Source organism: Pseudopipra pipra, chromosome Z (genome assembly GCF_036250125.1).
Source record: "Pseudopipra pipra isolate bDixPip1 chromosome Z, bDixPip1.hap1, whole genome shotgun sequence".
NCBI classification, from domain to species: Eukaryota; Metazoa; Chordata; class Aves; order Passeriformes; family Pipridae; genus Pseudopipra; species Pseudopipra pipra.
Genome location: NC_087581.1, coordinates 21,632,828 through 21,869,870, shown reverse-complemented (window position 1 = coordinate 21,869,870; position 237,043 = coordinate 21,632,828). Strand labels below are relative to the sequence as shown.

At 41.0% G+C, this 237,043-nt stretch overlaps 5 protein-coding genes across 18 annotated transcripts; 4 read left to right on the top strand and 1 right to left on the bottom strand.

Annotated features, from left to right (window-relative positions):
• Positions 1-5,011: 5,011 nt before the first annotated feature.
• Positions 5,012-134,895, top strand: IQGAP2 (IQ motif containing GTPase activating protein 2). Of its 11 annotated transcripts, none has more exons than XM_064642034.1 (39): positions 5,012-5,086; positions 27,391-27,490; positions 65,261-65,437; positions 71,711-71,867; positions 73,112-73,189; positions 74,971-75,047; positions 80,008-80,075; positions 80,403-80,516; positions 84,350-84,528; positions 85,184-85,271; positions 85,831-85,994; positions 86,502-86,589; positions 89,032-89,195; positions 89,728-89,888; positions 92,082-92,206; positions 93,687-93,850; positions 102,263-102,353; positions 106,401-106,562; positions 107,765-107,907; positions 108,917-109,087; positions 111,217-111,300; positions 111,982-112,053; positions 112,219-112,288; positions 112,612-112,820; positions 113,992-114,141; positions 114,928-115,091; positions 115,723-115,947; positions 116,555-116,695; positions 117,049-117,133; positions 118,350-118,582; positions 120,677-120,809; positions 122,239-122,341; positions 123,254-123,395; positions 126,853-126,940; positions 127,804-128,016; positions 131,398-131,558; positions 132,355-132,498; positions 133,397-133,505; positions 133,966-134,895. In XM_064642034.1, the coding sequence occupies exons 1-39, from the start codon at positions 5,041-5,043 to the stop codon at positions 134,077-134,079; spliced, it is 5,157 nt and encodes a 1,718-aa protein (XP_064498104.1). In that variant the 5' UTR covers positions 5,012-5,040; the 3' UTR covers positions 134,080-134,895. The 11 variants fall into 11 exon arrangements, with proteins under 11 accessions (XP_064498104.1, XP_064498103.1, XP_064498106.1 ...); XM_064642033.1 differs by having other exon boundaries at positions 84,350-84,531; XM_064642036.1 differs by lacking the exon at positions 65,261-65,437.
• Positions 97,104-100,180, bottom strand: F2RL2 (coagulation factor II thrombin receptor like 2). Its single transcript, XM_064642048.1, has 2 exons — positions 99,986-100,180; positions 97,104-98,325 (listed from the first exon to the last, which is right to left on the bottom strand). Exons 1-2 carry the CDS (start codon positions 100,041-100,043, stop codon positions 97,238-97,240), a joined length of 1,146 nt encoding a protein of 381 aa, XP_064498118.1. The 5' UTR covers positions 100,044-100,180; the 3' UTR covers positions 97,104-97,237.
• Positions 134,896-138,112: 3,217 nt separating the features above from the next.
• On the top strand, positions 138,113-176,359 carry LOC135407189 (proteinase-activated receptor 2-like). Of its 4 annotated transcripts, none has more exons than XM_064642047.1 (2): positions 138,113-138,449; positions 145,517-146,845. In XM_064642047.1, exons 1-2 carry the CDS (start codon positions 138,317-138,319, stop codon positions 146,713-146,715), a joined length of 1,332 nt encoding a protein of 443 aa, XP_064498117.1. In that variant the 5' UTR covers positions 138,113-138,316; the 3' UTR covers positions 146,716-146,845. The 4 variants fall into 4 exon arrangements, with proteins under 4 accessions (XP_064498117.1, XP_064498114.1, XP_064498115.1 ...); XM_064642044.1 differs by having other exon boundaries at positions 138,199-138,389; positions 145,517-146,970; XM_064642045.1 differs by lacking the exon at positions 145,517-146,845 and adding an exon at positions 174,552-175,875 and having other exon boundaries at positions 138,223-138,389.
• Positions 176,360-195,526: 19,167 nt separating this feature from the next.
• Positions 195,527-199,322, top strand: S100Z (S100 calcium binding protein Z). Its single transcript, XM_064641603.1, has 2 exons — positions 195,527-196,843; positions 197,994-199,322. Exons 1-2 carry the CDS (start codon positions 196,655-196,657, stop codon positions 198,150-198,152), a joined length of 348 nt encoding a protein of 115 aa, XP_064497673.1. The 5' UTR covers positions 195,527-196,654; the 3' UTR covers positions 198,153-199,322.
• Positions 199,323-210,780: 11,458 nt separating this feature from the next.
• CRHBP (corticotropin releasing hormone binding protein) lies at positions 210,781-219,170 on the top strand. Its single transcript, XM_064643236.1, has 7 exons — positions 210,781-210,960; positions 211,399-211,492; positions 212,100-212,257; positions 214,293-214,503; positions 215,976-216,124; positions 217,405-217,522; positions 218,935-219,170. Exons 1-7 carry the CDS (start codon positions 210,880-210,882, stop codon positions 219,090-219,092), a joined length of 969 nt encoding a protein of 322 aa, XP_064499306.1. The 5' UTR covers positions 210,781-210,879; the 3' UTR covers positions 219,093-219,170.
• Positions 219,171-237,043: the final 17,873 nt, after the last annotated feature.

Genomic DNA, 237,043 nt, shown 5'->3' with positions numbered 1-237,043 from the left:
ACCTGGCATTCAGTGTGCCATGATATTTAGAATTTGTGAAATCTCACATTTCTGTAGGATGCTTTGACTGACATAACTCCAGTCTAATTTGAGCTTAATATACCTTTTAAATTAAGGTTTCTGCTGTGACCACAGGCCCTCACTCATTAGGAAGGAAGAACTGAGAAGGGAGTCGGGGATGGGGAGTGCTGGGTTGCATCATCATCTCTCCCTTCTAGGCACACAAGGAAGGGAGCAGAGGCAAGTGATGTCCCTCACTTGCTTTTCCCAAGCATGGGAGTTACAGTCTCCCTGCTGACACAGTCTGTGTTTTCTCCAGGATCCCTGTGGCCAATTATGTGATGATTTAATTGTTTACTTACCTCATGACAATAAATAATGCATAAGATGAAGACTGTGCTGAGGGGGAGACTGTAACCCAGCACAGTTCACAGAGATGATCCCTGCAGCTGATCCCCTTCCCTGTGGAGGTAGCTGCTTGGAAGACCCACAGCAGACCGTAGAGGCAGCATTGCTGGGAGCAATTTCTGATTTTGTGTTCCCTAACATTGCCTTGAGCACCTCTTAACCTTTGTGTTGGATTAATAAACAACAGTTGTGGCCTTTCACTGGAATTTATGCAAAATTATTAATCCAGGCTCATCTAGTGTTCCCATTGGTATCCTTGTCAGCATACAGAGACACCAGCTCTACTATCATGACCCCTGTGACTCACCATCCCTTTGGCCACCTCTGATGTCCAGCAGGACTGAGGGAACTCTCACACTATACTGAGGCACTGAGAGTCCATCCCACTGGCTAGGGAAAGATCTGCTTGCAGCACAGGGGGCATAAATGCCAGCCAGACATTTTTGGTTACGACATGCTGCTGTTGGGTCAGCACAAGCAGCCGTGTAGCACATCCACCTTAAGCTTGTCAGCCTTTAATTAGTTGTAAGAAGGAAACAACTGAAAAGGTCCTCACGGTAACTGGGAGCCTGCCTGGAGCTAATCTCCTTCTGTATCGTGCTGCGCAAATTCAGGTTGACCCACCCAAGGAGCAGCTCCCTGCTCCCATTTACCAGGGTGCTCTACACAAATAAAAATTATATGGTCTTTCTCTGCAATGCCTAATAGGAAAAACCAAACAAATCAAAACCAAAACCACCAAGTGAAACCTCTTTTAAATTAACAAATGCAGTTTTCTTTCTGTAGAACAAATGCAGCCAGCCAAGGCATATGATTTAACAATAAAATTCAGGTATTGTCACAGAAAAAGTGACATTAAAGCTGCTGTTGCCAACAAAAAGCCTAGTGTCCCTAATTACCTACATGTATTTGCGTCACTACTACATAAGCCACCAAAGAATTTCAAATATCAATATCCTTCACCATATAAAATCCCTCTGTACACAACAAGACTGTCAGGAGACATGAAGTAGCAGTCCTCCTTTTTTGATCCAAGTACAGGCAAAGAAATGTAGGAAGGGCACATTTTCAACCCTCCCTCCTTTCAGTTTTCTGTCAGCTTATTTCCCTGCTAGATCTGGAGCAGTCCAGAGCTGCCTCTGAACACACAGTTGTATTTAAATAGGGACCACTCATCCGTAGCTTGCTCTCACGTTTTCTCCCTCTTCGGGCACACTGTTTCACTCACAAGCAGGTGTTGGAGCTGGAGCTGTGTTGTTAGCAAGAATGCAGTGGGAAACATGTTATCCACAGCACAGTGTCCTTGATAATATGGTGAGGACATTGATCTTAAGCTCCATGAAAGGAACCAGCGTATGAACAGGAAATGTTCACATTCAAACATTTACTCTAGATAGCTGACAACGCTGATTTCTTCAGTGCATGCTTCTTAGTAACTATAAAAGTGGAGTGTTCAAGTACATAAAAAAATAATATGACCCTTAGTGTTAGCTCTGGTGTAGGCTGACTAAAAGCCTGGGCTCAGCTTTACACCTTTTACTGCAACCAGGTACCCTGAGACAGTGGGAGAATGCACAGTGTTCTGTCTCTCTTGCAGGGAAACATTCCAACCAGTTACAGCTGCAATGGCACTTTGGAAGGGGAAGAAGTAGGAGGGAGAGGAAGGAAGTGCAGAGGGGCTGCTCCCCCAACTGACATGCAGCACCCAGCAGCTTGCAGGGGCAGGCTGCAACCTCTTTGCCTGGTTCCTGCCAGAGGTGTCTAAATCTCCATGCCATGAACGGTTGACGAAGTTTGCCTTTTAAGTCAGAAAACCAGGGATTAACAAATCTAATGCAAAGTGTCATGAGCAGACCTGCGTGGCTGCTGCTTGTTACTCCAATATTCTTTTACCTGTCTCATTTCCTGCTGAGAGCAGTTGGTTTCTGTCATGCCTGTTGTTCTGCAAGGATTACGGAGGTTACTGTTGTCAAAAAAACATTCTTACTGCTCCCTACCCTAGCCTTTAATTTCTGCCCTCAATGTGCTCCCTGCTCTGTGCTGGCACTCATATTTGAGAGGTAACTGGGTGAAAGCAATGAAGGAATCACTGGTTTAAGAAATAATCCTACTAAAAGAAAAACGTTAATTTTCAGTCTGGGACAATTAATTGAGTACCCATGTGGTGACAAAAATGCTGGTGCCAACCTGCAGCAAGGAGAGTCATGAGATGGATGAGGGAGAGGACACATTGCAGTCACAGAGTCTGAGAGACAGGGATGAACATTTTCTCACAAAGGGGTGTCAACATACATGTGGGTGACACCCCAGCTGCACCCTTGCCTTTCCAGCCATAGCAAGAGAGGGAGCAAGAAAAAACACTAGAGACTGGTACTGTCACACAAAGACTCTCTGAGGCTTTGTCAGACTGTTCCTTCAGGAGAGAGACCCTGTCACAGTGTCAGACCACATCTACACAACCAGCAGAACAAGCTGAGCGCTTCTCAAGAGAGAAGTGTTGTCATTTAAAACATGATACCATCGTGTCAAAATAAAGATTTTCAGGGGAACAAGGCCACTTGCTTTAAGTCAGAAAAAATATTTTTAAGAAAACTTTGAAGTGTCTGATCATGACTAAAGAATAAAAGAGATGGAGAGAAAGTTTTCTACCGTATATTCTTGACTTAGGCTAAGTATAACAGTACAAAAAGCAGTAGAAATAGTAATTTAAAGCAAATGTAACATTTTCAATTAACTCAAGTGCACTTTAAAGCCAATTTCTTCTTTTCTATCGTGGGTTTGATCAAACTTTCTTTCTTTTATGAAAGGAGAAGTAAGTAAATGGGTGATAGTTTAAAACTCAAGAAATCATTCGGAAAGCCAAGTGGAGACTGCAGCTCTACTTGTGCCTGCATCACACACCTTTACTGTAAGTCATCATTCCTGGTCTGTAGGTATGGAGCGAAAGGGAAAGGAGGAAAAGGGAGGAGAGGAAATCAAAAGGACCTCAAGGAAAGTAACAGTGTTTGCTCTGGGTGTCATTTTTCTCCTGTACCCTTTCAGTCTTTTCCTCCTGAATAATCCACATTTTAAGTACTATAAGAAGTGTCTTTCCCTATTTCAGCATGTTTGCAATCAGTGAGTTGTGCCCAGCACAGCCAGAGATAGGGAGTGACAAAACAAAGGCCTTTCAAACTAAGTACAGACATTCTCAAACTTCTAAAACATCACAGAGAAGACTCCATAGATCCCACACTATTTTATTTTGAAACGGAAATAACAGAAATCTTCCAAACAATGTGCAAATGTACATCAAGGGTCACCTGGCTCCTAGCATTAAATCACAAGCATGCTCAGGTGCATTGTGTCCCACAGGCTCTGTGACACAGGCTGTGGCTATGCACAGGCACTACTTCCCTCTGCCTTCCAGAAAACTTAATGTCAGGGGCTTAGAGACTGCCAAGAGGATATTGTCCTGCCCTACATTACATCTCCATTTGAGAAACCCCTATCTCTGACCATCTCCAAGTGAATTTCATATGTGACCTTGGAGCCTGTGGCCACAGAACATGAGTCATTGTCCCATGGATTTGTTGCTCTGCTGTCTGAAATCAAGCCTGCTCTGGCAGGGACACCCCGAAGGGAAGCCACAGATGGAGGAACATGCCTAGCTGCTTCACAGAATCACTCAGAAAGGGGCACCAACATGGCACAGGCCCATGCAGGCACACTCCACTCCACAGGTGCCCTGCAGATTGTGGCGGTGGCTTTGTCGGCTGGCAAAAACACTGCTTGTAGGGAGTGAGAGTTTTTCAAAAGAGCAAAACTGCAGGAGGGAGTCCTGGGCTTGCTTCTTCATATGTCTTCAGAGTCCTCTCTGCCAAAACACCATAGGGAGGTGCCTTGGCCTTCCACAGTGTGAAATTTGATTTATTTTAATTATTTTGTAGTTTTGGGGTTTTGGTTTTTGTTTGTTTTCTTTTTTTGAGGGGGATTGCATTTTATTGCCCTTTTTTTTGCATTTTTTGGGAGATTTTTTCTTTTTTTTTTTTGCTTTTTGATTTTGGGATCTTTTTGTTTTGTTTACTCTTCTTTTCCTTTTTTTTTTGTTTGTTTTTGGTTTATGATTTGGGGTTTTTTTAACTTATGGATTTTGTTTTGAGGTTCTTCGGTTTGTTTTGCTTGCTTTTTTGTTGGTTTTTTTTTTTTTGTTGTTGTTGGATTTTTTTTTGGTTTTTCATCATTATTATTTTATTCTTTGCTCTTTACGTTTTGCTTTGCTTTTTGTTTGCTTTGCTTTGGAGCTTGGGGGTTATTTTTCTTTGTCTGCTTTCTCATCTGGGTGGGGGGAGGCGTGCGGGGTTGCGTTCATTTTTTCCCCCAGTCTTTTTCTTTCTCCCTTTTCGCTTGTTTTGGGTTTTTTGGTTGTTTTGTTGTGTTTTTTTTTCCCCCCTCGCTTTCTCCTGTTCTCCGTCCCGGCGGCACACGCACACCCCCGGCCGGCAGTGCCCCCCGGCCCCGCGGAGCCGCCCCGGGTGGCCCCGGCCCCGCGCGGGGCGGTCGCGGCCGCGGGCGGCAGCAAATCAGCGGGGCCCGGGCCGCACATAAGAAGGGCGGGCAGGGCCGGACGCCGTCCCTCCCGGCGGCGGCAGGATGCACCATGAGGAGCTGCCGTCCCTGCAGCGGCCCCGCTACGGCTGTGAGTGGGGTCGGGGGGGGCGCTTCGGGGCTTTTTCTTATTTATCTTTTTTTTTTTTTGTCCTCCTCCCTTGTCGGCTTTCTCTGTTTGATATCGAAAGAGCGACTTGAGGGGAAGATAAAACCCGCCCAGCAGACTGCGGCAGCTCGCAGCGCTCCGGCTCCTTTTAGGTTAGCTCGCAGCCGGCTCCGGCTGGGTTTTGAACAGGTTTTCATGGGGCTAGGTTTTGTTCTGTAACTTTCTGAATGGATTATAGCTATTGATTCCGCATCGCAGCTCGGTAGTTTTAGGTTCTGGTTTGACTTTATAACTTGATGTTATAGGTATGGGTTTGGGTTACAACTTCGTAACTTGAGTTGTGACGGTAGGTTCGGGCTGTAACTTTGTAACCTTTGGATTATCACTTCGGAATTTCGGATTATAAAGTTAAACCTTGCTTTCTAATTTTATAACTTTGTTTTAGAACTTTGCCTGCTTTCTAGTTTTATAACTTTGGCTCAGAACTTTGTAACTTTAAACAATAACTGGGGTGACGAAAACGACTGTGCAGGCACCAGGCATCTCTTTTCAGTGGAACTGTATGCACTTCCCAAACCTGCATTTAAGAAAAGCCCTGAAGCACCTTCACTCCTCCTGCTGCAGGGCTCTCTCGGCAATGCTGTGACGTGCTGGGATCCTTCACTCGGCTGTGCTTTTTCTGGCTCCCATGGGGCAGAGCAGGGCATGTGCCAGCCCTCCAAGAAATGCCTCTGATACTTCAGGCATTGAAAAACGTGAACATGCAAATGATTTGCAAAGCTCACAACAGCCCTGGCATCCTGTGGTCTAATGAGCCACTTCTCAGTTCTTATCATAGTAGCTTTGTTTAAAACCGGTTCTGAAATCTCTTTTTAGAAAGAAGCACAAAAACCCTTGACAATGTTAGGGGCCGCTTTGCTTCCACCTAGGGCAGATAGAAAAGGTGGTACTTGGCAGTGAGACCTTCAGCTTGGAGGATGCCATGTCTCCCTGAGTGTTTTCCTCTCTTGATGCCTGCCAGTTAGGGCAGTTTATGGAACCTGCCTGTAGGTTCAACTTTTATTTTACCCAGTAGACAGATGAGAGCCTTGTGAAGGTACATTCACTGGCTACTACAGGCATAGTCTGACTGCCCATGCTAGTGTGTTAGCAAAGGTGAATATTTTGCTTGTGCAACCCATCTCCCAGTCCTCTCATCTGCTTGTGCTCTGGCACAAGTGGTTGGGCAGTGTCCAGGTGGTGTGCTGCATCATGCTACAGCCTCAGTTCATCCACTTTCCTGAGGTGCAAAAATGTACGTGGTGTGCCCATCAAGACTCCAGCAGCTGGTGTTTTCCTGTGCAGATCTGGTCTGGCTGGTCTGAGAAGATGTGAGTCTGGAGAGGTGAATGTTCCTAGTCTGACATGAATTCCAATGTAGCCAAAGATGAAGCTTTGACTTAAAGCAAAGGGCTCATCCTTTGTGCTTTGATTCCTGGCTGAGTGCTGAGAATGATTTACTTTGGTGTCAGAGCTCCTCAGAGTATTTTAAGGATCATAGGCCTTATTTATTGTAGGAAAGAATGGTCATATTAAGGATGTTAAATAAAGTTTTAAAGATACAGTCTATCCTCTCAGTGGTTATGCTTTGCTATGAGGGTTCAGAGCATCTCGCTGTGGTGACCATGGAAAAGTTCGTGTTTTGAGTTGTAGCCACTCTTGGTATTTAATCACCTGTCCCAGGGACAGGAGTAGATGCAAGCATCCTTCTTGTCTTTTCTAATGGTATCTCCCCTTTGATCAATACTGTCTGCTTGTTCAGGCTCTAGTAGTTATTCTGGCCTTCCCTGAGTAAGAGGCTACGGCTGCTGTACTAAACTGCATCCACTTTTTTTTTAGGATGGAGTTTTTTTCCTGCAGGAACCTTTGAAATTACATTCCTTTCAAGGGACTAGGCAAAAACTCCTTAAATATGCCAAGCTGATAGCTCTACTTTTTAAAAAATACACCGGAGAACTCCATATTCCAAAGAACAAGCCATAGCCTTGTCTGTAGTGACAAGAAGAGGTGCAAGTTTGGTTTTTTTAGCCTGTGTCTAAAAAAATAAATATGCTTTATCTACACTGCATTTGCCTGTCATTTTGGGAAGAGGAGCAAATCAGTATTTTAAAAAGCCAAAAAAAGAAAAGGCTACCTAACTAGAAAACTTACATTAGCACTATCTGAGGTCTTATGAAAGCCCATCATAAGTTGTAGGTTCCCTGTGCAACTGAAACTGCACTTTGTGTCACTGGCAAATGGTTCCCTATGCTAGGAACACCACATATATGCTGGATTTTCTAAAAGAGTTATTAAGTTGTCGAAGTCAGGCTTTCACTTTTCTGAGACTCCTTGTTTTACTGATCTAGAAGTGTTTTAAACATTTAACTTGGACTTTTGACTTTGGCTTCAGGCTCCTGGCAGAGTTTGTATATTACTCTGAAAAACATTAGCATTTTACTATGATAATCTTCTGTAAGGCACTATATGAATCAGTCCATAGTTATCAGTAGCATTTCGTCTTGATAACTAGAGAGGAAGACATATGCAGATCTCAGCTACATTTTGTAGACTGATGAATACCACTGGAGGGAAAAAAGCATCCCTGAGCATAAGACCTTGCATAAGAATTGGGAAGACATGCTTCTAACTTAAAAACTATCTTTTCATTACAAGCTTTGCTAATATAGTAACTCGAAGAACATCTAGAAAAAAAAAATTCTCAGAGGTGATAATTTCCATCTTTAAAGTCAGGAAATAGCTGAATGAAACCAAACAAGGCCATCCCTTTTAGAGTGGGCACTAGTTCAGGATGAACATAGTTAATGGGAGAATCAGGAGCTCAGAGCAAAGTCTTTGACCCTTCTCTTATCCTGGTAGGGCCACAGCCCTTGTGGCTTCTTGGACTGCTTATTGAAAGGTGCCTCCTGTTCTGGGTCTGCCAGGTCGCCAGTAGCTTAAAAGAGATGTGGTAGAGATTTCTGTTGGTGCTCCATTGAGCCCTTCAGACAGACATTCATCTCCAGTACCAACTGAAGTGAGAACATAAAATTACAAGAAAGCAGCTTATACAGCAGAAACCACGTTAACAGGAGCACTGCAACTGAATTTATGTAGCTGTTTTCCAATCTAGCTACAGCTGTTGCCTGGTTTATTTCTCAGTCCCAGCACAATCAGGTGCAGAGGTTCACAGAATTGCAGAGAATTGGCACTTGTACTATAACTAGAGCTATGAGCCATTTTTACAATAAAAATGTTTGGTGCTGTGGAAGATTATGAAGAGAAAAAAGTATAAATCTTGGATGTGTCTCACAGATTGAACATAAAGTTTTGAACATAGGAAGATAGCAAATCAGGCAGTGATGTATGTTTGAGAATGCCTATTTCCTGACACTCTTAGGTCTTTTATAGGTAATTTTCCCTGAAATCTGTGTGCAGAAAGAAATGCTGTAAGTTTTCATGAAATGTTTGAATGGCTTCACTGCACTTCCAGGAATGTAATAAAGCTACAGTAAGTGAGACCATGAGTGTCTGGATTTGCAAAGGATTTCAAGCATTTCCATGCTCAGAGTAGCTGAATTAATATATGCCCCAAATCCCTGTGTACTGAGTGGGAGAGACACTTGCTTCATCATCATCATCAATCATCTATTGAAGACAAGCAGGTAAGAGTCTTCACCTCTCCTGCTGAACCCAGAAAGCCAGTTTCACTATGCATAGTTGATGGGTAAATACAGAGGAAAACTGACTTTGGTATCCAGTGATGAGGGCATTACTTGTACTGCTTTCTCCTCCTGGCTCCCAGAAGTGCTACTGTTTGGCACTAGGAGTTAGGAGATGAGACAAATTACAAACATAAAGCTTCATGAGGGAGCACTGCTCTGCCTGTGGTGACAAGCAGGGCAAACCTGAAGTGAAACATAGCCCACGCCTCTCTGTGAGACTACACCTAGCTTCTTTATTCAGCAGGATGTGAAAGCTTGCAAACCAGTGGCTTTTCAAAAAGCTTTTAACATTAAAAAGCTATAAATTTTTCTGCATGCCTTTTAAGTGCAGAAATAAATGACTGTTTTTCAATTTAAAAGCAGGGAAAAAAATCTTTTGGTAAAAGTTCCATAGGATTTTTCTAAGTGAAAACAGATGGGATTTCTTTAAGCTAAAAAAAAAAAAAAAACCAACCACCAACGTTACTCTATTCTATGCATATATACTCTTTTGGGTGTATACTTTCTTGTAGTGCTTGTGGCTTGTGAGAACACTTTTCTCCTTTTTTATTGATGGGTGTTATTTGGCAACCAACTACACTGTTTATCTCTTCCACTCTTTTGTAGGTTGCTAATAATTAAACTGCTGAATGAGAACTCAGAAAGTTTAACTGCTTTGTTGAACCAAGCGCACATAACTCACTTGGTAGGAGTGGTTCTCTGTGTGCTTTTTGTACAAAGCAAGTTCATCTCCCCTGAACTCTCATGGTAGGGAAAGGATAGAGCTATGTTACAGCATGCTTAAAACTACTTGAATGCTGTTGAAACAGGAAATCTTAATATTGTGCTGGAAACAGGATTTATAGCACGTAAGAGTGTGCTAGATCAAGTCCAATACTTGAGGCAGGGAATAGGAAGCATGCATATTTGCAGCTCACCTATTCTGTTAAGTGGTGTTTCATTTTTTCTAGATCATGATTTGCTTGATAATGTTGCTGATTCAAGCTGACTATGATTTACTAGGAATAACTTTACATTTAAGGTAGAAAAAAAAAAGCCTGGCAGTGACAGGCGGGACTGGTGGGTCATATTTCAATGGGATGATAAGCAAGTGTGCTCTCCTGTGCTCTGTTCCTTGCAGGAAATTATTAACCTGCTGTGTTTGCTTCATTTGTTCAGGCTATTTCGTTGTTTTTTTGGAACAAGTATCCTTGAACTACTGTGTGTTATGGAATGAAAGCGCAGGTGCTGGACAGGGGAGGAGCTGTACTCACCCTGTCCTGGGGCCCATGATTGTGGGGGCGAGGGCAAGGGCTGGGTGCCCCTATTCTGGGGAGGGGTGCCTGCTGTGGGCACCTTATTTGTTGATCTTGATGAGACAGGGGCAGGAGCTGTGTCCTGCATGGCTTGTTCGTGGGTCAGCACTTCCTGCACCTTGGCACTTGTGCTCACCTTCAGAAAACAATAATGTCCTCTTCAGCTTGGTGTGAGCTGTGCTTTCAAGAGGATTGACTGCTGGACACATACTGCCTTATTTTCACTGCTGGGGGAAGAAGGAGGCTGCTGAGTGTCTGACACAGGGACAGGGTTGTGCTGGAGAACAACACATTGCCCCTGGCACTACTCCAGTTGTGTTTTGCCAGTTACTGTGGCACAGGACAAGAGTTAGGGTTGTGGTCTGTGGTGGTAATGGGCTGGTGGGGCGGGCAGTGCCTGCAGGGTTCTCTGTGGTGGCTGAGGGCCTTGGTAGGGGGGCAGGAGAGGGAGGAGATTGGATGCTGAACCAAAGGTGTTCATATAAACTCCACACAGCTTCTAAATACCTTTTGAAATGTGTAAGCAAATAAACAGCCATTAAGAACCTGTGCTGGTGGCTGATCTCCGTGTTAAATTATTGTTTTCTACAAATTAATATGCACTAGCAAGAAATAGTTATCCAGAGGAATTATGTCAGTTCTTTGTTATCACTTATTGCCCAAGCTGAGGTTGTCCAGCTACGAATTCTTCAAGAACCAGATTCAAGGAGCACTTCAGAGATCTGACTTTCAACCATTGACAAACTGCTGACAGCCCATAAGACTTGCTGCCTCAAGGTGTGGTCCAGCCCTGCCAGCCAGTGAGGGTGCAAAGCTATCAGAAAGTACTATCCTCATCTCAGGTGCTTGTCTTAGCCTGGGTGTGTGCTCAGCAGTCAGTGGTTTCTGCTAAAATGAGTGATGAAGAATGTGGTCTCTGCCAGTTCTCTCCTGTGGACTCTGACCTGCTTCTTTGAAAGTGCAGTAAAAGCTTTTGTGGCATACAGGAAGGTGTTTAAACTAATTCTTACCAGGTTCCAAAGTCTGAAGAGCAATTTGTAGTCATGCATGCTATCAATCCTCTACTGTCTGTTCCTCCTGAAAATTATAGATATCCTCCTGCATTTGTGCTTAATTTGTAAAGCTGCTCAGTAAACTGGTTATATTTGCAGGATTGGAGCCTCAGAGCTTCTAGGAGCACAACACAGATCCAGGGGCAGCTGGAATGGGGAATTCCTAAACTCTATACAGAAGTGTGCTTCATTAAGGCAACCACCTTATATTGAGGGTTGTAAGGCTAAACTATAGACCAGTAAATGTTTCACTGGTGTTTTTAAGGGTTTGTTTCAAAGATGTTTTGAGGAAATCATAAATATTACAGGAGATATCTGTGCCTAATCTGATTGAAGTGATTAGAAACAAGGTAAAAAAACTTGAAAACTAAACAAGGACACGGGTCTACTTCGCCGAGAACACAATCTTGTGCCTAGGATCATTATCTTTGATGAGAAAAGTTGCTGGTCTTAACTGCCATTAATTACATTGGGATCCAATCTCCTGCCTTGCTGCACGATGCTGTAACTGGTGAGGTTTCAGCAGCCTGAGCATGCCAAAATGTCTTCAGCTGCTGTGTCACACTGCTGTGGTCTTCACCTCCTGCCAATGCTCATATGATGGCATGAATACCCAATCTGTCAGGAAGCTAATCTCTCCTTGCAGAGCTGATTTGCATTGCTGGATTTGCAGTCACCTCTTGGCCTCTTCAAGGGGTGACTGCAGGTCTCACAGCTCTGCTTGCTGGCCGAGGCAGGATGACTCTAACCAGGTGGGACTGTAGCAGGCAGAATTTAAAGGTGTTTAAATTGCTCTGAAGCTGCACTCTGAAGCTGTGATTTTGAGTATGTTTTCAGTCAGCTTTGCTGGTGCAAGAAGCAATCTTGACTCTTCTATGGAATTATTTTTGGCTGGATTAGGTTCTCAGTCTGGCTTGCAGTATGAACCCACAGGCAGGTCTGCCAATATGATGTAGTAGCTGGAGCAGGGGTGAGCACAAGCAGTTGGAGGAATGGGAGGTCAAATTAAAGTTGTGCTACTGCTGCACATAGACATCTGGAAAGCGTGTGTATGGTAGGGCAGGAAGACATGCAGGCAGAGTTCAAGAGCAGACTGGGGCACACAGGAAGGAGCATCACGTGCATCATCATGATCTGCCCCTAGCTGCCTCTGCTGTGGTGCCACTGACACTCTGGTGCCCTGTCTGCCTGCCAGGACTGGAGCTGCTCTCAGTTCTCCTGTTGCCCAGGGAGTTTTGAATTACAGAAATGTTTTTGAAGTAATTTTGTCTTTAGTGCTATAATTTCATAAATCCATGTCAGTAAAGGCATGGCAGTGTTTGCAGGCAATGCTACAGTGGCAAGAAATTGTAAGAAACTGCATGAATACTAGACTACTCAAAGAAAGAAAAATAAATGTTTTTCGTACATAAAGTAAGATTCAAGATGCTTTTTCAACCCTTTTTTTGTTGCTGTTAAAATTACTCTTGACTTACAGGGCCTCAAAACCATGGGGATGAGATGTAACTTGTGGTATGTGCTGCTTATCTCTGGGATTTTTAGTTTTTCAAGCCCAACTGATTTACCCAAGTCATAGCTGGATGGTCTCTATTCAGTGGTAAACAAGTCTTAAATTCCGTATGTTTTCAATACAGTATAGCAGAACAAATAATCATTGAAATATCAGCATGGGTATGCTGTGGTGTAACTGAAAAGGAACATGAACAAGTGCTGTGTAGAGCGGGGATTATGTTTAGATAAATCTGTGACAGAGCTTTTACCGTGCAAAAATGATCAGCTGTTTTAAGAAAACCAGACACATAATAAACATGATTTCATTACATCTGAACTGAGAAGTTGAGCACAGATTTCTTCACTATGATTTAGTGGAGTCTGAGAGATGAACTAGCCTTGGTCTGTCATTTGAAGTTGCATGGCATCTGACTACTGATGGTGGATAGACAGCTTACCATGCATGGATTGCATGTGACTGCCTGCTACTTTGAATTTGTATCACCTCTGGCTATGGTAATGATGTTTAACAAATTGGTTAGAATAGTCCAGAAAATATACAGCTTTTATCACATGTGAAGCAAGCCCCTTGCGCTCCAACTTCTATCTACATACAGAAAATGAGAAGTAAGACCATGTGGTTTTGCTGCAGATTTCACTGATATGAGCTGTCATAGAAAAAATGAACAAAATTTACTGGTACTGTGGGTAGTAACAGGCTAAAGAAGGTCTGCTGGTGTTTTCTATAGCACTGAACCACGGCAGTAACTCTTAAGTAGTTTCTTTTTTCTTTTTTTTTTCCCCCCACACTTCAGCAAAATTAAGTAGCTTCACAAATGTTTGCAGAGGTTTCTGGTGAAAACAGGTGGATTTCTGTAATGTTCATCTGTATTCTTTTTTCCTAAAACCACGTCAGGAAGATGCTGACTGGTAGACTGCTTCCATCCAGGCTGCAAATGCTGCCCATTGACAGGCTTATCTGGTCTTCCCAAAAGGATGAAGAAGTGAGCAGTCAGAATTGGTCTCTGCTAGCTTCTTGGATGCATTTCAGATGCAAATTTACATGTGATCAAGTTATTTTAATATCATATACTCCAGATATAAATTATAGACTTTCTTGGAAGTTGACTATTTGCATGAAAACTGTTACGAAATAGGTAGGAGTTATTTCACTTGTGCTCACACTTCACAGCCTGAGAAATAGTTCCCATATTGAATCGGAATGGTAGAAACTCACCTGGGCAAGATACTGCTCATGGAGTAACTATTTTTTTTTTTTTACATTGCTCTGTTCCCTCTAGCAACTGTAAATACCTTATTATAAGGAGGCTGACCATAGAGTGTTAGTTGGAAACCAGGGCAAAGCTTGGAGGAGGAACTGTTACAAGTCCTAGCAAAAGTCTTGATTTTTGAGGTAGTGCTTCAAAAAAGGAAACAAACTGCAGCTCTGCAAAAGGTTATAAAATTCTATACTCAAGCATGCAAATTTTTTTGTTGAGTAGAGACTTCAAAAATTGCAAACACATAACTTAGTTTGATGTTAAGTTTATGTGTGTTGCTCGTAGCATGGTTGCCATAGCAGTGATTGAATGCTGGTTATGCCTCCTTTCTTTTAGTGGTCTTGGCATTGTTATTTCAAGCAGAATGCTTGTTGTGAGGTGTTTACACAACACTTCTGATGTGCTCTTGATATTTTATTCATGACTGATATTTATTTAGCATTGACATGCAACGCTTTCATTAGAGAAAATTAATTCAAGGTAATGAGGAGACTGTCCCTGTGGTCAGTATTTACTCCATTAATCCAAACTTTACTTTGGGCTCTGGAGTAGCCATAAGCAAATAACCTGAAAAATTAAGTTATTCAAGATGAGATTGACAAAGTTTCTGTCAGTTTAGAGGAAATTCAGTAGAACAAATAGTTATACTTCGAAACTTATGAATGTATGGTTTGGGCAAAAATTTATCTTCTGAGTGCAGCTGTCAACACGTAGTCCTGGAAATTAAGTACTTGGTTTATTGATAAGTTAGGAGGAACATCTGGCACACTCTGTATCTGATGATTTTGCAGTGATATGTGCAATGGTAGATGTGTCATTGTCAGGCAGAGCAGTTTTGAGTCTCAGCAAACAGATACTGGATATACCGAGTGAAAAGCTAAGGGTTTGTCAGTTCTTTTCAAACCTTGCTCAAAAGTTTGTTATTCAAGGCTCAAACTTTTTGTGATTTTTGTTCTCTCCTATGGTTTTAACTCCTCATGATGAAGGAAAAAGTAATTCATATTAATGGATATGGATGTAAATGAGAAATAAGAGTCAGAATTGTCCACAAGCACTGTGGGCAAGTGTCCCACAAGTAACATCTGCCTACCTGTGCAGTGTACTCCTGAAGTGACCTAGCAGGAAATACTGGGAGGAGGTTATGCTGGAGCCAGGAATGCCAGCACCAATACCTCAGCAAACACTTGCCTACTGTGTAGTGGAGGCAGTCAAGCAGGCTTTGAGTGATAACTGAGGTCGTTGCTGACATGGGACTGCCTCTGAACTGGATACCTTCACAGGTACACTGCCTTCCTGCAAAAATTTATCATCTCATGCTTGAAGCAGAAACAAAGAATGTACATCTCCATCCACTGCATCTTTCTGACTCTGTGTGGACCAACACACTTAACAAAGCCGCAAGGTTTTGGGGTGATGTTTTAGCTCTTGAGCCTGATGTTGCATCTCCATTCATTATTTGATGGTTCCTCCTTGTGCTGGGTCATCCCAGCTGCAAAAACAGCTGCTGAGTGCACAGCAGTTTTGGGACATGCTGCACAAGCAGCTGAGCTGCCTTCCTGGGGGAACCAGGAATGCTGGAGGGAAGGTGAAAACTAACATTGCTCTGTTCAGTGTCTGCCTCTGGGTGCGCAAGGGCCCTGCTCATCACCTAAACGTACCATATCTATATGTTAGCATTTTGTAACATACAGCATTTCTCTATGTTCTTGTGAATTTTGAGCCATTTTTTGTATTAAAATAGTTCAATCTCATTCTATGAGTCTGTAGGTGCAAATTAAATTTTCAGTTCTATTATCCCTAATGCTTACAGTGTTTTTTCTCCGCTAAGATTAAAAAAAAAAAAAAAGGCCATTGTGCCTGTAAATCAAGGAATTTGAATTACAAACTTTGAAGATACTGTGACTGTAATAATTATTTAGGAATGAAAAAACAAGCAGTCAGAGGCAAATGTGTTCTCCAGGTTTGAAGCTGCAAATTTGTGGCATGCATATTCACATGTTGTATTTGTATGTTGAAGGGAAAATGTGCTGCAACATTTCAGGTGTTTTCTGGAGCTCCTTTCAGGGTTTGGAAAGAGTGAAGCAGATGGTTTATTCAGATCTTGGTAGAAGGACTCTGCAACAGACTGCCTGGGAAAGAAGCAGGAGATGATGAGTTGTCAAAGGAAGAATGAAGACCAGATATCAGGGCTGAGAGTTTCTACACTGCAGTCTTTCTCAAGATGATTTCCAATTACTCAGTGATTAAGTGGTCCTCTTGCTTATGGCTTTTCCTAAAGAGGTGTTTCAGTCCTCTGAAATTTCATGATTCATAGCAAGATTCCTATTGCTTTTGTCTGAGTTACTCAGTGACAAAACACAGCTTTCTTCTCAAATTCTCTCTTTTACTCCTAATTCCCACTTGTCACCCTACTTGTTCTTTAAGCTACACCTTACCACAACTTTCAGTTGATTATGGTACTGAGGGTTTGGTGATAGGAAGCTTTTTGATGTCAGTTCTCCAATGATCTGAATATTGAATCCATTTGGTAACTCTTTCCTCCCAAACAGAATACTGTGTTGGACTTCTTTCAAGAGGTCTGAGTGGCTCATGCCTTCCCCTTTCTCTTATTTCCCCTGTCCCTGTTTTTGTCTTCCTCCTTTCTTCCATGCAAGAGTAGCCCTTCTCTAATCAGCCACTGGGTAGTAGAGGTTTACTACAAGTCTATCTATAAATCACTGTTCTGGCCCCAAACTGTAATGCAGATCAGCTTTTTGACACTTTCAAGACTGAAACAGAAATTGAACAAGGTCCTGATTTTGCAAAAAATCCTGTGCAGCATTTGCAGGGCATTATCTTAATTGGTTACTGTTTAAATGGCCATCAGTCTTTTGAATTTCTACTGAAGAATAACAACAATGACAGAAAAACCTTGTGTTATGCTCTTCCTTTTGGTCTTCAGCTAGTTTGCTTTTTGGTGAAGCATCAGTAGCTATCATTAGACATGCCTACCTTCTTCAGTCTCTAGGGTTCCTCTTTGCCACAGTAAGCCTTGTACTTTATTCTGATCCTGCGTGTTGGCTAAGATGTCTTAAACAACATAATTAGGGTGATATTACTGCTGCCAGTTTAGAGGCTCTACTATGCAAATAGTAGCTGAGAGGAGTGTAATAGAGGTGTGGGTGGACAAGCCTGAATGTGGGTTTCCTGCTGCCACTGTAGTGAGTTCTGCCTATGCCCTGCCCTTCCTACTGATGGTCTCCAGCCCCACTTTCCTGTTCTTCCACTCTGATTCTGCAGTAGCTTTCTTCTCTGTGCTTAAGACACCAGTGTTGATGGGTGGGGTTGTGGCCACAAGCAGCAGCTCTGTGACTACACATAATGAAAGTTGTCTTTGGGGCTCCACAGAAGGCTGCAGGCACATCACCTTTTCCTGTTAACTTGCTGTGACTCCAGTTCCAACTTCTTGCATAAGGGTGAATGCCTTTTGGAAGAGCTTTTTTTTTGCCTGATTGTCATGGTATTTTACTGTCCACATATTACTCACCCTCTTAGGTAGGTGTGTGTCTGCACTTGACTTATAAATATACCTGCAGTTCTTTTCAGAGAAAAATGAAATATAAACTGCCTAACGCTAGAAATAAATTTGATGGCATTTGTAGACAAGAGACTTGCATTGTCTTCTGACTAAATCTAATTACAGGGTTGATACTGAGACATGTTATAGACACTAATATTTTTCTGTCTGTCATAGTTGCATAGTGTATTCTACTAGCCTGGCAACATTAAACTGTCCTTTTCATTATTTCATTTACAGTCTACTATGTTAAGTTGAATTGAGGTCACAGGACGTAAAATGTAAAGAAATTTAATCCATGGGGTAACACTTTGGCTCTTTTATTGAGGATTTTTAATGTATATTACTAAAAAAACTGAACAGGTTAAACTCAGTGAAACAGAGCAAATGATCATTATGTCAAAGTTCATGAAATTCAAATTACAAATTCTTTATTTAAGAAAACAGTAGATGTATAAAGGTGGCAGAGAAACCTGTGACACTTTACTATTTGTTTTCTCATGAATTAATCTCTGCAGAAGGAAAGCTTGTTGGAAATTCCTTTGGAATATGCAATATGATTTTGAATGCCTCAAGCCTCCTGTGATGTGCTAGTCTGACTAAACAGGCTTTTCAAAAACTCAGTAGGTTTTTTGCATTTTTTTTAAGCCCACATGAAAAATGTCATTCTTGCTGTCATGATCAATCATGGCTGGGCTTCGTGAACGAAGATTTGGGAAGGGCTCTACCCACGTTTTTCACAAGCGTGGCTAAAAAGGCCAATACGAGATAGACATGTCTGATTGCAAAAGGCACAGCAGAAAGACTCCTTAGGTGGTATGTTCTGCAAGGCACAATTCTTTCTGCGTTGCCTTTTCCCCTCAAGAGTGATCCTGCGTGCTTTCTCAAAAGCATCAGCAGCATTATAGATGGTGTGTCTCCAGACCTCCCAATTGGAGGCCAGAGTAGATCAGTTATGGTGATCAATATGGCCAAGGCTGAGATGTTGTTCCAGGGAGTCCTTGTATCTTCTCTTTGGGGCTCCTCTCTTGCAGCAGCCGGTAGCAAGTTCACCATAAAGCAAGATCTTAGGGAGGCGGTGGTCCTTCATCCTGGAGACGTGCCCTGCCCAACGCAGCTGTGTTCTCAGCAACATGGCCTCTATACTTGTGACTGCAGCATTCTTGCTGTAAGCATGTGGAAACTAAACAAACCTTCCAACCAGAATAGCTACATACCAGAGTAGCCTTCTGAAAGCTGCCTTGAAGCTTGGTCATATTGGTGTGTTTGGGCTAAGCACCTGGAGATAGGATGGTCTGTAAGTAAAAGCAATAGCCTTGTTAATTGGTCTTCACTGCCTCACTTGCCTCCATTAGTTTGAGTGCTTCCTTAGGCTTGTGACTTTTTTGGGACTGTAGACTGAGGGTTTATCAGTAAATAATGAGTATGAGTAAAGAGGGTTTTAAAAATGAGTAAAGAGCATTAATTGTGTACTTTGACCTAAAAGTTTAAGGTCATAGAAAGGAGTTAGAGTTTTAAAGATGTTTTTTGAGCATCTGAATCTTGGGGAAACCCCTTGTGCCTTGAGTGACCACCTAGCCAGGTATGCAAAGATAAACAGTTACAATTTTATTAAGGACTATCGCTGGAGACAGTGAGACTGGCAGTTAAATGTAGGTGGAAGCGATTCGTCAGTAGGTTGATAAATTGTATTTCATGTTTGTAATCCTAGATGGTAACACTTGGATTTGGATTTCATTTGCTTCCTTCAACTCCATTACTGTCTCTTTGTTCTTCCAAATATACAGAATAATTATACCGAAGTTAAGATAAAATGAACCATATTATTTTTCTGCACAGGGTTAAAGAACCCTACTAGAAAAGAGATGTTCATGCTCTGGTATCATCATACAATAAGATAATTTCAGAACTACTGAGTGTCTTTTTAATGTTTTACCTCTCTCGAAGTCTCACTTGATGGTACTGTAGAAAGCCTGAGGTTTAAAAGCAGAGTACAGGATTTGTATACTTATAAGCAAAAAAATTAATGTTAAACTTTCTGGCAGCCCATATGATTACTTGCTCAATGCTAAAGCTATCTTGTGTTTGTGTGGTTACAGAAGACTTTTTTTAAACTTTGTGGGAATTGAAGTATCTTGAGACACATCTGAGGAGTCCTACAGACTTCTGCCAGTGTAGGTACTTGACAGACTGAAATGAAGTGGTTTTGACACTTGGCACCAAGAGCATGGACTGCACTTGTGGTTGCATGCCTGTCCCCTTGGTAGGATAGTCCCATGATCTATGTATTACAATAGTGCTCGGTATCTGTAAATAGATGTGGCTGAACTTGTGGTAGCAGATAAGACTGAAATAAGATATTTTTCAAGGAAATGGAGAGAGAAGGACTCAAGAAAGTAAATGTGCAGAATGAGGCTTTGTGGGAAAGCTCAGGAGAAAGACCACCTTAGCAAACATTTTTAATTTTACTTCAGGATGTCTCTTTACTTGGATACCTGTTGTCAACACTCCCATGCTAATGGTGCTTTTTTGTTTTCCCAGTTTGCAGTGACTGGCAGTGAGATCTAGCCCAGAACAGTGGCCCTATAGATCCTGTGTAACACACAGTTTGTGAGAAGAGATATCTGTCTGCTGGCCAGAAGATGCATGTGTACTTTTTTTTAAAAGCTGAGCCTGTATGCTTCGACAAAGAAATAACTAGATTAGGAGAGATATAACCATTTTTAAGGGAGGGGGGAGAGTAGTTCGATGTTGGAAAGATTTGAGAAGTGACATTGTAGACCCTCATAATTTAACTAAATGTATTAGTCTACTATCTCATGTGAATCTGCCCTCCAAGTTCACAGCTGTGGTAGGTTTCTGAGTGCTTGCAGTGTTTGCCTTTGTCCAGAGCCCTTTCTTGTAGCAAATGTTCAGGGAATGGATTGAATACCCTTAACTGGAGACAGAAAAAGGCTTAGGCCACCTGATTTCATTGCTGTGGGACAAGTGCTAGTTGCTTGTGACTGTGCTCTTTGACAATGGAAATGTATAGAAAGCTGTTTTCATTAGGGCCTTCAATTTTTCATCCAAAGATAAATGAATTCCAGCTTAACAATATATCTGAAGGTATAAAAAACCTTAATAAGAGAACACCTGCAATAGGTGTTTGGTGCTGTAAAGCTGTCTTAGTAGCCTATTGAATTACCTCTATTCACACAGTTATAGTTGGCAATACTTTCTTCTGCGTATTTAATAAATTGTTGCAATAGATACCTGCAAGTTTATATTGGGAGTGGAGGTTCAGGGAGGAACTCTGTCTGCCTGTAGCTTTGAGTTGTTTTTCTGATATCTGTACATGTATCTTGTTCCTGTATTTTGCAGCTTCCTTGGAGTGCTGTGAGTTCCTGCCTCACAGCAGACAAGACAGCTCAGGTAGCAGCGAGGCTGCCTCACAGCATTGCCAGCTCAGACCTGCTCTGGTTACAGGGCTTGGCTGGCGCTATGTTGGTGCAGTGCAGCAACTGAATATGCCAAACTAGGAGTGATTATGGAGTTGAACTGCCCTGGGCAGATACTCTTGTGGTGCTGAGTACCTGAAAGTACCAATTTTACTAGGAATAAGAAGATGATACTGAATTTACTAGCCTCTTTCAAACTAGGACAAAATAGTTATATGCTGTTATATAACATAATGTCTTAAATCACTGTGACCATTTAAAATACAACTAGTTTTTTCTTGAAACTACAGCACTGAAGTGTAATGACAAATGCTTAATGTCCTCGCAGTATAGGCAGACATAAATGGGATGCTGCCTAGAGCCTGTTGTGCTGGGCTCTTGTATGACAACATGACTCTGTTAAATACTTTTGACTGTACTAATACTGGGTATGCAGGTATGAGCTTGGATGGAGGAGGTAAGAAGGTATGAGGGGGGAATATACAGAATTTGCAGAATTTCTCACTGGTGGATTGAAATACTGCCTTGCCTTGCCTGCTGTATGTCCTGGACAGCAGACAGCTGAGCCTGCCAAATGTGCTTTAGCTAATGTTTAATTCAAACACTCTAATGAAAAAAAACTTTTATCCCAGCATTTTACAGTATTTGCTCCTGTATATTTTTTTTTTTTTTTTGCCCCTCAATCCTGACTTCACAAATTCTATTCCATCACTGTAAGAGGATTTTGTTCTCTCCATCATCCGTTATGTCTTGTGCATTGAGCTACCCTGTTGTGGTGCCAAAAGAGCCCTCCTCCTCTGTGCTCACGTCTCACTTTTCATGGGAAAAAGTCTCTGGTGGCAGAAAACTGAGGGGGATTGGCCCTGAGAAATAAAAGCCTCTGTTCCTTTCTTTGCCTTCTTCAGTGTAAGAAGTCCTTTGGTATGTCTGTGGCAAATGCCTTATTAAAGGGTCTGGCTCCTAGAAGTAGCCATGTGTTGTTCTTGAACTATTGCAGATAGTCATATGTCTGAGTGCAAATGAATGACCAGGAAGCTTTAAATGCTGTTGTAGGTTTTTTAGGGGTTTTTTTCCAGCCTCAGTTTTTAAGATAACAAAAACTGTTTGGGAAATGGTTATCCCTGAATAACTTAGAATCATGCCTCATAAAGTGTTCCATAATTTTGTATTCAGAAATTGAAACAAATGTTGCTTTTCCCTGCATACTCTTTCGTTACATATTACAGAAGTTTTAATTTTAGCATAACTTACAAGTACAATCCATCTATCTGTGGGCTAATTTGAAAACTGTTGCAAATTAGACCTGTGAAACACCTCTTAAATTAAACTCAGATCTAAACTACTGTGACCGGCAGGTCAAGTGAGGTGAGTCCTCCCCTCTATTTCAGGCTCATAACACCCCATCTGGAGTACTGTGTCCAGTTCTGGGCCTAAGCATAAGAAGGATGTGGACCTGTTAGAGCAGATCCGGAGGAGAGACATGTAAATGATCAGAAGGCTAGAACACCTCTTCTGTAAGAAAAAGCTGAGAAAAATAGGATTGTTTCACCTGGAGAAGAGAAGTCTCCAGGATACCTTATTGTGGCCTACAAGAAAGAGAGGGGGCTTTTTTTACAAGGGCATGTAATGTTTGGACTAGGGAGAATGGCATCAAACTGAAAGAGGGTAGGTTTAGATTAGACATTAGGAAGAAATTCTTTACTGTGAGGTTGGTGAGGCACTGACAAAGGTTTACTCAGAGAAGTTGTGGCTACCCCATTCCTGGAGGAGTCCTAGACCAGGTTGGGTGGGGCTTTGAGCACCCTCTTCTAGTGCAAAGTGTCCCTCCTCATGGTGGGGAGTTGAAAATAGGTGATCTATAAGGTTCCTTTCAACTCAAACCATGCTTCAATTTGATAGATTTCCAGTAAACTCAGGATCAATGTAGATTATCTCTGTGATCCTGGAATCTCCAAAATTCTTGCCATGGATATGACATGAGGGTTAACTCTCAACTGGATAGCATTTATTCAGCCAGTATTTGTTCTTAAAATTTTTTGTGTTAAGTGACCACACCTTATGTGAACCTGAAGTTTTGATTCTTTCCAGACTGCTAGTAAGGTCATGGCTCCAGTGGCTCTTGCACACCTGGGCTGGCTGCTAGTTTCAGTAATAATACTGTATCTCATTAAAGAAGTGGTGGCCCTATTTCTGAAAACTTGCTCTAATCCAGAAGGTTGAAATACCTTCATGTTGCATGCTAATGTTAGTTACTAAGTCAGACTTAGTAAATCCTGCATGCACTATGTTGACTGTAGGTACATGGAGCACCTTGGGTTGAGTTAGCAGCTTGGTGGTCACCAGTTGACATAGCTCTAAGTATTTGCCAACAACTTGAGTGGCTGTCTTGGATCAGGGTACACCAGAAAGTTTTTGTAATTCATAACCAAAGCCCAAACATCAACTAGTCCTATCTACTGCCTACACAGGATGATTGTAGATAAAGATGAAGGTGCGCCTAAGTGCAATATGTCAGCTGATGGAATATGATCAAGTCTCTCAATTTATGAAGACCCCTTGGTAGACACTGGGGGTTTTGTGTTAAATATGTGGAATAAGCATATGTAGGAAGTTGCTAGTAGAATATAATTTTATTTCCATTGAATCAGTTGTGGGAAGAATCAGAAAATTTGTGCACCATACTGATTGCCAGAGTAAGTTTGTTAGGTGTGGCAATTTAAGCTTTAGTACTGCCCACTGGTCCATATGTTTCGTATACACTCTTCATTTTGTGCTTTTTCTATGAAGAAATATCTATGAGTGGACTTAGTGTCTTACCACACATGTTTTGTGTCTACTGACTGACAGGGTGACAACATTTAAAATGAATTGAAATAGAGAGCTTTTAGGCAAGCACTTTTATTACTTCTTGTCAGTAGTCCAGACATATTCTTAACGTTCCCTCTGTGAGGGAGTATTTTAGATTTTTTCTCTCAGTTTCACCCCAAAATTTACATAATTGATTAATTTAATCATACGACGTTGTTTAGATGTCTCTTTCCTGTATAGCTGTGATGTAGTGCATGCCTTGTTCTGTGGTATTTCGATCTTTTCAGCAGCAACGTTTTGTCACTGGATGTCCTCAGGTAAAGCCCAGCCTGGCTTACTCTGCCACATAACACCCTTTATTGCAGAACTCTCTTCCCTGTGAGCTGACCATTATCAAAAAGTTACTGTTACAGCAGTGGTGTGTTTATTCTTTCATCAGTTTTCCCAATCTTCTGACTAATACTTGCCCTGTTAAGCAAAAAGACTGAGTTTTCTGTCTTCAAACCAAGCTCATTTGTATGTTCAACTTGGGGTGGCTGGCATGATGGGTGCTCTCAGGGTGTTTGAAATTATAGAAAGCCATATGCAGGGCCCTAACCAAAGACTGAGGCCTTTGCCAAAATATGTTATAATGGACTAGACTTTTAAGAACTCAAGTCTTCAAAGTAATTACCTCTGCAGCTCAGTCCTGAGGCCACCTCTATCCTGCAGGTTGTCATTTCTGTTTCTAAAATTGTGTCTGTAACCACTTTTGATGTGATAGCACAGTTGCTTTGAAGTTAATATATGCTGGAAGGGGAAAGTGTGTAATCAGATTTATCGGAAGCTGCTGTTGCAAGACACTCCTCTCAGCATTAGCACTGTACGTGTTGACATTCCCTATGCTCTGTGTTTCCAGTGCTCAGATATTCAGCCTGGAAACTTCAGCGGCTTTGGCCTCGACAGGAAAGAAGTCTGATTCCCAACCTGTGAGCTGCTGGTATCTCTTCTAGACAGGATCTGGCTTTTTCACTTCTCAGTGTCTACAAATTACTTGTTCTTGAATCATTCTGTCATTCTTGAAGTGTTTCCTGAGCAGAGCAACTATTACAATCCCAGAATATCTATTAATGCCTGAATCAATCTTTGCAGATAATTTCAATGAGGGATTTGAAATGGGCCAGGGCTGCTTGATCTGGGATGTCTGAGAATGGGAGGCACCTATCAGCTGTAGATCCAGGACTAGACAGTAAAGCATTAGTGTTATTCAGATTAATTCCTAGAGTCATACTTATCAAATGGGTCATGCCGTTTTCTTTCACCTACCTTCTGACAAGCTGCCTTTTTTGCTGCTTTGGTTATGGATGTGGTGAGCTGTGTTTGGAGGGCAGGAGTAAATGGCTGTTTAACAATTAAGAGGAACAGGGCATGGGGACTGTCATGGAGGATAAAGGCTTGGTCTGGTCCCACCCTAGCTGACAGGACAATCGGTTGGGATCTTCTGATGGCACTTGTCTTCATATGTGGGCTCTCATAGCTGTGGAGAGCGTTTGAAAAGTGGCCTTAGAGCTCAGTGCTGCAAATACTAAAGTGATAAATTAAGTTTCAGTGTGATGTTTCATCAATACTTCTCCCTCGCTCTGGGGAGTGAGGAGCCCTCCGCGGCTCTGTCAGGGAGTGGGAACAGCCTGTCCTGGATGTGCTGACAGTGGTGTGGGTAGAGCAGTCTCCATGGCCAGTTTGCCAGACTGAATATTTTACTTTGCATCTCATGTTTGCCTCCAAACTATGTTTTGCTTCATGACAAGTGATAAGCCTGATTACAGTGTCTGAGAGCTCATTTTAGAGTCAGTCACACTTATTGGAGCTACCAGACTTAAAAGAAACTCTGAGCAAGACATGAATTTGTTTGATCAGCGTATGAAATATCTGGGTAATTAGGAAGACCAATGTTAACAGCAAAGGAAGATGAGAGATAACAGTGCCTGTAGTGATTAAAACTGAAACTACAAAGCTTAAAGCAGCTATATGAGATGTTAAACATGTGGTAGCATCAGTCCAAAATGTGGGCAAGTCGCTTTTTTTGTGTCCTCAGTGAATGTATGTGGGATCTGGGGATTTTTTTTAGCTTTTTTTTGGTGGGTTGGGTTTTTTGTTGTTGCTGTTTTGTGTTTTTGTTTTATTTTTCTTTTTGAGGTACAGGCTTGTATGTATGCAAATATTTGTAAAGCCCAGAGTCTTGCTGGTTTAAAGTGCTTCTTACTTGAGTTGCCTGATTCTGTTACCAGAAGGTGTTTACCCACTACATGAGGCAGTTGTATTGGGGAAAAGCTGAGAACTTGCTGATGACATGCCCAGTCTGTGTGGGAATGGAACTAACAAAGCATGTTGCAGTGCATTTGAGGAGGAGCAGGGCCTGTGTTTTTTTTTACTGAAGATGTGTCTTGATGTTCTCAGCTAGCAGGCTCATGGGCCACCGCAGAGAGCAGCTGGCGTTTCCGTCCCCTGTGTTTCCGTCCCCTCCCTTGTGCCCACACCATCATGCCTGCAGGTGCACAATGGCTCAGATCACAGACCCAATCTTCCTAGAAATGGGTCTCTTTAGCTAGGGCTGCCTGTTGTTCTTCACTGATGCAGTCACAGGTCTGCCAGTTCTGACATGAGAGGTGGTGTGAGTACATGGCTGAGAAATATGAGGAAGGGCAGGACCAGGTCTTTCCACAGAATAACAGAATCATTGAGGTTGGAAGAGACCTTCAAGATCATGTAGCCCAACTGTCAATCTAGCACAAATAGGGTGTAATTTTGGTAACTGGTTTATGCTGAAGGCTATTTCCAAAAGCCTCACCTGCTGTGGCTGAAATTCAGCTAGAAGTCAGCACTCATGGTCCTTCAGATTCATTGCTAGAAACACTTGGAAGAATTGCAGAGGTGCTCACAGAGGCCCTCTATACCCTGCAAAGAGAGGGAGACCAATCACTGGATAGTAGTTGTAAATAATCAGGGCAATTTGCAGCTAGAGAAGTGCACAGACATACTCAATAACCTGGGAGAGTGCTTTTATGGGAGGTGATGTGATTGCATCAGTAAGTAGGAGATACCACAGCTTATTTATTTGATGACAACCGTCATCATCCCCCAGGAGTGGGAGGCAGCTCAGCCTGTTGCAATCTCATGGCTCCCTGAAGTGGCAGCCAATTCCCAATTTGTCCTTGAGATACCTTTGCAGTATGTTGCCCTACCATTGAGGCTCTGCTTATTGTGGGGCTGCTTCTTCCTCTGCTTGCCTTGAGCTTCCTCATGAGAGTCGTCAAAGTCCTGTGAGGATGTGTAAGCTGAAACTTCGCTGGCTCCCAGGCTCAGCCCTGCATGTTTGAATGCTCCATCCTGCCCCCAAAACAGACAATGGCCTAAGAGCAACATGTGTCAAAGAAGTGAAACTTGAGGAATTCACTGTAGAGAGAACAGCATACTCTTCGTGACATAAAGATCTTTGTAGACTATGCTATAAAGGGCCTCTTTTAAAGAGAAGTGATACTATTTTAATTTCCCTTCTTCAGTAATTTGCCCAGGTTCTCAGTAAAATTGCTCTAAAAATCACCCCTGACTCATGTGTAACTTGGTATGGGTTTCTGCTTGCAGCTATTGTGGATGATGAAAGACTTTCTGCAGAGGAAATGGATGAGAGGAGGCGTCAGAATATTGCTTATGAGTATCTGTGCCACTTAGAAGAAGCAAAAAGGTAAGTAAATGAAAGCACATTTGTTCCCGGCCTCTAAATAAGGAAGTTCAAGCCTGTTGTTTTCTTGAGCATTGCAATTTTTATTTCAATATCTCAAATTATTTGGATTAACTGAATGTTGGAATTTCATAGCACTCAATATGAGAAACTGATGCACAATGAAAAATCTGATTAAAAGAAGGATTTAGAAAAAATCAAGACATCCTCAAACTTACCATGGTGTTCATCTTCAGTGAAAGTAGGGGCTGGGTAATGGAACATGAAGCTGTGATTTTTGAGAAGCTGAGACAGGCTTATATGACTAACTGAGGTAAGTATTTTGCTCCTGGCTCTGTGGTTGTGCTCCCTTCTTGGCGCTAGTGCTTGTAGAGAGACTCAGGTTGCTAAGATGGCAGAAAGTCACCTGGGCTCTTACTGATTTAATAATCGATATCATCTCAGTGTTACAGTGCTAAGTGCAGGAGGGGCATAAGATAAGATGTACCCTGTTCTTCCTTTAGTTCCTCTAACTCACTGGACAGCAGTATTCATCTCTTGAAGCCTGTAATGAAACACTGATTTGCCAGTGTAGAGGGATTCGATCACTTCATGCAAATGTACTGTGCTATGTACACTGTATTTTCTAAACAAATATTCAACAGCATTTTCATAATGACTGAGCAAGGAAGCAAGGTACAATATCCTGGTGCTTTTGAAGTAGCTTGAAGTGCTTCTATTGTTGTATGTAAAAGCATATTTTATATTCAGTCTGGTCAGACTTTTTCAAATATGCCTATTGTACTCAAGTTATTGCTGTGAGTACCACTGGTAGTGTCTTGCTTGTGCTCTGCATTTGTTGATGATGCTGTTTTTAATCATAAACTTAATTTGGATTACTTTCCTAGTCATTTCTATTGAGAAAAGAAAACTTGAATCCTGATTAGTAGTGCAAACTATGAAATCTTAGTGCAATGACAAACCATAGGACCTTTGTAATGGATTACACCAGTGTACTTCAGTCAGGAATCAACCGTTAAATGATGTCCTGAGCCTTGTTTCTACACATTTTCCCTCACGATAGCTGCCACTGGTTTTGTCCTAGAGGCTTTGTTACAAAAATTAGCCATTCTTGCTTCTTTTTCACTACTGTCCCATTTGCTGTAGCAAACATTGCTTCCTTTGTTCTTTGCTTCCTCTTTCCCTTGCAGAGTGATTGCCTGTTCAAATATTTAAGGTGACAAGTGTCTTACTGCTGCCAGATAGGACTGTTCTGCTCTGAACACTCCTGTTGCCTCCATTGTTCCGTTGTAAGAGATTGTCCTCAGTCAGCTGAATCAGCTCATTATGCTGGCAGGCAATTCTTGCTGAGTCAATTTTCTAGTGAGCTGACTGGTCTGATCCAGGGGTCAGAGGAGAACCTGTGCTGGCAAGAGGAAGGGGATGGGGTGCAGCTGCACTCTTGAGAGAGGGGAGGGAGCAGGTCTCATTTGCAGAGATGTTAGATCAGCTTCACCATCTCTGGAAACTCCAGTGAGTCAAGGTTGATTTTACTCAAGGTTTCTACTTGATATGTTGCAACTTACCTATCTGCTGCCTTATGGAATTTAATCTCCGAATCCAACCTTTTTTGTTTCTTTTACTATTATTACTAGTTTATCATCCTGGCTTTATCATCCTTTAACCTTCCCCTTTCACAGGGCTACTTGTCACTTTGAACTCAAGTCCTCCAGTTCATTTGAAGCAGCTCCCTTGATTTTTCACAGTGAAGTTATTTTTACCATTAATGACTTAAATTAGCATTTATTAGGAGTAACACCCTCCCCTTCCTTGTGTTTATTTTCATAAAATGGATTCATGCTAGTAGCAAGTTTTTAGAAGAAACGCTCTTTTAGCTCTGCTAGCCCATGATGGGACTTCATAGCCAAAACAGTTACTCATGGAATTGTTAGGTACCTAGAAGCATTTCTGAATCTCTGTTTGGAAAATCAGAATATGCAGGTCATATTCATGAGCAATGTTTACTACTGCATGAGGTGGGGATGAGTTCTGCAGTGTAGGGAGCCTTGTGCTTCCCTTATCAAGGGATTGGTCTGTCATAGGTGGAGCTGATGTGGTGGCCCAATGCTGCTGGATATCCTGTCCTCTGTCTCAGCACACTAGTCCCTACTGCTCATTAGGGAGGAAAGGGTGGTGATACAGGGTGTGGTGAAGGTTCTGGGAGTGCTTTTGGGTAGACAGAGCTGCTGTGGGGGGGAAGAGAGAGTGTGAGGGAAATTTCTCCCTTCACAGAGCACTGTTGAGATAGTTTTTTTGCACCGTGAGACTTTGGCCCAAGACGCTCTTACTAATGTAAAAACAACCTAGCAACAAACACATACAAAAAGGTTGTAGAAACAAGGAGAAATGCCTGTGTCTCGTAGCTGTGTAGCCCCTAGCTATGCTTCCTCAGGAGGTGAGTAATGCTGTCCAGGGTGTCCAAGCTGATGCCAGGCCTAGGCTGGGGTGTCAAAGGTGCATGTCCTTGTTTTCCTCAACCTTAACCTGACGGAACAGGAAACAAGAGAAAATGCTGCATCCGTAGCATAACTGCTCACTGCACAGCTATTGCTTCTCCGTGTACTCGATTAGGAGTGAAACACATTGATGTGCAATCTTTGTTCTGTGCTTGCACAGTTATAGCATTTTCTTTGTCACTGCAGAGCCTGAACATAACCAGGGACTCTGGAAAGCAAGAGGCTCAGAGTGAAACAGGGTCATGATTCAGTCAGCAGCAAAATGAGACCAGCTCAGGAGGCTTGAGTGTAGGAAGCAGGCTACTTCACAGCACATGGTGAATCCTGCCCTTCAGCTGGGCTGAGGGAGCAGTTTCACAGGATCCAGCTCATGGATTGGCTATTCAGAGAATCACAGAATGCTTTGGGTTGGAAGGGGCCTTAAAGATCACTTAGTTCCAACCGCTGTGCCATGGGCAGGGACGCCTTCCACTAAACCTGGTTGCTCCAAGCCCTATCCAACCTGTTTCTGAACATTCCCAGGGATGGGGCATTCCCAACTTTTGCTGCTGCTGAATGGAGGGGTCCCAGCTGGGTTCTCATCCCTCCTCCCCAGAGCTGGAGGAGAACCTGTGGGATGTACAGGGCCCCTTCTGCTGCTTTGTACTTCCGGCAGTGGGTCTGAGTCAGAGAAGGCAGGATGGTGCCTCCAGCCCCAGGTGCACAGCTGGTTGTGAAACTACGTGGAGCTGTGGCCTGCTTGCTGCAGCAGTACCCTCATGAATGAATCTTAGGAGTGGGAACTGCCTTTGACATTTAATCTCTGTCCTGAATGCTTGGAGAGGACTTTTTAGTGTTCAGGACACCATGGATATCAATGGCAATTTTTCCATTCAGTTGGCAGCTGCTGAAATACTGTTTCAGTAATATATTCAGTAAATATTGTTTCAGATAATCAACTGTGTGCACATACAATAAGTTTTGGACCATATTGAAGAGTAATAAATACTGAAATAAACAATAAATTGCAAAAGACTGGGGCAGAAGAGGGCTAGAACAATACTATGCCAGGAGTTATGTTTTGTTTCTCACCATATTTGTAATCAAAACACTATTATAGAACAGCCTTGCATTTTGAAATTCCAGAGTTAATTAAACAGGTGAAGAATGTGTACTTTCAGCTGCTTTTCAAACCACTGTTTGCACACTTAATTCCTGTAGCCCAGCTTTAATAAAAACTTTGCAAGTTCAACAAGAAAGGAGAATCCTCTTGCTGCTAGCTGATGCTTCTGCAAATACCTTCTGTGCTAGGCACAGTATCTGTTATACATATACAGCATAGGAAATTGTTTTTTAAACACAAAAGCAGGCTTGTAATATCTGCAGAGGCCAGTAGTGTTTGATAGTGTTATATTTGATACTGGAGAAAAAACATTTTGTTCTATTAGATTGCTGGGCCCCTTTCTTCTGAAAATCACACATCTAATAAAATGAAGTTTTGGTTGCTTATATATATATTGTTTGATTTATTACTTTTGCCTTTAAGGAAAGTTTCCTGCATACTAAAAAAAAAAAAAAAAAAAAAAAAAAAAAGGTAGCAAAAAAAGGATAGCATCAAGTATCCTTGAACTTCTAAGAACAAAAAGTCAAGAATAAGCAATTAGGAGCAGGGATTTTCTCCCCTCAAGCAATGCAGCCATGGAGGCCACTAATAATGCCCTCCAAACATTACTCTGATACATATCCAGTATAGTTTGGAAAATTTTTCTATTAAATAACAAATGTTTAAGGTGGGCATGAGCAGCTGTCACAAGCCCTAATATCTTATTGAATTAGATTAATGTTAACAGGTAGAATTTACCACAACTTCCTCCTTTCCAAAGGAAATACTTAGTACATCAAATTCTGCCTTTGGCTTTTGCTGTTCTTGTCTCTTTGCAGATGTGTAATTACTGCATTGTAAAGGTAATACAGATTTGAGGGGTTTAAATTGTGATTGAAGCTTTGGCATATAAAGCAAATCAAGTTTACAGTAAATGTGTTGTGGCTGGCTAAGGTTATAATCATCCATAGTTAAGCAGATATTATTTCTCTTGGCTTCTTATAATTTATACCTTCTTATGCTAAGCTTAAATTTGAAACATGGAAGACCTCATTTTACTAGCCTTGTCTTTCTCGTCTTGAAATGGAATACACGTTGTTTCACAAAGCATATGCTGCAATTTCATAGTCAGAACTGCCAGAATTTTTTTTTATTTTTCTTGCTCAGCTGTTCAGTAAGGCAGGAACTTGTGTAAAACACTGAAGGTTTAGCTTCAATGTTAGGGCCAAGAAGACACTGTAAAAGAAAACTACACAGGAAATTTCTTTTTGAGAAGTCTTTTTTTTTATTTTGAAAATGTAAATTCTCATTCTTTCCCAACTTTACTTTCCCATTTTATGTTCTAAAATTTTCCTTCTTCATAGTGTTGGTTTTTATTGAATTGGTTTGCAATGGCTAATTGCAGTATTGGTCACTGATGACATGACAGTTTGAAGCTGCTGTATAAAAGTACATGCAGTTAATATGCTTAAAAGGTCAAACCCTAAAGTGCTTAATTGGCTTCAGTTAAAGCCAGCAGTTTTGCAGTACAGAAGGCTAAAGTTGCCAGGACTATGGGACCATGGAGAGTGGCTTTGGAGTCCACCATGTTTCTGGGCAGGTACTGGGGTCCTATGAAATCTTGGTACTACAAGTGAATTCTGCAAGGTTTCCTGCTGCTGTTTCTTCATGGGCAAAATTGTAGCAACTCTTCACCCTGGTGCTCATAAGTGAATTAATGCTACTCAAATGCTTTCAGACTACAGGAAATCTTTAAAGCTCTGTGCTTATAGGTAAATGTATAATATTGTAATCTAGCTGTACAACTAGCTCACTGTAGGCAGAAAATATTAAGATATTTCTTAGTAATATTTTTTTTCTCGGTTTGTCAAAAAAATCTGGGAGTGGTAGCCTGTCATATTGTAGATTATGAACTTTGGCTCATCTACTCTCTCTGCTTCAAGATGAATATAGTACCAGTGAGCATGGCTGGCAACAACTCTGTGAAGGCCAAGTGTTTGAAATGAGGGTACTTTATGAGGTGAAATTCTTTGAAGAATCCTACTTAAGCTGGGATATACCCATTGCTGAAGTAGCTCGGTCCACACAGAGAGATTGATCAACAAGTACACTTATTGTTTCATGTCTTGCTCCTCAGCATACTAGACTGCTGGCTACTTTGTTTTGGCTAGTTATACAATTGTGCAGATATAGCAGAGTTTTCATATGCAGCTGTCAGCAGTATCAATCAATCCAATAATTGCTTGGATAGTGACATTTGCATATGAAAAGTCTTAACAGTGAGATCTGAAGGAGACAGAAACGTTTGTGCTGGTTCCTGTACAGGATGCATTGACCTGCTCACTGGCATGTTGAGGTAATTTGTGCACATGTAATGGGTCATTGCTCAGTCTGTATAGTTGCAAAATAATGATGCCAAGTAATGACGGATGTGACCTTTGTTTTTTGCAGACTAGACCATATGGCACTTGTTCCATAGCATGTACTGAAGCTAATAGTACAGTCTCTTCAGAGCCCAGTTAGTTTTCTTTCTCAAAGTTTCCACCTTTCTTTTAGGCATGACCCTCTTAAAAAAGGAATTGGGATTTCTTCTTTTTTTTAAATTCAAGAGTGAGAAATTTGAAGTTAGGTCATACTCTGCTACCCTCATATCAGTGTAGTTTGTAGGTTCAGCTTCACCAAGAGAACACATGGCATTTTCAGTTCTCCTTCACTTTCCCCTTTTTAACTTGGATTATCTGTGGTGCAACTCAAAAGCCTCTTTGACTTTGTACTCCACCCACAAGACTAGCTGCTTGTCAGATCAAAGTGACGGCTTCATTCTGCACCCTGGGTAGCTCCTAGTTAATATTAAGCATGACCTGAGGTGGCCTCACCAAGGTAGCAGCAGCAGCTGAGACATTACTTTACTATAAAGAGCACATCGAGGAATAGGGATACTGGCACTGTGAAGTAGCAGAGGTACTTTAGGCTTGCAACTTGCCTAAGAGAGTCATAGGAAGTTGCTGTTGGGAAGAATCTGTGACAGTACCTGTGGGATGGAAGGACATTCTTTGCTTAGTCTAAAAGGGTTAAGTATTGTTCTTAACATTAGGGTAAGTTTTTCTGTACTGTTTGAACTCTGCTCAGTAATTCCTATTTACCTGAGAGCAGCCATGGCCTTTGCTTCTCTGTGTGTTAATGATGGAACAAGTGATGGCATGTGCGCTGTGTACCTCGATCACCCACGCTGGTCTGTGGGCTGTGACAGTCGCACACCATGTAGCTGACCAGCAAAGTGGTGCATTTTGCCTGGCAGGTATCCCATAGGATTGTACCCCTGGTGTGGCATTCAAAAAACTCTATTATGTGGTCATGTGTCTGTTTGCTTTGGACCGGAGGAGGAATTACCTGGACTGATGGAATCTGCTTCTTAAGAGGTCCCTTGCAGAAGTGTACTTTTCACATGCTGAGATCCTTCTTTCTCAGCTATCATGTCCTGAAAAACTGTTGATCTTTAGAAGAAGTGTTTATTCAGGCTCTGGCAGAAACTGCTGTGGGGAGGTATAAGAGGCTTTTCACAGATCAGAAGAGATGAGACAGCAACTGTGCCTGGTGAGCTTTATAGCACTACTTAGTATAAACCACAGCTGCTAGTGAGGTGCCCACAGGTATGTGATAGTGGGATCTCACTGTACTGGATTGAAAAAAAAAAGTGTTCATAGAAAACATGCTTCTAGAGCAGGAGACCTTTGCTATTACTTTGTGGATGTTAGAAATCCACATCTCCACAGCTGGCTTAGCTAGTGCTTTGAGACTGGAGATCCTAAAATTGGTCCAATGGTTGCTGAGATTAGTAAAAAAACTAATGTCCCACTATACCTCCAGTTTTGAATTGGAAAAGCAACTTGGGGAGTGGAGGGATCAGTGCTCACTGAATGTGCAGGTGTGACCTCGCATCTGGCTTTTGCCTTCCAGCTACTGCAGGCAAGTATTTTATGGAATAAAGAAATTTCTGAGGGATGTAAATCTGTGTTCCTTTAAACATCACTTTTGTTGCCAGTATCTCAACAATTCACAGACTGGAGAAGGAGCACTCTGGCAGTTTTTACCTCATATCTATAGAAATGGAGTAATGCTGGAAACTGCTTTTGCTGTTGATGTTACTCACTACAGACCATGTGAATCCTGTCTTAATAGATAGAACTACTGCAAAACCCAGTGTTCCTCACCACAAGATGAATGGCAGTCCTCTGCAAGGGACTCTATTGCTTTTTTAAAGTAATACATGGTCAGACTTATAACCAAGCTGGTTAGGTTGTGGAGTTGTGTGGCTCAGTGTGTGTGCACTGTGTGGTGCTTTTGTTTGCTGTTGTTCTCAGTGTTTCACATGATTTAATAAAGATGACTTCCTATTCACCTGCATTTAAATTCAAGCTTCTAGTAAGAGGTAGGTTATAGTAGTGTCCGAGAGTTGATAAGAGCCTGTATCGATCTCGTAGGAGCTTGGACATTTGTCAGAACATTCTTGATGTTCTGGAGCCACTGCCATTTGAGGCTGATAGTGTGACGCTTTTTTTTTTTTATCTAGAGATAGGCATGCGCAGGCCTTTGTATGTGGTCATGTAAAGCCCTCAAATTCTTTCCACCTCACTCAAGTTAGGGAAGGCTGTGAAAATGGTTCTGTTCTTCACTGTTTGCATGTTTTCCAGCTGCCCATGTTTCTTCCAATTGCTTATGCACTGTCTGTAATGGGTTTTTGTTGTTGTTTTTTGGGGGGTTGTGGGGATTTTGTTTGGTTTTTTTGTCTTTGTTTGTTTGAGTTGAATTGAGAAATGTTGACAAGTGAGTTGTTACTGTGGTACTGACTACAGAGGTATTCTGGTAGAACGACAGCTAACTTAGTGTCTAATTTTCCAGCTATCCAGAGGACAAACAGCTAGCCTGCCCTGGAATGAAAACTCACAGATTGGCAATTGTGGTGTGCTATAAAGGTGTGCAGTGAAGAAGTACCCTACTCGCTTTGCATGGCAGCCAAGATGAGATACCAGATTCTCATCCTGGTTTTTATTGTTCCCACTTGGGTTGTTACACTTTTTGGGTTATTGGTGATGCATTTGCCTCACAAGGGAAGTGATAAAGCTGGTTTGACAACTCAAGCTCTTCTGCCAGCTGTAGTGTGTTAACTGTTCCTAAAATCCGGTTACCATCAAAGCAGAGCAGTGAGTTATAAAATTTGATGCAGTAAGGAGTGTAAAGGAACTCTTTTAATGAATGAAATTGACTTAAAACCAATGCTTTTCACTACCGCTATTATTCTGCTCCCTAAGTCTGCTTGTTACATGGCCAAAAGCAGAATTTGTCCACTATGGCAGTAAAAACCACAACAGTTCCTGCAGGCACACATCTGCCACTGTCCAGGAATTGCTCTGCTATGTCATAGGTATACGCAGGGCACTGGTGTGTTTTGCGTTCCAGTGGGTAGAATGAAAAGAAGCTGTGAGAGCAAGGAGAGAAGGGGAAAAGGTTCACTGGAAATGTGCAAAAAATACCTCAGACAGGAGGCTTGCAAGTGGGAGAAATCCATGGAGGGCCATTGCATGCAGGTTATGGATGTTGGCTGCTGCTCCTGGGGTGTGAGGCTGGGTGGGTATATGGAGGATACCACTACATGCCAGCCACGTTTGTCCACAGGGCAGCCTTTCACTTGCAGAAAGCATCAGAACATCAACTGCATCATAAGTTACACTCTGTGGCAGGAGTGACTTTAAAACCTGGCTGTCAAACAGGCTGCTCTAAGATGGGTAAACATCAAACATCTATTTACGCCTTATGCTAAACCCCTTTTCCTTGTTAAAGAAACAAAGCAATGAAATTATGTTACATCAGTAGATGTTAAAAGCTGGAACATCATCTTTTCCTGATGGTTTCCAAGTTGCAGATTGCATCCCCTGACCCAAGGAAAGCACAGTGAGCTTTACTCAAGTATGTCCACATTTGCCATGTCTGCACAGACCTGGTCATGTGGGATTTACTTTGCAGCATATTTGGGGAGTGCCAGCCCTTGGTCTCAGCTGCAATCTCTTTGCTGGAACAAAGTTCAATGAGATTCGTGACTAGAACTGGGTTTTAGGGCTTCCCATTTTTCTGATTAATGTCTACAGAATAGAGAAGTGTTAACTTGTTACACCCAGTAAATTTTGAAGCACACTGTGTTTGGCTGCTTTCAAAAACAAAAAACAAAACTCCACTTTATGTTGAACATGAAACGGGGGAAAATGTGATTTTGTTGTTTTGGGGTTTGTTGGTTGGTTTTTTTCCTTTGAAGTATTGATGGCACTGAAAGACATGTGTGTTTGCAGCTTTTTGAATTTTTAATAGTATGTTTTTGCAGTCTTCAGATCCTCTGTTTGTATCTCCTTTCCCTTTTTTTACACAAGAGCACTGGTCTTACCTTGTGATTAGCATAATACTTAATACTGCGATGTCTACTATCTATTTTGGGCATAGCTTATACTTTAGTTGAAGTCATGGTCAATGTAAGGTAAAGTACTGAATGGTATTGGCATATCTTTGTTTTCAGTTTATAAAGCTGGAGGTACATTTTAACATTCCTGCTGCTTTCTGTCTCAACAGAGAGAGACCTTGATCTGCTGTTTCTAAATAAATATAGTTCTGTTGTTATTTCAATTGCAAGATTTTCCTTACTTCCTCAAGGTCAAAGTGATATCACATGATGGTTAGTAGCACATACTGTTCTCCTTAGTGAGAAGCTATAGGAGAGAACATACTTTAAAACAGGAATTTATCCCAGAAATGTTATTTGTGAGCTTATGCATTTCTACTATGTTAAAGAGAAGGTAGGAGTACAGGGAAACTTCTCACTATTTTTCTAGTATCTTGTATTTCTTTCTTGCCAGAGAATAATAAGTAAGAAAGATGGTGCCTGCTTAAGTTTTTCAGTGTCTGAAACTGGCAGAGACAAACTCATTTGCTGTGGTGGTTGCTGGTTGAGATCACAATGGTATTTTCAATGTCAACAGCAATTATTTTGCATCTTAGGAAATCATAGAACATCCTGAGTTGGAAGGGACCCACAAGGATCGTAGAGTCCAACTGCTGGACCTGCACAGGACAGCTCCAAAAATCATACCATGTGCCTGAGAGCATTATTCAAATGCCTCTTGAACTCTGGCAGGCTCAGTGCTGTGACCACTTCCCTGAGGAGTCTCTTCCAGTGTCCAACAAACCTCTGGGTGAAAAAACTACTACTACTACTACTAATAATAATAATATTAAACAGCATTTTCAGACCCTTGTAGAGATGTCTAACAAAAGTTTGAACTTGCCCATTACAGTGCAAAAAAAGACTAGGAAAGTAAGACTAACTGGAGGATTTAGCAAGACTGACCTTTAATAACCTGAGATGCCAAGGAAGAGGCAACAGACTGCAGCCACTGTACTGAGATCTCTGAAATCTGTAAAGGGCTCCTTATATACTGAGTGTTCACTGGGGTCAGCAAAGCTATTACTTGTGTTTGTTCTGCTTCTGCAAGTGACATCAAAATCTGCATGTTGGCAAAATATTGTATTTGATGAAGTTTTTGTTTAGATTTTACTTTAGTGCAGAAGGAATTTGATCTGTTCGTCTCTAAGCAATTTCACTTTCTTGTGGTTTGATTTTAGATTTCAAATAAAAAGCTGAACTCTGCTGTTGCTTCGCAGGCTTCCTGAAACCGCTAATACCTAAACTGCAGTGTAGAATTTTCATCAGTCCATTAGTTTCCAGCAAATTCAAAGACGAAATATGCATGCAGTGCTTCTGACTTATGTCCATGTCAAGATCCATGTGTTTCAAAAGAAGCCACTGTCTCAGGGCGGAGTTCTGATGTTTCTGTGCTGTCTGAACTTGGTGTCACCAGAGGAATTGTATCTCTTCTGTGAAGATCCTGCTTAGCTGGTACTTTGATAACATAATGAGATTAATAATTAATGCTGAGTGTGCTGTGTGGCCTTTCATGTGATGCAGGACATGAATAAGCAGGTGACTGTTATTAAAAATTGTCTCTGCCTGCAGCATACCAAAGGCTTATGGTCCATCAGCAACAAAAAACATAATAAGAAATACGTAGAATGTTTTTGAGTCCTTTTTTCTTGTTTACAGGAATGGTAGGGATTAGGGCTGAGGGGGAGTGTGAGGGTCACTTGGGAGTTTTCAAGGATAAGCAAATTCCTTTTGGAACCTCTTTTTTTTCTTTTTGTTTTTCAAGAATTGATGAAAATAAAACTGCTATGAAAATGGCTTTCTGGCATTCCAGAAAAACAGGACACAAAAATAGCTCTTTTTCTTTTTTGTACACCAAGAAACTGATGAAATAAGGTGAAAGAAACAGCTTTTGTAAATGCTATCACAGCTTCTTGTGCTTTCGGCAAGCACAAAAAGTGGTCCATTTGTCTATTTTTTTGAAGAAAAAAAATTTGAGCTCGTGGCTGATGTCTGTGCTAAGAAGACACCAAAGTAATGACTTGTTCTTGTTGGATTTTAGGTGTTCCATAACTCAGCTTCATTTCAAGAGGCGGTGTAATGAAGTTCCTCACCCTTCACTGTGGTCACTTTCTCCTTTTAGCCATTTGTTTTAGGCCAGATAATTGTGCTGGGACATGCAGTGGTTTGACAGAGCTGGCACCTTACAGGGGGAGCATGGGTTTACTTGAGTATCTGTAGTAGTGGAAGCAGATAGAGAAGAATAATCTGCAGCTAGGGTTTTCCTCCTGCTACAGCAGGGAAACATCTACTTTTCTCAGGACTGGTGGAGTAAGGATTTGGCAAAAGTATGTGCAAATCTGTTAGAATAACTAGGTGTAAAAATATTTGACATGAGGCATTCAGCTTTTTCAGTGCTGCAGTTAAAATAAGCATGTGTCCAGTGTAAAATAGTACCACCTCAAGGCAGTGAATCCTTTCACGTGGGTGCCTACTAGTAAAAATTCTGTCTGAGAAGCATTAGAGCATGCAAGTAAAACAAGAAAACTGCTTTGTTTAGAAGTACAGCTTTGGTAATGTCTGATAAAGCACTTTCTAAAATAACAGTTGTTAGTGCTTTTGCACAATACTGCTTTCATCCACTTCTGACATTTAAACGCTGAAATACTATCGAGTTAGTGTTTGCGGAATGTTTTCGTAATGACCGTATTACTCTGAGGAGTCTGATCAAGGAGCCAAAAAAGTGAATAACCTCAGGCATCTTTTCTCCTGCTGCATCATCTGTTGGAAAGTTTCTCTCAAGGCACACATTCAGAAATGGTGAAGTACCCTGACATATGTCCTATAAAGTGGCTTAATGATTTTAAAGTACAATTCTGCTTTGAATAGAGGTCATGTTTTAAAGGTCAAAAGTGCTTGAGCTTGTGATAAAAATGAGCCTTTGTTGTAAATCACTTCTGTTAGTTATGCTGGCTTATGGCACTATAAGTAAAGCGTACTGGGTTTTTCTAGACGTAAGACTTCTAACTGGAGTTTGTTAGTTGAGGAAAGCCTGTCAAGACAAGTTAGTCACTTATTACTTGATCTGCAGAAGTGTTTCCTAACAGCTGCAAATAACAAGTGAAATAGCTTGTTGTCCCACAGTAGATTTTCAAGGTTGGAGACTGGAAGAACTGTTTTGAATTATAAATTCGGCATACCTGCATGGAAGTTGAAAATAGGAGTTGGACTCCTGCACTTTCCTGAGTGAAACTGTAAGAAACACTCAGTAGGTGCTTTGTAGTGACCCAGACCTGTTCTTCTTGCACTGGGAAAGCACCAGGATACATGACAGGAGACTGATATTTTTGTTTCATTTGACTTGATTGTGTATTCATCATGTTTGACAATTTTCTGTTTTGTGAATTGTAAAGAACCATGTGTCCAGGTCTCCAAGGAGCCCATTAATACCTCTTTTCTAAAACTTAAAAAATGCGATCTCTAAGACAAAAATGTTTACATGTTAATTTCTGTGCCTGCCCTGTTAAAGTCAGCAGCACCTCTGTTCTTCTGGTGTGTAAGAACTACAGCTGACAAGTCTTTACTTCTTATTCTGTGTGTTGGAGGGACTAAAATACTTTTAATAGAGCCCTGGTGCTAGCTGCTGAAATCACAGAATCATAGAATGGTTTGGGTTGGAAGGGACATTAGATATCACCAATTTCCTATCCTCTGCCACGGGCAGGACACCTTCCATTAAACCAGTCCAGCTTTGAACACTTCCAGGGATGGGGCAGCCACAACTTCTCTGGACATCCTGTTCCAATGCTTTACTACCCTCACAGTAAAAAAATTTTCCCCATTATCAAATCTAAACCTACTCTCTCTGGTTTTCCCTCTTGTCCCGTCATTACATACTCTTATATAAAGTCTTGTTTCAGCTCTCTTGCAGGCTCGCTTCAGGTACTTGAAGGTTGCAATCAGGTCACCCCTAAGCCTTTTCTTTTCTAGGCTGAACAAACACAGTTCTCTCAGCCTTTCCTCACAGGAGAGGTGCTCCATTCCTGTGATCATCTTGGTGGCCTCCTCTGGGCTTGCTCCTACAGGTCCATGTCCTTCCTCTGCTGAGGACCCCAGAGCTGGATGCAGCAGTCCAGGTGGGGACTGCACCAGAGCAGAGGGGCCCAATCTCTTTTTCTGCCTCTTCTTTCTTTCCACTCCCATTAGGTCTCATACTAGAAAAGTGCTTCACTAACAACTGAATATATAAATGTACAGATAAGGGGGGCTAAATGTTCAGATTTTGACATAGTTATTACATTGATTGAATCGCTTTTTTTATAGGTGATCACATTGATTGAGGTCTGTCTTTGACACACTTTTTCAGAGTACTAGAGAAAATATTGTTTTTCAGATACCCTGTGTGTCAGTGGTGTGGGCAACACTGAACTCTGAGTGACTTCTTAAACAGATTAGTGATGAATACAATGAATATCCTGTCTTGGTGTATATAAAAGACATTGCAGAGTAAGTATGGCACTGCTGTAGCACACATGGAATGAAGACTTTTGAACCTGGTGCAGTGCTGATGGTTTATTGCTGTCATTGTGTGTGTCAAAGCATGAGGTTTGGGTAAGGAAATAACAATACTTACTGATGTGCATTGGCAAAAGAAACAGGTGAAAGATGTTCAGATGTCCCCTCTGATAATACTGCAACCAAATGGTTTAATCAGTAGTGAAGAAGGGAAGGGAAAGATGAAAATCTATTCTGAGTGTAAGACTTGACTGGTCACTTCTGTCCCATAGTGGAGTATGAGGTTTGGGAACAGAGTTGGTGGTGCAGTTTCCTAGTCACCGCTGATAAAGTCTTTTCTTGAGTTTGAAGACAGTTTGTCTTGCTGTTCATCTGCTTTAGCCTCAGAGTATGTCCTGGGAAAATCAGATGGCAAAGTCATGAATAGTCTTTATGGCAGAAATTAGACCAGAATGGTGTCAGACAAATTAAAGTGTGAGCTTGAAGAAAAGGAATTAGATGAAGAGTAGAAGCAAATGTGGGTTGATGGTGTGTGGGAGTAGTGGTGACCCACGCAGGGAGAAGAGGAACAACTACAGAAAATTCTGCAAACCTCTCCCAGGAGCCTGTCCCGAAGGGATCACAGTCAAGCAGTCCAAGAAACTGGAGAAGTAGTGACAGAGGAGGAGATGGGTGCCTGAGACTGGCTTTTTGGATGAGGAGAGAAGATTCTTCAGAGGATAAAAAGAGATTGATCCTTTCCTCCTTAAAAAAGGTAGGCAGGAGGTGGGTAGAGAGCAGTGCATGGCTGTGCTGCTAAGGAGTGGGCAGAAAGGGTTGGAGTTTAGTGTGATGAGACTTGTCATCTTTCTCCAGCTGGTCTGGTTGGAGCTGTGGTGAAAGGGATGGATAAAAATTCAGGTTGTGACACGGTGTGCAGGGAGTTGACAGCTTGGAGGACCACCAGGTAAAGCACTTGTACCCCATGGAGAGCTTCTCATGGTTGCCAGAATATAGTTTTATAGTAACCTTCTCTCAGTTTAGCAGGTAGGGTAGTAATATCTTACATAATGCTACGAACTGCAATATTAGTAATTATTATAATTTTAAAAAATTTAAAATTTAAAAAAATTAAGTAAAAAAAATTCTTTGCAATTTTGGGAATTTTGAATCAGTGCAACTTAAACATTACTCCTCCCTCAGAACAAGCGCTGAGCACTCACTTCATCATAAGGATAAGAAGATCTTTGTTCTGCTCCACCCAAATGTTGAACTGTAAACCTCTGTCTAATCATTCTGTAAGCAATGATTTGCATCTAATAATCAACTGCTAAATCGCACTGTTGAAGTAGCTCAGGTGTGCTTTAACTACTACACATTTAGGATAGCTATGTGGTTGTTAGGGGATCATAGCTATGTACTTGTTAGGGGACTTAGCTACAGAGAGGAGAACAAGGTCTGCCTATCCTTGGCAGTGGGGGGCATAAGACCTGGTAGCTTAAACAACTTCTAAACATGCCAGATTAAACAGTTTGTATAACCACAATACCTAACAATCAAATGGCAATTTGTTATAGTAATTTTGACAGTTGAAAACATGATGTTATACACTTTAATGTGTTATGGCAGAGTTTGTCTTGAAGATCGGTATTATATTTATAGTGAAGGATTGAATAGCCAAGAGACTTAAAGTGAACAGGACAAGACTTACCAAAATAGCACTTGAAGAATGGAGACCTGTGCTGTTTATAGAAGCATGGTTAAAAAACCACCAAGCCAATGAAGCGGTTTGGGAATGTGGAGAGATGACAAAACCTAAGAAGTCATCTAAACTTGGGATGACAATCATTCTTGGGATGAATGGAATCTGCTTTGTGAGTATTTTGTACTGACCTGGTAAAATCTATGACCTGTGAATTGTGTAAGAAGAAAAGAAATCCAGACAAAGCCTCATGTGATGTATTCCCTAGATCAGCTGTTCAAGATCACTCATTGTCTCCTACTTAACTTTGAATCTGTTCTTGATTGGCTATTTGCCATCTATGAAAAGTGAATGTGAAATTTAAGTTCTAATTATTGTCTTGTGTTTTTTATTTTCTCATATTTTGACTTTGCATGTGAGGAAAACTTGAGGCGGTTGCCTTACTGGAGATATATCTTGTGCAAACTTGAGCAAAGTTTCCTGAGTAAAACACGAGTATACCAGTTATTCTGATTATACCAGTTGTTCTTAACACTGAGAAGGAGAATATAATCTGTGCAGGAATGCTGAGCATTTCTTTATGCTGTTTCTCTTTTTCTATGCTTTCATTTTTTAAGAAATCTTAAAATCGAAGAGATTTTCTTACTTGCCATTTACTAACTGATGCAGTCTTACTCCCTTGTATGCACAGCACTATCAGCTGTATCGTTACTTCAAAGGCTTTTTCTCACTGCTGTTTTTGCCATCTGCCTCAAACTGGTATGCCAATTTGCCAATAAAGCAAGCTGAAAATTCTTGACTACTTGGGTAGTCTGAGCAATACATAGAAAGTCATTTGTGAGCCAGTGGCAAGCATGAAAGTTGAAGCATTCTCAGGGAAGCATCTTTTTAAGAAGCACACTTCATCTTCGGGAAGGAAGGTGGCTGAGGGGGTAAGATCTTTTATTTTTCAGCAGATCTTTTTCACAACCCTAGATGAAGCTTAGTCAGTGCCTTTCTATTTTTTGAAAGGGGGTAGGGTGGAAATAGCCCAACCAAAAACTAAAAAAATCTAAACCTCATGAAGTTTTCTAACTCTTGTTCTGCCTCCTCACTTTGGTTTAAGAAGGAAAAATTTTTCTTTTGGCTCCCTTTCTGCAATTCTCTCTTACAGCCAAACCTAGTTCTTCCCATTACTGCATCTTCCTTTGCCGTTGGTTTTAGGAGGGTTAAGAGATTTGCTTCCTGTTTATAACTGACAAACAGCATTCCGCTCTTTACTGGTGTCCCCTGCATTGCCCCAAAGAGGTATAGGTCTTTCTTTAACCTTCTTTAATCAGAAGCAAAAGTATTCAGAATCAGTATCATCTCCCTGGTTTTGTAAAGACAGTAAATTTTTACTAAAGCACTGTAGCAGCCTGTCTGCATGCTCAGCATCTGGATGATACTTTCATGTTGCCCTCACGTTTTAAGATTTTTACTGTAATGAGAAGCAGTAACTAAGTATTTTAATGAGATCTTAAATTCAATGAAAGTTCATCCCCCCAGGTCAAACTTCTTGTTTGCAAGGGATGGAGGCTTGCCAGTACGCTGTGCTTGAAAGGAATCATTGTGCAGTATTTGTCCTTTTAAGCTATCCTACCCCATAACTGAATGCTATCAACTGAAGAATGCCCCTTTTTACATGAGAACAAGTGTAATAACACAGAAAACAGATATCCATCTGTTGATTCTTTAGGTTCAGACTCGGTCTTAAGAGGTGCATCTAGCCGTTTGGTTTATTTATTAATAACCATGTGTCTACACCTTGGTGTAGTCTTATTCCAGGCACGTTTCTTTTTCGTGCAAATCATGCTTGTTACAGACAAGCATGTTACTGACCTGAACAGCTTTCATCCTCTTTTGGACTGAAACCCCAGCAGCTGATGCACCCTGGGGGAGAAGCAGTTGTGATGCAACCTGGAAGAAATTTTCTCCTACTGGCTTCAGCCACTGATAAAGAAAGTAGGTGCCATGGCAGAGCTGCAGCTCCTGCACCATGCTCCTTACTGGCTGACATGCTTTATTCCTGGAAAAGAGAATTGGTTAGGCTTCAGAACAGGCATTTGTTATTTTATGCATTGCAGATACTTTTTCTGGCAAGGGAAATCCTTGCTGAAGGGAAAGTGTAAGCCATACGTAGTCCTCCCTACAACAGAGATGTACTTAACAGTAGAGGTTCATTCCTGTTCATGCAATTCCTGTTCATGCAATTCCTGTTCCCCTCGTTCCTGCTGCAGGCAGCCTTGTCAGGGAGTATCTGTTGATAGTTACCTGGAATGTCTAGGTAACTAGGAAGTAACTGTGAAATGGAAATTCAGAATCGAATTACATCTGCTCTTTGTTACTCCAATGCTCCTTTATATTTGTCCTGTGGATTATTAATCCCTGTGACACCTTTTGGCTCCACTGTGGAGAGCAGAAGGGAAGTTTTACTGATGACTTATTTTTCCAGTTGATGTGGAGGAAGGTAGAAACACTAGATACTTTTGGTTCAGCTAATGCTCTTCTCTGATCCTCAAAGGGTGATTTGATGGTAAACAGATGTTCCTCATTGTTAATCTTCATCCCACAGTTTCCAGGCATTAAAACAATGATTGCCTTTCATCCTTGAATTTGGAAGCTATTGCAATTCACTTGGTATTTCAGTTTAGCATTTGATGTAGGACTGGTAAGTGGTGCAAAACAGTCACTGTGCTGGGCAGTGAAGACAGATAGTGCTGGCTGTGGCTTTCTTTGCATCTAGAAATCAAATTAGCATTCAATATTTCTAGGTTGTGGTCTTACCTGATTCTCCTGGGGATTCTCCTCAGAAGTACACATGTGCTTAAGTCCTCATACCCATCACTGACTTGCTGATAAGACATTGTCACAATTAACTAGGAAATATGTAAACCCAGTACTCATGGTCTAATTATTCTTATTCATAAGTGTGATCTCAAATAATGAAAGGAGATGTTTGGCTTCCCATTTATGGAGGAACTCTGATACTGTGGAGACCATTACGAGACAGTAGTAAGTCAAAGGTTGGTTATATCACATGGGAAAGCAATAATGAAACTTTACAAAAGTAGCTTTCTACTGGATGCCAAGGTTGCCGTCTGGGTAATAATCAATTTTTTGAGGTTATTGCAGCCTCTGTCAGGGTACTCATGGATATCTGTAGGAATTCCAGCAGTTGTAGTAGTAGCCTGCTCTAGGTCAGAATAGATTAGGCTTAGCTGCTTTAGTTTGGTTCAGGATGCACACTTCATTAGAGACGGTGGCTAAGTTGCTTTCTGTGCAAGATTAATTTCCTTTGAAATGGATGTATCAGAGAAGACCTTTGTGCAAGCACTATTGAGCAGACGAAAATTTGTCATAAAGGTGTTGTGTCAGAGCTCTGAAAGTCAGCAAAAAAGCCCGCATACATTCTCCTTTTTAATATTACATCATTGCAAAACATCAGCTTTGGGTTCTTTAGAAAATAACTCTTGTTGTTTTAAAATAATCCCCATTGAGAATGTAATTAAATACTCCTTAGATAAAAAAAAAAAAAAAAGGTTTAAATACAGGTTAAGCAAAAAAGAACAATATATCTGTTTAGTGATAGTGCTAAGCTGTTTTATTGAAAAGGAACCTTTGCGTGTCAGTGTATTTGTCAATTGAAAGGGTAGTGACAGGGACACACAGCCTTTCTGTACTTGCTCTCACTGCTAAAGGTGGAGGGGTTATACAGCTATATTATCTGTATGTGCCCAGAAGATCAACTTCAGATGCTGTATATGTGGTGCTACTTTTATTGTTAATAATCCAGATATGGCCCATAAATCCTAGGCTAAGAACTCAGGCAAGAACGTAAACTTACCTTGAGCTGCACAGCAGCTTAGCTGTCTCTGGTGATCTGTGTCTTGAAAGCAGCGTAAAGCATTTTCAGAAGATAATGAGAACCCTCAGACTCATGGCAACGCCTGGGTTTGTAGAGGAGATGCTAATAGCAAGCATACATAGGACAAATTTTCAAATCAGGTGAAACAGGCAGCTTCTGACTATATCGCGTAATGAAATACGCTGACCTCTTCAACAAAGAGCAGGCATGTACATCATCTTTAACAGGCTGGAGTAGTATGGCCAGTCTTCGCGAGCGAAGATTTGGGAAAGGTCATTACCTTTCGAGCCTGCACAGTGGATTTTTTAGGTGAGACACAGTGTGCGCTGAACTGAGCCCACCCTTTAATCCTGAGGTTCAACTGCCGGGGCTGAGCGAGCTTGGACAGTGGCAGTGAGGTCCCCAGGACGTAGGTTTTGTTTAGAGTGACCTTCTCTTAGCTGGATGGCCTTACAGGGCTGACGAGCTCCATCTGCCCGGAGCGCTACCCTGACCAGGAATCAAACCCGGGCCGCGGCGGTGAGAGCGCCGCATCCTAACCACTAGACCACCAGGGGGCTGGAGTAATGATCTATGATTTAGTGACAGCCTTTGATTTCTACAAAGTTCTCATCTGTTGATTAGTAAAAAAGAAAAATTGAGCAGTAGCTCAGGTCTCCTAAGGTGTCATGGTTTGAGATAGCCCCAAAATCTAATTTCCTAGCTCCATTCCCCCTCCCACATCTCAACCTAATGTGAGATGGGTTTTTCCAGACAAAACACACCAGACTCCAAATGGGGGAAAGAGAATATATTACAATGACTGTACAAATAAATACTAACACATTATACACACGATCACAACTATCTCTACCATGAATAAGTATTTACAATGGATCAGATCTCTTCTCCCCTCCAAATAAGAGTCCAGGAGGGAAAAAAGGACAGATCCCTTCCAGTCTCTAAGCAGAAGTATCTTCTACAGCAGCAGTCATCTGTCTGTCCTCTCCACACTCAGCAGCTGATGGCTGCATTTCTGCCAGCACTCACGAGGCAGGTATCCAAGCTCCCTTGGCCCCTTGATGCAGGCAAAAGGGGTCTTCCTCCATGGACTACGTCACCCCAGACAAAGGTCGTTCCACCACGGTCATATCACGAGACGCAGGGGGTCTTTGTGACGGTCTGGTATCTCCAGGAGATTCAAGCTCCTTGCAGGGCCTCTGTGCCCTGTCTCAGGCTGCGAGCTTCTTTGTAGCTTGCAGCAAGGGAGGGCTCCAAGGTCAACCTCCCACACCGTCCTGGCTGTCCCGGTCCAGCTCCGGGACGTCTTTGAGCTTCTCAGCTCCTCTCTCTCTCTCTGGTGCTGCTATACTCCAAGGCTCCTCTCAAATAGGAGTCCATCTACTCCTCCTTTCTCTAGGAGGGGTCTCCAAGGGAGTTTGGGGGGTCTGGTACAGTTCTTACCCCCAAAACTCTGTAGCTCTGCTGCTGGCTCTCTTTCAGCTTGCAGAAGTTCTCCAGGATTCTTCTCTGCAGTGCATGTCATTTGCTGTTTGGTTGCTTCTCCGGTTCAGGTCTTATCTGTCCTGGCTCTCTGCCACCGTTTCTCTGGTCAGTGCCGGCTGCTGCTACTCCGGCCACTGCCCACGATGGAGAAAAAAACTCCCAGCATAACTACAGACACTTAGCCCAGTCTAACACTGTTCCAAGTCTCTGTAGTCCTCCCCTGGGGGGACCTGGGGGACCCCAGAGGGCCGAAGGGGCTCCAAGCCCCTTTCCTCGTGGCTCTACAACATGGTCTCCACTCCTACAACAACAACCAAACTACCACTCATCTCTTCCGGGTAGCTTGTGGAATGTTTACATTTTGCAGGAGCGCCCATTGGACAAAACTTCAAAACTTCCAGGGGTTACCACCCCTTGGGGGTTACCACTTTTCTTAGCCTCTGGGGGAAAACAAGGTCCAAACCACTACATAAGGATAATTAGACTAGTCTCTCTTAGTCATTCATGCATTCCATGTAAATGCATGGAAAAATGTCTAGATGCATTTATATAAAAAAAAAAAGTATTGATTGGATTTCAGCCTGACATGATTCTAAGTGCTGTGTTTCAATGCCTTTGGAAGCAACTGAGTAGCTTTGAGCCTTCAGTCCTAGGGAATGCTGCTTTTCTTTTGCACCACATGCACACACCTGTGAGTTCTAACAATGCAACTGCTGGGATAAATGACTGTGCTCTGTAACAGCTGTTTAAGTAGCGTCCAATGCTGTTTGTGTGCAAAGAAGCATGAATTCTTGTACCTAAAATATTGGTCTAATGGTACCCAGAACTGAAGCTAATTATAAAACTGTCACATTTCTTCAAGCTCTGGTTATGCCCTCTAAAGTAGGCAGTACAGAGAAATTACATGTTTAAAAACAATGTGTCATTAGCTTCTGAGAAATTGAGACTCAAAGCATTTTGAGACTAATTAATAAATATATTTATGCTTCTTTGAATGTGCTGGGAAGCAAAGTATAGAGCTATGGGATCTCTTGTCCAGCCTGTGTAACTGTCACTCCAATTTATGTTCTCTGACATATTTTTGATATTCAGGCAACCTTCTAGATACAAGGCTGGAATTGTCTTAAACTGTTTGCTTTGAGTCTTCTCATAGCATGAGGAAACTGCATCACATTGGATTTACTCTGTAAAGCCCAACACACTTGTTTGATGACAAACCCTTCTCAGAGAGTGGCTGAAGAAGCCTATGAAATGAAGGTACTTGCTCACACAAATAGGTGAGAATGTGGTCCTAAAAAAACCAGTTTCAGATGTAGTGAGACAAAAAGCACTTCTGTAAGTATTTGGACAAGATTTAACAAAGCAGGCAACAGATCTGGCTAGTCCAGTGGTTTAACTTGAGTATTGGCCTTTGAGTATAAGCATAAATAGTACATACAAAACTGCAGTATTTTATTCTGGTTGACAAAACCAAAAATAGTAATTTTTAGATCTCCTATTTGTCCATCAGAAATACTGTGCTTTCCTCTTGTGGTTTCAGTTTCCATGCGGGTATAACAGATTTGACTTGAGTCACCCAGGTGGGCATTGGTTACTGCTCCTTCTCCAGGCAACTAAGTGCTGGGGAAACTGCTCTTTAATAAAAAAGCTGTTCTGCTTAATAAGAGCAGGAATGAGTGCTGCACCCAGATTCAGGGAGCACAGGAATTAGACAAAGCCATTCCTCCACTACTTTGAAAGCCATGCTCTCCTCTTGTCTTCTGCCACCTCCACAGGAGCAGAGAAGACTCATTTTCCCATCTTTTTTGAGATGTTAAGATCCATCTGACTGCTTTTAGCTTACCATGCAATTCTAGTGTATTGTGGTATATTTACAAGCAATGGTCTTTCATTTTAGAAAAGCAGATGCAGATAGAAAACAAAAGTAATTTTCTCTGTTCTGAGGCATTTTGCTTTTAATACTACAAAATACAGGAACCAGTAGGATTTCCTGGCCTTAAAATGATTAATGTTCCAAAATCTCCATGTACATTTGTATAAGAAGACAAATTGTGCATTGCTAAACCTGTTCCATCTCTGCATGAAAGTACACCATCCTGGTTGGATGGAGTAATTTTTCTAATGTTCAAAAACAGCTTTAAAATCATCTAAATTTATAACAACTCAGCTTGGGGAGCCTGTCTTGTGACTATTTTTAGAAGAAATATACTGCTAATGTAGCTTACTGTGAGTGTAGCAAAAAAATGAGAGGTCAAGATGAGAAATTTTTTTGGTAGTTGAATGTAATGCAAACCCCAAAACGTCACGAAGACCTCTGTGCTTTCAGTGACTAAATGTGATGTTAATAGCCAAAGGGGAATGTTGTTCTGCTGGTCCTGTTGCCACCTGTCAGGTTTGCAATTCTGCAGTGGTGCTATGGTTGACATGACCACTTAGAACATGTGAGTTTTCTCTTGTACATGAGTCTAAAAGCACAGACAGTGAAAGCCCCTCTGCTGCTCTTCTGCTCTCAGAAGCACAGCTGTAGCAGAGGGGAGAGGTTATGATTGTCTGGATGATGTCTCATTGACTGCTGAGGGCAGATTAAGGGCAGGGTGAAGATGGGATAAGGCAGAGCTGGCTTAACAATAGCTTTTTGCTGCTGAGGACTTCTTGGCCCACGGAGACCATCTGGTACATGTGTCTGAATACTGATCTAGTGCTGTCTGCTGGGAGAAGTTAGTGTGACTGGAGCAAAAAAATACTTCAGGATGGTGTGCTCTCTGCTAGAGTTGAAAGAACATGGTGTAGCTTTGGCCTTTTCTGGGCTAAAGTAGCAGATGACTTAAAAGAAAGTAGAGTGCACTAGACAATACAATAACATGGGAGTGGCTTTTTTTAATGGTAGTTGCATTAGTTTGTAAATGTCATGAAGAGCAGAAACATGTGAAAAGTACATAAATTGAATATAAATCATCCATTTGTGATTAATTTTAAAAAGTTATAGTTACTTTAGTGACAAGGGGTAGAAAAACCTGGGGAAAGTCTATTTCTGTTGTCGCATGAAGATGTACATACTGCAAACTCAGTCACAGCATTTCTGGTGTTTTCAAGAGACCCTATTATTGGGGAAGGAGAAATAGTTTCAGTCTGAACTAGAGTGACATTGGTACAGCAAACCTGTATCTTGCTCCTGTAAGTACCATTGCTTTCGATGAGCAGAGCTTGTTCTTTCTTGGAGTACATGTTTCTTTAAGCAATTAATGAACCTGTCGTTCAACATGCAGATAGCCCTCCTGGTTAGTAAATGTTTGAAATGAGACTCTGCAGTTGCAGTAGACCAAATGCTTCCACTATACCTTGAAAAGAGTTAGTGTTAGATCTTACCTAAGCTACAAAATAAAAGCAAAAAGGAAAATAACGTCTGTTAATGTATCACATCCTTTTATCTATGGACAATGTTTCTAGTGTCTCTGTCAGCTGTAGAGAGGCATTTAAATCTTCTGCCTCTATAGCACCCTTGTTCCCAAACTGTGACAGACTTAGAAACAAAGATTGGCTTTACAAACAAGATCCAATTAGTGACTAAAAAGGAAACATTCTTCTCAGAGTGGATAAGTGTCTGGATACAGTGAAGAACTGGAAACACTTCTGTGATAATTAGCATTATTCCTCAAGACAGTCTGTAATGAGTTGTTTTCATAGTCTTCTGGGTCTCTTTCCATCTATTTCCCAGGTAGATTAATTGGAGGGTTGGGCAGGGCTGAGTAGAGAAGCCTTGTAGTCCTGCCTTGTGCACAAAGTTAGTGAAACTGGTGCTTACCACAGTGGAAACTCTCAGCTGGAAAACGCAGGTAAAGTAATTTGCAGCTCAATGTGTGTTCACATACCTGCTATGTATTGACCATTAATAAACCAATCCACGCAAGCATGTGATCATGTAGCTCCAGTTTTTGGGACTGCACAATTGTATCTGCCTGATCACTTCTCCAAGATGCTCCTTTTCATTTGAGTCCAAAGTTAGATTTATAGCTACTTTTTCTATCCTGAGCAGTTGACTGAATTTGTGTGAACACCACAGTTCACGAGAACAATAGAAACCTTTGAATTGCATGTTCTTCGCTAGCGTGGTTTCCCCCTTGTTTTGCAAAGTGACTCACAGGCTAGGCCTGACATAGTTGCCAGAAAATGATGTCATACTGTAAAATCCCACGAACAAACCAAAGGCTATTTAGAAATTAGGCTGACAAGAACAAAAAGGAAATAACTGCATATCAGATGCATATCTCAATTTTAAAATCAGAATAATGGTGTGTGTGCTTATTAAATGCAGAGGTAGAATAAAAGGCATAAAGAAAGGCTGCAGTGTTTCTTGAACTGTCATTTTTCATGACTTCAGAGTGGGTAATCCTGTTCTCTAATGTCTGTCATGTGCCAGCAGTAGTTCATGCAGCCAAGCTGTGTCAGATCAGGGAATTGATTTGGTCAAGCACTAACATATGCATCTTGTGGTGTTGCATTAGTTCTCAGCAAGATCATTTCCCTGGTCCCATTCTCCCTGCTGTCCCTAGGGTGCTGGTGTGGCCAAAAATTTAAGGTAAAATGCAGACAAGAATGGGAAGAGAGAGGAAGCATGTTAGCTTGACCAGTGGCCATCTACCTGTATTGTAAAGTGGCCTTGAAATTATATCCTTAGCCTCACTAGGGTGGTTTGACAGAATTTCAGATGTACTGGCATGAGATCCTTCTTTGTGTCTCCTTCCCCACCCTACCACATTGTCCAAAAAATCCAAAGTTTGTTCTTTGTGGCCCTTGAGCTGCTATTGGGACCTGGGAAAGGGCTGTCCTAGGGAATAACTTTGCCATCCTCAGAACTCCTTTGCTGCAGCAGCTCAGGGCATTCTCATTCTGGCACACAGTGATGGAGCTCCTGGCCAGTGCCCTTCACAGGCAGATGACATCCACATTAAGTAAGACTAAGGTCAAAGTCTTTTCCTTTGCAAAATGGCAAAGGCAAAAGAGGCCAACAGGTATGATTTTGTGGGAAAATAAACAGTCTTCTAAGCACTATCTTTTCCTTTTTTATCTCTCCTCTTGCTAGCTGATGTATCAACTTGAATTCTGCTAATTTGGGAATGTATGTGTAACTTGCTACTAACCATCATGCTTTCAGATGTCTGACCCTGATCTGGAATATAGTACACAGTGTATCCCCAAGATAAATGAACTGAGCAGCATGTTTCTTATTACTTCATATCTTCCTCTGTGTTCTGTATTAAAATTAAATAGTGAATGAAAACTGGCATGTAAACTGACCCACCTGTATTAAGCACAGCACTAAGTAAGATAAGTCTAAATGTTCAGCCTGTGTACTTCATTTCCCTGTGTGATATACTACTGGCTCTGCCCCTTAGTGCAGTGTGCTTTGCTGCTTCTGCTGCTCCTGATTACTGCAACCAGAATACAACTAGATGTTCCTGGTAAGACCATTAAATACAGTGTTTAACTCAAATTCATCATAATTTAAAACTCATTCAGAAAGACATCTTTCTCCTTTAACTGTCCCTAACCTAGATCATATCTTGGACTTGTAACTTAAAAGGAGTTAGAAGGGTTCATTATTTGGCTGCCTTCCACTTCTGGAGTGGGATTTCCCATTTATGCACTGAGGCGACAAGTACCATCAAAAGAGATTACCCTTCCACCAGCCTGTAACAAAAGAGCATCGAACATCAGATATTGTTCAATCTGATGCAGATAACTGTTCTTCATAGGTCAGAAATGCATTGCTAAAGAGATGTTCACAGTGCCAGATGTTACATAGATGAACACCAAACAAAACCTTAAATCAAAAGTGTCAGACATTAGGAGAGCAAAGAACTGAACTGAGAGAATTTATGCAAAACTAAAAGCTGTTGCAGTGCATTCCTCTTCAGTCATTTAAGTATTTCAAGCCCTGACCCTTAGTTGGATCCACATTACTTCAATATTTCTAGATTCTTTTGAGTATCAGAAGCACTCTGCTTTCCCTTGATGTGCACAGTCTCCTTTCTGAAAACTCTGGCGATGCAAACTCACATGCATTGAGCAGAGCTGAAACAATTCCGATGCTTAGACTGGAGCATCATTGTGACGAGATTTGTGGATTCACAACTGGGTAACTGCAGGACTGCTGGGCAGCCTTACACGTGTGCTTGTAAGTATACATACTACTAACAGAAGTTATTACAAAATTTAAAATCTAAAATTTATTTTTAGTCTTGTTAAAGCAGAATAGACTGAGTTGAAATTTTTGTAAAAAAAAAAAAAACAACAACAATAAAGCAACCACCTTTCCTAGCTTTATGAGAAGATCTAGATGAAGGCAGTTGCAATTGCTGAAAACTATGATTAAGTTTTGTCACGCAGGTATTTTGTCAGAGAAAATTAAGTCCCTTTGACAGAGGACCAAGGAGAGACAGATTTCCTTAAAATGAAGAATTATAATTGTGTACAGATTAGTTTTTGTTCTTACATATAGTGCTGCTATTTCATCTAAATAATAGATATGGAAACAACACAAGGGCAACTTCTGAGTTCTGGTCGCTGTTGAATGGTAGTAGTTGGCAATATAAACACAGTGTTTCACTTTTGCTCACCATCATTTGCTAATAAAACTCCTTAAAATAAAGGCAGATGTGTGGTTACTGACATACAGCAATTACTCTAATGTATGGTACTGTCCTTTAAGTAAGCAAATATCTTAATTAAAATTAAGAAAAAGTCCATGTAAAGTTTGTGTTTGATTTAGAGTCCCATAGAAATTATAAAAAAATTTACATATGGGAAAATCTAATTAAACGTAACACCCAACATGAGAGAGATTAGGAGCTGATCATTTGCCTTTAAGCACTGTCAGTAGTAGAATACGTATCTACTGAAATTAATTTAAAAAGGCAATGCATGAAAAAAACCTGAGAACTTTCTGAAAAAGTCTAAGTTTAGTCTCCCTCTAAATCGAGAGTTTTCTTGGCTCTCCTTCTTGTTCCACACAGTTGGTGTTTCTCTTTTCAGTTGTTGTAAATATTTCACCCTGAGATGTGGTGTGCCTGTCACATATAGTGCTTCAGTGGCAGGAAGGTTTTTTTTCCAAAGCAAGGCAGAATGGAGCAGAGAGGTCATGTTTATGTAAAGTAAGCTGTGTGAAAGAACCATGCTATAATTCAAGAATAACATACATATTTATAGTTGTAGAATGAAACTGCTCAGGATTTTGTGAACAAGCTGTTTGCATCTTAAGATTACATCTACCGCCAGAGTAGCATTGAAAAGACAGCTTATATTTAATTTAACATTTTGGTAAATCAATTGGTAAGGAAAAAGAAAACTTATTTCTGAAGGATAAATGCTTACATTCTTTCCCTGGCCAGCCATTGTGAAGACAAAACACTTTTGTCCAGATATATACAAGAGACTAATGTCCTGCTCTTTGTCTGAAAGAAGGGGATGGCTTTGAGTTAGGATATTATGCCATGTGCATTCTGCTATTTTTCATGGAGCCAAAGAAAGTAAAGACTTGCTGTGATCAGTTAATGGATAAAAGAATTAGTCTGATATTTGTCTGAAAGACAGGTTGACCATCTGTTACTAAACATGAATATAATTTTGTTTTTGTTGAATGGCAACATAAGGTATGAGGATTAGTGGAAAAACAGTTAAATACTTTGGTTTCCAGTAGCCATCAAGTGAGTTGATTGAACTTGCTGCTCAGGTAGGAGCTGTGCACCCTGTTTGGCTTGTGCTTTATTTTATTTTCTTATAGTTCCCCCAGCCCACATCTTAAACTATTACCTTAATGTGCTTGCAGGCAGCAGTGCCAAGCAGAGGTATAGCATGAGTGATCAATGTTGGTAGAATGCTGAGTCACTAGGTGGGCAATACATAGGATTTGTTCAGCTCCTTAATGCCCTTTGACCAGGCACTAGTTTTGCTTGACTGCCATGCCCCAGATACTTTCATGTTTGCATCAAAATTCCTCAGATGTCTTTATGTGCATATCTATAAACATTATTCCCATCTAGATACTGGATTTACAGGTTACATGGAAGAATTCAGTAGTACTGTGTTTGGTTTCTTTGGTATGAATGATTGTTCATCTCCTTCACAAGGAGCCTACTTCTGACAGATCCATAACAGCTGAAATGTGGGTTTGACTATTTTCTTTTTTTCTTAAATGAAGCATTTAGTATGATATTGTATTGTCTCAGTAGGTCAACCTATGTGTGGTGTTGTGGTGATGGGACTGTAAGGAAGGACACACGTAGGTATCTTCTGAAGATGGTTTATGAATTTCAAAGGACTGGACATTTAACACTGGAATAAATCTTCAACCTTCTGATAACAAGTGCATTGAAAGTAGCTGAGTGCTTAAGTTTTGGATTCTATTGCAGAGGTCTGGCTTGTTTGAGAATTTCATGCCATAGGAGGTGGGGACACTCTTTCTCTGGATGAGGCAATCAGATGGAGTTCTGCTGTTCCACTGTGGAGAAACTGCCTTATCATAGTGTGGTGAAAAAAACATACCACCAGTCCAGGCAACTTGGAAATGGCTGTCTGCACAAACGTCTCCTACTTGTAAGATGGTACTAGAAGCAGGCAAAGTTCTAGTAGCTGACTCAGTTATAATGGAACAAGAAGGGCAAGAGGACTATGCTTGTTCCCCCTTTTTTTTTTTCCATTTGAAGTAGATGAAAGTTGTTGTGAGAGTCTTTGGGCGTTTTTTTCAGCTAGCAAGAAAAACCAACTTGCGCCTCTGTACAGGAAACTTCTGCTTCAGTTAACATGGGACTTATGCTGGGCTTTTCATTTCTTTGGAAGAACACTTGCACCCCTGAAGTCAGTTTGAGTATAACTCATGTTCAAAATTAGGAGCAACTGGGCTTTTAAGTTTCTTTGAATATACATATAAGTTCTCCTGAGAAATAAGAGTATGGAGACATTTTGACTATGTTGCATCTTCATATGGAAAGCTGAAGTAAAATATGCTATTTAAGGATTTGACTGGGTAACAAAGGAAATGTACGGAAGTGCTGTAAGACATACTTTTAAAATCTTACATGAAGGGAAGTGTCTAAGGATGAAGGTGCTCTGTGTCAGAGTTAGAATTGTGTATTCTTTCAGTTTCAACTTGTATCTGTTGGAATAAGTGCACAATTATACTAACATTCTTGTCTGTTTTTGTAAGTATTTCTTGAGAAATTTTAGTTTCACCATTTCAGCAAAACCTACTGTGACCCCAGGAGCCATTCCAAAACCATACAAAACCACGTTTTTACAATTTACAGGGAAAAGGTATGATCCAGTTTTAGTACTGTGTGGCTTCTGGATGTAACTGCAGCAGTATCTTCCCAGACTTCGTGAATGGCACTGTGCAGGTGCTGTACCTGTGCAGAGAAATGAGAAGAGGAGAAAATTCACAGGTCAAAATAGCAACCTAAGTCGCTTAGGGCTCGGTGTAGGGCTGAGAGTTAACAAGTTGTGATGGTTTGTGGATTACCTTGATCAAAGTAGCTAGGTCATTAATAGGCTTGGCAGCAAGGTAAATTGACTTAAAATACCTTTTGGTTCAAGTTCATATGTGTAGGGTTTGTTTTTTTTCTGTGCTAAATTGTTAGTGACTTCAGGGTTAGAGACCCTGTTTATGAAGAAAAGTAAGCAAGAGCTCCTGTAAAGCATTTTAATGTTTGTTCTTTTTTATCATCTTTTTGTGGCAATAGTAAAGTGAGCTGTACCAGCCTAAAAGTTAGTTTCCTAATGAAAGGGGGCTGCTAAGGATTCCTGGATGTCTGCCCTGTGTTTCACTTCGATTTCAAAATAAAAATGACTGTCACTACTTCCATTTTTTAATACAGAGTTTTTTACATTAATTCCTGTGCCTGAAAGCACTTTGAGATCTTAAAAGTGCTACAGGAGTATTTCCAAACAGGGCATTGTGTTGGTTGAAGAAGTATCTACTGAGCTTTTCTGCAGCCTTTTATTTTTCAGAAGCTACTTCTACAAAAATCGATGACCAAACCATTCTATAGGGTTTGTGCACCTAAAAGTTTTCTAGAGGGTTAGAGCACACTGAAAACTCTCTGGAAACACAGTTATAGAACATAAGCTCAACAATTGATTTGAAATAGTCTCTAAAACTTGCCAGTTTTTCCTTCTGATTTTAAATTTCTTGCATTTTTATTTCCTCTCTGTGCCTGAATAAGGAAACAAAGAAGTATTTTGTTTTATGTTTACTACTTCGTATAAAATACTGTGGTTTCCTGTAAGTAGTCCTATACATCCAAAATTGGGTTTAATAAGACTTTTCTTGTATATGGCATCTTGTGTTTAAACAATGTGACCAGTAATGGCGGTAACGTTCTGGCTGGTGTTGTACAGCTGCTGCATGCACCATTTGGCTTTGGGCCACTGGCAAGGAATTGCCTGCCTATTTGCTTTTCTGCTGCTGGTTGACAAGATGACACAGAATATCCAGGGGCATTCACAGCTTGCCCTGAATGGCAGTTGAAGTGGGAATGGTTTTACAGGACATCAGAGCCTGGGTCATCCGTGGACATATGGGGGCTGAGTTACTGGGTGAGTCAGCCAGAGAATGAGCTAACAGTGTAGATACTGATAAATGCTTTGCCCATTCAAATTACTGGAAAACTTTTTTTCTTTTTGACAGAAGAACATATTTTTATGCAATGGTACTTGGAGTCATGGCAGGGAGAGGGAGAGTGGGAAGGTAGAGGAGGATATTCCATTCCAGACTTGATATTCCATTGACGTGTTTGTGGCCTTTGAAACAAGTGGCATCCTGGTAGCCTGCTTTTGCCAGTCCCTACTATCTTGTCTGGTGACTGGAAATCTCTTATCTGATTAAGTATTCCTTATACCCCTCTTACTGTCTTGACTGACTTGGATGCTGGGGCATAGATGGTAGATTCTTATAACTTGATGAGTACTCTAATAGGGGTATATCACTGTTTGTTCTTGGAGAAGAGATTGGCATGTGTATGTGGATCTTGGGTATGGTGATCTCAAAACCCTTAAACTGAAGTGCAGTCACCAGACACTGGATATCTGTTGCATGACACGATTAATTGCACTGTTAAATTTTTACCAGGTTGATTGCAATCAGTTCTTTCTTCCTAGCCTAAGCTTTGAACTACAGCTTAGCTTTCTTGCTGTCCTATTGCTACCTTACTACATTAATATTGGCTGTTCCAAGGGAATATTTTAGAGTTTTGCAACTAAAATAGTTTGTTCTATCACTTGATTTCTCCAGTCCATTTTCTTAAAAGAATGGTTTTATTTCTGTCTCTTAAATGCTGTCTAGAAAGATGTGTTTGAGATGCCTATGACTATTTTATGTAGCTTTTAGTTATATGTTCTCAAGAAAAATTCCAGCTTGCCATGGAAAAACTGCTTCCAGGTCTTAACCAAGAGCTCATGTCTAAATATTATATCATATAGAAATGTTAGTTGTGACCCTTAGTGTTAACTGTTTGCCTCAGCTCTCTGTAGAAAACACTACTTAGTTTTGAAACTGGCAAAATTATATGGTCCTGGAGGATCCAAAGCTTTGTTCAGCAGTTATTAGTTTATATTCTGATGATAAAGCTGAGGCAACAGAGCACTTGTGAATATTTTTGCTGTTTTCTGTTATAGAGAGGCTGCTTATCTTCACTAGTGTAAAGCAATACAATTAATTTCTTGGGTTTTCATTTCTTTGTGGATTATTAAATGCTGTTATACTGCTGCCTACATTTTTCTCATCTATAGCAGGGCTGATTTGTATGCATGTGCTTCTCATAACTTTATAGATTGTTATTAAGTAGGTAAGGGAGTACTGCCTCTCCAGCCACTGGGACTGGTGGAGGGCATTTCTTGCATAACCATGGGAAGACGAAAAGGGAAGAAGGTAATTGTAGGTGCTGTGCATGGCATTTTTCACCTAAATACCTTGGGTTTACCTTTGTTCTTCTATCTTGTGTTTCTTTTTGACACGGGACAAAGTTTAAACTCCCTCTTGCTGCAGTTTTACAGAGTTTACATAACACTAAATGCTTTGAACAACAGTTCAGCCTTTCACAAGCTGGCTCTTTCAGTCTTTTCACTTCTTTTAACATCTTGTTCTCTCATCCATGTCTTTTAATTCTGACTTGGCTGCTGTCCTGCACCTTTCTTTAAGAGTCCCAGCTGCCTGTCTAGTAGGTGTACTACTTGGGTTATTTTTGGGTTTTCTGTACCTGCATACTTGCTGCTAATTGCTTTCACAAAACTAACCTTTGTCAAAAGTTAGACAGTAATATATAAATGTTCACATCTGATCCGGTGGACTTGAACTGGTCAAGGAGTCAGAACAGCACTCTGCATTCTGACATGTTTGAGTTTGGTTTCTTCCTCTGCCGTAGGTCCCCTGTGTGGCCTCAACACGATCTTTAGCCTGCACCTCCTTTGGGTGTTCCTGCTGATCCAGCTGCATTAGTTGCCAAGTAAATGTGCAGGTCTGCAAACAGAGCTGTGTCCTTCTGTTGCTGGTCTTGAATCATGAACTAGGCTTTAACACCCAAACAATATTCAAGCTTCTGTGTTGAAACTACACTGGAGGTACTTTCCTGGGTCAACTTTCTACCTTACAAAAGTGTGTTTATTATAGAAATGGTTGTAATGTTTATGCCTGTCCTCTTATCTGAAAAGAAGGGTAGTAGCACATCCCTCTGGACAGCTGAGGACTAATACTTGCATGGAAGGCACTTTACAGGGATAATGGACAAATACACAGAATAATAGATCTTGATGTAAAAATGACTGTATTGCTCTGATGTTTCTTTAGCTATCCTTCCTCGTGTTGCTAGCTTGACAGCTACTGGAAACAGCATATCTGATAATGCAGTGGATTTTGGGAGAGGGTTAATAAAATGTTCCCTAACAGACATGTGTGGTTTAGTTTTAGTAGAAGCTTCATCAAAATGATTATTGGATAGATCACTTCATAGAAACGACAGCTCTATTTTCAACAGATTTAGATAGTAATTACTGCCATGGTAGGGTGTGGACTTTGGTTAAATACTCACTGTAACTGTAACTTAAGATTAGTAGGACTATTGTGTGAAGGACTAAAGCGTGAAGGGTATTTCAAGGACTCGTTGATTTTTTTACAGCAACGTTTCTGTGGCTTGCCAAGGGCATGTATCTTCTGCTACTCTTCTGCTCAAGTGGATTGCTTGGAAGACTATGAGATTATTCCAGGCCAGAATCTTTTAAATTGGTAAATCTGAAATACCATATGCTGTTTTAAGGGGGTACCTTAAACTATATTACCATACTGCACCTACAGAAGGCATAATAGAGCAAATCAAACTGCAGTACTATGTAGCAATGCAGTATTAATGTGCAAGTCTAAACTATGCTTTTGGAATCTGCACAGTGTTTTCCTAAAGCAAAAATGGTGTGTTTAGGGGGATAACTTGTTTTGCAACATGGACAAGTGCTGTACTGTGTAAAAATACTCTTGCTGCTGTGTCTGCTTCTATTTATCAAATCAGTGTCTACACAGATTGATGAAAAACTAAGATTAATTCATATGTCAAATTCAGCTTCTCTCTTTTTCAGATAAAAGCATTATTTTATTTGTAGGAAGATCCCTTTTGTTTACATATGGACTTGCAACAGAACTCATGTCTGCCCTACCTAAAATTTCATTAGTGACTTGAGTCATCTGTCTGAAATTATGCTTTCCAGGGGCCACTGAGCCACCACTGCCAGACTAACACAGGAAATACTTGTGTTTCTCTTGCTGTGGTCTCTGCTGCTATTTGGAAGAGAAGGCTATTAAAATAGGTTTAGACAGTGCAGCTGGGTGATGCATGTCAATCTGACTTTTTTTAACTTAGTTGCACAGGGTTTGCAAGGTTTTTAGGAGAGGATTGCTCTATTTCATCCTTTTTACCCCCTTTTCGTCCAAGTGAAAAACCAATTCTTCTCATAAAAAAGGAATATTTCAGACCACACCTTCTGCAGATACTTTTTCTCTCCTGAGACATTTGAACACTGACTTAATATTTCCACCGCATTTGCTTAGGTAACCTGTTGAGTACTGCTGTTTCCGCTGAGAAGAACTGAGGTTTCATAGGGAGACATACTCGCTGTGGCTGTTCAGACTCCACCACCATGGCGAGCTCCCTTCCCGGCACTACTTCTGCCTCCTCAGCTTTTTTCTCCAGACTCTGGCAGATTGGAGCCAGGCCAAGGAGGAAGGGGGGGAGGGAGGGGCGGGGGGGGTGGAAATGAGGCATCAGTGTGGCCATCAGCTTGGGCTTTGTTAGCATTGACCCCCACTAAACAGGACTTGGGCGCTGCTGGGTGCCCAGCAGCCTGCAATGGCTGTGAGGCTGTGCTAGGGCTCTAGAGCAGGCTTCCTGAGCAGCACCTTGCCTTGTGGACTTTAATCACTGATTAACCCACATAAAGGGTGGCTGGAATAAAACAGATTAAACCAGCACACAGTATCAGTGCTGCCATCTTGTGAACCAGAATTTTAAAACACCTTTAAGATTATTTTGTAAATATGGAGTGTTGTCATGGCAGCAGATATCTGGTGTGGAAAAATGTTGCTGACATGATTTATTGCTGGTTTAGTGTGCTATAGGGGGCAGGCAAGTCGTCACTGCTGCTTGCTTCTGTTCATCTGAATTGAACATGAAGTTCATCAGAAGGGCTTTGATCAAGGAAATGAATGTCGCAACAAACTTTATGCTGGCTTGCGCAACTCGACCAAATGCTGTAATGTGCAGTGAGATCTGTATTGTTTTAATACTTATACACAAAGAATCCACAAATGAATGTTTCATAGCTTTCAAGTGTAGCTTTTGCTGAAAGTCAGTATCCTCCGTGGTGAAATCATAACTGTGAAAAGTTGAGATGCTGCTAAATCTAACACTAGCTGAAGACCCAGAGACATGCAACTTTGAATTTGAACTGACTTATGGTGTGTAAAAAAAATTGACAAATGCAAGTTAATCCAAAATCTCTTTCTAAAGGATTTGACACCTATTTCATGTGCTGAAGTTCTGAGATTTTTTGTTGCCAAGCTACATGTAGTGTCCTCCATGTTGCTGCTTTCACGTTACTTCTTTTATGCAACATAAGAGAACTGGTAACTGAGATGACCTATATCCCACCTTTCTTCATCACATTGCTCTGGTGATCCACATTCACAAAATTTGATTTCTTTCAGGCTGTAGTGGGTTGACCCTGGCTGGACACCAGGCACCTGCCAAAGCCTATCACTTCCCTCCACAACTGGACATGTGAGAGAAAATACAATGAAGGGTTCGTGGGTTGAGATAAGGTACGGGAGAGAGATCACTCAACAAATACTGTCACAAGCAAAACAGACTCAAAATGGGGATATTAACTGAATTTTTTACTAATAAAATCAGAGCAAGATAACGAGAAGTAAAATAAATCTTAAAAACATTTTCTCCTGACTCCTTCCTCCTTCCCAAGCTCTACCTCCTCCCCCACAGCTGCACAGGGAAATGGGAATTATAGTCAGTCCATCCAAGGTTGTTTCTGCTGCTGCTAAGGTAGAAGAGTCCTTCTCTCGCTCCAGCATAGGGTGCCTTCCACAGGAGACAGTCCTTCATGAACTTCTTCACCGTGACTCCTTCCTATAGGTAACAATTCTCCATGAACTTTTCCACCATGGGTCACTCTTCCACAGGGTGCAGTCCTTCAGGCACAGGCTGCTCCAGCGTGGGTCCCCCACAGGGTCACAAGTCCTACCAAGAAACCTACTCCAGCATGGGCTCCTCTCCATGGGTCAGCAGGTCCCTGACATGAGCCTGCTCCAGCATGGGTTTCTCCACAGGTTCACAGCCCTCTCTCTGGCAGCCACCTGCTCCAGCATGGGTCTCCTCCATGGGCTGCAGAGATCCGTCTGGTTCTTTATGGTCTACAGGACACAACTGCTTCACCATGGGCTTTACCACGAGCTGAGGAATCTCAGCTCCAGCACCTGGAGCACCTTCTCTGTCTCCTTCTTCACTGACTTTGGAGTCTGCAGAGCTGTTCTTCTCAGTATTCTCACTCCACTCTTCTCTGGCCACAATTACATCTGTGCAATAACTTCTTTTTTTTTTCTTCTTAAATATGTTATCACAGAGGCGTTACCACCATTTCTGATTGGCCCAGCCTTGGCCAGCGGCATGTCCGTCTTGGAGCTGCCTGGCATTGGCTCTGCCGGACATGGAGGAAGCTTCTAGCAGCTTCTCACAGAAGCCACCCCTGTGGCCCCTCTGCTGCCAAAACCTGGCCATACAAACCCAATATACAGACAAAGTAAGTTTTTAGGATGGATAAAACTTGCAATGCAGTAGAAACTGTCACTGGGGTATGAATCTAGAGCCTCAAATTTAGAAGATGATGCTTCGACGGTATCTGGCTCCAGGAGTAAGTTGGCAGCAGAGGGCTGTAGCTCTGACTTGAGCCAAGGCTCCCAGCTGTATGGAAGGTTTGGGCCTGAATGCACCAGAACACGAGGGGGAGAAAAGGGGTCTGAAGAAAGTAGTTTTCTCAGCTGCCCACTATGCTCTTCACAGCCTTGAAATCAAGCCTTTAAGCTTGTGCATTTTTTTTATACAACTCTTACTTTTTGCCATGATGGTATTCAAATTGTATATATCTATTTTCATGGAATGGCTGGAAGTTTTGCACGCATTTGCTCTGGAAATAGCCTGTGGCTGTTTGTGAAATAACCTTTTCCTTAGGTTTCTGGTTTAGGAGGTGTATCATGCTAAAGCTTGATAATGAGAACAAATTCCAAAGTCAACACACTTAACTAACAATTCAACGCTGACACCCCCCCCCACTACTCAGCCAAACAATACACCTAGATTTCTTCTACTGCTCTCAACCTCCCTTATGAAGCAATATTTAAGGGAATGTTGGCAGGTAAAAATATCTCTTTTTTGTCTTAAAAAAGCAAATGAAGAGTTAAGAGATAGGGTTTCCTAACAAATCTTTAGATTCAGAAAGCAGAGACATAATAATGTGGAACTTTAAATGATGAATTCATATGCTTCAGACTGCATATATTTCTGAATATTTTCAAGTAAAAGTTTTGACTTTAAATGTCTGTGAAGTAGTAGGATTATTTTTAAGTTAGAGTCTAACATTTTGTTTTGAATCTGATTGTTATTATTCTTATTTTCTAGCAACAAGATTTTTTCAGTCTTTCTTTGGAACAAGATGGCCACATTGTAGTTTCTAGGTCAGCAGTCTGTTTCAGTTTTGCTAAACTAGACTGAAGGGCTGTGGTTGTGAGCCAGGGAGGTAGTAAATGAGTGGTAACTTATCTTTACCTTTTTCTCCCTACAACTTTTTCATAGTGGCATGTAGTGTTCTGACCTTTGGCTCTGGAGTCCCATCTTTTCTTTTCTAAAGGTCTGTTTCCCACAAGGTAAAAACCTGGTCTCCTTGGATCCACATCTTGCAGCATAAATCCAAAAGAGCAGAGCAGCACAAGTACTGATTTTGCTACAATATTCATTGTGTGCCAAATGTGATGGGCATTGGGCGTGTTGTACAATATATTCTCTTCTCTGCTGAACAGACACCAGCATTTCCAGTCTCTTGACCTATGCATGTGCTTTGCTGACCACACAGATTGTCAATGACAACTTCATAATTGGCTAAGTCCATAGTGCAGCACTGGTGCTTCTAGTTCCCTTGACCTTGCCTTGAATGAGATTCAGTGGGTGTTTTTTGGTTTAAAGTACAAGTCTGAGCTAATTGTACTGCTGCTGTTTTTACAGAATGGCAGAATGGATAAGGTTGGAAGGGACAACAGTGGGGTCATCTGGTCCAACCTCCCTGCTCAAGCAGGGTCATCCCAGAGCACATGGCACAGGATTGCGTCCAGACGGTTCTTGAATATCTCCAGTGATGGAGACTCTATACCCTCTCTGGGCAATCTGTTCCAGTGCTCAGTCAAATGTGGAAACTGGATCTCCTGGTGAGCAGCATGCTCTTTACTGCTTTTGGGTCTGGCATAGAAGTCATCATCGTTATCATGCCAGAAATTCACTACTGAACAGCTCTGCTTCAGATTCTCAAGAGTTAAAACAGAGTTGAGCAAAGCAAAGACAATTGTACCTCAATACTCACCCCTAACAGACTATCCAGTACAATGTATTGGAACTACAGTTTTGGAGATATATTTTCATTGATCAGATCTAGATTTGTTTTTTTTGTCTAAGGCAAATCCTTTGTTTCTGTGCTGGCCAATACTACAGTATTATGAAAATAAAAGGAGGCTGTACTTATCTATCTATAGGAAAATATCTGCTTATGCATGTTTGATCCAATTATAAGACTAAAACTGATATATGTAGCAAATTACAGCTAATTTTTGATGGTGCCACCCAGAACTTCTGTGATACACCGTATGCTTTAGTCTGCTTCCTGAAATTGACTTTTGTCCCTCCATCTTGGAGTGGGGTTTGCATTTAGCTTTGAGTGACCAAATAAACCATCATGTTCACCACAGTATCGGTTTTTCACAGTTTACCTCTTTCACTAAGTCACAGTTATTAAAAGTACAGTATCAGTTATGGTATTGTTGTAGAAAAAGAAATGGCAGAAATGTATGTGCACCCTTAAAAGCTATAATAGTAATTCCACAAGCCTTATACTGAAGAAAAACATACAACCTAAAATGACTTACAGACCCTTCATCTCGTATGGCAATGGTATTAACTACTCTTTTTTGGGCAACAGTTTCTGCAACAGACTTAAACCTGGTGCTGATGCTGCAGTTCTGTGTGCTCAGGAAAACAGTGAGTGAGCCAAAAACAATGCTGCTTCTTTAGCCCTGAAGAAAAATAAATTGCTCCAAAGGTACCTATAAATCCTTACTGTCACATGGATATTCTCTGTTTCACTTAAAGAAACAAAAGTACAAGGATTTCTAGTTTTCTCGGCCCAGTCTACTCCTGCTGACAGCACCATGTCATATAATAACCTTCATAAACTTGGCAACTGTGTCTTAAAAAGTGAAACCTCACCAGGTTGGAAGTAAAGTTTCTTTCTGTTTAAAACCAGAAGTGCCTTTTAATTGAATCAGGTAAAGGAAACAAAACTTCTGTAATTGCAAGAAGTACCGGGGAGAAAAGTGCTACAGATGAGTTGGTTCACAGGAAGCTCAACATGACCTGGCAATAGGCTCCTGCAGCTCAGAAAGGCAGTGATGTCCTGGGCTGCATTACAAGCAGAGTGGCCAGCAGGTTGAGGGTGGTGATTCTGACCCTCTGTTCTGCTCTGGTGTAACCCCACCTGGAAGAGTGGACCCAGCTCTGGGGTCCCCAGCACATGAAAGACATGACTTGTTCTGGCAGGCCCCAGAAGTTATCAGAGGGTTGGAACACCCCTCTTGTGAGGACAGGCTGAGAAAGCTGGGGTTGTTCAGCCTGAAGAAGAGGAAGCTCTGGGGAGAACTTACAGGACCTTCCAATACCTACAGGGGGCCTAGAAGAGAGCTGGAAAAGAACATTTTAAAAAGACATGCAGTGCCAGGATAAGGGGTAACGGTAGAGAAAGGGTAGGTTTACATCAGATGTTAGGAGAAAATTTTTTACTGTGAGGGTTGTGAAGCACTGGAACAGAATGTCCAGAGAAGTTGTGGATGCCCCATCCCTGGAAGTGTTTAAGGCCAGGCTGGATAAGGCTTTGAGCAACCTCGTTTAGTGGAAGATGTCCCTCCCTGCCATGGCACGGGGGTGTGGAACTCGGTGATCTATAAGGTCCCTTCCAATCCAAATCAATTTATGTTTCTATGACATCTCAATAAATTCTAGGAGAGAGTAACAGAGTTGAGCAGCTGTTTGCATAACTAAGTTACAAGGTTGTTTGTATATTAGCAGGATTTAGTTCAAATCCTGAGGTTTTTCCTTCCTCAGATTAAACACGTGCAAAACAGAGTAAATCCTTTCACAGTAGATCTTGTTGTAGCTAAGTTCTGCAACTTCTAGACAGTAGTAAAACATGTCTTATATGTAGCTCTCTTCTCAGTCTTGGATACTTATTGCCAAGTGCTTTAAGTTACGGTTGCCCTATTGCAGACCCCTGACTTTTTCTAGAATAGATACAGCCTACAGATCTTTTGCTATAAATGGAAAGAAACTCTGCATCTTTCAGGTCTGTTCCAGTTCTCTCTATTTTTCTTTTTTTTTCCCACTGAGTTACTAACATTCTCCTTCTAAAAAGAGACTTGTTTCCTTTTATGTTTGTCTGGACTTGTTTTGACAACTGTATTCTTCCTTTTTTTTCTTCTTTCTGCTTTCTTTGCATCCTCATACTGTTTCCTGTTTGTTCCTCAGGGTACTGCATTTACCCACTAGACAGGGTAGCCTCTCTATCCAGAATGGATGGTTCCAGATTAATGTTAAAGGCTCATCACTATACTGGGAAAAATCCACAACTGTTTTAATGTTGTTGAATTACAGGAGGTTTGAAAAGCTGAGGAGCAGCTTTCACTTTGGATCAGCATCTCATTTAAAGCTTGGGGAATTACTCGATTTTATATATAAATAGCAAATTTTTGTACTGTAAAGAAGAACGGGGGAGATGTGTGTATCCTCAAAAACAGTTCCAATATAATACTTTCTTTGTGCCCCAGACTGAAGATGTCAAAAAAATCTTTTCATAAAAAAATTGAGAATTTGAAGGGCAAAGAATCCATTGTAAGGTACAAAATGCTGCTCTGGGTACACAATTCATATCACTGGAGCTGGCCCATTGGAACACCAGAGGTAGCTTCAACTCATAGTGAATATTGCCTGTGGCTCAGCAAGCTCCTCCTGCTTATCTGTACAACTCTTCTTCCAGAAGACACATTCTAGGAAATAAATTCTTTAGGAAAAGCTAACCGGATTATGTGAAAAACACATTTGCCTGGAATACACTTTCTTTGTGTATTCTTCCTTGTCTTCTTTTCTGGAGAAGACAAATGTTGTGACACTTTGACTTTGTGTGTACCTTTATTTAGTCTATAAAATAGTGGTAAGGGTGACTTTTGGGACCTTTGGCATGGACCCACAACACATGAACATGCAACACAGGACGGAGTCAGGAAGCTTGTTAGGAATACGATTCTCCTCACTGAAGCACCTTTTATACTGCAAAATATAGTTCTCCTAGTGATACTTGCTCCGCTCAGTTTTGTGTGATGTTGCCTCAGATTTATGGGTGTTGGTTTTCTCAAGAGCTATTTGGGTAGTCTGTGCTTCAGTGAAACAACTTTCATGTGTCCTGTAACAAATCCAAAAGTGTAATGAAGTAGGACATTTGTCTAGAGTTTTAATCTGAAACCAAATGATGTAGTGAGCTTTTTTCTTCTCTGTGGAAGAGTAAAAGCTGGCTTGTTTTCAACTTGGATCCAAGTTTTCTGGTTTCTGAAATCACTCCTTTGGAGGTGATGTTAGACTTGTAATGCAGTCTCACAGTGACACTGCCTTAGTGACAGTAAGTAAAGCGAACTTCAACTTCGTTCTTGCCCTTCATCTTTCTTCTTTCTGTTGATATTAATGTCCTAGCAGGATCAGAGATTGACTGAGTAAAATAAAAAAAAAAAGTACTGGGAAGAACTAAGCTGATTTAAAGCTCTTGTAATGTGATTTAGCTGCTAGAAGTAAGAATAATATCACAGAGCCAAAACACTTAGACCACCAATGTAAGGAATTTTTGGTCTAGTGATTAGGACACTAATCTCTTTCAGGAGTGCCTTGGAAACAATTTCTCTAGGCTACTCAATATAAAAATACTGGATAATATGGTTTCATGTCTGTTATTTGCCTTTTGAACTGTTTATGTATTTAATTAATTACTGTTTTCTGTGTAGTCCCATGTCTATCACATCTTAAGTCTCAAATACATAACTAGTTTACCACCTTGGAGGATTTAGTCACTGTCACTAACCAGAAGCCATGTTTCAGCCAACTTACTGCCAAGCAGAGCTCAGATGCATAAAGTACCTTGGACTTTTCCATAAAAAGCTTTCCTCCAGCATTGTCACTGTGTTTCATGGGTGACAATGGAGAGTTTCTGTGTGTTGCAGGAGGAGAATAATCTGCAGGAGTGCTCTGTACTGAGATGGGCATTGCTGTGAGCTTGTGTTGCAGAGTACATTGGAACCAGCTTCACCCAGCCCACCGCTGGCCTTGATGTTCATGAGGTTCAGCACTGGCATAGCTATCAGAGTTTTTTAAATGCAAACATCAATAATATACAACGTCCCATGATTTCTTCTAGTTTTCAGCTCAGATTACTGTCTATTCAAAAGCCTAGTGCCGCTCAAAAGATTTGAGTTGGACCCCTTAGGTGTGTATACTTCAAAGCATGCTGTTTGGTTCCTGATGGGTCATGATCACATACTGCAGACATGATTTTCTAATCGTTTTGATCTGCCATGTGAGTGAACACGAGAATTTTGCCCTTAGCCCTTGCCCTTTTCTGCTGTGATTACACTGTAGTAGTGACACTAAAAGGACAGCGGTTGTGGGCAAAAGGTGCCACTTATATTAAAACACGTTAAAAATTTCACAAATGTCTTTGTAGATGGATGGAGGTCTGCTTGGATGAAGAGCTGCCCCCAACTACAGAACTGGAAGAAGGCTTAAGAAATGGTGTTTACCTTGCCAAGCTTGCAAAATTCTTTGCACCTAATGTGGTGTCAGACAAAAAGATCTACGATGTGGAACAGGCGCGCTATAAGGTAACACCTTTCTCAGTTCTTTCACTGTCAAGACAAAAAAATAAAATTTTTGTTTTCCAACTGTGAAACATTACCAAACATGCTTGGTTAATTTTCAGTATCTCTCTTGTAAGGCTGTTGGGACTAGATGGAAGACTGACAGCAGTAAGAAGCCAGCATGATAAGTTAGAAATATTTTACCCTTAGAAAAACTCTGCTGGTGTCACTTCAACTTTTTAAGGCTGAACGAATTACACTTCTGGCTCCAGGAAGAACATGAGCTTTACCATTTATAAAATTATTTCTCATTAGGAATAGGAGTCAAAAGCAATTTGATAAATATTCCAAACTTTTTTCATCTTGTATAGGAGGATATTTGACATTCACTTCATTAGATCTGTGTGTTTATTTCATCAACTCTAACACTGAAAAGCAGAAAACAAGCTACTAGTAACTAAGCTTAGCTTGTTACCTGTGCAAGTCATTTGTTATCTCCAAGATCCTTGATAATATAGAAATATGTACATTCATACACAGCAGTTTCACTATGGAATGTGTTGTCTCAACAGATAGAGCAGGCAGAAAAAATTTGAAGTGGACATTTTTAAGGTGTATATAACTAGCTCTTGAGAGCTGAGAAATAACTTAGGTCCCATATGGTTAACAAAACCATGGTTAAGAATTCTGGGTACATTTAAATTCTTCTCTTGAAAATCTCCAAAACCAGACTTCAGGTTTCTTTTCTTGCTTTACCATAAAAAATAACATTAATTAAAAAAAAAAAATATATACTCTCCCACTTTGCTCTTACACTGCTTGAATAGGCTGTAGGGAGGGTCAGGTATTCATGCAGAACTGAAGATTGACTAAGACCATGTTATTTGTTCTCCTTCGCAACAGTGCCTGATCAGTGTTACCACATTTTGGTTCCTGGTATTTGACATCCAGCCTCTACTCCTGCAGCTCAAACAACTACTGAAGGACTGTACAAATTTCCACTTCAATCCTGGTCCACCCTGATGGGTACGAATCTGGCTTACATAACATGAAAGAAAGAGCTGGACTTGGCATGGGGCTGTTGATGTGTTAGGATGCTTCATTAGCAGGATTGAGGCTGTTACACTTTGGTCTCCAGGTTCAAATAAGAGAAAATTCCTTGAATTTAGCTTCAGGATCTAAAACTGGGAAACAACAGGAGGATCAATAACTAGAGTTTTTTTACCTAATGTGATTTTTATAATCTTCTCCTTCTATTTTTCTAATAGAGATCTGGCCTTCATTTTCGGCACACTGACAACACTGTGCAGTGGTTAAGAGCAATGGAGTCCATTGGTCTGCCTAAGGTAAGTCTTCAAATTTTAGGATAAAAAGTGGCTCAAGTCACTGGCTCACTAAGACCCCCTTTCTTCTACTTGAGCGTAAACAGGTCCTTACTGTAAGTCTACAGGGAAGAGGTAATTCTGAAAACAACTCTGAAAAGAAGGTAATGTCGAAAGCAGTGGGAGTGTCAGTTCTGTGTTGCTGCTGCCAGCATGTGTGGGTTGAGGCTGCTGTGGATGAATGCTGTGCGTGGAAATGCTCAGGGTGCTTCCCCTGTGTGAGGACAAATGGGACACTAGTAGTGTTTTAACTAAGTCTTATTGCTAGTGCAGTCTCTGTGCGGGCCTGAAAGGAATGTGATTTTAAACAGAAAATTTAAATATTTGCTTCCTTCAGGTTACCTCTTCGCATCATGTCTCTTGCTGCCTCTTCCTCTTAATGTACATCCCAGTTTCTCTGCCTCTACCCTGTTTCCAGACTGCTCTTGCACCTTCCAGTGCATCTGCGTGACTGTGCTGCTGCTCTCCTTCCACCAACTGCTTTCTTGGGTCACCTCTTATATTTATCTTCCTCCTTGCGGGTCTTCACTTGTCATCTCCCCCCTCTGCTGCTGTTTCTGGGCACCAGTGAGTCTATTTTGGATGAAAATCCTTTAAGGAAGGGCTGTGCGGAAAGACCTATGCTGCTTGTTTGGACATTTTGGCACCCACACACAGCCTGAGGTGAGCACTTTGTTGCCCAGGCTGCCCTGCAGCTGCCTCAGGGTGCCTGAGTGATGGCAGCCACGGTGCTGCCTGATGCACCGCAGTTGGGCACAGCTGAGATGCTCAGGCAGCCTTTAGAAGAGCTACATGGACTGATGGCCAGCCACTGTAGGCAAATTCAGTGCAGGTGCCCATATGCAGAAAAGGGCATCCATGGCTGCCATCAAAAATGCCATAGAGATGAGAGGAGTCCTGCCTTTCCCAGGTGAGGGGTTTTTTTCCCCTTAGTTTAGTACTTGTGTCCTGTGTGCAGCAGGGATCCACCCTGCCATCCCTCCTCTGACAGATTATGTTTCCGTTGCAGAGGATGGTCATGGCCAAAAGCTTTCCCAATTCTCCCTCACAAAGCTGTTTTGAGCAAAAGAGGGCACTGTGCTCCTGTCTTACTCAGTCTTGTCCTATTAACCATGGGACAGTGCAGCCCCATGTGCTTGGCCTGTATTGGAAGCATGCTGCCAACTCTCACAGTTAACTAACTCTTTTATTATATTTTTGTGGAGAAACAGTGTTTAGCAACTGGGACCAAGGCCAGGAACAAATTAGTGGTAGAACCAGAATTGGAACTTATGATGTGACTTCTTGGCTAAATTCTTGCCTCTCTCTAAATATCTTTGTAAATGATGTATTCACAAAATTTTGGGTGCTGGCAATTAGAATCATGCACTTTTAAACCATACTTGATAAGTTTGGTTTTCAATGAGGCTTTGCAACTTGTAACTGTATTCCAGGTTTTGGGTGTCTATAGGAGGACAAGCACTACTGGCTGAGCTTATGCCAAAGGACCTTTTCTAAAAATCTTGTCAAAATGCTGTCTGCTTATCTTTCTTTTTTCCCCTCTCATTAAGTAGCTTTTATGCTTTATTAAGTTCTTCCTTATGAAAACTACTAATAAAGTTAAAATAAGATCAGAAGAGACTTGATTTATAACTGTATAGAAGTAACAGCTGAAATTCTCTAAGTTTAAGGTATGGTTAAGCAGAGGAAACTTTTCTGCTCAGTAACAAGTCTTCTTATTTAACTGTGCACTCTTTGCTTTTTAGATCTTTTATCCAGAGACCACAGATGTCTACGACAGGAAAAACATCCCTAGGATGATATACTGCATTCATGCTCTAAGGTAATTGGTGATGCAAATAAAAGTTATAGTAGCTGCCAAAGCTGGGAGTGTAAGTCTGAAAATGGCTTTAGGGTAACCAGTATGTCAAAATCTGTCAGAATTTACAAGTTCATTAATTTGGAGACAAAACTTCAACTTTGTCAGGACTATTGGCCAAAGTATTTTCAAAATAGAAAATAAGGACTATTGAATTTAGCACAGACACCTTTTTTTCACTAGTACACCTCTTCTCAAAGTGCACATGGAATTTCAAAACACATACTGCAACAGAAATCAAATAAATGAACAGAAACTTAGCAAAATCTTAGTATAACCATGGCGCAGATGTGCTGATCAGAGTGAAAATTATGATGAACTGACATGTTTCTGTCCCAAAAGTGAAGTAAATAATTACCATATTCTGAGGTAATTCACATAAAAATTAACATTTTCCAAGATTTCAGAATTCTAAGCACCTCTGTTTTGAAAGTAAAGTCAGGGAGGCTTTGACCACACCGCTGAAAATAGAGCTTAAAATTTTTTTATGTCCTGTCTTAAGGGTTTTTTTGATGTTTAGCACAAAAACATCTGCCCTTTGCTGTTCCTGGTGGGAAGGACAGTGGTGTTGGCAGACAGCTCCACCCTCTTGTGGCTCTCCGAGCTCATTTCCTGCGTGTGGAGGCCTTTTCCTTCATTACTTTCTTGTAACTAAGCTTTCAGAGAAAATAATTAACTTACACCTCAAACTCTCCTCTATGTTTGTAACAGTGTTCAAAGGCACATCAGCCGCTCTACGGCTATCAGTCAGAAGCTATTCAATACATGCTTTATTGAAACATTTTTAGGGCTAATCCTTGAAATTATGTGCCCCCTCTTCTACTCTGGGATATGCACACACTGTCAATAAATAGCACTTAATCTGATAGCCCGGTATTTTTTTTCCAAGTTTTGACCCTTGAAGTTATTATACCTGGTGTAATGTTAACAGGGCAGTGTCACCAGGACTATTTGAGGGTAGTTCTTGCCTATAACTTGGTAGTGCAGTCTGTTTTGACAGCGAGTGCCTTGTGTAAGCTTGAAGTGATTTCCTAAAGAGGATGCACAGGGCTATAATGTTAACCAGCTCAGGCTGACACAGTGGGCTGTGTGTCCCTCCAGTCACGTTATGGGACAGCTCAAAGTTTTTGCAGGAGGTGGAATAACACATTTAGTTTTTCCAATGTTGCTTCCTCATATATGGAGGAATCCATACAATCTTTGAAATCTTTTATCTTGAACTGAGTTCTATATGGGTTGACCTTCGGTAGAAGTTTTCCTTTCTTCATCTTGACATACCCCAGGATTTATCCCAGTATCAGAATAAGTCTGTGTTCTCTCTAAGCTTTCACTTCCAACTTTGTCTTGTTTACATTACTTTTCCTTGCTGTATATCAACACAAAGCTCTAACTCTGTACTTATTTTTTTTTTATTTTAGTGCTATTATTTTAGAAAAGGACTTTATATCAAATGTGTCATGCCACACTGAATAGGCCTGCAATACTTTCACTTATGATGCTTTCCCATGAGATTGTAGGCCCATGTGCCTGCATATGATACAACACTTAATAACAGAAGAAACAATGATTATGTTTTACTTATTTCCATAACTTTTTCTACAATGCTTGCTGTAAATCCTTCACTGGAGTCTTTTAAATCAAACTCTAATGTCAGTATTGAATGGTGCACAGACTACATTGAAAGCTGTCTGGGAAACAACAGAATTAAGGACAAGGAACTTGGCTTGGCCAGCAGTGTTCTTAGTTGGGTTGGCATTAGAGGAATGCTGAGCTGTAGGAGTCTAGTTCTGTTCCCCTTCTGCTGATGTTTAAAGTACTAATCTGCTGATGTCTGTACTCCCAGCTTCATGCCATGTACCCTATCTTCTCTGCTTTCTGAGATTGCCACAGCACCCTCTCCATGGAAACAGTACATGGTTTGCTGACCCTTGTTGCTGACCCAGTCCATGTCCCTGTGGTTCTCAGGGTCCTACAACCCAGCACTGAGAAACAGCAATTGCAAGCAGGGTTTTCACCTCTGCAGTGGTAGCATAGGTGCATGTGACCACTACATAAAGAATCACCATTGAGTTTAAATGTTAAATTCTGATGCATCTTGCAGCACATGCTAAATTTTCAAAGGCTCATAATTTGGAAATATAGAGCACTCTCTCAGAGAGGTGGGGGGTTGATCTACTTTGTCTTCTTTCTTAGTTGCTATGAAGTCATTACTCTGAAGCAACATTTCCAACAAAACTATGTAAATTTAAAACAAGGTATTTTCTTCTTCTCATTCTTGAAAATCCTGAAGCCATCTTTAGTTCAGATTTTTCCTACCTGAATTCTTTTATGTGCAGTCAGCGTGCATAACTTAAGCGTTTGAAATTGATAAGACCATTTATAGCTGCCCCTTCAAGAGCCATGAAATAGCCTTAACTTAGGTAACAGGAGCAAGAAGTTCCATCCAAAAAGTGTATTTCACATCTGAAATAATAGCATTTTGCAGGGAAAGCCATCGGTAATTTGATGTTTTGATGATCTTTCAGCTGCTAGAGGGCCTGAAGATAGACAATGACACTAAGCATGGTGGTTTATATATATTTTTAACATATGCCATGTTTCAAGTCTAAAATAAAGACCATTGCACTTACAGCACATGGGACGACCTGTGCTGTCAAATACAGCATTGCTCTGGTCAGGAGGGAGTGACTTAGCAAACAGTTTCTAGACTCCTGTTAAATATAATTACTTCTTGCTTTTCTTTTGTTGAAACATTAATCTGGAAGCCTGACTTCAAAAATATGAAGGAATGGGTTTCATTTCTTGCACCATTTTTTTCTTGTGAAAGATGATTTGGATTTGTTCTGGGACTAAATACAGTTAAGAACAGCTTCATTTAAACAAAGGTGCTAACAGTGATTCTTGTTCATAAATAGCAGTGCTTAGGGATACTTTTTTCTTGAAAAATTCGGTTTTCAAATTATCTTTGCAAGCAGATCACTGCATCCTAGACAAACTGTCCCTCTGAAGCTGGACAGCTTCATTGTTTTCCTAGGAAATAGTAGAATGACAAGCATGCTTTAAAAGAAAAAGCACACTATTTTCAGATCTACTTTACGGCATATTATACATGAGCTAAGCATAACACAAGACCCAGGAATCTCTGCCTGATATGAGCTGCAGTTCTGTGTGGGTGATGCTTCATACTGGAGGGAGTTTCACCTGGGGACTGTTCTTTCCCCTTTGTTTCCCTCCTTGTTTCTGATGCCTCATATCCAGCTTCCTTAACTACAACGTCTCCTGCTTTTGACTCTGTGGTTCCCTGAGGTTTGACTTACACTATAAAAGCATTAAGCAAGCTGTTTCAAGTGAAATTATACCTTAAAACAGAGCAGAAGTGTCTTCGTGTTCCCTGCAAGATTCAAAGTGCATTTTCAGCACCATCTGGTGGTTAATAAGTTCACCCATAATGAAGGAGCATAGGAAGTATCACACCTGGCTCAATATACTCCTGGAAGTGCTGAACAGCAAAAAAAAATATTCTCTAATGTTCATAACACTCTTTCTTCCTCTGTCTTTTTATTTTGGTGACCCAAAAAAAGAACCAGCACAGCCCTGTGATGCCACTGATCTCCATATCTGTTTGTTTGATCCCCAGTGCTTCAGCCAGGATTGTGTCCCTGTCTCAAACTTGAAGCAAAATCTCTTTCTACCAAGAGACTGGAAGGCAGATCAGGGTAACAGAGGAACCTGGCTCATTACTGTAGTCACGGGAGGTTTTCTCCTGCAATAGCTAACTTGCATTTCAGACAGCTTAGAAAGGAGACAATGGCAGCGGCAATGATTTTGAGTGGCTGCAAAAGAGTGTCAGCCTACATGAGATCTGTTGTTGTGTTCATCCAGATTGTGACAGAGCAGAGGAGTAGCTATGGTAGCATGGAAGATAAATGCTGATTCTGTGTGCTCTGAGCAGCTACAAATACTTGTTTTGAAATCTCATCCTATAATTTGCTAATAGCAAAAAAACCCTCTACAGCAAAACACAAAAGGGAACTTCTAGATATCAAAATCCTAAACCAAAATACACATTTGCAATGAATGAAGTTGGGGTGCGTAAGTTAAAAGAAAGGTGGAAAACAATCTAAGGAGAAATGCCTTAAATAAGTCTTGTTTTTAATGTCTATCATTTTTTATCCCTTCTTGATAAACTCACTTGTTTATTGAATTTCAGTGATAAATTATAGAAACATCAGGCTTTTGCAGATAAATACATGCCTTGTGATTTAGAAGGTATTAAGAAAATAGGTGTGTATTCAGCTATTTTTTTTCAGGTAGCACCCCAGAGCTCTAGGAATAATGACTACAGGTATTTTTCATGCTATATTGAAACAAAAATATTAGTTCTTGGATAGCACTTTAAATTAAGCTCTCTTTATTTTCCAAAATTTAAATAGCTAACGACACAAATATATTTGAGATGGTCTTGGATGGACTTACAGGTCCTTGTTTCTCTATGTTTAGTAAGGAGGGTGTCAGGGATTTGTGTGTCTTTGGCTATTGTAATAATGCAAGTCAAAACAGCACATAAGTCCAAAGCTATAAGGTGTACTAAAGTACATTCACATTTTGATTTTTTTCCCCAATACTAGCTTTTGCATTTCTTTAACTATCTGTTACTAAGGTTTTTTACTTGTTTACACATCCCCTATGATCTGAGATACATTGGCAGTGCCTCTCTCTTAGAGATGCTGCTTGGAAAGAGAAAATATTTCTCCTTCTGTAAGACTTAAAAATACAGCATAAAAAAAATTGTAGGTAATTTATTCTGTATTGGCTTACGAAAGTCAAGGTTAAATGACAAGTTTCATAGAAGTGCTTTTCTCTTGTACAGAAAAGCAAACACCTCAACCACATGCACTTTAAATTCTTTTTTTCTTCTTTGCAGTTTATATCTCTTCAAACTCGGATTAGCTCCACAGATCCAGGACCTTCTGGGAAAAGTAGACTTCACAGGTAAAAAACTGCTTTTCTAATCATCAGTTAGATGTTGTTTCCACCCTGTAAATCTGCTAACACTGTACATATTTTCTATTATTTCTCTTCTGACAACATTGTTCCAAACACATGGGAGGCTGCTATTTTTAATGAATGTGAGTCTCTGAAGGACTGAAGGGAGGAAGTTTGCAGGGAATACTTGTCATATCTCAGATTCCTTCAAAATGGGGAGGAAAACTAATTAGAAGCTCTGACCAAACACCCATGTTTGTAGGTATGGTGATACATAATGAAACTCTTAAGCTTTTGTTCTGATAATACTTCTTTTTTTGTGTGTGTAAATAGAGGAAGAAATCAGCAACATGCGAAAGGAGCTAGAGAAGTATGGTATACAGATGCCATCTTTCAGTAAAATTGGTGGGATTCTGGCCAGTGAATTATCAGTGGATGAAGCTGCATGTAAGTGTGGATCTTGTTGTGTTCTCTACTGAATACTTGACAGAATGTTATTAAAATATTTTCTGTGTTTTAATTCACCTACTTTGCCACTTAATAACTCTAAAGAAAAGCAAGCAGGTTTTCACTGACTATCATGTTGCTTCACTGTTCCCAGACCTCTTGCAATTTTTCAGTCTGTGTTTTTTAGTATCTCCATCGAACCATAGGAAATGCACCAGAAGCAAAGATTTCTCATATTAATTTGGATGGGTTTAATGTTTTGGTAGCTAGTGCTCCTCTAGAAAAATGAATTGGGGTCTGTGCATGCATCTGCACCATACGGGTACAATGTATAATGGCCATGGGAACATACTGTCTTCTCTGTGGCTCCTTTTTTTCTTTTTTTTTGGTGGGGGAGAGGTTGGGTGGGAGAGCCTTTTTCTGTTTTCCTAAAACACCCAAACAGGTTGCTGTGAGGACAAGTCACTGTTCCAGACAGACAGCTCTCTCATATACCGTGGTGTATATGTGGAGTTTGCCTTCATGGACAGCTTTCAATCTGTCTGACCACTGCTGTGTGACCCATAGCATGGTAGAACTCTGCTGGAGGGTAGGTCCTGCTGATGCATCTGGAATAAGCTTTGCCTTTTTAAGGGAACTGAACAGTTATGGTCCTTCTGAGTCTATCTTGATCAGCTTCCACTAAAAAACAAAATTAGATTATTTTTTTGCTGCCCATGCCTACCCATCTGTAAATCTGGGTGATTTTCTCTATTTAACTTTTTTTTTTTTTTTTTGGTAGAATAAAGCAATATATTAAAAAAAAAAATTTGCTTCCGTTTCAATTATATGATATCGAGGATGTTCGCTTACATTGACACTTGAGCTCTAGTTATTTTATTCAAGATTCTAGCCTTTTTCAGAAGGGCAAACCAAACAACGAAATGGTTGGCTTTAGTATGTTACATTGCAACTTTGTTAAACCTTGCAAAGTAGCATAATTCAAACAAGCTGATTCATGATGTTTCTTAGTGTGAGGAAATTTCCAGAGCTTAATTTAAAACACACCTGATGTTGATTCAGGTTGTCTGTGTTGTATATTTTGAAACCTGCTTAATATGTGCATACTTCTCCAAAGCTAGCTATTAAAACGCTGCTTTTGGAAGTGGGGGGTAGTTTGTCTTCTTTTTTTTTTTTTCCCCCCTTTTTCAGCAGATTTTCAGAGATTTAATGACTACAAAACACTTTTACAGGGATCTTCATTCTGAAGATGAAAAGGCTGGAATGTCCTTCTCTGAAAGCCTTCTTATAGTGTTGAGGATTTCCTTTAACTTCTGAAGTGTTTTCGGTCTTAAAGACAGGGTTTCCTGATGCTGGTTCTGTCCCTCTGGGCAGGGATTGTGCTATAGATAACATGCTCTGCCTCAGAACAGGAAACATCTGCTATGGGAATCCTCATACATTAGTGAGGTTGGATACGGAGACCCTGCCAGAGGAAGGGCTCTGCCATCCTTCTTCCTAAATGGAGTATGCAAAAGGAGATATGAAGTGAAACAACTGCTGATGACTCCTACTTTGCTGCCAGCAACAGTAGAAATCAATGTGCAAAGAGTAAGCTTAAGTGCTTTTGCAGACAGCTTATTCCACAAGCAAAACCCCTCTGTTATTCCATGCTTCTAGCCTGCTCTTTCAGTCCAGTCTCACTGTTTCTCTTGGCAGGTGGGTTCACACCTACCTGTTCACTTCTGTCCTAATCTTGAACCTATCTTTTGACTACTTTTTGCTAGCTCCAGTTAGGTCAGTGATGCCTCTTGCATCACTGTGGAAGAAATTACGTCCTTCCTACGTGTTTTGTTATATGAGTGTGTTGGGGTGGTATGTCTTCTAAGAAGGACAGTGTTCTCTTAGCCCCTTGAAGCTCATATGGGTGTACACAGAATCATAGAATGTCTCAAGTTGGAAGGGACCCTTATGGGATAACTGAGTCCAACTCCTTGATTCTCATAGGATTACCTAAAACTAAACCATATAGCTAAGAGCATTGTCCAGATGCTTCTTGAACCTTGGTGGGTTTGGTGCTGTGACCACTTGCGTGGTCAGTGACTGACCATCCTCTCAATGAAGAACCTTTTCCTAATATCCAGTGGGAACTTGCCCTTTTCACAAAGTTTAATGACAAATGAACCAGTGTGTATCTCTGCTTGTATCTCCTCCACCATGCCAGCTGCTTTTATTTCCCATCTGATACTGTGCTGAACTGATCTAGAGTGAAATCATTTAAGAACAACTTCCTGGCTTGAACTTAGTGCTAAGATTATCCAACAAAACTATGCAAGTTGTTCCAGTAGCTACCATCTCTGAGGATGTATAGCTTCACTTCATGCTTCATTTGCCCCTGCTGAATTTTCAGTGATCTGCTCTCCTGTCTTACTTTCCTAAATTTGTACACTCCTTTGTTTTCCTAAAACCTCAGATCTGAAGCATCTTTCATTTCTTTCATAAACTTAAAGTCTCTAAACTCAGATATTTAGTCCCTCAGTTAAACTTAATCCAAAGAAAAGGTTTTTACCACTTTTCTCCGTTTTATCAGAACCATGCAGGGCCAGGTAGCAAGTACTGATAGAATAAAAAACATGGCTGTTATGTTCTCCCTCACACATACATCTCTTAGGTGCCATGAAAGTAAATCCTAGACAAGCTGCTGTGGTGATAAACGGGCAGCTGTGGTGTTCCTCCTTCAGGATATGATCTGGATATACATTTATCAAGAATTACACTTTCTACAGTAAAGTCTGTAAAATCTTTGAGATTAATGTGCCACCAGTCAGTCATTGGTGTCTGTTTGTAGTATGAGGGTCCAAATAAAGTGTAGCTCCAGCGCAAGTTCTTCATCTCAACTGATCTTAGGGCCATATGTGTGCAGGAAACAACTGGGAAGGGTGTGTTAGCCACTACTCTACACCTAATTCATCTGCAAGTGGTTTTGAATTTGCACACTCGTGCAAATTTAGTGTGTGAAAAAACATGAGAATTTTTTTGACTCTTAAATTCTTGGGAGTCAAGCGTTTGTTTAATAGTTGAAGTTTTCTTGTTTCCTCGAAGGAAAGGTTTAACACTTAAGCTGATCAATGTCCGTAGTGAGTCCTATGGCACTTTTTCCTCTTTTCCTGGGTAATAAATTCTGATAACCCTGCAAAGCCCGCTGGATGTTCTTTGCCTCCATTTGAGGTTTTGATGTCCTGTGGCTTTGTAGATGACAGATGGGGGGACTGTCACATTATGGCCTCTCAGGTGCCGCAGCTGTTCATGGAGATCCTCATGTTCAAAGAACCAGTTCTTCCCAGGCGCACTTAGATGTGATATGCGGGGCTGCACCCTGTCTGGGGCGTCTTCACTGTGTTTTTCCAGAGAACAAGTCTAATGGAGTTTGAATTTCCTTGTTCTTGTGTAGCATCTTTCAGATACACTGAGTTTAGACAATACTTTTATGTCTTTTATCTTTACAAACACAAAGCAGCTTTAAGGTACCAAAAGTGCTTTCAATTCATGCATGTAATTGCCTTCTAAATAAAATAGGACTTGAATAATAAAATATAACTAATTTTTTATTTTCTGTCAGTAAAATATTAACCCCTGGTTGGGAGAAGAGTGAACATGGGACAGACAGCAATTTTTGTAATTTGAGTAAACATAGAGTGCTGCAGTCTAGAGGAAACATGGAGGGGGATGTTTGAATGGGAATCTGTAAATTGTTGAACGCAAATTAAACACTCATTTCAAATAAAATCAGAAGAAACAGTGAGAGTTTTGGTGTTTTTGCTTCCTGAAATTCAGATCTGTGCTTTAAATTTCAGTGCATGCAGCAGTAATAGCAATTAATGAAGCTGTTGAGAGAGGAGTAGCTGAACAAACCATCGCAACTCTGAGGAATCCAAATGCAATGTTGCTCAACGTGGATGAGGAACTGGCACAGGACTACCAGAACGAACTCTTTGAAGCTAAAAGGAAAAAAGAATCAAATGCAAGACTCAAGGTAGTGGTGTTTTATTAGCACTCCTAGTACACATGTTCCTTCATGTTTCTTCACATGTGGTAGCATTACTGTTTTAAAAATTCACTTAATTTTTAAAATCAGTACAATTAGGAAAAAAATTCACACTAAATAAGAGAAAGAATGGTAATGTAACAAGCTGATAGACAATTTTATAAGAATACGTTTACTCTGAGCATGGTGTAGCTTAACTTTGCCCAAAGGCTAAAAATACCAGAAGACTTAAAACTAAAAGGACTGTTTTTCCCCCATCAACTCCTTCAGAAAAAACAAATTTACTGTTTAAAAAGTTGTAAAAAGAATGATACGCCTTTTTGAATATAAAATATAACCTCTGCCACAGACCTTTAGTGTGAAATTATTTACTTTGTTCTTTTCTGTGAGAGCTAATGATTTCTGTTAAAAATGCTACCATATATTTGCATGGCTATTTTACAGGAACCAAAACATTGCTCAGCCAAATTGCTTGGCCAGTTATTACAAGGTGCTAATTTGTTTAGTTCATGTGGTCAACAAATTCCTTTAGAAATACTACCAGCAAATACTTTAGTTGCTGCAGTTTTAATGACACCTGCTAATAGCTTTTCTCTCTGCAAATTGTTTTGTGTGTACTAGCAACAATTTTTTGTTTTCTTAGAATGGCACAATCTCTGATGAAGAGAGAGATGTCTATGAGGAGCTGCTGACACAAGCTGAGATTCAAGGCAATATCAATAAGATAAACAGTAAGCCATTCTGGATCCTTATGGAAGTATGCACACAACATGTGATCTCCCAGAGTCCAGCTGAACACAACTTGAATCCACCTGAACAAACAAAATATTTCTATGGAAACTTACAAAATATGCACAAGTAGCTAGTATATGTCTACAACTGTTTCTTCATGCTACTCCTTCTCTACTAATCTTTCGGGAGAGGGAGGCTAATGTCTGTGTTTTTTGCTGTAAGGATTCCTCGGTTCAGAATCAAATCATTTATTGCCTGCTCTGTTTCCTTATGTTCCCTTTGTGTGCAGAATACTGTAAATTTTGACCCCCTCTTCTATATAAAGCCAAAATTCATTCATAAGCTTGCAGTTAGCTGTGGCTGAACTGCTCCCACATAGGCTCCCACAGATCCAGAGATTTCCTTTGTAGGACTGGACTTGAAAGAGATAATTTTCTGCTAGATAAAGATTGCCACCCTCGCTGGCTTTTACAAAAAGTGAGATGCTGACAGCAATGGACTTTTTTTCCCCCCCATAAAAACCTTATTTGCTGTTTATAGGCGTTGTTTTCATTTCAGTTCACATAGCTTTAGTCCAAGTGAATAAGGCTATTGACCGGCAAGATGAACTGGCACTGATGGCAGGTTTGAACCGTCCTGCTCTGAGCCTACTTCAAGTTCTGCCGCAAAATTCCTCATGGTACCTATTGCAATTGTGTGATTCTAAAGAACAGAAAATACAGGTAATTGAATGGAACAGGTACTATGTGTCAGTTTGCACTTTTTTAGTTGATTTTAATCCAGAGAGAAATTATATCTTCTCTGTCTTCAACATCACTTATGAAAAGTTTTATGAAGATTTCAGAATAATTGATGTACTGATCAACACCAAAAAACTGCATTTGCTCTAAAGAGCATGGTGCCCTTATAAGTCATTACTAAGATACAAGAAGAAAATTTGAGGTGTAACATGAAGCTTCTAATACTTCGTTTTCAAAATTAATTATAATTTGAGCACAAATAAAGGTAACATTGAATCACTAACAGCAAATTAAAGTGACGATTGGCTTTTAAGGAGAAAATATATAGGTACAGTGAAAATCACAGGAAAATATTAATGCTGTGTTTACTGTGCCATTGTATTTGATACACAGATGATAGTATAGTCCCAGTGTATCATCATCGGGCTTTATCTCTTTCTCCTATCAAACTTAAAACCATAATTCAATCTTGTTTTTCTGATCTGTTAGATAGCAGGGATTCCAAATATGCTCGACAAAAATGAAATACAGAAAGAAGTTAGTGTTGCCAATGCTGAAGCTGAGGTTCACAAACTTAGTGAGTAATACTCTTTTTTAATACTCTTTTTTTTTTTACCATCACCATTTAATTATGTTAAGCTGATTAATTGAGTCCACCATTTCTTGCACATAAACAAGGTTTCTCAAACTGAAACCATATGTGTTGCATTTTATTCTGGCAATTGTTTGTCTCGGTGTCACAATTGCCAAGTCACCAATCTGTGCTGCATTGGGTGTACTCTTATCTGAAATAGGTAACACTTTTTCCTGAGACTAATTTGTGCCACTGATAAACACATTGGCTAAAACTGAAGACAGTGCCTGGCTTGGTGACTTGAACAAATATTTATCAGTGCAGTATTAATCCTCACTTGGAAGCGATGACCACACTTGCAGAATTAAAATAGAATGATCACATGGAAGAATATTTTGCAATCACATCACAGAGGGAAATTATTCTCACTTTTAGACACATGTATCTGAATCTAACCTATTCTGCTAAGAATACCACATGACACAAGTTATAGTTCGTAAAAAATATAGTTAAGGGGGATCTAAATTTGCAGTGCATTTATTGCTGCTTTTGACTGTAAACTTCTTTGCTAGGAAGTTAACCTTTGGTTAGTCTGCTGTCTTTTCATGCTGCGTCTGAGCATGGCTTAATGGCTGTTTTGTCTCTGGTACTGTTTCCAATGCTTTGCATGCAGGCTGATTGCTCTTGTAATGTGCCTAAAGGCTGTACCGTGAGGTCAGCTTAAGCCAGAAGATAAGTTTAACTTGATCCTTTATACGTTTGCCTCTTTCAGATTAGTTAGCCATGTTGAGGAGTACTTTCTCTGAAAGAGTTACCTCTGGGTAAAGGAAAGGAAGATGAAAATGTGATGTGTGAAAAGCATTAACAGCAATCTGGAGAGAAACTTAGTTCTTACGATTAGTGGGTTTTGTCATGGGACTGTGAGCAACATAGTGTCTTGTTCAGTTTCAGAATAAGAAATCAGTAGCTTGGTTATTGGCTGCAGAACTAGTCTAGTACATTTGTGGACCTTGACTCTTTTCCTCTTTGCTCTTTCCTCTAAAAATGCATGCACACTCTAGCTGTGAGAGCCTTTCCTTTTTCTAACCTCAGGAATAGCTTTCAAGGGACAACATAGCCCCATATGACTTGGCTCCAAAGCAATTGAAATGTGAGGTGAGGAGCTGTTTTAGGTGGGCCTGTGTACTTAAAAAGGTTTTCAAAGTCTTTCTGTTATGTAAGTTCTGAGTGTTGCTGCATACATGAACTGTGGATGGTGTCTGCTGTACAAGAAGTCTTATACAGATTTGAGCAGTCAGTGGTGACTAAAAGTGTTCCCTGGATAATAGTACACAGAAAAGCCATGTGATAAGGTGGAGGAAATAGGGATTATTGATAGAAAAGGTGTTTGCATAATTGCTATTCTTTACTTGGCCACATGAGCTCTAACCTTCAAGGTTACTTCCCCTTTCTGCAAGACCAGAGTGGTCCCTTGTACAGCGTGTTCCTGGGTGTGTCCTGGCCTGGATTTCTTCAGAGACGGCTCCTCCAGGTGTGCAATTATGGTGGCACTGACTAAGCTGAGAAGTGTCATAACACTTCTGCAGCTGCCCATGTGGGAAGTGGTTTTCAGCACTTTTCTGCTGGGCTTCAAACCTGTAATGAAGTCAGTTCAGCAAAAAGCAAAACAGGCGAGTTGTTCAGGTACCAAAAAGGGTTACACTCACACTTGTCATATGCCTCTGTTGTGGTTGTTTAAATGAAAATCTGAGCTCTGTAGCAAAGGGATTGATTTCTATATGGCAGTGCTTGTGAGGACTGATCTTCCACACTGGCAGACAAATGAGCAGATGTTGACATGCAGAGAAAGTTCTAGAAACCATAGCATGTGGTTTTCCATTGGTTCAGCTACTGCTTTTCTGGCAGAAAATCCCCATCCTCCAGCATATTTGGATGATTTCTACCAGGCCTCCTGAAATCTACAGCAATAATTTTGTTGGTGTTGCAGGACAGGCTTGTTTTACCTAGCTCAATTAGGTCCTGCCAAAAGAAGGAGGTGACAGAGGAAACATCGTGCAGAGGGCAGGGAGTATTTGGGGTGAAGCAAGACTGAGGTGCTGGAGCTGACATACCTACTAATACCTGGTGCAAACAAACCCAGGAGAAGTTAGGTCTTTCTAGGATGGGGTCAGTTCCTTGTTTTGTGTTAAAGGGACAATAAGCAATGTCTCATTTCTAAAAGTCCAGAAACTTTAAAGTCCTCCAGTCAATTATTTCCTGCATACCTTTGAACAGACACTGTTTTCACAACATTCAGCAGTTGTCTTGAAATATTTCACAGAAATACTTTTTTTTCTCTTATGACAGCAAATTACATTCTTTGGAATAATATAATTGTCATCCACATAGCATAAAGAGCAAATGGCATATGAAAATTAATAAGCTTTTTTCCCTACTGTTCTTTAGAACTTATAGCGGTTGACAATATCAATACTGCAATTCGTAACTGTGATCCTAGTAAAACACTGGTTGCACTGATGAAACCTGAGGCACAGCTGCCTGTTGTTCACTCATTTGCTGCTGCTGTCTATCAGACTGAGCTGTTCAACCTCCAACAACAGAATGCTGTGGTAAGAGTGAAAAGCTTACAACCTGCTCATTGGTGTTATGTAGTCAAACCATGAAAGAGCACAAACATAGCATGTTGTTGTGTAAAATCAGACATAATTCTCTTGCCATGCTGTTATATTGCATGAATGGTTTCAGTTGAATAGACAATATTGAATTGCAGAACTTGACACACTTCAATCTGGCTGAGCTCTTGTGTTGCTACAAATAATTTTTTAATTGTTGCATGCTCCAAATGAGGACTAACTCTGGTTTATATACTGTATTGAAAAGCAATACTTTACTCTATTGCTATGAGTAAGACCAGAAGAGATGGGACTGTGGAACAAAAGAAGGAAAGGCTGAATAAATGGGACATATAGCAAACCCATAAGCTCCATCACTATGTTGTGTCAATCTGGCATGCCTGTAACTAGGAGACTTTCCAGGCTTTTTAAATCAAGTCCATCTCCTTGATGGTATCTAGACTGTGTAACTCAAATTTGTTACACTGCTTATTTAGCTTCCTGACTGCAGTGCATTATTGTCCTACAGAATTACCTGGCACATGATGAACTGTCTATTGCAGTAGAAATGTTGTCAGCTGTTGTGTTGCTAAACCAGGCCTTGGAAAATAAGGACACCCTAACGATAAAGAATCATCTCAGAAACCCATGCATTGGCTTCAATAATCTGGAAGAGGAAAACTTTCAACGGTAAAGGTTTATTTTGTCTTGTCTGGCTGAGACTTGGCAAACTCTGCAAAAAAATAAGTAGGTATTTTACTGGGTGGGCTGTTCTATGTTGTGGCTATGAAGTTGAAAGTGCTGAAAGATCTGTGTTTTAAATTAATAAGGGATAATATAACAATTGATGAACTAGTTGTGTATCTAAATATAAACAATCACACAACCTCAGAGGTTTGGAGGCTACAGATGTGTGAGGTGCAGGGAAAATATCCTCGGGAAGCAAACATTAATATCTGACAAGAATTTTTGCAGACACGAAAACATGAGCCAACTGTAGCTGGACTCTGTTAATCACTAACCAGTCTGCAATTCTGAAAGATGATCTTTAAAACGAAACAGTGTTTAATACCTAAACATCCAGGAAGTTCCTTAAACCATGGCTGAGCCCTTTCTTGCTTCAGAATTGCAAAGGTCTGAAAAATATAGCACAGTCCTGCTTGCTAAAAAGCTGAGTGCAGTGCTGTGGCACACATGTATGTTCAACATTACACTACAGTCTTCACTTGGCCAAGGTGGTGGAAGCCTGCATGTGCTTCTGGAAGGCAGTAGAAGGCAAAAGGGGCAGCAGCAGCTGAAGATCTTGATCAGGTTGTCAGGGGACATGAATCTGAGAGCAGCCCTTCCTCAGTGTCTGAAAGCTGGAAGGAAGGCAGTCAGATTAGGAATAAGAGGCTGGTGTTTTGGTTAGAGGAAGAAGAATGACCTAAGATGGAGCAAAAGTAATCTGCCACTTTGCTAATGTGAGGTAGTGCTTGTGGGAAAGAGAAGTAACATTATAAATATGCAGAAATGGACCCCAGAGTGTCCCAAATGCAGCATTTTTGGCTGATGTTAGTGACCCAGTCCTAAGATTAAGGTGCCAGTCAATACAGATGAAATATTAGGAATCAGTCAGACTCAACTACGCCTTTATGTTAACCTGCCCTGCCAACCATATGTTGAATATCACAGGAAGCTTTGAGTTGCACAATACCAGAAAGAATACAGGAGAGCTAGAAAAAGTTCATTGAGGTAGATGCTGTTCAACGGCTTTTATCAGAAGAGATTAACTTGTTAGGAAGGTGTTTCCTAGAAGAGAGAATTTAGGAGAAATATGTCGGAGGTCTCCAAAAGTGTGCACGGTGTGAGGAAGGTTAACAGAATCAGTTGCTAGCTTCTAATAACTCTAGTTTTTATTTTCTTATGAGAGTTGAATGAAGAAAAGATCAGAGCCTATCAAATATAAAGCTTAAAATTTATATAAAGGATTGTCATCTCACAAAACACCTAGTGAGACTCACTTCTCAATAATATATAAGACTTCAAATAAGAGTAGCTAAATTAAAAGAGCACAGCCTTGTTTGCAACTATTAAAGTGATACATAGCCTCCAGCTCGGGAAGCTCTTAAATGCAGGCTACTGGGTGATTGAAGGACAAATCAGATTAGGAAATGATGAATATCTCCTATTTATTTTTTTCTGGCAACCATTCATTCCTCGTCTGATGAAAATAGACACGTACTTGATCTGACATAGTGTGGCAGTTGTACGCTTGATTCAGGAATATGAAAATTATTTAACTTGTGTACACATATCTTAACACTAATGTGAAGGTTTCCAGCTCATCTTGATCTGTGATCCTTCTAAGAAGAGTAGACATGGGCTACAAAGACTGTGGTTGGAGGACCTTGAGTTGTGGCAAGAGAAGCATTTTTTTTTTTAATCCCTTTTTCTGCCCATGGCCCATCATCTTCCATGGAGGGGGTATGGAGGTAGCAGGAGGTACTATTACCTGATGCTGGGTCTGAAATTCTGGTCTTTGAATTCAAGAAGTCAACCATAGTTTTCTAAAGCAAGAAGCTGACCATAGTTTCTCCCACATTTATCTGCTGCACTGTACAGCAAATTGTAGGTCCAGTGTGTGTATTGCTATCATCCCATATTCCCAAGAAAAGTGTTCTGAATTAGTGTATAGGGCGATTTTTTTCAGATCCTGAAATGCATGTGTAAAACAGGCAGTTCGCATGTCTGCATAATTCCTAGCAAGAGCTGAGTTTGTCTGAAATTCATTCATTGGAAAAAATACTAGTCGCTAAATGACAGATGATACATCTGACTGATGCTTTATGGCAGTTTCTCTTATACATGAAATACACTTATGTATTTTATATCTTCTTATAGTTATGCTGATACACTATTGTCTATTAAGTCAGAGGCTTCATCTCAAGGCCAAGATTATTTAAGCTGGAATGATATTCAGAACTGCATTGACATGGTTAATATGCAAATTCAAGAAGAAAATGAAAGTAAGTAATTCTTCCTCTATGCCCGCAGAGGTCATAATTTGGTCTTTGGTAGATGAGTTAATGTACTGAATGGCCTTGTTCAGAAATTTGAGGCTATAAAGTTATGCCAAATTTGCAAGCAAGGAAATGAGAGGACGGCTTTTAGACTGCTTGCTATTTCGGAGGCAGTCTGGAGTGCAGTTTTGAGAGCCTCTGTAAGAAACAGGCTGTTTGTGCCCTTCCCATACTCCCATTAGTGTTAATGTTTCATACTGGTAAGAGAAACTTCATATTACAGACTTATTGCAACTGGATTATTACTTCCTAAATCCAGTCAAGTGGTTGTCATGGATCCATTTGCTTGCAAAGTGTGCCTTCTGGCAGGGTGGTGTGCTGAGCAGTTTGACTGACAGAGCACTTTTTTGTCTGAACCGCTGCACTCACTACGACTTGGAACAGACCTTAAGAAAGGTGGTCCTGCATTAGCAGTGTAGGTCTTAGTACTAAAATAGCTGCACTTGGTTTCAGTGACATTGACCTCTGCCTGGGGATGGTTATTTGGGTCAGAGAGCAGAGGAAGAACAGAGATCTGTTTCCATAAGCAAGTCCTAGGTCTACATGGTCTCTCTTTGGGACCACCTTAGAAAAATTGATCATTCCCCAAGCCTTATGATGATGTGTATCTGAGATGCCAGCAGGTGGGTTGTGGTGGCTCTGGGAGTGACTTGTTGAGAGACAATCCACTGCCAGCAGAGATGTCATCCCTCGCAGGTGATGGGGAAGCCCTTGGCTGATGTCTTTTTGGGGTGGCTTTAGCAACCACAAACAGCACATTTCACCACTGTTTAGGGGCAGGACAAAACTGATTTTAAACTGCTGAGACAAGTTTGAAGAAAATGAGTTAAGGTTTTGCTAAATACATTCCACCTTGTTACTTACTGACTGAAGTACTGAGTGCCACCGGTCAACACTATAAGATTGGCTGTTTAAGGTGAAATTACAAGAAATGAGGTTAAGCTATTATGTAATGCTGTAGCTAGGAGTGCAGTATGTATGTATTTGTTCAAATCAGAGTTTCAAGTAAGCTGGTCTTAAACTATTTGAATATAAGTCTTTCAGTACTGTGAGCCAATATGTTGGTGAATATAAATAGATGTGAGACCTGATCTTTACTTAAGCTTCATGTAGATACTTCTGCCCAGAAAGTTGGGAAGTCTGTTTTCCTTTTTTTGTCAAGGATAATTTTGATTTTTATGAAGATTCAGGTTTGATTCAGGTAAATCAATAATTGTGGCAGGAAGGAAAACCGTACAACATGATAGCTTCAAGTGAATCTTAGAGCAAAAACAATTTTTAAGTCAGCTGCTGTTGCTGCCTCTGCTTCTTGTTATGTGATTTTTTCTGTTCTTTGTTTTACTGCTTTGTTTGTACTGTACCTGATATTGGCTAAGTTGCATCTTTCTTTGATAAGTTCATCCTTAATAACTTTTCTGTTTCGTAGGAATCATTGCAATTGGCCACATTAATGAAGCAGTTGACCAAGGAAATCCTGAGAAAACTCTAGAAGCCTTGTTGTTGCCCACAGCCAAGCTTCAAGATGTGAGACCAGCAAATGCAAGGCATTATCAGGATATTTTGCACCATGCCAAAGCACAGAAATGCAAGGTTAGAGTTTTCACTGTTGTTCTTCGCAGGAATCGAAATCCCAGTTCTTTTCACTTGCATCTGTTTTCCTGTCCTGTTCCCCTGATGTTTGGATTAGCTGTGCCAATGGGGTTGCAAATAAGCCTATGACAATAAACTGGCACTAATTAATTTTGCACTACAACTTACTCTGACTGGCAAAAGGGATTACTTCTCAATGTAATAATACTAAGACATATTCTGCATATGTCTTGCTACTGGCTTGATGTAACCTCACTTTTTTTTAATTCTACTAGGTTGCTGCAGCTATTACAAAATATGGTCAGCAGCAGTCCTGACATATTTATGAATTTGTGCAAGGATATAGTTACAGGACTGTGTCAGGCAGGTAGCTACAGTATGGAAGGGAATTGAGGCTTTTGCCAGAAAGGGGTCACAGTAATGGTGTTCCTTAACAAACCTTTGGGAAGTACTTTGAGGAGTCTCTGTGACTTAAGCTCTTTTACTGTAGTGGACTTCTGTACATATTTCTGTTACAAATTTATCATGTAAGAACAAGCTGACAGTCTTGTACGTGCCTTCAGTTTAAACTTATCTCAGCAGGATATTGCTATCTGCTTCCCCAAAAGCAGTGGCCTGGTTAACATTACAGCTCAGGAAGCATAAACAAAGATCAGCCTAACAGCTTGCAGTATGTGACTGAACACAAGCTTAGCTAAAGCTACTAGCACAGCACCTAAAATGTCCAGTGTTTGGAAAAGATGCTTAATATTTACACAGCATGACTCTAAAAGTAATATGGTCAGCTGGAGAAAGTCTGCAAACTTTGACTAGTAGAAATATCTTCCAGCTATCTTGTTACCTCACCTGTGGTACCTGCTGTGAAACTGCATGTTTCTGTACTCTGCTGTCAGTTTTGAAAAGGGTGTTTGCACAAATCAGTTTCTTGCCTGGGTTCCCAGAAAGGGCTGGTTTCACTGAGCCCTCAGTGCTGAAAAGCTTTCTCCCTTGCCATTTGTGCTGGGGAGGGTTTTGTGTGTGCTGACTTTACATGTCCTGGCTGGGCCAGGGTCAGTGTTTGTGTGCAGAGAGAGGTGTTTGTGTGCCCATGAGTGTGGTGGCTGCACAATGCTGGCCCAGAATATACCATGTGCATGCACAGTAAACCAGGATGGCTCCGAGGCAGAGAGCTAGAGCCCACAGGTGCCCACATGCCTGCACACAGCAGCCCTGCCCTGTTTTTTTCTCCCAGATGCAAACCTGTTGCCTACTCCTGTCTCTGTGTGAACATGCTGACAGGAAATAAAAGAGTGTTTCCAAGTCTTGGAACCAAAACTGTACTGTCTCGTTGAAATCTTCTCACTCCAAAATTTGTGATATTCCAAGAGACTTCTGCTAGCCTTTCTCTTCTGAGCTATTTTGGTTTTGCAGTCTTTTGACAACTACTTAAAACATCCCCCTGTGAACAGCAGTATTGCTCCTGTTTTAGAAGAGAGCAAGACACTGTCCTCCTAAAAGAAATATTAAGATACAGACTTACTCTTTATGGTGGCCGATCACACAGACATCACTATTCTTTAGGTAAAAGATGATTTAGATGGAACCTTCCTTAAAAAAAAATTCAAACACAATTGAAAAGATAGGCAGACTTCAGAAATTGCACTATTTCCCACTTTTTCTGATCTCTGTTTATAAAGCAAATCTGTCTTTAGTTGCATTTAGCATATTCTAAGCGTGACCTGTGGTAAAAGGGAGTGTTTGATTTACAAGAATCTGATAGGTTTCCCTGTAAACTTCCTGTGTTCCCCAACATCTGGAAAAACATATGGGCAAACCTTCTCACCTTAAGCAGCTTGCTGTCACTTCTCTGTAGCTGTGGTGGCTTTGGGGAAGTAGAGTCTGTACCCAAATCTGCCAGAATCTGTTACAGGTTTTAATCTCAGATATGTCCTATTTGCTCCTTGCTTGAAACTGAAAACACAAACCTGGAACTTATTTATTCCTGTAACCTTAAACCACAACTTTCAGCAGTTCTGAAGGCCTTTTCAAATCAAGTGTATTCCCAGTGAAGAGAAACCCTCTGTTTAGGGAATGTAGTATGGATAACTGAAAAGTTAAACAGATGTACCAAACTCTGAAAGGGTTCCTGTGTTTGGTTGTGGATTTTTTTTGAGGCACAGGAACACGGGTTTAGTTAGCTTTATTTTCAATAGCTGTATAATATTTGAATTATTTTAAAGTTATCTTTAAAGTCTCTTTGTGTGCATTTTGAAGTAATGGTAAGATTAAAACTAACTTAAATTAGGAGCCAGAAGAAATTAAAGAAGGAGGAGTCTTACCAGACTGCAAATTCCCTTGAGGCATTTTCCAGTGCAAGCTATTTTATTTAAGTAAAGTTTACAGTACTATTATCAAACCAACATAAAACATTTTTCTCCTCCCTGTCTTACATGCTGCAGTTACAAATGCAAACAACAATCACTGAGCTCATTTTGTAGGAACTTAGTATATATGTAGCTTTGGAATCTGTGTAAGAGTAAAAGCTGACCCTTTGTTTTACTAAAGTGGACAATCAATAATAACCAGCTGCAGTATTTGTAACACTGTAGCTATTTCCTGTCAGGATATGGAAACAGAATACTACAAAATAGCTTCCCCATTCTGCTTACCAAGCAAGAATAATACATGCCTGGATTCACACTGATAAGGTTAGCTCCCAGCACTCCTTGTGGTCTAGGGATTGCAGGCACTGGCAAAGTGGAAGAACAAGTCTCCAGTGCAAAACTGGTTAAGCAGCCTCATAGAATGTTTCCCTGGAAGAGTCAGGCTTGGTATCTACAACTGTAGATTAACTGCTCCTTAAACCTATGTGGACTCTGGCTCTTTATTTTCAACATCCAGGGCAGTATTTGCTCTTGACTGTGTGAGAGAGAGCTTTTAAAAGTTTGACAGCTCCCAGGCATGTAAAAAGTGCTTTTAGTTGTTCTCATTTCCATTAGGCCAGAAACTTGTTTTTGTATCACTGTTCCTGCAGTGATGGTTGGCTGAGAGCTAATTTGAAGTATTTGGAAATCATGAACTGGCCTAAAAGTACCCCTCTTCTGGTGCTCGGAGGCTGTGGTGACTGATACTCTGGCAGCTTCTCCATGGCCTCAGAATGAAATGGATGGCGGTGTAGAGCTTCTTCCTTGAATCTAGGTACAATGTTGTTGCAATACATGTGATAAAATTACAGCGCTGGAGAAGTGTATTTTTGGAGATACTCCTTGCGTGGAAGGAAGTAAATTGTACTGAGATTGTGTTTTTTTAACACTTTTTACAGTTTAATTGTCACACCTGAGACTTATTGCTGTCTGTGTTAATACTTCACAAAGTCATAATTCCAGTAATAGAAATACAGGACTAAATTCATTTTTCCCTGTATATTTTAACCATTGTTAGATAAATATTGGATTGACTTCTAATTTTTGACATCAGAAAATAAAGGAAAGGATCAAGACAACTGTTTAAGCTGCTAAGACATAAAGCAATTAGATAAAATGAATACAACCCATCTGTGTTGTAATAGTAATAGTGGATGTGATGGACAATAAGGATAATATTGCTTGGCACAAAGCAAATAGCAAAGATGGTAAGGATCAAAAGACTGACTTTAACATACCAGAACCATTCACGAGTCTTGAGTGTTCGTATAATTGAGACATAGCAGAAAATGATAGTTGCAAGAGGTATCAAAAACCCAAATATAGCTAAAGAAACATAGTAGTAGAACTGGAAGGAAGATATCGTTTCACAGGCATTGTGCACGTCATGGCAGGTATAAATGCCCAGTTGCTTCACATAATAGCTTTGCTGCATGATGCAAAGTGGGAGCATGCACAAGAAGACAATGGTCCACACGGCAGTGCACGCTGCAATGGCGTAGGCACGCTTGGGAAGGCTCTTGTAGGTGAAAGGGTGAACGATGGCCATGTAGCGGCTGATGCTGATGCACATGAGCAGCAGGATGGAGCAGTACATGTTGCCATAAAACACCACTGTGGTAGTTCGGCACATCATTTCCCCAAATACCCAGTTGTTCCCGTTGATGTGGTATGCTATTTTGAAGGGTAGCATGATGCAAAAGAGCAGATCTGAAACAGCCAAGTTTGTGTAGAGGATGGCGGTGCACACGGAGCGGATCCTGAACAATAGCATCCACAAAGTGATGGCATTAGACGGCACACCCAGTAAAACAGCACTGAGGTAGACAGTAGGTATTAGCTTGGTGCTCAGAGAACTGGTCAAGTACTCCAGTGTGGTGTTGTTCACTTCTGTTAAAGTGGAGTCGTTTGACTTTTTTGAAGTGCATTTATTTTCTCCAATATGAATGGTTGTTGTTTCCCCGTCTATAGCATAAGGGGGGATGTAATCATAGTCTCTTGCTGAAATTCCACGGAAAGTCTTAATAAGAGACACAGTTTTAATTGCGGAGCCATTCTGTGAGAATTCTGAACCTTAAAAACACCAAATATTGTTAAAACCACAAACTAGTAGATTAGCAATATAATTCACCTTCAGGTACAGAGAGAGGAAGGTAAACATCTCCATGTGAAAAGTAATATATTTTTAAAAGATTTGGTGACACTCTCCTTTGCTTTGGGTGTTCATATCAAGCATACTGAGAACAGTATTCACTTGTCATTTCACACCCAATGCTGAAAATGTATTGTTAACTTAGTGCTAAGCTGATCTTTCTGTGTTTTTGCATGTTTTCAATAATCTTTGGTGAAAAAATATCAGACTCTTCTGTAATGTTTATGACCTGTAGAGGGTTTTTCCTCCAAAGTAGTAATGTTGTTAATTCTTCATATAAGCAGCAGCCTTGGTTTAGGCTTGGTCCGAATTTCCAAAACAAACAGCATTTCCATCCTTGTCACTTCACATATGAAATGCATGACTGCAAAAGATGCAAAAAGCACTGTCTTGTCTAACACAGGCTAAAACTTTCAAACTAAAAATCTGAAATACCCTCAATTTTTTGGGTCTCACATATCAAATTAATGTTATTCTTCAGCTTCTGACTAAAGCAAACCAAACCTTTTCAGCTTCTTGTGCCTGAGGAAGGGCAGTTAGTTTTGAGAACTGACAACATATGCTTGGGCTGGTACTAGGTGTAATTTACTGGTAAGTGAATAAAATTTCTCAAGAAGCAGGAAAATTTTCAGTGTGTATATATTGTTAGCATGTGGGCAAAAACAATAATACCACTTTTATTAAAGCCTGTTCTTTAGTCTTTAGTAGAGGACTTTGTAGAGACACTGATGTTTCCATATGAAGCACAAATGTGCCCCAAATGCTTTCTTAAACCCGTGTGTTTTAAAATAAATTTCCAGAGTAAACAGCTGTGTAAGTAAAATTGTTTTCAACTGTGTTTAATGCAAAAAGACTGTAAAGCTTAGAGCATGCATCATGAAATTGGAATTCAGAAGCAAATTGAAATTTGGGTGAAAACCTGTGTATTTTTTTTTAACCTTTCCATATTTGAACAAAATATGGAAAACGGTTTTATCAATGCTCACTGGCACATTCATGGTAGAATATTTTGAAATCATAATTAGTAGACTCCATTCCTTTTAATGTTACTTTTGACAGTTAATCCAGAAAATTAGTTTTAACAGCTCTTTACGTCATATATGTGCACACATAGGCATGTATAAATATAGATTGTGTATACATATATGATTTGAAAACAGCTTTAATTCTAGAGAGAAAAAAAAGATTTATGATTTAATGATTTCCTTTAGTTATTTTTATCACAATGGTTAACTGAGCATTTCCTTCTAGTAACACCATCTGTGAAGCTGTAAAACAAAACACCGTAGATTCAAAATTATCATATCACTACAGAAATACTAGATAAAAGATGTGTCTTCAGTAACTGCAGTGATTTTATTTATTCCCTTAAATAAAATTCTTTCTAGAAAATAACTGGGGGGATGTAAAACATCACTGAAAGAATAAAAATCTGCTTTAAATGAGACTTCCTAGAGTACAGTTTTCTATAATGTTACAAGTGCAACCTACTTCAGGTTTGCAGCTTCCAAAGACACAACATTATCAAAAAACCCATGTTATTGACTAAAATATGGAATAGATACAGAAAGGAGGACTCACCTGTTGTGCAAAGACTGGAAGTAAGAGAGAGTAGTCCAGTGAAAAACAGTATCTTCATTGTAGTGTGTGAAATCCAGCAAGTTAAACAATGGTACTGCCCTAGTTCATCTCAAGAAGTGCTTTGTGGGGGATTTTTTTTCCCCTCTGTGAGTGACTAAAGAATGATTGATCAGTCCTGCAGAAGCATCCTGTAAGCATGAGGTTTATGGTAAGGAGCTAATTTGCCCTTTGTCTACTACAGCAAGAGGGTGTGACGTATCCAAATATGCACACATGACTCAGTTTCAGCCTCTGTCCAACACAGAGATAAAACTGCTTTACTGCAGCAGTTTAACTCCTAATTTACCATGAGCCTGAAGCTTCTGTGCAGGGTTCTACTGAAATTTGTACATACAGACATTTGGGGTAAAAAGGTGTATTCTGGAAAAATCAAAGGGTGTGTTCAGTAAATCCTCAAGGGTCTCATCTAGAGAACAAAATGTCACATGGCTGAACTCTGTACCCTTCTCCAGGAAGAAGACAGGCTTGGAGATATGTGATGATCTCAGTTTAGCAAAGGCGAAGGTGGAAAGAAGCCACACATACAAACATGCCTTAAAAAAACTGTGTTCTGCTTGCCTTTTGCCTCCCTACCCACTGTTAGCTATCTGCTTCCTTCGATCTAGCTACTGGCTCCACTCAGGCAGTTCCCACTCCTCCACAGCCTGCAGCCTCTAAAACCTTTTCCTATTTTCGTCTGCTGTTTTGCTCATCCCTTCCTTTTTCTCTGCCTGTTTTTTGTTTGGTTGGTTTTTGGTTTTGGTTTGTTTTTTTTTCCTCTCCTCTCCCTTCCTTGAGTGGCAAATAACAATGGCTTGTTTCAGCAGGTAAAATTAGCCCAAGTCTTGGTCTGACTTCCAACTAGTTGTGAGGCTCAGCGTAAACTGTACTTGGCCGCAGAGAAGTATTTGTGTCTGTTCTTGTATTTAATGTGTAAATGCTTGTTACTAGATAAGGAATTCTTTTCAGTTTCTCAATCCTCTTTTCAAAATTGTCAGCTGTAGTTTAGGAATTTATTATACGCTCTCTCCAGTGTTAACTCTAACTCTCGGTAGAAAAATGTGCAGTCCACTGTCCTGTGATTGTCTGGCACTACTTGATGTCATTTATATATTCTGTTACCCTGTTTATACATAAGATACAAACTGAAGAGCATGTCTCTAGGGTTTTCTACCCTGTTTTTTCTTGGTAATTTCTGTGGATATCAGATTTATTGGATCTTTGGCCTGGAGATAAAACTAGAAGTATTAATTGCAAAGCTGGTTCTTTTTCCACAGTGTTTTAGTTTGGCTGGGATTTTTTCATGAAATATTTGTGTATATCCTGTATCTTTATCAACTGATACATTAATTTCTCTCATCATTAGTCTATTATAGACCTGGCACCTCTATTTCTCTTTTACATGAATTTTCCCCCCTCCTATTGGATTAGATTTTAAATGCTACTTTAGCTCTGAAACCCTGTTTTGTCTGCTGAAGTGTTGGTTCACCTGTGAACCTGGGCAGGAGGGTTTGTTAGTTGAGACGTAGAGCCCAGTTTCCTGCACTTTCTGTTTTAACTTGGTTTTAATGTCATGCACTGTTAGCCTGTAAGAAGAGTAATAGCTGCTCTACTGCTTTGGAAATGTTTGCCATTTGAGCTAAGTCTTCATTACTAAACCTAAGCTGTCTTTCTATGTCAGTTTTCACTGTTATTTTCTAATGTAATGTGTACTCAGGTATACACAGGGATCCTTTCCAAATAAGGGATTTTGAAAGAAAGCCAACTTCCTGCAGTCTTCTGCTATGTTCTCTCTATGCTGCTATCATAGTGCTGCCTGAGAATGTATGGGTTTATGTGACATTCAGACTACTTTGTCTGCATATCATGGAAATTAAAATGTTTCTATCTTTGTCAGAATTTTTATTGATCTTTAGCAGGATGAATTCTATGTCAGCAGAGTCAGTACAGCACATTCTTCAGAGGAGCTCTAAGGTTTTGCAGATAAAAACTGAGATTTAAATAAATTCTATTCTTCTATACATCAAAACTTTCAGAGCATTGTATTTGAACAGGAGCTTATTCAAGTCAGTAAATAGAATAGGAACGCGTTTCATTGCTGATTTTAAGCAGACGAATTCTTTTTAGTGTCCAGGGGCTTTGCAAGTGGAGATTGTATGTTAGAGCTGTATCAGTATGTTCAGACACCTCTTCTTATAATTCAGTTTTTTCAAGGCTTTTTTCTATCCTTTTTTCCAGGAATCCCAAGATGAATCAGCACTGCTGTGGCTGGATGAAATACAAAGAGGAATCAGTGACGGTAATAACAACATAAAAGAAGCAGCAATTGGTAAGTATTAACCTGCATCTGCACTGCTCTTGTTTTTCTTAGTCTTGAGAGATTGAAATTGGTTATTTACTTTTTCCACTTCAGGGAAGGGTAGAAGACCTTTAAATACATGAAAAGAAATGAATGCATGTTCTTTGTTTTACTGAAATTGGGATGATTTAGAACTACAGGGGTGGTGTTAGTTTTATCTACAGTGGTAATATTTAAGGCTTGGATTACAATTCAGTGGATTTGGTTATACAGGCTAACATCACGACCAAGATTTCTAATGTCAGTGTATCTTCACGTAACTCCTGAAACATCTGAATGAGAATGGATATGCTGTTCAGGAGCTTATTTTTCTTATGACTAACTTGATGCATATTTTAAAAGCAAATATGTGTTTACAACTTTGCTTATTCATATTTCTTTATATTGTCTTTTATGAAGTGCTAACAAATATTAGGAATATACGAACTTCAGTGTAAAAAGAGCACTCATTTTTTTGGGGTGAACTACATGCTCTTCTAATGTGAAAGGAAGAGGAAAAATGCTGAGGCTTATCCTGTCAGGGTATTGTATATTGAATCCACTCAACACCTTCTGTCAAAGTGTATGTATTATTATACGATATAATAAACTTTGGCAAGTAATGCAGATGCGTAGCTGGGTATATGGGGCACACTGGAGAGCACGGCGGGATGCCTGCCTGTTCCTGCCTAGGGCCAGCACAGACCAGCGAGGCACTGCATACTGGTTAGCCTTCTGCTTGACTCGGCTTTGGGTGAGTCAGTGTCGCCTCCTTTTGCACCTTAGGAGCTTGTGAATACAATTGCTGAAGTCAGTGCATTCCTGGAGCACTGTGCTCAGCCCTCCTTAGTGCAGTGCGGCAGCCTGTGTACTCATAGGCATGTCAGTAGTTAGTGCTTGGGAAGTTGTGGGTGGAAGAAAAGAAACAGAGCTAGCTACTATAAATAGCTATCCCTGCTATATAAATGGATACTAAATAGAGCATTGCATTTTGCATTACTATTACTTTAGAATTGATTTAAACAATTAATACAGTCTTCATGTAACAAGTCAGTTATACTAAAAATAGTTGAAATATTTATGTAGGTCACACATCCATAGTTGAAAGCACCTGACTTGTGTTTTAAACACACACACACACACACACACACACACATTGTCTCAATCAGGCTCTTGTACTGAGGAGTACTGATACCTTCTGTCATGGACAAAAACAGCTTCCTATCAATGTCCCCCAGAGCCATGAGGAAACATCTGAGCACATGGAAGGGAAGGAAATGTGTAGCTTATAAACAAATGTGAGTTAAACCTAAAGAGCAATTTGAAAACATCCTCATTTGTGTTCACTGGTGTAAAAGCATTAAGAATATATATCATAAACAGCCTACAGAAGTTAGCACAGCATAATTCATATACCAATACCACACAATGTTGCTAATGATAAGCCATTGCTCCATCCACCACCTAGCTGTTGTAGTAAAATCTTTTCATATAATCTGTGTTGGCAGTACCTGCACAGTTTTCACAATCAAGGATGCTCAGTGGAACTGTTTTAACATGTCACATGTAGAAAAAAACCTACTAATCTCCTGTACTCTGCCCTCTGGGTTGAAAGGAAGCACTGTCAGCACAGCACATTCTTCAGAAAAGCTCTAAGGTTTTGCAGCTAAAAACTGAGATTTAAGATTTCCCCATGGCACAAAACCTGATACTTCCTGTAACAAATGCATCCTGTTTCAGGAAGTTTGCATATTTCGTTGACACAGTCTAAACTGAAAGTTCAGCTTGATCACAATTTTGAAATGGACTTTTAATTGATCTATCACAAAGGTACTATTTTTGAAAGGCAAACAACTTCAAACCTTTGGCAAGGCAGTCAAAAGATTGTTTTTCAGTCAAGAAACTATTTTTGAGATTGCTGGAGTAGTGGCAATAAAATAAGCAGTAAAATAAGAGAAGGTACTGGCAGCTGTGCTGAAACAGTCTTGATCACTTCCAAACTAATTTTTATGCTTTATAAAAATATTAAATACTACAGGCTTAAAATTTTAAAAGACTTTCACAGTTTTTCCTGTCAGTAGAGGGCTATATGTTGTATTTTTATTGAGGAAGAAGTGTTCAGTAAATACTGGTGCATTTCCTAATTCTTTGCAGTGCTTTCTGTATGATTTGTATCGCCCTACTTCACTTCTTGAATCAGTTCAACCATTGTACTCCTTATCTAAGTGGGGGACAAAATGGAATTGGCCAAGTATCAGAAATAGACTTGAATACTGATTTTAGTCTTACACAGGAAGAGTTTGTCTGTCATGGGAGAGTCCAAGTTATAAGAAAAAGCTGATCATTGGCCTTGTTGAGAGTTCAGGCTTATCACAGCAGACAACTGCAGCTTTGTATATCACAGCTGTTTGAAGGGAGAATGGGTGTAAGAAAGAGCCCTTCACAGGATTGATCTGGTACTGGCGTCTTAACTGCTACAGAAGCAGACTGGAGCTTACAGTTCTTCTGCAGCTACGGATGGCTAATCTCCACTTATCTTATAATTTTCCAGGATCTACGTGGCCCTGCTCTGGAGCAACAGCCACAGTATTAATTGCTAGCACTTAAATAGAAAGGAATAATTTTCTGCTGAAATGAGTGTTTTCCCTAGCTTCTCAGTTTTCCCTGCTTTCTCACCACTGACCAGATGCCTGGGCATCACAATGCCACATCAGTGGTAGAAAGACATCTCCAGTCTCACAGGGAGCACATGTATGCTTGGCAGGATCTGTTTCAAAGCACAGAAAAATAGCAGGATGCTATCTGATAGAAATTCAGATGGTGGTGGTGTGGCGTTGTGCCTCTGCTTTGTTTCTCAGCTGGCTGACTGTATTTTTAGGTTTATGAGTTAATGTCTAGCCAAAGCTACTCATTCCACCTTAGTCTGACTACCAATAAAGACAAACTGTTTCTCTAACTGAAATACTCTTCTGCTTGCTCAGTGTTGTGGGGTGACTCCTGTAGGCTTTTGACACTAAGCACCTTCTGGGTCAGCTCTGTGTAGTGATCTGGATAGACACAAGATAAGGAAAAGTGTTTAGTGCTGCAGCATGAAGTGCAGCTATGGAGTGCAAAGGTAGCCAGATTCACTTAAGCCAGTATACAATGCGCATGTTCTAGATATATGTCTATTCACTTGTTCCCTTCAGCATGGATCTTGAATTTAGTTGTGAATGAACACCTTTAAAGACTAAAGCAGCCTAAACATCTAGCATGTAAGGAACTTTGAAGTTGCATGTGCTCCCACATGCTGTCAGGTGTGGTGAAATCAGTTTCTTCGGTGATGGTGGGACCTGCACTAAGCAAGAGATGCTTAGGGAGTCTTGAATTAGAATATGGCTAAAGTTGTATAATCTCAAGGTTTACATATGCTTCACCTCTCAGGGTGCTTTTATGTGCCCTGGAAGCAAAAGCTGCATCTCTGGCAAATTCAAGGGCATGAATTTCCTTTAAAAAGCTCCTGAGGGTGAGTTCAAGAAAGGGTTGCTTCAGGACGCTGACTAGGTTGCTGCAAGGATTTACTCAAGGCAATCAGTTTTAATTCCCATTTTTTTCACAGTAAAAGTGAATGTTAAGGTTTACACCTTGTAACCGAATTATTCTGTGTACCTCTAGAAGGCTGCCAAGTGATCAGCAGATGATGGCCTGTTTGTTAGGGCAGGCCGAAAGTAGGGGACTTGCCATCCTCAACCCCTGCCCTACTTGTAATCTGGTGTGTCACTTGTTAGGGAGCAGCTCTGCCCTCTAGACTGCTCTCAATTGCACTGTGGCTTCTCCCCAGTCTGGGTGGAGCACACACTTTCTACCTAATACACTTAATGTTCTCCAAAACACAAGCACAAAGGAGGCTGCAAATGGGTAAAACACTGAATTGCTGTGTATGTCATGCTGTCTGTGTGTGCCAGCTTTAGAAGTCCATTTTCAAAGTTGCTGGAGGCTAGAGTTACGGGTACATAAAGTATAAGACACTTAATTTTCTACATCATTATATTACCCTAGTGGCTGCTGGAATATCAGCGATTAACAAGAGCTTGGAGAAGGGTGATTTACAGCCAATCCTGATGATACTTCAGTCCAAGTTTGGATTACAAGTCACTCCTGAGTGTGCTGAAGCCTACTTCAGGAATCTCTCTGAAGCCAAGAACCTCAAAAATACAGAAGGTAAAAACCTTCCTGAATAGGACAGTTCCACATGTCCATATCACTGGGGCAACCAGAAAGCTAGAACAGAAAACTTACCTAAAATCACTGTAAATCGAGGAAGATAGATGCAGGTTTTTAACCTTTTAACAAATGTTATACTTTTCCAAGTGCATTTTACATGATGTTGAACTGTTGCACACATCATTCAAATCATAGTACATGCTGAGAAACAAATCTAGTGATTTCCAGAGTCTAGCTAAGACTTTCTAGAATCTCAACATAGCCTCTGATTGAATTTAGGGCAGCTTCTATGCAACTGTCCATCCTCTCAGAAAACCATATTACTCTATAATAGCATTTTATTTTTCCTATTAGCAGATGCAGAGATGCACAATTCAGCCTTACAGGTTACTGCCAAAGATCAAGCCAGGCTCTGACATTGTCCACAGCCCATTTATAGTCCCTGTGCATTGCCAGAGCAGCAGTCATCAGTAAAAGCTGAGACTAGAATCTGCCCTTAGGAAGATGATGGAATGTTTTGTCACATTAGAGCTGCAAAAGCTGGTCATAGCTAACAGCAGCCAAAGTTAGCTAACAGTAAAAATAAATACTGCCAATATAATACACTTTCTTACAGTAGATGGGCATATTTCATTCCACAACATGAGTATTTTGAGGGCATTTTGCACAACTGACCTTACCAGCTTTATCTTGGGGCCTTTTGTCCATGCGGATATGAGGCTTTTCCTGCCTGCTGCCTGTCAGGATAAAGCTTTGTTTACCAAAGCACTAAAAAAGAAAATTTTATGGATATAGGAAATGTCCTGTGTGAGGTAAGTGTCAGTAAGTCCAGCATTTGGACAGAAGACAAGAGCAACATTTTTTTATAAACAGTCTCACTTACATGAGTGATGATGGAAGCCATAACACACAGTGTTTCAGGAGTGCTAACTTGGCACATGGGGGTTTGGAGAGGCTGGCAGTGGATCTGTACCAACCTCATAGCCACTTCACTAACCTTATAGTTGTTTCATTCTAGAGGAATCACCCTAATCTATCTAACAGGGTATTTTGAAAATCCTTATTACAAACTGGGCCAAGATATATAGTGATTTTGCATGTAAAATGGCTTCATAGCAAATGCAGGGAGGTGAAATGGGTAGGGAGAGCTGTAATTTATCATGGCACAAATGTGTACTAATGGTGTGTACTGCTTTTAGGTTCTAATGAAAGTCCATGGATTAAACTTGTAATGAAAAGCATGTATGATTACTACTACAATGTGGAAACTGAGGAAGGTACCTGTGACACTCCTGAAGGAGTTGTACCAAAAACTTCATGGTTAACTGGTGAAGAAATCCAGGTAGGTAGTTGAAACATTTGCTTTTACTGCAAATGCAACATAAACATTTGAGGGAAAGAGCGTGAGACATGGCAATACTGAGAGGCTGTGGTGGGTGACACTGAAGATCACTTTATCAAGTATCTGCTTCTGGCAAGTGCAGCAACTTAAGTCTAAACAGTGATAGCACAGCCTCCTGTCTACTATCTGGCAATGATTTAGGGACTTCCTGACTGGAAGTTACATCATTCGTTCCTTTTAATGGCCACCAGCAGACACCAGTGGAGGGAAGTTTGATTGCTTCCATATTCTTTTATATTGTCTGGATTTTGCACTGGCCTTTGCGTTGGCCTATGGCAAGGAATTTTATGATGTATTTGGTTGCAGGTGGAACTACCATTTTCTGTTTAAATCTAATCCTCTGACAGTATTTTTGTATCTCCAAATTCAGTAGGATGAGCATGCTACTTAAACTCTCTTATTATAGAGATTTTGTGTTAGTGTGTAATATAACTTACAACCAAGTAGATCACATGAGCTTCTGAGCAATTTGTTCTTCTTTTATTCTGATGCAGCTCATCTAAGCTACAGGCATACTCCTCTACACAAACAACTCAAGTCACAGTGTATGTCCTTCTGAAATTCTGAATGCAGCAGTACTTGAACATGCTTCTCAACAGAGAACTCACTGATTCAATTAGTACTTCTAGATGTATGACTTGTACAAAACACTTTTAAGTATTGGGAAAGCAGAACTCTCCTAAAATATAACAAATACTCTCTTAAAATAGCATATTTATTTGAATAACTGAAGCTCGAAAGCAGTTCAGTTACCCTTCATATACAGTTCAGTGGTAGCAAAGTGGCTCTTTCTTCTTACTGAATAAAATCTAGGGGCAAATCAGAGGGACTTGGATAGGGTGAACATAAGCTATAGAGCTGGAGAGATCACAGATCAAATTCCAGGATAGTTTTGCCTTGGGGGTTTTTTTTTGCTTTTAAATGATCTTTTTCCGTGATCTCTTAACAGAAAATTGTTGGGCAAGTTACAGCAGATTACAATCGAGAGCAGCTGTGGCTTGCTAATGAAGATCTGATTGTTCGGCTGCAAGCCCGAGCAAGGGGATTCTTAGTCAGAAGAAACCATCAGGAAAGAAAAGCATATCTTCAAAACCAGGAACCATCTGCCATCAAAATACAGGTATTGTTCTAGAACAAGAAAGTATTGTGGTTTGGGCAGCTTTCTGCATGTAACAGGCAATGTGGCTGATTACCACTGAAAAAATTCTCAAAGAGATCTTTCTCCCTGTTTTCATTAGCAGCAATTTAACTTCTACATCTGTAAATACATGTGCTTTCATATAACAAAGATACAGTTTTAAAAGAATGGGTCATATCCACCTCCAGTGTAAGTTACTCAGGAGAAGCTCAGAAATACATAGCCCTGGCTTTGTTCTCATGTGCTCAGATCTTTTTGTGGTACACCTAATTATGCTCAGTACAAGACCAGCAGATATTTGTAAAGTATTGAAGCAAAAATTCCTTGGTAAAGCACGACTTAAGAAATAAATTCCTCTCTAGACTATCCCCAGTTGGAAGTGGTTTGCCTCTACTCCATGAAGTCATAGATGGGTACAGAGTGGCAGCTGTCCCCGTGTTCTCTAGCAGTATTTCTAGGATGTTTCTATTTTGCTGAACCCCAAAAGGAGTATAAAGGAAACTTTCTGCAGGGTGTAAACATTGACAGATGCATGCACACGGGTTTTAAATTATGAAATTGCTAGCTCCTATTAGGAGCAATTTATTCCAGTCTTGGGAAAAAAAAAAAAATCAAACACACCATCACCACCACCACCCACTCCCCGACAAAAAAAGGGGGGGGGAAATGTACAACTGATTTTTTTAATCTACAGTAAATTTAATGATTCCTTATGACAAACATCTTTACCACTAGTAGTTGTTATTGGGATTGACTTTTCATTTTCTGGCATCAGTTTCTGCCTGTTGCCTCTTGTCCTACAGCTCAGCACCACCAAGAAGAGCCTGGCTTCATCTTCTTGGCAACCTCCCTTCAAATACTTGTATACACTGGTGAGGTCTCTTCTCAGTTGTCTCTTCTTGAGGCTGAACAGGCCCAGCTCCCTCAGCCCTTCCTTGTAAGAAAAATGCTCCCATCTTTGTAGTCCTCCACTGGACCTGCTCCAGGAGCTCCATGTCTTTCTTGTCCTGAGGAGCCCAGAACTGGACACAAGACTCCAAATGTGGGCTCACCAGGGCTGAGTAGAGGGGCAGGATCAGCTCCCTTGACCTGCCAGCAGTGCTCTTCCTAATGCTCCTCAGAGATACCATGGGCCTTCTTTGCCACAAGGCCTCACTGCTGGCTCATGGACACCTCGTTGTCTACCAGGACACCTTTTTGCCTGTGCTGAGTTTCAGACAGTTCTTCTCTGCCCATCTCTCCAACCTGTCAAGGTCCTTCTGAAGGGCAGCACAGCCCTCTGGGGTATCAGCCACTCCTCCCAGCTTTGTGTCATCAGTGAACTTGCTGAGGAGGCATCTGTCCCTTCATCCCAGTCATTGGTAAATAAGTTAAACAATACTGGTCCCAGCATGGAACCTTGGGGGACACCACTAGTGACAGGCCTCCAACTAGACCCTCTGCCACTAATTAAGACCCCCTGGGATCTGCTGCTCAGCCAGTTCTCAATCCACCTCACTGTCCACTCATCCAGCCCATAGTTCCTGAGACTGCCTATGAGGATGTTGTGAGAGACAGTGTTAAAAGCCATGCTGAAGTTGAGGTAGACAATATCCACTGCTCTCCCCTCTTAGATAGTGATTTCATCATAGAAGGCAATCAGGTTGATCAAGCATCTTGATCTTTAGTGAATCCATGCTGACTATTCCTGATCACGTTCTTATCATCCACATGGCCTCCAGATTGAGGCACTCCAACACTATTCCAGGGATAGAAGCTGAGGCTGAGTAATGGGCAAGAGCTGGCAATCTTCACTATGTGGGATGAAGCCAGTGACTGGGATGCTAAGAATGTGAGTGTACTAGTGATAAGACTAAGGACAACTTCAGGGGAGTAAAGGAAATGGCATTGGACAACAGAGTGTGCTGAAGTTGGTCAAAATTAACATGAAATGTATCACATCACCTTAAAAAGTAGAGGCAAGCTTGCTTACGTCTCAGTCATCTTTTTATCACAATGGCACTTTTTCTCTACAAGGTAAACACTGTTAATGATTTTAGTGTATATATGTAGATTTTAATAAATATTAGTTTCTTATTAGCGATAATGGTCTCCTGCCTCCTATTAAATAGGCTTTCTGGAAAGGATTCAAACAAAGGAAAAGCTATGTTGACAGATTAAAGATGCTTCAAGGCAATGTTGCTGCTATTGTTAAGGTAAGATCCCAGTGTATTTTGGGGCCCCAATACATTTCATCCCTTGGCTTAGTTCTCTACCACCACCTGGGATTCAGAGACTAATGGCACAAGTTGGAGGGTTTCCAGAAATGTGCATGGTGCTGAAAGTTGTCTAACTGACATCTTAAGCAAACTGCTTCTTGAAAGCTCTGTTGGACTTCTGTCAGGCTTTGCTGAACTTGAGGGGCACTTAATAGATATTTCCTTATATTTCCTTTTCCATACTAAATTAGAAAACATTTGAGATGATAGGGTGTTATTTCCCTAAAAGCTGTGAAATCTAACTCTCTGGAAAGTGTTCAGTTTTCTGAGATGCTAATGGGACATTGTAATGATTAGATTGTAGATCATGGATGGAATATCATGAGAGGATCTCCTGTTTCTGAGAGAGACTGGTTTAGAACTGAGAGCTGAGATTTGAAGGTAGAAATTACTTCCAAAGCTAATGCTACACACAGATGGTAGAACCTTGAACTCAACTTGCTATTTCAGTGGGAACCCCTTAATCTGGACACTGGCCAGTAGGACGCTGGTGTTACAGTCATCTATGGCCACAAGCATGCCAGAACAGCATGCCTACAGGAGCAGACATTCAGAAGCAAATTTAAAACACACACACAAGTTCGTGCAGTGTTTTTTAAGTTTTTATTTAATTTTCAGATTCAGTCATGGGTCAAAATGTGGCTAGCAAGGAGAGCTTACCGGAAACGTCTGCAATACTTCAAAGATCATGTAAGTCCTTTTTCTCCGTTTTGAACATGAAGCAATGAAATAGGGAAATACGACTGCACAAGCAGTTTTTGGCAACTCAGGAAACAGAATGCAGGTTTTGCAGTATGTTTCTGAGCCGAAGCGTGTCATAACTAGATCCTTTTGCCTAATCTCGGTCCCTTTCAGAATGACCAAATTGTGAAGATACAAGCATTTCTCAGAGCAAACAAAGCCAGGGAGGATTACAGAACACTAAGTAAGTGGTAACAGTTAAATATTTTATGTTTGGGGACAAGTATGTTTCTGTGTTCAGTCTTTTTTTTTTTTTAACTGTCATATGGGATTTCTCAGTCTCCTATTCAACTTCAAAAGCAGGAGCAAGTGTTTGTAAACCAATTGTTCTACAGCTGAAACTATTCTGCATAGCTATACTTACTATAAAGTATGACAAAAATATTGCTCACTGGCATAAATGTCTCTCTGCAGTTCAGAATTTTTCTGCACAGTGATCAGTTTCCTGATGGTTTTAGGGGTGTTCATTATTATGCCAACTAACAAGTCTGTTTTCTTCAACTATAGTCAGTGCTGAAAATCCACCCTTGACTGTTCTGCGCAAATTTGCCTACCTCTTGGACCAAAGTGACCTAGACTTTCAAGAAGAACTAGAAGTAACAAGGTTAAGGGAAGAAGTGGTTACAAAAATTCGATCCAATCAACAGTTGGAGAAGGATTTGAACTTAATGGATATAAAGATTGGATTGCTTGTGAAAAACAGAATCACTCTTCAGGTCAGCAAGCTCTGTTCAGACTCCCTTGGCAGCATGCACTGAGCACTTCTACATGTTGAGAGAGCTCAGGGTCACACAAGCACAGCACTGCTGAGGCTGGAAGGGACCTCTGGAGTTCATCTGGTCCAACCCCCCTGCTCAAGCAGGAGCACCCAGAACAGGTTGCCCAGGACCATGTCCAGATGGCTTTTGAATATCTCCAACGATGGAGACTCCACAACCTCTCTGAGCAACCTGTGCCAGTGCTCAGGAGCTCAATTGGTTAAAATATTCCTAGTAAATTAAGCACTTTCTTCACTTGTTTCTGTCTTGTGCTAGATGTTGTTCTGTTGTCCCGAGTTGCATGTCACTGCCTTTTGCTAGTTGTGGATAATACTAACTACTTGGCAGATTTAAAATCTTTTATATCTTTTCTGTGGTAGAATGGAGTGGAGTTCTGATCACATTGAAAAGCTTGTTCAATGTTAATTATTCATGAATGAGTGTATAGGATATCAGATCCCCATACAGGCATTGTTGGCAAGCCATACTGGTGACAAGATAAAGATGTTTAGGAGACTGGTTAGTGCCGTGGTCCAAAGGGGGGATGGGGCCGTGGCACAGCACAGGTTCAGGAAACAAGCTAGGGTGCAAGTAGAATGCTTTATTGAAGCGTGCACACGATTTTTTTTATAAGCTCAGGAGGGGAAAGGTCCAGAACATGGGGTGGAGCATGAGACAGACAAGCAGGGGAACAAATCAGGATAGGGACACAGGTAAAAGGGGGAGGAGCATAGGAGGAACTGGAGAAGGAAAGGGCGAATGGAGGCTGTCTCCTCTCTGCAGCTTCTCCAGCCAATCAGCCAGGAAGCAGGGAAGCAGTGAAGTGAACAAGCCTGGACATGCCCGGGAGATACAAATTCTGGGGAAACATACAATGTGTATATACATAATAACTGTAAAGTCTGTATCATAAAGTCCTTTCAATCGCTGTACATATTTTTCCACTTCTGAAATTGTTCTCATTCTGATTCTTGGTCCTCGACAGATTAATGAATAGAGCAGCAAAATACACAAAGTTGCTAATTAGGGCCCTTAGAGTAATACCATATTTAACACGTTTGGGGAAATATTCATTTTTCCGATTTGCCTGTTTTGTGAATATATAATCTAGATTATCTTCTGTCTGCAGGATGTGGTACTGCACAGTAAGAAACTTAACAAGAAGAGCAAAAGTCAGCTGGAGGAGATGGTTATGGTAGACAAACAGGGTATCAAAGGTTTGAGTAAAGAGAGAAGAAAAAAACTGGAGGCTTATCAACATTTGTTCTACCTTCTACAGGTAAATTTTAATGCAAAAATTAATATGGCAGCAAATTGTTAAAGAAAAACTAGAAATCTACTGTTTAGTTTTAATGATTGTAGTACTGATTATGAAAATATTTCCAAATAATTTAGAGACTGCAGCAAACACTATGATCAACTTCTAATATTTCCTGTAATCGAGCAAATCCTTTCCGTCTTTAGAATGTGCAACAAATATGGCTGGTTTTTGATCGAGTATAACTTTAGTTTGTGCTGAAGTTAAAAAGAAATGTTTTCCTCCATATATCTTTTAGTCCATGTAAATTACTGTCACTATTACTGTGCATTATATGTGGTGGAAAGGAAGTTGTCTGCAATGTAGCTGACAGCATATAATGTATCTGTTCTTGTGCTCTTTTTATCTCACCTCACTGACATTTTTCTAGAAGAATTTTAGCTCCTCCCAGGGCAGATGCCTCTAACTCTAAAGCAGACATGTAGTATGCCATGTTTTCTTGAGAGATAGCCATTGCCATTTGGTAAAATATCATTGTCATTGGATACATAGGCTTGATGCACAGGGGTACTATCCACAGACTGTAAATAAAATCCTTAATGGTGCTTCTCACAGATCTCTGATTGTGCAGTATTCAGTGTTTCTTTTGCATTAGGATTTGGAGAAAAGTAAAACCTGCATGGAAAAGTGACATATATGAGAGTCAACATAAGTGCTTTTGGTATGAATAGAAACATTGAAAGCTGCCCCTCAAGTGGGGGTAGTTTGTCTTGACAATAGTATGCAAGTCATTTGTTTGTTTTGCAGACTAATCCCACGTATCTGGCAAAGCTGATTTTCCAGATGCCACAAAACAAATCAACCAAGTTTATGGATACAGTCATCTTCACTTTATACAACTATGCCTCCAATCAACGAGAAGAATATCTGCTTCTCAAACTCTTCAAAACTGCTCTAGAAGAGGAAATAACGTATGTGCACTCACAAGAAAGCTTTAGTTAGTTTGTGTTGTAGACAGTTCAATGAATGTTTCATGCTTAAAAAAATCAGTGGTTAATCTTTAAATCACCATAAAATTACATACATATTTTTTGTTTTTAGAGAAGTGTGTTTTCTAAGTAAGTTATTCCTAAACTCAAGTGACTGCCAATTAAGAAACAAAATCTTTCTATGATGGACCATATTCTTGTATAAAAAAAATGGCTTGAAAAAAGATGCTAAGGCTTCTTTGGTATTTAAGGGTGGAGAAAGTATTTTCATTCTTTATGTAAATTTTGCTCTGTAAGTAAAGATCGGTGGCTTATCTTGAAACAATAAAATATTATTTTATGCCCTTAACAGATATTTGCTGAGCAGGCATTTGGGTCCGAATTAGAGATATATAGCTGCCATTAACTAAGCTATGTTCCCAGAACATTGCTATAATACACACAGAATTCAGGTGGTAGTTTCTATAACCTTGTTTTATATAACAGCCTTAAGAAATAGACTGTATAAAGAGGTTTCATCATAGAAATAGGATAATTTTGAAAGTGTGGGGTTTGAAAATACAGAAACTGCATACATAATTCAGAGCCGAGAACTATTCTGTTCCTGGTACAGCTCTAAGGTAGACCAGATTCAGGATATTGTTACTGGAAACCCCACTGTCATTAAGATGGTCGTCAGCTTCAATCGAGGTGCTCGCGGACAGAACACTCTGCGCCAGCTCCTGGCCCCGGTGGTGAAGGAGATCATGGATGACAAGTCCCTCATAATCAACACTAGTCCGGTGGATGTTTACAAGTCATGGGTAAACCAGCTAGAAATGCAGACTGGTGAGGCCAGGTGAGTGAGGAAGCTGGACATATTGTACAATATACATGAATCCCTCAGTTCTGCTTTCCTGTTCTTTCTCTGACAAATCGTACTTGTGCCCATGCATCCCGTCCTCTTCTTCTTGCAGCATAGTGAGAGATTTTTGGGAGAGGTTCTTGAAAAACAGGTACTCTAACTTGTTCTGAGCAACAAAGGGATCACTTTCCTTGTCATGACCTTCCAAGGACAATTACTTAATCTTTACAAGTGTAATAGACTATGCCATGGAATGATTTATAGTCTTTTTCTCAGGTTGTATAACATCATGTTAGTAGTGTCCCAGATTTTTGACAAGCTATGCTGAAATTGGGATGTGGAGATGCATGCCTTATATTCGTACTTCCCTTTTGTAATTAAAGGAAGGTACATGATGACATGTACCGCCACCTAAGCAAACTTCTTACCTCCAAAAAAGGAAGCTAATGCATCTGAGACTTTTGTTACTTAACCAGCTTCAGCTGTATTTGTGTCTGACTTTCATTTTGTTCACTGATGGCCCTTATGAAGAAAATAAAAGAAAGTATTTTACTCTCAAATGCATTTAGTCTCATTTAATATCTGTTCATTTGCTTTGCAGCAAATTGCCATATGATGTAACCACAGAACAAGCACTGACACACACAGAAGTGGTCAACAAACTGGAATCATCCATTCAGAGTTTGCGAGCAGTAACTGACAAAGTTCTCACGTCCATATTCTCTTCTCTCAATATGATGCCGTAAGTGCTGAGTTAGGACTCTCCAAGCTGCAGTTCATGTGCACAGTGAAGCTTCACTTGAAACTCTGTGATGGAGATCCTTTAAAATCTTTTCTATGTTTTCAAAGGCTTGTGGTATGTGTCTCTCAAATGACTTCCCCAGCAGAGGGAGTGGTTTCTCAACCTCTACTTTGCTTTAGCAGCCTGGTGAACCTCTCCTTGTACTTGAAACTTTTTGTATTTTCCATTATCAACTCATTCTGTGCTTCAAGGGACTGGGCAAAAAGCAATAACTTAAGCTGACTAGAATGATTGTTTTGTGTTTCATCTAAGCCTTTCTCAATATTTTTGCTTTTCATCTGTTCTACATGTAGTTATGGAATGAGATATATAGCCAAAGTTCTGAAAAGCTCGCTCCATGAGAAATTCCCGGATGCAACAGAAGACGAACTATTAAAGGTAGACTTCTAAGGGCAAACCAGCAGCTTGTTATTTTAATGCAAAGTGGATTTTTATTGACACTATGCATTCTAAGGAACTGAGAACACCAGGAACTGAAGGAATTTGGCACTCCTTATTGAGTTGCAAAGGGTTGTGAAAGGGGAAAAGGGAACTGTTGTCACAAGCTAGGTATGTTAATCTGGGTACTCAGTAATTCTTATGAAAGATAGTGCCCAACTTGTTTTGGAAAGTAACTGTATTTAGAAGGCTGGAGTTCATATGAATCATCTTGGGACTTAGGTTTGTACTGAGGTCCTTGCCATGAGCAATCCTTTCATTGAGCACACTGTAGTCTTTTCTTTTTTCCTCTCCCCTCACCTGAAGTTGTTACCATACTAAGAAATTGTAATTTAAATACAATGAGGAAGGTCCCTTAATTTCAAGTAGGTCATTATATTATACTTAAGATTCTTGTAAAAGTTGTATGAATGATATTTGGTACAGACTGAAAAGTAAAGTGTGCGTGATAAGGATGGTACTTTCCACTGGCCATTGCTACCCTAGCACAGCCATGGTGCCTTGTCAGAGGGCTTAGGGGAATTGCTCCATAAGCCTTCCAGCCAGCCAAGAGACTGACAACTCTCCCAAATTAGAACTACATGCACTTCAGTAAAGACCCTTTAAATATATAAGTTGGAAGTTCTGCAGCTGACTGTATACAAGCTAAAGCAAATTGCAGAATGAAAAGTCCTGCCTGTTTAGGAGATCAGGAATTATTTGAAGTCACCATCTGCACAAGTTACTGTAGCATTGTTATAGAAATTGCAGGTTGGAAAATCTGTTCTCTAGCTTTCTAGGGCTGTGTTGCATTCCTCATGAGAAATAATAGGTCCCTTATCTACGAATGCATTCAATGCTGTCAGTATCTGCAGCCCTTCAGAGGATGCGCCTCTGAAGCTGAACCTTGCAAAATATAGAGGAGTTGTTTAACTCCATGCCTTGCCAGCATCAAACTGAAATGTGGTTGTAAAAGCCCACAAATGATGTTCACAGAGTTGTTGTAGGAGGCACAGCATATAAAAGGCCTTTCAGTAGCCATGCAGGTAACATGTCTTAAGGATTCTTCTAGCACCAGTTCATATGGTCTAATTTAGAAGTATAAATGATTGATCATGTTTTTAAGATGTCATTACTTTATGTAAAGGGAAAATCTCTAATTCTTTTTTTCTTTTAGATTGTCGGCAACCTTCTGTACTATCGCTACATGAACCCTGCCATTGTTGCTCCTGATGGTTTTGATATAATTGATATGACAGCTGGGGGCCAGATACACCCTGACCAGAGGAGGAACCTAGGCTGTGTGGCAAAAGTCCTCCAGCACGCTGCTTCTAACAAACTCTTTGAAGGAGAAAGTGAACATCTGTCATCTATGAACACTTACCTCTCACAGACCTACCAGAAGTTCAGGTATGCAAAGCCCTCACAAACACCTACACAGTAAGAACTCTCCTCTAGCATGGGTAAGGCAGGTGGACTCCTCACTGATAGAATTTCCTGCTCAGAGTTAAAGATGTTGAGTGATCTGACAAAGTGAAATATTTGGTGATGAGGAAGCTGGAGCAGGAGTAACAGGTTGTATTTTTGCTTGAGCATTAATTTGAGATCATATCTGCTGCCTTGGTTGCAGGAAGGCTTCCTTACTGCAAACACTGACTGTGAGAACAGAGTGAGGTAATTCATTACCCAGCAGAAATAATGTCTGCTTTGAGTTAGAAGTACAGCTGAATCTTTGTATGAGGAAAAAAAACTTACTTGTCAGGAAAAAGCTGCAGGTTTTGTTTTTAGTCTTTCATCTTTGCTGAGTGATTATATATGGATTTCATCCTTTTATCTTTCACAGTCATAGAAAACTGTGTGTTTTGCTACAGTCTGGGACACAAGTTCTTTGGGATTATTGCCCATCTTTGGGGTGATTGCTATTATTACTTTGAAGTATTGTTGAGTTTTGTGACAAACTTGCACTCAGAATTTTTGTCTTTAGTGACTGCCCTTCATGAAAGCAAATGCACTGTTCATATAATGGCTTTCCTTGAGAGATCATCCATGAATACAAAAATATTTAGTAATCTTCTTTAATAAAGTATTTAAGTTCATGACATGGACATGAAGCAGCAATAGGGTAGAAAGTGTTACAGCAAAAATAGAAAATGCTAATGAAAGAGAAAGCCTACTCCAGTTGGCCCTTTGATCACTACAAAGGGAGGAATCCCCCTCCTAAGTAAGCTATCTTTCTACAAAATTAAGTATCTGTATGCCTGTGCTCTGTACTTTAACTAAACCCTTCTTAAACACCAGTAGTGGCTGCCCTCACCTGCCTGTTCCCCTTCTACTCAGCCAGCATCTGCAAGTGCAATATTAGCTATGTTAAAAGCTACTAGGCCTGCCTAGATGTTTAACTGCATTTTGAACTTCTCCAGGAATTTGTCCAAACCTTCCTCAGTCTTTGAGATCAAATGCATCCACAACCTCTACCTGTAGATATCTTAAGAAGTTTGCTACCTGTTGGTTAAAATTAAAATTTTCCTGCAGTTTCACTGAATAACCCTCTGACCATAATTTTTTAGATTTGATTAATGAATTCTGCACACATCTCACGCAACACCACTGTGATTTTGTACAACTTGATTTGTACTTCTCTTTTTCTCTCCAAACTGAGGAATCCCAGTCCTTTCCCCTGTTCTTTTTATTTTTTCTTTCTAATACTTTAAAGGCCCTCTGAACCTGAGACATGTATCCTCTTCAGCACAACAGGGCTGGCACAATGAAAGCAGTATGGCTCCTGGAGCAACCCTGTAGGCACCATCCAAAACCCTGTTTCTCCTAGCTACTCCAACTCAGGTCCTCTGTTTGGAAAACAAAGTGGTCCTCTGATGGTAGGACCCTGCTGGTCCTTGGCTGCCTGTGCACATCCCTGAAGAAGTCAGTAACTTGGAGAGACACCACTGTCATTTTAGAAGCAGGTTTCAGTTCCCCATACTCTGCATTTTTTCTCTCAAATGTCTTATATTTATAACCAATACTGCATTTTCTGTCATTTTGAGCAGCTCACTTTCTGCGTAACAGCAATGTAAACATTTGTAGGCCAAATGGTAATTTTGTCCAGCTATTTCAAGTAATTTCTTCTCAGCACACCTCATACTACAAAGTGCCTTCATAAAATCAGATAGTCTTTCTGTGGAAATCCTTTTGTATCTTCTAGAGCATTAAATACAGAGTTCTCTAAATGCTTAATATTTACCAAGTTTTCATTCCTTGTTGAAAAAGTAGGAAAAAAAATTACCTTTAAAACAGTCTTCCACCAGCTATCCAGGAAAGAGAACCCTTCATCATTTGCATTGATTTGTTGCCTTCAAAAGGTTCCTTGAAACAATGAGGGTAGATTGCAGTTTATAGGAGAAATATAAACGTATGTGAAAGACTTGATTGTGGCTATTTTTATACTGGCTAAATAAAGTGAATTTACAAGGGACAATTATTAAAGTCTTTCTCATTTTCTCATAGGAATTTTTTTCAAGCAGCATGTGATGTTCCTGAACCAGAGGAGAAATTCAATATTGATGAATACTCAGACATGGTGACCCTTAGCAAACCTGTCATATATATCTCCATCGAAGAAATTATCAATACCCATTCAGTAAGTCACTGGAAACAGACTAGTCAACAGACTAAAGCATACAGATTATCAAATATTTGAAACAGTCTCCGAAGAAAACCTAGTTTTCATTCTTCCTTTTGAGATAATTTCTTCATTTCTGAAATGTCCTGAAATTGAGCTTTAGATTGCATTTGTCCTGGAAAAAAAAAAACAACTGCTTCCATGCAAAAGCAACAACTTGAGTAATAACTAGTATATAACATTTTCTGATGGGAGAAGAACATTTATGTTCTAATCTTGTGTGATATTTCTAACATATTTAAAAATACTTTCCTGTCTTGGGTAAGAAAGTGACACCAATTTGAAAAAGCTCCTTTGACTCTGGGAATAGAAATTGTATTTTTTGACTCTGGCATTCTGTCATATGATTTGAGGGAAGCAGATGAAAACATCTGATTCAGAAAGACTGAAGTTATGGCATCATGCCAGTTTTTACCGTGGGTAAAGAACAGATGAACTGCAGTCTGTAGTATGACTCATTAGGGTGTAAGTTAAATGTTTACCACATGTTTCTTCTAAAGCTGGGTTATTACTATCTGTTTTCTGGCTTCAATATGTCCCCTCTGTATCCCCCCCAACTGAAAAAAAAAAAAAAACCAACCAAAACAACACACACCCCTGAAAAAGCCCACAAGCCCCACAAAGAACTTCTCACAAATGTTATCAGATACACTATGGAAAATGTAGAATACTCAACTCACAGTAGATCACATTATAAGTTAGCTTTATTCAAGTGAAAACTTATAACCAAGTCTGCTAAAAACGTTTTCTGAATTGACTTTGTGCCTATTCTTTTAATTTTTTAAGGGATAGACCTGTGACTGCATGTTTATGATAAGTGGTTATATGTAAACACTAATCTTTATCAAACATTCCTTTTAGTGAGTCTCATGTCTAGCATAACATGTCTATTACATGCAGCAGGTGCTGCATAGACAGTTTATCACTTACAAAATATAGTCATTCACTGATACTGTTCTAAGCTACTGTAATGGATACACAGAAAGTATGTATCCACCAACACTGTCTTCCTTCCTTTGTGTGTTAAGTTAAGGATATAGCAGCAAAATGCCCTTTTGGAATTTTCACCCCTTACTCTCTGACTAATCTTTGACAATTAGGACTTCGTTAGTCCTAATCACAAATCTTACACTTCTGCTCAGCTGTGACGTTCAGCATCAGTTCAGAGAGGATTGCTAGAGCAGCACAGCAAGCTGTCTTACAGCAAGGGCAACTCTAAACTTGTAGACCAGGATCAAGCATGATTCCCTGCCTTGGGAAGGTCTTTCATAATTCTGATTGTGCTAGGTCTGTGTTTTTCAGCATTTAGTTTCCAGGTTTATTTTCAAGTATAAGGGTACCAGTAAAGTTTTTTCTAGATGATGACTTCATTTACATTTATTTATAGCTACTGTTGGAACACAAGGATGCCATTGCCACTGAGACTAATGACCTGCTGAATGAATTGCTGGAAGGTCTGGGACCTGTTCCTGATATAGAGTCTTTCCTTGGTATGCTGCTTTTTGTCTTTATGGGTAACTTCATTCTAGGGACAAAATTAAATAGAGGCTTGACTTAAATACTCTTATGACTCTCAGAGCAATAGCTTCTGATCCTTTATTTACTAGAGAATTCTTTACTGAACACTTATTGTAACACTGAGTTACAGTAAGTAACTTATTATTAAGTAAACATGTTGACCTTCTTCTAATTGCAGTAATCACTCTACAGATTAATGATGTGATTCAAAATCCAAAAATCAATAATGTTTTGAGCAGAATGATCCAGTTGTGCTTAAACTGCAGATAGGAAACAACTGATTTTTTTAACAATCTGATCTTAAGTTGGCTACTGTTGGCTAGAAACTTACAAAAAGTGCATTGAGAATTCTAAAACCAGCTATTTTTTCTTTTGATACTTGATTATTCAAATGACTTTTTAAAATCATGCAAATTTATTAAAAAGGAATGCATGTGACTGACATTTAACTTGAATTAATCGTAGAAAAATGTGAAATGTTTAGAAAGTAGCTAGGAGTCATGGATAACAACAACTTCCAAGTGAACAGCCTGTTAACATAGCTGCTATTCTTTCACTTTTTCATTATCACTGCATGTTAGGACAAAGGATGTTGAATTGCTTGTAGCATTCTTTGAGAAGACATGTAAGTATTTTGCACATCAACAGCCTGAACAGCAAGGATTGGTGTCACTTTTAAAATATTGTAACCAGGTTTATAAATAGCTAGCTTATGGTTTTGATCATTCAATGTCCAAAAAAAGACTGCTGGGAGGAATATGTGGGCTATTTAATGAACTTAATATTTCTGATTATTTACAGTGATTCATCTAGGCACTTGTTTGCTTCATTAATTGAATCATGGGAAAGTAGGAAAACTTGAAATAGAATACGCTTCTTTTCAGGGGAAGGAGCTGTTGATCCCAATGACCCGAACAAGGAAAGCACGCTGAATCAACTTGCAAAAACAGAGATATCACTGTCTCTAACAAGCAAATATGAGTTACGAGAAGGTGAAGATCAGGATCTCAAAAGCCTGATGATAAAGTAAGTTTTGCTCAAACCCCTATATTTTGACAATGCTTTTCTTTTTGTTTTGTTTTTCTTTTTAAAAAATTGCTTTGACACTGCTGCCTGCCTAAGTGCACTCCTGAGGTGCTGAGTGCACTCAGTTTTCAAAATCTAGTTTGTGTTCAGTTCTACTCAAACTTTTGCAAAAGTCAGAGGAACTGTCAGTTCTTCCAGAAAATAAATATACTGCCACTTGTGTTTTGGAGAATGACTGCATCATTATCTAACCTAGTAAGTGTTTGTTCATGGAATTGTAAAAGCATTCTGCTCTAAAATAATACACCCTTGGGAAAACAGAGATGAAAAGCTGTCTAGACTTCTCAGGGTCAGACAGTATCACACTGTGCTTTCCTCCTCCTCAAAAGGAAACACTTCCCTGACATAGTGACATCAGGCATTTGAAAAGGATGCAACTGTCACTTCAGCAGGGACAGTGCTTGTTTTCATCCAGGGAAAGAAAGCTGTGTTTATTCTATTTGATGAACAAATTAAGAAACAGGATACCCTGGGATATAAGCTACTTTATAGTAAAAAATATTTATATGAAAGCACTTAATATAAAATCCCTGGCACCCATCTTCCGTGTCCAGAATAAGGATTGGCCTTTTCAAGTTCCTGGTACAACCTGAACAAGGGGGGAGAACAGGATGCTGCTCTCCTCTATTACTATGCTTATACATACCCCACATGTGTGAAGGCCAGTAGTTCACATTAAAGGGAAATACAACATAAAGATTTTACACCCTTGCAATAACTAGGAGTGTAGATATGGGCTGTAATTCAATTCTAATCTGTTAAGTTTTTTAAATCGGAAATCAGTAAACTGAATTTATTAGACTGCATGAAGTGTTACTTCTGAAGAAACTTTTTAGCTAATATAATCATGCTATTTTTCTATAAAAGCCATAAATGCTAAAGTCTGAGGGGAAAAAAGTCTGATTTTTAAGTGCAAGAAAACTGTTACTGTTCATTCTAAAAAGAGGAGGAGTTTTTCCACTGTAATTGTGCATTTTTGACCTGAATCTTATAGTAGAACATCTAACCTGAACCTTATAGTAGAAAACACTGAGATTTTTATGTAACCTCTTACCTGGTGGATTCACCATCTCTGGATGTTTTTAAGATGAGACTGGATGTGGCACTTAGTGCCATGGTCTAGTAACCACAGCGGTGTTGGATCAAGGGTTGAACTTGATGATTTCAGAGGTCTTTTCCAACCCAGTCAATTCTGTAATTCTATGATCAAATATAACATGGGATCTAAAGCAAAGAGATTTCAATAACTGTCAAATCAAAACTGTTTTAGTCAGTTGGTATTCCAGAGACCAAGACTTTAGAGCTGTTTCCAAGCTGGCTTTATAAAAACGATATGCCTGCTGCTGTTCCTAAAAAAAAAAAAAAAAAATAGAAAATTGTATTTCCTGCCCTTTCTTCCTGCATGTAGGAGTAAAATGCTATCCCTTAGTTGAATCTGTAAAAATATGCAAAATCAATCCCAAAATAAATTTCTTCAGTGCTCTACATTGTGTGGAAATATGTTGAAACAATAGCATGGGAATTAAGAAAACAATTCAACTACTCTATTGCGTAAGTGCTTTTAAGTAATACTTCCCATCTTTTGAGAAATCTGACAGAAGAATAATTAGCAACTTGTGTTAAATTGCAGCAGTATCAAAAGTCAAAATACTGCTAGCTTTTACACAAGAGAAGGAAAAGTACAGATGTTTAGCTTTCCTACCCCAGCTGCAGAGAAGACTTTTACTGCAACTGTGAAATGCTGGGCACCTGTCTAAAATTTAGGTCATAGCTGTTTCTCTGATTATTTCTTGTTGCAATAGAAATATTGATATATTTGCTTTCTAAATAGTTTTAAGGCTCCTGTGAAGAGGTCTAAAATTTGCTGGTACCTCTGTCTAAGGGACTCGATGTAAGGCGCCTGGTCTGCATGGTTTGAGTGTGTGGATGCCACACACCAAGTGGCCAGAGAAGGCCCAAGATGGGTGTTTCTAGAAAACAAGAGCTGAGCAGGTTTGGTAAGCAGGGAGAGGAAGTTCAGGGGCAAGGAAGTAGAAATAAGCCTTGCGTCTTATCAACCATATCAGCACCTGTTTCTAAGGCAGTGCATAAAACAGTAACAGGATCCCACGTATGCTAATGTAGACTGCGGTGGTGACCACCAAAGACTGACAAAAGTTTTGCCTGGCAGAGAAAGCAGCAATGCATGGATGTAGCCCAAATGAACCAACTCTTAGGAAACCTTCCTGTTTTGGTTTTTGTTCATTGTTTTCTTTTATTTTGTTTCTTCATGGCAAAGTGGAGGGATTCCAAGAGAATTTGTGAAGGAAATATACCTTTAGCACCAGTCCTTCAGAATCTGTTGAATGGGCTAAAACTGCTCAGTGCAGTTAACAATAGCTCTGGATGAGCTAACTAATTTCCAGGAGGTTTAGCAGCTTACCTTCTGACATGGAAGGAGCAGTGATCAGGTCTGCCTGTGCTACTTTGCCCTCTTCATGGAAGCTTGGATCATACCCAAATACTTGGTGGTTTTGGATAATGTTGCCTGTATATTAGTAAGTAAATATCCCACTTCATTGGATTTTTGAGAATTTCTTGTACTGAAAACACCAACAAAACCACAACTGTATATAAGTACACTATCACTTTAAATCAAGTCATAAGGTTTTATCACAGAAATTTTGATCATATTTAGACATTTGCCTTAAAAACTTGAGCTATGTCTTCAATTTTCTCTTCATTTTTAAAAATAATGAAGTATATCTATAACATTGTCCTCTAAATTAATAGAATTCTGAAGCAGGATGTTCTTGGAAGTACTATGGATGAATAGGCAGCAGGAATAAGATAAATTTTTGCCAAAAAAAGAACTGGTTTACGTATCAGGGTGAAGCAGCTTCCCTTTTTTAGCAAGGAAATGCTCGTCTGTTGCTACTAGAGAAACATCCGCCCCTAAGTGGTTTGCGTAAATGCACTGCATTAAATATAAAGTTCCTTCAAATTCAGTAGTTTTGTATGCAATTCCACTTTATTCAGTAAATATGACCCTTAATGGAATCACGAGTAGTTCAAGCTTTTCAAAGACTATATTCTTATCTGCTGTTTTGTCATGATCACAATTAAAATTCACATGTGAGTTATTGCTTATATTTTTGTTAACAGTAACTGGTTTGCTGTGCCAGTTTTCTCAAACAAAAGGAGGGAAGTTTGCACATATTTCTTTATTCAGATGTGTGTTGAAACCAATGTCCAACACTATTAATGGAAGCTCTGAAACATATAAAGCTAGAAAACACAAACTTTACCAAGAATCTATAACAAAGGGGGAGCTCACTAATTTTACGGTTGAAGAAATTACATGCAGAGGTGATCCAGTGACATCTGTTTTGTAATATCGACATATTCTTTTCAAAAGGACCAAAAGACTTATTGTGGATGTAATACGAACACAACCAGGGGATACACTCTTAGAAATACTAGAAACACCAGCCACTGCACAACAGGTAAGTGCTACGCTGTGCCTGATAGGGAAGAGAGTATGTATTTTATCAGAGCTATTTGAAAGCCTTAACAGATCTCTGACAGCCTTCTCCACCACCTTGTAACAATTATTTGTAGCTGGTTTTAGACTACTCAGATCTAGAATGTGAGACTTGCAATTTTATTTTTACTATATAATTGGAAACAGCTTTGGAATTGGAAACAGAGGAAATGAAAAATTAAGTCTTGCTGTAAGCTAGCATGACTAGAATATTTTTGTCTTTATATTTTTTTGTAAACAGGGTCTTTTCTCTGCTATGTTATTATACAACCAAATAGCCTGAGGTGAATCCTTCTGCTGTATCTTTTTATTTTTGCCTTGTGAACTTCAGTATCTTAACTCAAGTTCCCTGACATATAGTTTATTTGCTTAATAAAGACAAGCAAACCTCTTCCCATGGAACTACTGTTATCCTTGGTATGGGAATTGAGTGGGAAGAGCTCTCAGTTGAAGTTTTTCCTGTCAACACTAAAAAAACTTCCACTTCAACAATGTGCGCATTTTGGCTTAGTTCAGTGTGTGTACATGTAGAGGACACCTGTGAGATCTGGACAGTCTTCCCACAATTCAGTGAAGTAATTGAGCCATCTGGCTGATTTTAAATATTTTGATTAATTGAAATACATGTCTAGGTGTTGTAATTAGTTATTTAAGGTATGTCCAAAGGCATAGTAAATGGAGAACTTTCAGACCATGTGATAAGAGGACATAAATAAAGCCTGCACTCTGATTCTTGATAATTTCCTTTGCGAGTTAAATGTACTTGAATGTTTAATAGTTCTCATAACCTGGAAAATAACTGTTCTGGATTATTTCTTTACTCAGGAATCTGAGAACTTGAAACTTGTAGAAAAACGTGCCATCTTAGATTCCAAAACACCAGAGAAAATGAAGGACAGTCAGTCTATTTTTGAAGATGGGCAGCTACCAATAGAACAAAAGAAAAGAAAAATTCAGAGAAATCTCCGGACATTGGAACAAGCAGGATTAGTGTCTTCAGCAACTAAGTACCAAGAAATTATAAATGAGATTGCTAAGGTAAATGGAACATGTTTTCCTGTATACTGATGGTTTTTAGGCATCTAGTCTAAATCCATCACAGTTAGAGATGTCCGATATACATTTTTCAGGGACTACTACACTAAATCAATGAAGTATCCACATATGAAACAAATCATGTTTGCTGACAAAATAAGCGAAAGACAGTACACTCCTGCATAACTGCCTGAACTGAATAACATACAACTGTAATCTTTGTTATCCTGATTTTATATAATGCTGTTCAAACTTCGCCACTACAATGCGTTTCAATATAAATTTTTATATTTTAAAAGTAATTGGAATTACTCAATTGTGTTTCAATTAAGAATTAATGTCTTGGTAAGGTTTAAAAGACTTTAAAAACTGCAAAATATTATCTGATTGGTATTAACACTGATCTGCTGTGGCTTGGCAGGACACAAGAATAGTGGGCTAATGCAGTGCCCATCCTGGTGCTGATAATGCACAGGGCCTGTTGTCAACAAATCACCAAATCTACATACACAACCCATACTTGCTGTAAGAATCTTAGTATATTGGATTATCTTCAACTGCTCATGAGTAAATTACTCATAGCTCATGTTAGTGATTTACATATTACAAATATGTATTTTTAAAGTTGTAAATATATTTGAATATACAGATGTGTAAATTACTCACTTAAGAACACGTTGCACCTACTCTGAAGTGCCATTTTATAGCTCTGCCTGGTTCATGTGTCTGCATCTGCTTCTACTTTAGGATAAACCATTCTACACATGTATTCAGTGCCCTATTCTTTTTTGTTTCTTATCTATAAGCCCAGTCATTTTGTTTGAGGCAGAAATCTAGCAGAAAAGATTCAATTGTGCGCAGATTCGGGTGGTTATAGAGGACTCTATGAGAATTTGAAAGCAGTGTACAAACCTACACACCAGGTTCAAAGCCCTTGACTTAGTGCAGATGGTCAAATGCTTCTCACAGATAAAATTTCCATTCTGAATCAATGATCTGAACATTTTCAGATTCTTATCAGTACCAACCGTGTAGTTCAAGGCTCAGCAATTCAGTACATTACACAACAACCGGTGAAAAATGAATTGGATATTGCCTGTACTATAGGAGAAACTCTTAAGGCCATACACTAGGTGAAAATCGGCAAGGCAGCTGGGGTTGATGGAATTCCACCTGAAGTCTGGAAGCACGGGGGCCAAGCACTCCATGCTAAATTTCACGAGTTCGTGGTGCATTGTTGGGAACTCGGCAAACTACCATCAGACCTTCGTGATGCAGTCATCATCACTTTGTATAAGAGGAAAGGAGATAAATCAGACTGTTCAAATTACCGGGTATTACTCTGCTCTCCATTGCTGGCAAAATCCTGGCAAGAATACTTTTGAACAGACTAATACCCGCTATAGCAGAAGAACTTCCACCTGAAAGCCAATGTGGTTTCAGAGCCAAGAGGAGTACCACAGACATGGTGTTTGTTCTCAGACAACTGCAAGAGAATTGTAGGGAACAGAATAAAGGACTCTATGTAACTTTTGTTCATTTCACCAAAGCTTTGATACTGTGAGCAGAAAAGGTCTGTGGCAGATTTTAGAACGTTTAGGATGTCCCCCCAAGTTCCTTAAAATGATCATCTCACTCCATGAGGATCAGCGCGGCCAAGTCAGATATGGCAATGCACTTTCTGAGCCTTTTCTAATAACCAGTGGCATGAAACAAGGCTGCATTCTTGCACCAGCCCTATTCACAATCTTCTTCAGTATGATGCTCCAAAGGGCCATGGCAGACCTCAATGAAGAAAACAGTATCTACATCCAATGAAGCTATTCAACCTAAGGTGACTGAAGGCCCACACTAAGACCTTAAATCCTCTTGTCCATGAGCTGCTTTACGCTGACAATGCCACTCTTGTTGCCCACACAGAAACAGCTCTGCAGTGTTTAACATCTCACTTTGCAGAGGCTGCTGAGCTTTTTGGGCTGGAAGTCAGCTTGAAGAAGACAGAAGTTTTCTACCAACCTGCACCTCAGGAAGTTTTCCATCATCCTCATATCATCATTGGCGAATCAGAGCTCAAATCAGTCCAGCAGCTTAATTATTTGGGAAGCACCATCTCCTCGGACGGTAAGATTGACAAAGAGATAGACAACAGGTTAGCAAAGGCATATAGTGCCTTAGGAAAACTCCATAAAAGAGTTGGGTGTAATAAACACCTGAAGAAAAGTACAAAGATCAGTGTTTACAGAGCTACTGTAAATGGTATTGTACTGTCTACTCTTATATGGATCTGAATTGTGGGTCATTTACCACCACCACTTGCAACTCTTAGAACGCTTCCATCAGCGCTGCCTCCGTACAATCCTAAACATCCACTGGACTGATTACGTGACTAACATGTCTGTTCTTGAACAGGCAGCAGTCACAAGTATTGAGGCCATGTTGCTGAGAGCACAGCTGCATTGGGCAGGGCACGTCTCCAGGATGAAGGACCACCGCCTCCCTAAGATCCTGCTTTATGGTGAACTTGCCACCGGCTGCTGCAAGAGAGGAGCCCCGAAGAGAAGATACAAGGACTCCCTGAAACAACATCTCAGCCTTGGCCATATTGATCAACATAACTGGTCTACTCTGGCCTCCAATCAGGAGACATGGAGGCACACTATACATAACGCTGCTGCTTCTTTTGAGAACACACAGAGATTCATTCTTGAGGAGAAAAGACAACGCAGAAAGAACCATGTCTTGCCAATACCGCCTAAGGAGACTTTCCGCTGTGCCTTTTGCAACCAGACTTGTCTATCTCGCATTGGCCTTTTTAGCCACCAGCACACTTGCAGCAAGCGTGGGTAGAGTCCTTCTTCGTTCGCAAAGCCTAGCCATGATGATAAGCCCAGTCATTTTGTTTGGGGCCATTAAGGCAATCTGAAGATTGTGATGAGCCTTAGAACTGAAGTTCCTTTTATTTTACTCCAACTACCTCAATTCAACCATTGTGTTCAACCTAAGCGCTAGTTTAGCAGTAGCTAGTTCTTGCCTAGCAGAAGCCCAAGCTCTTATTTCTTAGGCCTCTCACTGGAAAATAGGTGCAAGGAAGCTTCCATTTTTATCACAAAGTGGCCATCTTCCTTATGACTTCTCTATCTGTTGGGCCCTGTAGACCACAGCAGAGCTCAAGATAACACCCCTTGTATACATGAGTAGCAAAGCAATTGCCATGTAAACTGTAGTACTCACTACGGTTACTGTGCTTATGAGAACTAACATGGTAGTTCATGCTTTCTTTCAGAAATTAAGTCAGATTGTGTAATTACAAATTTGAATGGTAATAAGCTGGTACTTTTTAAAATATCAAATTAATAAAACAATTACATTAATAAATTTCTTCAGGATATCAGGAATCAAAGAAGATACAGACATCATCGAAAAGCTGAATTGGTGAAACTCCAGCAGACTTTGAATGCACTTAACTCCAAGACAGCATTTTATGAAGAACAAATTAATTATTACAACACCTATATAAAAACGTGTTTAGACAACTTAACAAGAAAGTGAGTCTTCTTGTCTTTTAGTGTGTCTTTTAATGTGTTTGATCAGGAGGAAGATCAGGTGTTAATCCGTAGTTGAAAGTTTTGATTCCAACAGATTGACAATCTACGGATTAAAAAGTTCATGTCACTAAGTCAAAATTTGGAAAGTAAAGTCTTGTATTTATGTAATACTTCCTTAAAGAAAGAAGTCTGAGATGTGTACATGTTTTCAATATATTTAATTTGTGCTACTCTGCAGATCCACTAGCATGCTTTGAGGTCATGAACATTTGGGAAGTAGCTATTGGTCTTCTTCCTTCATTAAAAGGTTTGGGGTTTGTCTTTAGAATGGAAAAGGAGGAAATAAATGCCTAAAGAATTTTACTTGTCAGATGCAATTACTGGAAAGCAATCCTCCCACCAATGCCACTGATGTGTCAAAATGAAAATATTTTACTGACGTGAACTGAAGTTTTTCCAGTTCATACCTCATGGATCCAAAAATGAAACTCTAATCACTGAGTATTTAACATCATTGTGTGTGTACAACTTGATTTAAAGTGATGACTGTGGACTTTTTAGGATAAGGGTTGCATTTCACGGAAGAATTTAAATATGTGCTAAAAGACATTAATTCAGAATCATTGGCAAGATGTTTAGATGTTTCACTCTGTGCTCAAAATTCCTCTAATTCTTAGATTTTTTTGAATGTTAATTCTATTTTTTTAGAGAAGTTCAAGAAAGAGAGAAGGAAGGTTAAATATGGCTAGAAAAGTAGCTAAAGTATAAAGGACCTGACAGATAAATCTCTTTCCAGAAATTCACGGAGGTCAATTAAACTAGATGGAAAAGAGGAGGTGAAGGGAAGCAAAAAACTGAAGCAGACCTCAGTAAAGTACACAGCCGCAAGATTGCATGAAAAAGGTGTCATCCTAGAAATTGAAGATCTTCAAACCAATCAGTAAGTGTGGTATAAAACATTTCTGAGTGTTTTCTAATCAACAATCTCTTGAGGGGTCTGACTTTTGATAGAAGAAATCTTCATAATTTCCTGGGCCACAGCTCAAATTACTTCAGACTTTTGCATTCAGAAGGATGATAATATCTAATTGTCATAATTATTTTTTTCCTTTGTACCTTGCTATATACCTTGGGAAAATATTTGAATAAGCCAGCTTTAGCACCAGCTTACATGGAACCAGTGGAAGTCCAGCAGCAGACTCATTGCTAATGACCAGTTTTGTAAGCAATTCTAGCAATTATTTTTTTCATGTACTGACTAATCACTTTCATATAACTGAGTAAGCACCTAATTTTCTCCACTTTCTCACTATGGCAAGGTGAATAGATATGGTGCTTTAACATCCCTTTTGTATCCATCCATTTTGAGGCTATAGTAGTGAAAGTCTTCCATCCTTTGCACTACCCCATCTATCTTCCACATGAAAAACAGGCTTCCATTTATTTGCGTTTGTTTTTTTTTTCCGAGCGGGTTCATCAGGTAGAGGAAGCCACATGGGGCAAATATGTACCTCAGACATGGCAGAATAAAAGTCTCACTGCCCTATTCCTATCCACTGGATGCTTGGTCTGATTTGCTCACTGAACTTCCCACAGCTCTTTTTTCTCCTTTTGATTTTTGTTTTGTTTGCTTTTCCAATGCAAAAGACTTCAGAGTTCTGTATTTCATACTCCATGTACAGTCTCCGAGAAGACACTGCAGTAGGGATGGACTAATTTTTTATTGACACCAACAACACTGCTTGCAGTCAAAGTTCTCTTGTGTTCTACAGGATTTTCCCCCCAAAACTATATAAAACTACACAGCATATGTATTAAATTAGCTTTCTTGTTTCGAGGTTTAAGAATGTGATGTTTGATATCACACCTGGAGAAGAAGTGGGTGACTTTGAAATCAAAGCAAAATTTCTAGGAGTTGAGATGGAAAAAGTGCAACTCCATTTCCAGGTAGAGTCTGGATTTTGTTACTTTGCTATATAGTTGTGTTGCATTTCCTATAAATACAAACTATTTCACAATTTTTTAATATGTACTAGCCAATCGGCACAGAGCAGCAGATCATGTGGCAACAGCTTCTGTAGGATGCTGGATATGGAGTTGAGTTAATGTTTATATTGAGGCAATTGCATGAAACCAAATGCCACATTAGTTCAGTGGCAAGCAGGAAATACCAAAACAGAAGTGCACAAAACCCAGTATTTCTTCTGGTTTGCTGTTACTGACAGTCTACAGTTTGGGATCTAGAGAACACGTAAATTTTTCTGTGCATATGCAATAGCTGCTTGCAACTGTTTAAGTTAAGAGGACCTGAAGTGGGAGATATTTATCATATGAAGAGAATTTCCCCATCTTTTTGCTGTAAAGTATGGGTTCAGACAGACATTAATGATTTTATTTCTCATTTCAGGATTTGCTTCAGATGCAGTATGAAGGTGTGGCTGTAATGAAAATGTTTGATAAAGCGAAAGTGAATGTGAATTTGCTCATATTCTTGTTGAATAAGAAGTTCTATGGAAAATAGTGTTTTCAGATATCATGGACTTCATCAATCAGTGGGGAGTCTATTCAGTATTTTTTTGCTTATGAACTTTTATTTGAAGTTTGTCATTGGATGCTTTTTGACTTTAAACTCGACCCTAAAACACCAAATGTTCAGAGGAATGTACACAGTGCCTTTTCAGCATTGATAATGAAGAGAAAACCAGGAAATTGATTCATTTAAACAGTTCAAGATTTCATTGGTATTGGTACTTTTAAATCAAAATATTGTTTAGGACACACAGCTTTTGTTGTATGGATTTTAAGGTAGGCAGATATTGAATTTAGTTGAATATATAAACCTCTTCCTATTGAAACATTTAAAAATTACCTCAGATACATAATATAGTTCATACTAGACTTTAAGTATTTACCAAAAGAAAACCTAATTTGTTTCTAAGGGATAGTTTGAGCAAATGTTTAGTTATATACTAGCCTATTTTGTGGCAGTTGTCAATTGCAAAGCAAACTTATTGTGCAATTCAAAAATTTTTATAGGTAATTATAAAGTGACAATAACAACTTACTTCACGAAAATGTATTTTGTGATTCATTCCTACTAAATGCACTACTGCCTCTTGCAAAATGACATTTTCTACTTTCACAGCCTTTGGAGTGGTATTGGGGAAATCTGAATAGCGAACAGTTGTTCAGTTTGAAGTATTTGAATACATAAATTGTGCCTGTCTTTTTTTTTTTTGTAAGAAAATAAATGCAATAAAATCAGTATTTAGATTGGTTTTTTTAAATATTCTTCGGAGATTGTTCTATGTAAAATAAACATTACCTAATTAAACTACCTTGGTTCCTAAATTTCATTTAAAGGAATCATTAAAGCAGCAATCCAGATGGTAGTTGAAAGAACTTCTTTCAGTGCTTTTATAAAATTGCATCTAATTAATCCTGATTGCCCTCAGTATGTTTTGGGAAGGCTGCTCAGCAGTGAAGACTTCATGGCCGCTATGCCATTGAGCGTGACGATTTTGCTGATGAACTAGCACTTTAACCCACAGAGCAAAAGTGTGTATTTCCTACTTTCACTTTTCGTGTGACAAAGATTTCAAAAGACAGACAGTGAGACATTCCAGAATGAACTGTAAAAGCAAATATGAAATAAGTATTAACACTGGTAAGGGAATAAAACAATGTAAAGTCACTGGCAGATACACAGATTACAAGTTCAGTTGATAAACTAACTGGCCGGTCGTATTATACAAGCTGAAAAAATTATCACACTTCCTAGAGATATTAATTCACGTATGGCATTAAATCTGAACATGTGACTACTTTGAGACAGCTAATATCCCTAATCAAAAGATAAAAAGCTCCTACATGCTTCCATTTTTCTTCTAGCTAGTTATGTATAAACGACTTTAATATAAATGCTGCAGTATTGATACTGTGGTTCACTTAAAATAGCTGGATAGGAAGGTGAAAGCAACACTTTACTTTTACTTTCAAAGGAGAGAAGTGAATTGTACTTGAATATGAATTAAACTCATAATCTTTTGTTCCCTTTTTATTTGCAACAGACTTGACTAATCACTATATTTTTGACGAACTCTAACTGAGCATGTAAGTCTGCACAGGTACGATGTTGATCCTAAGACCAGACTCTGTGTCCAAAGCCTGGAATTCTGCTGGTGAGACATGCTAGAGCCCCACAGCCTTTGCAGGAGTAAGTCACTCCTGAATATGCAATTTTGTGTAATATACTTGACAAATCTAGTGCCTGCCTAGTTCTAACGCAAACAACACGACTTCCTGGTGTAGACAAACTCAGAAAAGCCTATTTGGTCCCCAGGTAATGACATGTATGAATGGTATAATCTGTGTGCTAGCACTCACCTTTTCCAACCATTTCTTGGGCTTCCTGTTCTTCCTAGGGGACATCAAAGAATAATTACCATTTAATTTCTTTTAACTCCTTTATAAGCTTTTTTCCTTAATTAACTGGTTCAATATAGGGCCTTGTCACTGAACAAATAATGAACCCTGCTAAACAGGACTGACCACAATGATTCCTACCTAAATATAAGATTGATGGTAGTACTAAGTACCATACAAATGGGCAAAGTGATTCTGTGTTCACCCAATGCTGCTGACAGCTACTAAATACAACAAAAAAAGAAAGGCTACTGTGAGCTGCAACGTAGGGACTTCAGCATTAGATAGGACTTGCTGAAACCAGTTTCATTCATGAAATGGTGGTGTGGAAAGACTTGCATTGCTGATTCAAAATCTGAGAAAAAAGCCAGTACAGGTGAATAGGGCCTATGCATCAGTTGTCATCACAGGACAAAATGCATCTTTCCTTGGACATCTTGTCTATCTCTGAAATTATAATAGACAATAGTCTTAGTCTGTCAGCCCCGTGGTTTGCATTCTTCTATCACGTGTCTTTGGAGTTGACTAAGAGTGCTTGGCAGCTACCTTAATTTATTTTGGAATTTATCCATTCTCATGAGGCTCTGATGTTCCAAAACTATCAACAGAACTGCAGAATAACATCCTCCTTCTTGGCCAAGCAGATAGAAACACCATCACAAGCAATAGCTTTGTTCTGTTTCACTTTGCACTTATTTGCAAACTTTCTTTCAATTCTTTTTCTTTACAGAATACAGGAGCAAAACAACAACCTTCCCTCTAACAGAAAATCCGAACTCAGACTGTCACACATGATTTCAAGAAGTTCATAACTAGATAGACAACCCTTTTCCTGGATGAGTGATTTACCACCCCCCCCCCCCGAGATACATTGCTTAAGTAAAATGCATTTTGTGCAGGTTCCCTAATGGGTTTGGGATGATAAGAGCTATAGAAAGGCTGGCCAGCTGTAAAACTCGTATTTCTTACTTGCTCTACACAAAGTGAAGTGAGCTTCAACACTGCTATAACTTAGCAAGTGGTAGGACTGTGAGAGGAACACCAAAAATTCCTGGCCTCACAGATTCCCCTTGCATGAATAATTCTGACAGTTCTTTCAACAGATTGTTTGAGCAACTTGAGCAGGTTTCTGATATCCCAAGGCTCTGGTTGACAGGTCAAAGTCACCCGATGGTGACCACTGAACAACAGTTCTGCATCACCTCCAAAACTCCACCTGCAGTGACGCAGGCACAGAACTTACTGGGAACCAGTCCTTGCGACTGGGGGTATTTGCTTTCCATGGTTTTTATTCTCCACTAAAAGCAAAGATCAGTGCTTCTGCAGTAATAGAGGCACTTCATACATATGAACAAATTCTAAACAGAACCTTCCCCTTCTCTCCTTTTTTAATCTTCCTTGCTGTAACAGAAGGATGTACAGTTGAGGATGAGACAGCACATCCTAGCAAACCAGGGTGTCCACTTGTAAAGCTCTGAAGTATTACAGGCCTAATATATAAAAAGCACTCAAACCACCACTGGAATATTTTGAAAGGAAAAAGCCTAAATAACAGCTGCAAAGTTATTGAAGTATCTTTCATATAAGTTCCAGTTCAACCACTTCAGTTCATGAGCATCTCTCAAGGACAGCACAAATTTTCCAAGGCTTGTCCATGTCACATAGCACTGGACTGCAGAGTGGAATCACCTCCTCAGGGATCTTAGAGTAGCACACAGGTCTGCAGAGCAGGATAATGCACTGCTTTTGGGTTGTCCTGTGTAGAGTAGACAGTTTACTGAACTCATGGAATACAAACAAGCTTCACCATCATCTCCTTTATACAAAGCGGATCAGTATTAAGAGACTTTTTGGAAGCAACATATTTCAGCTGGCCTCGGAACTGCTCCTATTAGGCACTTGCCCTGCGCAAATTTGGCAGACTAAGCTTAGGATAATGCCATGAGCACAACCCTTTGTTCCTCACCTCCTGACCCCTCACTCCGCCCGAGCCCACAACCGCTTCCCGTTTCCCAGCTGGGCTCCTGCGCTTCCCATTGCCATTCCCGCGGCGCGGGGGCTGCTGACCGGGCTGTGTGTGCTGCGGGGGCGGCGGCCGCTGCCCTCCCCTCCCCTCCCCTCCCCTCCCGGTGCCGCCGAGCCCCAGCGCTCCCCCCGCCCCCGGCGCGCAGCCCCCCCTCCACACAGCGGGAGGCGCCGGAGGGAGCGGCGGCGGCCCCGGGGCGGCCCTTCGCCAGCCCCAGCCTTCCGCCCCCGGCACTCGCGTGCCGCCGCCCTGCTCGCACGGACGGACAGACGGACGGACGGACGGACGGACGGACGAAGCTCCGGCCATGGGGCCCCGGACACTGCTCTGTGCCCTGGCGCTGCTGTGCTGCCCGCGCTCGCCGCCCGCCGGTGCCGCCAGTGAGTCGCCGCCGGGGCTCGGGAGGGGCCGGCAGGGGAGGGGCGCTGCGCCCCTGCCAGGTGGGCCCGCTGGGCAGCGCGGGCCGAGCGCGGATCGCGGAAGTTCGTCGTGTTCGCGGGCCGGGGGGGGATAAAAAAAAAAGTGCCTCCGCATCGCGTACCCTCACGTAGCCGGGTCACGGTGCTCCCGGTTTGGGGTTTTAATGTGAGTTAGAGCCGAGTAGTCTTGCTTGGTGTGAAGCGCGGCCGTAGGTTTGTGCACGTGGCAGTGGCGGGGTGAGGCTGGTGGTGGTAGTGAAGGGTGGTTTCGAATTTCACCGAAGCGAAGGAGGTGACCAGGCTATAGCAAGTGGATGGAAAGATGTGGCCAGGCGTGTTGGTGGACTGCCTTAAAAAACTGGCATTGCCTTTTAGTAACAACTTCAGAAGATGGAGTACCAGCTGAATTTGTAGGGAGCACAAACTCTGGAAGATCTGCCAGCACTAAACATTTCAGAATATCCACCCCGAGCAGATGACTTCCATGGTTATTCAATTAGAAATAGCACTAATAGCAACGTCAGTGCCCTAACTGAGGAGATCATGGATCCATCCAGCTCAGAGGTTGTTAGACAATGCAGATGCTGAGGGAAGGAAGGTAGGAGAAGACATGCAGGCACATAACCCTCCCAGATTATGGTAAAGATACAGCAGTACCAAATATTACGTATTTAGAGATTAGCAGGGTTTTTTTTCTGTGACATTCAGTTTAACATTTCTTTCAATCAGCTAGTGATGATAGTACTGCTGTACAATAACTTAGTCCCATGAGATGCCTGCTGTGAAGCGTCTGTTCAGGCCCTTTGTACAGAAAAGGGCTGATTAGATGAGCAACTAAGGGGATATTTCAGTGTGGTGTACTTTGACTACTGAACTGAAGACTGAAAGGGGACAGATCTAGTGTTTGTAATTATGCTGAGAAGAAAGTATCAAAGGGGACAAATAATTTTTGCTAAACAACTTTTTGTCACAAGGATAAGTGGTAATGAAGAGATCACAATTGCGTTCATATGGGAATTCTAAGGAAAATGTCTTTTAAAAAAAAGGGGGGGTTGGTGTAAAAGACAAACTATCCATGTTAGTGCTAGAAAAAAAGATTGCACTGTTGGGTGCTACTCAAACAGTTTATGGGGACATTCAAACTTGTTTTCCTGCCTTTTGCAATCACAGTTTTTATTAAAGAGTACTCTGAATTACAGTACTTATTTGCTACTTCCTTTGGAAACAGTAACTACTGGTACTTATTTGCTACTTCCTTTGGAAGCAATAGCTACTGTATTGCATCGTTAGGAAAAGAAAAATTCAAACAAGTTACTTCATGCACAACAGAACTCACCAAGTCTGACCATCTGAGTATGTCTTTGCTCTCCTCGTCGCTTCCACTGTAACTATATGATTTCCCCACTGTCCCAGATAACCTTCCTTGTTTTTACCATAGTGTAGTTAATTCCCATCGCCCAGGCACTGTTGTATCCGTAAATCAGCTCTGCCCTTGAATCTGCAGCTTCTCATATGCTTTGTCCCTGTCCATCAGTATCCACAGTTACCACGTCACTGACACGTGTGCTGTTTCTGTGGGCAGGTGAAAAAGCAATAGTTTGGCATTGGATTGGCGTTAAATGCATGCAGATTATCTGACCAGATGTTGCTGAGGTGGCTGACCAAGGTCTGAACTTGCCCAGGTGAACTTTTCTGCATTGGGACACTGACAGCCAGATAGAGAGATGTTATTGTTGCTTAGAGCCAGCATGTGTAGTTAAAGAGATGGAGAAGGAAAAGAAAAAAGGAGCAGACACTTGGTTGCAAGAAAACAATACTTCGGGAAGATGTGTTCTAGTTGTTACTAATTAGCCTATAATACAATAACGAATTCTGTATAAATGGAGATGTGGACTGTTGAAGATTTTTTTAAAGATAATTCAGTGTTTATTTTTATGAAAGCAACTGTCATCACAATGAGGTTGTGTCTTACCTTGTTTATTAATACATCTGGCATACACTTCACAGTTTACCTTCAAGTACCTAATTTATGGGCCACTGAGTAATTTAGATTCTAGATGCTTATCACTTTGAGTTATACAGAGAGGAGATAAGAGAAACCGGCTTTTTGTTATAAGCCAGCACCAGCGGTGTGGGTGCACCTGTCCCCAGTAATGCCCAGAAGTTGGTATTAATTGTTGTCAAGCAGCACACAGGGAGCATATTTAATTGCTTCTGTAGGAGCCTATTCTTTAGTCTCCCACATCACAAAGATATCCCTTGGGATATGAAGATTGCTGTTCTGTAACATCTTGTGCAGATTTCTGGGTCTACAGAAATTTTCTTCTGCAGCTCAAGAGTTCTTTTTAAGATTGGTTGAAGCTGTTGAATTTTCTTCTCTCTAATTCTCCTTTCACAGAACAGTATGCACAATAGCCCCTCCCGTATGTAAGTAGACATGAAATTCTAAAATAATTCTGTATAAAAAAAATAGCAGTAAGTATAAAGTATAAAAAAAAGAGGCCAGGGTAAGCAGAATATGCATATGCTGATTGTGAGATGAATAGTTTGTAGTATTTGATGGAAGATAGCACAGTATAAATTGGACAATCCCAAACTTACTGAGCTTTATATATCATTCCTCTATGTCCTCGTTGGAGAACTGGTGCAAAAACCACAGTCAATAAAGGAAAGCTTCAGGCAGTTTGAGTATTGTACTCGTTCTATGTAATTTTTGCCTTTTGAAGTCCTTGGAAGCAAAGAAAAAGACTATATGCCTATCATTCAGTGTCCTTACTACACACCACAAAGATAAAACCTCTGTGCTTCAACCTGTTGTTTCTTTGTCTATAGTTTATTAGTCCTGTTCTTTCATGCCTTTTTAAATTTTACATGTATTTTGACAGAGCTGTTAACTGTCATATTACTATTAGTCATAAAAATAGAAATCCACCAGGCTTAACTTCTTCCAAAAGGACTGGATGACAGCCTAGCAAAAATAAGATGACCCTTTGAACAGTTATATTATACAAGCTTTACCTCTCTTTTTCTAAGAGATTATTTGGATTATTATAAACTACTTAAACTGTAGTGAAATATGTTTTAGGCAAATTATAACTTTAAAACGGCTAGAAAGGACTATTTCACAGATTCTGGTATAGCCGTAGCTATCTCAAGAGCAGTTACAAGATCTTTTTTTAGAATACTTGCTGTATTGGCTGTCTTGTACTAACCAGCTTAAAGGCAATGCCTTTTTGTTTATTATGAAGGTTCATGGAGATCCTTTGAATTAATAGAACATCATTTCATCTTCTTCCCTTCTGTGTATAAATCTCTTATCACTGGCATTTTCCAATAAATACTGACACAAAAGGAATACAAAACCTCAGGGCAGTAACTGTCCTCTGTTTCAGAAAGTACAGACTGCAGTATTTTTTCTAGAATTACACAGATACTGTGTCATACAAACCATACGAGCAGCTTTCTGAAGGAAAGAAGTGATATGTGGCTATAAGCTTTTAAATTATAATTAAATTTAATTTCATCAAGAAAGTAAATCACCACTCTCTATATCATCAAGTGGCACAAAAATAGCAAGTTTGAGGTCTCATTACATTTTTCCATAGAGCTGGCTTTCAAGTATTACCTCTTGTCATCTAAGTTCAAGACAGGGACATGGACTGAGTACAGGGGACAGCATGGAGGCATTGTTGACAGCATGAAGGTTGAGCTCAACTCTGAACTTAGAAAGTCTTTACTTCTACAAAGAACAGGTAGTTTACACCAAGTTAGACTTAGAACTAAACTAAAATTATTTGTAAAATTTTTTGTTCTTATTTATTGTAATAGGATTCTATATTTAGAAATTTTTTTATAATGGAGTAATGCAGACTCTAAATCCTCTCATCTAAGAAAGCTGTAAATAAGATGGCTCCAATAATTCAGAATGTTGTTGCCGTGGGATTTAAGTGCTGAAAAAATCTCCGGAGCAGTTAATTAGGGGTGAGATAAGAAAGGGTTTATTATGCCAAGGCTAAGATGTTACACGACGCGCGCCCAGGCCGTGCCTGAGATGTTACATTTTATAATACCATCCATCCAATCCCAGACGTGTCCACCCTGTGGCCTTTACTCTGATCCGCCCCGGGTCCACCCCCTGAAAATGGGTCTGGGGTGCATTTCGGGACCCTCTGTTCATCCCATCTTCATCTTCATCAGAGCACAAAGGGTACATAGTCACCCAGTTTTTGACCGTGTTCTGTGGTTTAGGCCCTGATATGCTGTTCTGCCAACAATCTAGGCCTTGCCTTGACAAAAGACTAAACATTTCTACTGGATTCGGGAGTGGGATTGATATAGGGAGCATAGAATGGGGTAGGAGGTTTAAGGAATGTGTGAACAAGGGTGCTAGAGGGAAAGGGACAAGGGAGGAAGGGTTGCTGCTTTTAAAATCTACTTATAAAACTTATAAGGCTTACCAATAAAAGAAAAATAAAAAAAAACATTAGGGGCTTAAGGCATCAATGTAATTAAAATTACTAGCAATGTTCAATTAACTATAAGCAATAGCTAAGTCAATAAAAGGTACCTGGTCCGATCATAACTTTTTTTTCTGGTAGCATATTTTCATACTGCTCTGACTTAGGAGATGCTGATGAGAAATGGGTCAGGTTACTGCCAAGGGCTTCTGCATTAAGTGATTTAATTTCCTTCATTAAAGATCAGTGGCTCTGACTGGTTTGCTTGCTTGTCCTCAGAAGTGTGACACTGCAACACTGCTGGCTCAGGTCCTTCAAAGTTCAGGGATACTGGGATGAGAGGGGTGCTTGTGCCTCAGTTATCCCATCATGGAGAGGTAATCTGGGCAATACAGTTCCTAACTCCTGCACATGTGTGCCCTCCTTCTCACAAAGTGTGTTTATATTTATGTTCCCAAAAATATGCCTTCCTCAGCTGAAACCATGTCACCTCTTCATTTGGTTTTCCACAGTTTTTCAGTGGTGGAGAAATCAAGAAGGACATGTAGACCTTTGGGGGACTAGGCTCATCACTGTCTTTCGGAAATTTTCTGGTTTAGAAATACATATTCACAGCATTCAAAATCTTGAATTCATAAAACTTACACATACTGGAGATAGAATAGGTACGTTCAAGATTTTTCATGTTTAGAGTAGAGACAAGCTTAGGGTTTTTCTTCATTCAGGTATAGTTATAATCCTCCCAAAAGAGATGAAGACCAGTGGTGTCAGTTGTGACATATTTCTATTGCTATAATTATTAAGTTCAGAAAATCTTATAAGTCCTTGATGTCAACCACAGGCTGAAGTTAGAGGTGTTAAATAGAACTTGTGCCACACCTGAACTGCTGAGCTAGGGGCTGACTCTTAAACTTTCAACTTTAGTCGAAGCAGTTGGATGGCTAAGGTTATAGATTAAGGATCTATAGTTTTGCCTGTTGTCGGTTTCTCTTTAAAACAGCAGAATCAACCCTATAAATGTGTTTAGTGCCCTTCTGTGCAAACACTAAATTTCACATATTTCTATATGTTTCTGTTTCAAACTAAATCATTCCTACTCCAATGTATGCAGCAAGCTCCCAGGCTGAAATTCTCATCCAGCATCTTTTTTTCTGACTGTCACAGGTTGCATTCTAGTCACTTTGCATACGAAAATCATTATCTCAAACACTTCCCTTCTTTTGTCCCCTCAGCCTCCAGAATGCTGCTGTGACACAGCATGATATACAAAGCAACTTCAAAAAAATCACCAATTTCCCTACCACTCCTCTGATCTCTCCCCACATTCAAGTCTGAATTTCATTAAAATTCATGCTGGGCAGGGTCCTTCTCACACAGCCTTCATACAAAGTGAGGTAATTGCCTGCTTAAAGCTGCAGACACTCCTCTCTTTGCCATCTCCATCCTTCACATGCTTTTGTTCTCCCCTGCATTAAAAAAATGGTTTGAATTACTGTAGAGCAAATAATTATGTCTAAGTAGCAGCATCTTAGGTGAATCATGCCCATGTACTTTAAGTTCACAAATCTGAGCTAACACACCCTCACTTTTATTTTAATTCTCTAGGATAACAAAGAATCAGTTGCAGGGCTAATTAGATGAATTATTGTAGTAGTAGTAAGTTTCTACTCCTGTCCGCCCACAATGCTTGAATTATCCTGCACCTAACTAGATTAAGCCAAAGCTGAAAATGACAGTCTTACAAAGTAATTCTCCATAAAACAACTTTGCTGAAATAATGCTTTTTGGATTGTTTGGATTGGTTTGGGGGGTTTTTTGGTACATAAATCAACTCATACTACACATTCAACACTATCATGCCAAATTCTTGACATTTAGAAAGCAGAGATACCCTGTCCTGACTTGGTCACAGCCACCAAACTGTGCTGCAGAAGAACCTGCTGTAGAGGGAACAGAAGTGCCCCGAGGGTGCACCAGACACATGCTGTTCTGCATGATGTGGGACAGGATAAATAGAACTGGGAAGGTGTTTCAGTGCAATCTGTGTTCACCTGTCTGTTACAATGAAAAGGTTGATCCATGTCTACCTTGAAAACTGCATGTAGACTTCTCCATCTGTCTTGATGGGGGCCTTCGGGTTGTGTAAGATATCTCCAGAGCACAGAAATAATAACATGATGCTTCACTGGCACTTTTCTTTTTTGTTATTTTGGTGATGAGTACTTCGAACAGGAATTTGTGTATGAATACTAGTATTTATCTCAGCATCTCATTTCTTAAAAAATGTGTGAAGGGTCTGGCAAAATCAGTTCAAGGATGGCAAATTTACTGTTGCATTTGTGTCAAAGAAAGCAAAGATTAGATTGGGTCCTTAAGCACAGCTAGGATCACTACTAATAGCCGCTTCCAAGCCAAGAGATAGGAGGCAAAGGAGGACATCTTACCCAAATTTGTAGCAGGAGCTAAAATAAAAAGGCTGCTCTGTGAGCAGCCTGTGCTTTGAATCAGAAATTAACCTTATTATTTTGTGTTGCTAATGTAATCTTAGCTTTCCTTTTTGAAAGATATTTTCACTTCCCCATACCATTTAAATATTTGCTTATTAATCTTAACACTGTCTTATTTTTTCAGCCTTTCCAAATAACAGCAGCATGCCACGCGTCAGAAGTTTTGCAATCTTTTCTTCTGTCGGTCACCATGATGACCTTATACCTATTGAAGGTGATACTGAAAATTACTTGGAAGTTGGATCAGGAGCCACCAATCAGACTGGATTATTCCCACGTGAACAACGAATGGTGTCAGTTCAAACATATAGATACCTCACTAGTCCGTGGCTGACAGGTTTTGTACCTTCAGTTTACACCTTCGTGCTTGTGCTGAGTCTCCCTCTGAACATCACAGCAATACTCGTGTTTCTGAAAAAAATGAAAATTGAGAAGCCAGCTGTAATATACATGCTGAATTTGGCCCTGGCAGATGTCCTGTTTGTAAGCGTGCTTCCTTTTAAGATTGCTTATCACTTTTCTGGAAATGACTGGGTTTTTGGGCCTCAGATGTGCCGTTTTGTCACTGCTGCCTTCTATTGTAACATGTACTGCTCAGTAATGCTTATGACGAGCATAAGCTTCGATCGCTTCTTAGCAGTGGTGTATCCCATGCAGTCTCTTGGTTGGCGCACGTTAACACGTGCCTCGCTGATTTGTTTCATCATATGGCTTGTAGCAATAAGTGGGGTTATACCTTTCCTCATCAGAGAGCAAACAATGGAAATACCCAGGTTAAATATAACTACTTGCCACGATGTGCTAAGAGAATCTGAACTTCATGGCTATTACCTCCACTTCTTCTCCATCTTCTCTTCTGTGTTTTTCATAGTGCCATTTATAATTTCTACTGTCTGTTATGTGTGTATCATTCGATGTCTTAGTTCTTCTACCATTGTTGCAAAGCAAAATAAGAAGACACGGGCCTTGCTCTTGTGTGTTGCGGTTTTTTCTGTTTTTGTTATTTGCTTTGGACCAACAAATGTCCTCCTATTAATTCATTATATCCATTTTTCTTATGACAACAGCTTAGAGTACCTCTACTTTGCCTATCTACTCAGTGTTTGTATCAGCAGTGTTAGCTGTTGCATTGACCCCTTTATTTACTACTATGCTTCTTCTCAGTATCAGAGGCAATTTTTCAGTCTCTTCAATTGTAAAAAGACTTTTGATCCTAACAGTAGTAACAGCAGTGGCCAGTTGATGTCTACCACTAGTAGAAGGGCTACATTGTCTACTAATGTAAATAACAGTGTTTACAGGAAATTACTAGCAATGCATTGATATAATGTGTCTTATACGTGTTTAATTTTTACACAGTTTCAGACAAAAAAAAGACTTGTGTTATATCCAAGAAATGCAAAACCTTAGACCAAGGTGTTCTGTGATACATAGTTCTGTATTCATTATAGTAATGCACAATTCAAATTAAAACTCTGTCTGTGTGTGTGTGTATACATATAGTGTATGTAAACAAGTTCACATAAAGGGGATAATAGTTGTTGAGTGTTTTTCAAATAAACATTTTTTTTGGACAAATCCTTTGCATTGTTAATTCAGTTTATTGTAGAGGTTTTATGAAATTCCATTTTAGTATTTTGAACTGTATCTATCAGGTTGAATAAATTCTTACATATGGAATCACTCCATATATCCAATAGTTCCTGAAAAAGAAGTGAAAATATCTTTCCAGACTTTTTTTCCCCTCTATTTGGGATTACTTCCAGAATTTTCTTAGCATTATTTTGAACCTCAGACATGAAACTGTTTATTTTACATTTTTATATATTCCGCTTCAAAACAGTCTGTATGGTTTTTGGAATGTGAGCAAAACCAAAAACCAGCTATTGCTGGTTGTGCAATGTGTGTCAAGGGAGATAATTCTCAGAAGCTGTAACTAGCTTTTGGTGTTCCTGCCTGTGCTGGTTTAAAGGTAAACCGGCAGGGGAAATAAACTCAACTCAAAAGAGAGATTATAAGTCAGAATAACAATTTAATAAAATAATACAGTAAGTATGATTATACAGACAAACAATTGGTTTTAACCCACAAAACCCGAATGTATAACCCAGCACCCTGGGGCATGAACAGAGTGGTGTTCGTTGGGTCTCCTGAGTCCAAAGTAAAAAGGAGAGGGAAAACCTGTTGGTGAGAGTGCTGTTGCAGTCTGGTCAAGAGCGGTGATTGCAGTCTGGTTGTAAAGTGGTGGTTGCAGTTTGGTTGAGAGCAGTGATCTGCAGTCTTCCTCTGGATCCCACAAGTGGTTAAAAAAGTTCCAAGGCCCCAAGATTATATATCTTCCAGTTCAGGCAGGAACGCCCAGTACCTCCCTCAGGGCGGGGAGTTCCATAATGGGTGTGAGGACAGGAGCATCCTCCTATCTTGAAGGCCTTTTAACACCCAGTTTATAGCCTGAGGAGTCAGGCTGCTCTGGGCAGATGGTGTAAATGGTCTATTGACAACAGTTTCTGGGAAATTGCATGGAAGGCTATAGAATATACACTTCTGGGTTACACCCATACAGTGATGAATGGTCCCAGCTGTTCTAACTAGGACACTACCATTAGTGTATGCTAGGCATCTTGGCTAGGAATGTGGTATTTTTGACAATTTCACAAAAAAATTGTGACATTTCTCAATAAATCAAAGACTCTTCAGAAATACAGTGAAAAAGCTGTGTTCATCACCTTGTAAACATGCTTTTGTGCATGTGGTTAATCACTTGGAAATATCCTTTATCCTTGCCAGCCTGGATGTTTTTCATACTTTACACTGTGTCGATGTCTACTGAAATTGCTGTATAGCTAACCAATAGCTAACTTGATTCTTTGTAGGTCTTTTACTACAAGAAACACTAAAGCCAAGTAACAGGAATTCACTCTTAGAAAGGAGCATGTAGGTATTAGGACTGTATATGAAAGCGGAAATCAAATTAAGTAGGAATTTGCTTAATATAGGATTTGCCATAGAAATCTGCCAAGAAGTACAGCAGTGGATAAAAGATGTCTTCAAGGCAGCACAAGTAATAAACCTAATCCTTCTGCATTCAGTGTGACAGTGAGACACTTCTTTCTAACCATGATCTCTTGTTGGTTTGTGTCTATTCCTTAATGGATTTAAGCATAATTAAGTATTGCGTTACCAGAGTTTCTTTAGATTTTTGTTCTCAAGTTTTTACCACTTTTTAAGTACATGAGTGCTAAAAATATATGTATATGCAGTTTGTAAGCCTAAAGCCCCACAAATGAGGTATACTCAGTTACATTCTCATTTTGTTTAATATCAGGGGTAGGCTTGCTTTTCAGCAAAATCCAAATGCATCTTGAAACTATGAAAATCCACTTCTTGCTGGCAGAAAAAAATTACCTCTGTGCTTCCTGTAGTTACAGACTGAGGGGCTGCTTTTTAGTCCAGGTTCAGAGGAAGGCCATGAAGATGATCAGAGAGCTGGAGCACCTCTCTTATGAGGACAGGCTAGAAGAGTTGAGGTTGTTCAGCCTGGAGAAGGCTCTGAAATGACATTGCAGCCTTTCAGTATCTAAAGGGAGTTGATAAGAAAGACAGAGACTTCTTAGCAGGATCTGCAGTGATAGAAAATGGGGTAATGGCTTTAAACTGAAAGACAGTAGATTTAGATTAGATTTAGAAAGAAACCGACTGTGTGGTTGGTGAGGAACTGGAACAAATTGCCTGGAAAAGTTGTGGATGCCTCATCCCTGGAAGTGTTCAAGCCAAGGTTGGAGGGACTTTGAGCAACCTGGTCTAGTAGAAGGTGTCTCTGCCCATGGAGGGGATTGAAACTAGATGGTCTTTAAGGTCCCTTCCAACCCAAACCATTCTGTGAATTGATTCTATAAGCTGCTGAGCGTGGTCATGTGCAAAGCACAATGTGGTGGCCTTTTGTGGAAACTGAACCAGAAAGGTACTGCAAATTAGACTGACATGCTTAAACTAACAGGAAAACAAAACCATATCTTCATGCTTAATGCATTCGTGTACTGCTAGATGGGAAAGAAAATTAACAGTTCATTTCACGGGGAAGGAGTTAACATCTGACCAAAAGAAATGAAAATTGTTGGTGTATATACTGTTTCACCCATACCTTCTGCTCCTCAGTCTTTTTTCCCCATCATGTTGGAGTTAAGGTGCATAATTTTCTGTATGAAGCAAGCTAGCAGTCTTGTGCTAGATAACATTTGATGACAAGGAGGTGTCAGGCACTAAACATGCATAAGGAGGTTTGCTAATAATGTTCCAGTTATGCCGACTGCATGTTGTGGCAGTATTGGCTAGGCAAGATCTGTAATCAGCATCATTTCTGTTGGCAAAACACCTCATATAGCAGCTGTCACTGGTATAACTTATTTCATCTGGGAAGGTTTACTTAATTTAGCATGCCAAGGATTTTGCAGGGATTAGTACTTTACCATTAGACGCATTTCATCAGTTAATGCTGAGTGTGCGTCTGCCTTACAACCTGCATCCCGCAGCCTGACTGCAGGCAAAGTATAGTCTGCTGGCTCTATTTCCCTATTTAGATGAATCTCAGCTAGAAATGTGAGCATGGCTGGAAAGTGTGTTCACAATGTTTTGCACCAGGTAAACTGCATCAGGCCATTGGATCTCTCCCCACTTTAGATGGGATCCAGAAATTTAAAAAGGCTACAAGCCAGACACTAGATCACCAGTTACAGCTTCATACTGGAGGTCTCTAAGACCTGGGAGAAAAGAGAAGGACCTGATGTGCTGGGAGCAATAATGAAGTAAATTCCTTGATAAGGCCTTTTTTTTTTTTTTGGATCATTTTCATCTTTTTTGATCTGATCACAGTTTGATCTTGCAAGACACTGAGCAAATTTTAAAAAAATTATTGTAACCTCTTACTTGTTTAAAATTAATGAGGCACATTAAGTGCTTTTTCATTATATTTTGCATTTTGCAAGTGCTATAGAAATAGTTTAGTGATTGCTAATACAGCTGGGGAAGGTGAAGAAATAACAGGCCATAATCCAACTTAACACTAGAGAGCATTAAAATTACTAGATATGGCTGTTTTAATTTGACTTGTTGGGGAGGAGACCATTAGGAACCAGATCTGAGTGTCATGCTGAACTGTAAAATACTGATTAGCCCTCAAACAATTATGTAGATTTGGAAAGGTGAAAAAGTATTGGAATTTCATTGGAAAAGTAGGTGACTTTATTTTAAGTAGAACCTGTAAAAAGGGCCAGCAAAGTTTTGGGGAATAATTTTTCTTATGTTTGTGCTACCAGCCATACAGTAGCAGTGCCTGTAGCCCAGAAACAAGCCTCTGTACTAAAAAGCAGGGGCTGACATTTAAAACGTGTCATTAACTCAAATGCATTGCATACAACAATGTGACTCTATCAAGGTCAGAGCTGATAAAGTCAACGTACAATAAAAACCAAAATAAAAATGAATTACATTGAGTCAAATTCTTCTTCATTCCATAGTAGACCTGAGAAAGTCACTTGTCCTTGTCTTTGATCGTTTATTTGGCTTTTGTGTTAGCAACTTGGTCTTCAGTATTTTTTGTGCCACGCTGTTATGTACTAGAGGCAGCAATCCTAGGGAAGTTCTCATGTATGCTTTCTCATCCTCATGGATGAGGCACATGTGCCCAGGCAGCAGTGAAGGTGGTGCCACAGGGCGTGGGCACAGGGCTCCCAGCTCACTCTCCAGTGGGGCTGACAGCCTGCTCGCACTGGCTCACCATGTCTCTCCCTTCAACTCAGCTAGAGATCACAGGCTTCCCTTGCTGCTGCTACCCTCAGAAGGGAACACAGAAAAGGAAAATAAGTGAATAGACTTTCAGAAACAGATTATCTCTAAATATTTTAGCACTATTGGCTCCTTATAGTGCTCTTTCTTTTTCTTCAGATATATGTTTAAATAATTCAATTTTTTTGGCATAGAAACTGGAAAGAGCATTCACCATCAGCAACACAGGAAGCAGGTTAGGTTACTAAGACCAAACCTTTCAAATGCCTGTTTCAGGCACCAAAGTCCATGTACTCAGTTTATACTCCAGAGGGTGTGGAGCCTTTGGACCCTGTGTACCTGCTAGGAGATATGGTGGTACAGAAGCCAGTGGTATCACTGATGGGAAATGATACTGCTGAACACTTCCTTTCCTGCAGAATAGCACTTAATTGGAAACAGGCATCCAGCTCTGGAAGGGTGCGTTTTGTCACTGCCACCTCTTACTATAATATCCTGTTTACTGAAACCTCCCTCCACACTGAGTGTTTCTTGTCCGAGACAATATCCCTCACATTTCCCATCATCATTTACATAGGAAGATACCTTGGAGGTCTACTTTCAAATCCTACAGGGTTTGCTGCCACCTAATTTAGTCCTTACTCATTACAACTTAACTCAGAGCTTTAAATGTTTCTTTTCTGATATGGTCACTCCTGTGATTTCCCTCTTATTTTTTTCTCTTTTAAAATAAGCAATTTTTACTGCCTATTCCAGTCTTTCATTACTCATCAATATTGTTGCAAAGCCAAATAGAAGGAGATGTCTTCTTGCCTGCAGCAAACCTGTGGATTAGTAAAGTGATACCACTCACATATGACACGTTTTGTAGGAACCACAGAATGCAAGAAATTTATTAAGCTCAAAAAATGGGTCAACTAGAGTAACTGGAATAATTGTGTAGCATGAATGCTATGCCTAAAGCATGATGTACTGAGAACTCAGTCCCAGATGGGGAAGAACAGAGAGAAGGAGAGAGAAAATTCTGTGACCCAAACTTCTACATTGTTTTATCTGCCTGTTCAAGTGTTTATAAGTCTCCCTCTTTTGGAATACTTCCAAGAATATTTTTCTTGAATGCTTTTCCCATAGGTCACAAAAGAAATAAACCTGTATATCAGTGCCATTTGTAGGATTTCTTTCAATTTATTTTCACAGATTTTTTTTATCTCCACTTTTTCTGACTCTAAGAGGCATAAGCAATCCTACTCAGCAAAGAATATAACATATCTAGTTATTTATCACAGCTTTAATCACCAAGGAAATGAAAAATATGCTGAAGATTTCTGATTTTGTCATTCAAACACAAGCTAGGAGGAGGTGTAAGAATAGAATATACTACAGAATAGTACTCCCATCACTGAAAGTTATATTTACAGCAGCTCTAAAATTCAGCTTATATATCTTACTTTGCTTTAACATTTTTTTCCTGTTATTTGAATATTATCTTTAGTAAAAAATTTTGTAAGGAGGGACTTAATGCATTTCCCTCACTAGATGAAACATATATGTAAATTTGCTGAGCTATATGGACATTTTTCATTAAAGTATTTCTAACCCTTTTATATCTCTGCATCAAAGATACTGAGTTTTATTACTGAAAATTCTTTCAAAATTACATCTCAAATGTTAAAACTGCTTAAGAGACATGCTTTTCTAAAAGTATATTATCTTTCGTTTGGCCAACTGATACATTATGGTGCGGAAAAAAAAGACAGTATTTTGTGTACTTCAAACCATTCTGGATAGCTTTCCAGGTTTGTATGTTCTTATTTTATTTTCTAAACTGAGATCACTAGTGCACTGATGTTCTATGAAAGCAGTGAAAATATTTCTTAACTTGAAAATCAGTCATCAAGAGTTACTGCTATTTTCAGCAAAATATTTTATCTTTGCTTAATCACAGTATCTCCTGTTTGTACTCTAATGAAACAAGATGTTTTAGTTTTTAACTTCCTTACCCCCCTTTTCAGGCTAGCACATAAAAATCAAACTGAACAAAGAACAGCTTCAAGAAGAAGCCACTTCTCCTTTCAGTGCTCTTTTTTTTGCACTGCGGGTAAACTAAGGTCTGTAAAAGCATTGCCCAGAAGACGAGGGTTAGAGTTCTCTTTTGAATATATGGGAAACTCTGCAAATATATTATCATCATCATCATCATGGCTGGGCTTTGCAAACGAAGATTTGGGAAGGGCTCTACCCACATTTGTTGCAGGCGCATTGGTGGCTAAAAAGGCCAATACAAGACAGGCATATCCAGTTGCAAAAGGCACAGCAGAAAGACTCCTTAGGAGATATATTCTGCAAGGCACGATTCTTTCTGTGTTGTCTTTTCTCCTTAAGAGTGATCCTGCGTGCTTTCTCAAAAGCATCAGCAGCGTTATAGATGGTGTGTCTCCAGACCTCCCGATTTGAGGCCAGAGTAGACCAGTTATGTTGATCAATATGGCCAAGGCTGAGATGTTGTTTCAGGGAGTCCTTGTATCTTCTCTTTGGGGCTCCTCTCTTGTGGCAGCCGGTGGCAAGTTCACCATAAAGCAAGATCTTAGGGAGACGGTGGTCAAATTGTAGCTACACTGAGTACTTCATGTACCCAGCCCAGCACCTCCCCAAGCTCAGGCTGGGGACAAGCAGCCCCCAGGACCCTGGGGACAGCTGGGGCGGTAGCAGGTGCCTCTGTGGCTTGGCTGTCCTGGCCCTCACGGCCCTTCAATTACCTACCTGCCAAGTCTCATGAGCACAGTTGCACACCCAAACTGAGGAGGAGCAGGAGAGGCAGGCAGGATGAAGGCAGCCTCCATCTTCCTCCCTCACCAAGGCCGAAGCTCTCTACTACAGCCTGGGCTCACATGCTGCTGCGTACAAGCTCTAGGGTGTGCAGCAAACAAGGTTGTGCCTCATGTTTTTCTGGGGCTCAGGAGCCTGCCCAGTCTCTGACCTCAAGCACAGGGACAGCCATGCCTGAGAGTGAGAGCCTGGGCCTCCTCTACCATATGCAAGGCAAGGACTTTTCCTACCCCTGTTAATAGGCAGGTGCCAGCCTTGCCTGTGCCACAAACCAGGCACAGCTCTTGAGATTTAGCCACCTGTGGTGAGAGAGAAAAAGATTTAGCTTAATGAGGCAGCAAGTAGGCTTCTCCTGCCTAAGATTTTGTAGGTTTGCCTATGTGAGTGACCTTGGATAGGCTAATTTAGGAGTTTACATTGACTGAAGAATAACCTTTCTTGGTCATGGTGCCAAAGAAAAGCAATTAGCTGCCTCAGCTGCCTCCAGCTTTCCTTCATCACTTCCCCCTCCTACATGAGCAACGAACAAACAGCCCAGATTTATTCTGCTTCTAACAGGGGAGGAGTGGGAGGGAGGAAGGCCCTATGTGAGGAGAGTGGGACCATAGAGCTGGGATTGGCATTATCCTTGAGTTAGTGAACTGGAACAGCCTCTCCACTGGCCTGGGACTTGCAGGCACGTGGGATTCCAGAGGAATCATACAAAATGCGCTAATGCACAAGGTACAGCCACTCTGAAGTGTATGCAAGATGGGAACCCACCTGACAACCCGCTGCACTGCATGTATATGTTTATGTGTTAGACATTTATCAGAGATTTATTTTAATCCATTGCTGTCACTGTGACAGCGGCACTATCAAGCAAGCATTTCCTGTTTTTCTTTCTCATGTACAGAAAGCAGATGTTTTCTGAGCCATAAAACCAGAGTCAACCACTTTTCATAATGACACTGGTAACAACAGCCAGCCCCACAGACTAAAACCAGGGCTTCTCTAGCAAACCACAAGTTACAGCCTGCAACAATGAGACTGCATGCAACAAAAGCAAGAAATTTTCAAGGACGATCTTTCAATATAATTCAATAGGAACAAATTTCACATAGAAAAACATCTGAAGCTCATTCTATAAGCAAAATTCATAGAATATTCTAAGTTGGAAGGGACCCACAAGGATCATTGAGTACAACTCTTAAGTGAATGGCCCATACAGGAATTGAACCCACGAGCTCAGTGTTATTAGGACCAAGCTCTAACATGATCTGTGAACTCTCCTCAATTGCAGTACCATGTGTGAGGGTCCTTGCAAATGGTGGTAGATCCTCAAAGTCATTGAACAAATGTTTTGGACAAAAGTAGGGACAAATAGCATTGCTGTCCTTTCTGTAAGAGGCTGGAGTGTTTTTTACTCTCACTTGTGGTACTGGACAAGAATACAATTGTAACATGTTTTGACTGAAGCATAGTAAGAAGCTTCATTTTACTATGACCAGGGCAGCCTTGGTTTTTGCATATAGTGCCTTTGCTGCTTATTCTAAAACCCTATTGAGTGTTGCAAGTAGTTCACCTAGAAGGGTACTGTGATGGTGAAGAAAGACATTAAGGTCTTCACACGTGTCCTCCCACACACACACTTTTCCTCTGATGGCCAATGTTGTTTGTCCTAAGATAAGAACACATATTGCAGAAAGAACTGGATGCTTGCATAATGAGTTCCAGAGATGGGGTAGCAGAGATGTTTTCAATTGACTTTGATGCTCATCAGCCTGCATAGGGGTGTAAAGTGCTGATGAAGACTGGGTCAGCTGGGCAAACTGGTCTCCCAGTGTTGCAGGCAGCTTCTGGGTGGATCCATCCTCTGGCAGGGACACCTGTAGGGAACACTCACTTTTGGAGGGCAAGTAAAAAGCACTACTACACAGACATAAAATCCTTAAGTAGCTACATAGGCGTTTTGTTGCTTTGTAATTGTGAATTCTCCAAGACCAAAGATACTAAACCTGTACATTTCTAGGCCAACCTCCATGTATTATAGCCCTTTAGACATCAACTATTGACCAATCTGAGAGTAAGTCACCCTAGCTGAACCTAGACTTCTGAGAGAAATTTAGAAAGCAAAGGAGTCTCACTGAAGCTTTTGACTTAACAGAAGTGACAATGACCTGATTATACTATAATCTGTAGCTGTTGGAGGGGTTTCTGGGGGGTCACTGCCGGCCGCTCTGTGAAGGTCCCCAGGGCTGGAATCATCCTCCCGCCGCCCGTCCCTCGTGGCAGGAACAGGTGGCAGAGGCACCCAAGCCAGGAGACAAGAGACCACGCAGCACGCAGGGAATCCAGCAGCAAAGAGGGCTTTATTCAAATTTCCCGCAGCTTATAAAGGCTGCTGGGCCAAAGAAGCGATTGGCCATTTGGCTAGCCAATGTAAGGAGATAGTATAATAACTATGGCAACACAGAAACCAATGGTAGACAAGTGAATTAATAGCTTCCAAACCCGACAATAATCTATTGCAATAAATGACAGAGTGGTTATTTAGGTACTTCACTGGCAATATTATTGCATTAGCAATAAATCTAATCATAATCATCCACATAATCACTGTGCTCTACGTTTTGTGCCTAGCTGAGAGTCTTCTCTCAACAACTTGGCCACAGGTACAAATGATGAAGTTGGGTGTTTACTGTGGCAATTCTGTTCATTGCACTAAAAATCTTCATTGCACAAAGATCGAACGTATTAGATAGAGAACGGCAGGGCTCTCTCTTTATAGGTCCTTCTGTTGTGTAGTCAGAGTTCTATCCAGAAAAGTTTTCTAGGCTTTGTTCCTGAGGTTTCTGTTGGAGTCACCGCCAACACATTTTGCACATATCTTGGTTTTGGTATCATGGGCTTGTGTGTATGGTGTAGTAGCCAGTTCTATCAAGTGTAAGTGTTTCCTTAATTAAGGGCAAATTGTTACACCATACAATTTCTGTGAGATTCAGCAGAATGAATTGCCAACTGTGTCAGCGACACTCACTCTGTAATAGCTACTGTAAAATTCAGTGCCACGTAGGAAGCATGACTTCATAACCAGCCAAACACTAACCTGTTTTGCAGATTACTTCCTTCCACATGTTATTCTTGCTGTGCTTCTTGTCACTGTGTTATGACTCCACAGATAAACAGGGCTGGAAAAAGTTGATAGTATAGAAACACCCTTGAGCAGTTAATTAAAAAAAATTATCTTTTTATCTAAATTGAGGCTGTAGCAATCATTAATAGCCATGAGATTTCCACCTTTTCAATAGCTTTCACTATTGCATTCAAAGGTTTTTCCCTTCTTTGTCCCAGTCTTGGGCAGGACTGCAGTCTTTCACCTGCTGAAGGTCTGCCCTGCTTTTAACCACGTGCTGAAGAGCAGCTTTTTTAGGTTACTCAGTTGGCACCACAGATAGACTCTCCTCCTATCTAAATGCACAGACCCCCAGTGGCCTCTCCCCAGATCAGAGCTCAGCTTAATGCTCTGCATATATCTCAAAGTCCCTTCCTAGTCAGGGTGAAAGGAAAAACAGCAAGCATACCTGTGCTGATGGAAGAAGTTTAATTATTTAGTACAGTCCCACTAACTTTTCTGGAAGCAATCAAAACGCCGAAACTGCAGAGGACAGCCCTCAGGTCTCTTGTCCAAAAGAGGAGCCTCTCTTTGACTACCATCATACACAGGTCATAGGGACCTCCCCAGTTAGCCAGGACTACTGGTAAATGATGGGAAGTGGTTCAGTGAGCTGTTCTACCAGCTCCCTCAGTACCCTTGAGTGGACCCCATCTGGCTCCTTAGACCTGTGTCTAAGTGGTGTGGTGTGTCTAAGTGTCTAAGTGGTGTAGTAGGTTACTGACCATTTTCCCTTGGATTATGAGGGCTTCATTTGGAAGCACAGAAGGCATTAAGTACCTCAGTCTTTTTCTCATCCCTTGTCACTACATTTGGCCCTACATCCACTACAGGATGGAGATTCTCCTTAGATCACTTTTTGGTGTGAATGTATTTATAAAAACACTTTCTATTGTCTTTTATCGCAGTAGACAAATTAAGTTCCAGTTGGACTTTGGTCCTTTTAATTTTCTCTGTGCATATCCTCATGGAACCTTTATGGTTCTCTTGAGTTGCCTGCCCCTCTTCCAAAGGTTATAAACTCTTATTTTTTTTTTGAGTTCAGCCAGGCTGGTCTTCTTTCCCACCAGTCAATCTTTCAGCTCATATTGTTTTGTATTTGACTGCTGAAAATCACCACAAGATGCAGATGGTGGCCTTGGGCACAGGCTTACTAGGTGAACTGAGAGACGTTCAGTTCCCTTCTTTTAGCCATTGTTCATTGGGAAAGGGATCCTGTATCCTGTGGAAGGGCAGATATGGCATAGTATTATCTGACTCATTTTACTGTAACAGGAATACTTACACATGGGTGGGGAAACAGCAAACACAAAAGAGAAAGCTACAGGCAGTGATGTGTATCCCTGGTGCCTTCCGCGCACTGAACTCTTGTGACAACAGCTCAGTGTTGACATGAGCACACACTGGCATCCCTCCAGGCTACCTCTTCATTTCTTCACTTCTGGCTGGGTTTTTCCTTAAAAGTGAGCCAAATGTATATTTTGATAGCACCTAGAAAACTCAAGCCAAAACACTGCACCTACTGAGTAAGCTACCATGCAATCCTTGCCCTGAAGAGCTGATAATTACCATCCAAGAGGCTTTATTATGAGGAGTATAATGTTCTATTTAATCTTTAATGTTCATATTAATGTTATATTAATGTTAATTTATGTTTAATGTTCTTTTCTTGAATTTTTAATGTTGAACTTAGTTACATCAGAATCCAGCTTTTGTTTAAAATAAAAAAAATCCTGGATTTCCCAGAAGAAGTAAAAATCCTTTAAAATGCAACTTATATAAATTCTAATGGCTCAAGGTACAAACAATAAATGAAAACCTGATGTTTATTACTTGCAAGGTAGTATAAACCTGGGTGGCAACTGTCAACACCTTCTTCTTAACTCAACTACAGACATGCCATTACTACTGTCTAGTTTTCAACAAATGTGTGTTTTTTCCAATTGCGTGGTATGTGGTAGTGTTTTGGGATCTAAAGAGACAGGCTTAAAAAGGTAAATACATACTAGTAAAAATGAATTTTTACATTATTTTACAGCTCCACAACCAAGCACTCTTAGAAAGACTTGTCCAGTCTGACCCTTCATGTTTTTATTTCACATTTTTCAAGATTTTGTGGTGTTAGGTCACATCCTGCCAGGTCACTGTTAATAAACAGGATGCCAAATGTTCAAACATTACAGTACCTTTTAACTTGGTGATTGGAGCTCTGTCTTACGATGAAGAGATATCTGAGCTGAAATCACCTTTACACATTGATCCTAGATCTTCACAGTCCTCAAGGTAATGGGTAAAAAAGAGCATTGTTCCTCTTCCTTCTCTTTCTCTGTAGATTTTCTTTTGGGGACAAGAAGGTTGAAAGCAAGGAAGAACTATGTTTTGCCACATCCAATGGCAAAGCAGAAACAGGATTTGAATTAGACACCTAATGTCTTTTAGGTATGGAGCAGGTTGCACCTTCGCCCTCAGCAGTTTCTGCCTGAGCCCTGAGGCACCAAGGGCCCCAGTTCAGTGCCTGCAGGAATCATACTACAAAGCATACTCATGCTGGTTGGAGTTTTATTTTTCATCTTTGCAATCATAGGGCAGTAATGTGTCAGGCTTTTACAGAGCAGAGACAGCAGGACATGTTGTCCCCCGGCTCCACTGGTATGAATTGTCTTGACCTCTCTTCCACAAGAGGATACTTATAAATCCCAATAAGGCCATAAGGAAGCTGGTTTGCTCCAGCAGGGTCAGCCTGTGCCTGCAGTTATCCAGAGGTCCAAGCTTGCTGGGGCAGCCTTCTGCTGCTCTGCCCAGCGCTGGAGGCTGGCAGGAACAAGAGCCCTGTCTTAGCAGGGAGTCAGAAGCCAGACACCAAGAGTTTTAGCTCTTTGGAATAGGTCTTTACCTGAATCATCTAATTACTTTTCATAAATCCTTCAGATCTTCATACAATATTTCACTGTATACTCCTATGACTAGTACTGAGTATTCAATTACATATTTTAAATGTAATTTATAAGTAGATGTAATTTAATCATATTTCAGTTATTTTCATGTGTAGACCACAATGTGCATGCTGTAAAAAAACAAGTGATCTTTCACCAGGTCAGGAAAGATAATACAGTAATGACTCCATCCTAGAAAAACCAGATCAACCAGCTTTTCTGCTAAAGCCTAGACAAGCCTAAACACAGTGAGGAGAATAAAATCCAACATTTTCTTTGTTTCAAATCCCTGGAACCACAGATTGGCAGATAGGTAGAGAAGCACTGTGCTTCATTTTGCAGAAAATGCACAGTAATAAGGCTTATGTTGAAGCTGTCACTGTCAAGTGATATGTTGAATTAAATATGGGGAATTTACCTTTGCAAGCCTAGGAATATACCTTTCACTGAGCAAACATTTGTGAAACATTTAGACTTCCTTAATTCTCATGCCCACATTCCTTGAAAATTTGCCATTAAACCCAGCAATGATAGCGAATACACTGAATAGCTGTAACAACCACACAGAATTTTTACAGAATTCAAGTGAAAGTACTGCTGCTCTTGCACTTCAGCCTTTTATACTGTTTTGCAAAAGACATTTCTTGACTGCTAGAAGACTGTACAGAGGTAAGATCATATTGTTCCAAGGTAAAATTAATAACTGTAGTGTAAAAGGCTTTACTTGGATTTAGCAAGGAAGCTGGTGGGTGTGAGTTCATGACCAAGCCTGAGAGAACTTCCCCCAGCTGTGAGGGAAACTGGCAGGAGATGTCCAACCTCACCCTGCTGCAGAAATATTTGGCTATGAAGGAGAAAGAAAAAGGCAAAAACAGCTCCTCACTCAGCAAAAGCCAGAATCGTGAGCTTAGATGCCTTAAGTGCAGCAGAAATAGTGCCAAGCAATAGGACAAGAAGCAATGGACAGAAACTTGGTGCACAGAGAGTTCCACCTGAATATAAGGAAGAACTTCTTTACTGTGCAGGTGAGCACCGCACTGGAACAGATTGCCCAGAGAAGTTGTGGAGTCTCCCTCAGTGGAGATATTCAAGAACTACCTGTACACAATCCTCTGCCATGTGCTCTGGGATGATCCTGCTTCAATAGGGAGGTTGGACCAGATGACCCACTGTGGTTGTCTCCAAACCTGACCCATCCTATGAGTGCCTGAGAAAGAAGGTCCCAGGAGGAACCGTGTCTGCAGAAGCCAAGCCCAGGCTTCCAGTGGATACTGAATTAGGACCTTCACAGGGGCGTGAAGCCTCTGTAAGAGACCCTGGCTTGTGTCAAGTACACCACTACCTGGGAACTGGAAACAACTGGCCATCAAAAAAAGTGGATTGGTGAAGGACAGGCTCTCCCTGAATGTTGTTATGCCTGCATCTTGGGGTGAAGTATCTCACTTCATGAAGCAGTCACCTAGCCACCAAAGGAGTGAAAATTTCCTGGGACTGTTGCAATCCAGCACAACTGGAGTAAGCACTACTGTCAGAAGAAACTATTTCACCCCTTCTGAAGGAATTAGCTGCTTTCTCCTTGCGTTAGGGGCTGATTAACAATCCAACTTCTGCTTCTACACTGCACATACCCCAGAAAGACACTGGGGTTTTAGGCAGAAAGAGGGGAAAAGGTTTCCTGATTCCATGCCTTGCAGCAATAGCTCCACATTTGCAGTGGGCTCTGGTACTGCCACGCTGTGCTCAGGAGACCAGGGTAGGGTTGTTGGGGTACAGTATTGTGTGGAATCACTTCCTTCTGCCACCCCAAAGGAAGTCTGGGCCCGAACAGGAACAATGTTTCATCTAGAGGTTGCAGTGAAGTTCCTGCATGGCACTGCTGCAAGACAGCAGTTTTCTGTCCTTCCCATCCTCTAGCAGTCTTTCACCTCTTCACTGATGAAAGTGGCTGCTGTGCACATGCACCAAATAACTTGCAAATCCTAACAGTTCTACTCATTTTGCTTCTAAACACACATGGACTTAGCATTTTCATAATCGGTATCTAGATCATGACACTGCTACTTATCTGGAGTTTAGATGTTTGATAAATTTCAGCTAAGTAGAAGAAAAAGTATTTTTCTAAATGTGAATAATAACTATGACTATGTTGTTCATGAAACTTATAAATAAATTAATTAATCCAATTGGAAATTAAATAATTCAATCTCAAATAGTTATTTGCAAAAACTGAACTCTCTCCTCAAAATGTAATGATGGAATAATAAAATTATTTTTGGTCATAACACTAGATTTTTTAATATGGTGGTAGTCTTCAATTTTAAGCCAATTAACAGTATTGAATATAATAAAGGGTTTGTGATTTTCCCCATCATGCAGACACTGGGAGGGGGGTTGAGACACTGGAAGGGGACGAGGGTGTATCCTGCCACACTAAATAAATACTGTGAGAACAGACAAGATAGCTGTGTGGAAAGCCTGTGACTCAGCACAGCTGTGTGGATCTCTTCACGTCCTTCTTAGTATGGGGTGTTTCCAAATAATTTTCTGGAGTTCTGGCCAACTGACATGCTTTTTCCATAAAACTCATTTCTTTGTGGACACTGGGCTCTGCTTCTAGACAGAGTCCAATCCTACTGATAAAATAACTAAAGAAATAATTCCAATCTCTGCGTTTTTTAATAAGTAACCCCTAAGTAGGACAAAAGCAGTCCCCTTCCCCATCAGTGATAAGGATGGCAAGAACTCCTCAAAAAACGATCTGGTGAAACAGCATTTATTAGAGCTAGAGAGAAGGGTTACACTGAAACTATGAAAAGACCATGTATGTTCAAAACCAAGCTATTAGTCCCTGCCAAATCAGACAATGCCAAAACAACAATTCCTTCTACTTGTTCTGCCTTTTGAACTCTAATGCCGTGTACATTTAAATGTCACAAGCCAGGACTGCTGCCATGTGAACTGCCTGACCCACTCAGTGCCCTTGGAGTTTTTATGCATATACCTGAAACACTCCCTCTTTTACATCAACACAAGAATGCCATCAACCAGACTAGAGAACTGATCCTGTTAAAATTCTGCCTCTTTTTGGATGAGTATCTCATGATTCTTATATAGTTGTTCCAACCGTGGGCCAGCTGACAGGGGTGGTATGGGATACTGCAAGTCCACGCACATTGTGAGAAAAAAAAACACTCTGGCCTTTCAAGTAATTTTCTTTTCCTTCATCCTCCTACCAGATGGCAGTCGCAATATTTCACTATCATGATGACTAGAAATGTTATAATTTTTCATGTCTTATTTAGATCACAGATAAATTAGGAACACATGTATATAACCTGGATATGCTGACATATCAGCTAAACAGTCAGGTCAATTGCTCAAAATGGAGTCAGAAGTTAATAAATGCGTGATTCTGTTAAAATTTTCACAATTAGCTGGGAAATGTGGTCAAAATGCCATATTTCATACCTGCAACTTGCAGACCAATTCAGATTAGCAGCATATCGTAAACTTCCAAAGACTGTAGAATAGAAAAGGGGAAATAAATTGATACTGTACAAACCATAGATTCAGTTTATCTTCCATTTTGGAAAATGATATTGTGATTCAACAAAACATATTTTCTTATCTATTAAAGCAATTATGACTTTTAATTATTTAACATGGTATCATAGGTTGGATTCAATGATCTCAGAAGTCTTTTCCAACCTCGTTGATTTTGTGATTCTTTTATTACAAGTGTCAATTTTCAAGGATGAATAAGAGATAGGTCCTAAAAACAGAAAGTTAGTTAAGTGACCACAAAAAACTATTTAGAATAGGAGGCTTTTCAGACCTAGAAGCTTTGTTCCCGAGTCCTCCTTTACTTTGCAATGTTGGAGTTGTTCATATAACTATTACAGCAGTCAGCACTGTTGTGCATAAATGTCATGGGCATCTGTTCAAATGAACTAAACACTTGTCACAGAGACCTTCCGTGAGGCTCTGAGAATTAATTTATGTTTTGTTCTTTGCAAATATCATTTGGAACCTAAAAAGATAGTCTGATTAGACAGATCCCAGCATTAGCAAGTGCTCAATTGGTGCACACAGGATCTCATTGTTGCCATTAGATGGATGCATTCATTCACAATCGAGAATGGCATTATTGCTTGGGCAAATCCTAAGTTCCTCTGGAGCCATCAACAATTCTCAGAGTTCAACAATCCCTACAGCTGTCCAAAGCCTTATCTACAGTGCAATATTTACATAATGTCAATAAAACTGAGGTAATCGAAACCAACACCTTCTGAAACCGAGACACGCAGAATGCACTGGCCAAATCACAGTTCACTGGCCAATCACTGCTCACTGCAGCAGCACCTACTATGGTTTAAGTTAAAGCAAGCCTAGAGCTTTAACTTGGTGTACATTTCATGAGACTGTTTGAAGGAAGACTGTTCTTCCTTTCACACAACTCTTCCTCAGCCCATCCTTACATCTCCACTTACACTTTTCTCCTCTGTACATTTGCTGTGGATTTACTTAAACATTGCACAGTATGTTGTATTTTTGGGAGATCTCAAGATAAAGGGATCTTGAGGGGGAAAAAAAAATGTTTCCTGGTCACCAGTGTTGCTGGTGTATTTTGGTGCTGAAAAAATCTCCAGGAGCAGTTAATTAGGGGTGAGATAAGAAAGGGTTTATTTGCCAAGGCTAAGATGTTACAGGACGCGTGCAGGCCGTGCCTGAGAGGTTACATTTTATAACACCATCCATCCAGTCCCAGATGTGCCCACCCTTCGGCCTTTCCTCTGGTCCGCCCCGGGTCCACCTCTTTGAAATGAGTCTGGGGTGTATTTTGGGACCCCCCCTTCCTCCCATCTTCACCATCATCAGAGCACAAAGGGTACATAGTTACCTAATTCCTGACCTATTCTGTGGTTTAGGCCCAGATATACTGTTCTGTCAACTGTCTAGGCCTTGCCTTGACAAAAGACTAAACATTTTCTATTAGATTTGGGGCTATGAGTGATATAGAGAGGATAGAATGGGGTAAGAGGGTTAGGGAATGTATAAACAAGGGTGCTGGAGAAAGGGAAAGGAACAAGGGACAAGGGGGGGAAGGTTGCTGCTTTTAAAACTTACTTATAAAACTTACAAGTCTTACAAATATTAGAAAAATAAAAAACCATTAGGGGCTTAAGGCATCACCAGTCATAAATCATTGCTTTTCCCCTTGATTCGTGGATTCATTTTTCATAGGCATCCCCTAGAAGTGAGCTAGAAGACGGAGGAAAAAAATCTTCTTCTGAGTTCTGGGAACCTTGGTGTGACCCTCCCAGAGTTCAAGAAGTGTTTGGACGATACTCTTGGGTACATGGTGTGACTCTTGGGGATGGACCCATGCAAGGTTAAGAGTTGGACTTGATGATCCTTGTGGGTTTCCAACTCAGCATATTCTTTGATTCTGTGAGAAGCAGTAACTGTGTGGTAGCAGAACAACACTCAAAAAATATAGAGGCTTCTAGTAAACTGAGAAGCACAGAAGGGTTGGTGGAAGCAGATGCATGAGGTAGGCAATCCAATTCTGCAGGCTGGTAGGAGCTGGAGAAATAATAGAAGTGAACAAGGGCAGTAGAAAAGCCAGTAGTCAGTCTAATGCATGCATTAGCATGTCTGTAGGTTATTTCTACAGTGGGTTACGCTAATAATATGCCCACAAGGCAGAGAAGGAATCAGTTCAAAAAGGATACTACCAATACTTTCTGCCAACACAGTGACCCCAAAATGCCAAGAATTAATATGCTACTCATTACTCCAAGTAGTAACAACAACAGCACATCAGCACAACAGAATTTAAAAAAAAAGCCTGCAAGAATCTTGAAGTAGATGGGGTAAGAGAGGGAATGGAAGGAATTTCCTAAAACCAGAGTGAAATAAAATTAATCTTTGCTTCCAGAGAAACAAAAATATCCAGCTGCTGCCCATAATCTGTCTTGCTTCCCAGGCTCCTTGATGGACACACAAGAACATCAAGGACACTAGTGACAATTGCTATGTAGTACCCAATAGGCCTGCTAGCAAGGCCAACAAGAAATGAGAAGGAAATAAAGATCTGTTCAAAGGCTCAGGAAAACAAGCAAGAGATACTACCTAAAACAGCACAAGGGCTTTTATGAATAAGAAACAGAAGGAGGAAGTATAAAGGGCTTCATCAAATTGAAATGAGTTATCAAAACACTTACTGTACTTACCGCGCTGGTCTTGCACTACTAAAGGAGAGCCTTGCTGTACCTTAGTACTCAGATGCTCTCCTAGTTTCTAATATGCCAGGTGGCTACCCTGAGGATAGGCTAAAGCACTGAGAGTTAATGCACCAGCTCTTCTGAATCAAAAATTAAATTAGTTTTTAAAATTAAATTCCTCACATTGTTTCATTTGACCCAAACTTCACCCTTCTTCTTGAACCTTTACACTGGTTGCATTCTTTGAAGGATATTTTAAGTGTTTTTGCCAGACCTACAAGACATGTTGATTTTTAAAGCTAACTTTAAAAAGTTATTTTCTAACTTTAAAAACTAAAGTTTTCTAATTTTAAAAAGTATTTTCATTTCCTCTCTCTTCCAGAATGAAGTTCTTCTTGCTCCTTAAAATAAATACGTATATTTGTGTCCAATATACGGCACAAACAGCCATCCCTTACCTTCTCCCACAACAGATGTGGTATGATTACAATACACTGCACACTAAAAACGCATTTGCCATCTGAATTCATAAATTCAGGTGGAGACACTAACCAAGCTCTATATAATGAAAATGCTCCCACCCATTTATTCTAGCAAAAACTTCATGAGTACTGACAAGTGATTTGCAATTAAACCATTCAGTTCTCATTTAATAAAAGGGTTCCAAGTATCTTTGACAGTCACACATCTTCATGATTACATCACATCACTGTGGTGTTAAAATGACTCAAAACCTCAGGAGTGTACCCCAGAAGGCCCCCTTTGGAGGCCCTGTGCTATGTTAAAACCACCACACTCAGCAGCCACTCGAAGTGCAAGGGAAGGCACGTTTCCACTGATGTCCTCTGCCCTAAAGTGTACGAGACTTTCTTGATAACATGCTCCAAACAAACAGAATTATGAGCAGGGAATTATGAGCTGTTGCTCACATACCTTTTTGTCAGTTTGAGGTATGCTTTGATAACCAATGACATGCAAGTTCAAAGCTCCCTTCAAGCCGCTGTATTAAAGTGCAAGATGATTCTTCCCAACTCATTATAGTATAACATAGGAGTATATATATATATGTGTGTGTGTGTGTGTGTGTGTGTGTATGTACACACACATACATATCTATTTGTAACAGAAAAAAATGTATAGCAGAAACACCAAGAAACTACCAATTTGTAATGGAGAATTAAGGTTTAATAAGCATCTACAGTAATGTCCTTAGACTTCCTCTGGCAGTTGTAGTTATCAAAGTTATTATTAAATGATAAACAAGTGTGACCAATAACACAATTGTTTTGTGTTTATTTATAATTGTTACATTTTCTTTCCTAACTCTTTGATAAATGACACACTAGAACTGCAAATAGGTTTGACAAATCTTCAATACAGGCATCTAAAATCAGCAAGGTTTGATATTACTTTGTACAGAGGTCCTAATGATGTGAACAAGGGCAAGACCATTTTTAGTTTCTATTAAATATTTTTTAAGTCATAAGAAAGAACTCATTTATAGGCTACAAACAGGGAATCTTCCTAACAAATATTATCTCTGCTGAAGGTGTTAGCTAGGAACACTAACTTCTCAATAAATTAAATAGAAGAAGGTCAGTACAAAAGCCTGGTTAGCACTGCACAAATGAAGCACCAGGAACTGCTTACAAGTGCTAAATACCCTTAATTTTTTATAGAATCATAGAGTTATTTGGGTTGGAAAAGATGGTTACAATATGTCCCATCTACAAAGTCTCTGGACAACACGTTCCTGTGTCTCACCACCCGCACAGTAATGAATCTCTTCCTTATATCTTGCATAAACCTACCCTCTTTTTATCTCAAAATATTAGCCCTTGTTCTATCTCTATAGGCCCTGGTAAAATGTCTCACCTCATCTTTCTCATAAGCCCCTCTTAAATACTGAAAGGCAGCAGTAAGGTTTCTCTCATAAGGCAGATTGATAGTTCTACATTAAAGTTGCCTGACATTCCCTCTTATAAGCTCCATTTTTTAATTGCTTGGGAATCTAATTAATTGTTTGTAAGATTTTGAAGTGAGATTTTCTTCACATCAATTACATGTTCCTGACAACCTGTGAGAAACTAGACAAACTACAAATCTCAATTGGCATGGTTTCCTTACACTCAACAGAAGCAAAGTCCAGAGCTGCATTTCCAGAAGATGCATCTGCAGTGACTTCTACATACAGCCACAGGGCTTTTCCAGCTGCAGCTCTGGCCTGTAATGGGACAGCCCAGAGCAGATTTTGTTTAGCAACAGTAATGAATCCTTTTCCCTTGTTTTCAGACCCTTTCCACTGTTGCTGGATCCAAGCTTTGAATCTAAAGGCGCCAAAATGATGGACTGAATAAATTAAGAGAAAGCAAAGAGTGAAAACTGTGACTGGGCACTGGCAGGAGAGCATTGACTAGAGCAGAACCAGATGAGAGAATGACTGATCACTCCTTAGTATTAGAGATCTGAGAAGAAAAACTCTGGAGATCAGTAAAGGGAGATTAGATAAATAGCCACATGAGAAGACTGCAACTCCTTATACAAAGTGATTAAAAGCAGGATATTAAATACCCATCTAACAGTATAATGGTAAAACAAACAGATTAGCACTGAAAGTGAGACAGAAAGAGACAGGGAGGGAGTCTGGAGGGATGGGCTATGACTTTCCTGGTGCTTAGCAAGGAGGCTGAGACTTAGATGAGAAATCTGTAAACAGTCTTAGGTGGGTGGATGACAAATAGAAACTGTGCTTCCAGTATGTGCTTTGAGCAACTTATAACAAAGATTCAAAACCAAGAGGCCCTTGATGATGAGTCAGACACTCAAAACTTCCCAGTGCATTGACCTTCATCTCTCTGTATTCTTTTTCCTCTGTAAAATGGGAACAATACAGATGTCAACTCCCAGCTGTATTTCATGACCATCACTGAAAATCCTCAAAAAGAAATTTTTTTCAGAAGAACATCAAATAGAGTATATTCATAACATATTCACTCAATAGAGGAAAAAAAATTGAAAAAGTTTTATCACTTGGAGCCAATAAGGCCAATGGTATCCTGGGGTGCATTAAGAAGAGAATTGCCAGGAGGTTGAGGGAAGTGATCCTTCTCAGCCCTGTTGAGACCTCATCTGGAGTGCTGTGTCCAGCTCTGGGCTCCTCAGGATAAGACACAGATCTCCTGGAATGGGTCCAATAGAGAGTGACAAAGGTGACTAGGACACTGGAGCACCTCTCTTATGAGGAAAGGCTGGGGTAGCTGGGCCTGTTCAGCCTCAAGAAGAGATGACTGAGAGGGGAACTCATCAATGTCTATCAATATCTGAAGGGACAATGCCAATGGAATGGAGCCAGGCTCTTCTCAATTGGAGGCTGGACCAGATGACTTTCTGTGGTCCTTTGCAAGCTTACCCATTCTGAAATTCCATGATTCTGTGACATTATAACACGGATGAGTAAGAAACCTGGAATGCTCAACACAGTATGCTACGAGTCGGCTGGAGTAATGCATTCACCCAAAACGCTCCTCGCCCCAGCCGGCGTGACCCAGAACAATCCTGCTCCGCTCCACCTGCAGTGGTGGTCGCTCAACCAGCGCTCCTCGGCTGGAGTGGGCAGCAAGCTGGTAACAGCGCACCTGCCGTAGGCAGGGCCCCCACCAGCAGGCTCGGGGCCGTAAGTGGAGGGAGTGAAGCGCCGGGTGCGCCGGCACCTGCTCCGCCCCGGCACCGGCCGAGCGGGACGTGAGGCGACGCGTACCCCCAACCGCCTGCCCGCGAGGGCTGCGGGGCACCGCCATTTTGCGGGGCGGCGAGCGGACCCGCCGGCCAGACCCTCCCCCCATTTCAGGGACAGCCCCGCCGCCCTTCGCCGGGGACTGGCCCGACCCGACCGGGCTCCGCCCGCCGCCTGGCTGGTCTCAGCCCTGGCCGCGCCTTCCGCCCTTCGCCGCTCAGGTATCAGGTGAAACTGGTCGGCAGTGCAGGCGAAGCGGTAGTGGCTGGCGCGCGGCGAGAGCATGGCTGTCCGTCGCGGCTTGTGCCTGCTGCTGGTCTCTGCGATGCTGGGGGCCGCCACCGCTGCAGGTGAGATGAGCAGCTGCTGACGGGGACCGGAGCCGTCCGCCCTGCTGGGACCAGCGGGGGCGGCCGATCCCATTGAGGGTGCCGTGCTGGCCGCCCCTCAGCTGCGGGAGGGATGCGGACAGGGGCACAGCGGGGCTGGTGTCTGGACCCGGCTGGGATGTGAGGACCCCGGAGCGGACTGGGAGACGTTCCCGCGGAGTCGAGCGGGTTAGGAAAACTCGGGCGGGTGGCAGTGGGGCTGCCGGGAGCCGCGGGACGGGCTCCCTGACGGTGGGGAAAGCGCTCCACGGGCGAGCAGCTGAGCGCGGCTCCCTCCCGGCTCCCGCAGGGCTTGTGGGGCACGCGTGGCTTGGCTTCACCCGCTGTAAAGAGAACCGCAGGATGGCCTGGGTTGGAAGGGACCGTAAAGACCGTCTAGTTTCAAACCACCTGCCATGGGCAGGGACATCTTCCAGTAGACCAGGCTGTTTAAAGCCCCATCCGACCTGGCCTTGAACACTGCCAGGGATGGGGCGTCCACAACTTCTCTGGGCAACCTGTTCCAGTGCCTCACCACCTTCACAGTGAAGAATTTCTTCCTACTATTCAGTGTAAACTCTCTTTAAACTCTCTTTCAGTTTAAAGCCATTCCCCAGTGGTTCTGTCACTACAGCCTCTTATAGCCCCCCCTTTAGATAAACAAAAAAACTATAAAGACCATGTTTTTGCTTTTTACCCAGCTCTGAAAAGCTAGGATTTTTTTTTCTTTATTAGTCTATATTGAACATAAGTGCAGTTTGGGGAAAAACCAAACCGCCATATTAATATTTCACTGCCATAAAGTTAATTTTTCACTACCTTTTATAATAAACTCCATTGCCATATCTACACATGCCCTTTGCACTGTGTCTTTCTATTCTTTATTCTGGGCTTATTTACATAATAAAAGCATATGCGTAAAGGTTGTGTAAATATTGAAGCCAAGTGTATGATAGGTCCTGTTTTCTCAAGGTATAGATTCTAGATTTGTGTTTTTCAGAGCGGGGTTCCTGAAACTAAACTGCCTTATAATAGCCTAGTTCTCTGATCTGGGTGGGGTGAGGAGTTTGGAATTTTCGGAGGAGAGGGGAGAGGGAAAAGAAGTATGCTTAGAAGTTCTAACTGGGTACTTGATTTCCTGGAGTAGGGAGGTGAAATGAGGTGAAGTGTGATCCCACCCCAGCCAAGGGAGATGTACTAAGCCAGAAGTTTATTACGGCAGTTTTCAAACAGGCTGATGCCATTACGGCGTTGTGGCGAACCTGGGTTGCAGATCCAAAAACCGGGGTGATCTTAACCTTAGTCCTGTGTGGTTATTACTACCTCATGGTAGTAATACCTAAGCTAGGTATGACCTTAAGTAATGACCTAAGCTAGGTTATTTTTGGATACTCAGTGCTGTTGTCGCTTTTGTGTCTGCAGGGTAGCCATAATCCTGCGTTTGGTATGTAGTGGGTTATATCCTCTGGACAAATGGCAAAGGTGTTGAAACAGTCTTTTGTGGGAGGAGAGTACGCTTTTCCAGTGGGCAGATTAGCAAATCAACTGCATTCTCTGTGTGTGAGTCAAGCATGGTGAAATTCGGCTTGGAAAAGAGCTCGATTGTTATGGAAAACGACAAGTGCTGAAAGAGTGAGGAAGGGATGTAGAAAATGCACATACCTAACAAAGGATTGGCTGTTCGGTGAGGGAGTGTTAACGGCAAAGAAACAGGACACTGTCTCCCTATTGCTAGTTGGGCTGACAAAAGCTGACCACTGGCTGTAGTCAGAACTTTTGAGGCTCGAACTAAAGTCAGCATAAAATCAAGACTTGATCTCGGAATTCACCCGTTTAGTTTGACTGTGTCTTAAAAAATAGAATAAAACAAACCTTTGTCTTTCTTCTGCTAGCCTTGCAATCCTAAGTCCTGTCTGTGGTTCATGTATTTATCCATCCATTCACTTTAGTACAGTTTACTGTAGTGTGTAACACTAACTAACTTTGGGGTTTTTGGTGAGCTTTTTTTTTTTTTAAACCTAACCTTCGAACATCAATTGCAAAGCATTGTTTTATATCTGATCACAAAACATTAATAAGAACAAAGTGGTAGTATTTGCTCTTTAGTTTTCTACAATAATTTGAGTCTTTGGAATGGAATACAAATAGTGTGACTGCAATTTGATAATGTCGACCGCTTTCTGATGGACATGTGCTTAACATAGCATTCATTGTACACTGCATTTTATTATGGTATCCTGAGAACTGCTACCAGCTTGGAATAAAGGGTCTGTTTCCAAGTATCTCCACGATCTTTCTCAGCTGAGCTGTAAGGCTGAGAAAAGTGGCATTGCTTAGCTAGTTATCATTTCAGTGTCTGATATCTGCATAAGCTATGTCCTTCAAGCTGGTTTTATGGCTTCTCCTATTCACGGCTCAGGTTAGGGACCTGGGATATTGCTGCATTACACAATTAAACTTTCCAGTCTTTAACAGTATTGCTGGTGTAATCAAGGAGCTTGAAGATCTGAGAGCAGGATTTATATAATTCTGCCTTGTTTTAGTTACACTGCATATACACCAAAATGACTGTTTGGCAGTTGAATTAATTTTCTTTAGGACAGTTGTTTAGTCAGTGTTCATGAAGTCTACTGGAAAGACTTGACTATGTCATTGTACTGGCAAAAAGTTTTCTTACACCTCAGTTTTCCAGTGAAGACTGCCTGGTCCTGGAGATTGGCAAATGCTGAAGTGGATCTAGGGTAACTATTCAAATTATTCAAAAATTCAAATGTCTAAAGAACATCAATATATACTGTACATCAGACTTCTGCAGTTATAACTGAAAAGAAACAGCAATCCAGAGTTGGGCTACTTTTGAGAATCTATGCTGGGAAACACACATACTTGTGTATTTACATATTTCTTAAGTAAAAATTCTTTCAAATTTAAGGCGTAAGCATTTTTTCAGTGTGGAACTGTATCAGGATTCTACTGAATAACAAAGGAGTTATCCTTGAACACTCTTCGTGGCTGTGCACTGTTCAGGTACACAAACCTGCTTTGCTCAAGAAGACTCTCCTTTATAACTCCAGTTGGGGAGGGGGGTAGGGAATTTTGGCCAAACAAATCCACAAATATTGAGAGAAACTGAGTTAAGGTTAAAAATAATTCTCCCAAAAACAGTCAACTTCCATGTCCATACAGTTTAGCTCAGTGGATGTCTGACTTTTTGGAATGGTGCGAGTTCAAGGACATTGTCTGCTTCTGCAGTTTAACCTGTCAGCAGGAGAGGGCTGTATTGTGTCTGCAGGGGTTTTGAACTGGGCTGTCAGAAGGCTGTCCTATACAACACAGCAGTCAGGAACACCTGGCTCGCCCATATGGTTTGTAAGTTCCCATGGCATTCAAAGAGACAGAGCAAAACTTGTAGTACAGTTGTCTTATGTATGAAGCAACCATAGCTGTCAGCTCTGCCACCTGGCACTTTGAGTAGAAATTGCAGAGATTGTCTGACTGTCTTGCCTGTGAATTGGAAGGAGATCCCAGATGACTGGCCCTATTGCATCTTCGTGCACAGAGTTAGTATGTTCACGTTTCAATTCAGATACACTAAAATATGCATTTTTCCCTACACTTGTGCATAGCTTTGGGTATTTCATTCTGAGTTTCAGTTCTAGCTTGTCTGAAGGTAACACTCTTATTTTACTGCATACCTGATTTTCAGGCCATCTAAACTGGGGAAGCTTCTGTTGCAATTATGTTAGCCTGCTGCAAAGTTTTATAAATCCCACCACTCGGGTAATCTGGCACTGCTATATGGAAAGCTAATGGAGCCCTGGGGTACTTCAAGTACTTTCTGTCGTAACTCTTCAGGTGGTAGGAGCACCTGATAGCCCATTTAACAAGGCATTTTTAATATCACTGGTGACATGGAAAAGCATATTGGTAGAATACTTGAATAAGGATACAGGTTGTCTTTTGGATAATAAAACAAAGGAAAGATAAATTGTCAAATGTTTGAAAATTGGTCTTAATTTTTCTGTTGATAAAGCCATCTTTAAATGTTCTGAGTAAATCACTATATCTAGTTTATTTTTTAAGAAAACAAAAAGTCTGTACTTCAGTAACAGCAATGTCTTATTTTTTTAATTTTAGAGAACAGTGGAGCCAGCAGTTCAAAAGGAAGAAGTTTCGCTGGTCAGAAAGTTACAAATGCAAATAATTCTGAAGAGTCATACAAAGTAGATGAATTTGCAGCAGAAGTCCTCAGGGGAAAGCTGACTACAGTTTTTCTTCCCATTGTCTATATCTTTGTCTTTATAGTTGGTTTGCCAAGCAATGCTGTGGCCCTCTGGGTCTTTTTTTTCCGAACAAAGAAGAAACATCCAGCTGTGATTTATATGGTTAACTTGGCATTGGCAGACCTTCTTTTTATTGTCTGGTTTCCACTGAAGATTGCATACCATCTAAATGGCAATAACTGGCTATTTGGTGAAGGTCTCTGCAAAGTACTTGTTGGATTTTTCTATGGAAATATGTACTGTTCCATTCTCTTTATTACATGTCTCGGTGTACAACGGTATTGCGTTGTAGTGAACCCCATGGCGCATTCAAAAAAGAAAGCAGAAATTGCCTTGGGCGTCTCCATTGCTATCTGGATACTGATTTTGTTGGGCACCATTCCATTGTATCTTATTAATCAGACGGTATATATTTCAAATCTTAACATCACTACCTGCCATGATGTGTTGCCTTATAATGTTTTGACTCATGATATGTTCAGTTATTTCCTCTCACTTGCAATTGGATTCTTCTTAATCCCAGCTATCGTCACTGCTGTCGCATACATACTGATGATTAAGACTCTGAGTGCCTCCGTCATAGAAGATGGGAAGAAACGAATAAGAGCAATCAAACTCATTATTGTTGTCCTGTCCATGTATCTCATCTGTTTTACACCTAGCAATGTGCTGATTATTGTGCACTATTCGCTCCTCAAAGGCTACGGCCAGAGCTATATGTATGCGTGGTACATAATTACGCTGTGCCTTTCCACTTTGAACAGTTGTATTGACCCATTTGTCTATTATTATATTTCAAAAGACTTTAGAGACAACCTTAAATATGCTCTTATTTGCCGAACTGTACGAACAACACGGAGGATGCAAGTGTCTCTCTCATCAGGCAGATACCCCAAGAAATCAGATTCTTACTCTTCAAACCTAAGTAGGACCAATAAATCAACCTACTGAGTTTAATCTTAGAAAAGTGAACTTTTAATAGTACTGATGAAAGGATGTGAGTCACAATAGAATTATTTTGTACAAGAGAGTCTGAAGAAACGTTTCTGCATTTTGATTACATTGAAGAATGGGGGAAAAAAAGACATTTCAGATGCTCTGCGAAAATGCTGCTGACCTAGAAGTGAATTGTGGTTGAAGACATTCTTGTTCAATATAAAAGTTTTTGAAAAGCAAAATGTCTCTGGAATGTTATGTAGTGTTATTAGTGTATTTCATTAACAGCTAAATCTGTTTTGTTTAATGTATTAAGCAGCTGAACAGATTCTGTTTGTAGGACCTTGCTCTGTGTACCTGCTTACACTGAAGATCATTTGAAGCTGTAGAGAGAAGAAAGAAGAGGAGAATCCATTTCACCATCTTGGTGTAGACTGCTTATTATCTTTAGTATAATGTAATTTTTATATTGTTTTCCAAGTTACAGTGCTGTAAATACTAACAATGCAGAACCTTATAATGTTACCCTATTGAGTTGATAAGCTGAACTGGTTATCAGCTAGCACTGGGATAAAATGTTAGATGAGATTATCCACTGTTACTTAACACTTGCCAGTACACAATCTAAATGGGGATATGTAGCAAAATTTTGATGAATAGCAGTTTGATTTTATGTAATATGTCTTGTATTTTTTAAGATATCTAAATAAGATTTTTTATAACACATTTGAGTTGGATGCTTTATTTTATTCTTTTACATGCACTTCAGAATGTTGAGTAGTTCAACTTGCCTGGCTTCATGTAACAAAGATATTATTCCTAACAGTGAATTAGAAACATGACAACTGTAACTAATGTCTAAATGGGTAAACTCGAATTTACCTAATGATGCATTTCTTCAGAGAGCCATGAAAGTAGTATGTTTTGTGATGGTATTTCAGAGGACTAAGCTAAAATAGCAATGTGTATTAACATATGTCTCATTGAGGAGCAGAGAGTTTACAGCTCTTAAGGTGACATAGAACACAAATGCTTCTTGGGCATGAACAGTTTTCTCTTCCTGTTTACTGACAAATACAAGGAAATAACTGTGTATTTATTATTGAACTGAAGGTATTATGCAGCATCCTTACTGGAAGATAACTACATAAGAGGCCATAGTTTACTGGAAGGATTTGGGATGAAGAGAGTTGCACCAGCTTCACAGAAGGCTGTGTGAACTCTTCCCTCACACTGTGTGTGATAAACAGAATATCAGAATGTCCCTTATCTTGCTAAACAGCCTGCTCCATATATGGTAGTCAGTAACATGAAGAAAGAGCATCCAGTTCATGTTATTACAGCCCTACCTGTGCTCTGTCAGGAATCCAAGGGTTACAGGTTGTAAAGATGAGAAATTATCTCTATATATGTCTATATAATACCACAAAGAGATTGCTTATGATTCATGGATGACTGTTAAATGGCTAAAAAGTAATATGCTTAATATAACCAGTCTTTTGGGGGACAAGATTTATTTCTTGTCATTATTTAATCAGAATTACAACAAGCACTGTTTATATATCTATACTCTCACTGTTTCATTCCTGTCAAACAATCAGACAACTCCATTGCAGATCATGTAAGGAGAGTGCTGATGTTCTTGACCATTTCTCCCTATAGCCTTCATCTGCAGATCAGCAAAGCAGGTTGCCAGGAAGGATCTTTCTTGCCTGCAGCAACAATGAAGGTACATGACTAAGACTTAGATGGTATTACAGTATGTTGGAAGCTTTTTGCGAAAAAAGTTTTAATTAATACAGTGATTTATTTTAAAATGAGGTTGTACGATGTGTGACAAATTTTGGAGAATACTACTCAAGGAGCCCACAGTCATTTAAGTGAAGGTTTCCCCCTATTAGCTACGTTGCAAATCCCTATCCTGAATTTAGCACAAATTATTTTGGTCCAATTAACAGAGCAGGTAGACCAGGCTGGTTGTTCAATCAATTTGAATCAGTTCCTTCAATTGAAAATTGTGTGCCTACACAGCCAGATAGTGATGGGTTAAGAACATGCCTGGGAGCATGGAGCTGGTTGATAAAACCTTTTTTGGGACAGTTGTACCCTTGGACAGGGTTGTTTGGTATCAAGGTGATCATCCTCAGCTTACAATAAATATATCATTGAACAGTGACAACTGTGCAATTCAGACAGCAAGAGTTACAAAAAGCTCTCCCTTCCTGTGGCTGACTGAAGCATTGGATGCTAAAAAAAAAAGAAAATAAATTAGTGCAACATCCGTGAAAGCATCCGGGAATTGGAAATCAGTGTGCACGGTATCAAGGTTTCACAAGCAACTCAAGTACATGCTGCAGCTAAGAGAAGTAGAATTAATTTCCCCCCTAACTTGGCTGTGTGATCACATTGTTCTCTTATACAGTCACAAACGCGTGACCTTGGGATAGATTGGATCATTTCTGAGTTAAAGTTAAACCAGGAGGAGGGAGGAAAGTTTACTTCTGACTTGAAACAGCGTTTGGCTGGTTTGCTGGATGAGCTTTTGGCTCAGCACAAGGGAGAGGCTCAGGGTGTTTTGTTTCACCACCAACACAGGCTTGCACCGTGCAGGTGCAAGGCAAATTGAAGTACAGTTGCTGCAAAGCCTCTACCTAACCTCCTAAGCAGCAGGGAGCAAGCCTCCACCCATGACTGTAAGAATGGCTCTGCTCAGGCTGAGCGTGCATCCAGCTCAGCCAGAGTAATCTTCACACCTGTGCCTCTGAAGGTCAGGAAGACAGCAAGATGTGAAGGGACATGTAAAAAAAAACAGTAGGACTTCTGCACAAGGCACCTGGCTGGCATACCAGCTGCACAGATGTGGCCAGCACCATTTGAGTGCTGTGCTATGGGACAGTGGAAATGTGCTCTGAAGTTCAGGAAAACAGGAGTCAAAGGCTGGAGAGCTGAGCTCATTGTCATCTGTGAGAAAAGCTGCTGCCGAGAAGGACTGATCTGTGACAAAGAGTGTGCATAACAGCAAAAGAAGTTGGACACTGGTACCCAGGCAGAAGTGAAAACAGTGCAGCCACGTATCACATCCCACATGATACTCTCCCAACATCCACCTATTTTCAGCATAACAATTTCCTTAAGTCCCATTTGGATGGTCTACTTAGTAGTGCCTGTTGGGCATCTTGTCAACTTCAGTTTATTCACTTTGAATGAGAATCCACAATCTTCATTTGGTGGCCCCTCATTCCTAAAGCAGAAGAGAGTGTGAATGAGTCCCTAACTGTCTTGTTCATCCACTTGAAATTTTGTAAGGCAGTATCATATCCCCTCTCAGGTACTTTCCACATTGCTGTGTCCTAGCCAATTCCTTTCAGGTCAACCACTCTCAGTGATAGTCTAGTCTCCATTCTGAGACCTACCCGTTTCCATACAGAGTCTCCAAACTATACACAATATTCAAGCTGTGGATGGTACGGTGATGGCTTCTGTTTTGCTCTGTGTTGCTTCCATAATAGCCCCTAATATTCAATGTTTGCTTTATTTTTTTTCTCCTGCTCCTTGGCATTGAGTTGATGTTTTCATGCTTGTAACTACATCCCTCTCTGGATTGGTTACAGTAATTTTACAAGCCATAGTTCTGTATGCCAAGTTAGGATGTTAACAGCAAACTTTTATTCAACAGTGCTCAACCCTCTTCAGGCCATTTATGAATGTGCAGAACAGTACAGGTCTGGCACCACACTGGTAATTTGCATTGTGAAGACTGACTGGTTTTCTGCTACTGTGTATTTCTTCCCTTTTAAGCAGTTACTTTTACACAAGAGGACCTTCCCTCTTATTCCATGGCTGCCTAGTTTTCTTTGAAAGCCTTTGATCAGAAATTTTGCCAAAAACCTTTTGGAAATCCAAGTAGACTGTATATGCTGGATCACCCTTGTTCCCACATATGTTTGGCCTCTTCCAAGAAATCCACAGAGTTGTTAAGGCCAGTCTTCTCTTTACAAAAGCAGTGGTGGCTTTTCCCCGAAAGGTCCAGAAGTTCCTTACTGATGTCCCTTCTTAGACTCTTCACTAACTGCTCAGTACAGACACTGAGATCTCGGAACTGTATTTCCCTGGACACCTCAGTACCTGCTTTTAATTGTTGATTACAGCATTGGTTCCCAGTATTCAAGTATAATTTTGGCAAGAGATAACACAGTTCTGTTACTAATTCAGCTGTTTTGTCCCAGTTTTCTCAGAACTTGAATACCGCCGGGCCCACCAAGTTTAGCACTCATTTTATCTGACTCTGGTGTGGTGACTGAAGACATTTAACACATTGTGTTGATGTGTAGCTGTCTGGGAATCAAGCAGCCTGCCTGCCTACCATAACAGCTATTTGGGACCCAGGTTTCATTACGTGTGCATTTGATCTGTCATAGGCCCTTTGAACACAGTTAATAAACAGCATCGCGGTTAAATACAGCATGAACATAGTAGTGATTCAACAGCCAGGAGTTTTACCTATGCGTTTTTTCTCAGGAGTGATAACCTTCTTTAGGCTTGCAGGTAGACATTCTCCAGGCACTATTTGCTAGCAGGACCAGTACAACAGGCTGACTACATAGTCAGCTCTCTGTCATCTAGGCCAAAGGAGGTGGAGATGCTTCAGATAATGGAGAAAAGACTGGTGATTGTGAAGGGTGCATGGAATGCTGTGCAGAGACAGTGTGACAACTCCCTTTGATCCATAAGGCGTCACTGATCCAGTGGTAGCTTTTGTGACTTGGACTTTTCAGTCACTGAAGTGTGTCTGAAACCAGCCCCCCTGGTGGTCCAGCCAGCTCCGTGGTTGCCAGGAAAAAGGGGAAAGGTGTGTCTGTGTGTACATGGAGTAGGTAGGTTCACAGCTGCACTGCTGAGTTCAAGAACCACCTGGGATTGCTTCTGTGGTACAAACACCAGAACAGAGCTCAACAGTACCAAGATCTACCTGCTATTATCTGTGACTCTGTCAGACCCAAGCTCCAGTGTCAATGCTTCAGTATTGATGCAGCATTCCAAATGCAAAGATAGCTAAAATGTGTTCACTCTGGGTACTGTGCTTTCCTGTGCCAGCTGTTGAATGCTATGTGCAACTTGTGCCAGCTTAATGCTCACCTGAATATTGTGTTTTGCCAGAGCATAAGATCATCCACAGGAGAGAAGCAGTGAAATCTCTGATCACCAGAGCCTTAGTGTAGCTGTAACCCAGAGACTGCACCTTTCTCGTAAAACCTGCTACATCTGGTCTGTGGGATTATTATGGTGGTGTAAAGCAGAGTCCTGCTGCTAAAGTTGTGTCTGCATTTGGAGTGCTTCTCCAGTGCATTCGGGTGGTTGCAGACGTGGACTAAGCCTTGTTCCTTTGTTCTGAAGGTGTTAATAATATGCAGTAAAGAGTGTTAATGGGCACTTGTATAATGAAGCAAGACAACAAAATGTGGGAGGAGAAGAAAAGCCTAAATTTGACCAGTCTAATTGTGGAAGTTAGGAGAAATGCCCCAATAACAACTCTCAGCTCTATCAGTCACCTCTAGTTATTACAGCTCCCATGATGTGTCAGTTAATGCAGACAGCTCTGTGGAAACAGTGGACAAAAGTTGTCTGTATATTATGGCAGTTCTAAAAATCAATGTTCAGTAATTCTTAAGGCAGGATTTTAATTGCCAAACCTTGTCTGCATCAAGTGGCAAGTGCTCTGGCTCAGAACAAGCATGAGTGACATGAGTGGATATCTCACTTGCAGTTAAGAGCTACATTTGGTTAAGCCACTGCGCTCTGGCTTTGTGCCTCAGCTTCAAGAAGCAAACTTCTGGGAACTGAGAGTTCAGCATGTTTGAGCCTGAACTGCATTCATTTGATAACACTCTCCCCACTGACCCCCCTTACAGACAGCACTTGCCAGCTCTCAGCCGCTGGCAGGAAGAAATTGCATGGCTGTGTAGCAGCGCAGAACACCATCAGCGTTCATGTATTCTCCACACTGAGTCTGAATTCAGGACAGTATGTCCTCCTGGTGTTGTGGTTTACAGCTGGGTCTATGCTTCCCCGGTTGGATGACTGTGATGGGGACTGTGCTGTCCCCTAATCCTGTGGACTGTGGGAAGTGGAGAGGTAGAGCCTGTTTGCATGGAGCCTGTGTCTGTATATCTGAGCACTTGGGAAAAAGGAGTAATTTAGGATGGGAAAACAAAGAATATGCTGCTTCTTTGGAGAAGCTAACTCATTGAATAAGAGGAAATGAATGACATCATTAACTTGAAGAACACAAATTATAAGATGTGATGAGTAGAAGAAGTTTCCCTAATGTCCTGAAGAGTGTCCTTTTCAGGGACAAAAGCCAGGGGGATATGAAGAAAACACAAGAAGCAAGCAATGAGTCACAATGGCAGTATCGACTCAGAAGAGAACACTAGGCTATGGTGTTCCCTGGATGTAGCTGGCAGTGACTCAGGACTAGTGAATACTTGCAGTTTGACACATCATGACCCCTTGACATTTTGTCTTCAAGTCCCAGTCTGGCAAACCTGTCTGGCTTTCTGTGAGTGAATGAACTGAGCAACATGGTTCACAGTGTAAAAATATCTAGGGCAAGCCCTTAGCACTAGTTCAGGACATGTTGGAAGCAAGCTGTATCAGACTCAAACAAAGTTGCGTGCTTTTGGTCAAAATCACTAATGTCTCTCCATTAATTTCGGGAGTACAACTGGAAATGCTGGGGATGGCTGTACTGTGGTGATGTATTTGTGAGCAAGGGTGGAGAGTGCCACTGCTGTGAAGCATGATTTGATGGTAAAATGAAACGCTGAAGGGAAGTTACCGAACTGCTGTGTTATAATTTATGAAGACTGTGTTGTGTTTGTTAGGCTGGTTGCCTGGAAGCCCCCTTCCCCATCACTAGGTGTGGTTAAATAAGTAGAGTCATGAATAGAGTCAAAAACAGCCAATAAAAACAATCCTCAGTAAATATCTGAGTGGCTGCCAGACCCTGGGTGTGTAGACAATACCAAGGAGCCTCACTGAACTCCAAGACTCCACTGGCATGGTGTTTTGTTTAGCAGGGTCAGCAACAGAGATAACAAAGGAACTCTCTAAGGATGGTGGCTTGGTGCCCCTGCTAGTCAGGAGTCTGTCTGGTCTGATGTTTCTGAAGAGTGCAGGTGGCTTTGTTCAGGGTTACTACTGAAGGATGTAGAGCTGGCTCCAGCATCAGCAAAACTCAGCTTATGGTGAGCTCTGCATTATGAAATGCTGCAGCAGGAGCTATGAAAGTACTGAAGAAGAGACAGCAGGAGAGAGGAGGGAGAGAGAGAGTCCTCCCCCACCCACCTTCACTTTTGTAACTGTGCTATGGTACGGCATGGGCAGGGGGATAGAGAAGGTCCTTATTCTAGGACATGGGACAGAACAGAGTGGAGATACCTCTGCCAGACATGGGGAAATGGCAATGACTGACTCTGCAAATCATAGTTTCCACTACCTACATGTCAAATAAAAAGAAAGATATCAGCACTCCTGTTGTTTCAAGGTCCTTTTGTCTTCCGTGTGTGATTTAAGTTTAAACAATATTGGTATGAACCCCAACGCTAGAGTCACTGCTGGTCACAGTACCCAAAGACATTGAAACAGACCTGTCAGATGTGATTGGGAAGAACAAGGGCTCTGCAGGGCACTGTGGCCTGAGGACCATTCGGGTTCTTGTTCGTTTAGTGGGGTCACTACAGTTTGCACGTGGCACATATCCTGTGATGCACAGCTGATGCACAGTTTCCATTAGCATGAACTCATGGTACCTTTTTGTGGGGTAGTTCATTCCCTTTTCAAAGCGAGAGCTCCTCACAGAATTTGCACTTGAGAGTGGACTCAAGACACACATCTCTGCTTTAGTATCTAAGCATCCTTTATGGGTAGGTAGACACCTGGAGAAGGTAATTCAGTATTCCTAGCATCCTCTCTTCTTCCTCCCAGAGCATCCACTTCTCCACTAAGTATATGAGGAGCTGAAGTCGCTGCATTGAAGTCAGAGATGCAATGATCTCCTTGGCTCTTGGTGTTTCCATGGAGTAGACTGTCCACCTCGAATTCACTGACTGTCACATATTAACCTCCGAGCGTCAGGAGACTTGCAGTACAATGGGGAAATGGTGCTTGTCTTGGCAGACAAAAGGCACAGAGCAGGGCTTCTCAGCAAAGAGGGAGAGGTTCCTGTCACATGCCAACCAAGCTGCTGGCCCAAGCCCAGGGAGTTCAGTGGTATTCAGAATTTAGCTGAGGACTCTTCATCAGCTGGGGAATTTTACGATTTGTTTAATTTTCTGAAAATCTGCAAAAAGAGCTGATACTGTGATTAAAGGCTCCCTCTTCTGTTTCTAAATGCTATTGCACAAATGTGAAAGAATCCTTGTTTCGTTGTGCTGTGCTTTGTTTTGTAATACCCCATTTTGAAACACACATACATATCTGATGTTAGAGAAGGAGAAGGACTTAACAGATGATATCATATATCCCTGCTAGGTTTGGGATCAGGTAGGCAGGTTGCTAAGGAGAGATACAGGGCTCCTGAAGAGTAACTTTTGAAGCAGTATATTCTCACAATAGCTCTGAGTCTCCTTTGTTGTTTTCTTCTTGGATTTAAACCACTGTTAAAATCAAATCCTCAAGACATAATCTTATCTGAGCAAGAAGAGGTGTTGTTTTTCATCAGTTGTAATCCCCAGGTTTCTGAAATAGTATAACATACAGAAGTTTATTGTCAGCAAGAGCTGATTCTTTTCTTTATTTCCACAGTATGTGAGTCCACATGAAATTTTCCATTGTGGAAATGTTGCTTCACCTGCAGCTGTCTGACTGTAATTTCATGCATATTTACCATGGCAATTGTAGCTACAAATAACTGTGCTGGTGAGGGTGGTGACTGAGGCTGCTTCACAGGAGTGGACTCAAGAAAGAAAGAAATGTGTTTCTTAAGTAAGGACTTAATCTTTGAGGACCCAAGGGTGATGAGGGAGCTGGCAGAAGAGCTCGCCAAGCCACTCTTTATCATTTACGAACAGTCCTGGTTCACTGGGGAGGTCCCAGATGATTGGAAGTTGGCGAATGTCACAATGATCCACAAAAAGGGCCGGAAGGGCGACCCGTGAAACTACAGGCCCGTCAGCCTGACCTCAGTGCCTGGCATGGTTATGGAGCAGATCATCCTAACAGCAGTCACACAGCACCTACGGGATGGACAAGGGATCAGACCCAGCCAACACAGGTTTAGGAAGGGCAGCTCCTGTCTGACCAACCTGATCGCCTTTTATGATCAGGTGACCCATCTGGTGGATGAGGGGAAGGCTGTGGATGTGGTCTGTCTGGACTTCAGCAAAGCCTTTGACACCACCTCCCACAGCATGCTCCTGAAAAAGCTGTCAGCCCACGGCTTGGACAGGGGCACTCTGTGCTGGGTTAGGAACTGGCTGGAGGGCCGGGCCCAGAGAGTGGTGGTGAACGGGGCTGCATCCAGTTGGTGGCCGGTCACTAGTGGTGTCCCCCAGGGATCAGTGTTGGGCCCAGTTCTATTTAATATCTTTACTGGCGATTTAGATGAGGGGATTGAGTGTACCATTCGCAAATTTGCAGATGACACCAAGTTGAGGGGGAGTGTTGATCTACTGGAAGGCAGGAGGGCTCTGCAGAGGGACCTGGACAGACTGGAGAGTTGAGCTGATTCCAATAGGATGAAGTTCAACAAGGCCAAGTGCCGGGTCCTGCACAACAACCCCCTGCAGCGCTACAGGCTGGGCACAGAGTGGCTGGAGAGCAGCCAGGCAGAAAAGGACCTGGGAGTTTGGATTGACAGGAAGCTGAACATGAGCCAGCAGCGTGCCCAGGTAGCCAAGAAGGCCAATGGCATCCTGGCCTGGATCAGGAACAGTATCACTCAGCGCCAGTGAGGCCACACCTGGAGTACTGTGTCCAGTTCTGGGTCCCTCAGTTCAGGAAGGATATTGAGGTGCTTGAGCAGGTCCAGAGAAGAGCAACAAGGCTGGTGAAGGGACTGGAGCACAAGTCCTGTGAGGAGAAGCTGAGGGAGCTGGGGTTGCTCAGCCTGGAGAAGAGGAGGCTCAGGGGAGACCTCATCACTCTCTACAACTCCCTGAAAGGAGGTTGTAGCCAGGTGGGGGTTGGTCTCTTCTCACAGGCAGCTATCAGTAAGACAAGAGGGCATGGTCTTAAGCTGTGCCAGGGGAGGTTAAGGTTAGATATTAGGAAGAAATTCTTTACAGAGAGAGTAATCAGGCATTGGAATGGGCTGCCTAGGGAAGTGGTGGATTCTCCATCCCTGGAGGTTTTTAAGATGAGACTGGATGTGGCACTTAGTGCCATGGTCTAGTAACCATGGGGTAGTGGATCAGGGGCTGGACTTGATCTCAGAGGTCTTTTCCAACCCACTTGATTCTGTGATTCTATGAAAAGAAGAGTCCCATTTTTAGTGGTTTTTACCAGCCTTTCGTCTTCCTCAGAGAGGAATTGTAATACCCTCACAAGATGCTGCAAGTGCTCTTCTGTTTGGTATCAAGGGCAGAGATGCATCATGTCAGGTCAGTCAGGAACAGCTGAGAGTGCTGGACCTGTCCCCTGCATCATTAGACAAAACGGTGAGAACATCTGCCTTTCATTATACTGCAAACTTCTTCTGACAGTGAAGTGAAGAATGAAGAATGGGGAATGCCCGGACTCAGTCCTATGATAAAAAAAATCTACATACTTTGTAATATCATTTAGGAGCTTTCCATGGGCCAGCATCTGTAATTTTGATTGTTGGAAAGTTTTTTGAGAGGCATAATTTTACTTAGACAACCCCTAAAACAAAAGACATCAGTGCCTGTTACACTTGTTATTTCAATAACTGCTTCATTAATAAAGGTATCATAATTAGAGGGCTGCACTGTTAAGGCAACAGTCCCTACTGATAGTTACTACTAGTTCTGCCATACTTCTGCCACAGTATGACTCCAAGGAGTCTTGACAGCCTCAAGTGTTTGAAATTGCTTATTTCTAGCAATTTCTAGCAATCAAACAAGGATACTTTCACTTTTGTACCAAAATGAACATATTTAAACATCTGACTCAACACAAAGGCAACAAGATGATAGCATGTACTTGCCACCCTTTTGTATCTGCCAATTACCCCAAGAAACAGAAATTCTCTAGAAGAAGAGAGAAAGTATGGGTGGCGATATCATTAGGCTTTTTATTTCAGGGATGATAGTACTTTGTATTATCAAAAGTAGATCTAAAATATCATTTAGTACCAGTCTCAGCATTTGTGTCAGTGTATTGTCCTGCTTTTGCTGGAAATAACAGTGTGATTTTTAAACAACCTTTAAACAATGGCAAAAGAGTTAGTTTGGAAAAGATTTTCCATAAAGTTAAGATCTGATTTCACTCTAAAATCACAGCAAAAAAAAAGGCAAAAAAATACTTGCAGAGGAAATAAAAACATAAATTAAAAAATGTTGCATATTATATCAGTCACTGACATTCTCCTTTTCATAGCTCAGGACCTTTGGTCAGATATCTGAAAAGCAAATAACAGAAATTCATATGGTTCTGATTATGAAGGAATTTCCTTTCACAGTGATCTATGCCTCTTAGAAAGTAAAATACAAATGTTATTAAACTCTTAGGAATAATGGATGTGGAAAGCTCACTGGACTCACAGAGTTTGAGTGCAACCTGTACAACCAAGAAAGAAGGTAAAGAGTGTTATGTGGTTCTTTGAAGTTGAAATATAGTTCAGCATGGCAGGGAGGAGATGTGAAGACTTTGTTGTAGGGGTACTTGGGAAATGGAGTAAGAGCAATAAAACATTTCTCATCCTTTCAGAAGGCAACATAGCAGTAAATTTCTAAGTGAGTATGTACAGAGTTGCTCTGTTTTCTACAACAGACATGATGACTAATTTTAGTGGCACATAGACAATGTAGGTAATTGCTTTGTAGACTTTCTGTCCTTCAAAACTTTTACTCACCCATTTTAAATCACTTCAGTGATTTTATTCAGGTTTATTTCCAAATTGTGATGACACATTCTAACCATTACGTGTATTGGTAGAGGAATAGTTCTGCAATTGCTTGTGTCTACTTTGTCTCTTCCAACATCTAGTGTCTTTGTTTTTATGCACTGTAGGTGTTTGGTGAAACTGGTTCTATTCACATAAATCCTGTGTATCTAATATAGCATACTTGAAAGTGAACTAGCTGACCAGCAACGAAAATCAGGCTTCCTGTAATGGGATGATGGGAAATGATGCATAACCTTGTAAGAGAAACTTATGCTGCAGAGTGACACACAGTGAGGTCTGCTAGAGCCAAGGGACTCCCTTCCTACAAATGCAGGGGCTGAAAGGCATCGCAAGTCTTATGCATGGGAAGCATGGAAGAAGGATAAAAGCAGCAAGAAGTAGTGAAATGGATCAGAACAACACTACAAAGCAAATGGTGGCAAAGGCTGGAGAATGACTTTAAGCTGTATCCAGTGACACACAAGTCAAGTATATTCTCTGTCACCATGCTGGGCTTATATTTACCCACTCAGCACCAGATATCCTGAGTGACATAGGGCTGTGATATGAGACAGGGGAGTGTGTGACTGGGGTGTGAGCCAGGAAGCCAGGAAGCCCATGAGGCAATCACATTGTTTGACATGAAGGAACCTCCTCACTGGCCAGCAAGGTACTGCTGGCATGAGGTACCTGCCAGGGCTCCTGCTACTGCCCTGCAAAGGGGAGGGATGGAGGCACAACAGCAGGGCAGGGTGTCTTGCTGATACACTTGAGGGTATCTGCACAGCACAGTTATTCTCAGTTTCTCCTCTAAATGGAGAGGAAACATGCAGCCCCACATTCTAAGTAAACTCTAATGTGTGAAGAGGAAATTATGCTTGTCAGCTTTCTCTGTACCTTCCACCATCTGAGCTGTTCCTGTTTTGCACGCAACGTATCTCTGGACTATTTATGGTGTTCATTAAACTGGGAACAACCAGTTTAATGAACTAATTTCCCTGTCTTTTAAAGACAATTATATCAATTGTATATTAACAACATCTGCCTCTGACTCTTAGTTTACATCAACCTATAGCACTCAGGCTGGCTCCTGCTGAGACACATATTGCTCCTGTAGTGTTGGTCCAGTTCCTTTCCTAGTACCATCAAAAATTCACTTTTCTAGAGCAGATCCCTCAGAGCAACTGTAGCTGTAATGTCTGTGAGAACATCCTGAAAGTCCTGCTTTCACAGGTTTTGCTATAACCTTGCCCCAGAAATTAGTATTTTGCCTACCTCAGACTGTTTAATGAATTTTCTCCCTATTCCAATATTACTGGGATATCTGTTTAAACCACACAGTTCTTCTGGAATGCAGAGACTTTTTGTCAGAACTAGTGATTATCCCACATTATTGTCAGGACATTTTTTTTTTTCCAGACAACATAAGAATATAACTGGCTTTTCATGTCAAGGAAAAGCAAGTTCTCATGTGGAAATCTGCTAGGAATAGCAGCTGACACAGGTCTGTAGGAAAGAGGCAAGGCTAGTACTTATCCGGAATACTAACCATGTCCTGTGATTTATGTTTTAGAAAAGTCTCAGTGACACAAGCTTTTGTAAGACACAAGCTCTCAGTAAGTATTTCCCAGAAAATTCTCACAGCAAGCATTTTAGCAGCTTAAAAGTGGTTTCTTCTGCTGGTTTTGAATTAGGTTGTTTAGGGGGTTTTGCCCTCCATAACTTTGTATTGGAAAAAAAAGATGAACTTTTTGCCTTCTCCATGCCGCTCTCAAATATAAGTAATTCTTTCACATTCCCAGTTACATCCTTCTGCAGACTGAGATGCCTTATGTTTCTAAAACAGAAGTTGTCTCTTTGCTGCTCTTCTCCTTGTCTCTTTTAATCCTGCTGTGTTGAGTGTAAGATGAAGGTAGGAGGTAGGAGGACCACCATGATTTTGAATAAGTGGGCTACCTTTGGACTTACTTAGTGGCATAAAAACACTCCTGATTTTCTGTGTTCCGTTTCTTTCCTAATTCTGTTTGTTCTCAGACTCTTACTAGACCAACATTTTCACTTGCAGTAACCCCAAGATCTCTTTCATGAATTCACATAGTCAACTCAGAACTCATAGGTATGTACAAAAGAATTGATTTTCCCCATACCACTTTGTGTTTATTCTGTGTTTAATTTATCTGACACTATGTCATTTACTTTAATGAGGTCCTTCTGCATTCCTCACAGCTGGACCTTAACTTACTGTCTCTGCAGTACAGTTGATACAACTAACTGTTGTATCAACAAAAAAAAAAGTATCCCTTTGTTCTACTCCCTTTCCCAGATCACCAGTGAATATATTGAATAGCGCTGGCTCTAAAACAGGTGCCTGTGGGGTCCCCATTGATTATGCCATTCACTTGTAAAACTCAGTAATTTATTTTTTATTTCCTGTCCTTCAGTTAGCCATTTTCTATGTGCCTCTTTTCATGGTATCCGTTGGCAGCCTAGTTTCTTTCCTTGACCTGTGTTAAGAACTAAATTCTCTGCAGTGTCTATACCTCCAGCTAACAAGCTGTGGGCAATGGGTATGTCTTTTCTCTGTAGTTTTTAATGATATTACTTCTCGTGTTGTTTGGTGTTGATTATGCTGACCTTTGTACAGATCTTACCATAGTAATGCAGTGGTGAAACATGTACTTGTATCTTGGAGCAGACAGGTGGGAGCCTGTCTCCTTTGGGACCCGCAACTTGTGGGAGTTGCTACTAGCCTGAGATCTGGAAGCAGCAGTTCTTCAGCAGGACACTAAGGGGCAGCCCCAGACCAAAAGAATATTCCTCGGTTTTTATATACATACAAACTAAGAGAAAACCGTGTTTGCCTCATTTTTCGATATTGATTTAACATCAACAGTGGCCAAGAATGTTAAATCAAGTTGGTCTGGAGTGGTTTTTTTCTTGTTGCATCTTTTGGTAAGAATTTATTTTGGCACTGGTGATGAAGAAGGTGTGAGTTTATTTGCCGGTCAGCTGCAAATGGACCCACTTGAGCTCACAGGCAGAGCAGAGAGGATGGAAAAGATATGGTGAGCTCTGCTTCAGGAGTCTTGGTGGCCACCCCATACATTATGGCATGGCCAAGCACATGTACAAGCGTGTAGTTGTGTAGGCCAGGGGCCTTCACTGCTCAGAGGTGCTCCTTGCCAGCAGAGAGCTAGTCATACAAGCCTCAGAAGTCCCATTCCCAAAGTAACAGCTGCTGCATGAATAGTTGGAAACCAGGAAGGAGGAACTGAGGCAGCCACCTAGGACCATAGAAAATCTGTGTAAAGCTTTTCTTACCACTACAACCTGGTAGGTGAGTTGGCCACCATCCTGTGACACAGGAACACCCCCTGCAAGATGTCCCTTTAATTGTGAAACATAACCCAAGCCTAGCTGCAAAAACCTTGTGGAAGGAACTGATCATTGGAGTGAATTAGGATAAGGGCTACTGCATGTCAATATGAATTTGAATTAGGAAAAAACATGAGTCAGTCAGAACTAGCATGTCTCCAAGGGGTGGATTTGCCTTACTGATTAGTGGATCTGATGCAAAGGGAATTACTGTCCTGGCTTCGTTCAAAGGGTGAGGTATTGCCAAGTTCTAGCTGTAATGTGAGCTACCAAAGCCAGCTGTCACTGGGAGTGCAGTCTCTGATTACTGGGTGGAGAGATGCTCTGTCACAGGATCCCCTGCCACTACCTGAGGCAGAGCTATCTCAGACTCTGTGTTTACACCAGGATATTTTACATTACTTTGACATCCTTCCTGGGTGTAGATAGACTGCATTAAAATCATAAATTGCTGCATAGATACATCTGCTTCAGAGGCTTATGAAGAAGAAAGAACTGTAGCCAGAAATACTTCAGAACTCCAGTTTAGGGTTAATGAAAAATTTCTACTCTATTTTACAGATAACAGTACATTCATATACAATTTGATGTTGCCTTCACAAGCTAATAATGAATGGTTGCTGACAGAGGAATGAAATGGTGACCAATTTCCTCTGAGGAGGAGAAGAAAGCAGTAGGTGATAACTGGAGTCAGTACCTCAAGTACAGACAATGCCAAGTGGGTATCACAAGAGAAATGACCGCTATGGGAACAAACAGAGTTCAATGATCTGGACGGTTCAGTGAAAAAGTAAGTTATGTATTTGGAAAAGAAATGTATAAGCTTGTCCAAAACTCAGCACTCAGCAGAGAATATCAAGATATGCTTCAGCTGGGCAACCTTTGAAGTGTAACCCATTAAAAAGATGCTTACAGAATAAACCACCAAATTTATGTGGTAAAAGCTATTAGCAAGAGATTTAACAGTTCTTTGCTATTCTGCTTTCTGTGGGATCACAGCAGTTAAAACAGTCTTGAAGATGTGAACCAGAACCTGCAGGGGAGAGAGACATGCCTGATATAAATGAATAAATCAATCAGCCACCCAGATATGGAAACAAACCACTAATGAAAATGCTAACAATACTAAAAATGTGAAAATGCACATTATAATTTAACAAGAAATGATGGTTCAAATGTAAGTCTCTTATAAACTCCTTAACCTATTTAATACACTCTTCAGTCTAATCCAGGGTCTGATCTAACACAGGCTTTTTAGTGCATAGTATAAACATCCTTCTGAGCCTTGCAGTGTTCCCTGTTACTTCCCATTTCACCTTTTCCCACTTTGAGGGTACAATATTGATTCAAAATATGTTCATACGAAGAACGTATGTTCTTGGGGGAGGAAGGGAACAAAGAGCACAAGTGTGAGTTTGGGAAAAATAAATAATGGTAGGATATAGGTGGGAGGCCGACTTGCCTTCCCCAGCACAATAATTACTTGTGAGAAAATATTCCCCATATGCATTCTGGCGAATGTTGAAAGCCAGATGCCCCAAGTACAAGATTCTCACACTTAAGCTGACTAGTATTTTACTGTGGCTTAGAATGGCACTTTATAAATTGCTCTGGCTTAAAGGCAGTTTTGTCATGTTGTCTCAAGAATATATCATGGAAAAATCCTGGTGAATAAGCCAAAGCTTCTCCTTCCCAGCTGTGGAGGAAGAAGACTGCTGACCTGTATCAATTATTGACTGATTTCACACAAGGCAGAACTCTGCTAATTTTTCTGGGGAACAGAGACCAGCAGTAAGATTTTCTGCCTGTGGTCTGACTGCCCTGTCTCCACGCAGGAGGGGAAAAGCAGTCCCATAGAGCATCCCAGCTGAGTGCATGTTTACATTACCCCAACTAAAATTAAAGGAAGCAGTCACTGTTGGTTGGGTCCTTTCTCAGATTTACAGGGCAAGGAACAACCTCCACCTCTCTCAGCATTCTCCAGTAGAATCATAGAAAGGTTTGGTTTGGAAGGGACCTTAAAGATTATCTAGTTCCCCCATCCACCTGGCCTTGAACACTTCAAGGGATGGGGCAGCCACACCTTCTCTGGGCAATCTGTTCTAGTGTCACCATCCTCACAGTAAAGAATTTCTTCCTTATATCTAATCTAAACCTACACTGTCAGTTTGAAGCCATTGTTAAATCTCTTTTCTTGGAGGTTTTCAGAATTTAACTAAACAAAGCTGTGGCTGCCTAGTCTGATGCTGGAGATCATCCAGTTTTGAGCAGGCAGTGGAACTAGGCATGTCAGAGGTGCCTTCCCACCAGCACTGTGTGATCTGGCAGGCTGTGAAGGACAAAGTTTGATCAAGAATGAGGAAAGCACTGATCTTCACCATGTCTCTGGCCATGCTGCAGTTCCTCTCTCTCTCAGCCACACACCTGGTGTTGCTCCTGTGTTTAGTCTGATGGAAAACAGAGTGCAGGGTGAGGATTGATGAGGGAATGGTGGTTGCTGACATGAAGTCAGGTCCTAGCCTGGTACAGAAGTGCTTCACAGTCTACTTTGACTTTATTTATCTCCAGTGCCCATTAGCTATCCTAGTAAACCAGATTTTGTTGGAGTGTCAGATGAGGGATTAAAAACAGCTGACTGATAATCATGAATTTTGAGTAGGCACTTGGACTTGCCTTCACAGAAGCTGTGAGACCTCTGCTGTCACTGGAGCCACTGGCAGGATTTCACTAGCCAGAGAGGAAAGGACTGGACACAGCAAATGGCATGGACCTCTTAACAAACAAGTGCAGCTCAGTGCAGCTGTTCACTGTGCACATGTCATCCACTAGTGTGGAAAAGAAAGTGGAGTGAAAGGAGCTATTGAAAGAGACTGCACATATTATATCACTGTATAAATTATTAAGCTGATGGCTTTCTTCTGTCCTGAGGATGGCAGCTCTGAAAGTTTACACCCACTTCCTGGAAGTTGTACCTCCTGTAGACTCTGCTTAGATAATTAATTTGCAATATTCATTAACCAGAGGATCAGTGTAATAATATATAGACAAACAGAAGGATTTCATACTTATGTATTAACTCAGCTGTGGGTTTTTTTCTGTTTGCAGGTGAAACTGTTGTTGAATAAATGGGGGGAGGAGGGGAACAAAACAAAACAAAAAACCCCACACCCAAACCCCAAACCAAGTATTTTTATCTTTATCTGGTTAATATTTCTGAACAATAGTTACAAGCCTTAGTGAATCACAGGCAAGACAGGACCCTGTGGCTGTAGCTACATGCAGGGCTCCATGCTTTTTCTTCTGCATCTGCAGATACAGAGAATTCCCAGAACTGAGTGGAAGAGATGTGCTGTGCCTGATATCACCAATGTACTTCTCCCACATGCTGCATATGGTCCAGCTAGGTCCCAGTGCTTACTGGAGCATAGGGACTTCCCTACACAAAACCAAGCACCCATGAGCTATTGCCAAATACAGAAGAGGTATGGAAAGCAGCTCTCCTCCCCAACTCTACTCTGACTCCAGGAGAGATTAGGTTCCTCTTGTTCCTCTCGTTTCCGCCTGGACCATTTCTAAAATGTACCTGGACACTGGGTCTCCCCTTCCCTGGTGAGCACTCACAACCACAGTAATGGAGAGTGAAGGTGTCTGCCCTGTGCACAGCACTGTGTGTGTCTGCAGGCACCTCTAGAAGGAGCAGCCTGCCTGTTTCAAAAATAACACTTTACACATGGTCACCTCCTATATCACTGGAATCCAGTATTTTTATGTGCTTGGCTCCCTTCTTCCCTCCCTTTTTTCCCAGAGGCCAAGACAAGAGCCCACCTCATTGTCTTTCCCTCTGGCTGGAATGAAACAGAGAATGAGCTGCAGCTCTGTGCCCTGTTCATCTGTACAGTTGTGCTTCCTGGACATGTGTGTGCAACAGGTAGAAGAAGGCTTTACTGAGAGAAACCAAACCCAGTGCAAGCAGTTTTACATTACATGTGTCTGTCTTGAAAACTGTGGTTATCTGGTATCTTGGGTGGTAAGTAGGACCCACCATGGTGAAGCTGCTGTTTCCTGCATCCCCCAGCCATCAATCCCAGGGTCAATGAGTCTTTGGGATTGGGACAGACAAAGCCCTCCGGCGGCAAGGTCATTTATTCAGGGAGAGATGCTGAACTGCAGTTGTTGTGCAGAACTATAAAAATAAAGCTAAGCCTGTTGATCAGGACATGCTGGAATTCCAGGGACACCTTCCTCTGAAACCAGTTCCCTCATTTCCTCCTGAGGATACAGCAAGAATTTCATTCAGAAAGAGGCAATGTTTTAGGTTTACAGATATGTCTGACAATTAAGGTAGATGTCTCAAGGGATATGTGGTACTTAGACTGTAGAAGTGTTGAAAGACAGATTAGAAAGAGTTCTTTTGAAAATTATGGAAAGCTATTTTATACTGACTTGGTGATTGTTAACATTTTCTAATTTTGACCTTTAGGCCCCTAAATGGGCATATTTGTGAAAGGATATCTCCTACATTCCAAACACAGCTCTCTGATCTGCCTAGTGCATATTTTAGTGACCCAGTTACAGCAAGAGGCTTTTATTGAACAGAGTAGGCAAATGCACGTGGAAACAGAAGACCCACCGTTCTTGTGACAATTATACGTCTGTCTCTATTTGTGTAATCTACCCTTTCAGCCTGATAAACAAGAGCCTGTGCATGCATTTTGAAAGGGAAGTGACCGTCACCTTCTGTGATCTGAGTATTTTCTTGCATACACCTCAGCTAGGCTGTAGAGCAGGTAAGTCTTAGCCTTTGCACAGTGTTATTGTTCAGGACTCCAGTCTTACTTTGAAGTGCATTCTTGCTTTTTTAACTTTCTCCTGGGGCCTAATCAACAGTGTTTCCCTTACACCTGATTTCTACTCTTAGTTACTTTTTGAGTCAGATACTCTGCAAGTAATTGTATTTCCATCTTTTTTTTTTCATGGTGTTGCTTCTCTGTGTACCTTCTGACTGCATGCTCAATGAAGCAAACCTTAAGCAAACCTTGCAGTGCTCAGCTCACATTTATTTATATTGCAGGCAATTTACATGAAAAAGGGTCAGCCCAAGCAAACAACAGAGTAAATTGAAAGCTGACACTTTCATCTTTATTACTGGTGGTCTTCCTCTAACCATCTCTAAACTAATGTGGAGCTTTCTTTATCAATGTGCACTTGCTTTGGCTGCTGGTATTTGTTGAACTTATTTTCTTGAGAAAACTTTTAAATGAGCAGGTAGGGGGTAAGCCTTCATTTTCCCCGTGTTTCCACTTACGGGTGCAAAAGATTTCCCTTTACAGCAGCTTTGCAAAATAGATGCACAGTAGATCACTTTCTGAAATAAAAACCTTCCTTTCCATTTACTTTTTGAAATAATTGCTTGTGAGTTCAGGACAATGTTTTATTTTATTACGGTCCATCCTTGCTCAGATGCATATATGGAGATGGACCAACTGAAAGCCCAACTTTTCAGTCTGGGTAACAATTTCTCTCTTTAGCTGGCCCTCCATCTCTTCCCAGAGACTGGCACTTGGTTTGGTTCCTCTGCAATGTCACTGACTCTGTATCTTTGCCCCACAGCTCTCCCACTCACTGCTATGACCACACCACTGAAGGATGCAATGGACACCTTGATCAAGATTTTCCATCACTACTCTGGCAAAGAAGGAGACAGATACAAGCTCAGTAAAGGAGAACTCAAGGAGCTTCTCACCAATGAGCTCACTGACTTCCTTTCAGTAAGATGCATCTTCTGAACCTCCTGGATTACTGTTTCATGGGTGGGATAAGCAGCTATCCAAGTATTTGGGTAGGGATAGCATCTCCTTCTGCAAGGCCCATCCTGCCACAGCTTCTCAGATGACAGTTCTTCATGGAGCTGTACAGAAGGATATGAGGTCAAATGTCCCATTTAAGAAGTGTGTTTTCAGAGGGTGGTCGAGCCCCAGTGCCCTGCCATGTACCACCAGCAGCAGAGGTGGGTACCTGTGCTCTGCATGTTCCTCAGCACTTTTGAGCAGGAGGGCGAGGCCAGCCTAGAAGCAGCAACAAAATCAATGCTCAATAAGGCTTTAATTTGTTTGTTTGTTTGTTTCATTTTCGATAATAAGGTATAGATAAATCCTTGAAGAATTAAATACAGCAACCAGTTCTCATGAGACAGGAAAGTAGCTTGTGCACACTGGCCACGCAGTACAGCCACTTGTGTGCCTTGCAGAGGGATACTGAGAAAAGCCTTTCAGTGATAAGCTGCTGATCTCAATATCTCTTTGCACATTTGTGTTTTACATTACACAGCATGGATGCTTTTATGGAATTGAAAGCATTAATAATAATGTTTTTATGTATCCTCTTAATTGTAAAAATTATTGTGGACCCTATGACCACTAGCAGGATTTTTCTTTACATTATATCTGTTTTCTTGAATTGAATTTTCTTTTAATCCTGGCTATTATTTATTATCCTGAGATTCAATGTTCTTACTCCCCCTGAATAGGATGTGTTTTTTGTCAAGAAGAGATCTTCTGAATGTGATGAATGGATGTATAAAATGACCACTTAGGAATAGCTTGTTGAAAATCTAAGTACTTTTTGTTAAAGGATGATAGAGAAATGCACATTATAGATCTATTTTGTCAAAAGGAATCCATGCTCACCATCTCCTAAAATCTGTTTGATTCACTTCAGTGCCTATTTAGTACCTGTATTCCTTCTAAGAGCTGCACTGTCTTCAGTTTCTGATGCTGTTTTACTGTTCAGGTGCATATTTGATGCTGCATTTTATTTAATAGCACAAGTCTCATAACATAGCAGTGGGCTGTACTGCTGGGTGTGTCAGAATTACACATTCAATATCTGCACAGCTAAGTCAATTTTCTTTCTCTTTAGGGCCAAAAGGACCCACTCCTGGTCGATAAGATTATGAAAGATCTGGACTCCAATGATGACAATGAATTGGATTTTAATGAATTTGTCATTCTGGTTGCTGCTTTGACTGTGGCATGTAATGATTTCTTTGAAGAACAGCTAAAGAAAGAGGGATTTTAAAAATCCTCTATATAATCAATCTCCTGGCCACAAATGCAAGCAAAGCATGACTAGTTAGGTAACCCTCATCGGTGCTCACCACGTGCAAACCACCATTCCCCCAACTGTTACTGCTGTAAGATCTTTATGGAGCTGATCAGCAGCTGGTGTAAGCTGGACCATAGCCAGATTACATTACTTGAGATCTGGCTTTTAATATTTTCACTCTTTGCGCTCCATGCATCTGTAACATGCCTTCATCTGTTGCCCAGGTCAAGGGCTTGGGGTGACAGATTCTTTGGCAGGAGTTGAGACTTCTGTTTCTTAAATGTCAGTGGAAAGTAAAAGGCACAGGAATGTTCCTTATACACTCTCCAAACGGAAAAATTTGGAATGACACATAAAACTTGCAATTTCATTTTCAGTCATTTTATAACAACCATATTTTTGCAGCTCAAAACCAGCAGCTTCTTTTTTGCTCAGCTCTGCTAATTCTAAAGCCCTTTTTAGATGTTCCTCTGTGTGTCCCCACACTCGCATTTCAGATGTGGTCACAGCTGTCTCTTGCTGCCTGAGCAGACGATACCACTTGCCATTGTTACAGGTTCATTTCCTCCATCTCCCCAGCTTCAATTTTGTTGTGTTGGCATTACTGCGTCCCAGCAGTCAACCCCTTCCCTCAGCATAAATGTATTTATTCATACGATAAATTATTTAAATACATAGAAGATTTAGTCAGCAAACTGCTCTGAGGACTGATGGAAGGACTGGGTCTTTGGGGAAAATGTGTAAATGCCTTCTTTCACTACTCTGGCATGGTTAAAAGCAGGGCTTTTAGAGGACCACTTGTGGGGGTTTTAATGACAGAATCCCAGGGTACAGCTCTGTAATGTGAATGATCTTATGGAATAATGATTTCATCTCACACCAATCCAACCCACTGCATGGAAACTGTGCAAAAGGGGCAGTGGGACCCCATGGCCAGGGAAAGAGAGCGTAAGATAATCCCTTTCAGAGTTAACTTGCTCTTGGGTTGAATTAAGAGTACTTCTAGACTTCTGTTTAAATTAAGCATATTTCCAAGGCCCTGCAAATCCTTAGAGGCAGGGTGTTGTGGCTTTTTTCTTGCATGGAGAGCTCTCTTATTTCTTTGTTATTTTGTTGGTAACTTCGAACTGTAATAAAAGGCATCTGAATTAAATGAAGATTTTTTTGTTTGTGTAAGAGGTTAGTAAAAATCATCCCCCAGTGAAGATGTGCCCTGCTAGGCAACATTTGAGGAATGCAGTTCACTTGCCTCTGCTTCCCAGACCACCAAACATTACTCAGTAAAGACTATATTTTTATGAAATTATATATTACTAAGAATATGTGATTTATTATAAGTAGGGTGTTCTATAGGGTGTAATAAATATAACAAGGGGCAGACATCATCCTAAGAAAGGGGCCACCACCAAATGATGTCATCCCAGGAAAAAAGCAGATTTGGCAGTGATGACAGAGCCACCCTGTGCTGCCTCTTTAACCGTTCAGTGACAAAGTTTTATAGGATTCACAGAAGGTCTTCTAGACCAGCACAGCAGAAAGTATTAAAGTAAAACTGGCAAAAACTGGGCAACTTTTTGTCCCCTTTAATGTCATGCACATCAATATAACTGCAAGTGTTGGACCAGGATGGCAGAAGTATCAGCCAGAAAACATAAGACTGCTTTCATAATTCCCCATAGGTCTTGCAGACTGTTGCTAGTCTACAAGCCTTTCACCTTCCTCCAAGAGGAAGTGAAAGAAGAGCAGCCTAAAGCTTTAATTGGTCCTAGTAAGGACCAATTTCTTCTTTATGACTTTTGAGCAAGATGCTTTTTGGAAACAAGCTCCCAAACATTCATAAACCCTCTACTTATCTCTGATGAGCTCGTGGACATGTAGCAGCCCATGTGCAGAGCAGAATTATGCTGGGTCACAGCTGGCATCAGCTATGTGTCCTGGGGTTAGGCAGCAAGAGTCACTGCCATGATGGAGAGGCTCAGTGGAGCCATCTCATCAGCTGAATTTACAAGGAATTGTGTGCATCCTAATTCCTCTGTGAAAGGGGCTTGCTTGTACATGAGCTGTGGGTGAATCAGAGGAGAATGACTCAAATGATCTTTGTTCCAACAAAGTTTTATAAAACCTCATAAATCACCCTTTTTGGCTGGTTAGGATTTTCTTGTTACTGTTTTAACTGCAAGGACAAATGTTAAACTCTGTCAGCTTTAAAGAAGAAACATTTTTGTACAAAGGCTGGGAACCAAGCAGAAAAATAAGAAAATGCACAAAACACATCCAAATGCTCAAAACCAAAAAGACTTGGCACAACTGCGGTCCTGCACTAAGACTTGCCATCCTATCTTAGGGGTATCTATGGGCTGACCCATAGATGGTCCTCTCTCATTCCTCTCCCACTGGAGCCAACTAATGTTGCATTAGTAGACATATCTTGTAAGAAACATACCTGAAGATCACCTGAAAGTTTTCAAAGTGCCTCTGAACCAGAAAAAACTGTGAGTAATCCCCTGTTCTGTAAGCACTCCTCAAGAAGGAGAACTGCATTGAAGCCGCTTATGCTGGCTGTGCGAGATGGTGCTCGCAAGGCCAACCTTGCTATGGCCACTTTGTCCTGCAGATGTGAGCATTTCAGGTTTAGCTTCTCTCAGAAGGGAAAAATGTCTCCTTCAGACATGAAGGCAGAATTTTTTTCTCATTGTTTACTGACACTTACCCTGCTTCAAGTCTTCAAGACTTCAAGTCTTCCTGTAGTTCACGAATCTAGGAAGCACTTTGAAGTCGTACATGCAAAGAAAGCTTGCTGTGTGGCTTTCTCCAAAGTCCCTCAGCTTTAGGAACTATGTCTAATTACAGATATTTTTTTCCATTGTGTTATCAGTCTGTCCAAAAAATCTATAAAAAATTGAACACCACAATATGCTGTAATATTTTCAAGTTACATCAAAGACCAATAAAAATACAGCAATGCCAGACGAGATCTTTTCTATATATTGTGAAATTGTTTTGCTTGACATCTAAATAGTAGATTTCCAGAAGATAAATTATATTATCTTGAAAGCCTCAGCCCCTGCCATTTGCTTTTATTTCAGTTCAAAAAAGACTACAAGTGCCAGTGCAACTGGGTTCACAAAGCTTGATGCAATATCTGCTAATAAATTTATTACTTCTTCAGATTCGATATCCAACTGCCAATCTCATGACCATCAAGATAAGTGGTTTGTAATGCAGCTGTGCATCCAAGTTTTGATTTACCAGCCATGTCCAGTAGGAAGGCACTAACTTTCCCAGTCTTCAGCAGTGTAGGAGGTGTCAAGCGCAGTGGAATAATTGCCTTCCTACTTCCTGCTTGTAAAGGTGAGAAACAAAGTTTGTCTGGGTTGTGGGAAGGAAAGAGAAGTGACTCTAGGAGACCCCAACGGAACAGGTGGTGTGTCCAGTAGCCGGCAGTGTCATTAACTGCTTTCCACCAATTCCATCCCAGGTCACTCAGCCACCCAAGGCATACCCCTTTTCAAGGCTCCATGCTACAGCATAAAGCAGGACATGACCAGGAGGGAAACTCTCAGGGATAGTTCAGAGTCCATCATTCCAGCTCAGTAGCGCACAGGAAAGATCCAACTCCTCTCTAATCACAGCCTTGAAGAGGTTGGGTAAAAGGTCAAACACAAAACTTGTATCTGAAATCAGATTAATCTATATAAAGGTTTTTGACAGGCAGGAAGATTTGTTAGACTGTGGTGTGACGTCATGCACATGTCTAATAAGGTTTTTGATTGACAGGCCAACAATTATTAGATGTGTCTTTAGGGATAATTAAGTCTGTTGAATGGTACTCTATTACTTGAAGAAAAAAGGGGTCACATTTTCAATTTTATCTTTCTTCTTCCACATATTATGATATGAGAGAGAATGTTTTATTTATTATCTAGTAATCTGTTTTCCAAACTAAGTCCATCCACATCCTTTCCTCTGAGCTGGAGTATGGTGGGTTACAGGCTCTGGGCAGCCATCAGAGAGCACATGAATGACTTCACCAGAAATATTAAAGAAAAAAAAAAAGACAAGAACTTGCCCTTTTTAAATACCAACTCTCATCCACCTGCAATCAGTTGTGTACGAGGGGCAACTCCCAAGGAAGAGAACTGCAGCTGCAGCTACTTATTTTGCCCTTGCAAATAGATTCTCAGCTGATGTAAAATGACAGAGCCTATTGCACTTATGTAATTTTGTAACAGCTGAGGACATGTTCTTGAGACTTTAAATTAGTCTTCAATGAAAAGCTGTGTTTCTGTAAGCTGGTTGGCTAAATAAGGACATATCTGTAAAATTACCAGTGTTGCTACAAGACAGTTAAGAGAAAGACAGAAGAAGCAGTTACTCTGAGCACAGGTATTTGGGGAAAATTAATGGAAATGTTCCTGTATTTGCTTTAAATTCTAAGCTGTTCTCTGAGGTCCTGGTTGACTTCATGGGTTGCAAAGCAAATTGTCATAGTACAGCTTTTAAATATCTATCAGGGGACTCTGCCTAAAACTCTACGTATTGCTTTGACATTCCCAGCAGTTACATGAACCCAGAAAAGCACTACAGAATAAAGTTACAATAGGAAAAACACCTCAGTGTAGAAAAAGTTGCAAAGAGCAGAAAAGCAGCTGAACCACATGGAGCATTAATTAAGGTTGTGTTTTGGGAGCTGGAATATGGCAAAAAGTTGAAAATGTTGCAGAAAGATGTAAATTCCTCAGCTCTGACTGGAGATGTCAACTGGTAGAAGCAAAGAGATCCCTGTGGCTGAGCAAGATGCAGGGCTGGAGACCTCCATCCCATTAAACTATTGATACTTTGGCTAGGTGAAAGTAAAACTGTTTTTACTCATGCACTAATGACCTAAGTCTGCAGTTTTCCCTCAGGGAATTTTTTTTTTCAATTTTTGGTGCCCCAGGAATAGTATTACAAGGAGAACCATCACCCTCAGCAAGTCAAGTACAGTTTCTGTTTGAAATTAAAAAGCCCATTAGTGCACCCAAGGTAAAGATGGTCTCCGACATTGCTATCAAAGGTTTAGCTGCCTTTATACTTCAGGAAGTTGAAAAATTGTGACAAGGTGATCTCAAGGTCCTTCAACATATATGATTTTTACACTGTACTTTCACCTAAAAGCATTTGGAGTGTAATTGATCAAATTGGCACTGCAGCCTGTACGGTACTAAGGATAACAGGTAAGGAATCACATACATGTGAAAAATATGGAGGGAGCAGTTGACAGGATAAATATACTATTATGCTGGGTATGCTGACATCTCTTATCTGACTCATATTGACTAGTTGCATTGTGTGACACTCCACAGTGTTTCTGAAGTGAGTCCATTACTGTGACACTACCAGAGACAATTGAGTTGAATTACAGCTTTTTCCCGGATGAGAAAGGCTCAGTCAAGGAGATTCACTTCAGCTGAGAAATACTTATCCTTCTTGGATAAGAAAAACATCTTCAAAATATCACTTATGAAAGTGGTGCTGCTTTGTCAAAGATAAAGTTTGTAATTCACAGATTAAACAAATTTTGGAATGTGACTAAGATTTTTCAATACTTTTGAAATTACATTCTGCAAAATAAACCTCAGCATTGAAAATAAAGTGACAAATGTTCTAGTAACCCTGAGTTGAACAGGAAATTTGGGAGAGGAGGAAAAGGAGCTGTTGCTTGGGGAGGGTCACTGGGAGAACATTGCAGCTGTGGGGGAGGCTGCAATATCATGTCCTCTGCAGATCTGGCGTGGGACTGACCTGAGCCACAAGGGTTACACCTCCAAGCAAAGTAAGCCTCAATAACTTTGCAATGTTTTGGAAAGGAAACTGTTGTTCTGCAAGACCACTGGGATTTTTCAGAGAAGCTGCTGCAGCTGGCAAAGGCAAACACTTGGATTCATAGACATGAACCAAAGAGGCTGCCTGGGAGCTATACTGACACCTGCATGTGGCTTTGGTGTCGACATCTTCTTACACCAGCCCTCAAGAGCAGAGGTGCTATTGGAGCAACCACAGAGTATGTGGGTCCAGGCAAAAATTAAAAAGCTCAGCAAATGTCCAGCACCTCTCCTAACACCACAGTAACGGCACGTACCTTCACTGGTTTCCTCCTCCCATATCCCTTCTCTCTTTCCTGGGAAAAAACTTTTTCCCACTTCTTGGCCCTGACAGTTTTGTGTATATGCTGGGTTGAGTCACAGGCAGAGCTGGTAGTGATAACTGCCCTCAGGGTAATCTCAGTGTCTGAATATAATGTTTACTTGATTATTTGTAACCCGCTAAACTGAAAGTTTCACAATCTTTGCTCTTAGTCGATGCCATAAATAGAGGTAATGCAACACTTATCATCAAGCCTGCATGCTGCTGATAGGCTTTCAGTTCATAAATCACGTGCATTTGTCATCCTTCTAAACCACTCAACATGACAAATCACACATCTCTTGTGTCAAACTGCCCAGAGTTAACAAGCTACGCTTACTTCACCTTATGGAAAGTTCAGCTCTATTTAAAGCCAGTTTAGACACATAGAAGTAATAGAAGTGCTGTTACACAGAGATGTATGGTGAGTCTTGGAAGAGGCTTGTTATACCCAGCACAGAGCTGAGGCAGACAGGTAGTAACAGAAGTCAGTGATAAAGGTGCTCACAGATGGAGATGATTGCAGAGGGAGGAGTCCTGGGCTAGGCTGGATCACAGACTGTTGGGACACCTGCCCGACACTGAAACCAACACAAGAGTAAAGGAATGAAGAACAAAATGTGATCTCAGACTTGATGCTTCTGCTGCTGGGAATGCTCTCCTTCAGCTGTCATTGCAACTCTGACTGGGTTCTTGCAAAAAGGACATATCAAGTCATTGACAGGGTCAATTTCCTTACTTTACTGATATTGAATTCTACCTTTCCTATTATATGTCCATAGTCCAGGTGCTTAAATGGAGTTTCCAGTAGTTTGGTGGTGCATTCTGTAGAATAGGTGGTTATCCATTGATAACTGCCATGGCAACAAGCAAACTCATTTCTCATACAGCCTCGAAAACAGTCCCCAAATGTAGTCAGTCATGACCACAGCCACAGTTACCATCCTGAGTGATCGGGCAGTCACTTCAGGCCCTGTAGACAACGAGGGCTTTGGATCTGTTAATGAACTCCACATTTATTTTTCTGGGTCTCCACTCTGGGTTGCCTCCTGGCCCGGTCCTGGGCAGGGCAGTGACCATTGCAATGCGATACAATGGTGAGTGGATGTGCTGGGTGTCTTGACAATTTGCCCTTATCAAGAATGATAACGTGAAGCATGATGTAACCTCTTAGTGGAGAGAACACCTGATAGATACTACAGGGTGTGGCTGATAAGTTCCTCAGGTCTGACATGAAGTACTCAATAATGGTTTGCAAATACTGATTATGGATTTAGTTACTCCAGTGTTTTCTGTAGTGACTTTTGGTATGAGGGAACTGGACCAGAAGCAGAAGCTCCTTGTGTGCTTGGCTTTGGCACAGACAGTTTTTGAAGTGAAATCATGCGAGACTGTATCAAGGACATGGTTTCCTAATGGCCTTCAGGGCTGTGATTTGCCATACAGTCTTCCCTTTGTGTTCTCTGTGGAGATATGTCAAAGCAGTAACTGATGGCTCACATGCAACTTAGCAAAGATGGGACCAAAAATTTAGCCCTTGCTGTAGCATTTGTGACACTTTAGAGCCACTAGATTTCTTTCTCACCTTAATCTAGGCTAACTGACCCCACTGTTCAGAAATAATATACTGAAGGATTTACAACCAGTTGCATGTGTATAATAAACTACAAATAATGTGTAGCAATCCCCTACTCTTCAAAGACACAGACATTGGTGTGAGACCTGCAACTGCATGATAAAAAGCAAGGACTGACCAGTACTACATCTCCGAGACACCATGAGGGAAATGAAAAGCTAGTCCCTGAATGAATTATGAGTTACAGCGAGAAAGAGCACAAGGGCAATAAACGTAGCTCAGCACAATGTTTAGCAGCTGACATGATACAAAGTTTAAAGTTCAGATGTCTCATATTGTGTATTACCCCACGTGGCATCGCTTCACCCCACACTGAGCAGTAGTGAGAAATCAGCATGAACTGTAAGGATGGAGTGCCCAATGCAGGAGAAATCCTCTTTGCTGGAGCACTCACACTGCAGTCTCACTGCTGTTCCTCTCAGTTCAAGAAACCACAAGTCACAGACAAGCAGAAGAGCCCTGTGGGACATGCAGCAGCCAGGCTGATTCCTGTGGAGTGGAGCCAGAGCTTGTTTGGGATTGTGTCTATACAGGAAACATTAACTCATGTTTAAGGTTTCAGTGTTAGAGAGAGGTTTGGTCTGCTACAGCTGCTATGCCAGCAGTCAGGTTGCAGCTGAGGAGTGAAGAGTGCTGTGTTAGTGAGCTGGGGACCCAAGGAACACTTTTAGAGAGCAGAAAGGGTTCATAACATCTGGCCCCTCTTTACTTCAGGGAGGGATCCCTAAGAAGCGTTTGTAGCTCGAGCACTTCTCACTAAGAAATCTCAGTATCAAGTGTATCATCCACATTCTTCCCGTAGCAACTACTTTACCTTTTAGGAGGAGAAACTGCATTTACCACCTGTATTATAGCACAGAACATTACTCAGTCACCATGGGGGAGGGTAAAATGGACTTTATTTCTCTACTGTCTTTATTCAACTTTATTTTCTCCACTTCTTACCACATCTGCGATCTCTTCTCTGCTATAGTAGCTCACAAGACACTCACAAGCTTTGAGCACAAGGATGATTTCCACTGTGGGGCAGGCTGGTCCTCCAAAGTATGTAGTTGAATGACATAAAAAACCCACCCAAAATACTGGTTTAACAACCTGAGGCTCTGCAAAGGCTGGGGTACCCCAGCAACACCATCCTGAGCTCCAGCAGAACTTGGTATGTGACACCCTGCACTCAGCCCAGCCTCTCACCTGCGCAATGCCATCCCATCACTTCTGCCAGGGAAAGGGGCTGCTCCCAGGGTAAGTTACAGTTAGCAGATCAAGGTGTCGGAGTGTGAGAGCAATTGGATTATCTAGCTTGTAGCAGGGTGTGACTGGGAATGCATTTTACTGTGTTAAATAATTTTTTATTAACCAAAAAAATTGTTCTACAGAGTTTTAACATGACTCAACCCCATGAAAGAAAAATTATGCTCTCCTCATTCACTCAGGGGTTTGTATCACACTGAAGGTGCTTTTCCCTTCAGAAATGCTGCAGGGATGTTTTGAACCCTGCATAAAATGATTTTTCTTCACTTTGTTAGCTGTGTTCTCATCTCTCGAAGAGCTCAGTTTCCACCATTGGTTTTAACAAAAGCAGCGCTTTAGCAGGCAAAGGGAGGATAGAGGCAAAGGGGACCTGTGATACCCTGTGAGGAGACAGAAGAGTTGAGAAGATGGCCTTCCATTGTCTCTCATCCTCTGACATCTGGCATGTAGGGTTGGGGGATGAATCCCATCTTTCCCCTTGGACTGGTCCCTTTTGGGATCTCTTTGCCTGAATCAGGTACAGAGGCATGGCAGGGCAGAGCTCCTGCCAGCAGCAGCAGCTGCACCTCTCTGCGTGTGACTTCCTATCCCCATCCCAAATACTTGCCTTCCTCTGGCATCAGAGCTGCACAAAGGGAAGCATATAGGTTTGGGGGCTGAGGACAGCCCTGTGTTTGAGGACAAAGGGAATTATCCCAGGCACTTGGAGACTTTGCGACAAGGCTGGGCAGAATGTCATAGTGCTTTGTCAGCTCCTGCTGAGCTTAGAGCTGAAAAACAAAATGGAAAAAACACCTTAGCACCTCTGTTCCATGTGATATCCTCCATATCAACAGCAAGGGGTGTTTAAGTTTAGCTTTTGCACTGATGTTATACAGAATATTTGTACACTCAAACTCCTACAGGTGTTTGCGCAGGAATTTTAAAGTCACCATAGGTCCTGTGTGAGTAATAAATTACAACAGATGTGAAAGTGGCTCCTATCTTCCCTCTTACCACTTTGTTCATTACAGAAGGACAGTCCCGTCCCCTCATCTTGCTGAGGGCTTTCTGCTTATCTGGGCACCACCATCAGTGAATGTCCTGCTAAGCCCAGGCCTCAGTTATTCATAGGCAAGAATTTAAAATACACTGGCATCACTGCTGGTATGTTTCATTCTGAGTAGATCACCTCACATTTGTCATATTGATTTAGCTACAGTGGCATACGTCCTTCACTCATTTTGGAGCTGAATTTAACCAAATCTTCAGTAACTGGTCAAATTCACACAAATCAATCTCTCTCTCCTTTACTGAAGATTTTCAAGGACTCACATTAAGAAAACTTTCCTGCCTGACCATTCAGGAGGCATTCTGGAAGTCACACTCCCACCACCAGAGACTTTTAACTCCTGTGACCAAAGCCCTTCACAGCAGGCTGCTCCAAGTGAGCTGATGGGTTCCCATTTGACTCCCTACACACCCCACATTCACACAGTCAGACCAGGTTTCCTTACCAGCTTGACCTCAGGTTTCCTATTGCAGAGTCTCAGACCTCTGGTTCCTTTAAGTAATTTTATCATGGTGCAGCACCCTCCCAAAAAGCTTGAGATGGTGCCTCTGAGGAGGGACCTTGAACAAAGGAACCCCTGGGCTTTTATACTCTCACAGTCTATGCGCCTGAAAGTCTGGGATCTTTCAGCTGAGTCCTCGGCTCCTGCTGTGTCTCCAAGTGTTTGGTCACCTGGTTAGTGCCACAGGTCCCTGGGCCTTTTGGAATTCAAAGTATTGGCAGTTCATGGCTTCTTCCCTCAGGCTCAGGCTCTGCCCCTGGAGCTCAACTTGCAGCTCACACTGCAGCTGCACACTGAGCTGAATGTATTCCTCAACACTCAGTATCTGAGATCTAGGCTGGGGGCTAGCAGGGCAAACTGGGACACCCCAGCTAGAATTGGGACTGGATTCTGCAAAATGCCTGGAAGATGGGGAGTGGAGGGGTCAAGCAGTGATTCTAACCTTATTCGTCTTTTCAGAGAGTGAACATAAGAAAAGTAAGGCTGGGCTCCCCTGCAGCCCCTTCTGTCCCCACAGGATCCTGATGGTCTCCAGGGCACCTCACAACTCCCTAATTAACCACCCAGCTGTCTCTAATGCAAACTGGGACTAAACCATGCAGTTTTCCAACTAAACTTGTCATTCCCAAGGAGTTTGAATGGATTTCAGATTCCAAACTCCCTTCTGATAATCCTTGCATAAAATGACAGTATTTAAACAATTCAAGGTAAGCACATGAAAATAAATGGATTCAGTCTTGGTTCATGGGGTAATTAACTACTCAGTTGCCCAATACAGTGTTACCAACCTTTGAATGCAACCTGATACCAAAGTTCAAAAAGAATGTTTTCCATTTTCTTAGTGATTTTTATGCTCTTGAAACCCACACAGATCCAGCAATTTCACAGAAGTTTCATGCAGACATGCAAGAGTATTATAGTTTACATTAAAGTAATCCATAAGATAAGAATTACAGCATAAGTTCAGAGCCATAGGTGTGTAGGCAGAATAGTATTTATTTAGTTATTTTTCAACCAACAAATTGGGTGAAACAGCAAGCAAATTTTTCTGTCCATAAGTTGTCACAATGAAATCAGGAGCAAGAAACTTTAGACTTTGCAAGTCTGGCTCGTATTATTTCCAAGTTTTGGTGAACCAAAGTGACAATTTGACACAGAATCACAGATTAGAAAGAGATATTAGCCAGAAGCCTAAGGTGGGAAAAGGTTATTACCCTCTGCAGAGTGTTGATTCAGAGATGGTTCATCCTGATGAGAGGAAAACAAGAATATGCTGTACATGTACTACCTCTGCTGAGTTCATGATCTTTAGTACCCTGCAGGGTTACAAGTTTTGACTTCCAGATTCATAATTTAAAAGTCTTTCTAAGGTTTCCCTTGAAGATCAGGGCTGAAGCAGTATCAGGTGTTCTGTGGCAAATATACCCTTGGGAGCCCCAAGTTTTCTTATTTCTGTATGAAAGCCATCTCTGACCAAGAGAGCTGTCTGGTTTTGCTTCTGTACTTGCTGCAGAGCCCTGGAAGGATGCTGGCCCAGGCTGCAAACCTGCCTGGGATGCAGGGGTGCCCACCCAGGCCTGGCCAGTGGGAAGCACCTGACATGGGGGCTGCAGAGAGCTGCATGTCATGGAGCAGCAGGAGGGAGATAGGGAGCCCTGCAGGTCTGAAATGCCCTGGAACTGGGAAGCAGGAGAATAGAAGAAGGGAAGAATGCTCCTCATTCATCACTTTGGAGTAACTGCAAATAAACACACTGCATGAGTCCCCGTCTGCCCGGGGATGGGCTCTCTTCTGCAGAGCTTTTCAGCTCCACCAGACAGTATAGTAGAAAAGACATCTGTCAGAGAGGGGAATTTGACTGGCTTGAAAATTTGTGGCTGCGATTTGGACCCTCGTCATGCCCACGTACTGTGTCACTGCAGGAGGAATTCAGTTACCATGGGTTACCCTATCAGTACGGGGACCAAGTGCCTCCCCTCCCAACAGCTCTATAAAAAGAGTCGCTCCAAGACACCCCAGCGGCTCCTGCCTACCGGCACAAACAGGGAGAAATTTGGCCACGGAGAGAGGGAGGGCCGCCAGAAGAGGTGTCAGCATGCCGTCTGCTTTCCAGTTTCAGTGCCACCTCGTTCTCATCTTCCTGGCAGCCTCCAAGGGGGAAACCAGATACCTAGAGGTGAGCAATACAGCTGATGACTAAAACACCTTTCTGTGCTTTTAACTGCTGTCTTCTAACTTGTACTCTTGGCTTTCAAGCATTGTGGTTTTTTCTCTCTCCCCTCCTAATCCCACCTCTCCTGCATTAAACCTACACCTGGTTAACATTTAATGCAACAGTCCCATGTGTCCTGCACTCCCTCTCCATTTGTTTATCATCAGCATTTTTGCTGAGGATTTAAGAGATTCACTGTGCACTTAGCTGCTGAGCTCACCTCTAAGGTGCCAGGTTTATTTCTCCTCTGCTGCAGGTTGGCAGCTTTCTGACTGAGCTCTTCCATAGCAGCACTGCTTCTGGAGAAGGGATTTAATGTGCTGTGCCTGTTCTTCAAAGGTGCAGGGAGGGGGCTGCATTTCACTTTGCCCCATACTCTTTTTGCCCTCCATCTTTCACCAGGTGAGGGATGGTGGTGAAGATGAGCCCTTCCTACTCCTCAGTGAAGATCTGAAGCGAGAGCTGTCTGCAGGACAGATCTACCGACGGTCACTCCGTGAGTTTTCTTGATGCTCTAGTAGGAACCATTGGTGGGTAGGAGAGTCCTGGAGGGACCTCAGGACTCAGGGAGGGGAAGGGGGCTAATTGGGAGTGACAAAGGTGCAGTAGCTTTTTGCAAGGCCAGGGAAAAGAAGGACAAAGTGTTAAAATCTCAGAAAACCTGTGGTTGAGGCAGAGGGTTGAGGCTCACAGTTAATGGTCCCAAATAATGGGAGCTGGATGGGGATTCTACATCCATGTCCCTGGGCAGGGTCACGTTGCCAAGGGATGAGGCAGATGTAACAGCTGTGATAAGCAAGAAAACTGAAGGAATAGAGTATTTGTGCACTTGTGCACATACACACACAGAGTTTTCTGCTCAGAGATGCTTTGACATGCCACCCCCCCTTCATCCTGCTGTCACACATGCAAGTTACTATTTATCCTCTGATGCTGGGCAGGGTCCTAATTGTTTCAGCTGGCTCTCCCTATCCGCACTGCCAGCTAGGTCTCAGTGTAGGGGGGTCTCGGCTATCCCTCTCCTTCCCTGAACTGTGGGAACTGTCACTGAGTCTCCCTCCGGAGCAGGCAGAGGCAGCAGCCCCATGTCCCTGCTTCTCCAGGGTGCATTGACATGCTGAGTATAGAGGGGCAGTTCACCTTCACCGCAGACCAACCACAGCTGCACTGCGCAACCTTCTTCATCGGGGAGCCCGAGGAGCTCATCACAGTAGAGTACGACTTTGTGAACATCGACTGCCAAGGGGGTGACTTCCTGAAGGTAAGAATCTGCAAGTCTCACTGTGCTTCCTCTTCCTTGCTATCATCTGGCTCGTGAGGGGTTTGCTGTGCGCAAGGGACAGGCAAATACGTATGCATACATGTGTGCGTGTGTGTGTATGTGTGTTTGTGTGTGCAGAACAGGCTGCCATAAAGCAGCCATCTCTGGGATGGCTCCTTCTCCTCCCTGAGCCACTCAGAATATGTGTCCTCTCATCACCATCCCTCTAAAGCCAAGTCAGATGCAGGATGAGGATAGCTCTCCAAACTGCAGCACCAGCTCTTCTGAACTTTTCCAGAAGAACCTCTCCTGAGTGTCCGTACATGGCAGACTGGCTGAAAGGTTTGATCAGTACAAGCCAAGCCTGCCAGCCCTATTAGGAGAGTTTTCTCACTGCACTGTGAATCACAGAAGCCCTGCAGATAATGATACAGTTCTCTGAACAGCCCTTACTGCTCTGGAACCTCTGCTCACAGGTCACTTAGCATCAGATTATTAGTGAGTGGATCATTGCAGGCTTTAAAATTCACCTGCTAGAGCTTTTCAGGACATGTACTCTAAACAGAAAGAGGCCCATGACTCAGAGTATCAAAAAACTTTACCATCCCATTTTTCTGGCATGCAGGAGTGTTGTCCAAGATCTGAACTCAGTCTGTGAGAGAAGGGAAGGCTCAGTGGTCCCCAGCTGCTCCCCTCGCCTTGCACTTTGCCCTTTGCTCTGCCGTGGCCAGGCACAGCATAGACCCCATCCCATCTAGTGGTGAGCTAAGCTCCAGGGTGGGGAGGAGGAGGAGGAAAGCTTCCCTTTAGCCCTTTACTTGTCTTCTGCTCTTGGAGAGGTACTGTTCCCCTGCTCACTTTACCCTGGGAAATCCTGCTTCTCTCCCCACATGGCTACAGGAAGGCTGACTTCAGCCTCTTGTGGATCCAAGGCTTTTGTACCCAGACTTACGATCTCTCATGGAGGCTAAAAAAATGCCGAGATCTTTGACACTATATTGAGTGTCAAAGATAGTGTCACTTTCTTTGGCCATGGTGTCCCAAGTTTCTGTATTTATACAGGCAGCTTATATCTGGTGTAATTTGAACACCTGCACTTCTTTACTTCAGAAATTTGCAGCGCCGGCAAATTCAGAGACCTATCCTGATGTTTTTTCATCAGGAAGTCCCACATACTCACACTAGGATTACTGACTGAAGCAATGGCAGAATCCGGTTCTTGAGTTTTGGAACTGTTGACTGGCACATAGAAGGAATTACGATGTGAGTGCAGCTAGGAGGAAACTGAAACAGCAAGGCAGGCAACCATGTAACTATGCTAGAGCTAAGACATATTTCTACACCTTTCTCTGAGCATGGTGAGGGGAAATTGCTACTGTTTTGTTGTGAAGGAAAGATTTGTAGAAGTCAATGCTGAGCGTCCAGCCAAGTATGCAGCATTTGTTCTGCTTTCTAGTGGTTAGCATGAGGTGAAAGAGCAGATGCAGATAAGAACAATACCTCTGCCAATAATTCCTCTGCAAGGTTTTATTGTACTCTAATACCTCTGGAAGGCCCCTGGAACCATTAATGACAAGCTGTCAAACACGGATTGTGGAAAATTACAGGCCAGATCAGTAGATATAATGCTCACAGTGCTCACAGTGCTCGTATTTCTTGTGGCTTCCAAATCAAGCTCGTCAAACACTTTTCATAGTAACAATGAAATTGCAATAGTAAAAAATAAAAAAATGTGATGATGTTGAAGCAAGAAGAGATACTTCCCTGAAAAAAAGATAACTGAAATTGTTACTTGAAGGAAATAAAGACAGCATTAAAAGTTTTATGTATCCCTTTCCTAAATACCAGTTGAAGCATGAATAACTAGTTAAATGCTAGAAAATCAATAAATACAAAGACTTTTTGTTTTCAGCTGGTGGCTTTGAAGAGGCTATCTTGGTGTCAAAATAAAAGTGTCTGTCATACTTAATGTTTTTATCCTCTGCTAACAGAGCAATAAGCAAAAGCATTGTTTTCAATTATTGAATCCCTGTAGGTATTTGATGGCTGGATACTCAAAGGAGAGAAATTTCCAAGTTCCTTGGACCATCCCCTCACTGCTTCTCAAAGATATGTAGACTTTTGTGAAAGTGGAAACATTCAGCGGAGCATCAGGTCATCACAGAACGTAGCAATGATCTTCTTCAGGATTCATCAGCCAGGCAATGGATTTACTGTCACAATCAAGAAAAATACCAATCTCTTTCGTAAGTCTGCATTTTATATCATCAAAGGGGCTTGCATTTGGGGCTGGAAGCAAAACGAATGTGTTGGTTTGCGCTGAATTCTCTCACTGTCATTATCTGCACTAACAGAGCTCCATTAAGCCCAGCAGAGCCACACATACCTGCAGATTTGACTCAGGCTCAGTGTGTGTCGCAAGAAAAAGAAAAAAAGCTTAAGAGATAACACAGGCATGGCTTCAATATACAGGACCATAAGGCTCTTTCTTTCAAATAAGATTTCTCCTAATCTAATATTGGCATGTTCCAATACATTTGGGTAGAACAAATAGTATTAATTTAGAGTTAAGCAATTTAGAGTTAATTTAGAGTATTAACTTAGAGTTAAGCAATTTCTAGATCTGGGTGAACAGCACAGTAAAAGTATTTGAAAAAGGTCAACAGTAAAAACAATTTATCACATAATTATGTGATAGTTATAAGTGATATATGATCACAAGGATTTATTTTCATGTTCCACAAGCCTGTGAGCTGACAAGGCACAAATAATCATAGAATAATAGAATGGCTTGGGTTGAAAGAGACCTCAAAGATCATCTTGTTACAACCATGGCCAGAGATGCTACCCCCTAGACCAGGTTGTCCAGGGCTGCATCCAACCTGGCCTTTAACTCCTCCAGCAGTGGGACACCCACAACTTGTCTGGGCAACCTATTCCGGTGCTTCACGTGCATTGTTTTTTCAAGAGGAGACAGGACATTTAACAACTATTGTTCAGACTAGTCTGATTTATTTGCCTTACTATGCAAAGTGACAAAAAAAAAAAAGACAAAAGGTGACAGCATGTCTGCCCTGTGCTTAATCCAGGTTATTCAGACATGAGCCTGCAAGCTGGGTCCCCAGTCTGGTGGATATGATTATTGTGCAGTGGCTGGTGTCCTTGACTGTCCTGCTAAAGCAGCTGCAGGCCCTCAGGTCTGTGTCAAGGATCCCTTTGGCTACATACATAGATGATAAGTTACTTCCTTATTAAGTTTGAACCTAAAGATAAAGTTACACTCTCGTTTCAATGATGTATTTTGCACGGTAAGGAGCTCCAGTTAAGAGGAGCCGAATTGGAGTTAGGGGGTTGCTGACAATATCAGGCAATAACCTGTCAAAGCTAAACAAAGCCCTCCACCCACATTTAGCCTCCTTCAAACTGGCAAACTGTATGAGCCCTTGACAGCACGAGCCCCTGACGTATGGATTTGGGGTGTGAGCTCTCCCATTGATTGCTTCATCGTCAAGTTCTGTCAGACTTCGTGTTACAGAGAAATGGGAAGGGAAGTTTTAAGGAACAAATTTTATGCAAGAACCCCATAAAATGCTATATGCATATTTTTCAGCACTTGGTTGTAACTCTTAGTAATTAAATCACCTCTGTTTTTTTGGTACTGTAAGTACATCATTTTACTGCACTCAGTGTAACTCTTGTACCTTCTTCTGTGTCCCAGCTTGCAACGTCATCTCTCAGACTCCTTCAGGAAGGTTTACCATGGTCATTCCTCACCAGCATAGAAACTGCAGCTTCTCAATAATCTACCCAGTTGTGATAAAAATATCTGATCTTATCCTAGGACATTTAAATGGCCTCTTTTTAAAGGTGAGTTCTTTATTTCCTAATAAGTTACTACCATGTGCAATCTTCTGGGTGCAGGAGAGGGAGGGCGTTAAGCAGGAATAGCCTGTGGCACTGGTTCCTAAGGCATGTGTGCTCCAGACCACTTGGATGCCTGCTGAGGGCTCTGGTTTCCCCCAGAGAGGAGAGTTGGGTCTGTCTCTATCTCTATTGTCTCTGTAATCTTGCAGTGGCGAACAAATTATGCAAAGTACCATTAGTGCATGTAACTACTGCTTGCCTAACAAAGGGTAAGAATTTCATTATAAAGAAAGGAGTGTGTCTGTATTTAAACTAATGAAAGCAGCAACTGCTCTAAAGAGAGAAAGGAGACACAAATTAGATAGTAAGGTATTAGCATGGAGAAAATACAAATGTGCTCAGAACTGACTGTCTGCTCAGCATGCTGAGCATCCTCTGCTCCATTTGCTCTGATCTGGGGTTCGGCCACAACATTTGGTTCTTGGTGAAGAATACAGAGGAGAGGACAAGAGCTGTTGGTGATACTCTGTGCCTAGGAGGTCTAAGAATGTGCCAATTCCAAAATATCCAGAAGAATAGAGCAAGAAGGTTTGTTTTGTCCTGCCAGTGAGTCTGGCAGCCTAGGTCCTTCATGGGGACTGCCAATGTATGAGTAAACCAGGCTTTGAGAGATGGGCAAGAGAATTAGTTGAATTATTCAGAGAAGGGCAGAAATGGGACAACTGCAAAGGAAGGTAAAGAAATCAGGCATCTAAATAGCAGGTGACAGCCCAAAGGTGCTCAAGGTGTCCATGTACTTGTGGGTCCAATATACAGTGAGCTCCTGTTTTCATGCAAAACTACCCTTTTGGTTAATTCCTACTTTAATTAACCTTTGCCACAACGGTACATTTTAGAAGACTTATTGCTCAGGGATGAGTATGGCATAGTGGAACTGAAGTTCCTGTCTGCCTGCTGAATGTGTGTTCGCGTGCAGCCCTTAACTGCATTAATTTGATTACATCCAGAATCAGATTGCTTATCTGCACTAAAAGCAGTTGAATTACCACCTTAACTACTCATCAGTAATTTTGAGAGCCTACTTAGGTCTTTCTTTGGAATTAATTAAGGAAATTAACTTACTAATGTCAAATCAAAAGAGTATTGCTCAGGATGAGAAACTGATTTCACGCAGGTTTGAGCAAAGGGGATTTCTATAACCTACTGTCGGCTGCAATCATGTCTAGAGAATTGCTACATTTTGAAGAAAAATGATAAATAACTTTTAGCCTTTGCCTTTTTAGAAACCATCAGTAGGCTGTGCAGGAGTGGGAGATTTTGTAGAGCTTCTAGGAGGAGCTGGCTTAGACCCATCCAAGATGTTTCCACTAGCTGACCTCTGTCACTCCTTTCATGGGTCTGGTAAGAACTCCACATGATAAAATAATTAACCAGAATAAGATATGCAGACACCCACCCCACCCCCCCATCCCAATCCTGCAACCTGGATTTCCTGCTAGACTGGTGAACTTTACATCTAGCAGAACATGTGATCTAAAGCTATTCAAATCTGTGGTTTGGCTGTGTGTTACCATGACCACCTTGCCCTGCTGTAATGATTATAAGGTTAAATTATACATATTTTAAAAATGCTTCTCCTACGACAAATATGATTATTAGAATGTCAGCACATAAATGAGTCTGGAAATTCACAACAAAGGAGGGAAGAGTGGTTACGTTCTCATTTAAGGAGCTTTTCTCTCACTTACTCAGTGTTTCCAGAGCCTTCTTTTCTGCTACAGGTGTAACATATACCCCAAAAGCCTTAGAGCTCTCATTCTCTGCTTTGAACCCTGTATGGTCTCTTAATCTGTTTCACTATCATGACAGGTCAGTGACTTCTCCCCATGAAAATAAGAATTCCCAGTTTCTATAATATTCAACAGCAGACTACAAAGTGTGGCAGTGATGTGATAGACAAACCCCTGTGGCACACCTGTCATACCTCAGGAGTATCAGTGGGGCACCAGACAAGTGGCATTTACACAGAGTTAGAGAGCAGGAACATGTCTGGTACTTCACCCCTGTGGTCTCCCTTGCCTTTCATCACACCACAGCTTAACAGTCCAGGCACTGTTCAAAGACTTAACTGGCAAGTGCTGGTGCTGATCAAATGCTGAGCACTGAGATGAGATTAAAATGTTTTGTGAAGGAAATGAAATTCCATCTCAAGAGCCCCTGCTTTTTCAATGACACACCAGATTTCTCCAGCCATAAGGAAAGAGGTCCAAGTTCCCCAAATGAAACAGGCTTTGCCAAGCCCCTACTCAAATGGCTCATCTAAAGCAGTGCTTAGTGATACTTGTTTTCTCTCAGAGACAATATGCTGGGCACTTCCATTTGAATTTGTCTTGATGGGACTCTCACATGCCTTTGTTAGTGTGAAGAACCTCCTTATGAACAAACACACTCATCCCTCTAACGGGAAACATTTCAATATTGCTAATTTTGGTTATCCCTGGGATAGAGTGCCGTTATCCTTACCCATCACTCATGGCATCTAACAGTAGCACATAGATGTGGAGAGGCATTTGCACGAGTGAAGGTTACAGTGCTTTACTAAAAACCCAAGCACTGTAAAGCAGAACTAACAAATACAAAAATTAATCAGCAATATCACGACTGGCAGGTCATTACTACACACAAATTTGCTGTATTTCCGAAATTGCGTGCATCAGTGCTTTATAATTCCCAATTTATAGATCTCTCTTCCTGCGCTCTCTCTCATGTAAGTGTATCTTTATATCTCCTTTATATCTCACTTCCCTAATTAGCCCAAATGAAGATTGGCTGTGACAACACCGTGCTGCGAATGGTCTCCAGTGGCAAACACATCAACCGTGTGACATTTGAGTATCATCAACTTGATCTGCAGGAAACAGAAACGAGAAAGGAGAACAGCATTGAGGAATTCTGCTTTCCTAGTATCTGAGAAACCAGGCCATGTATTTTCACATAGCTAATGAAAATAAGGTTCTGGGGAATTAAAACAGTTTATTTTTTCCTTTAACCAGCTAGTATTATTGAGCCTTTCTATAAGCATATTTTTTTTCATACAGTCATTCCCATAAGCAAGCAGGAAAAAGATACAAATATATTAATCTTTGCTATTATCGTTATATTCTTTCTGTGCTCATTTACCACATCCAAAATCAATAGCAAGAATAGAAGCATATGTTTCCCATATAAATATTTTTAGGAAAATAGGCACAAGCCCTAGTCTGAGGAGGTATGAAACCCACAATAACCACAAACTTCAGGCAGCAACTTTATCCTTTTATATCAGGTATAAACAAAAAAAATTAGATGGTGAAATACACTTCCAGTTTTGTAAGAGGAAGTCCAGCATTAGCGTGTTTAAAAACTACTGGTTTATTTATGACTATAAATGTACTATTTATTTCTAATGACATGTTTTTAATAAAAAATTATAGCATGAGGCTTCCTTACACAAATCTAAACATAAATAAATACATTTGAAGAGTTGGCAAAGAATTAGTATGTTGTATTTTTTTCTGAAGAGCTCTTTTAACATTCTGGTTAAACTTCCTAAGTCATGTGCAGTTTTCTGGAAATTAAAATTTTGGACACACGTTGCTGTAAAACCATGGACTATTACGGGCAGAAATTCGGTTTTCCAAGGTTGCTTACACCTCCACATGGAGGAATTTCCTGCAGTACACTCTTCCGGAGTTTTTGTTCAGATGTCCTGCTGATATGTAGAGGCAGGGATACACAAATATACAATTATTTTTTCCAGGCCTTTGGTGACCCAGAAGAGGAATGTTAGCCTGACAAGCTCTAGGAAGCACAAGCACAGCAGAGGACCAAAGCTGTGTCCTAGCTCAGAGAGTGGCACAAGGTGTGATTGTTATGTTTTCTGAGAGTGGTACCTGGCAGTAATGGGAGCAAACTGTTCCTCCTTCAGTGCTCAATTAATGTTCAAACCTAATTAATCCAGCTGCATTCCTAAAATCTCCCACTCTGATTTATGGCTCTTATTCTCACAGTCATTCACCCAAAATCAAGTGTCTTGATTATTCAGCAGCTCTGAAATTAATCCCCCTGACTGAAGTGTGTGAAAACTATAGAATGCTTCAAACTCTCCTTCCTTTGGGTTTTGGGAGCCCAGTTTTTGCGACTGACTCATGAACACAGGGATGTGTTTCGTAGATAGGTCAGACTCAGGTGGCCATATCCACCCTAGAGGGTTGTGTTTATGGATAAAGTGTGGATTGTGGGAATGTTTCACTTTCTTACAAAGTAATCAGACAAACTGCTGCTGGCTACCCCAAGACATGGAGCAGAAGTGACTCAGATCTCAGTGAGGGGTCTTTGGCCACTACGTCCCTGTTCCAGCCCCATGCAACCCACTTGGCCTTTCTGAGCCCTGCTGGCAGTGGTGGTGCGGCCACCCAGCACCAGAGACATTGAATCCTAGAGCCATAGAATCATAGAATGGCCTGAGTTGGAACAGTCATCTAGTTCCAAACAGGGACACAGGGACACCTTTCACTAGACCAGATTTCTCAGAGCTCCATCTAGCCTGACTTTGAACACTTCCAGGGATGGGGCACCCACAACTTCTCTGGACAACCTATTCCAGTGCCTCACCACCCTCACAGCAAAGAATTTTTTCCTAACATCTAATGTAAACCTGACCTCTTTCAATTTGAAGCCATTCCCCCTTGTCCTGTCACTACACGCTCTTGTAAAAAGTCCCCTCTACACCTTTCTTGTAGGCTCCCTTCAGGTACTAGAAGGCCACAATTAGGTCACCCCTAAGCATTCTTTTCTCCAGGCTGAACAACCCCAATTAAATCAGCCTTTCCTCATAGGAGAGGTGCTCCAGCCCTCTAACCATTTCGGAGGCACTCCTCTGGATTCATTCCAATAGGTCAATGACCTTCCTGTGCTGAGGACTGAGGACCCCAGAGCTTGATGCAGTGCTCCAGGTGGGATCTCACCAGAACAGAGTAGAGGGGTGGAATCCCCTCCCTTGACCTGCTGCCCACACTGCTTTTGATGCAGCCCAGGATACAATTGGCTTTCTGGGCTGTGAGTGCACATTGCTGGGTCATGTTCAGCCTCTCATCCACCAGCACCCTCAAGTCCTTCTCAGCAGGGCTGCTCTCCACCTGTTCATCTCCCAGCTTGGATTGATACCAAGACTGCTCTGATCCAGGTGCAACTCCTTGTACTTTGTCTTATTAAACTTCATTAGATTCCTATGGGCCCTCTCCTAGAGCTTGTCCAGGTCCCAGTGGATGGCATCCTGTCCTTCAGGTGTGTCAGCTGTACCACTCAGCTTGGTGCATCTGCAAATTTGCTGAGGGTGCATTTGATCCCTTTGTCACTAATAAAGATAATAAATAACACTGGTCCCAATACAGACCCCCGAGGGACACCACTTGTCACTGCAGTTCATCAGGACTCTGAGTCACTGACCCTTCTCTGTGGATAAAACCATCCAACCAATTTCTTATCTACCTAACAGTCCACCCACCAAATCCAATTTAGAGATGTGATGGTTTCAGTCTAGACCTTCCTGGAAACCAGCTTGTAACCAGGAAGGAACTAGGAAGGTGACCAAGGAAGTATTCCATGCTATTCCTTTACGTAACCTAGGATATAAATAAGGCATTGATAAGAGAGTTCGCTCTCTTCTCTTCCGGCGAGGTTGGAGAACGGTGGTCCCTGTCTGGGCCTGGCTTATCTGGAGCTGAGGCCTACAGTGACTGCTGTTATCGGCCACGCGTGAGGGGGGAGTGCTGGGCCGTGTCCAGACGTACTGCTTTCTTTCAAGGGAAGTGGTGAGCTCTTGCCAATTCTTCAGCTTTGCTGGGTTTTTAGATTGTGTAGATCTGTTTTATTATTTGTCCCTTTTCACCCTATTTTATCCTTTTCCCTTCTCCCTTCCCCCCTCTTCCCTTCGACTTCGGGAAGCTATTTGGGGTCATAGATTCATATATATAATTCTCATTGTATATCTCTGTTTTATACATAATATATATATATTTTGGCTAGAACTTTGGCTGCCTGGTTTTTCGTTTTTTCCTTCCCTCTCTGGGAAGGAGACCCTGTTGTCGAGTTTTGGAGATTTGGCAGGAAGCCAACTCCAAACTTGCACAAGAGAGAAGAATGTTGTGGGGGACTGTGTCCTTTACAGAAGTCCACATAAATGACATCTGTAAGCCCTTGCCTCGTTCACTGATGTAGTCACTCTATCACAGAAGGCCACTAGGTTGGTCAATGAGGGAGAAAAAAATTAGGGCTCAATTAAATAGCTTTTTTCTTGAGAAAACTTGGAGTGAGAGAGCATCTCTGTCCACAGATACCTCACTCAGCTCATCCTTTCTGGTGTCTGTCGCTGCAACTAGCCCCACCACCCCCTACTGTGCACCCTTTGGTGAACCAAGGCATGTTTCTGGGTTTCGACATTTGGGAACAAGCCCCTGTGTCAAACTGTTCCCATTCACATACCTACCTTCAAACTGGGAAGAGGTAGAGGTCTTTAAAATGCTACTCCTTGGTTATTAAGAAACACAGAGGAGTTGAAACATCAACAACAGATCTTAGGTCCAACAGCTCAGAACTAAGTTGCCAGTGAAGATAAAATCACAATCTTTTGCTTCATGAAATTTCATGGTGGGATTTTCCACCTTTCAACTTTATGTTGTACTTTTTTTTCAATACTGACATGGATGGGTCAAATACTCCAAAACATCAAGGCCTTACAGAAAAGATTCTTAATGCTCAGAGATATGAGATTTCACGTTGCGTAGTATACAGAAGTGGACTCTATTACTAAGAAATATTACTGTCATAGATGAAGGAGAACAAAAAACAACACTGCATAGCGCAGCACCATCTATTGATATGGTTCCATGCATAATACTCAAGTACCTGGTGGTTTTCTCAGAACTGGTTGTCACTTCATTCCTTTTAATCAACATAAAATTAGGCAAGACCACCAATGATACCACTCTTCTCTGATGGCTGTCTTGGAAAAACCTGGACTTCAGACAGCTAGGCATTCTCTGGTCTGTGACTTAAGTTCTACCTCATACAGAAAATCAAGTCACTTCAGTCTATGTACCTGTATTTATGAAGGCCCTTATCATTTCAGGAGCTGCAGAACTTCAGTCACAAGAAGTCAGCTCTTAGATGTCAAATGTCATAAATCCTCCAGGGTGTAGTACTGGAGAAGTAAGGAAATAAGTATCCTCCTGAGCGGGGAGGGCGGGGGTAAAGTAAAAAGCAAAGAAAACACTGCAAGGAGAAAAATGAAAAAGGCAACTGAAAGTTTTTAAAATGGGGGGAAAAGCAAGATAAGAAATATGTGAATAACATGAACATCTGCTGAGAGAAGCAAGAAAAGAATTTATCAATTAGCAAGGTTGCAGCCTGGAATCTGGCAGAAGTTGGAAAGCCTTCTAAGAATTAAAAAAGAAATCAAGCCTCTAAAAATAAAAAGGTAATGAAAGTCTTTGAAGAGGCAATGTGTGGAAATTTTGGCTTTGTGAAGAAATTGTATGTCCAGGATTCAGACACCCTGACATCTGTCACTGTAGGCAAAGTCATCAAAATTCACACTTAATGTTAAAACTCACGAAATCATCAGGAGGAGGTGTGAGTGACAGACTTAGTGCAGACTCTGATATCTGAGAATAAACCACTTTTCTTTGTCTTTTTTATTTGGCATAACTACTGACTTTCCCTTAGAGAAGTGATGTAAAAGGTGTTATGATACCACAACAGTACTACATGACACAAGAGCGCTGTGCTAGATTTAGAAAAAAAACACAGAACTTGAACTGATGGTTGTAAGGGGGGTACTTTTGAATTAGATGATCAGTGGAGCATAGAGGCGTGAGAAAGAATCATATTAGGATGTGAAACCAGCTAGAGTATGGTACAATGTAACTTCATGGCACAAGCTAATTGTAAGCTCCATTGTGCTTTTTAGCAAGTCAGCTTGATATCCCCTATTATCAGAGCTGAGTTCTTCCTTGGTTTTGCTACACATTGCAGGATAGATACATCTACCCTTGAAACACAATGGCAGAGGTCATACATAGGGGTGAGAAAGATGATGATGGGAGAAAGATTATGTGGGCAGGGGTCGCTTGCCCCTTGCCCTACAAGTAGGGCATGCGCAGACTGTTGCCATGAGGTAATGATTAGTTGGTGTTTGGCTGCCATTCAGGCATCACCTTATACTGCGTACTGGCCCTACGTAGTGTAATGTGGAACTGATAAAAATGGGGTGTCAGAGCTGCTGAGCTGAGCGATCCTCATCCTACCACCGAGGCTGTGTTGCTCCGCAGGGATGCCCGCTAAGCACGGGCACCGACCAGCTGCTGCAGATCCTGACAGCCCTGGCCTGTCTGTGTGGGTAAGCACAGGTTATTGATAGGAAGCAACTGAGAGAACAAACTTTTTAATATCCTTTTATCGCTCCTTTAATTCCCCTTTTATGTTTATAGTATTTTTCTTTTAGTTTCCCTTTTTACTAACCAATATCGTGTTATCCATAATACTGTGTTAAGATCCTTATTTGGTATCCCCTTTTTCACTAGTTAATACTGTATTAAATGCTGTTCGTAGTATTTGTTTTAATGCCACCCAATAAGGTAGTTATTTTGTATCCTTTTTTAGTTTTTGATTCCTCTTGCTAAGTTTATTACTATTATTTTTATTCTCACTGTAATAAAAGATATTTTGTGTGTTTGAATATTTCTGGCACTTGTCTTTATTCTGGACATGTTTTCAAATGAGCTGTTACAATGGTTAAGCCAACAGTCAAGTAATGATTGAAAAACTCTTCAGCATCACAAAAACAACGAAGGATCCTATGGTTAAAAATTTTTGTTTGCAGTGAAATCAACTGGTTTTGCTGCAAAAAAACTCATGGAAGACAGAGGGATACAGTATATGAATCAGCTCCTGCATTGCTGTACTAACATGAAATCCAGGGTGGTTGTTCAGAAAAAATAATGTAGTGAGTTGCCCAGAGGGAAGCTGAACTTCCCACTTCAATTAAGATTTCACAATTAAAAGTCTTCTACTTCAAACCATGCAACAAATCTTCAGCTTAAATGCTGGGGGAGGGGGGTTCCATCTATACCAGGTATAAATTAAATAAAATAATAAAAACTGCAGAAATTTAATAGAGGGTGCTAACTAAGACTTTGTTGTTAAAATTGTCCAGAAGAGAAGACAGAAATACTCTGAAGGCAGAGGGAAAAAAAATAGCTTCTGTAGTGTCTCTACAGAAGTGACCCCAGGCATTTGAAACAATCAGTCAGCTGAAATATGTTTGTCAAGAGTTTTCTGGCAATAGAAAGGGAAACATTGTAAAATAGGACTTGATACAGGAGCAGATACAGACTTGTTCAAGCTCTTTGGGATTTTTAAGAGAAAAAAAAATACTGTTCAGAAATTAAGGGTTATTTTCAATAATTAAAGGTGTATTAAAAATCGTTTATCAAAATTGGACCTATGACATTAAATAAGGAGGAGCTAATTCACTCCCTCAAGGGCAGAGAGGCCCTGAGGGACAAATGAGAGAGAAGGGCAATCACCAGCTGTGTGAAGTTTAACAAAGACAAGTGTCGGATTCTGAACCTGGGACAGGGCAACCTGGATGTACAGACTGGGGAATGAGAGGCTGGAGAGCAGTGCTGCAGAAAGGGACCTGGGGTCCTGGTTGACAGCAAGTTGAATATGAGTCAGCAGTGCCCTGGCAGCCAGGACAGCCAACTGTGTCCTGAGGGGCATCAGGCAAAGCATCGCCAGCCAGTAAAGGGAGGGGATTGTCCCACTCTGCTCTGCACTGGGGTGGCCTCACCTTGAATATTGTGCAACATAAGGAAGACATTGAGCTCTTAGAGAGTGTTCAAAGGAGGGCAAAGAGGATGGTGAAGGGCCTTGAGGGGAAGCCATATGAGGAGAAGCTGGGGTCACTTGGTCTGTTGAGCCTGGAGAAGAAGACGGAAAAACATCACTGTCCACAGCTTCCTCACAGGGGAAGTGAAGGGGCAGGCACTGATCTTTTCACCCTGGTGACGAGTGACAGGATTCAAGGTAACAGCATGAAGCTGAGTCAGGGGAAGTTTAGGCTGAATATCAGGAAAAGGTTCTTCATCCAGTTGGGCACTGGAACAGGCTTCCCAGGGAAGTGGTCACAGTACCAAGTCTGACAAAGTTCAAGAAATGTTTGGACAACGCTCTCAGGTACATGGTGTGAGTGTCCTGTACAGAGCCAGGACATGGACTTTGATCCTTCTGGGTCCCTTCCAACTCAGAATATTATATAATTCTTTGATTCTATTAATTTCTGTCCTTGGAGGTAAAAACTCAGCAGAACAATTATAACTTAGAATGGCAGATGATAGTGAGATATTACAATGATTTCTTGCTTTGTGAAGTGACCATCTGTTCCCAAAATTAGATTCCTTCTTCTTAAAGCAGTGACAAAAAAATCATAGATGTATTGGCAATAATGTGCTACACTCTGCTATAATACACAATAATTTTTTGAATTTAGATTTTTTTCTGCTAAAATTATGTTTATCTTTCACAATTGATAATGAAAATAAGCATTCAGAGCAAGACAGGTCTGGTCTTTCTGAATAGAAGTCTAAACAACTAAAACATCTTCTAAACATCTGCTCTGCTAGCATTGAGTCTATGCCCTCATTTCTCTGTGGTCAAGTTTTGATCAATATTTAGGAAGGAGTTCCTGGAAGCTGAACAGTAAGGAAAGCAGATTTGCAGAACACATTAGGTGCTTCATTGTATAACCTGCTTCCTACTTACTGCTGCAAATGCAAAGTACATCTCCAGTGCCATCACACTGCATTATCTTTACATGCCAAGTAGATTTTATGTTACCTGTAGGGACTACATTAATTTTTGCACATAGGGTACAAAAGGCACTGAGCTCCATTATCCAGCACTGGAATATATGTAGTACCAATTATGTTACAGAGACAAAACTAATTTTTAATGGCTCTAAGAAATTTCACTTGCCATCATGAAAGGCTCACTTCTCAGGACTTCCAAGCTGTACTTACTCAGTTCTAAACACAGCTAAATTATACTTCAAGGAAGTGATTCATTATCATCATTTTTATTCAGAGACTCATTACTTCTGGTATCTGAGTAACTTTCTTGTTGATAAATTGACACAGTTTTCACTTTTTTCCCCCACTTTGCTTCTTATCTTTAAAGATCAGCAACAACTAATCATAGCAACTATGGATTTTGTACGCACATCATTTCCTATTAAAGGAAATGCAGTGTATTACACGTGAGTCACTACAAAATGAAAAGTTTTCATTATCTGTTCTTTTGAATAAAATTGATATTCATGGTACTGTGCTGCTGCAAATTACCATCAAACCATCAATTACAGTGTTGACTAATAGGATTTTTTTATAACTTTGCCCCTCAACAGGAAAGCAAGCAAATTTATAACCAAAATTTGCCTTTTATCTATACACTGGTACTCAGTGTCCCTCATCAGGATTCACATAGCATTTTGTAGACCCCAAGCATGTCCTTCAGGTCAAGTACATGATGCTTGTTTCATGATGTGCATATTGCTCACAGATGGCCCTGGCAGCCAGGAGGGCCAACCGTGTCCTGGATGGCATCAGGCAAAGCATCGCCAGCCAGTCAAGGGAGGGGATTGTCCTGCTCTGCTCTGCACTGGGGTGGCCTCACTTTGAATATTGTGTGCAGTTTTGGGCACTACAGTACAAGAAGGATATAAGGCTGTTAGAGAGCGTCCAAAGGAGGGCCACCAGCATGGTGAAGTGCCTAGAGGGGAAGGCATATGAGGAATGGCTGATTCCTCCAGCCAGGAGCTGACACCCCACCAAAGCTGGAGGAGAAACATCTTCTGAATTTTAAGCTCACAGGCACAGTTCCCCCTCTCCCCTTCTTCCCTCTGGTCTCATCCCTGGCTCTGCCTTGCCTGGGCTCCTAGAGCCCCATGGAAGAGGACCACAGCATTACAGATTCCTGCTCCCCAGGGCTCCCAGGAGTCTACGCAAACTGTTGTCAAGTAAGGATGATCTTGGCTCTTCTCCCGAAGGAGATGTCCAGGTTGAGCCTTCTCCTGCACTGGGATGCTGGGATGTTTCCCACTGCTGGTGAGGAGGAGGTGCTTGGGGAGGGCTCTTCTATGTGGAAGAGAGCAGCAGGAAGCTGTTCTATCATTCAGTCTGGCTATCAGGGCCCACTAGCCACTGCACATACCTTGGATATGTGCAGCTACAGGCAGGCACTGACATGTATTTAAATAAAATATTATGTAAACCTCAGTTATTTAAACAATCTGAGGCAATAGTAGAGGGGATGACTAAGTACTTATCACATAAGAAAAACAAAAATTACAGAATCATCATAATGGCAGATGATAAAAAATCACAATAATTTGTCTGAAGAACAATTATCCTGTCTTTGTAAAACTCAGCTTTAATTAACTGACAAATACTGGCAAATACCTACAGCACAGTAAAACTGGCTGAACTGAGACATAAAAGCAGAGTGATGATGACTCTCGGCATCTTGTTCAGATGTCAGAGCTTCAATTAGGCTGATGGAGGTATTTGCTGAGAGTCTCACCTGATCGTACCTGGCTACCCCAGTCCAAAACTCCTCCTAGCACTGTGAAGTCGCATGACGTGCCTGGCCCAGACATTCAGCTCCCCAGTGTGCAGCTGACCCCTACTGCAAACCAGACCAGGCACCTCCTGATATCGAAGCAGTTGCACATGGATTATTCTGTAGATCCCAAAAAGCTCTTCAGCATGGATGTGGGTGTGTGGGGATGCAATTTAAACTCAGACTGTCTGGAAAGGTTTCAGAAGCTTTTCAATTAGGAAGTCTGTATTTACAAGATAGTCTTTTGATGAGTTTTGTGTGTCCAAGGACTGCACCCAGCAGATAGCACAAAGCTATCTGGGTTCAAAGCTACTTTGTTGTAGCTTCTGTGTGGATACTACAAAACCTGACAAAATCAGCAACATCTCTAAATAGCTCTTGGTTTCAATCCCCCTCAAATTTAGGTGCTGTAGTAAACTAAGCATTAAACTGATCACCTTTTGGAGGAGGTCCAAACACAGAGCCAAGTTTCTGGTTTCTCTTAAAAATATTTTGGTTTGGAAATCTGGCCTTTTTGCAAGGCAAATGAGATTGATAACATATGCTCCTTACTCTGCCGTAATTTAATTTGAGCTACAGTAAACACTCTTTCAGGCCTACTAGATATAACAATTAACTGGAAGCCAAAATGAAGTGTCCCAAATGAAATGATAACCAAATGGGGTCTCTGACTGTTTAATCAGTCAAGCTTCAGCCTCACCTTTGGGAATGTGTAAGCAGTTTCTTATTGTACAAAAGATCTTTTATCTTCATGCTGCTGCAAGCTGCCGGGTTGAGCTGAAGCTTTGGGAAGAAGCAACATTCCTAGTACTACTAGTGAAAGAAAGACTCTTGTTAAAGTACATTGTGTTCCTTTAAGTAGAGGAGATGATGAAAAATAGGAAAGACCTGCTTAGAGGCAGGAAGAGCTGAATCCTCAAAATAAGAGGCAGAAAAGAAGTAAATCTGGGAAGCTTTACAGAGCCATCTCTGCATAATAAGGTCCATTCTTAATGCAGCTGACACCCACATTTATCATTTCATTACATCAAAATAAGTAGCCATCTTTGGAAGGAGATTGGTTTTGGTTGATACATTTGTCACTGCAGCAGTATCAGCCTTACCTGTCCGAATATAATATTTTTAATGTTAGAAATAAATTCTTCACAAAACATGGAAATTGCTGTGTGTGTACTATCATAATTTGGTTGGATTGAACACAGATAATGGGAAATACAATAATAAGAAACCTGCTCATAATCAGCCCATCTGAGCTGTCAATCTCTACAGCCAGTGGATGATACAATTTTCTGGGGAGCTGAGGATGCAGTTTAGATGATCTAATCTAAAATGAAGAATGAGCTAGTCTGAATCCTGGGGGATTTGTCCCAGTAGTTGTGGGTTGTTCTTAGACAAAACCAGCTTAATTGAGGAACAGGATCCATCAGAGTTTGTTCCCATCTCTTGGCTGTTTTGGACAGTTGTTCTTGCTATGTTAGTAAGGAAAAGTGGAGGAGGAGGGGAAAGTTCTGACAAGTGTGTATTTGCATACTTTACAGAGGACACATCAAAGTCAAGTAGACTTTGGAGCCTGCATTGCAAAAGGCAAATCAGTTGGAAAAGGCCAAACTGGTTCACCATAACCCAGGAGTATGATTATATTTCTACACAGATGCAGGAGACTCCATCATTGAAAAGCCATCAGTTCTGCCAGTGGCTTTAAAACAACTGTCACAAAAACTGGAGCACGGCTTAACTCTGAATAATAAGATCGCACAAATAGATCCCACATATGCTCATGTTTCTTGTAGAATTGATTAATTGCCATGCATAATTAGCTATTGATTACTAGTGGGTTAAGTACTAATTCCTATACAACTTACTATTACTACTAGTTACTGCTATTCTTCATATTGGGATATGGTTTCTTTGATGTTTTCTAATTTACAGAGGCATAGTATAGTATGCAATAAGCTTGCAAAACTCAAAACTGGAGCAAAACTAAATGGGGTCAAATGCCAGTGAGCTGTGTGCTCATTGCTGTGTCCAGCCCCTCAGAACTGTTCTGTTTGAAGAGTACCTCAGCAGATCATCTGAGTGCCTGCTCCATGGTTGCCCCAAGTTGCTCAGGGGCTTAGCCAGTGATGCATGGAGTTCCCCATGAACAGAAGGCCATAAGCTGGCTACTCAGCATTATGTGGTCCCTCCAACTGTTTCCTAGGTCTAAAACACCCTCTCCATCACAAGGAAATTGGAGGAACAGTGAATAAGGTAGGTATCCTGTCCAACACCACATATCCCACTAGACAGCTTCCATTCTGTCATCAGTGTAGCATCATAGAGTCTGAAACCAGGTGGGCACCAGTGGTGTCCTTGGGAGAGGCAATTTGCCCAGCTTCACTGCAAAGGGAGAGGCTGACTGCCAGAGGGGTTGGAGAGGGTTCTAGTGCAAACCGAATAACCATTTCAGTGGTGTAACACTGACATTCTGATGCAGGATGGGAACTGGATGCAGACAGCGATACTGTTACATCATGTGCTGAGCAGTGGCTGTGGGAAGGGGTTTCCCATCTGTAGTGAGCACTGGAATAATAATGGGGCTGGGAGGTGTGCTCTGAGCCAAGACCTTCTCAAGATCATTAAAAGATCTGCATAACTGGAGTCATCTGCAGTATCAGGGCCCTCTAGCTGGTCAGCAGAAACAGTGTCTGGGAACTGTAGTTCAAGTCTCTCTGAAGTGAACATCCAAAATGGATCACGACTGACACCAAAAACCTGTTTGTTTCGCTCCACTGACCAGGGGACCCAAGATTGCCACCTGAGTTGCAGGCATCCCAGTTTCTCCATGTGCTCTGGGACACAATTAATCAGTGATTAATCCACAGAGATGTTTCAAATTCAGACAACAGTTGATAAGCATGTTTGTGCACAGCCATAATAGATATAAGGATTTATTTGTAATGTCTACTGTATAAACAGTCACTTTCACTGCTTCAGGGAAAAAGATTTTAGATTGAGATTTTTTGGAAAATACTGTCTGGGTCAAACCCCACAAGTGAGTATGGAAATCTTTGAAAAAGGGAGAGGAGATGCTGCCCAATCTGTGACTGGTATATCATCTACAGGAATGGAGGGTTAATATAGTTTTCTGAGAAGAGAAACTTAAAGAAAGGGCATTGCTCATATGTAGAACAAGAGAACTTGCATAAATTCAAAACCATGTTCTATTTTTGCCGCTGTTAATTAAATGTTATCTTGCGTGCTTCATGCTTACAAATCACTTCAGCTATTGTCAGATCTCAAGTAGCTTCCCTTCATTTCTTCTTTTTCAATGAAACCAATTTGAAAGTCTCTTTCAGCAGTTTGCTTTTAATTGGAAAGCACTCCCAAGTGCAAGACTGAACAATATGGGCACTGATGTGCATTGATATTGATAGAGTATTATTTGTCAAGCCTGCGTTCAGAGGGGAACATCTGACTGGAATCTGTAGCGTGGTTTATTGTCACCTTTTTGCTTTTTCCCCTGACATTGGAAAAGGCTCAGGAGCAGTGTGAAGGTAGGTGAGCATCAGGACTCCGCTGGGGAGCACAGAGACCCTAAACTACCCAAGGGGAGATGCTAGGAGTCTAGACAAACACACCAGTAAAAGAGGCCAGCAGATAAAGTGTGTTCATTTCATCACCGTCTCCTCATGATGGCAGAAAAAGAGAGGAAGGATGGGCATAAAGCTGTTTACTTCTCCTCTAAAAATAAAAGAAGCCAGGAAAAGAGTAGGTTTTATCTGCTCTGCTGAGATGTCAGAGCATGCTAGTGACTAACGCTGGAGTCACATCGCTTGTGTCCTTCTCTTCCTTTTCTGGCTTTTCCAGTGTGTCTGACCCTCCCCTGTGCCACTCAGCTGGCAAACCTGTCACATCAGTCCCTGCCAAGCAAGGGAGATAGTTCAGTTTAGCAAAGAACTCAGTGAGCCAGTACAAGTCAGGGCCAGGCACAAATAGCTGAGGCTATGAGAGGGTGAAAACATAATGCCCTTTCTGGCAGTGAAAAGTTGCTGGAACAGCCTGAGCCCTTCTCAGTTTGTGGGAAAGAACACAGAACAACAGCTAACTAAGGATCTGATAGTGCTTTGGATCAAATCTTCGCTTTCCATTGATAACCCATAAGGTCATAAATGGAATATGTTTAAGGAGACGATTTCCTTTTGCAACCTTCAGAGCACACTCTGGGCCTTAGCCATCCATTTTGTTTTCTTTGATATTAATACCTAGGGAAAAGACTCAGAACCAACATCCTTCTCATCCTCTATTTATATGGCCTTCTCAGGAAAGCTTGGGAAATAAGGATTAGCATGACCCTGCAAGCTGCAGATATCAAAGGGCAAATGGCTACCCTGAGAAATAGCATACGAAACTCTGTTGTGATGTTGCACACGTTTAACAAGAGCTATAGAGTGTCATGGTCTTAGCTGAGCACCGGAAATATGTCTTTTGTCCTAGATAATGCTGTTTCTGGGTTAATAGCACTGTTGAACAGGTTATCTGGCCTTTTTAAAGAAATGCACAGTAATGATTTTTCTTTTTGCTTTTTTGCAAGACTGACGTGGAGTATTTTTAATGCCAGTAATATATTGCTCAGTGATAATTCTCATTACATAGATAGTTAAAAAGTTGGCCAGGTTTCATTAGAAATTCAAGCAGTCTTTTCACTTGTCCTCTCCAAATTGTTCTGGTGCACAAAGGACTCTCTGCTCACAAGGGTCTGCCTTGCCCGTAGTGACCACTCTCATGGGAGTAGAAATGCTCAGCTCCTCACGGACGCACTCAGCACCCAGTGAAACCTTGCTCTGTCTGACTCAGCTGCTATTACTCACTCCTCTCTGTTAAGGGATTAGTTCCACCTTTGGTTTACCACAGAGTTTTCCCACTGCTACTTACATAAACCATTTTTTATCCCACTGGTATTTGTGTTTTCAACATTATCTGTTAAATAATGGAAAACAAATTGGTCTTTAATAACAACGCTGGCAAGGGTTCGAAATCTCCCACCCTTATTCCCTCCACACTGACTTGAAGAGAATGACTCCAGGGATACATAGTGAGATCACATTTTAGCTGTAACGGTATTAGGGTTTTTAGTCCATTTATTTTTGCTGATACTTGAATAAAGTGGAAGGAGATAGTACTTTAAGACGTATGTAGGAACTGGAGTCCAATGATACAGGATTTTAATAGCAAAGACGCTTCAGGAAGATAATATAGAATTACTGTAAATCAAAGCCTGACTTTGCATCCCCTAAATGAGGTAATTGCAAGATGGGAAAATCTATGGGCCAAAACCATATGCTGAAATACAGCTATGTTTTGGTGGGCAAAACACAGAGAAGTAATTTCCCATTTTTGGGGCAATTCAGTTAAGTGAATAAAGCAGGAGGATATGTGAAAGGAATAGCATAGATTTGTTATCCTGGATGCTGACTCTTGGGATTCACTGAAAATATCATCTAATAAGAGGATGCTAGGGACCACATGCGTCTGTTCTGGACTAGATCTCTTCAGTACAAAACCTGGGTATGTTTTAGAGAGCAGTTTGTTCCAGGGACCCATCCCCCCAAAGCAGCATGGACCAGCCTGCATGGGACTTGCTTATTCTGCCAAAAATCAGGCTCCAGCAGGATTTGTACCCTCAGACATTTCTCAGACGCAAGGGACACAGAGCTGTAAAAACATGTTATGATTGCAGGTCAAACTAACATTTCCAGTAGTAAAACAGAAAGCAAATATGTGGCTGAAAGACCTCATCCAGCTGAGGTCAGTAAGAGGTGCTACCTCTATACTGCTCCCTTTATACCAGTCTTGCTGAGAATGCTGAAGCAGCTGATGTCACATGTTGAGGCAAGTATGTAAAATATGGTGGGGGGTACCTGGTACACTCTGGAGAAGTCAGTGAGCCCCAAGATCTGGAGACCCAGGTGGCCTGGGGGCTCCCAGACTGGGGTGACTTCAGTGACTTTACAGAAGTACCCAGAACTGGCCACTGTGGTCAGCAAGATGCTGACAGCTCCTGTAGAGACAGCTATGTCCTCAGTGGGGTGGGAGATCTGTCCCCTCCTCAGATCTTTTTCCTTTATCACGTTAGTTGTTTTCCTTCTTCTTCTGCTGCAGTCTGTATCTTTTGCCAATGAGCTGGGAGCCTGTGACCCAGAAACCCATAAGACGGGTGACCTTAAAAGCTCCATACGACCTCGTGAGACCACAGAAAGTCCAACAGGTTTGTTTTACACCTGAATTTTACTTGCAATGAAGATGAGAATAAGAGACTTATCACCAGAAATGGAGCTGGGGTTTTTGTCTTTTCTGTTGTTTCTTCTCATGCTCTCTGCATGTTTATCTTGTCTCAGACTTCACAAAAGGATACATCGGCTGCCTCCCTCATCTTTTCTCTAGAGATAACTCCTTGCTAAATCTCTCAACTGATGAATCAGTATTAATGTTGATTAAATGAAACCTATTCTTGACATTTTAGATGCCTTTTACTGTACTGGCAGAGTAGGCAATGGGAATGAAAAGTGCTTTGTGTGTTTCATAAGCTGTTAATTAATGGCAATTGTTTTCTAACTACAAAGCTGGTAAAGGTCTCTACTTGACCCCCTAAATCTTACTTAACTTTCAAAGGAGGAGATCAAGTCAGGCTAATTTATCTTACTGAAAGACTTGATCATGTCTTGTCCATCATGTGGTGAAGATCAGGACTGAGATTCAAGAAGAGAAAGAGCTGATGGCAGCATCAACATTTTGACTTCCTGAATGCAATTACTACTACTCCTTTATGATTAGAGCTATGACCAAAGTGGTTTTTTACTAGCTGTGAATGTGTTTTTACTTTAAGGAGCAAGCAAATCTCAGGTTAGTACCTAAACACTCCATATTTTTCAGTGCTTGTGAGTCATGGAAATAACTGGGTTTTATTTTCTTGACTGGGGTGAATAAGCTCCAAGACTGTACAATGAAAAGGATAAACAATTAAAAATATTTAAAACTTATATTTACTTCTAAACTCTTCTCCATGAGTTTCTTAACAAATGTGTTTGAAAGGCACATTTGTGACATTTTGATCTTTAAAAGAAACAAACACTTTTTGTGTTCAGGAAAAGGAAGGGGGTTGGTATTCAGTGCATCTGAACTGTTACTTCAAGTTGCTTAAAACATGTTATGTTCCATTAGCTCTAACTTTTATTCAATTTAAAATACTTTACTTCTAAATTGGCTATTCATGATATTTCAATGCCCATTTATTGTATTAATTATTTGAGTCAGAGGTAAAGTTAAAAAGTCAACACAATTCAAGTCTCAATTAAAACATTTTGAATTAGATAATAGTATAGCATCAATGTATTAGTATAGCATAGCAGTAACTGTATAGCATATAGTATAGCATTAACTGTAGTTAAAATTCTCATTTTAAAGACACTGAGTCACTAATCAAGTAACAGAAATCACCATTATAATAGTTATAGAGCTGACACAGAAAAGAAACAGAACATGAATAAGGGGTACTCGTGGAAAAGGAAATGTTAACTGTGACCTTGTCATTAGTGATGGGAATGCAGCCATTTTATCCTGTTTCTGACCAACATCTCATCTTGGGTTGCAAACTAAACTTTGTATGTAGCAAGAAGCTCTTGGTGGTGGAGAGAAACTAGCTCTTCTGCGTCAGAATTGTGCTTCCCCAGTTAAGGCAACTTTTGGGACCTGCTACCTTCTGCACATGAAATAGATGTTAATATTAGTTACATTTTAATGCTAAATAAAATTGGTTTAATGAATAGACAGACTGTCAAGGCTTAAGAAATTAGGGATGATATTTGGAGGCAGCTGCTGAGAGCTGAGAACCACTGCACTTTCCAGCTTCTTCCCAGCCTTACCAGATCCAAAGGAGTTCTCTGCCTACCCTCGGCAAGCAAGGCAGGCCTCTGGCTCCAGTCCCATCACAAACAGCATGGTCCCCTGAGCTAAAAGACACTGCACCTGCCCCTGCATTTTACTTGACTATGGATGTAAATCCAAATCCCCTCCTGGGGAACACAGGCATATGCTGACACTTCCTGCAATCCTTGTTTCTGGTAACTGGTCCAGCCACCTATCTAAGCTCCTGTCTAGCTGCATCACAGCAGCAGCAGTTGTTAGGGAAAAACATTTTGAAATCCATTTTTTCTGCTGAAGGAGGGC

Bases quoted from the DNA above. Each gene is read 5' to 3' on its own strand.
- IQGAP2 (XM_064642033.1), top strand. From the start codon at position 5,041: ATGCACCATGAGGAGCTGCCGTCCCTGCAGCGGCCCCGCTACGGCT. The intron at 80,076-80,402 runs GTAAAAAACTGC...GTGTGTAAATAG, and splicing joins GGGAAAAGTAGACTTCACAG to AGGAAGAAATCAGCAACATG. The intron at 80,517-84,349 runs GTAAGTGTGGAT...TTTAAATTTCAG, and splicing joins ATCAGTGGATGAAGCTGCAT to TGCATGCAGCAGTAATAGCA.
- F2RL2 (XM_064642048.1), bottom strand. From the start codon at position 100,043: ATGAAGATACTGTTTTTCACTGGACTACTCTCTCTTACTTCCAGTCTT. The intron at 98,326-99,985 runs GTGAGTCCTCCT...GGTGTTTTTAAG, and splicing joins TTCCAGTCTTTGCACAACAG to GTTCAGAATTCTCACAGAAT.
- LOC135407189 (XM_064642047.1), top strand. From the start codon at position 138,317: ATGGGGCCCCGGACACTGCTCTGTGCCCTGGCGCTGCTGTGCTGCCCG. The intron at 138,450-145,516 runs GTGGGCCCGCTG...TTATTTTTTCAG, and splicing joins GGGCGCTGCGCCCCTGCCAG to CCTTTCCAAATAACAGCAGC.
- S100Z (XM_064641603.1), top strand. From the start codon at position 196,655: ATGTCACTGACTCTGTATCTTTGCCCCACAGCTCTCCCACTCACTGCT. The intron at 196,844-197,993 runs GTAAGATGCATC...CTTTCTCTTTAG, and splicing joins AGCTCACTGACTTCCTTTCA to GGCCAAAAGGACCCACTCCT.
- CRHBP (XM_064643236.1), top strand. From the start codon at position 210,880: ATGCCGTCTGCTTTCCAGTTTCAGTGCCACCTCGTTCTCATCTTCCTG. The intron at 210,961-211,398 runs GTGAGCAATACA...ATCTTTCACCAG, and splicing joins GGGAAACCAGATACCTAGAG to GTGAGGGATGGTGGTGAAGA. The intron at 216,125-217,404 runs GTGAGTTCTTTA...TTGCCTTTTTAG, and splicing joins TAAATGGCCTCTTTTTAAAG to AAACCATCAGTAGGCTGTGC.